The sequence below is a fragment of the Plutella xylostella genome, chromosome 25, assembly GCF_932276165.1.
Source record: "Plutella xylostella chromosome 25, ilPluXylo3.1, whole genome shotgun sequence".
NCBI classification, from domain to species: domain Eukaryota; kingdom Metazoa; phylum Arthropoda; class Insecta; order Lepidoptera; family Plutellidae; genus Plutella; species Plutella xylostella.
In genome coordinates this window covers 2,698,744-2,926,810 of record NC_064005.1, presented here as the reverse complement: position 1 = coordinate 2,926,810, position 228,067 = coordinate 2,698,744, and the positions used below count along the sequence as shown (strand labels likewise).

Sequence of the window (228,067 nt, the reverse complement as noted above, 5' to 3'; positions counted from 1 at the left end):
TCTGGAAGCTTCTAGAACAATAGTTAGGGAATGTTCCACAACGTCCGCGAACTTTCTAGATGCTAAGTTAGGTACTTATAGTTAGTAGATAAGTATGGATTGTTCTACCTACTTAGTAATAATAATAATAAATAGTGTGACCTCGAGTATCTCTGGAACTTTCGGGAAGATCGCTCGCCGGCCTATATAAAGCGAGGTGTCCGGCGCACATTAAGTTCAGTTCTAATAGAAAGCTCGAACAGTGAACTTCTCCAGGGATCCTCGAAGTGAATAGTGATAGTAATACTGGTGTTTTCTTTCAAGATAGTACCATCCGGCATTCGTTATAGTTGTGAGTCGTGTCGAAGGGGCTCACATTTATGGTCCTTTGAGCCGGAGAGTTATAGTCGAGCCGGCATTCGTATTAGTTCGTGAAGTGACCTTACATTTATATGGTCATTCGTGCATCCGGATTGGAAGAAAAGAAGATGCCTGTAACGAGGTCTCAGAAGTCGTACGTAGTGAAGAGGACTACGGACGAGAAATGTGCCGTCTCCACGACGAGGTCTGCAGATGCAACGGAGTACGCATCGGCATTGGGTGCAACCACAGGAGGTACACCAAGTCCACAACCGCCGTCAGAGCCGACGACGGAGACGCTGCACCCTCCATTGTTGCCACCCTCCCCTATAGTCGTTGCCGGTGTCACAACTGCCGTTGCCCCCGCCGCCGCAGTCAGCGCTGCAATAGATAGTGTCGAGTCAACATCGACAAATCAGGGAAGATCACGTCTTCCATGTTCATCGCACTCCACTGCTTCTCGTGCACGGCGAAGAGAATTGGCCCAGGCTCGATTGGAACTTCTCGCGCGACGAAAAGAGGCGGCCATAGCTAAAGCTGAGGCAGCCATGTTCGATGTTGAATTGGCTGCAGCCAAGGTTGCCGTGCTAGAAGAGGACTCGAAAGAGGAGCAGATAGAAGAAGAGGATGAAACCATCAAAGTGGCGCGCACATCCGAGTGGGTGCGGAGAAGTACACCCGCACTCTCACCGCAAGACGTCGTCGCGTGCCAAGTCCTGCCTGAATTTGCGGGACCAGGATGCTATGCTGCACAAGCAACCATGATTGAAGAACGAGGAAGCGCATATTATGCGCCAGAGATGCCCACTAGCGTGAAGGCTAATGAACCTGTTGTGGTGAAGCACGACTATGAAGAGCTCGCTGCTGCCATAGGCTCTGCTATTGCACGTTCCATGCAGCATACCGGTTCGAGAATAGTGGAACTGCCATACTTTAATGGTGCATCAACAGATTGGTTGCCATTTAAGAGAGCCTTTGAGGAATCTGAGCATCAACTCAGTGAACAGGAGAACCTGGCAAGATTGCGAAGGAGTTTGCGAGGCCTTGCTAGAGAGGCAGTGCATTGTCTCTTTGTTGGAGCAACAACTGCGCGTGAAGTCATGGAGCTTTTAGAACTTAGATTCGGCCGTCCAGAAGCAATCGCCATGGCTGAATTAAATAAGTTGCGCAGTTTACCGAAGTTATCCGCAAACCCTAGTGATATCTGTGTGTTCGCCTCGAAAATTATGAACGTGACGGCAACTATACGAGCACTTGAAAAGCCTCATCATTTGTATAACGCGGAAGTCGTGCGGGCAGTCGTCGAAAAGATGCCGTCTGCTTTACAGTTTCAATACTACAGGTTCAACAAAGAACAACCAAAAGACCAGCCGAACCTCATCACGCTAACCAACTTCTTTAAAGTTGTATCCAGTGAAGTTAGTGAATTTGCTTCAGCTGAAATTGTTACTGCTGAAGACCGGCGGGAGTTACATTCAAGAAAACCACAGCGAATTCATCATTTCACAGACACGTCAACGGCGTCTAACGCGCACACTTTGTGTCCTGTCTGCAAACGAGAACACAGTATCACAGATTGTTACATGATGAAGAAAGCCAGCGTACAAGAAAGATGGGAACTGGCGAAAGCACATATGCTTTGCTTCCGCTGTCTTAAAGTTCGACGGTTTGGCCACGTATGCAAGTTTAAGCAATGTGATGAAAATGGGTGCCAGTTATCACATCACCCAATGTTACACACGGACACTGCGAAGGCTACATACAGTGTAACATCGCAAGTAAACGCAGTTAGAGTAGAGGCGACGAGAGAAAAAGTGAACTATGTGTCAAGAGACTTATCCTTTGACCCTGAAGCGAAAGAAGTCGTCGTCAGCGAACCTGTGGTGGAAATCTTGCCCTGCCTTCTCCCGCCTGAAGCTGTGGAAAACGTCGTTGCAAGCGCAGTTACGCCTGAACCTGCGGAAGTAGTCGTCGCCGGTGAAAACCGGCGGGAGCCACAGCGGATCCAACCGCTGCAGGGATATAGAGTGGCTTCTGTAAATAGTGTGACATCGACAAGTGAGCCAGTCAGTGCTGAAAGTGAGGGGCCTACACTGCCGCCCCCAGCTGAAGTTGTCGGAGCACTCACACCATCCATAGACACGATCAAAGATTGTAGTCTAGAGAATCGTAGGATGAGTGTGAGTGCCATAAAAACGGTTCATCTCCCTACAGAATTCGATAGTCCGACAGATAGTGAGATAGATCGGCATGCGCTACCGTTTCTGGCGGACAAACTCAAGGGTATACCGGCGGGAGAGACCGAACTGCTGCGGAAAGTAGTGTCCAACAGCAAGTGTGACTTGGCAGTTAGAAGACTGGATCTCATAGACAAGAGATTAACGGACAAGTATTGGGCACGATGGATGGAGAAGTATGTGCGAGATTCTCAGCAGCAAGGAGACGTCATGAATCCTGCGGGCGCCTACCATGGAGATGACCGAGGAGCTGCCCATCGACGAAGATGTCGCGACCGCGGATAGTTCAGCTACAAGAGCTGCGGCGGGAGTAATGTTCGCGACAATCACTAGATCGAGTAGATAATTCGTGAAGGTTCTGGAACATTCCATCACTTTCCTGAAGTTTCGATAATGTTCTAGAAAGCTAAGTATGGATTCAATAGATCTACAATAGTCTGGAAGCTTCTAGAACAATAGTTAGGGAATGTTCCACAACATCCGCGAACTTTCTAGATGCTAAGTTAGGTACTTATAGTTAGTAGATAAGTATGGATTGTTCTACCTACTTAGTAATAATAATAATAAATAGTGTGACCTCGAGTATCTCTGGAACTTTCGGGAAGATCGCTCGCCGGCCTATATAAAGCGAGGTGTCCGGCGCACATTAAGTTCAGTTCTAATAGAAAGCTCGAACAGTGAACAACTCAAGAGACACTCGAGGTGAATAGTGAAAATTAATACTGGTGTTTTCTTTGAATTCGTACCACCCGGCATTCGTGTTAGTTGTGAGTCGTGTCGAAGGGGCTCACACTCTCATCTCACAAATTATAACTGACACAAACACAAATTAACTAAACAATAAACGTACCTTGATATTTTTGTTCATAATTATCCAGTTTCACCACAATTTTTTCTTTGAAACCATCCGCCGGCCACACTATTTTAACACAAATAACGCACTTTAAAGCTAATTTATTTGCAAAAAATAACAATCCAGGTGCTTTTTGTGTCAGCTGTTCGCTGTTAGACGCTGTTTTATTCACCACCTGACTGATTTTAAGTCCGCTAACTAGTTGGACGTTTTGTGACGCTTGTACAATCAACGTTCGGCCTAGTCATACAATTGAGTAGCGCCATCCAATGAACGCGCAAGTGATTCAACCAAAAAGGAGATTCAACCAGATGCCTGCGACATATATATGTATTGTAACAAATACATTCAAATACTAAACCGATTTCATAGGTTCTAAATACACACAAACAACATCAAATCTATAATAAATACGAATAGATTTTGATAAAATGGAACAGCTAGAGGTATTTCTAACTCAACCGAAATTTATAGAACTGCTATTTTTCTCGATATCAGTGCTGGTTCCATAATGAGAGTTTCTCTGCTATTCATGTGAAATATAACCGTTTATACAGGGTGTTGCAAAAAGGGTATACTATAATAGCCTTTTTTTCCCGAATTTTGAAATTCTGATTTGAGATTCGGGCTTAGATATAACATGCTGCACATGCTGGTTTCGCCTTAGTATACCCTTTTTGGAACACCCTGTATACTCCATCCTGTATAGCAGCTGCTGACATTTAATTAACGCAATATACATAACAATAATGTTAGCACTCGGGAACAAAGACCCAAAGATAATGTGCACTGAATGTTCACTTAGAATTAACTCCCGACCCGGACACAAAATAGCTCCTATGCCATTGTAATAAGGTTAACTAAGTATATTCACCACATACCTACTGCCGCTATAGTATTGTATAGCTTAAATATATTTTCTGTTTATATTTTATACTAGTTGTTCCCCAGCGCTTCGCTTCGCCTTAAAAAATAACCGTGGGAATTCCGGGATAAAAAGTATTGTATGTTCTTTCCCAGGGTCTAGACCATAAATATGTATGGGTCAAAATCAGAGAGGTGAGCATTATGCTTCCGATAAAATTTTTCCTCATTTTATTACATGATATTACTAAAATACTTATTTCAAAATAAAGGTTCTGTGCATATAATTACAGCACACTCAGCATATTTATTTCGCTATGGTAAGTTTTATTTGATTTTAAACAAAAAAGGTCTAAATCGTCATTCCGGGAATGCGTCCTTATACCATGTTTCATAGTTCAGACAAGTATTTTTTTTTTAAACTACCACTTAAAACTGTCATATTTTAATATTAGCTTTTAGTATAATTAAATTAAGAATATACATATAAATTACATTATTACAAGTAAAACTTCTTCATATTTTGGCTATTCAAATGCTGTCCGTCGTTTATCAAATCATTCCGTGAACGTGGTGGATATCGGTCGATGTAAATAAAACAACACACGCCAGGTGGCGTTAGCGAGCAGCAGTGTAAAGTTCACAATTCAAAGCAAAAGGCGTGTGTTATGTTTTCGAAAAAAAAATATTAGATTTTGTTGGTAAGTACCTTTTAATTTCAAATGTGTGAAGCGTACTTTAATTCCCTGTCACTACGGGAACGCTCTTTAGTAAGTAGTTTTTCGAAAAATTGCGTACTTTTAGCAAAATTCTTATAAATATTGTTGCTCACTTGTTCATAATCTCTAAAACCAATATTTAACATGGCGGCGTCAAGCGAGACATGAAAATATTTAACGAATAATCATTTCGGGAACGGTCATTTCGGGAACGTTCTGGTATATGACAGATGTTCCCGAAATGACGCCTACGTTCCTAAAATGCCATTTTTTTGGGCAAAATTATGCTTTAATGCTTATAAAACCATAAACATGCAAAATTTTGGTTTTAGGTATCCATTTAGTACGAGTAAGATGAAGAACGATGAAAATGAAGAGAAAAGGAAGTCAAAAAAGGCGTCCGAATAAACCTTAGCGTTGGTAGCTCAGTCGGGTAAGCACCCGCTTCTCACGCAAGAGATGCGGGTTCAAATCTCGGCACTGACATGTACCAATGAGTTATTTTAACTTAAGTACAATGTATACCATCGCTCTTACGGTGAAGAAAGACATCGTGAGGAAACCTGCATATCTAGATTTAGCACATCTAGATATGTGAACCAGCCGCAGTGGACCAGCGTGGTGGGAAATGGTCCAAGCTTAGGAAAGCAGTTTAGACCTTGGGGATATGCGCAAAGGTTCCACTCGAGAGAGCCAGGTGCAGGTACTTGCACCCCCACAGAGAATAGAATAGAACCTTAGCGTTTGTGGACTATCAGAAGGCCTTTGATTCGATCGAGACAACAAGGCCTTACAACGGTGTCACATTGACTACGGGTATATCGAAGTGTTAAAGTGATTGTATAGAAACGCCACCATGTCAGCTTGAGTACAGGACCAGACTACGGAAGCAATTCCATTGCAGAGAGGTGTGAGACCAGAAGATGTTATAAGTATCTCTGAAGCTCTTCACTAATGTGATGGAAGATGTCTTCAAGCTCCTAGACTGGGAAGAACTCGGCAATCAACGGCGAATACATCTCTCACCTTCGGTTTGCCGACCATATCGTGGATATGGCAGAATCGGTGGAAGACCTAAGCAAAATGCTGACCTCAATCGGGTTTCCCAACAGGTAGGCCTCAAGATGGATATGGACAAGTTGAAAGTCATGGCCAATTCTCAGGTAGCGCCCACCTCAATATCTATAGGGAACTCGATTCTTGAAGTGGTGGAAAATTACGTCTACCTTGGACAAACAGTCCAACTAGGAAGATCCAACTTCGGGAAAGAGGTCACTCGGCGAATCCAACTTGGCTGGGCAGCGTTTGGGAAGTTACGAATCATCTTCACGCCCGAAATTCCCCAGTGCCTCAAGACGAAAGTCTTCGAACAGTGCGTGTTGCCAGTGATGACCTACGGTGCCGAGACGTGGTCTCTAACTTTAGGCCTCTTGAATAGGCTCGGAGTCACCCAGCGAGCTATGGAAAGGGCTATGCTCGGCGTGTCTCTACGTGATCGAATCAGAAATGAAGAGATCCGTAGAAGAACCATGGTAACCGACATAGCTTATCGAGTCAGTAAGCTGAAATGGCAGTGGGCCGGACACATTGCTCGAAGGACTAATGGTCGGTGGAGCAGAAGAGTCCTCGAGTGGAGACCACGTACCGGCAAGCGCAGCGTTGGGCGGCCCCCCGCGATATGAACGGTCGATATAGTCAAGTCCGCGGGGAAGCACTGGATGCGGGCCGCCACCGATCGGACAAGGTGGAAATCATTAGGGGAGGCCTATGTTCAGCCATGCACGTCCTATGGCTGAGATGATGATGATGATGATTATATTATTTTCATACACCAAATGTACCAAAAATCTAGCTTTGCGTTCATTTAGGGAAGGTCAACGTCATTTAGGGAACTTTGTTGTCATTTTGGGAACACCCCCATCATTTTCGGGAACATCACAAAAACGGCAAATAAGTCACTATTATGTAATGCTATAATTAAATCTTGCATATACAGCATTAAATTACCTTGAAACCTTTGTATTTATATTATTAATATATAACGTAGTGCAAAAATGTATACAATAAATTGAAATTATGGAACGAAATTTGCACAAATTGGAAATTTATGGAGAGTAATTTGAAAAATAAGTGTTTTCATTATGAAAAAAAACAAAATTATAATATTTTCTGATTTAGGAAAAGGTTAATTACAACTTCTTGAAGGGGATTCTTAAACGTGTTCGTTATATTATTATTTAAAAAATAATTAAAAGTGTTCCCGAAATGACTCTTGACCCTGTCATTATTCTTATTAACAAGTATAATTTCTAAAATATACAATTTTGTGCGAGCCTCATCACAGGCTATGTTCATGACAAATGCCACAACAGACTCCACTTGTTAGTTTTCTTCAAAATAAAACTTAATTTCTCAGATATTTGAAAACCTAAAATGCTCACCTCTCTGATTTTGACCCGTATACCAAATTTCATTCAAATACGTTCAGTAGTTTTGGCGTGAAAGAGTAACAGATAGACAGACAGACCGACAGACAGACAGACAGACACAATTTCTTTCGCATTTATAATATTAGTTAGGATTGCATTCATTGTATTTGAGTTTAATTTATATATATGAATGCAATCCTAACTAATATTATTATAAATTAAATATATATATATATATATATATATATATATATATTTGCGTCTAAAACGGTTTAAAATAATAAATGAATGAGATGCGTTTTTTCGACTGAATTCTCCCGTGAAAAAGCGAATCAACATTTACAAAAATATTATATAGACGAAATATTTGATTGCTTGTATTATTATCAAGGTATTGTTTTGATTATTCAATACTACACTCCCGGGCAATCAAAAAGTTCCACTCACAAAATGCCGGAACGAACAAATTCCATTTTTTTTTTAATATTTAAAAGTTAAACTAAATATTACTGTTTTGGGTTATGGTATCCTGATTCTCTGTTAAATGTAGTCCAATGTTGACGAAATCAAGCTAGATTTTTCCGTTTAGAAGTAATTGGGTGCTTTTCTTAGTGGAACCTTTTCATTGCCCGTGAGTGTATTATCATATACAATAGCTTATGCCCCTTTAGGTATAGCTTAGTAATCATTTTAGTTATATCACTCTATGACTCACCATTATAAAGCTACATTATCCCTCAATGCTATGAGTTGCTACGTGTTCGCTTGCACGGATAGCTTTTATTGAATTAACAAATTCAAAATTCAAAATTCAAAAATTGTTTATTTACACACCATGTAAGCATAGACAAATATTATACAGTGAGAAACATTACATAAAAGATGGTAGGTACAAGTCGTCCATACTAAATGATGACATTAGGTATTTCGCATGGAATTTCAGTGAAGTCCACAGTAGGCTAATCACGGATAACTTTTGAATTAACAAATGATCTACTCAGGTACATAAGTAGATGATTTAGCAAAATGATGATTTAACCACACACAAGATAAGTGAGAAGATTTATCTTGGACGTTTCACGTCGTCGTATAGCAAAGTGCCGGTAAATGTGTCCTAATGATCTCATTTGCGTTTAGATGACACATTCCGTACGCTAGAGATATTTGCATATAGGTTGAAGTTTTATCAGTAAACTCCCCGAAAGCTGGTCAAATTATGATATATGTTGAACAACAAATCAGAAATAGGCATGTATTGAATTTTGATACATTATCGTATCTAGACTAGCCTATGTCCACTTATTTAATAATTGTGTGGTTAGATATGCATAATATTAAATAAGTACATCATAATATTATGATATATTATATTATAATGTTATAAGTAGAAATGCGAATTAGTTTTTTAGCTGATATTTATTATGACGTGTTACGGCATGCATGACAATGTTGTTTTACATTGACATGCTGCCTCAGGGAAGTTTAGGTACTGATAAAGTTTCCCCACGTATTTGTGTGTTTGCTGTTGACACCACTTGTATTTTGTGATTATTTCATATACAGGGTGTTGCAAATAGGGTATACTAAGCCGAAACCTACATGTGCAGCATGGTATATCTAAGCCCGAAAATGAAATTAGAATTTCAAAATTCGCGAAAAAAAATATTAATTTTCCATAGAAACTTTGTTGGTCACGTGACTTTTTACTATGGAAAATAATATATTTTTTTCGCGAATTTTGAAATTCTGATTTCAGATTCGGGCTTACATATACCATGCTGCACATGTAGGTTTCGGCTTAGTATACCCTTTTTGCCACACCCTGTATTGTACGCTTTAACGGCTTAAGCCTTTTTAAGGGCCCGTACAGGGTGACGTGCCGCGCCAATTTTGGGTTTTCAATGCTCTTCACACAGCACACGCAGTGACACGCACACATGTAAGTTTGCACAGTGGGTCGATAAACTTTTACTCGCCAACTTTATTGACAATTATGTTCAAGTACATTTTGGGTGATTTTAGGGTAAGTAAGTATAATTCTTACTTACACTGGTAGGCACCAGTAAAGAGTAGAAATTAATAGGGGTGCCACTTTACTCTATACTCGGAACCCGATTAGCTTTCTCAAACAAATGTGGTATTTACTTGTAGAAAGGTAACTACAAGTATTAAAGTGTAGATAATAAGTTTCGGGCATCCTCCAGCCAACTGAACCCCGACGACAAAGCAAAGTAAATACATAGTGTCGCAAAAGGGCTATACTAAGCCAAAAGGGGATGACTCAAGGGGTCATTCTGAACAACTTTTGTTCTACGCGATTTGCAAATTCGCGAAAAAAAATATTCCTTTTCCATGGTAAAAAGTCCCATGTCCAACAAAGTTTCTATGAAAAAGGTTTTTTTTTTGTTAATTTCCAAAACTCGTAGAGCAAAAGTTCAGAATGACCCCCTGTCTTACTCCTTTTTACCCGACTGCCGAAGGAGGAGGGTAATGTTTTTTGATTGTATGTATGTATGTTTGTCTGTTTCTTTGTTCCCTCCTAAAGCCTTCTTAGAAGCGTATTGATGGCGCGATGGTTATAGGCTATGTGACGTTCCATTAAAATGTACATAGCGCCCTCTAGAGGACATAACGTGATGATCGAAAAAATAATAATTCAACTTTGCCGTGTAAGGTATCAAATGAAAGGGCTTGATTTTCACATAAAAAAATATGCATATTGAAGGTATTTAAATAACAACACCAAAATTATTGAAATAAAAAATGATCATGAACTACTGACGTAAAATTTCATAAAATAAAAACAACTAAAAAGTTACAAATAAAAAAATACAATTATAAACAAACAAAAAACCCGACTGTACGCTAAAAACATGAAAACAAGTCCCAATGTTAATGGAAAGTATCGCAGGCGGGGACCAACTTGACCGCCACTCAAGGCCGTTTTCTAAGTAACATTCAGCTAAATGGTGAACCCTCTGCTGGTCCCCGCCTACGATACTTTCCATTAACATTGGGACTTGTTTTCATCTTTTTAGCGTGCAGTCGGGTTTTTTGTTTGTTTATAATTTGTTTAGTACTATATACCGCTTTTTCAATACCTGTAAGTACATTTTTTGGTAGCAGCATAATATTTTTACTTAATTTTAGGGTTTCGAACGTCAAAAGAAAAAAAGCAACCGTTATAGGATCTCTTTGTTGTCCGTCTGTCTGACTGACTGTCTGTCACCGCCCTTTTTCTCAGAAACGGGTAAAGATATCAAGTTGATATTTCGCATAGATGGGGAGTACCCCAAAAAAAATATTATGGTAGTCCCTGTCCCACACAAGTAAATTGGGGCTTATATTTTTTCCAGTTATTTTGATGTGTATCCTTTTTTTTCTTTGTTGTTTTGTATAAGTATGTGTTTCTTTTCTTTAAATCTGTATTTTTTTTGTTGTTGCTGTCTATGTGTCGAATAAATGTATCTTTATCTTCAAATCACGCCATCTATCGTTTTTTTTTTGTGGCTACTGTCTATAGAAGAAATTCCGTCATTGACAATTTTACGTTACGAATTTATTTTTATTTATTTTATTTTTATTTTTACATTTTCGTGGAGAACCAACAGCATTTTGTTAATAAATAATTATTACTTATTAACACATAACAACTTATGCCATTAACAGAATGAACTTAGTAAACCCAGTAAACCTAACACATCCAGAGGAAAAATAAAATCTCTTTCTCTCTCTCTGAAAAACATACTTAATAGCCTCGATGCTTTTAGCTATTAACATCTTTGAAATAAAATTGTCACGAGACCATACCTCAACCAGCACCAAGAGACTGTATTTTTGATCCCTAACCTAATGTTCGTGCGTATTGTCATCACTTAGATCCATTCGCTATATTCCTGCTCCTCATCAGACCTTTACGAGACTGTAATGTCACGAGAATATTGCACACTATATAATTTAATTTAATGTATTGAATATACTGGAAGAATTATGCTTCCTCAATTTCAAATCAAATTATGTTGGTGTCATAAAAGTTGAAAAAGTGCAATGACAACCAATGTGCAGTGATTTTGTATCTGTACACGATAAGATCGCGAGCTGTCAGTGCTGCCTAAACCGACGTGACCCTTCTTTGGAGGCCAGCGGCCAACTGAGTCAAACGTCACTTGTGTTTATGATTTTATAACACAGAAAGCCGCCATAGATATTTGTATGAAGATTTGAGAGAAAAAAATTGCTCAAGTTTGGGATTAATTTACACAAAATAAGTGTGTGTTTATTAAAAAACAAGGTATTTAGCGCCTAGTCCAAGCCTTTAACTTTATAATATGATAAAAATCATATGAAAATTCTTAATAATTACGACACAGTTGTTACAATACGGGAGTGTGATTTTCTGGTTTTTCGTCATATTCTGAATTTTATTTACAGTTATCCATAATCATTTACTTGAATTCGAATCATTCAGCACCTAGCTAGACTCTTCGGCTACCTGTGTGATTTTTTTCAAGGCTGTAGAGCATCATTTACTAGATAATTCTATGACAATGCCAACCCTCGATTCCCTATTGCCGACCCTTAACACTTATGAATATCACGTATCAAACTCCTGACACTCGTATTTCTTTAAATATTTTTAATTATCATTCCATATTTTGCACATCGCCCAGCAGTGGGACACAAACTAGGCTATATAAAAAAAAATTACATACTTTGTGCGCAAATTATTAACTATGTTTTAAAATTTGTTTAAATATCAAAAAACTATTTTATTTATATATATTTTATACCTACTAGTCGTTCACAAACTATTTACTTATCGCCGGAGTATCGCTGGTGTATCGCCGAAGTATCACTGTTGTATCGCCCAGTTAGCGCCCTACTCCCTGCCCGATAGTATATAGGCGGGAAATTTATGAGCCAATCGATATCCACTTTATTTCATTCACATACTCGTAGTTCGGAGCTTGCTCGATGATAAAAGGGTTCTTACGAAAGTTTGGCAGTGATGCGGAAGTTATTACGTGTCCGTCATGAGTTAACAAGCACTTTCCTGTTTTCAGGGTGTTGCAGAAATGGGTTTGTAACCATGAAGCTTTGATTATATACAACCCATGAAGTTGGTGCCTATTAAGCCGTTTAGGCTACAGGAGGCGACAAAGAAACAGACAAACATTCATACATACATACAATCTAAAAACATTACCCTCCTCCTTCGGCAGTCGGGTAAAAACGTTTAATACAAAATTGTCGTAGCTGCTAAAACCCTGAGGTTATGGTTTCTAAGTGGTGGGCGGGAATATCAGTGTGTATTTCTAGATTCTGGCTTTCACGTTTGGTCGTAGAGAAGTGAAAATTCGCGTGTTTAAATGAAATATGTTGTATATTGTTATATCAAACATTACATAAAACTTCATGAATATTATCAAATTTAAAATTATCGCGAAGTAATAAATAACATCCAATCCAAATGCACCAAACCGTACATTACAAATTTACATAAACAAACGACTAACACAGAGCTAATCCGGAGACGATTTTATGCATAAACTTTTAAATGACATAGTTACACAATGAACAGCTAACTATTGCAAAATATGCATTATGCATTAGGCAATAAAACACAAGAGTACTGCACTCAGAATGAACTGGCATAGAACACTCGAAACTAATATGAAACTTACTCAAGCGCTATCCGCTGCCGGAATGAGCTGGCAAAATGACAAAACACATGCATGTGTAATGCGACGATGTGCGAGGATTTCACATGCGGCTTATTATAATACAAGGACCTTCGGATACCTAGAGGATTGTGACATCGTATCAAAATTATACACTCACGGTCAATGAAAAAGTTCCACTAACAAAATGCCGACACCAAACAACCCCAATTTTACCGTTTTTAGTTGGTAATATCCTGATGCTCTGTTAAATATACTTCAATATTGCAGAAAGCGTCACTTAGCTCTAGCCTTTTCAGTTTAGGAGTAATTTGGTGCTTTTCTCAGTGGAACCTTTTCAATGCCCGTGAGTGTATCTAATCTCAGACAGCATGTTGCAACAGTGGTATACGGTGATTCTGAGCAACTTTTGTTCTACGACTTTTTAAAAAGTAAAATGTTCGGTGATTAACTAAGTAATATCTAAAACTAGTATCTACAGAGAATAAAAAAAACGCAATTATTCAGAATTCGTAGATTAAAAGTTGATTAGCTCAGCATTTTAATCCCATTCAGAAACGATACTACATTATTTCAGGTGACTTTTTCATATAAACTCCTTCACTGAATCTCCCCTGCCCTCACTGAAGTTCTCATACTCTTTACACAACAGAAATATTTATTCTTTACAAAATAACAATACCGGCTGAGTTGGGATCATCAATAAAGATTCAAGGATGATACTCAGATCGGCACAAATCTTGCCAAAGCTACCTGAGCCTTCAGAAAGACCTATGGGCAGAAAATTGCGGCGAACGCTTAGTACTTTTTCTATTACGGATGTAGAGAATTGGTCAAATATCTCACAATAAATAGAAAATGATCTTCCTTCAATAGCTTTTATTATTGATCTCAAAGTTTGTTATTTTATATGTCAAAATGTCATGTTACTTGTCACCGTACTTTCTTTTTATAAATCAAAAAAGGATCATCAACATTCTCCCGGCCAAAAAAAATACATAAATTTAAAAAGATACAAAATAAAATTAAAGGTACAAAATAAATTCATTCAGAGCTACCTAACACTATTAATTTAGTTAGTGGTCGCCGCAATATGCCGCCCGACGTCTGAATGTCCGCTACTCTACATAAACCGTCGGGCCCAGGGAAAACTTTAACAACCACTCCTCTAAGCCAAACATTCCTAGGTAGAGATGGATCCGCCACCAAAACCAAAGACCCCTCGACTAACAAACAATCCTGTACTCGAGACGGTCGAGGAACCAATGTGGGCAAATACTCACGCAGCCATCGCTTCCAAAACGCGTCGGCTAACCGTTGCACAACTCTACATTTTCCAGCTGCAAAGGCTACCTCACCGTTGTGTCTACGCAAGTAAGCTACTGCCGAAAATGCTTGTTCTGAGGCATCCACAAAAACGTGCAGTTGAAACTGATCGAAAGCACTGAAACCATAACAACGAGGTACCATAAACTCTTCACACGACTTTAAATCTATCAGGAATTCACTCCAGGTTCGTGTAAAGGTATCACCTATTAACTCGTCCCATTTCACGCCGCTTCGCCAAAGTTGCTGCAACAAAATTTTGCCTCGAATTAACAGTGGACCAAGGAAACCTAAAGGATCGAAAACAGACATTATGACTTTAAGCATTTGACGCTTAGTGGGTTTTTGTGATCCGTCGACAATTTCTGCTTCCAATTTCTTGAAACTCAGGTCGAACCCAAGAGCATCTTTCTGTGGCTTCCATATCATTCCCAAGGTACGCTGAGAGCTCTCCGTTTGCAATAAGCTAACCGACGGCGTCTCTGTTGGCTCAGGAAGACATTCAAGTTTATTCGATACGAAGCCTCTTATCTCGAATCCACCAGCATGGTGAATCGCCGTGACGTCGGCTACTAGTTGCTTCATCTCTTCAACTGTGTCCACGCTATCACAATAGTCATCTACATAGTGTCTTCTTTTAATAGCTATCACGGCGCGCGGATGAGATTCAGCATATTGGTCAGCATTCTTTCTAATAATGTACGTAGCAGTACACGGGGATGATTTCGCGCCAAAAATCATCGAAGACATTTTGTACGTACGGGGAGGTTGATCTCTATTCATCCCACGCCACAAAAATAGTTGCGATTTCTGATCCTCTTCGTTTATTTTGACACGCATAAACATTTCTTTGATATCTCCCGTAACTGCTACCGCCCTCTCTCGAAAACGGAACAAAACACCAACTAATGAATTAAGAAGGTCAGGGCCTGCTAGCAACTCCGTATTCAGAGAAATGCCTTTTGTTTCTGCTCTCGCATCATGCACTAGGCGAAGCTTTCCCGGTTTAGACGGATTGCGTACTCCGAAATGTGGCAAGTACCAAAGTCTCGGGCCGGCCAAAGTTTCATGGACTTCTTCTGCATAATGTTTTTCCAGTAAATTATCCACCTGCTTCGAATAGTCAATCGAGAAAGCGGGGTCAACGTCCATCATCCTCTCTATCACCTTCAGTCGCTGCACTGCGCTCCCTTTATTCTCCGGCAGAGCGACGTCATCCGATCTCCACAGCAGCCCGGTCTCCCATCTGTCACCGATCTTCCTGGTCTTCGCGTCGAGAATACTCATAGCTCGCTGTTCACCTGGTGAAAACTCATCATTCTCCTCATGTTTTACACCAAGGCTATCGACACGAAAATAATCCTTAACCAAGTCATGTAATTCGACGTCAGCTTCAGAGTGATGGAGATGGTTTGTGAATTCTTTGTTTACCTTACAACTAGATGATACGAATCCGTGAAGTACCCAGCCTAGGTTAGTCCGCGAAGCAACAGGCTCGTTCGCTCGTCCTTCTCGGTTCTCTCTTATCAATATCAGCTGTAAATAATCCTGGCCAATTAGAATCTCCGGATAGCCATCGTACTCCTCTAGCGGCACATCCTGTAAATGTAGACAACTTTCTATTAATTTTCTATCGACCTTTTGTGTGGGCAAGCGGAGTGAGTCTACAGTACGTATTTTCGGCAAATAAAAGGAACCCGTAGAAGTGTGTAACGTCACGGCAACTGCAAGGCTATCGTTCTCTCTTTTCGTTTCGCCGACAGCACCCTGCAAATTAAGGTTCACGCGAGGACCCTCTGCACCAATTTTTTCAGCTAGGCGGGAGTCTATCAAGCTTATGGTAGACCCCCCGTCTATCATGACACACGTGCGGACGCTACCAGCAGGACCCTCCACATTGACAGGTAAGACTCCTACATACCTCCGCCCCTCTTGTTCGGGTTTAGTCCATAAGTTGGCCGTAGTCTCAGTCGTTTTATCATTATCGCCATTAGACTGCTTACTTTTGGTCCAATTTAGCCAGTCTTCGCGATGAAGCAATGTGTGGTGCCCACGACTACACGTGGCACATTGACGTCTGGACCTGCAGCGCTCACGTCGATGTTTGGGGCTGAAACATTTGAAACACAGCTTCTTATTACAAATCCAGTCCCATCTCTCGTCCACAGACCTAGAACTAAATGGAGAACAGCTGTTCAAGTCGTGACCATCTTTCTCGCAGAAGGGACAGTATGGTCGTGTTGTGTCGGTCTGCCCACCGCGCTTCTGAAAGGAAACTGCATTGATCGAAGCCATATTAGTCGCGTTGGCCGCACCGGAATCGGAATAATCATTAGTCGCATTGGCCGCACCGGAATCGGAATAATCATCGACCATCGCGAGCACAGGATGACGGCCAAAACCTGAGGAAAAAGTCTTAGTCTTTAGTTGCGGCTCCATTACCCCAGCCCTACACACTAGTTCGGCCTCACGCATCAAATAATCGGATAATGCGGCTAATTTCGGACGGCGGGCGGCATCTTGGGTAACGCTATAATCTATCCACCTATAAACTAAGTTCTCAGTTAATTTATTTACAATTTCCATTACCAAATCCGGGCTGTATAAATAATCTGAACAGTTGGTCGCTGTGATAGCAGCTAAACAATTTGAAACTTTAGTCGCGAGCGTCACTAACTCCGTCCTAGAGCCACTTAGCTTCGGTATTTTCTTTATTTCTCCAATAATCTTCTGCACTATAAGATCTGGTCTTCCAAAGCGCATTTCGAGAGTCTTCATGATCTCTTGGGCCGAGGACACGGTGATGATGCGGGCCGCTACCGTCTCCCACGCCTCTCCACGCAGGCATCTCTGTAGGCGGGCTACGTTTTCGTCTTCCGAGTACTGGCCTATTCTAGTCGTCGACTCGAAGGCGTGTTTGAAACGCAGCCATTCGAGTGCATCGCCAGAGAACGTAGGCTGGTCTCTGGCTGACAGGCGGCCTAGCAATTTGTCACTTCGATTCGCAGAGAACGTAGGCAGGTCTCTGGCTGACAGGCGGCCTAGCAATTTGTCACTTCGATTCGCTTCAGGCTTGGGCGAGTGATTTTGATTAAGCCAATGTACCACTCGTGAAAGCGAGGCACGACTTGAGGCCTTCTCCACTCGTGAAAGCGAGGCACGACTTGAGGCCTTCTCCACCTCCTCGACCTCTATTTGGGCCTTTTCCTCCTCTAGTCCAGCCTCTATCCTTGCGCGCTCAGCCTCCAGGCGCCGTTGCTCCAACTGTCGTTGCTCTTCCAGGCGCCGTTGCTCCAACTGTCGTTGCTCTTCCAGGTGCCGTTGTTCAGTTTCCAGCCGTCTCTCCTCCAGCTCGGCAAGCTCTCGAGCCGCCCGAGCCTCCGCCAGCCGGCGCATGGTCGCGGCGCTGGAGCGCGCGCTCGATGATCGATCGGAGCACGGCACCCTCGGCTGTTGGTCGTCAGGCCTACTTTCTTGGTCAGCACTTACTTCATTTTTGTTTAATCTAGCACTACGGCGTAGTGGTCGGTCCATGCCGGACTCGATTGGACCACAAATGTAGAGAATTGGTCAAATATCTCACAATAAATAGAAAATGATCTTCCTTCAATAGCTTTTATTATTGATCTCAAAGTTTGTTATTTTATATGTCAAAATGTCATGTTACTTGTCACCGTACTTTCTTTTTATAAATCAAAAAAGGATCATCAACAACGGAAGTATGTGGACCGAATTTTATCGAATTGCTGTCTGTGCGGTAGGAGCCTGTCTTATTCTATCTGGGAGCGGAAAAGGCGAAATCGTTTTCTCTATGTCGACCTATCTACTCGGCCTTTTTGTGAAAAGCCTTCGTCGTCGTGAGCTCGAACTTCTATTCCATTCTTCTTATTTTCGATTATGAGTAGGTATTAACTTAATTGATCACCAACATTTAAATTGTACATCTTATTAAACCCCGTAACATGCAACTTTATTACCAAAAGTGCTAAGTATATCTTAAGGAAAGTTTATGTCCGATCAGGCATAAAATAAATACATATAAGTAACTTAAACAATCCCTCCTAAGTATAACGTAATCACAAACAAACCATTATGTACAGTACCCGGTATTTGTAGCAATATTAGCGGTTACGAGTTATGTATATGCAAATGTTTACATAAGTGATGATATGTAAATAGTGCGGGGAACAATACGCATGAACTGTTTTCCTACAATGAGCTTCCCTGAATTCGAAACCAGGCCGGGGAATTGGCGTAACCCGCGGAAGAAAGCAAAGATCAACCTGATGTGGTTACATTACATTAGGTGCATAAGATATTCTGACTTCAATATAAAATGTCCCAGCTGCGAAACTGACAAAAGAGTGCTGTGATTAGGGCGTGCAAAACCGGTTAACCGGTTAACCGGACAATATATCACGGTTTTTCATAACCGGTTTTGAGAGTTCAAAACCGGAAACCGAAAACCGGGTTTTCACCGATTTTTATATACTTTTTTACATACATTAGAAGTTGAACCCATAAACTCTAAAAATAAAAGAATTTGTATATCGGTTGGCACACTGATGGACACTAGATTAATGGTGAAACTCATAAAAAAGCACTAAAATATTGTATGGAAATTGAGTGACGATTTTCTGGTGCACATGCCGGCACTCTGCCTGGGCGCAGTAAAGCAAACACGACGTCAGTGACCGATGTGTGCGTGTGAGTTCACATTTTTTGCTGTATGAAAACTTATTGCTGTGTGAAAAAAAGGTACTCTGGGTGCACATAATTATAACGTTGAAATCTGGCCCAATAAAGCACAACAAGGTGGTCTTCATACAAACTCTAGGTAAAACAGGACTGCATTGACCGTTGTTGAAAATATAATTAGGCCAAGTGCGGGGACTGCATTCGACGTTATGGACTTTTTTCATGAAGTGTTGAGGACGTCAAATCAAATGCAGTCGTGTCCATCAATGAGTTAGGCTTTCTTTCGTTGCGTTGATATTAGAGATGCCACGAATATTCGGCAAGTATTCGGTATTCGGCCTATTCGGCCAGTTTTTTCAGTATTCGGTATTCGGCCGAATAGTAAGTAGTATTCGGCCGAATACCGAATACTTAAAAAAGTTGCAAATATCTTACAAAAGGGAATAAAAAACCAATTTAAACGAAACATTTAAGTATCAAATCATTAAATGTGAAAAACCTGAATACATCGTCAGTATTTTTAATATTTTAAATTAATTAAAGGCAAATTGTGATGAATAATGTCAAGTTTTTCGGCATTTGTTCGTAATAGACAATTGCGCTTTTCTTCGTAAAAAATACAATACCTGCTGAGACACAGGTATTTTTTAACAAAATATATACGGTCTGGCTACTGATTCGAGTTGGTTGACCACCATTTGTACGGATCTGCCGTAATATTAAGAAGAACACTCTTTATTAAATAAAACTTCCACTTATTGAATTCCGATATTACAAATACGATTTTAAAAAAAAACTTGACAGGAAATATTTGCTTTAAAACTATTTTCATTATGAATTTAGATATCACGTCGGTATTGATGCTTTTGCTTTTGTTTTCAACAAAGTTTTTTAAGTATAATAATCGGTCAGCTGGCTTTATTTTACTTATATTATAACTTCTGGCTTTGTATTCAAATTTGAGTTAAGAATACTTATGGCTTTATGCCTATGATTTTCCTATTATAATTACCTTAGTGGTATTCGTTTCGCCTTTAAAATACCAGTAGGAAAATTCAGGTAGATATACTTTACAATGACGTAACGGATCTTTCTGGTGTTCAAGTTAAAGACGGATCCAAAATTTGGACCATTTCCCAACACTCCATCCCGTACCCGTACTCAAAAAAATTGGTTCCTGTTACGGATTGTCTCACACAAATACAGTAGAGAAACTGATCTATATGAACATTTTTTGGTTTCGTAAACTTTACCTAGTATCGAGCCGACATCGTTTTGTGTACAAATATTGGGTTCTTTAACACCTCATAAATCTGAGTCACCTCCATTCGCGCGTTTTTCTAGCGTCTCGATTATTAGTTTACTCTGTCCTAAAGAAAAACTTTTTCATAGAAACGCAATGCACAGGTTTTTTTTTATTCATAAATTTCTTACTTGAGTTCGCTGTTTAAGACTATTTTTACAGAACTACGTTTTACTTCAATTTAATCCATAATTGGAACTTTATAAACGCGTTCAAACCTTTGTCTTTCTTTTTCATTAATTCAAGGTATTTCTTTGCCACAATCGGCTCTCAGGTTATATTATAGTTGTGTTGACGAGGGTTTGAGTATTGTTGTCTCGCTTCGCTCGGCGCTCCAGGGTTTGCGGTATGGTGGTTTTCATTGTTTTACAATTGTACAAATACATTATTACGAAATACCGAATATTCGGTGGCCGAATATTCGGTATTCGGCTGAGAGCGCCGGCCGAATATTCGGTATTCGGCTAAATCACTATTCGTGGCAACACTAGTTGATATGAACAAATCTGTAATACATCAAAAAAACATTCATCATCTTACTGCTACTATAGAGTGGTCGTAAGAATCAGACGATAAATGTTTTTTTTTCAAATTCTGCCTGTATGTTTAAAATATACAATTATTGATGATAACAGAACGATATAAAAACACCATTAAGGTGCCACACACTTTTTTTAGATGTGATAACAGTAAGTATGTACTATGATAATTCTTATTTAACTTTTTTTCCTGTTCACTAAATTATTAATTTGTCATATGGTTGATTAAAAATAGGTAAGTATATCATAAAAAATGTTTTATTCGTATGTTTTGTGGATATCTCTATCTAAGAATATGGGTTCCTTGTTTAATTAGTACTGTATGACAAAAAATATTTAAGTAATATCAAAACCGGTGAAAAACCGGTTACCCGGTTTTGAGGCTGAAAACCGAAAATTTAAAACCGGTTTTGAAAACCTTCCGGTTTTGCACGCCCTAGCTGTGATATTAATCACAGCACTCTTTTGACGATATCATAATGTATATAACCTGTAGTACATAGATTAGATAAATCTACCCCGGTTAAAGTGAATCTTAGGCATTGATCGCTGTATCATTTATTCGTCCGACCTCATCTTATTATAAATATATTCTTACATATTATTGTGTATTCATTACTGTAATAAGAGAAAGCCCGTCATACAGTGATGTGACAGGCGAAATGAGACAGGGAAAGCCGCGAGGAAAACAGATTCGGGTAATATTATTATTTTCTTTATCTGTCATCGCCACAATGGCAGAGTCTTATAAAATATGATATTTCATGTTATTTACTATTTCTCCCACAAATGTAAATGGATTGGTCTTTATACTCTCATAGCCTTTCCTTTGCACTCCTCCGCGTGTCGTACAAATACTATGCTAACTCGACTGTTATGATGCACTTTCCGTACTCGTATTACAATGTAATTGAGATACTTAGGGTGGGTTGCACCATTTAACTTTAACTATTACAAACTCTCTTGGCGGACAGATCAATCTTCAAGAGATTTGACATCTGTAATAGTTAAAGTTAAATGGTGCAACCCACCCTTAATAGAATAGAATACTCTTTATTTTGCAACATAAAAAAACATTACAATTTCACAACTTATATATAAAATAGTACAAAAAAGGCGGTCTTATTGCTTAAAACAATCTCTACCAGACAACCTTTGGATAGAAGAGACAATATTATCATAATTAATGGGAGTAGAGGTGCAAGGTGTATACTACTAAAACAGTACATACTATAGACTATATAAATAAATAAAACAACACAATATAAAAACCAATCTTAATCAATTTCCAGCCCGCAAATTAGTGTGATTTTAAATAGAAAAGATAAACTTACCTTCATTGTCGTTCGTTCCTCACACTACGGAGCTATTGTTCCTTTGTGGAACGGCTTCCTTTTCACAGGCAAAGTATGCAAGTCTAGAGAGGACTTATCTTTGCAATCTGCTTGAGAATTCAAGGCGATTGTCAGCTTAGCGCGGGTACCTGCCGCTGCGAGCTGATGCTGAAAGGATCCAATTTAATGTGAATGTTTTCGATGTTCTTGATCGACTGAGCGCTGATTAAAACATTTATTTGGACAATAATAATAAAATTATAAGTAATAATATATTATTTGGAGACCCATATATTATATAGGCAGAGCCTATATAATATAGGTATCGGACAGCTGATATATCTACACAGATACACACATTATACTATACATATTAACACCCAAGACCCGAGTTCAAATATCTGTCTTTAAACGAGTATTTGCCCGATCGCGAATCGAATCCGGAACCTTCAGCATAGCAGACACACTAACGACTACACCATTCGGTCGTACATAAATCGATAGATTTGTCGATAAAGTCTCGATGACAAATGACTGGTATCGACTCATCTTTTCTCATGTCATGAGGACGACGCCTCATTGCTGCGGTGCGGTTCCTAGCCCAATGCATAACACTTCGACTATACTTAAAGCGCAATATCAATTTATGGGACACATTATTTTATTTATTTTATCCTTTATTGCACAAATATATAAATAAGTGTACAAAGGGTGGACTTAATGCTTAAAGCATTTTCTACCAGCCAAACCACAGGAAGTACAGGAGAAACTATGTTAAAGGTGTGCAAAAAATAATAATAATAAACATTACATAATATGTAAATTCTATTTATATGTAGGTACAAGAAGTTCTGTTGACGTCATCACTCTGAAGGTGCACAAACTTTGCAGAGTCTTCCAAAAGTTTACGTCTTGATAACTTTGTGTGACGGCTTCCTCCATTTCGCACCAACTTTCTGTGACAAGTATGTGATATTATATTTCTTTTACACCAGTACCAATAAACGTGGCATGACTTTAGAATGGGTTTCCAAGTTTTGAAACAGTTAATTTCCGAAGAACTCAAACTTTGAGTTAATATTATATAAATGAATTAACTTTTTACATACAATCTTGAAGTAGGAGTAATACAGTGCAAGGATTTTGTTTAATTTTAGTTTTCACAGAGTTGGTTTCTATTACTTTATACAGACAGTAAAAGAAGCACTGAATATATTTATAATCGAGTAAGTATAACAAAAAAAATTGTAAGTATTCCAGATTGGAATATAATTTATAAATAAGTACTTAGTTTGTTTTATAGTAATTATCTGAATAGTTCAAAAGAATTCCACTATACATTAATATGAGTCTGCCAAGTTTTACAAATCGGTATTTTGTACAAGCGATTGGCCAATCATAAAAAAAAAACTTTTCAAGGATAAATAAAAATACTTAGTGATTATTGGTTTGTAAGTTTTTTTTTCATGGTAATTTATAAGATAGTATGTTTACCTACAGTAATAATATAATAAGTTAGCTTCAGCAATTTCGCACTCAGGTTCCCGGGAACAGTAGGTATGTCACACATACAACATATTTATAATGCTTCGCCTTTCTAATTATTATTATTATCTTATTACTATCTCCCCAAGAACATCGATCTTAAAATAATCTAGAAACTTCTATTTACAAGAGAGCTCTACAGATAAGTGCCGCTGATGGATTGCGAAATAATAGGGGGGAGGGGGGGGAATCCTGAAATACTGGAGGAAGCCTCTTTCCAACTACTGTAATCAATAAAGTATAAAACTAGCTTACACTTGTAGGATTTATAGTTTATACGTTACGTCTAAGAAAACTATACATTACGGGTCGGGTTAGGGCTTAATCTGTAGAGCGATCCGGAAAAAACGCAGCACATTCTATTCGATAGTCTATTCGAAAGTGCTGTCAATCTGTCAACAACAAAATGGCGGTGTATAGAATTGCGAAAGTTTGACAGTTATCATTCCATAGGTCATTGTCAGAATAATATTATGTACTCTGTGGTCATTCTTTTCGAAACTCATTCGAAAGGTAAAAAGTGTTCGAAAGTGCTGTCAAGTTGACAATAGTCGCACTCGCATTCGATTCTATTCGTTAGCTCGAATTTTCGTGATACGGGTACTGAAGCATATAGGTATATTTTATATTTATTTAGTTAGTATAAAAAAAAAAATATGTGGCAGAGCTGTTTTGTTCCTTTATTATAATCTAGACAATGTTGTGGGATGTATATTAACATTATTATATTTAACTTAAGTCTACTTAGTAAGTTTTAATGTACATCTGTTTATTGTCTCAAATAAATAAAAATAAAATAAAATATAAAGATATCTTTAACTCTGCTGAGAGACCTAATTTCGGTAATATTTATTTTATGTTCCTACTTCCACCCTTCATCTAAATATCTGTCAACGATCAGAAATATAAAGATAAATATTCAGGTCAAAAATGTAAGTTGTTTTCTCAGTTAACATGGGTTTGACAAGTAAAAAGCCATATTACATCTGAAACCTTTCAAGTGCCTGTCCTTTTCAAATAAAGCTTGGAAAAGCGCCAGTCATTGTCCAACATAAGTTTTTTACGTAAGTAAATGTATTCCTATGAGTTTATTGCATTTTAAACAACGATAAGGCAGGCTCACTGGTTGGAAATGCTTAAGAATGTCATCATCATCATTATCCAACAAGCATCCATTGCTGGTCAAGTCAAAGGCAAGACGCCTTCCAAAGGATTCCGTATTTAACTTTGGATTTACGGAACCCTGTCATACCTGGGGCCTCTAATCTGCTAAATTTTATTGTTGTTCGACAATTTTCCTAATTTCCTAACATACCCGAGTCCACGTTGTTCAGTTGTTTATGCTAGGGCCACTTGCACCAACATATTAAATCTATTATAATAGATTTAGTGTCAAATCTGGACTTAAAAAACGTCAATCCATATAAATTTATAGCTTAAATCGAGATTTGACACTAAATGCAGATTTAATATGCTGGTGCAAGTGGCCCTAGGAAACATAGAACAACGTAGAATCGGAAAGCGCTAGAAAATTAGGAAAATTGTCTAACAAATAACTGTTGCGGCCCTGTGCTGCTGCTCCATCGGAAGTCCTTTTGCTTGCGACTGCGTGGAGAAAGAAAAGTAACAATATTTCACTGGAGTAAATCAGAAAATATAGTGGCCATATCCCGACCACTCCTTGTGAAGGGGTAAAAGGTACATTTTATTCCCGGTGCTTCCCGGAAAACATTTCAACTTTAACGGTAACAGTAACAGTGTTATGTCGTTGACTTTGTGAATAATTAACGAGACTTCCTGTAAGTAGGCTGTTACAAAGTTGTTTTTAAGTAGTTTAAGGAAAATACCCTCCTGAACATTTTTTGTTTGTACACTTCTGAAAACAAATAGGTACCTAATTGCGCTAATATCTGATCATTGAAATAATAAGAAATTACTTTTTACTAAAACTATGTCTATTACCATCTTCTATAAAGGTAAAAAAACTAAAGACTTACCGCCATTTCGTGCATCTTCAAAGCCGTATGGAATAGCTCCCGGTTTTTTTCAGTTCTTGAAGTCCTAGTACAAATATGTGCTATAGCAGTGTGCCTGTCTGTATCTGAGCACTATTCAGCGTCCTCGCATGACGACGCCGCCCGCGGCTGTAGACAACCGCTGAACACGGCTCCAGGAGCCCTACTCGGGTTTTATAAGTATGAAAATTTTAATTTCCTCAATAGATGTGTAGTGAGATAGATAAGCTAAGGCTAATGTATAAATAAAAAAAAGTATAAATGAAAAGTTTAAACGGATATTCTAATACATCTGTACCTGTTGGCTTGATGTATACTTTACAGGGCCCAGTACAAGGCTCAGGTAAAGGCAAGGTATAAGGCTCTATATTATGATGAATAGGTAACTAAGTTTTTTAGCGCTGCTGCTCGAGCCACGACTCTCTCTCTATCTCGTTGTATTGAATGTGCCAATTGCACGACAGTTCTCGTCCGTTCGTTTTTCGTCAGTATGTATATAGTAACCCTCTAGCAATGGCCAAACTAACAGAGTAGAGTAGCACCCCTAAGTTCGCTCAAGTGTAGATTGCTGCGGACTCACCGTCGCTTGTCCATATTTAGTCTGACTACATCACACTGCCGATGGCAACGTTTGAATTGTGCCCACACATGCACAATTGTATCACGGTCGTCCTCGCGTCCAGGTCAAACCTATTTTATAAACAAGCACACTGCCTGCAATACTTATTATGGTATGGGAAGGCCGTAAACATAATAAATACTTACCTAAAAGATCATAAAACCAAATAACGAACGTAAGAGTATTTCAAGAGTATTTCAATGTATGTTATGTAATAAAAACGCCCATTTTATATTTTTAAAAAAACTCACTGGTGAGAATATGGTGAAAATCTTATAATTACATAATCCAGGTCTCCGCCAACTGCATCAGACCAAGATAAGAAAACGCAAGCAAACGCAACTTGAAAACCGAACGTCCTGGGGGTCACTCTACATCGATTAAAAATCGAAGTTCCGAAGAGCTGCTACGCGCGTCACGACTCTATTGCGTTGCATCAAACGTGCCGTTTGCACGACAGCTCTCGTCCGTTCGTTTTTCGTCAGTATAGAGTTACCCTCCTGGCTTCCTTTTCCACAATTTCTTCGTCGGGAATCCTGAGTGAATTTCCATCTAGCGGGTATTTCGTTCATTAAGCGGGAGTAGTAATGGCGGCTCGTGACGTCATCGTTGAACCGCTGAGCTGCATATTGATGACGCGATCAACGTTTTGGATAAGAAGTTAAAAAGTGATAAGAGGTTTTTTTTCCTAATCGTTAAGGCTACACGCCTTGTCAGTGGCTGTTATTATGATTATATTTACATAACTACTTCTCTTAAAAACCTAACCAACGTTATAAAAATCATGACATTCAACACCTTAGGGTGGGTTGCACCATTTAACTTTAACTATTACAAACGTCAAATCTCTTGGCGAGACAGATCAATCTTCAAGAGATTTGACGTCTGTAATAGTTAAAGTTAAATGTTGCAACCCACCCTAAAAGTAGGTAGTATAACTTTTGAACGGCCGAATCGATTTTCATGAAAACTAAGAACACTTGGCATAATCTTTATGTATTATTAATTACCAACATACGTAAAAACTAACACTAGTTAGTAACTCATGATTAGTTACATACATATTTTATCTACCTCTAATTATGAGTTCAGCATGGGGAGTGCGAGTTTTTTACTCCCTTCGAATAGTGACGCCTTGGCGAGTAAACGCGGATTTGTATCGTGCGGGAGAGTCGCCACAAAGCGAGGAGATAATTTTCACTGCTCGATCGGTGATGAAAAACCTAAAATTGGCCCTCAGAGCGGTACCCAATGAGGACTCGAAGCACAGCTGTTTCCAATCCGTTTATGTCTCGAAGACCTCCCAGTTCGTTTTAATATTTAGAATTCCGTAGCAACATTGGGAAAACGGCCAAATGGGACACTGGCACATGGACAGTAACAGTAACACGATTTTAATTATTCCTTCCTTCCTCGCTTCGGCCGGCCTTTTATCGTCCACTGCTGGATATAGGCCTCTTCTAGTTAATGCTACTCTAAACTGTTGCAATGCATCTTGGATTTTGCAATAAGTACTTACTACTTTTTTAACCTCATTGGGAATTTTTGAAACAAGTCTAGTTTAGGATTATTTTTTATTTATTTATGAACACTGAACACACATTTATAGCATTCTATATAAGTACATAATTGTAGTCTATGTGTAGTGTAGTGCTTAATTATCTGATGATAAGGTTTTGATGATATCTATGAATTAAAGATGATCATGAAGTAAAATAATTCTTATTGTCTATTTCCTATCTATGTGGTTGTTTGGAAGAGATTACTTTTAGTAATAAGGCCGCCGATTGTACTATTTTTTTCTATGTTTGTGAAACCGTTTCTGTTTGTGTGCAATAAAGAGTATTTTATCTTTATCTTATAATAGGTATAATATAATGACCAGATGTGACAAGTAAAATAACTGTGAACGCATGCACAGCAGTTACTTAGTTAAGTTTGAAGAATAAGCTGTCGGAATTTTCAACCAACTTTCCTGCAATTTCATTTTCCGTCAACGACGAAGTAGAAGACGTAGGTACAGTTAACAATTTCATCAGTGAGAGATAATAATTCATTTATAAAACATTTATTTCATTAAATCTAAAGTTTAGTTAAAAACTTTGTTATTGGAAAACAGAAGATGGGCGTCCCGGTTCAATTCTTCAATATTGGAATTCGCCTCGGGAGCTTGTCCATCCGAGTAATTTCACGAAAATCCGTCCGTCTTCGCACTGAAATATTCAGAAAAGCGGCCACGGATTAAGTTTAAACTTTGGATAACAGATGAACACATACATATACGAACAGGACACTCAATTAATACAAATTATACTCTATATACTTACATATTATTGCAAGAATAAACGGCTTACTACTAGGTATATATGTAGATAATAATCGTATAATTATGTACACAGCATGAAAATATGGACCCATTATAAGAAATGGCACAAGCTTGGGTGCGGCAATGCAACTCTGCAAGAAACAGAGTGGGAAAATAGGTGGAGGTACATAATAAACTACATTCGCACAAGGTTTCTATATTATGTTACAACAAAAACCGATCCGCCCTATTGTATATGTAATATGTATAACGGAACCACACAAAGAAATTTATTTCAGTCAAAAAGAAAAAAAGGATTATAAGTCAAGCTCACGAGTAAACATTGTAGCAGTAAGTTCATAATTTCAGCATAACAAAGGGTGTTGTTATAGGCTACGCCTATACCCGCCTTCAGTTACAACAATAATTTGTGTAAACTATTTAGGTAGAGGTTTCTGACATTAGTTATGTGTAGGCGGATATTACAACCTAGGCATAACTAAATATCGCATCTCGATTACGAGCAATGTATTTTTAGGCGCTCCGCTCACAGCTAGAGGCGAGGCGGAGTCGAGGCGGCGGCGGCGTTGTGACGGCTATGAGACGCAGCGAATTTTGCCTCATTTACAATTATGCATTCTCGCCTCGCGTGCACCTCGCCCGCGCCGCGACTCCGCCGCGCCATCGCCTCGACTTCTTCATTGAGCGTCGAACTGGCCTCGCTGCTTAGTTTACGTATTTTGAAAATCTTTTTCCTAATACTAAACTTAACTACATAGTAAAGAGATGAAATGAATGGCGCATGCATAGTATACATCTGAAGAACCATCGACGCAAAAATAAAAGGAAACCTACAGTTCTTTGTAACTTTCCAGACTATCGATAAACTATAAGACTATTTTGAACTAAATTTATTATCTCGCTCTACTTTTAAAAGTTTTTAAACCTCAACATTCTGTTTTCAGTTTTATAAATATTAGCTCTAACTTTTTAAAAGTCTTCCAGACTAGAAGATAACACGTTGTGGCTAAGAACTTTAATCATATTTAGCTTCGTCGTTTGGCTTATGGATTACAGCCGGCAGACTGAGAAAGTAAAATATTGGGCTTGACTCGTGTTTGCTCGCAGATTCAATTTAAAGTTCTCTTATGTAACTTGGGCTATGTGTATCCGCAATGATAAAAGACTTGAGTTTTAAATGAGAAACTGTAACTGTCGCTGTGTCATGGCGGATTTCTCGAGCTCCGCTTCAAACTCTTTTTAGGTATCGCGTTCACTTGGCTTGTAGGTTGGACAGTTATACTAAGTTCCTGCTTTTACATTAAGTATTATACAAAAAAGGCTTTATAAGTTGTAATAACGTTCTTGCTTATTATAAATGCTTAACATAATCCTTCAGAAAATCATTACATCCCAAAAATACAAAATATTTTGGGTTTATCGTTTATTCCCAACGGTAACATATTTAAGCCCGTTCAAGTACGGGTGGAGTCAAGTATGGCCAATCCTTGAAATCCCATTTGTGTATGTATTCTCGTGTCTCACAGTTCAAATGGAAATCAAAATGAGCAAAAACTATCAAAAGTGGCGATCATCGAGAGCACTCCGCATGATTGACCCCCGACGCCTCTCTAATAGTATTCAGCGTTTTCAATTATTCATTGGTCGTTTCGTTTATTTTCCGACTCATTTTTCCATCTGTGAATTGATTATCCGTTCCATCTCCTTCCACTCGGTTTATTTCAATCCAATTTGGTCAAGTAGTTGGTACTCATTTGTAAACATTGTGTTTAGGATAATGTTGTTATTTGTGAGTAGGTATATTATGTACATTTATGTTATATTTAAGCAGGGTTTTCATTTACCTATATATTATATATGTGGGTGTTAGTTCCAGATGGTTCCAGCCACTGGCTCTCTCTCTCCCACAAGCTTTCGCCATTTGTATGATTTTAGCATTTTCCATCGCTTCGTTCGCTTCTCAAACAGTTAGGTAAATCGACATCGACAACAAACCGTTAAACAGGATGGTGTCCCATGATTGAAAGTGGTAGGTTCATATATCATAAGCGGTGGTAGCTCAGTCGGGTGAGCGCCCGCTTCTCAATCAAGAGATGCGGGTTCGAATCCCGGCGCTGACATGTACAGTAAGGGGCATATAAACCTGACCCCCCTCAGAAGCATTGTTAGTATGAGAGGGGGGTCAGGTTTCTTTGCACCTGACCGTACCAATGAGTTCTTTTCTGAATTTAAGTACAATGTATACCATCGCTCTTACGGTGAAGGAAAACATTGTGAGGAAACCTGCATATCTAGATTTAGCACATCAATCTAGATATGTGAACCCACCAACCCGCATTGGACCAGCGTGGTGGGAAATGGTCCAAGCTTAGGAAGGCAGTTTAGACCTTGGGGATATGCACAAAGGTTCCATTCGAGAGAGCCAGGTGCAGGTACTTACACCCCCACAGAGAATAGAATAGAATAGGATAGAATATATCATACATACCTATTAAAATGTTGATCCACGCCATGTTTTAATTCACGATCGATGGTAAATAGAAGATTTATAAATCAAAGCCTACAGCTACAGCCTACGCTTGAGTTCATACAGTCCTCTGTGTGATAAATCAAGCGGTTCCCAAATGTCACGTCACGACAATTATAAGGATAACGTTCCGATCGGATTTCATTAATGGGGGAGACGCGAATTATACGAAAAATGGATGTATCCGGTAATGGCGTCGAGCGATCCGCCGCGGAATTGAGGCGCTCGCATTTGTAGCAGACGCGGACGTGTGAAGCCAGCTGGACGTCCCACATGCAATTTGTGCCGGATTCGTCGAAAGTGAGGTGTACTGGATTTAAAGTACAAGTGACAAATAAAACGTTAGTGGCAGGTGGAACTTTTTCATTGTGCGTAGGTGTACTTCTGATTCACCATTGATTTCGATATTTCACCACGATACCTTTATATTTATTGTTATTTAAAAACTTGTTGTGAAGTGTTTAACGAACTTATAGTTATATTCTTACATTGAAAACCTTTCGCATCGTAATATTCTGCCACTCAAAGGTTATCATTTAATACACCTCGTACCTATGTTTACGTATTAGATTGTAGTTTTTGTTACTGTGTTTTGTCTAAATGCAAATAAAGAATATGTTATCTTATTTTGGTATAAAAAAATAAGGTTGGACAATTAGACATAATATACATATCTACCTCTTTATCTCATCACAATCTGCTACTATCTGTTCGAGGACTAACCGTCCACCATTCTTCCTACATCCGTGCTCACCGCGCGGATATGAAATATCTGGGATGGAAAACATTAAGCGAGGTGGTTATTGCGGGAACTACGCCCGGAAGACTGGCCACGTTTATTTTTGGGCAATCCGGCCCGGATAATGCGTAGCTCGCTTGTTTGACCAGATTTATTTATTGTCGGGCTACTGGCTCTTGTCGGTATTGTAATTTAATATTAATAAATATAACTATGATGTTATATACTTAATTAAGATATACTTACGACTAAACGTGCAACGCTAAAATTCTAACGTGCCTACGTACGAGTCTTCGAAACTAATTTTTTAGAATATGCATACATCGACAACCTTAAACCGAAGGTTTCATAGTGCGATGGCTTGTTGTTTCGAAGGCTTATTTGTTCGACGTATCTTAACATGAATCAAAATATAAAAAATCTAAAAGTCACATTTAAAATTTATACAAAATTATGTAAGGTTGTGTATGAATACATTTATTTTTTATTTATTTTATTTATATATTTTGTATGTATTTTGATTCTTTGAGATTTTGTTATTGTACTTACATGAATTTCATCGTATTATGTTGTACCTACAAGAAATTGTAACTGTTAGACGGTTATACTAAAATTTTCGAAGTATCGTTACATCGGACAAATAAACGTTGGAGAAACAATACGCCGTAGTAAGATGTTCGGTGTTAAGATAGGTCGAACAAAAAATACTTCGAAGCAACAAGCCATCGCACTATGAAATCTTCGGTTTAAGGTTGTCGATGTATGCATATTCGAAAAAATTGGTTTCGAAGACTCGTACGGAACCCGCCTAAATTGTATATTGAATACTTACAAAATTATAAAAGTTTCAAAAAGTAAAAGTATTTAAAATTCCGTATCTAAAACCTGTTGCTTACTTTTAAGGACATAGGTATCCGTTGCGACACATCCATAGCATATGTATAGCAATTTAGCTAGTGAAGAGGGTTTGGTTTGTACCAATACTACTCGGAAGTACCGGTAATAATATGAGTCGTACCTACCTTCCTTTTTTAATAAAACAATCGTTCATGAAAAAAAAACAGGAGATTGACCATATTAATGTAAAAAAGTGACGCCTACGTTAATTAATAATTCGCAGCTTATTCAGACATGCAGATATTTTCGGATAGGGTTAAGCATTAGGTACACGGTGTACTTGCAAAACTGGAAACCCAGTGGAACTCTGAAACAATAATGGTGATATCTGGAGCCGCGCCAGCTCACACTTGGCGGGGGAGCGCTCTGACCATACGGACACGTTTGCAAATGTGACTGCGTGTGACCCCAAGGAACAGAGACTTCTAGAGTGACGTATCACTTGTAACACTTGTTCCATTTAACATCAGTTCACCATGACCTGTATACGGTCGGCGCACCCTGGGCTGTGAGCAACGGAGCCTAATCTCAGTGGTAAATCCTTTCACCACGACAAACCCTAGTCTAGCACTTGTATTTGTAACACCAAATATTTTGTCCCTTGGGTAATAATTCCCAAGCCATTAAACTTCTAGCCACCATTAATTTTTAGATTGATCTAGCTAGCTTTATTTGATGTAAAGTTTGTATGATTCTTTCATTTAAGCTATTAATTTTTAAGTTATAATTAATTTTATTTTTAAGTTAATTAATTTTATTTTAAATTAATTTTATTCATTTTGAGTACCTACTTTAATTTGCACAGCTTTATTATTATATTCTATTGGAGGAGCGCTGATGCCTGATGTACAGGTCTCTGGCCTAGTTCAGGCACAGATGTAATTTGTAATTAGATAAGCTTTTTTGGAAAAAATAAATTATTATTTAAATTAAAAAAAAAAAAAAAAACTGTCAACAATAAGATATTAAAATAAGACTCTGTTTCAAAAGCCATTTAAAAACTGATAGCCTAAAAATTTAAATTTAGGAAGACAGGAACTGGGTGATCCTGGGAGAACGTTTGTTTTATAATTTTCTGTTGGTTTCACTTGTACTTAATACTATACTCATAACAAGTAAGTAACATTCCCGGTCCTATTTTAGGAGTAGGCCCCCGGTCGTCGTCGCCCTGACTCCCAACTTGGCCAGAAGACATCCGACGAATAACTTCATAAATAATTCCGTGCGACAATTGCTTCGTGAAACGTTTCTTGTGAACTACAATTTTCTTTGTTATTTATAAATCTGAAAATGTATAAACTCTTTACGACTTACGCTATAAGCTCGACCCTACGCACAGAGTTCTACCCCAAAATAGAACTAGGTATGTAGTTGAATGTTTCAGACATAGCACCAGAGAACCATACCTATAAAAATATTGTTTAAAATATACCTACTTAAATAAAGATTCAAAATCGCACTACTCCATGCAATCTTATTTCCAGAAATTTATTAGTAGGCACCTATACATAATTACTAGATGTCGTCCTCAAGCTCCTTCGCCTTAAAAAGTTTTCTACAATAATTATTAGCCTTCCTACCAATTTTCCGCCAAATCGGTTCAGCCGTTCATGATTTATTTTATAGGTACTGATAAAAGGTTTATGATTTATGCCGAAAATTTGTTTCATAAGTTGTATTTTACATTAACCCATGATATACAATTCCACTTCTATAGATATAAAATATGCAACTAACTGATGACGAACGAAGCGAAGCCACCGCCGCAAAAATGTGAATATAGTCCGCTAACGATCCATCTACCGACAGAATTGGGTTCCATTATTCATTGCTGTTTATTAATGCGTGCAGTGGCTAAAATGTCAGCTCATACCGTGTGACGCAGCACGTGCTATACCTCGGGGCAGTTTCCATTTAGCTACCTACCTACCTACACGACTGTCTAGATGTACCTATTGTCCTTACCAGCATTTAGGAATTTAGGATAGAAATCTATGGTTAGTAAATTACACGATCTGCTCTGGAGCAATAGATCTACCTATATACATTTAAATGTTTGGTGCAAGTACTGCAGGGTGACTTGCAGTACTTGCACCAAACATTTAAATGTATATAGGTAGATCTATTGCTCGCTTGCATTTACAGTATAGTGTCAGAGCAAGACAGAAATAGATTTAAATGTGTAATGTATGGTGCATTAAATATTGTTAGACGGTATAGCTGTAACTATACAATGTACCCTATTTTACCTACCTGTCTCCGCAGATTTGGCAACACTCCGCCCCGCGCTACGAGAAAGGTTCAATCAAGATCCCACGGGTGCTATTGGAGGATGGACTTCACATGACCAATGCGTTGTTTGGAAGCTTTTTAGGTGAGTAGGTACCTATACAATCATTGTTATTAGATAAGGGCCGCAGTATTAGGGAGAAGGAAAAGCTCATGAAAGAATTTTATAAGTACCTAGCTAGGTTTATCCTGGATGTGCATCTTGTCTACAATGAATTATTATACTTATACAAAACTGAGGTGTAAAATATAGAAAAAATAAATGAAAAATATATGTAAAATATAAAATATATAAAATTTCAATAAGTACTTTTATCCTTATTTAAATTTACTTTAAATTAAATACCACGCTATCTACTGAAATTGCCTATTTCTATCAGGAAAGGGAGATCTATATTTAGTACCAGAATAATATTCGAGAATCTTGTGAAATTCGCTCGAATTTCACGCCGTCTGCACGCCGAGATATTCGCCGCTGAAACTTTAGCTCGTTACGAACTTAAACGCACATGACACAGAAACAGTTAGCGTTTTGTGTTTGTTTTAAAGAAATATGAGAAGACCTTGTTTATGGACGCTGTATTCAGCAAATAATCCCCCCCGCTAACTTCTGCAGCATTTCGCCTTCAATTTCGGGGAAACTCAGCTTGAGAGACATTTAGGGAGGTTTGTGACTTTTAGTTTCGGATCCACCACCAACTTTCAAGTTGGAGGGTACCTACACTGTTATATTAGGTACCTATGTATTGGGTTTGTTCACGCGTTCATACAAATATACAAATCGTTATAGGTAGTGGAATAGATAGGTAGTTACAATTATCCAAAAAATATACTTAGGTAGGTACCTATCTAATTATTTGAAGAATATAAGAGCTCCCTACATGCCTACATAACTAGTTAATTACTAATGCGTTACCAATTCGCAAATTAACATAATAATGAGTAGGTGTATATGTTTGTCACGATGTCTTAACATTACGTCTGTTTTACCATATTTGGGCAACTAGGTACCTATAACTATGCCGATGCCGTTATCGGAAAATGCAAATGTATTTTACAAGTTTGTTATCTGTATTCTCGATTTGTATCTCAATGCTATCACGTCGTTCGCGCGACTCTTACCTAATAGTTTGTGTGGTGAAAACATGGCGTTTAAAGGAAAAGTAGTTTTAATAACTGGTGCGGGTTCAGGCATCGGCGCTGCAGCAGCCAAGGCATTCAGTAGACTATCAGCCGGACTGGCTCTGGTCGATAAAAACGAAAATGGCTTGAAGAAAACTTTGGAGCAATGCGAGAAAGCAGACCAAGACCACCTGATCATTGTCGCTGATCTGAGCAAGTCAAGTGAGGTGTTGAGTGTCGTGCCGCGGACAGTGGCTCACTTCAGGAGGATCGATGTGCTCGTCAACTGTGCCGGCATCATGTCTGAAGAGAAAATGACCGATGATGATGTATCAGCCAACTTCGATGCAGTCATCGGCATCAACTTACGGACCCCGGTCATCCTCACCAACAAAGCCACTCCTTACTTGATCGAGACGAGAGGAAGCATCGTCAACATATCCAGCATCAGGTCAACTAGACCGTGCGACAAGCGATCCATGTATTGCGTGAGTAAAGCCGGGTTGGAGATGTTCACTAAATGCGTGGCTTTAGACCTGGCGGACCGCGGGGTGCGTGCCAACTCTATTCACCCGGGGGTGGTGAGAACCAACATCCAGTTCAGCTACAACCCGGAGGCTACTCCTGATGCTCACTACGCGGCGTCCAGCAAGAAGTTTCCCTTCGGAGTGACGGAGCCGGAGGAGGTGGCTCAACTGGTGGTGTTCCTGGCCAGCAGTGAGACCGCGAGGACCATCACTGGAGCTGCGTACTACATTGATGGAGGACAGTCGCTGATGGAGACGCGCAGTCTGGCTGGAAAGTTCTAGTTGAACTCCAGATTATACCTACAGGGTTTTCGGTGTTCGCCGCATAGACCAATACAAAAAATCTTTCTGCTTAGGTCCAAAGTACCTAAATCCCGTTTATACTAAAGTACTTCATGTAATAAGATATACTTTATTTGTGGCAGTGGCGTCTAGTCTATTAGTTCAAGATGGCAAAACTAAATAAAACAACTGTTAAACATGTAATAAAATATTATGTTTTTATTAAAGCTGAACTAGCATAAACATAAGGGCATATTTTTCACAATAAAAATACAGGGCTTTAACATATTAATATCTAGCAAATTATAAATAATTGTTCGCGTAAAGTTGCATGTGGGTATAGGTTATAATGATACATAGTTTTAACACTTTAACAAACTATAAACATACAGATAGGCACAACGCACAATAACATAGTATAGGTACAATGCAATCATTTAAATATTCTACATCAAAACATTTATCTTCCGTTGTGCATATAACATCGGTAATAGATAGGGACTTAGGGACCTAATAAATTTTATTTACTTACCTACATTGGTGATTTTATTCACCAATAATTGTAGAAACTTATCTTACAGTAGGTATATAAAATGCCTGTGATTTCGATTACATAGGGTGGAAAAAAAACGAATGATCTCATAGCTTAGTTTGCTTTCTATGGATAATTCATTATTTTACACTTGAAATTACTTACAAATGAACAAGAATTAAACCAATAACATCACAGCAAAGCAGGACTTTATATTATATACTTAGGTGTTGAAGATGAATGTGTTTAGTACAACTAACCTCCTGGCTAGGTATCTATGAAAAGTTTCACTAGCGTATACAATGGAGGCCTTCTAAAATGTTTTTAACTATAACTGAAACATAGCACCAGAAAACATAATTGTTACAATACTTACAAACATAATGTAAACAAACTCATCAAACTTTCATAAACGACAATTTTCAGATTTAAAATGGCAAATATTATACTCATAGATGGAAACTATTTTAAAACCATTTTTAGATTCACAAATTATATTTATAAAGAGTAAGTTAGTTTCGAACGACGATACCACTTTGAAACCTAGTTTTAATAATAGATTAGTATTAATAAGGATTGCATTTATTGCAATATTAAATACAATTAAAAAATGTTACATCCAGCACAGTGTGCATAGAATGTCAGTAATTACATTATGAAGTAATATAGTAGGTAAGTATGTATGTTTTGTTATATTAACCCAAGGCACTGTATTCTTAAATATGTACTTATGTAAATGCACAAACAAGACAATACCAGTACCATATTTTCAAAGTTTAAATGTTCTTTAGTTTCTTTGCTGAATAAAATATTTTACCTTGTTGTATGTAGCCGTTGTTTGAAATTCTCGAAAGAGCAAGAGTTATTGTAAGCCGAAAGTCATTGAGAAAAATTATGGTCAGAATGTTGTCCGTCGGGCCTTCCATACAATTTTTGCAACACCCTGATGACCTCTTGCAGTTCTTGCGTCAAAGGAGAGGCATTTAGCGTTAAGACTCAATTCAACAAGACAAAATAAATCTATACTGTGCTACTACAAAAAACTTTTAACACTGTTTAACAAGTGTTTAAAACGAAATTTGACAGATTTTGTAGGCGTTTGACAGCGCTAAACACCTGTTAAATACTGTCTAAGTTTTTGTGGTAAGGCCCATAGAGTTTATACATTTCATAGCTATCTACAATTATACCTATTACCTACCTATTCATTTTTATGGGTTAGCACACAGATAGAAATAGACTGCCTCAGATGCATGCACTTCGTGTAAGCATAATATTATGCTTAATCTAGGCATAAGTATTAGATAGACAATGACGGATGCGGCTTAGATGTAATTCTATATCTGTGGGTTACCACCATAATTACAGCGTTTAGATTCTGAGCAAGCTAACATTGCAACAGAAACAAGTAACAACAGTATCAACTTCAAAAAAATATATTAGGCTGCCACTATTCTTTGTTGTTCTTCTTTCAGAGACCAACTTGGTATGTCTTATACTGTTTTTAATTCATCTAGGGCTACCGTTGAAGAAAATTTAAATCTCCCATCTTTTAACCGTTGCAAAGTTACCTTGTCCCGACTTTATCGTCCCACATGCATGATACTTTCTTACAACTAGCTGTAAAATAATATGTATTTCGGAATAGGAGCTTACATCGGCTGTATTTACTAAATTATACATGTATTGTATTGTACATGTATTGTATTGTATATTACACTTGTATTTAAACTACTTTTTAATACAGCAATGTTTATACATATATCTAGTACCAATACAGGTAGATAATATACACAAGTTTGTGACTTAAATTACATCATATTACTTACATGTTTTAGTTAGATTCGAATTCAACATACATGTTTAAAGTTAACTATTTTATTTTACTTATTTTTAATGTATAGTATAATATACTTAATTTTGTGTAGGTTTTTACAAGATTACCAATATATGGGTTTTAATAACAACAATCTTTTACGACATAAAAATACACGTTAAAGTATATACATGAAACATTCTAGAGTACATTTTTTTGTTTTGCGTGAACTACCTATGTAAGTTTTCGATCCGTTTCTTCCAAACAAAGTGGCGCCCCTAGTACAGTCCGCTGAAAATCGAAATCTTTCATTGCGGTTATAACTGTATAGTAGTTATATATTTTCAAAAAACACACACACAAATGTTACAACTTGTAAGTAAGAATAACAGACATTAAGGTACTAATAAGGTAAGGATGCTTTTATGCCTTTCGGCATTGTACACAACGGGCAGATCGCATTCAGTATTCTTTGTATAGAAATTCGTACAAGTGTCACTTCATCAGCATTGCCGACACCGTTTCTCCATGTATACATTTATGAAAATTCATTTGGTGCCATACGTATGATACCGACGTTTGACTTTATGTTACAGAACTGCCTCAAAAATATCCATGTCTCTTATCAACTGTGTAGGTACAATATAGATATCATCACGTGAACATATTCACTAAATTCATAATCGTATATTCAAAGTTTCTTTTACAACATTTAAATCCCATCAATGATGAACCAAATTTCACAGACAGAGATAATTGTTATCTATGCATTACATTAGTTTCCGATAATGTATCTATAAATAATAAATTAGGTATTATGGTAAATCACTAGAGTTGAGAATCTAATCACGGCCCTATTTTCGATGATAAGAGCGAGAGGCAAATACATATGCGCCATTTTATAGGCCCAACTTTAGTGATCCGACTATTACTGTAGTATCATGTATATTGGTACAATGTAATCCTCTAAATAAGCCAAATAGTGTGTTTACAGACTATTATTATCATGTACCGGAATAGTGGATGTTGATATTTAACATTATGAGAAATTCAGTACTTATCACTCGTAGATACTATGTTTTATGTCTCGTATGATCTCGAAAGTTCGAAGATTTCGTCATTGGACGTCAGAGTCGCAGCGTCGATAGAACCATGTCACATAGCGCAGCGTAGATAGAACCATGTCACACACAGCTCAGTGGAAGCGCGCATATCTGGAAATTAGATAACATAAGATTTATTTACTAATTGTCGTAGTACGGACGCAGTGTAATAATCGTATCAGTTACAATTGCTGTTAACTCATCTCTTATCATTGAAACTAATATAATATTTAATTTTATAATCATTATTGCAGCTAAATTAGCAAAGGTGGCCGTAACTATAAAACTATACACATAGGATATGGTTTCTCCCAGACTTTAAGTATTTTTCCATAAATAATAAATCCTAGTGCATTCTCTCCAGCAGAAACTTAGGAGATAATCTTAAGTAACTATATACATAGGAATCTAGAGATATCGATAGAGTAGCCGCAGCTCTATTTAAAGGATAGTAATTATAGTATAACTATAGTTTGTTCCACAAAAAAATAAAACTAAAACTAAACTAGGTACATAAAATACTATCCAGTATCCAGTAGATCGGTCCTATCGATATGATAGTCGTGGCCCTAACTAGCGGATAAGGACCCAATTTATTACTCGTGCGAATTAAGGCCGTGTCCCCAGCAGGCAAATCGTCAGCGACCGACTGAGTTTGTGGCGTATCGATCGTTCCGCTCATTCATATATTTGAAATGGAGTGTCCACAGTCTGCTAGTGCCTCAGTATCTCGCCGCTAACAGTCTGCCCACTGGGGACATGGCCTAACTGTGCGTGTGCACCTGACTGACAAAAAGCAGAGGTCATATTAACTAGCTATGGCGTACCCGGCGTGACCCCTGTTTCTTGCTGGCCAGGTGCACAGTTAATTCGCACGAGTAGTAGGTATTTAACAAGTTGTTACCTGCGCCGGTTCGGTCGCTACAACTGGAACAGGTCATCGTGCGTCTGCTCCAGCCGCTGCAGCGAGGAGTTGACGCGGCGGCCCTGCGTGAGCGACGAGGAGGCGACGCTGATTGGTGGAGACACCAGATGGATTGTAGAGACGCCTGGAGGATTGTCTAGCTCTCTTTATAGCGAGCTAGGTATAGTGACCAATCGTGGAGCTGTACTTACGAATGCCCAATCTCTGCGGCAAAACGCCGGAATGAATCACCGTGCCGTTGCTTTATTGTAACCTAAATCATAACTACGTACTACAGCGTCCAATCGGGCTCTATCGATAGGGTAGTCGCCATTCTAGCTATAGCTAGCGGATAGTAGTCCTATTGATAGGGTTGTTGCGGCCCTATCTATCGAGCAGTGTAACTACTTATTCACTATTTATGAAAGCAGTTCCTACCTGCGCCGGCTCGGTCGCTACAACTGGAACAAGTCATCATGCGTCTGCTCCAGCCGCTGCAGCGAGGAGTTGACGCGGCGGCCCTGCGTGAGCGGCGCGGGCGGCGGCGGCAGCGGCGGCGGCGGGATCACTGATTGGTAGAAGGTGACAGCGACGCTGATTGGCGGAGACACCCGAAGGATTGTCTAGCGCTCTTTATAGTGAGCTGCGTTTAGTGGCCAATCGTGGAGCGGTAGGTACTTACTTATTCGCAAGCTGCGCTGCAAAAGGTCGAAATGAAGCGCCTGCGTTTTGTTGAAATTTACTTACTACAGTGTACAATCGGGCTCTATCGATAGGATAGTCGTCATTCTAGCTATAGCTAGCGGGTAGTCACTACATAACTAGCGGGTAGTAGGGGAACCCGGGGTAAGACGGGGTCGCTAAGGGAAAATTAAAAAAACAACAGGTATTTATAACCACAACGTTATCATTTTTTTATGGCTCATTAGGAACTTAATGAAGAACACTTTGGCACAGCTTTTGTCAAAAAAGTAATCATTACAATTGACTTATTTTAATAAATGTCATAAATGGGAAATAAACCATCTTGCCCCGTGTACGGGGTAAGATGGGGTAAGTATACTATGTGGGGCACAAAACATACAAACAACACTTCTTCTGTGTTTTTATCGTCAACACCTGCACCTGCAGTGTGAGCCCAACGCCTGCACCTTTGACATCCGACCCAGTTTTCCTTAGATTTAAAGTAGGACTGTTGATATCCTCACAGCAGAGGTAGACACAGTTATCTTCTTTGTTATTCTTTTCGTCGGCAGTATCTGCTTTGTGTTTTTAGCCAACTTCCCTGTAGCCCTTTTATAGCCCTTTTCCAATGCCAAATGTCGGGTTGGAGAAAAAAAAAACTTCACCAAGCTTGATCCATACACCATCTTGCCCCTCCAAAATTACCCCGTCTTGCCCCACGTTATATTTTTTATAAAAATAATTCATTAAAAAAAAACTTTCAATGTTAAAGTGATTTTGCACATATCTAAACAAAGCGTACCAAACCTTAAATAAAAACATACAATTACCAAAAATGCCACTGTTTTACTTACTGAGTTGTGACGTTGTTCCTACTGGTCAAAAATAACATGGACACTACGCAAAAACAAACAATTGAGCTATCACAAAAAACGCACGCGCTCACACCTGCAGTCACTGGCGCACTAAAGGTCAATCATTTAAGCCTTTCTATTGGCAAATTACTCAGATTCCTAAGATGTATAGTTTTGCATATATGTGGGTGGCCCGCCCGTCTTACCTCGCGACCCCGTCTTACCCCGGGTTCCCCTATACACTATCAAATAGATCGGGTCCTATCGATAGGGTAGTTGCGGCCTCATTAAGCGTTTAGGGCCCTATCTATTAAACAGTGTAACAAGTAATTTAATCAGTTCCTACCTGCGCCGGCTCGGTCGCTACAACTGGAACAAGTCATCATGAGTCTGTTCCAGCCGCTGCAGCGAGGAGTTGACGCGGCGGCCCTGCGTGAGCGGCGCGGGCGGCGGCGGCAGCGGCGGCGGGATCACTTCGTGGTACGAGGTGGAGGCACCTGCAGGCGGGATGGTGTGGTGGTTAGTGCCTGCTAGGTCTAAGGGCCCGGGTTTGATTTCCGGCCGAGGATACTTGATTAAAGACAGATATTTGTAGGGTCTTGGTTGTTAATATGTATATTATTACATCAGCTGTCCGATACCCACATAGGCATGGGACCGGTCAGAGTGGAAAACTAAACTACTCTTCTAGGCCTATGTCCCTGATTAGGGATCCCAGGACCTGATGATTATGATGATGATGATACCCATATTACAGGCTCTGCTTAGTTTGGGGTCGGATGGCTGTGTGTGGACTGGATAAAACCAAAGTCATGACGAACTGTCCCAACAACACCATGGACATCAGAATAAACCAAACCGTCATAGAAAGGGTAGAGAAGTACGTTTATCTTGGTCAAGAAGTCGTCATGGGAAAGAAAAACGAGACCAATGAAATTGATCGGCGCATAAGACTAGCGTGGGCAGCCTACTCCAAAATTGAATTCGCTCTAAAGATGAACATCACGGCTGAGCAGAAAGCTCGTATACATGACCAGTGTATCCTACCTGTGCTCACATACGGGGCCGAAACCTGGGTTTTTACAAAAGAGATTCTCTCCAAGCTCAGAGTGGCACAAAGAGCAATTGAACGCAAGATAGTAGGAGTGACACTGAGGGACCGAAAGAGAAATGAATGGCTCAGAGAACAAAGCAAAGTCACTGACGTCATCAAACGTGTAGCGAATCTGAAGTGGCAATGGGCTGGTCACGTCGCCAGAAAACATGGCTCGTGGTGCAAAACGCTGCTGGAATGGAGACCGTATGGCGAGACACGCCCTCGTGGTCGACCACAAATGCGATGGACCGACGATATAAGGAAAACATCTGGAAGCAAATGGATAGAGATAGCCCAAGATCGAGATGAGTGGCATAGACTGAAGGAGGCCTACACCTTTGAGGTTGAAAACGGCTAAGAAGAAGAAGAAGAAGGCTGTGTGTGAGATGTACCCAAATATTATATTACTTATGTTATAATTACCTAGTGAGGCTGACTGGCGGAGGCGGGCCGTGGGCCGGTGCCGCACGAAACCGTCTTCTAGGTCGCGGACGAATCTGGAACGAGAGTGGTTGAGGGTTAGTTAATGTTAGGTTCATCATCACAATTCACAACCCATCACGTCCCCACTGCTCGGCCCGGTCTCCTTCCAATGACGGAAGGGTTGGCCTAGTCCACCACACTGGCCTAGTGCGAGTTGATGAATAGGTTAGGTTGACTGGTAGATAATGTTTACAGCATATTTTGTTTGTGGCTGTGATCACCTTTTGTTACTATAATTATTAAAGTGATTGCTTGTCAGCTTCAATCTTAAATTTCTAAGAAATGTCGGGTGTCCCAGATAAGGGTTTGCAGTTAGCGCTATAATAACGGCAACTATGGAACTCTAAAGGTGCGTACGGATTGCCCGTACCCGGTTTACGCGTAGTTGGCAAACACTGCCCACGGGTACATTGGATACGCGTACAGCTCTACTATATGTTGGTACGAGCGCAGGTCACCTTAAGATAGATATAAGTATCACCCCGTTTGATTAAAGTTGAATGCACTTGTACTCCAAATATAATTGTAAACTTAGGTATATTTAAATTTATCACATTTATTCGCTAAGCGATAATGCAGCAGTTTGAATGTGCAAATGTGTGCGGACAGTTAAGAAGTGAACGCTAATGTAATTATGAACATTTGTACATCAACACGACTTCACAGTGACACCATGTAGAGCAGTACTTCTTCTTTTTAGCGTATCGACGGAATATTATCGATTATACTTACATATACTTAAAGGTAGTATTATTATAATTATAATGGTAGTAGGTACTACTTGGCTGGTGCTACAACGCAGGCTAAACGTTTGCAAAAGAAGCGTGAGAAATTATAAAACAGAGAATATCATCTATTCCTAGATAAAAGAGGCAGATTATGTTAGGAAATAACTTTATAAGCAGCCTAGTCTAGATAACTCAAGATTCTAGGCTTCGATATACATACAGTCATAATACCTATATGTAAATCATAGCTGATTGAAATTAGATATAAAAACAAGTTAACAAGTTTATTTCCATGCTTTTGGCGTGTATGTTTCATTACGTTTCTATTTATAGTTGTAATATGAAACCGGTCATTAATAAAATATGAGTATTTTTTACTATCAAGACGCCTAGGGACATCCTAATTAATGCAATATGAAAAATCATTCCAAATAGCCTGCGTCAGTAATTTATCACTAACTAACCGAATATCAAAATTATACGGAATTTACCAAAATAATTAAAAATGCGCAAATATGTCTATACTTAAGGGAAGCTTTCAATTAATTTATTTTTCATTAAGTGCCTGTTTTAGGACCGTGTCCTTTGGGATTTTTGGCTAGTATCGAATTAAGCTTGGAAAAGCTAATAACAAAAATACAAAAGTAAAAAATAATATTTCATTTTTATCGCCTGTTTTCGCTGGGGATTTCAAGCAAGGCCATGGCCTGCTAATGTGACTAATGAAACGGCATTTTGTAAGCAACGTCATAAAATTCGTTAACTCATGAACATGCATAAAAATGCATTAAAGTAAACATACTTTTTATTTGCACGTCTAGCGTCTAGCTCACATGAGCGAGTGTGACGTGTAATATTCCATCGTGCGTGATATAGGTTATACGAGCAGTTTGTACCTATTTAACATACCTAGGTATCCTGTACTATCTAGAGATGTTACTAGGAAGCCGCTCTCGAGATAGAACGAGAACAAGAAATACTAGTAAGCTTGATGGGTGCACTTTAAAGGGAATAGTTGCAATGGAATAAGCTATCATTGGCCAAAGAGTCTGAAATACCGACGACAATGGTATCAAAGCTCGCAAACGTCGTTATGTAATAAAGGCGATAGTAATAAACCAAGGACAAGCATCGCATAGCAACTGCGTTCTCAACATTTTCTATGAATGACACAATAAAACTCTATAGTGTTTATAGTATTCGGTTAAATATATCTAAGGTCAAAACTCAAAACCAGTTTTCGCGATTGCCAGTTTTACTCTATTGACGCAGAGGCTATCGACGTTGGCAGTGAATCAAATTTGATCACACCAAATCACACCTTACCTAAGTAAAGTATAATAGTAATCATTTATAAATCAGGTTACTATAGTACTCCACCAAGTGGACATTAAATACTAAGAGCAAAATAAAAGGCAGAAAGTTAAAAATACATAACATTGCCTCAGCTGTAATAAAATCATATAAATCATGGTAGGTTGGCTGACAATAATTTTAACTGACAGGATGAACCTACTTTACAGGGTCCGGCAAAATATAGAGCGCTAAAGATTCGCCACCCACGCGTCAACTCCTATACTACATATATCCATACCTAGAAACCGTTCTTAATGTTACACTCTGTAGCTCTGCCTGTGCTGTGATTCTTTATCTGGCTAATCTTCTCACTACGGTGACAAACCCCTATTTCTTGTGTTTCTAAACAACATATCATACGATGTTGTTTCGCGGGCGCGGTCACGATATAACAATCATTTATGTATTTATTATTGAACCTTTCAAGGAGATGCTAAATTTATGCATTTTTTGTTAAATTAGCTTTAATTTTAAGTATATTTATGTTGTTGGTGTGACTATTGAGCTTAGTGCATGGCCGGATATATTTTATTAGGTAATACAAAAGTAACATTATTTATAATAAAGTAACGGCGCGGCGTTTTACCATTCCGTAATTTAATCGAGAGTTATTAATAAACTCAAAGCTTGCGTATATTCATCTAAGACTATCTGAACCAACTTATACAAATGTAGCAGAGCTTCTATCAGTGTACCAAAAAAAAAAAAAAAAAAACACATTTATTTGCAGAAAAATTTCAGTACAAACTTATTCTTAGGCACAGCATTATATTAGTTACATTTAAAGTGTACTAGGTATATCTTGAGAAAAGGTTGCAACCTCCTGAACTAGTATTAAACTGTATCTCAGGAGGAAGCGCCTCCCCACGTTATGAATTTTAATATTGTAACTATGTAGGTGTGATAACGTATGTAGTTTGTAATTGTAGCTTATGGGTAACTATTGCAAAGTAAATGTACATTTACATGCGTGCAACACAAACAAAAAATTAAATTAAAAATTAAGTTAGAGTTAAATTGATGCCGTTAACATGAGCAAAATAACAACTTATACTATTTTATTTATACAGGGTTATTGGTAAGCAGACCGGATCCCTTCAGGAGGCGATAGAGGAAGACACCTCCAGTCGATTGAACCCAACAACGCACCAACGTACCAGCCACCACCACCTACGTCACAACGTCATGTGACGGCGAACAAACAGTGCACGGGAAAGTATAGTCTGCGACGACGTCAACATGCGACCTTCGTGGAGTGACTCAGAGCACAAGACTATTTGTAAAAAATGAAAAACAAACGAGGAGTGCCGTAATGTTATGTAGGTAAAGGGCAAACTGTGTTTACATTGCAGTAGGTAAATGTAGAGTAGGTATCGGATTTGAGATGAACTAGGTAATATGTATTAGGATAAAATACCATTTGGAATGGTTCAGTCCAGTTCATAAGACCCCATGGGGACACGTGGGGTCATGATGTTTTTTTTTATTAAATCATGATTTAATTATTCGGTTGGCAAGTATATTATTCTATGGGTAAACTTCGTAAAAAGTACATTTTCACAAATGAGTCGTCCAAATCAGAGTTTGAATATGACTACATAAACTTGACAAGAAGTCAAAGGCCAATAACATGTAAAATAACAGCTGATAATATATGAGATAGTGTCAATGTTAGTACTAAATAAATACACTATCACTAATGTTTAAAGATAAAAAATAATATGAACTGCTACAGTTACTGATGTATGTAACATAAATATAATATACATGTACACATAATAGATTAAATTAAAATTGACTTCAATATGATACTTTGATATTTTCATATTTACTTTTAAAAATTTAAGTAGGTAGGATTGCTACATGCAGTGTAGGCAGGTAGCACAAACTAAACTTTATGAAGAAACTAGCTGTTCCCGCGCGCTTCGCTTCGCCTTAAAAAGTTTTCCCGTGGGAATTCCGGGATAAAAAGTAGCCTATGTTCTTTTCATTTAAATCCGTTCAGTAGTTTTGGCGTGAAAGAGTAACAGACAGACAGACAGACAGACAGACAGACACAGTTACTTTCGCATTTATAATATTAGTTAGGATAGTGAGCAAATCTGAAATGAGACATAGCTAAGCTAGGCTACTATCTAATTATTCCATCAATATAAAATAACATTATAACATATAAAATGTTAACATTGATTACAGTGCAATGCAAACAGAGACCAACATCAAATATGGTTTTATCTCTTCTGATAATATTAGCACCTACACACACATGCATTATTTGAGAATATCTCAGTAAAATGTAGTAAAAGTCTATTTAGATTAGGCGTTCTTGTGGATTTTATATCCTCATATTTTTAAATGTAATGATAATTTATATGATGATCACACATGAATTAACTTTCTGAAATTAAGTATTAAGAAACCCCTTTTATATTCAGTTAGCATCTTTATGATAGATTTAGTAATGGGAACTAAAGCTAACCAACTAGCAAATAAATAGAGTGATAATTATTTACTGCCTCTTTTATAAAGTAAAGAATTAATTGCCTAACAACATGGTTATACATATGTTACCTGTGACAATAAGAATACCCAGAAAATTATGTGACTAAGTTTCTACTACCGCCACTGCAAACAATCAAAAATCACTACATATAATATAAAAAAATATCAGGAGATGATACTCACTCACTATTTTCTTTCGACTTCTCAACATGTTTCTTTATATCTGCGAGCGATGAGTCCACTCGATTTAGGAACTCGTCAAAGCTCTTCTTCTCATCAGGACTGCCTGGTGAGAAGTCCCGGGGCATGCCAGCTATCGACGCTCGATGCTGCGGGGGTGCTGGCTCCGTCACTCTTTCCCCACTTTCATAGAATGGAGAATCTTTGGTAACTGGGATCAACAAATACTCCCTCAAGAATAAACTGTCCGTAGCGAATAACCTATTCGCTCTTCGTATCTTCTCTGTCTGCAAAGAAAAACAATAACACAGCACTACTTAATCCATTCACTTCATTGGACAAATGAGATAATCATGCCCATTGCAATCTGAAAACACTTACTGTTACACCATATTTTAATGCAAGTCCCTGTAAGGTATCACCTCTCGCCATAACGTGCTTAATATATTCTTCGTTCCTCTTCATATGATTGCACGTACTCCCATATTTTTTTAAGGGTCTAGCTGATTCTCGAATTGAAACTCTTTCATCAAAAAGACGATCTTCCTCCATTTTTGACGTTGACAAATGAACTGAAATTTGACATTTCAGTTTGACAACACAACACAACAAATCAACAACCTGAAGTTGCCTGAAAAAGGTACTTAGAGCTCAAGTACAACAACTTGACGAACATTAATCGTTCATTCATTCATTCAATAATGTTGCCAGAAACAATAATATATTAGCAATGACTAACGCCATCTATTGAGTAATAGACCAAGTAATTGACACTAATTAGTACTTACTACTCCAGCATAGATGGCGCAGTAATTCATTCATTCAGTCATTTGTTATTTGAAGTTTGTCATTCGTTCATTTCATTCAGTCAAATTTTGCCCAGGCTCGTGCGCGGTGTTGTGTGCGGTTTGTGTATTTACTAAGATTATTGAAATCAATGAAAACCCTAGAACTACCTATATTAAACTCAGTATTTGTTAATTAATTAACTGTTTATAGACTGTGCTACAGGTTTTGAGTTAACGAAGTGCTCCGTTTTTGATCTGCAGTGTAAACGACCGTGATTTTGAATTTATCCGATGATTTGTGTACACATGTGATTAAAATACAAAACAAATCTGCAATTTCTGAGGGTATGTATTAATTAAACTGATATTATTTAAGCCTTTCTTTGGTTTGTCTTAGTTTAAAAATACTGTTTATGTACACACTGCCCGTTTTCGTCAGTCACACGCAGCACACACCCACCCCTCGCGAAATAATATTTTTATTACGCGAGGGAGGGTTGGTTGCGCATGGAGAGCGCTGACCGATAGTTCATTGCATTATTTTGGAGCCCCAAGTATTATTTATTTCGGCGCTGCGTATCAAAAATATTCCTTAATTAGATGAACTACCCCGGTTGGTATAATTACCTACTATTCTTTAATTAAGTAGGTACTTAGGTATAACAATAATCCAGGCAATGAGTAATAAAAACAAAGTATTGAAAATCTTGCGGTAGGTAAGTAAGAAAATGATGATGGAAATGGTGGAATCAGGGGGCTTTCCCTGCGCTCCCCAGGCCTGCGCATTTGTCGCCCCGGGTGGTGTGCCTAGAGACTGGGAAAGACGAGTTTTCAACTTCGTTTATTACGTATTTAGGTATCAATCAATACATATAATAAAACGTTCGCATTTAGGCATCAATACAAATAAACGATGTGCCTTGTCCCTGCGCTGTATAGAAAAGAAGAGGCCTATCCTCCTAAATTAACGAATATTCCTGCTATCGCTATGGGTTTTTGCTCCTGTCACTTTGCATTACCACTGTTACTAGGTAATCTACCTAGGTTACTACTGGTATACTGGACAATATTGCCATTCCGTTCAGCATACAGCAGCGACGGCCGGCAGTGCAAGTTAAAATTTGCAAAAAAGTGTCTTGAAAGTGCTAAAAGTACCTACCTACCCCAACGGAAACCTAAGTAGCCAGTAAGATAATATTAAGTCCCGAAGTCCGAACCCTAGCCACCTGTTCTACTTGTACCTAAATGTAATCTATTAATGTCGGTACATGTGTAAGTACTTAGAAATAATTAACGATGACATTGGACCTTTGAACAACAATAATGTCCAGCAACACGCGACAAGTAAATAAAGCTAGGTACCTGCTAGATACGTCCTTACATGACGATAATAACACCTATCCAATCGTTAATATTGGTAGGGATTTTCCTAATAAACATCAACATGTACCTACCTATTATATTTAGGTACTATCAATTTTATCAATTGCTAAGCGTAGTAGGAAGTATGTCATCATCATCAGCCCTCTGGTAGGCTAGGCTAATCTTATTATTTTGTCAACCGAAAAATAGTTTGTTTACGTTGAATATTAAAATAAAATAAACATAATTTTGAATAAGGCAAACTTTTATAATATTTTAATAATTAGAATCCATTCATTTTACGTTTCTGTGCAGCTCTCTTAGCCATTGCTTCCCCGCTTGCTCATGACATCTCATCTGTCTGACTAGGTATCTAGCAAGTGGTCTACCAATAGCTCTCAGACCGTGGCACCATTCAGTGACCACACGTGTCCACCTTCCGTCCTCCTGTCGAGCCACTGCTTTCCACCCTACATCGACCAAATAGTCCTTCAGAGGATCTCCAAATATGTAGGTACAGTCTCTCAGCGAAATCCTTAACGTGATCCGCACCATGGCTCTCTGTGCAACTCTGATTCAGTGTAACCATTCATGTTTCAGGATCTTACTGGCATAATGACCTAAACTGGTCATGTTCTTTCTCAAAGGTAATAAAAAAAAATAGAATGAAATTAACAAAAAACCTAAGGCGTGACTCATAGAGAAATCTCGTTTACTGACTGTGATCATTTTGTCATGGGCTAATGACTCATGACTTACGTTTGAGCCTTTGAAAGTACCTTTATTATCTCCTAATCGGAATCTGATTAACCTCACTCTAGTTCGTTGCAGGAATTCCATTCTTTGACCTTAGCTGAATGAAAGCCCATCTATCATTTTGACATTCCATTTTTATGTTAAACGTATCGTTAATAATTTGCTATTTACCACCCTATTGACAGCGATCGATATCGGGAATCAAGATGAAAAAGAGTTTTGATGATGCCGATAAAAATGACACAATACTTAACCCTAATCTTTTAAAATCTGAACCACGAAGAGCAAAGCGAGGCACTACCGGTACCCAGGGAGTGACGTATCGATGCGTCAGCCGCGACTCAGGCCGGAGAGACCATCAGATCCGGCCGATTCCGAGAAACATTCTCTGAATAACCGATAGTAAACCGGTAATGTTACGTCTTACTTATGACTTATGCGCCGTCCTGGCCCCGCACTTTGTGTTTCACAACAACCTATAGACGTCCGCTACGGTGGTCTTGACCATGAGGGCGTTAAAGTATTGAGTCTTCAACGATAAAACCTTTCTGGAAATCTTTCCCGTTACCGCATGAGTATTGCTGTGTAAATTCATGGGAATCGCTGATAAGATTAGCGAGCTTACTATTGTGGTATTCCGGAGTAAACAGTCAGAGCTTTGTGTTGTCGATTGCGATTCGGAGTTACTCGTCATAAACTGATAAGTTATATCTTATGAGCTTCAGCAGTCAGACTTAAAAGTAGAAACCAAGACATTGGATGTAAATATATTTATATTTCTATTCTTAAGTACCTAAGGTAAATTTTTCTCATTAAAGTAAACACAATATTATAATCCAATTGTTGATCAGCTCAGTAAACCATAAAGCTCAGTCTACGCTAAACTTCGTGCATAAAAACGGATATTCAGTGATAATAATCCAGGACAATAGACCCCTAGTACAAGACATAGTACATAGTAGGACATAGTACAATAAACGACCAGTGATCCATGTTCTTCTACAATATGTTCTTGAACATTTTTATTGTACCGACATGCACAATTAATAGTACAGTCAATATCTGAGGCCACATTTGGGTTACACTTACCAAATACGCTCATTAATGGGTCAGTGCGTAGTCTGATTTGAAATGTATCGTTTTGTAATTTATTAGGAATATTTCAATGGAATACCTAGTCATGTTCGCCATTCCCTGTTAGGCTACAATACTCAATACTTTACGGACTGTTTCCATAATCCTTCAGAACCTGCCAGTTCTGGTTTCTAGCGGACAGTACATAAACAATGAGACGCATTACTGTCCCGTGTGTGCCGGCACTAAGCGGGCAGCCACGATCTGACCCGGCCGCCGGCGCTTGCCCCCACAATCACGACGAGTTACGCTTCATGTCACATTTTATTGCCCGATATACCTACAACAAACAACTAGAGGTATAAGATGCAACTTTCCACGAGACTGTACTAGTACCGCGAGCGCAAAAACCTCGAGGCTGCACACAAATTGACTTTTTTGTCAGCCTTTCTAGCTGGTAATTGGTATGATACTTATCCTAGAGTAAACTAACCTACTTTACTTTCATGATCGCAACTGCAACATTTTCTTAACAACATTAAACTAACCAGTCAGCCTTAATAAATGAAATTATTAAAAGGACGACCTTACTACTAAAACCTTTACGGTCTTCAATTTACCGGGGTCTGGTTGCCAAATAAAGGTAACAGCTGTTTCGGACGAGTCGGACAGGTGTGCACGCGCCTTAGCTTTTTGTGTGAAAAAAAAACAAAGTTGCATTCTCTCCCTCTCGCTCGGAATAGAAGTCGGTGTTCTCTTTTTAACGTCTAGGGGTTATTTTTGACGCGGGGAGGAAACAAAAAAAACGTGACCAAAGAATAACACGTGCCGGGAACCTCCGCTATTAATTTCTGTCGTGTAACAGGTTTTAAATATAGTCATTACTTCAATATTATTGTCCCCTTCCTCTTATCGTATCGTATTTACTGAAACGGTTTAAGTTTTGGAATAAAATCCGTCGCGATGCAAGGATTTCCACTAGTGGGTAAATAAATAAACAAAAGCCACTTCTATTTACAATCCACTGGTAGAATTTTCTTAATTCTTGCTCTTATTTCAAGTTAAAAGCTGCACATTCCAAGTTCAAAAATACCATCAAAAGGTACTAAAAAAATCAAAATTTCGTCAAGTATCATATCAAAATCGCTAACAGGTCTGCAGGCAGCGTTTCGCAACAGCTGCTCACACATTTTGTATTTTTTGCACGATTCACGACCATCAGACATCGATTTGCGATTTTTTTTATTCAGTTCCTACCTTTTGTACTTCCACCTGCTGTGGTTCAATGTGAGCTTTTGTTATTTAAAGTACACTTTAATGTGCATTTTAAATGACGAGTAAAGGACCTTAACAAACTAGAGACTAAACATTATAATTATGTATTCCAACGACAATAACTTTATTTTACCTACTAAGGCGTAATATATTTTATATTTCTTTTCAATATTATGTGACACTGCAATCATCCTCATTGCAATCTTCTATTCAAGGCTATTATTATTGTTGAACCTACTTTCTCATACCGTGTAACAAGGTCCGGCCTAGACGTCCATCATCTCATTTCTGGACATCCATCAAGCCCCACCGTCGCTTACTGTAGTTATCTATTGTTACTCTAACCCATCATCGCTTGACTTATGATCTTTGTGACTGTTGATTTCAAAATAATAGTGTGCACCGTTTCTCTTTTGTAAGAGTATCTATTAGGAGTATTATTACTGGCGTGCGGCTACCTGCTCCTCTTTTAGTCAATTACCGTTTTTTTGGATCATCTTTTAATCATAATGACACGGTAATGGGTGATTATGTCAATCTGTTACGCCTACGCCGTTAAAGTTACTAAACAGGGCATTAAAACGAACAATTAGTAATGTGTCAAAGTCGTTAGTAACTAAAGAAATGGGTACTGGGAATGTAATTAACATAATTGGGCCAGGACTCACGTGTCACTAAATGCTTCTCATGTTTGAATCCTAGATAGGTAATAGTTATCATAGGTCACATACTCTTCCTGGTGACATGTTCCATCGACCACGTCATGCGAATGCACCCGGACTGGTGGGCAAAAATTATAACCGAGTGGGTGCCGAGCGACCATATAATACGCGTCGAAAATATGTTTTGCTATAAAATGTACATTGTACATAACAGTCATGTATACTTAGTATAAACCAAAGTCCGCGTCTGTCTGTGTCTATGTATGCTTAGATCTTTAAAGTCACACAACGGATTTGGATGGAGATCTCGCGGGAAAAGCTAGTGTTTAAATACCCCGTTTAAATAAAAATACAACCTATAGTGGTTAAGGCCAGTGTCCAGATGGAGCCGTGAACATTATCAGCTGGTGTCAACCGTGTGACACTCGCAGTGGTCATTCACCGGGACATCGAAGCTGGAGGGTTACTCTATAATGACAGAAAACGAAAGAACGAGTGCTGTCGTGCAATCGGCATGTTTAATACAACGAGATGGAGTCGTGGCTCCCGCAGCAGCGCTCCGAAACTTTGTTTTTCGCCATATAGAGTGTTCCCCAAGCAACGTATCTGACTGTTATCTGTAGCCACTGGCTGGTGAGAAATACCCGTCCGACCCTTTTATATTAGCACCTTGAAATAATAAGAATAATAAAAAAAGAATTATTGTTCAAAATTTAATAGTATTTTTTATATTAGATATCATTTTTTTTCATATTCTTATGCTGTTTGATTTTGGCCTCCACCTGCGAACTACACTAGGGACACTACAAAGTACAACCTAGATTTGTACTGTACCTATAGATGTTATAAGATAAGGAGCACTACATGCAAGTCCCCTGGGCCTACCTTTTGAACTCACCTTGAAGACCTAATCAGTCAAGCGTGTCCCTTTCAACCTTATCGGGGACAGTAATTTCGGACGACTATACTTGAGTTCAGTTAAAATGGACTGACCATAACTTTTTTTTAGCAATAATTTACAAGAAATTTATTCCGGAACACAGAAACAAAACATTGCCTTGCTGTGGTTCTCAGATGTGGAACCAGTAGTTACCAATTTGGATTACTCCCGTTATTATAGATAGGAGAAACAGAGGGGTTACTCTAAACCAGGGATGCACAGACCGCGGCCCGCGGGCCGCATGCGGCCCGCCGGTCGAATAATGTTGGCCCGCCGACTGCAAAAATTATACTCTCGTATATTCAAAAAATATTTCATTCTAAAAAAATATGTTCCAAAAGTACTCAATCACAGGCAATTCAAACAATTTCTTGATGACATCGAAAGCGAATATTGATATTTATTGTATTAATGAGTAACTATTGTGTTCACTGTTTGGAAGGACCTGGTTCCTGACACACAGGTCATCCTAGTTTAGGAACCAGGGCTACCCCACCTTGTATGTTTTTTTTCTTATTACAATAAATATATGTTATTATTAAGAAATACAGGTGGCTATAAGTCGTGGATTGACACTGCAACGATTTCTTAATTTAAGAAGTTAAGTTAAGTTAATAAAAAAATATTGTAAGCACTATGCAGTGCCACACTTCAAAATAAATCCATTCTATTTTAACAATATTATCAATTCTTTACTGTCTTTAATTAAGTACCTATTGTTAAGTACCTATACTTCTTGCGGCCCGCCATCAGTTCATAATTTGTCCGAGTGGCCCCTCGTCTTGATAAGTCTGTGCATCCCTGCTCTAAACTGACGAAAAACGAACGAACGAGAGCTGTCGTGAAATCGACACATTTAATACAACGAAATAGAGCAGTGGCTCGAGCAGTCCAAATCATAGTTTTTCGTCATATAGAGTGACCCACCAGGCGACTTTGTCTGACTATTGTGACTACAATTAGCTTATCATGTCAACTTGTGTTGGCTGGATAATACGGCAGGATAAGTTAAACTAATATGTACGCATTGTCCAGTGTGCTTCCTGTTGCACGGTTGATAAGAACATTCTCGAACTGTTAGTCAGGCGGCCTAGCATAGAGCGCACGACAAGCTGTGACAAAGCTTATAATCTATATAAATTTAATAAATATTATGCTCACTTACAGCCACGCTTTGCTGGATGAAATAGTGCAGATTAATTATTATTATGTATAAAAACGGTCCACATATGTATGTTGAACTTATGATGATAATGAATGACAATAATAGTTGACGAAATAATGGTAAGTATAGAAACTTGCTTTAAACTTAGAAAAATTGCCTGCTTTTTAAACCAAAGCGCATCAATCTCCGTTATTCTAAGTACAAGTGCCTATAAAACCCAGTTGTAAAAGGTCTTAATGTGACCACCACGGGAATAAAAAACCTCAGCTAGCTGAGAATGAAGAAATCTTTGTTATTCTGTTTACATCTGACATCTGGACGGCAATTCGGGTGTTAGACGTTGGTTATGATTTGACACAGTAATTAAGTTCAAATTGTCTCGGTAGAAGTGATAATATACTTACAAAACTGTAATGTTATAAGAAACTACATTGTAATTTATTGTAAAAATCAATACCCAAAACAAATACCAAATAATTCTTAAGAACAGTATTGTATTGTATACGTACAAAAGCACATTAAAAAACTACGTGCTTTACTGAAAAAACTGTAATCCTAAATCGTTTTCCATGTTCTCCGAATTGACAATTGATTGTTGTTTTGTTGTGCTTTCGTCTCGTCATGACAGGTGGCTGACAAATGCTGACGTAAAGTTCTCTAGAATTAAGTACCTATAGAGCTTCCACTGTATTTTTGACGTTTCCTTATGTGTCTGGTAAGTAAAGTTGGATTTCCTTTGCAGTCGTCAAATATGCATGGGATTTCGAATGTCAAAAAACCAATAATATAATGGACAGAGTATAGTAAATTCGCGCTTTACATTTTCTTTCATACATGCTTCCTCAATATTATTAATAGATATTTATTTATTATATTAGACGATCGAATGGCGTAGTGGTTAGTGACCCTGACTACTGAGCCGATGGTCCCGGGTTCGATTCCCGGCTGGGGCAGATATTTGTTTAAACACAGATATTTGTTCTCGGGTCTTGGATGTGCCCGTAAAATGGCCATAGGCCCGCCCCCTATTACATTGTTGGGACTAACATAACACTCTGGCAAAAAGTGGGTGCAGCAATGCACCTCTGCCTACCCCGCAAGGGAGTACAATAGAACAAGGCCAAAAAATAAAAAAATAAACACGCACTCACCGTGTTTTTTTTATTATTATTATTTTTTAATTTATTTATAAATTTTTAACTTTGTCACATTCACATCACATGCGATGTGTTGTGAATGTGACCCTCTTCTTCCTATTGGTCCTTTAAAGACCCAAATATGTCAAATAAATATGGTTTCACTGGCAAGTACATAAAATTTATATTTATTTTTCTCGTAACAAGTGGGTAAGTAAAACTTCAGGCACGGTTCGATCGAAATTACTTTACGTGAATATTATGCTAATATGTTTCCCAACAGTTTACAGCAGCGGCCCCATGTTCGCTGTGACCGTTCGCGTATCGTAAAATTTCGTCGCCCCTTCCGGCCCTTGATTAATGTTATTAATTAGTCGCGCCCGCCGCTCGTCCCGGCTTTGCCACTAAATAGTATCTTTGGGAGAAGCGGTCATTATTTTCCAGAATGCTCGTCATCAGATTTGGCTGTAAGACTACCAAAACTCACCTGACCTTCTACTAATCAAGGAATAACTGAATATATCTACTTTTATATATTTTTTGCTTAGAACATAAATCCTCCTGCCTGCATACGGAATCCGAAGACGAATCGCCCAAACAGTCTATAAAACGCCGCGAACAAATGAACTATGCAATACAAACATTTACACAATACTGTTGAAGCTCATTTTTTTTGATTTTTGATTTTGATCATAACACTTTTCAAATATTAGTTTATAAGTTATCCCGTATCGAGGTTAGCGCGTGGGTTCAGGCTGTTGACCCCCCAAGCTCCGACCACGTGCTACTCGGCAAATATTATCCAGATTGAAAAAAAAAACACAATTAAACACACTTGTCTAAAGTTGAGACTTGGAGAGTCTTTGTTTTATTAGACAGAGGGTCGAGTGCGGATGAGGGCGCTTCGTTTAAAACCTTGTTATTTATTTGGCTCTTAATTAATATGATTGTTAAATCGATAAATGTGACGGGAGATATTGTAATATGTAGTGGTACGTTTACATCCGTGAATAGTATCAACACTGTAACGTAGCTGGGCGTTCACTTCCTTGAGGTCCACTTTCTATGTATTGATATGTATATTGTTTAAATGAACTTTGATCTCAAACGTGCTACGCTATGTACAAGAAAATTTTCAGTCAGAGCGGCGAGATCCTTCCTTACATTTGCAACTCCCTGATACTTCCCATAAAATCTGGGATTTCAGCAGAAATAGCCAAGCAAGGCGCGTGTTGATCGTTTGTCGCCGTTGACCGAGGACCCTTGACGTCCAGCGCAAACAACTTGACTACGGAACCCGATGTGCCTTTACACGTTGTACCGCTGACACTGATGAATGGGAGACCATTTACTGCCGAATCGGCTATGTTTATAAATTAGCTAGTATATTGTTTGTGCAGTGTAGGCTTTTTGTGTGAGTTAAGTCGAATTTTAGCACAGTTTCAGTTGAAGTTTATTGCTGCACTATGCCTACGTACAGTAATCTTCTAACGTAACATAAATGATCCATATACGATGCTATGCGAATATTTGTATTTATAAGTAATAGCTGTAACACCCGTTACTGAAGCTAAAGTCAATTAAGAAGCGAGAATGATAAGATTCAACATTTTATTGTTTTGCGAAATGTGTTTGTGTATTTGCCGACAATTGGTCGGTAGTGTGGAGCTATTCCCATTCAGTTTGCATTGCAATTTTATATTTTAACTGATTTCCGAGTATTATAAACGGTGGTTGTAGAAATTATGGCTATCACCTTCTACCATTCAAAACATCCTTTATAAAAGTTTTTTGGTAATTTCGTTCGACTTTACAAACTGACTCAACGATCAAAAATCCTCCTCACCCCAGTGACAGCATAATTTACCGTTTGTATTTTTTAACGAAATCCGAGGGATTAGTAGCAGGCAGGGGGCAGTGCGAAGCCAACACGCTATGTTTTAAACGAAAACAGCCTGGATTAAGTAATGGTGTGATTAGATTACTCACTGCTTTAGTTTTTATAAAATTCCACAAGTTTTAGTTAGTTTTAACTAAAAGTCTCATGTGTAGAAAACACCTTCATTTCCTTCACTTCATATCATACATAAACTACAATCGATGTTATCAAAATAAACCGCAAAGGCTTGACAAGAAAATTGCAAAAAAAGAAAGAAATAATATCAATATGATAGAGTGTCCGGAATAGCCCCCGTCGCGTGCGGCCGCGGCACTGGCGCTGGCTAATCGTAGTAATCTACGAGGCACGCTAAACTTACTACGGCATACGTGCTGCTACTCCTCTGGAGGGTTACTCTATCATCACAACCCATGACGTCCCCACTGCTGGGGCACGGGTCTCCTTCCAATGAAGGAAGGGTTTAGGCCTAGTCCACCACGCTGGCCTAGTGCGGGTTGGTGGACCCCAACACAAGCAAGCTTGTGCTGAGAGGGTTGTCGTGTAAGTGGGCAACCCGACTAGCTCGCGCAGTAGCGTATCGAAACTTAATTTTTCGTTATATAGAGTGACCCCCTGATCTATGACTCCGTAATACCAGTTTTACAAACACTATCGGGACGAGTAAACACATTATGAATTGCATTACTAACTGGTTTTTGCCGTGGCACTTGAATGATGTGATGAGCTCGCATTAATAAAGCGAAAGCGTAAAAAAACAAAGAAGTTTGTTCTATACCTTCAGCCTAGCTTATAAAAAATAATCTCAATTGTGAATGAAGGTGAAGATTTCAATCTATGATTGGTAGAGGGAAGAAGAAACGACGACTGTCAGTATTGTAAAATATTGCAGTTTACGTTTACAATATGTTTATTTTAAGTAACTACTGTACGGTAGATTCTAAAATCCAATTTTGTTTTTCAAACACACCTAAAACGACTACTTTATATCCACAGTCCTAAAAATATGTGTAATATTTCCCGCACAAGAATTCCTTTTATTATACATCACTGAAATAAAATAAAGCATACCTAAGCTAAAGTTGAATAACACCAAGAATGCTCATAATAATAACCTGCAGATGGAACAGGAGATGCTTGATGTTTACAGACAAACACTCGTACAAAAAGGTGTGCGCGCTCAACGCCTGTCTTGTTGCTCGTATCAACGCAATATCAACTCGCGGCAGAAGTCCAACTTTTTGCTAAATTAGTCTGTCTCCAGCTTTCTACGGCGACACGCTATGCAAATAACCGTACACGGTGCCATCTAATCAGAAAGATCGATCCCAAAGATAGCACCTTCGTGACGGAGTGCCATGTCTTTGATGTCTGCGTGGTTGAATTTTCACACGTGTCCGAAGCCTCGTAACGGTTCGTTTTCTGCGAAGTCTTGTCCGCCGATGGGAGTCGAAAGTACCGAAAAGGTGTGGCTATTTTTAGTCGGAAGTTTATGTTTACATTTCCGCCGTAAGAGATTCATGAAGGTATTGTTTTGGAGCGAGGTCCTTTGATTTTGGAATCTTTATCCGTGGCGACGTAAAAAACGTTAAATGTTTGAAGTCCTCCATCCTTTGCATATTTTATATTAGCCTGTATTATAGGTAGAACCCATTGAACTAATATTACTGGAGAACCCTATCTAATCGGAATACCAGGAAACGTCTATAAAGGGCACATAAACAGGGACACTAAGTAAATGCAGACATTATTGAGAATGGCCGCGCAACTGTCGCCGGCAGTAAATGTAAATAAAGCACTTCATTTATTTCCCTTTAGTTGATGGCTGGGGACAAGTTAACTGACTATCCATACGGCCACTATGCCAGTATTAATGATATTAAATATCTTAAAGCGATGCGTTTCTGATTTTTCAAATTGTACACGTAAAATACTTAATTGTATCAATTTGACTACCATACTAACATATTACTTTGAATTACTTATATAAAACTTAGATGAAGAAAGTTCTGAAGATCTTGATATGATTCGAGTATGAAAATTTAGCTTTATTACGTTTAAAACGTTACATTCATGCTAATAACCAACCCTCTTAGTGTCAGGACTCTCATATTTTTTCGTCCTACAACGTGTAATGTACGGTCGTTGCCCCGCAGCGGATTTGGAACGCAGCCAGGGAACCCGTGATGCATTGCCGATTTCAAAATATATGAGGATTTATGAAGTGGAAGTTCAGCTATTACCGTATGATTGCATCTGGCTGATTGTAGGTGACAGACAGCGAAGATGCAACAAGATATTTTATATGATACTTTATTGCACAAATATGAAATATAAGTGAACAAAAGGTGGACTTAATGCTGAAGCATTTTCTACCTGCCAACTTATAGGAGGTACAGGAAAATGGTATGGCGCTTTGTATTATTAAGGATCCAAACTGATGAAAGGTTTGGATTCTCATTTTTCTGTTCAGATCTTTGTATGAATATAAGGATAAAGATAAGATAAAAATTATTTATTTTTGACATGATGTCCTTTCTTAATTCTGGTCCTCTATTTACGCCAAAACTTTCCCATCTATTATTAAAATATGTATAAATTCACTTACCTACAAACAATCCAATCCTCCAAGAAATGCTCTGATAAACCAGCATGTGGTTTAAAATTAATTCTTTTCAAGTAAACGTTACAATGTTATGAAACTGTTAACTCTTTTCTTATGTACCTACTTTATCAATTTCTGCATACCAGCCATACCGGAGTATTAATTTCAGCTACGGTAACACATACTGACTGAATTACTGAACCGAACAGAGATGGCTTACAAAAAGGCAGAAATTCACAATCAACACTGAAAATAATGACTAGATAACTCATATCTGCTTCATTATTGCTTTTTTCCACGTGAGGCGCAAGACGGATGTATCTCATTGCGTCCAAAGCTTTAATGAGGGCTTCCTAATGAATTGAATGTACTTGCTTATGGTCAGAACACACACGTACTCACGCCTTGTACTAATGTACTCCCTTGCGGGGTAGGCAGAGGCGCATTGCTGCACCCACTTTTCACCAGAGTGTTATGTTAGTCCCAATGTAATAGGGGGCGGGCCTATTGCCATTTTACGGGCACATCCAAGACCCGAGAACAAATATATGTGTTTAAACAAATATCTGCCCCGGCCGGGAATCGAACCCGGGACCATCGGCTCAGTAGTCAGGTCACTAACCACTTCGCCATTCGGTCGTCTCACTAACCACTTCGCCATTCGGTCGTCTTAACCACTTCGCCATTCGGTCGTCTGAAGAACTGTTAATGGCCTTAATGGCCGGCCTGAATATACAAAATGGTATACAAAATATCAATTTGTGGTCGGTGATCTTTGTACTTGTTGAGTCCTCATTGACTCTACCTTTACCGCGAAGTTTGACTATGTTATCCACACTAGGTTAGACTATGTTAGCCACGCTACTTCACTTCACTATTAACGCTATTTCACTCTGTTAGGCACATCAACGGAGCCTGAGTAATCATCAGCAGTCGCCGCATTGGCTTACAGTAATGTACTAATATCTTTAAAATAAAAGTTACCATATCCACTCTTCTCCCCAGGAAATGTATTAAAGGGCCGGAATCGTTTAATAAAATTTTGTTTTTCTACTTGTCTAGATGTGCTTGTTTTGTTTGTAAGAGTGAGTAGGGGTGAATTACTTGCTCATTCATGAGAATGTTTTTTTTTTGCATTTAAGTAAATTGTTTTTGGACTATTCTGAAAACGTTTATTTTAACCTCTTTTGCGCATATGCAAAGAAGAACCATCCAAAAATACTCGCTGAATTTCATATAAAACCAACAAATGTTAACTTATATTTGTTTGTTTTGTTCTCATTACATAAGACATTGGTTTCACAACATGTACTTACACAGCATATTTTATAAACATTGTACAAAATAATATGAAGTAGAAGAAAATTCTCAAACGTAATACGAGTATACGAGGCCATCCATCTTTATTGCCCGCTAAAACTTGGAAGGAGGCGACGACCAAATAAATAGCAATTTCCAACTTAAAATCTCTTTGTAAGACATGCCACTTTTCGCTTCTTCAGAAAGATCATTTTATTATTCTCCTGTAGAAACTTTGTTTTGTGAAATTGAGGGCCTACACTTCATTTTTAATATAGACTATTGATAAATATCATCGTTTATTTAGTAGCTCATTAACCATAATTTTCATCTATCCTATGTGTTTCATCGGTCATTAAGCAGGCTAGTGATTAAGATTGTCTAACAAGAGTCGGATCCGCCGTCTAAATACCCAATCTACTGGTTCAATGGAGCGGCAACACGGATAATTCGAGTGTAGAGTCGTACAAACCGCGCAGTGTACCGCGTCGGATTCGTCTGAACAAATAATATTGTTACCAACTGTATGAAGGGTTATATTAAATGCATAATAATCTGATTTCAGGTCATTCCTAATCTAACTTGCCAACATTTCAAACACTTCGTCCCCTGAAAAGTTTTTAATTAAGCTGCAAATTTTGATAGAACAAGATACTTAAAATGTACTCGAAACAACAACAATATATAAACACCTATAAAAGAAATAGGCGGTGCAGGACTTTCACTTAGTAATTACTTATGTTGTAAGTGTAAGACATAACAACATCATAAAGAAGCGACACATATAAAAAACGACAGACACGACCCTATTTAAAGGCACCCGTTGTAATTTATCCACTATCTTTGTAAATACCATCGTATAAAATTCGATACTATCAATTTGGCTTGCATCACTGCACATAGTGCTGTACCTCAATGCGTATCGATAAAGACTATTGATAGGAATATTTAATCTTGAAAGTATTATCCGGATAAATATTTGATATTAAGATACTTGAAACAAGTTGCATAAGTTATAAAAGTGTAACTTTCGTGTTGATCCCATAAAACATAGTATTATTATAATGATTGAAATACATTATTTCAGTGCTTAGTTCCTATTGAATTCATTCCTCCTAATTTGATATGAAAATTAATCAGATCCTCTGCCGCGGCGTCACAGACGCTCGCTTCGAACGGGTACCTTTAGGATTGCTTTAATCCTAATCCTAACTAATATTATAAATGCGAAAGTATCTGTGTCTGTCTGTGTGTTACTCTTTCACGCCAAAACTACTGAACGGACTTGAATGAAATTTGGTACACACATGGTCTAGCTAGACCCTGGGAAAAAACATAGGCTATTTTTTATCCCGGAATTTCCCCGGGGAAACTTTTTAAGGCGAAGCGAAGCTCGCGGGAACAGCTAGTAGATTATATATAGGTACACCATACGATATTAAATTCGATAAGATACGATCGCAGCACTAACGTGCACATTATAATGCAAGGCGATTATTATCGTGGACCTCGTCGCCAATAATGACTGCCCCTTCCCATTGTTATTAAGAAAGTTGGACGGTAACATCTCGGAGAATACGAGTTTTTGCAAGGCACTGCACTGATACTACTGATAGTAGTTAATAAATAAGGTACTTATGTCTCTACCTGATGATGATTCTGAAGGCAAAAATTCTAATTTTAGTGCTGTCAAAACCTTAACGCACTATTTTTTATTCGAAAGATTCCGTAATTTTTATTTTCCACAAGCAAAATTTTCAATTTAACATAAGTATTTAATTAATGTACCTACTCTAGGAAGAATAGAAACACTACCCATACCCATATAATCAAAGATCCACACTAAACAGGACCCTATGTGCAGTATCAAAGTTGTGGATATCAATCCCGTTTCCGGTCAATCTTACAAATTCGAAATTTGAATTCAAATCGCGTATTCCCAGTTCAGAAACGATTCGTTGGTGACAAAAGATTATCCGTCAAACTGAATTCTTACACATGCAGATGGAATTTAACTCTTATCGTATACGAATTAAAGGCGATACAAAATCTTTTGGACATACAGAAATTACGCTTATAGTGTCCCCAGCACGTTGATGTGCCGCTATTTTCCGGCGTACCCGTCCGATTGTCGTTGGGTAAATTATAATAATTTCGCCTAATGGCCGCATAACGCATTTTTAATATTCACTGCAAAAGCGCGTCCAGGTGCTGTGTGCATACTAAATACTTACGCTCTGTTTAGTGTCTGATTTGGCGGTTTTTAGAAGAACTTTATTTGTTCTGGTACAAAGTGGGCCCTCTGCTTTCCCTGTATACCTCGTTTCAGATAAGATGATTCCTGTGACGTTATGGAGACGTTTTTGATTCTGTCTATCGATTTCTTTGGATACCATTTGACTTATAGCATTTTATTCTATGAGTCGTATCCAATAAAAATTTATTGATTCAGATTTCGGAATAGTATTTTTACTAATTGGAAAAATTGTGAACTGTCAAAGCAATCATGATAGCTTAAAATAGGTATAGAGGACAACTTGGACAGCGTTTTTTCTTTCGTTACTATACATAAAAAAGTGAGATATCGTAGGTTATATATGTTTGGTTTGGTCATATTATGATATGTTTGGTTTTAAATAAGCTTGTTCCGAGGAGGTAAAATTCACAACATAATCTGGATATTTCTACAAAGGCATAGTTGCGCTTATTTTGTCTAAGCTCTGCCGCAAACTCTTCCCTTGTAGAGTGGAAGTAGAGCATTGGAAGAGCCTATATTGTAAAATACTTACCTAAGAACTTCAGCTCACAATATGTTATCTATGAGAATATGTACTCCACTTCATGTCGTGAAAACATTACTACATACAAACTCGAATCTATACAAACTGTCTCAGCACAAGCTTGGCTGTGTTGGGGTCCACCAATCCGCACTAGGCCAGCGTGGTGGACTAGGCATAAACCCTTCCTTCATTGGAAGGAGACCCGTGCCCCAGCAGTGGGGACGTGATAGGTCTTGATGATGATACAAACTGTAATGAATGACCCACTTTTCAGCAATCGTATCACAATTATGAACTATTTTCAGTTAAAATCTAAATGGCTTTGTGAAAATCGTAAGATAAAATGCCGTTCAATCATGTTTAATAAAACAGTATTGGATCGTTTCACTTTCTTAATATCGCCATGTGTCAGCGTCACTAACAATTTAATATGTTTCTGTTTCAGATACGATAAAGATGTTTCTGCCGTGACGTGAAGACTTATCTCTGGACACACGGAGCCAAATAACAGGTGTGTGTGATGTCCTCCTCGGGGGTCTGTCTTTATTATACACTTGCGAGCAATGAAAAAGTTCCAGTCATATAGCACCAAATTACTCCTAAATGGAAAAGGATAATATATTGAAGCCGGAGCCGTCTGCAATATTGAATAACATTTAACAGCGCATCATATTACCAATTAATATGTGTTAAAAATTTTATTAAATGTAAAAAAAACTTGCTCGCGAGTGGTACTAGAATAGTCAACGAAGAAATCCTAAGTGTACATTACTTACTTCACTACTCATTATTCTCGGTATAACTAATACAGTAATTAACAATCATTCACATGCTCGCATGCGTTGTGTTCGTATGGAGGTCTAAAACCTCATACGACGATGATGCCTCGACATCTGATTCACAGCTCGTCCATAAACTACCACCTTTTCTATTCCGCTCATAAGCTTCGCGACGGAGAAGGATAGCATTACATTTCCCTGTTGGGTGTTGGCAGTTTTGAAGCAAATCGTGGCTCACCATAACAGTTGACAATAGACAATGGTGGCTGTTTGATATTCCGGATGAGGAGTCGTGTTGTTGTGTTCGGACGTGCAGGTGCAGTGGGCCTCACCATACAATCAACGTGCACTTCAATTTTAGCCCTTCAGTGGGTAGGTATCTATTAATAAAGTATTGTGCACCTTACTGTTATGATTTGGGTAAACTAACGCAACGCTACGATAATTTACGAAACCAATTTGATCGAAATAACTTCAAATTATGCATCTGACTAACTGATGACGATGTCTGCACATACTGTCCCTTTACCAAATCTGATTCTCACATTGATTCAGTCCAATAACCCTGCAATACGAATGTGTGGTATAATAGGCCAAGTGTCTCATCTTCCACTTTTCCAGTCACTTGATTCTGTAGTGGCGGCCCAGATCCACGACCAACTGATTATAAACCTTCCAGTCATCATCATTAATGTGGGATGGCTTTATTGTACAGAGGAAATACATTTAAGGATTGTTGCAATTGAAATGTCGCTCTTACCACGTATGTATTTTGAACGGAACGGCACTTTAAAAGTCTTAGCAATCTCTACCTACGTTTATGATGAATGGATTGGATTGGTCCTGTATAATATATTTAGGTTCCTTAGGGTTATATACCTACTGCATTGATGGCAATTTTGGGTGCAGTCACGTTCATTCGTTCCGTCAAAGTTCATGTCTTGATCGATAATAAGAGTCTGTAGCTCAGACCGAGATCGTAATTCAGAATACAAAGTAATACGAAAAGCTTTAACTTCTGTTAGCTCGTTCAATCATTCGTGTAGCCTGTAAGTTACACATCAATCATTTCGATATCGGTTGTATGTTTAATACGAGATTCGGAACACAATAATATTTAAACATGTGTGTTTTCAAACGGGAACACCCAAATATTCCGAAAAACTTTTTTCCGAATTTTATAACACCGAATATGTAATTTACGAAATATTGCAATACCGATTTTTTTTAATACCGAATTATAAAAATCACGAAAATTATAATTTCGAATATTATAATCACGAACATTTGTTATTACGATTGTTAAATATACGAACGTTAAAAAATACGATTACTTTAATATACGAAAAATTAAATCACGATTTATTATAATCACGAAAAATTAAAATCCCGATAGGAAATATGATAATTCGTGATTTTGACAAAAAAACATAAACGTCTTTAAAACTTTAGAGCCAAAACCAAAAGATAGGTGCAACGACGAGCAAAGCGAGGAGGAGCGTGTTAGGTGCACATAGATATCGAAAAACAAAGCGGAGCGGAGCGCAGCGAAGCGGAGCGGAGCGTTTTAAATATAGAGTAAACATTTTGTTGAATAGTAAACTATTTGTAGTATTTGTTGTTAAGTTACAGAACAAAGCAATACAATTGCTCGGATTTTTCGGTATTTAACCTTAAAAAGCTTAGGACCTAAACCTAAAGATAGGTGCGACGACGAGCAAAGCGAGGAGGAGCGTGTTAGGTGCACATAGATATCAAAAAACAAAGCGGAGCGCAGCGAAGCGGAGCGGAGCGTTTCATATAATATAGCTTATTTTTTTTTCGTTTGTATATGGATAATGCTGTTAATAAACACACTATTCCTAATAGATGACTATTTCTTGTTCACTAAGAAACATTCGGGAATTTGTATTTTCGGAATATTAAAACTTCGGAATTCGTAATTTTAACAATTCGATATAATAAAAAATCGTACTTTGAAACATCGAAATAATAATATTCGGAAAAATGACTTTCGTCATTTTAATAAATCTGTTGTTTGAAATTTCGTTTATTATACTATTCGTGATTTTCGCTATTCGGAAACTTAAAATTCTGGATTGTGAATTATTCGGAACTATGAAATTCGTAATTATGAAAATCGTTATTTTCATATTCGTAAGAAAGTAATTCGGAATTCTGTAGCGTACCCGTTTTCAAACATATTTAATGTTAGTTTGTCGTAATCTTAACACGTGTTCATCACACTTTTTGAATCTATTTGCAATCATTTGAAGTCTTCCCGATTTCACAATCTGCTAACCGTTTAAGACAATCTTCGGAAGTCACACATGTTCACTTTCGCATCAGCTATGTAATACTAACAATATTCGGATATCCTGTCGGCATTTCTCACGGACATGACGTATCGAACATTCTAGTCTCGTCGGTTCAATTGAAACGGCGTATTTAAATACAAAGCACGGTGCAGAAGCGCGTTGGATCTGTTAACCCTTTAGAAGTCACGGAAGCCTCTTGAGTATGCGCTGACGTGCTACCGACCTAATTTCAGTACATTGTGGATGAGTGTCTTTATGTGGCCTGTTTCGACATGTGGCGGTTGAGTTAATCTCAATTATAGATATTAAATGGGCTTTATGCTTGAGAAACTTCATGTTATAGTATAGATATGTGAGGACTTGTGAGTCAGCATCTCGTGCAACTTGGGTGGTAACAGTCTGAATTATTTATCATTCATGTGAAAACATTTAAAACCGCCTTTCAAAAGATTAGAAGAGTATGAGTATTTAGGCTTCAGTTTTTTAGTAATAAAAAAAGAAACAAACAACAAAAACCGCAGCCCTAATTTTAACCCTTAACTACCCACAAGCCACAGAATAGCTACTTAAGCAGCTCCGACCTAATTATTCGGCCTCCGCGCTGACTCGACAGTCATCCCCGTCCAACCGGTTGACTGATTAGTCGGCCAACTTGTCGTCTTGTAAAAGCTTTTTGTATTTAAATTTGATCCTTGTCAACTTAAGATGAAAACTCTGTCATCTATAATACTAGTAAAACAATAAGCTGTGTTCTGTAACCGTAATAACACAAAAGAAAAGAAAATCTTACACCCCAGAGGCAACTAGGCACTCAACAAATCGAATGAAAAGTTTTTCGCACTCAACAGTTATATCGAGGTATACAATACCCGCTTTTCCGTTCCACAGCTAATCTGTGATGGAAATGCTTTTACCCGCGTAACTGTTCGCAGAGTAGCTGAGCTTGGTCTGTGTGTGTCCTATTTAGCGTACTTCGGCCTGCGGGGTGCATCCTGGGGGCTGTTCTAAATTCTAAATGGCTATATTGCAGTTGCAGCATTGCATCGTCATATTCATCATGTCTTCTTACGAGAGGGTGACACATTCATGAGATTCATGATTTATATCAGTGCTGCATTGTGGAGTAACTAAAAGCTTTAACCCTTCATTTGGCGATGGAAATTGTTTTGAAAAACCCATTTATTAAGGCTGACTGCGAAAACCAATTAAATTTACTGACTAAAGTGAATTCACCTTTTGAGTTTTGCAATTCGATTTACCCACTTCTGCTCTAAGCAAATACCTAATGATGGTAGGTATATTACCTGTAAATATGGACGACATGATTTTATTAATTCGTTTAACGGGTCAAAATTACCTCACTTATTACAACAACATGCCATATTATGGTGCTATTTAGTCAAATATGAGCGTCACCGCAACCTGCGTGACACCAGTGGGCTCGGCTCAGGATGAATATGAATATACCATTCTGTTTATCGTTTAACCTTATTCTTTGTACTCTTTACATGCATGACGCGTCATGACGCTGCTAAATAACCTTTTTATTTCCGGAGTAAAATAACATTGTACTCTATTTTGGCCTTAATTTAGCTTAGATTTAAGTGTGTACTTTGAAACCAATATAAATGTGACTTTATTTTCAGCTTTAAATTCTTGTTAGGTCCTCAACTTAATTAAGTTTGGGTTTGATAAGTTTATAAATTTGGCACGCTTCTTACTTCCAACTTTTGGAGGCTATAATAATTTATTATCTTCCTTAAACTTTTTTTATTTTTTCTCCGCTTCTAAACTTTTCTACAATTTAGATTGTTTGATCACCTTAGGAATTTCCAATATACTGTGTGATTCCATAAATCCATAATCCACAAGCTTTCAGGCCACGACAAGGCAAACGTAGTGTGGGACGCCCTCCGGCTAGATGGGGTGACGACTTACGAAAGGTGGCTAGGTATGATTGGATGTGGAAAGCTAAAGATCGCATCCAGTGGCGTGCTTTGGGAGAGTCCGTCGAGACGTCCAACAGTGGAATAGGCTGATGATGATGACAAGCTTTCAGACTCAAACAAAACCGTTCAACTTCCGTTGCAAGTTTCAGTTCGGTTACCGGCGTCGCGTCAGCGCCTCGAATGTGTGACGTGTGAATTTTTAACACACTGTATATGTGCAATATAATAAAAGGTGCCAGGTTTCTAGGGCGTGCCTAGAGCTCCAATTCCGTTGACCCAATTCCGGGGGTCATAGCTGGAACAGGAATATCTGAGGCTGCGGGTAATTCCGAATCTAGTGACAAATAATGCGCTCCGCTCATGACCTGGTTCTAATGTCGATGTAATTAATTTCCCTCCAGCGTGCTTCGCTGTGTGCATAATTGAAGCCCCAATTTTGTCAATCAAGGAAAACTGATAGGTCTTTTTCACGTGCTATAAAATGCGCAGTTGTAAAGTTTTGTATTGTAATGCCTTTGAAACGTGATCTAATAATAAGAATAATATTGTTTGGTCACAACTAGGTTAAGAAACCATTTGTTTTCTATTCCAAAATATTATTCTCAAGCATTTTTTTTGTAAAAAACGCTTGCTCTAAAACTGAAAATCTTAAGCTTGCTGAGGTGGCATGACAAACAACCCCGAGTATCCCAGACTGTTCGCACAATGAACTCGAGGCTCCCGCCAGCTCACCACCCTTTGTCTAGGATCTAGGCCGAACTATTTATTTGGATGCGACTGAGTCCATTCGGAATTTTCTATTATATTTGTTTGCTCGTATTTGGGCTGCTGGAAGTTGTATAATTTACGTTAGATGTGGTCAGAATCCTGAAATTTCATGTGTCTATTTCATATAACGCAGAAAGTTTCCATCTATGGATTTTGTTAGGTTAACGACAAATGACTATTTGCTACCTATTTTTGGTACTCTAATCGTAGAAAAACTGGATGAGTGTTATGTCCCTAGCCTGACTAAATCAGAGGAGAACTAATAATTACACACCAAACATAGCCCAAACTATTTCTAAACTTCAGAAATCCGTCAGCCGCAAACCATCAACCATGTGTTTTATTTTCAATAATAATGAGGAACAAATAACAAAAGCCGTAGGTCCCTTCGTACACCGTTCGCGACTATTGCACCCAACCCCCCCGCAGCTAACGTATTATTTCCACAGAGGAACAGCAGCAAGTAATACTTTTGCTCAGTCTACGGACCACGCTTTGTGTTCCAATCGCGGGCCCATTCATGGTCTGTGCTTTTTAGTTTCTTTCAGTGGATGCAGCCGCTTTTTATCCTTGCCGTTGTGATGGATACCTCTGAAGTATTATATCTATACTTAGGTGGTCGTAGTTCGGGCTCTGTTTTATTTTAATCCTTTGTTTCTTGTATGAACTATGCAAAGTTAATCCGCCTTTCCATCCCGTAAGCCGTTCAATATGTACTTTGTACATATATATTGTCATCATTAATACAAACCCATCACGTCCTCACTGCTGGGGCACGCGGGTCTCCTTCCCATGGAGCAAGGATTAATTACCTTAATCGACCACGCGGGCCTAGTACGGGTTGGTGGATCACAACACAAGCAAGCTCGTGCTGAGCGTTGTCGGTTATGTTAAATCTGCTCGAAGGCCTCTTAACCAGGCTTCACGACTGCTGCCGAAACAGGAACCGGCACTCATCATGCACTAGTATTAGTAGTAGTAGTATAACTTTGTTGTACATAAAACCCTTAAAATAACATTTAAGACTTAAAATCTATAATACAATAAGAGGGGCCTTATCGCTAAAATCTATTCCACTAGGTATATCAATACATGGTGAAGTTTCTGCAACAGTGCCCGTGCGCAATGCACAATGCGCAATGCGCATGTCTCGCACACTCGCGGCAGTCGCGGCGCGGGTGCCAATTTGACCACGAATACGCCGGAACGGTTGACTCGCCCTAATAAACTTGCCCACATATTAAATACTTTATTCAATTTGCGGATGCCACCGCAATTGTTCCTATTATGCCTCTAGAACACAGCTAAGATGCTCCTTTGGAATGTTTCAAGCCAATTTAGATGTTACGTGCTCTAGTTAAGGGTTAGAATTTTGCAACACTCGCACGGGATAGATTTAACACATTTCGCTCGTCTATTTTTTTTAGGTCACGATGAGACATTTATCTGGTTTAAGTGTTAAATTGTATTAGGTATAAGTGTGATGTTTGATGTAATATGAAATAAAAAAATAATGTGTACTTATATCAACAATTTATTTGAATGTTTTTATACAGTACTAAAACAGAACAGACACTGATATGATTGGGTTTTATATTTATTGCAAAGCTGCATACAGAGGAGGAATAAGTACTGTCGGAACCTATACCCATAGAGACTTGGTAATAAAAGTCGTTCATGGGTTCTAAAACAAATGAATGTGGTTCTAAGTTTACTTTAACGATCCATGTGATCCGAAGAAACACAGATTTCTTTCTTCTATCTGTACATAAATTTAAATAGTTGAAAGAACACTTGGTAGATATAACATATATTTATACTTTACGTAGTAGGTATTTCTTGCCATAAGTCTCTATGACTTGACTTCATAATTAGAAGTAGGTAATTAATTCTACGGGGTTATTTCGTCCTATACATACGCAATTGCACAATACTTTTTTTATTTATCCATCATATAAATTATGACCGGCTCTGTCTCATTCCCAGCTCTACTGGCGCTTATTTCTGACCGTAACCAATACGGCTCGGTTATGGCAATTAGATAACAAGAAGATTTATAGCCGCACCACCGTCGCACGCGCAACGCGCATTCGTGCACGAGGGCTACTCCATATTGACGAAAAACGAACGAACGACAGCTTTCGTGCAATCGACACGTTTAATACAAAGTAACAGAGTCGTGGCTCGTTCTGCATCGCTTCGAAACTTTATATTTCGTTTTATAAAGTGACCCTCCAGGGAAGGAAGTAAAAAAACTAATCAACTTATTTCGTGCTTCTAACGATGTTCTGGCTTCTGGTGCGCTTTTTATTAGTATTTATGGCCATTAGTTGGGTCAGATTACGATGTAGAAGGCATCCTTTTTTGAGCTTTAAAATAGATATTCGCCTTTTCTAGTCAAAGAAAAGATCACCGGATCAGCTGATCGTAAACTTTAATTTAAGATTAAAATATATACATAGGTGGACACAATTTGGGTTTTCTCATCCTAAAACAGATGCCAGCCAGTTTATCGACTACTTCCGCCTACGAATACTTGTAAAGTAGCAGTTTTAGTAACAGGGGATTAAAGGCATAAAGTATGGCCTAAAAATAATGTTAGGATTGACACACTCCGTAACCTCGAGAGATTTTAGTGGCTGAAAGAGGACAGTCAAGTCACTGGGCTTTTCCATTTTTCTAACAAAACTATCTGGGCCACTTACACCAACATATTAAATCTAGATTTAGTGTTAAATCTCGATTTATGCCATAAATTTATAAATATGTTTCTGAAATCGAGATTTTACACTAAATCTAGATTTAACACTTTGGTGCATGTCAGCCGTCTCTACATTACCTACTTATGCGGGAAAACTGTAACTTTCATAAAGGCATGGGCAGTCGGGCAATGCATCTATCGATTTCGACATTATATAAGTATGTCTTCACAATTATTAGAGCTGAAGTCGAGCGCCTGAAGCCTGAAGCGGAAGCCAGCCTGTCGAGGCGTTCGCTTGTCGCCACATCCGGGGGTTCACTCCTGCTTTACCTGATATATCGTAGCCGTCAAGCTGATAATACTCTATTGCTCTAGATTCTGGACTTCTTGCTTCTTTTCTTATCAAGTCAGTCTAGTCGAAATGAAGGCAGTACGTCTAGTACAGGTTTGATTGTCGAAAACTATAAAAGCTTCAGCTTTCTCGCATACAAAGTAGAAACTATCACGAAACTTTTGAGTGATGAATAATGTAATGTAATAATGTAAGTGGTGAGTAATGTATGCAGGTGAACGAAGAAAACCAAAACATTATTCTTTTACGTAAATTGCAAAACCCGTACTAGAGGCTCATGTCAAAAATGATTTTTATCCCTTTTTTTTCTTGTATGGCGCGCCATAGTACCGCGTTTGATCAATGCTTGAGGCGCACGCTATAGTACGGCTATTTATCACTCCATATCGAGCGCGGTATAGAGTTCGGCTTTTTATCACTGCTGGTCGCGTGAACCATAGTACGGACCCTACAGGAAATTAACTGCATTATGTGACACGTCCACAACATTATAAGCTTAGATGCTCCTATTGGGTCAATGGGTTTATTGGTCTGTGGTTTTCCGGCCTCGTCTAAACATTATTTAATATTTTATACGTATTTATATTTTTTATTTTTACTTTAATTTATGGGATTTAATAACAACTTATACCTGAAGTACGAAAAGCTGCTTTGCGCGTAACTTAACTAGTAAACGTGTTTAGAATTTCTTCTTGAATCGCTTCGAAATAGTCTGATGATGTTTTTCCTTCATCATGTTTTTCTCATATTGTTTTGTATTAACAAAAGCACTTGTTTTTTCTTCTTTTCATCTTATATGTAGTTAGTATTTACTGTCCATTCCCTCATTTAGATCATCTCGACAACTCTGCCATTATTCTTATCAGTATCCAAAGTTACCATTCAACTGAAGCGGCCCGCAGTAAAGCACCTATGGAAAACGTTTCTAACTTCATAATATCTCAATCAGAAAACCAATATCGGTACATTTGCCGACGCTTGCCCGCCGGCGACCAATTACAACGGTGTTATGAGTTTATAGCCCTGTGTGTTTGTGTTTAGATCCAACACCGCCTTTTATTGTGGCCAATAAAACGCTACAGATTATTCCGTTAAACGAAGCTAATGTAATAATGAATGCTGTTATTTGGTTAAAAATAGAAAATCTTGTTAATTCTGCAGTTTGGCATTAGACAGTTTGTCTTCAAAATGTTTTCTAGATTAATTGCAGTTGATTATTTATGAAATATAGCAAGTAATATGATCACTTATACAACAGCGAACACCTGAAATGCAAGATCGACATATTTATTGTAGGTTGTTAGCTATTTACTTCACAATAAATATCAAAGTGATGCGAGGTAATGATAAATTAAACATACTTGTTGATGATTTGAAGAGGTTTTCGTGAAACATTCATCTTTTTTTTTGTTGTTTGTAAGCTTTTATGGTATATGGTCCCACTGACAATGTCAAGATTAAACTGTTTGTTTTACAATAGAGCATTCTAGAACAATAATATTTTTGGTTACACTTTATTTATGTCCGTTAAACTTTTACTTTAAAAGAAATTCCCATAGCCCAACATGGATAGCTACGATGGTATAGAGGAGTGAAGTTGATGGCGTTAAAATATTGCTGAAACGTGACTTCAAAAAAGTTTTTCACAAATTCAGCGGCCTGAACTTTGAACTATCTCTTTGCAGTGAACACAACCTACTCCACTGAATTCATGTTGAGTTTATTTATTCATTTGTGTTTGTCAGCGAATTTCCCCCTTTTCAGGCAAACTGAAGCTTTAATTCGTATTTACGTTAGGCCGGCTTCCGCTTTCCGCCTTTCCTGTTGTTTATTCAATTCTGAACTTTTGGCCGAAAAACGGGTTTTTAGATTAAGTTTAAATATTTTGTCATATTAAATCTTCATCATCATCGTTATCACTATTAGAATGTATGCCAGTCAACAGATAAATAGTTTATAGATTCTACAGTTAACTAACCATTACCTCAAATTAAATGAACACATCTACGTACTAATAAGCCGCAGTTAAACCATAATTCAAACAGTTTTATTGTGGTGCAGTAAAATCCTCTATCCACACGTTTGTTTAAACCTCCTTAGCCGTTTATAACCCGGGATTAGTGTCAGGCCGGCGACACGCTTAACCAATAATCCTTGCCCTGTGTGTGCCATATATTTTTCTTTACTAGAAAAATGTAACTTGACAAAAATGATAAATACACAATGTTGCTTATGTCTGTCTCATCTTAATGTTGTGTGTTTATGTAATTTTTAAACTTAATGTTAGTAATCTTGCTGTGTAACCTATGTACAGTGCTCCAAAATTGATAATGCGCATAGAAATCTTTGACAGATCGGTGGTTTTCGATTATGTGACACATGATATTGACTCCTATTTCTTTCGAACAAGGTGCAAAATGCAAGTGTTTTTTAAGGCTCATACGATTTAATCATTCGGGTGTGAAGATCTGCATGTGCATTATTAATTTTGGACAAGTGTGTTGTGTTAAGTAAATAAATAACTTATCTATCTATCAAAAATAACCTTCGCTATATTGATAAGTACTCATTTCAAATCAAGTTTTTACCAAATCATTCAAATACATTTCGGAATTGGCGACGCAGACTGAACATTACTAATTAATTCAAACCACTCCTGGTTCGGTGAAGGTGTCCATCCACCGGCCGTTCCCAAAATAACTTTCTCATGGACCTCGGCTGCATTGTCTTCCACATTAGGAAGAAGGAATGTCCCCCTCCCCACCCCCCGCCTTTCATTCCTCCCCCTTTATGTCCCTGCGTGCGCCGGGACTTGCCCCGTCACGGACTCGATCATGTGGCCTCACGTCCGAGCTGCCTGTGCCAACATTTTTGAAAAAGGAACAGTCTTTTATCTTTTTAGAATATAAAGTCTTAGTCTAACCAGCCAGTCTTTATTGTATAAAAAAGCTATTGCGAAAATAAAATAATAATAATGTTATTCGTTGCCAGTAGCTAAATAGCGAACGCAATAAATGATCAATACATTTCGACAAGGAATTTGTACAATGGGATGATTATCGCGTAATTTATTTATTTATTTATTTATTTATTCTTCATTGCACAATATACAAAAGTAGTTATGTACAATTAGGTGGACTTAATGCTAAAAGCATTTTCTACCAGTCAACCTACAGGAGGTACAGGGAGTAATCAGTAATCACGTCTATTGAGATTTCAAATAAAATTATGGACCAGAAGTGTTATAAATAAACTGGTGATTGGTGAGTCAATTTACATACGATAATCATAATGTTAACACGGCAGTTGAGTTTCTTTACTCATTTAAAAGATTCACATAATAATTATCTAAGTACTTTATCTACCTACATACGTTCTCAATCACGTTCACACAAAAATATTTACTAGCATCAAAACGTAAACAGAAGAAAATTATTTATTCTGTAAACATGGTTACATTTTAACTAATTTAATTAATATGCATGATGGCTGTAATCGACTAGCCAAACAAATTGATAAGTTTATTGGCCACTCGCTGTAAAACTCGAGTGCGGCTCATAAAGCTAATTAGAACCTCATCATGTTTATTACTTCGCAGTATTATCAAATAGGCATAAATTGACATCACAAATTTATCGTAGAAGGTGAAGGTGTTATTTTACAGATATGACTTCCCGTAGAAATTCCGGGATAAAATGGCAATGTTTGAATTACTATACAAAGAATACTGAATGCGACGTGTCGTATATTAAGTGTAAGTAGGTACTAGTTGTACACTTTTATGCAAATGCCTTAAACACACGTTGCCTGGTCCCACGGGTCTTGCTGTCCACAATTGTAATCAGATGTAATCATCGGCGGAGGTTCCTAAAGGAGACTCTCTTTCTCAGGGGACACGCATGCCTTGGTACCCTCCCGTGACCAGCGTGAGAAATGTACATTCTAATCAATTGTTATGTATGTATTTGGTAGAATTATTTTATGGTCAGTAAGGTCACAGATGTCCGACACATAAGATACATAATTTAAAGTAGGATAATTTATGGTAAGAGTGAGATAGTATAAGGATTTAATTCGATTTTATTGTTTTGTATTTAGTTTATTTTTTATATTATGAAGATAATTATTAAAATCAGTATAGGATAGGACCCTTGCTTACACATGTTGCCTATTGTATTAGTAAACAAATAATATTGCTATCTATTTTATTATGTGACATAAATTTCTGAAAAACACCTTAATACATCTATATTAATTCATTTGTAGTACCTATCACAGAGGTACCTACGTACGTAAGGCCTTGGAAAAACTTTAATAAGAACTTACTTAACTATAACAAAATAAAATTTGTCACTTCAGCTATGACCAAGTATACTAAAGCAAGTAAATGAAGTGTTGACGTTTTATGAAGATAAAAAACAACCAAACTCTCACAATATATTGATCTCTCAAAAAGGCACGGACATAAAGTCTGTGGAGTGATAATAAAATATTTAAAAAAATAAAAAAAAAAGTGTTGACGTTGCGTAGATTTGTTTATTACTCTAGTAACGCATTGCTGAACTGCTTAGCAGTTTCACGCTACGCCGCGTTTGTATGCGATGGGCTCGCTGATTACATGAACAGATTTGTTCACACCAAAAAGTATGTGTACGGCAGTTATGTTTATGGTCCGTTTATTTGAGTGTTTATTGGACTATTGGTACTGCCGTAGAGATTATAACATAAGGCCTCTTAATCTGTGACTTTATTGCCTACAGCACATGCTGAGCTGGTGCCTTTTTGACGCACTGAACAGCAACCTTTTATGTTATTGTGTTCTGTATTTACTTTTATTTTTTTCTTGTTGTGTGTTCAAATAAATGTATCTTTGTCTTTATTCCGCGTTCTTGAAAGTCAATGGTGTATTTTCCATTAACTAACTTTTTTACAGTTCACTACTCCGACAGTGACGTCCCTTACATACATAAAACACTGAAAGAGACCATTTTATCAAACTGCACCCAACTTTAGTACCCACTTTAGCGTATAGCGTACAGTCAGCAAAATATACATATAAGTACCTCCAAATTCATAGATCGTATTTTAAGTTTATTTATTTAATTATTTATTTGATACTTTATTGCACAAATACGAAAGGAAGGAAGGAAGTTTAAAGGAAGCTTTACTAAATGTATTTGAATTATACCTACAAGTTTGTGTCAGTCAAAAAGTCGAAATTCGTACCTACAAAAAGCTTTGTGTAAGTATACCTCCATCAGCAACAGCGCAAACACAGGGATTAAAAAATACAGCTTTGTAAGCGATTAAATTTTCTTTGATTTATCTAACTTCCACCTATCAGTCTTAGGGGGAACTGTTTGATGATAGGTCTTGATCTTTTTTGTCGACTGTACCTATCATATGAAGCTCAAGTCAACTGATTCACAACACAATGTATAGAGGGCTTATAAACAACAATTCGGTTTGACATTGTAGCAACGATATGCTCCAAAGTGTAATTTATAAACACCTCTCGCTTCCTTGTAGTAAGTTTATGGTTTACTAGCGACCGCCCGCGGTGCGCGTCATACTTGATTGACTTGTAACTTTTACTTTATGAGGCTTTGTGTGTTTGTTCTGGACGATATTAAAATTTGTTTAGATATGCACTGAACTATATGAACTGTTTGTTCATAGGGAATATATATTTATAATGGGTTTGTATCACATCACAGTTTCAGTCACATGTAGAACGTTTAAAGTGGTCTGGTTTGTTCTTAGGAATTTATTTACTACTTTATGGTGTCATAATCTCTATTACTCAATGTAATAGACTGCAATACGTGTAGTAATTAAAATAGTGCTTGCGAAAATCTAGCACTAAAACACAGAATTACTCAATCTAGCTGCTAGCCCGACGTATAAACCAGCGCCCACGCTAGGTCGTCAAAGGGACATTTCTTAGAAAACAACATTACATTTTATTTCTATTTTTCTTTTCTTGCCTTTGAGTGCACTAACTGGGCGGGTCCTCCCACGCGCTTCGGCGAATAATTTGTATCTTTACGCGCTTTTGTTTATTTTTATCTCGTGAGGTTGCGAGACCCGATAACTTATCGATAAATCTTAGTTCGAGATAGCTGTGTGTTTTTGATTTAGGTCCTTGTTTAGGAACGTAGATAAAGATAAGCCGTAAATAAATCCACCTTGATCTTGCTAATGCAGCTGCTACCGTTATCAGTTTGTCCCTTGCCTCTATTTTATTACTTTTCAGCTGTTATATGTTCTATGTACATTTGAAATAGTCTCAAACAGTCTAAAACATTAACAAAATCCTGAAAAGAAATACCTACATTTTGTTTACTAAATAGATATCATAAACATCTTTTTAGTTGCCAATAATTTTATTTTGCCGGTACGTATTTTCCAGACAGCTCTTCAACATCGAGCCTCACTTGTTGAGTTAAATCTCTCGAGACCCAACTTAGGTATTCATGCCAAAAGAATTAATAAATAGGTTATCTACCCGCACTGGCAAGGGCATTGGGAAACTTTGTGCCAAGGCGCCGTAGGGATTCAATATAACTGGGTATCGTGAGTACCTATTTATTTCAAGCGTTATGCTATACTTAAAAATGCTCCTGAGTTTCTAGCCACTTTTCCTTTGCGAAATAGCTATAGCAACGTATAAATGATAAACAATGAGCATCGTTGTTTTGAAAAGTTGTCAGATAGCGGCCTTGCCGTAAGGCCGTATTGTAATAAATTATACCCTATTGAGCCACATTTCTTATGGTCCACACAGGGATGAACAGCCATTTTATAAATATGATGATACTTATGGTACAAATCCCAACTAAGTGCAGAGCAGATTGGCACAGCAACCAGGACGGGGCGAGGGTCAAGAGTGACTCCCCATGGGGCAGGACGCTCCAGCATTTATATTCGTGCTCATTGGACAGGACACCCTCAATCCTGATTATCAGCCTTGTCACCTTTATCTAAATTGTGCCTCCTCCCTTAAAAAGTGAGAGTCTTCTGGTGTTGAAGTAGATGGGAACTCCTGGCTGGATGTGGTCCAATTCATTAATTACACCATTATAAAGAGTTTGATGGTAATCCTGGATTATAGTCGTTGTCACCATGATTGTTAACAGACACATAGATAAACGGTTCTACCTTTTTTGGCCGAAGATTTATTTGCCTAATCTCATATTGCATAGTAACGTTTGGTCAAAGTCTCGTTACGCCGAAAATCGTATGGCATAAATCTCTTTTAAAGTTATTTCGCATAATTTTGTTTAGCCTAATAATGGTATGGCCAAATCTTGAATAGCCTAATAATGCTATGGCACAGGTTATACAAAGTAATAATATTTGTTTGGCTTTAACTTTGATGGAGCGTCTCCCTACATAGCGCAAACTGGTACCTTTTATTGTGGCCGCTATGTGGGAAACGCAACGCTCCGCTTCGCTGCGCTCCGCTTTGCTTTTGACGATAATGTGCACCTAACACGCTCCTCCTCGCTTTGCTCGCCGTCGCACCTATCGTTAGGTTTCGATCCTATGGGGTTTAATGGCGTTTGTAATCATTAAAATGGTCATTCACTTTCGATATTTTGATCATCCAATATCGTGATTTTCGGGATGTAGGAGAAAAATACCACAATTTGTACATTTATAACATACTTAATATAGTATTAATTAAGATAATATAAGGAGAAACAAGATTATACCAATACGAACAATTTGAGCAAACGAGACTTAGGTGTTTCAAGTTTGTACCAAAAGAGTTTTAGACGAAACGAGTCTTATAAGTCTTATATAAGTCTTATATAAGTCTTGGCGAAGTGATGATTCTACCAAAAAAGTTTAGACCTTACGAGTTATGCGAAACGAGTTTAGGGCAATAAAGATTAGGCGAGATGAGGGGAACCCCATAGATAAACATGTACAAAATATTTCCACGCCACAGTTTGGCGCGAGTGAGTTTCCCAACTCTTATTTGTGTTTGAATTGTTCTTGGCTCGATTCTGTTAATCCTACCCTTAATATGAGTTTAATCCTCTCTTTTTTGTAATCTCTATTGTCTGGGTTAAAATAAGATGCAAAAAGACGTTATAAGTTTCACGAGTCTGTGTGTTTTTGTATTAGTGTGTTATAATAATAAATTAATGTCGGGCGTTTTCGACGATACTTAGGTAATTTCCTTTCGTTAATGAATTAGCGAATCTCATTGGAATCTCAGACACCTCCATCAATTCTCCGATTGTTACAAAAATGGTTATTTAAATAGTAGAAAACAGTCCTCCAAAGTTGGAGTATGTTTTAGTTCCAGCTAGTTTCGGTCCCATAGTCAAATGTCTATAGATGTTTCCAAGTTTCACAACACGCGTCTCCGAGTACCTATTGAATACAGGCTTGTCATTACGTATTATGTATCATATTTGGGCACGTTGTGGCTTCTAAACGAACGATGGGAATAGTTTACCGTAGTCTCAACCATGTAATAGAATAGAATAGAATAGAAATCACATGTAATATGTATACAGACTAATACAGAGTGTTGTAAAATTGGTATACTAAGCCGAAACGTGAGCAACCTGTACATTGTTAGGAATATATACAAACTGCATTTATTTTTATGATAATGATATGATGGTGACCAGAATTGATTAAGAGCTCACCACAGTAACGACCAAGTTAGTCCATTTCTGTCCGAATCATTTAGTGTGATAATGTTACAGAGATTAATGATCCCTTATATTGAATTAACCCTTGATTTAAATTAACCCTCTACTGCATGAATTATGAAGGGATTGAGATAAAAAATATTTTTTACTTGAATATCGTTTAATAAGGGACAATAACAACATTTTTAAGTAGAAAAAAAATTTTGCTACTTTATTTTAGAAAAAAAAATTAGGAGCCAGAAATGGCTTCGTATGCACTGGTACTTGGTATATCTATGCCATTTATGGCTTCCCATGCACTACATAGACAGATATCAGTTTTTGTGAAAATATTTCATATAATTAATTTTCTGATTAGACATACCAAAACTATAAACTTTTCATAATTGGATTGAAAAATGGTTAATTCTGTTTGTTTCTATCAAATTCAAACACAGCTAAAGCAGGTCCTCATCTCTACAGGTACAGTTTAACGTTTTTTTTTGGGATGGTCCAGGAGATTCGTGTCTACCTGTAAGATTGTCTGTTCTGCTAGCATTTGATAACATTGAGGAGTCTCCCTTGCCATCTATCCTGGGATATGGTAGCTGGACTACTGCAGGAGGCAAATAAATACTATCACAATTCCTGAATTGCTTTATTACAGCTCTTTTTTCGGATCAGCAATTTATCAGTGACAAATTATTATTAAATCAGAACATATATATATATTTAAATAATACAAGTAAATTTAGTTAATTAGTAAATTTTAAAATTTGTAAAATAAGTCATTAGTGAAATTACGTAAGGAGTCGACATCGGGTATTGTATTTTTTTAGGTATAAATAAGCGAAGTATTTGTTCTGAAAAGATAGGTTAAAAATCTAGTTAGTATGTACGAGTGCATAGGAAGCCATTTCTGGCATAAATATTATAGCCTCAACGCATAGGAAGCCAGAAATGGCTTTCTCAGATAATTGAGAAAATAAGATATATAAAACTAATAATAATTAATTAATTGACAAGTTCCAGACAATATAAGGTATGCACAAAAGGAAAACATTTTTTTTACTACCAACAACGTACTTTTTATATTTTTTGCAGAATTTCAAAGTTTCAGAAAAATCACATTCACAGAAAGCAATCATTGCACCTGGGATAAGGTGCGATTATATTCGCAGATGACACATACCATGGACAAAAAAAATATGTTTATATAAACAAAGAAGTGACTAAAAGTATAGCGATATCATTTTTTAAATATTTTTTTTGGTTGGGCTAGAATAAAATATTAAATTCCAAGAGCCATTTATGGCTTCGTATGAAGTAAAGGGTTAACCGATCCATCACAATCCATTTGTAAAGGTCCAATGGCTATATCAAATGACCCATAAATGACACTCCCTTTTACTTTCTCAGGCTATCATTGATCTCGATTCGGCGAAGTACCGCGTTTCAATTATCCGTCAATGGTAGCTGTGTAAAATGTAATAGAGCCGTTTAAAAATAGAATCGTTTGCCCGCGGTGGTTTAGATTTGTTTGCCCAAGGAACGTTTGATTTTCCAGACCGCAATTCTGACCTTTTTTAATCCCTAGCTGAAGATGTGTGCTCTATGGCTCTACATAGCGTATATCTGTGACACATGTGAACCACTCGTTCAAAAACCTCATTTTACCTAAAAAATTTTCAATATAATATTTATTTATATATATGTGTATTTGTGTAGATATATCAGCTGTCCGACACCCATATGACAGGCCCTGCCTCGTTTGGGATCGGATGGCCGTGTGTGAGATGTCCCCACATATTTATTGTCAATTGGGATTTTAATTTCGTGTACTTCATCATCATCATAATCAGCCAATAATCATCCACTGCTGGACATAGGCCTCTCCCAAGGAGCGCCACAACACTCGGTCCTTATGTACTTAAGTACTCGTGTACTTATAACCGTTTATTTATTTTTCAAATCCCTAGACATTCCGAAACGGCTGTTTTTCATTTGTTTCTTTAGCCCTAGCGCGTGGGTGATGGTGCGACACCACCTAGAGAACCACTCCCTCGGGCCCCCTGTATGTGTGTGTGTGTGTGTGTGTGTCAAATGAATTAAATGTGCCCGCCACGCGATGGGGGAAACTCTCCACACAGCGGCTACCCCAAAACGGAATGAATGAATTCGTTTTGGAAGACCTTTTCCTTGCGAATTTGAGTTTTTATACAATTAGGTGTTCTATTTCTATGGCTATTTCCCAGTCCTTACGGGCATATGAAAGGGCAGACACAATAATATAGGCAAAAATAACTACAGACCTTTTTTTAGAAAATTACATATTTTTTTTTAAACCTTGCCACCGTCGATTTGGTTTTTGGGTTTTACCTTTATCATAAAAAATATGGCCACATATTATCCAGGAAATCCCACAACAAACCAATGAGAGGCTCGCGCGGAAAAGCAAACACTATGTAATAAAACCCGTTGATCAATAGATCTGAGGCCGAAATCAATTTGAATGCAAAGCGTAGATGCCGCCCAATATCTTCCAATTACGAATACAATCGCAATCAATTTCAATGTCTTTTCAATCATAAGCGGTTGTATTGATCACATTACGACGTATTGTTCTATAAACAATATGTTTCTTTAGATGTTTTACTTTTATTACCTACTTTTCATAGAAAGAAATTAACGGTGGATCGTTTACACCATAGACTAATCTACTAGTTAGAAAAGGAACTCGACTCCTTACTATGGTTTAGCTGCATTTACATAACGATAGAGGAAATGCTCCCAAAAAGCCTATCAGTCATTAATCATTATTTGTTATCAATAGTAACAATACCTACATTGTAATTGTAAAGCCAGGCACGCACTCCATAAAATAAAAACCGCTTATCGATTGGCATCCAGCTGGAGGGCGGAAGTTTCGTCACCGGCTGATTGGCAGCGACTGCAGTGAGCGCTAGCTTTGCCTTTTCCAGCCATTCCGCATTCGTACTGGCCGGTTCTAGTTCGATAAAAAAAAAACTCTTATTCGAATGTAAATCGAATTAATTCATCGAGAAACCCTGTCCACGACTCCACGTTGTACTGTAGAATTAATTTTGTCCCAGATTAAATTGAGTTTTCCTGTTACTTATTTGGTTTAAATGAACTGAATTGTTTTGCAAAGTAATTAAATAAATTCCTGTAGTCTCCATAATTTTATTAGTCCTTCATTTCCAATTATTTAGTACCTAGTGTTTATTAATTAGCAACATACCTACTTAATTAAATTAAATACCTACTCAATGTAATATACCTACCTAGCTGATTGCTTATGGTTAGCAAAAACAAACCTTTAGGTATTTTCAGACTTTCAGACCGCTGATTTTAGCTTTTTGCCAAATTTCTGTTTATTTGTTGAAAAGCTGACATTATTAGCGGAGCAGTAAAATGCTAAAACTGTCTACTGTACCTGTGTATTATCTATGGTTGCAATGGACGTATGGTCACCCTGCACCACTAGGGCTATAGCTAACACTAATGAGCTTAAGTAGGATGCGGCGAGGGGTGCCAACTTGCTAAGTGACGTAGTTATGCACAAGTGATATTTCCGTTGTAGATAACTTGCAAATCGCGACCCTGGGAGCCGCGCGGTGCGGAGATAGCCAAATGACTGAATGAATCTGCTTTGATTTAAACTTACAGACTCTACATTTAAAGCCTTTGTTTACCATTAGTTCTCTAGGATACAAATCATGTGTTTCCTTAAACGGCTGGTAGGTATTCTGGGCCCTAGTTTTTGATGGCTTGGGAAAAAATATTGAGTTAGTTCTGTCTGTCTTAAAATTTATCAATCCCAACTCGCAGGCTCTCATTTAATTTCGTAAAGTTAAATGAAGTAATTTAACCTTACGAAATTAAATGAGAGCCTAAAATTATAAGCAACTTTTTAAAAGCTACCCTTTAATAAAAAGCCTCTGAGAAATTTGGAGCTCCATGATAGAATATCGGCAAAACATCCCCAGTATGTTTGGAATATGGTGCTACGGAGCCTATATTGAAAATTCCATTCACCACGTTTCATTGCATGCCATCGCACAACACAATTTAACAATGTTACAAATCATCGCCGTTTATTAATAAAATCAGGCACAGCTCAGTGCACTAAATATCTGATAACATCGTCTTAGCTCCCCCCTCGGGGTGATAAGTCAGAATCAAGATGAATGTAACTCGATACAAAACGATATGGAAACGATCAAAGCACAGTGTTAGGGGCCCAGTTGAATAGGCGACTCTCAACCTTATTAGAAATAGCGTAGAATTGTAATTAGCAGAGCGTGGGTGCTGTTGGGGATGATATTGAATCATATTAAAGGTTATTATTTTATGGATGTTATTTGATGTTTTGATGAGTCCTTCACAGTTGTTTTCTGTGAATGGGTTGGGCCGGTATGGATTATACTCAACCTTGCGACTTCGGGGGAAAAACATGTGATGTAACATTTGGAAATTGCAGAAGAAATTTCATGGAAAATAAGTTACGTAATATATTTTCCTGTCCCTGTGTATCCTTGAAATAATATGTTTTGTTTAAATACCAATTTGCTTTGTTAAAGACCTTTATTCAATATATCAAACCATCTAAAAAAAAGAGTGTTCGTGATTGAATTAAAATTATATCCCACAGTGGGCGTCAAAAGCCTGATGTTGATGAACAATTCAGCATACTTCTTGCGAATATTCCTAGACAACCCCCTCTATTTCACGTAATCCACCAAACACCACTCATCTCTCTTCCTCTCCCCAGCAGCCAGCATGGAGGAGCGGGACGACGAGGCGGCCGGCGTGCCCGACATGACCATGATGCCGCACATCACGGAGCAGGCCATCAACGACAACCTGCGCCGCCGGTACAAGTACGACCTGGTGTATACCTACACGGGGTCGATACTGGTGGCCGTCAACCCTTATAAGGAGCTGGGGTGCTATGGCATGGTGAGTGTTTTGTGAGTCTGTAGTATGCGGCAGCACAGTTGAATAGTTATTCAAAGATTTGTACCTATTGTAGAATGGCCCGCTTGTCAAATAAGTCCAATTTTATTTGTACCAAAAAATTACTTCCAACACTCTGATCTAACCATTCTTCAATTTCTTCATCGTATTTTTTCTAATACTAAGTCCACCGTCATTTCACCGGCTGCTTGCTGATTGAGGTCGTTACTCTAGCTAGACACATCTAACCCAAGCTAAGGGTTCCTTGGCGACGCTATTCTGACTGGCTAATCCTTTCGTACGGTGACTCTCTAGTGACACGAGATGCTAAGAAGCTTAAAATAACTAATATATTTTTAATAAATTTCAGGATACGATGCTGGAGTACCGCGGGAAGGCGTTTGGTACCCTGCCACCGCATGTATTTGCCTTGGCCGAGTCTGCCTACTCCTCGTTAACGGTAAGCTATTCTCTACTTTTACTACTAGCACTAGCCAATACAATTATTAGCAGTTTTGGAATGAGTATAACACAAAAAACTGTCATACTGAGTAGGTCATTTATATAGGTACATAATGATTAATAAAAAATCGAATGGTGGACTGGTGTCGAGGCTGTCTATTTGTCTGTCTATTGTTTGAGTGACAAACAGATCATAATAAGACATTTTCTACAAGCACACGTGAAACACCCACACGTTGTTCGAACAATATTAAGTTCTAATGTGTCTTGTAGTATGTGTAATAGCACATTCACATTAACTTGCCCTTTTAAATGTTACTGGACTTTTCAAAAAGATACTCAGTGGCAATAACCTCAACAGTCACGTAAAGGTGCGAGCGATTAAAAGTCATGGGACAAAGTTATTGTTAAGTGAACGCCCACACGGCACCAGCCGAATTGTGTATCGGCGGCGTAAGAGACATGGATACCCATTGAATGGAATTCTCACACCTTTACGCGTATTGTTGGCGTTGATAACAATATGGGAAATATTACACCCCTATGTATGTACTTAAATAGTAAGTATACCTAACTCAAACAAAACACTAAATACACTGGGCAGTCTATCACAATTTGGCTGTATATTGGGTTATGGTTGACACATTTTTACTTTTCAGAACGGCGAAAAGAACCAATCAGTGGTAATATCGGGGGAAAGTGGAGCTGGTAAGACAGAAACCACGAAACTGATCCTTCAGTACCTGTGTGCGGCCGGCGGGCAGGCGTCCTGGGCGGAGCAGCAAATTCTAGAAGCTAATACCGTGCTCGAAGCGTTCGGTAAGGGTTTTTCTTCTTAATTCTTTTGTTTTTGTAAGTGGCCAGAAATATTTGCAAGATTGTTGATATCATTAGTGGCTGAAAGAAATACTGTTTTGTTATTGACCAGTTGGATGAAAAAAAATGTTTTGTTCGTTTGAGGTGTCACATTTGCGTTGATGCACGTTGCAGTTTAATTTGGTATCGTTCTTTTGGTCGTCTAGAGTTTTGTAATACTAGTTTTACATAGGACGCCATGCGTTTAGTTTATTTTTAAAGTCATTAGCTGCAACGTTAGGCACTGTGATGCTATTTTAAAAGCTATAAATCGTATCGATCTTTTTATAGTTTACTCTTCCTTCCTGGGACATAAATAGTTAGGTACTTATGTACTGTTCCAGTCTCCTTTTTTGGTTTCTCTAACCCAGTGTGTTCATATTTCCCTGACTAAATGTAGATATAGGTACATTTTATTATGACATTTCGTTGAAAAGATCTTGAAGACGCAATTATCATCATCATAAGCTTCTTTGGGACGTGAATAATAATTATGTTTGAAAGAAACCGTATCCACAGAAGGTACTTTAACTGCTATTATGACTTTATGCCAAAAGTATTGTTATATTGTAAATGGCAAAGATGCAATATGTTATATTACGTTTCGAGACATTCTATACGTAAACTCTTGATCAAATATCATAACGCAGATACTCGTGAAAATCACCAGACTCTAACAAAACGAACACTTCCAGGCAACGCAAAGACGGTCCGCAACGACAACTCGTCCCGTTTCGGCAAGTTCGTCGAGGTGCGTCTGGACGGGCGCGGCGGCATCCGCGGCGCCGTGCTGCGGCACTTCCTGCTGGAGCGGGCGCGCATCACGGAGCCCGCGCCCCGCGAGACCAACTACCACGTGTTCTACCAGCTGCTCGAGGGCACCAAGGTATGCCAAGTATTTTGATATAGGTAACTTGCTTAATGTACCAGGAGTGCAGGACATTCAAAGAGGTAGAAGCGTTATACCGTTTAATAGCTGTAGTTATAAGACCTATTATACATACTGCGGCTCGGGAATCCATTGAGGACACAAAGGTATGAAATTCAATATAGATAACTTGCTTAAGATACCAGGAGTCCAGGCCATTATAAGAAGTAGTTATAAGAGCGATGATAGTCCTTGGTACGTATGGTCCCATAACTAGCTTGATGTACCAGGAGACCAGGACATTTGAAGAAGTAGTTATAAGAGCGATGATAGTGTTAGTTCGTGGAGGTGCGTCTGGACGGGAGCTGCGGCACTTCCTGCTGGAGCGCGCGCGCATCACGGAGCCCGCGCCGCGCGAGACCAACTACCACGTGTTCTACCAGCTGCTCGAGGGCACCAAGGTATAGTAATGCTTGGAATGCCAAGTATTTTGATATAGGTAATGTGCTTGGGGTATCAGGAGTCCAGGACATTTAAAGAAGTGGAATCCATGTACCACTACAGCTGTAGTTATACGCGTGATCTATGTACAAATGGTAATCTTTAAAGGCGCCGCTGGGTAGCCCCTAAAAGCGAACAGACATTTCTTAGGCGGACGAAAAGCTTCCGAAAAGTAAAAGCCATTTTAAGTAATTCCTTCATTATTTGTATCGCAGCATAAATAAAATAATCAACAATTATCTATTTCCGCTTGACAGGATCCAAATAATGATGTTGATCTGTTTTTAAAATTACTTTGAAATTGAACGGTGGTCACGGTCTCGTTATTTCTGATGAACTTAACAGTCATTAATTATTATTTAACCATTTCTGTTTTTTTTTATAATCTTTTTGTTACTGAGAATTAATCGATCTTAACTGTACCAGACTACCAAGTCGACAAACGGACATGGACCTTCTACAAGACTGAATTATGTTATAATGTCCTCGTTTGGCAGCAAAATATCACATAACTCCTAATATTTCACAACCAAGCCCCTAGAACAAATGTCTGTCTTTACAGCGTGGCCAGAAAGTATATAAAATAATAGGGACGCCACTTTTCTTAATACATGGTCTAGTACATGGCCACCCCAAAGAGCTGCCAGCCCCAAAAAAAAACGTATTTTCCAGACTGTAAACAAATATTATTATCAATTTTATCTCACTGTACCTAACCTCTCTATCCCCAGCACAACAAAGAGCTCCGCTCAACACTACGCCTACGAGACGACGTCCAATACAAGTACCTTCGGCCAGAGGACGAGGAGGCGCGCAAGGGGCGCGGGGGGGAGCAGGGCAAGCTAGAGGCGCTGCAGCTCGCGCTGACTGTACTGCAGGTGCCGCCGCAGATGTGCGAGGGGCTGTTTAAAGTGTTGGCCGCTGTGCTGTGGCTCGGGAATATACAGTTTCAGGTGGGATTTTGTGGTCATTGGTATTATGGATTGATTTATAGCTTAGTATAGAATAGAATAGAATAATAGAATAAATCTTTATTCAAAGAAAACAACTTATGCTATTACACACATCCCACAAAACCAAATGTTAATAATATGGTTTGACTGTGGGTACGTGTGTGTGGGTGTGTGTAGTAGTCTTAGTATGAGGCATGGAAAACCTAGGCACACATGAATTATTGTGCTTTATGTTCTGTGCGACGAAAGCATTAATTTTCCGCTAGTTAAGTGCTGTTGAACACACTGTACTATGTCTGTTTTTTTATCCTTTTTTACTCATAAACAGATGAACTATTTTTTTATATGTTGTGTATTTCAGCATGGTAAAGTGGAACAAAGGCACCTTTTCACCCGGAATAACTAAACTGAAAACAAAAACAAAAGTTAGCGAGGCAAGATACTGATACTAGTCTACAATATGCCTCCATATGATTCCAGGATGTAGACGGCGAGCGCACCGCCCTGGCTCCTTCCGACACGGAGGCGGTGGAGGCGGCGGCCGCGCTGCTGGGCCTGGCGCCCGCCACCGCGCGCCGCGTGCTGCTGGAGCGGCAGATCAACGTGCGCGGCAACGTCACCGACATACCGCTCCGCCTGCACGAGGTGAGTGTGGCGCTAGCCCCCCCGAGCACACAGAGGCAGTGGGCGCCGCGTGCTGCTGGAGCGGCAGATCAACGTGCGCGGCAACGTCACCGACATACCGCTCCGCCTGCACGAGGTGAGTGTGGCGCTAGCCCCCCCGAGCACACAGAGGCAGTGGGGCGCAGATCAACATTCATACATCAGAGGAAATTACTGATATTAAAAGGATTTGCCTAGGGCGCCACGCAAACAGCTGTTTAGACCCGATCCGTTCTTTATAATACGGCATTTTTAGATAACTCGTTAGTCTGTACCTTTACAATCCTTGCCAGTATGCCGTACGCCCTCAACCTTTCTCTTCTTCTCCCTAGTCTTTTTATTTAGTCTCACCATTCCCTTGCTTATATAACACAGCTAAAACTCTATCTTCATTTGTCTTCTCTCCAGGCCCGCGAGAACCGTCACGCCATGGCTCGCGCCCTCTACTCCAGAACCTTCTCCTGGCTGGTCCGCCACGTGAACAGCTGTTCGGCTCCCGGTCGTGACGCTACACGGGCGCTAGGAGTTCTAGATATATTCGGCTTCGAGAACTTTGCGTCGAACTCTCTGGAACAACTGTGCATTAATTACGCGAATGAGAAGCTGCACATGTTCTTTAATAACTATGTGTTTGCGTTGGAGCAAGAGATTGTGAGTATTTGTTTCTTTGATTGTTTAGCTTTAGGTTTTGGGAGTCATTTCTATTTTTGCACCCGAGCCATGTCACTTGACCAATGCATATAAGATACTGCTTAAGTCCCATTAGAGGTCTCTCACCCCTTAGCATTGGCAACCATTTGGGCCCAATTACGAGGCTACTAGTCTATACTGGAATGGTACTGAACAAATAGTTTGCCTGCTTATAAATATAAAAACTAAACTACACATGTATTTTTTCTCACTATTCCAGTATCAACAAGAAGGGATAGTATACAATCCTATACCGTTCACGGACAATGCAGTCTGTCTGGAACTACTGGAGAAGCCGCCGAGAAGTCTGCTTAAGTTGCTCAGTGAACAGTGTCATATGCCTAAGGTAAGCACCAACCAGCATATTTTACTACAGGTGTTTACCTAAAGACATTGCCAAAATGAATCCCGATGAGCGCAGTACGGATTAACCATATCGAATGCATTACAGCTCCCCATACTTTATATCTCCTCAAAACTAGTCTATCAGGACTACCACTCTAATGGAACCTTTGTGCATACCCCTTTCACCATTTATACTTTATATTGGTGGGTGCACATACAAAGACCTGGTACTGAAAAAATAAAGAAATAATTTATTCGGGACCTAAAAGCTTTTGATGAGTTGGTGTTAGTAACCCTTTGTGCCAACTGATATTAACCATCTGTCCCAACATCCTCAGGGCTCAGACGGCGCGTACCTGACCAACATCCAGGGCGAGTTCGGGGAGCACACCTCGTTCGTGAAGGGGTCCCGCCGCCGCTGGGAGGAGCAGTTCGGGGTGCGCCACTACGCCGGTGACGTCACCTATAGTGTGCAAGGTGAGAACGGAAGTCCTATAGAGAAGGTCTAGCACGGGGCGTACTCGTATTAAAGACGTGACAAAAGTTCTCCGTCGCGCACGCTCTTGAGGCGGCGCGATGTGAGTGAGCGCGATGCAAAACTTTTGTCACGTCTTAATTGCACCCGCGTCTAGCCCTTCAGGATGTGTAAAAAGTGGTGTTGTAAACAGAAAAAAGGTGATTCAGCTATTTAGACTAGCACCAAATATTCCACTATTCCGCCGCGGAAAAAAGGGTTACCACTAACGCTAGACAACCAATACGATAAACTGTCAAAATACCTTAATGTATTTGTCGAATTTCGTATCTAACTCCTGTTAACTAATTACTCTATGCAATTAAAATCCTCCCTTAGTTTGAATTAAAGCATCACTCCTTTAAATACGTGCTTATGTATTGCAGGTTTCGTGGACAAGAACCGGGACACGCAGCAGGACGCGTTCATCGACCACCTGAGCCGCTCGCAGAACCCCTTCGTGCGGGAGCTGGCCGACTACGTCACTGAACTGTCGCCGCCCGGACAGGTGCTTGTTCATGTTACTATCATCATCATCATCATCAGCTAACAGTGGACAAGGACCACCTGAGCCGCTCGCAGAACCCCTTCGTGCGGGAGCTGGCCGACTACGTCACTGAACTGTCGCCGCCCGGACAGGTGCGCGGTTCATGTTACTATCATCATCATCAGCTAACAGTGGACAAGGACCACCTGAGCCGCTCGCAGAACCCCTTCGTGCGGGAGCTGGCCGACTACGTCACTGAACTGTCGCCGCCCGGACAGGTGCGCGGTTTATGTTACTATCATCATCATCATCATCAGCTAACAGTGGACAAGGACCACCTGAGCCGCTCGCAGAACCCCTTCGTGCGGGAGCTGGCCGACTACGTCACTGAACTGTCGCCGCCCGGACAGGTGCGCGGTTCATGTTACTATCATCATCATCATCATCATCAGCTAACAGTGGACAAGGACCGGGACACGCAGCAGGACGCGTTCATCGACCACCTGAGCCGTTATCGACGAAGATAAAATACATTTTATCACGTTTCGCGATTATATATTTATCAAAGTTGATAAAGAGGCCAAAACGCGGTCTGGCAATAATCATTGCGAAAGTCGATTTCTAAATCGGTTTGAACGGCCATGGCAAGCATTATAATATAACATTCCTTATTTTTTCTTTTAACCGATACAGCTTACGCTGTATAAAAAAATACTTACACCTATTTTTCTACAACAAAACAAAGGAAAAACTATAATTTATTAAAATTGAACTCGTAATCAACCATTCATGTATAACTCGATTGGAATGCGATTAATAAAGCTCTGTTTACATTACTGCAGCAAACACCTGGCCGATGAACCGGCGGGTGTACACTGTAAATTATGCATTATTCGTTGATCAACACCGCATAATAACTTTTTGTAATCCACATAAACTTATGCATTTTATTATAAGCTAGACGGATCAATGGACATTATGGGATTAATTAGTCTTTTTTTACTGGGAATTCATTACCATTTACTTAATCTATTAATATCTTATATTAAGTGAATGGTAATGATAATAATAATCGAAATAATCGAAACTGAATTTCGATTCACAGCGTATAAAGATCATAATTTTTTTCATTAAATGTAAAGCGATGTAGCCTTGATATCCTTCCATAATGGATGATAATAATTATCATCAGCCCGTAACAGTCCACTGTTGGACAAACTCTTCCAAAAAACGCAAAACAGCTCTGTCCTCGGCCTTCCGCAGAATATTTCCTAAACATTAATCATACATTACAGGACTGCACACTATCAAGTCCCAACTCCATGGGCACGACTCAGCGCGGCACGTCCAAGGGGCGTCCCACGGTGGTGGACACGTTCAGGGCTCAGCTACAGTCGCTAGTTGATATGCTGCAGGCCACGCATGTGTGGTGAGTACCATTAGCAAGTACCAGGAGAAGAACTGGCTGTGTTGTAAAATTCGTAATCAAACCACGTTTTTAAACTTATATATTCTATCTACACAAAGGTGTATTTAAATAACTATTTGAATGTTTCTCAGACCACCAAAAGTCAATTGCTGGTTGGACATGAGCCTTTACCTAGGCTATGTTAGATTGGCCATCATTCGGGAGCCCGTGTGAACCATATCCGAACTACTACATTCTACTTCTGCTGAACAAAGTCATATCTCTGTCTGTCAAGGCGCGCTAACAAAGTGTCATCATACCCCTTCTAACTCTTCTAAACCCTACAGTCAGCCACTACCTTTCTGACTACTACATATTATGTATTCTAATATCCCCCATCTCATTCCCAGGTACGTGCGCTGCATAAAGCCGAACGAGAACAAGGAAGCCGGCAAGTTCAACGCGGACCTGGTCCTAGAACAACTGCGCTACCTCGGCATGAACGAGATCGTGAGGATCCGGCGCGACGGGTTCCCCGTGCACCTGCCCCGGGAGCACTTCCTGCAGCGATACCGGTGCGCGCTGCCCGCCGCCTGCAAGGAGCCCGACATCAGGTAACAGTCACATGGACGAGATCGTGAGGATCCGGCGCGACGGGTTCCCCGTGCACCTGCCCCGGGAGCACTTCCTGCAGCGGTACCGTTGCGCCCTGCCCGCCGCCTGCAAGGAGCCCGACATCAGGTAATAGTCACCATAGATAATGCAGACATATATGTAAACCCTCAGAACAATGACGGCATTATTGAATAGGAATTAGGGATTTTTATCGGTGAAAAAAACCTTTTTTTTTCGTTGCAAAATTAGCATTGTCTGACTCTAGTGAGTACGATTAAATAATCGCGGATTAATCATTACATAGAAGAAATACAAACACTACCAGCATACCTGCAAGTCGCGCATGAGAAGACTCTTTTCCCCGTGCAGGTATGCAGGGTTTTATAATAAGTTATAACTAGCTATATTTCAGCCGAACCAAAGTGCCTCAACAAGAGCCATCGGTTTCCTACATAAATTGTATCCAACTACTCTGATCTATCAAATAATTCTCCCCCGCAGTGCAATAATGGCAGTAGTGGGTGCGCCGGCCACGGACTGGCAAGTCGGACACACGAAGGTGTTCATGAGGAGTTCAGTTCACGCACCGCTTGAAGCCCGGAGAAACCACCTGTTGCAGACCTCTGCGCTCCGGATACAGAAGGTTAGTACCACAGCTAGTATATCTTGGCTTTGGCTCCTTCAAAGTTAAAGATACGCCAAGGTGTTGTACAGTTCTCCCATATTAATAATGCGCATGCAAATCTTCGCAAACTATCGTATTCCCGGAAACACCCGAATCATTGAATCGTAAGAGCACTTGCATTTTGATCCTTGTTCGAAAGAAATAGTAGTCAATATCATGTGACACATAATCGAAAACAATTTGGGCGGTCGGTGGCTGTCACCGATCAGTCAAGGGTCTCAAGGTCAAGATCAATATTACTTTTGTGGAATTATAAAGAGCTGCAATTACACATCGTTCTTGTTATTTTTTTCAAATGTGAATTTAATTTCAACTTTAATTATTTTTGACGATGCCATATTATGAGGCACATTTAAGAATAAAATATACGTCACTTCACTTTGCCAATAAAGCCACACCCAAAAGACCAAGTTTGTAATTGTAATATTATTGTGAATGATCAGCGCTGTAAATACTTTTGAACTGAGATTTTAATGTAAACATTTTTATTAATGTGAAATAATCAGTGCTGTAAATACTTTTGAACTGAGATTTAAATTTTTTAATATAAACCTGTGTTTGAAATCCATTTCTCCTTATAATATAAACCTTGTGTTATTCAAACCTTCTTTCATCCATCTTTACATCAGCTTCAGTAAGACACTTGAAAAGTACCTACTGTAACATTTTCGAAGTAAATTTTAATATTATGGAATATTATGAATTATTGAATCAAATTTCGTTACTGATAAATCAATTATCTCTTTTAGCACCAATTACATAATTCTACTAAAATTTCATGAAGAAAATGCACTTAACCACTCTAAATACATAATAGTTTTCTAACGCTCGGGAATACGACCGTTGCCGAACAATGACGAAGATTTCTATGTGCATTATCAATTTTGGGGAACTGTACATTGGCGATCGAATGGCGTAGTGGTTAGTGGCCCTGACTGCTATGCTGAAGGTCCCAGGTTCGATTCCCGGTTGGGGCAGATATTTGTACTCGGGTCTTGGGTGTTGATTTTTATATTTAATATGTATCTATATATGTATTTGTGTAGATATATCAGCTGTCCGAAACCCACAATACAGGCTCTGCCTAGCTTGGCGTCGAATGGCCGTGTGTGAGATGTCCCCACATATTATATGCCATCTTAAAAATTAAAATTTTCTAATAAATACATAGGTATAGGTAATGTATAAATATGTATAAATATTTCGCAAAAAACCTAATGGCAAATTACATAATTTGTGTATTTAACTAATCACGCGGTTGTTGGTTTTTTAACAAAGGCATTCAGAGTTTGACACAAAAAAGTATTTTGTTCCGAATTTACTACACTTTAATTAATTAATTAACCGCAAACCTTTCCCTCCCACCAGTGGTACAAAGGCACCAAACAGCGCGCCCAGTACCTCCAACACCGCAACGCCGCCATCCTCCTCCAAGCGGCGTGTCGCGGCTGGAAGCAGCGAGTGCAGTTCCTGCGCCTGCGCCGCGCCGCTCTGACGCTGCAGCGGCACCTGCGGGGGGCCTTCGCGCGCGAGGTGGCCGCCGCGTTGCGCGAGATGCGACGAGTTAATGATGAGATGAAGCTGAGAGAAGAGAGAAACAGGTAGAGTATACCTACAGCTTAGTGTATGATGCGATGATGATAATGAAGGCATTTATAGGTCCCTTAGCGGACCACATGAAGCGCGGATGGCGTGATTCATAACCGCGCTACGTCATAAGTACACCCTAGACCGCTCGATCATGTAACTTTTGGTATATTGGGCCACGGAAGCCCTGGATCCCCTCTTAGCACAGTGTAGTAAGAAGCCGCGCCGCGCTCACGCTGCAGCGGCACCTGCGCGGCGCCTTCGCGCGCGAGGTGGCCGCCGCGCTGCGCGAGATGCGACGAGTTAATGATGAGATGAAGCTGAGAGAAGAAAGGAATAGGTATAATTAAGTTTATAAATGTTACTTGATCGATTCCTTAGTGTCCTGTGTGCGGGTGGAATGTATACAATTGATGCGCAGGGTCAATGATGAGATGAAGCTACGGGAGGAGAGGAATAGGTACCTACAGTTTCTTAGTGACTAAGATTAAGATAAACGCATTTATAGGTCCCTTAGCGGACCACATGAAGCGCGGATGGCGTGATTCATAACCGCGCTACGTCCAAAGTACACCCTAGGCCGCTCGATCGAGTTACATCAGCTGTATTGGGTCACGGAAGCCCTGGATCCACTATTAGCACAGTACAGTAGGCTGGATGCCGAGCCGCGCTCACGCTGCAGCGGCACCTGCGCGGTGCCTTCGCGCGCGAGGTGGCCGCCGCGCTGCGCGAGATGCGACGGGTCAGTGATGAGATGAAGCTACGGGAGGAGAGGAACAGGTAGAGTAGAGCTTAGTGTATGATGCGATGATGATAATGAAGGCATTTATAGGTCCCTTAGCGCGTATCATTTCGAATAAGAGATGCTGCGCATACCTTACGTTGTTATTATGAAAAAATAAATGAAGACATACACATACATCATTATATACACAAAATACTGTCAATTTAATCATTCCCCCTTTCACTCAACAGCCTAGCCGAGAAAGCGTCGCAAGAGCGCGCGGAACTCGAAACAATGGCCGACCAGCTCCGCGGCCTGCCCCCGCCGACGACCGCGCGCCAAGACTCAGTCAACTTGGACAACCTGTTCGACTTCCTGTCCGATGTGCCGACGCAACGCGGCGCGCCCGACGGCGAGTCCGATGCCCCGCAGCCCACGATTGCGGAGATAGGTGATGATATGGAGCGGCTGGTCGATGACTTGGATAATGAGGTGAGCGGCTGATAAGTTGTGGTAGTAGTTCTACGGCAGGTACTGCCATAAGCGATGTTAACTGCATTTAAAATTACATAACGTTATGTGAATTTGCGATCCTCAGGATTTAGATAGCTTAGTTAGACCAAAGTTGAGTTTGATGACCTACGACATAATAGGTCTGACATCGTAATTTGGTTTCAGCTGGAAAACGTTCTCGGCGAGATGAACGAAATGAGCAAATCCCACACCGAAGAGCAACGCAAGCCCGACGGCGCTCCCTCAGACAACCCACCACCCTCCCCGCCTACCACGCTTCCTCTACAATCCGTCATCATACCCTCCCCACCACTCCCGTCGTCTATGAACGGGTCGTTCACCAATGGCATGACGGGGTCGATAACGCTGCCGTCGCCGCTGACCAATGGCAGCTCTTCGATGTCGTCGTCGCTGATCCTGCCGCCGCCGCCGCCGCCGGCCGAGCCGTGCGAGAGGTCGCCGACCTTCCCGCCGCCGCCGCCGCTGCCGCCGTCCTCTGGGTTGCCAGAGCCGGTTGGGCCGCCACCCCCACCGCCCGGGATTGTTAAAGGTAAACTAAACAAATACCTACTTATGCTTTTAGTTATTTAACGCATTTTGCTTCAACTGTATTGAAGTTGTTATTGTTGGTTAGCATATAAGCGCAAATGAAGAAACATGAATGGAGAGTGATAGACATACGAATAAAACGAGACAGCATGAGTCCATCAGCCCTTTTCATTGTTTTTCGTTGTTTCTTCATCTGCGCGTTAATCATAAACATGCATTCTGAAAGAATCAATTCCTTGAACTGTATAGTTACTTATAAAACAATCAACTCATCCACAGAAACGACACCGCCAGAGCTGACAAACGGCATAATACCGAACGGTAAACTAGTCGTTCTAAACGGCAAAGAGCCGATATACGAGTCGGTGATCCCGCGACCGGAAGCCAAGGAGAAAGATGCGACCCCACCGCTGTCGCCGCCGCCGCCGCCCGTCTTTCCTGCTGAGAATAATGGGTACGTTCATAATAGAAACGATAAATAATTTATTTATGTTGATCTATACATAAAGGAATCTTATCAGTAGCGACGCCAAGTATTTACCTGTTATGTTATGACATTTGTAGCCGTCAAACCATCCAATTTTTACTATGAGACGGATAAAAAATACATCTAGGTTAATTCCGTTTGTTAGTTCCAACCTGTGGAGGTATTTATTATACACAGGTAAACGATTAATATTACATTTGACCATAAGAGCTATGACAATGACCCTTACAACAATTCTATTGGACAATGCGTAGGTGTAATAATTTGTATTCACGAAATTGTTTTTACAGATTCCTTCAGAAAGTAAAAGAACAACTAGACGACTTGAACGATGAGCCTCTGCCACCCATTCCAACTGCAGCTTTGGCCTCACAAAAACGGGTATGTAGGATTGTTTGTTTGTTATTTATTTTACTAGTCATTACTTACCTATTTATTCTATGACACTCTATAAATAGTTTAAAGACGATGAAAAATCGAAGTTGCGAGCTCTCAACTCTCTGCTTCGCTATTTTGTATACGGCCCTAATATTTGTCATATTCTTTCCAGGAGTCATTAACCCCGGCTCAGAAGCCGCCGCCGCTGCAGATGGCGCCGCCCGCGCCCGCGCAGCCCATGGACACCTGCATGAGCCCGCCGCCCGGGGCTGAGGCACCGGTCAGTATTATTACATACATACCTATTACTTCTCTTAAGAGCTTTTGACGGTACCACTGCTGTCACATATACCTAACTATACAGGGCGTAGCGTAGATATGACATACTGTACATGTAGGTTTCAGTATAGTATAACCTTTTTGTAACACCCTATATATCTTATCTACTTGTTATTGTGTAGGTCACAAACATAATAACTAGACTAGGTTTGTCAAAGTGGTCTAAGGATGGCCAGTCTGATTAGCGTCAGTCGCTCACTGCACAGGGTCCACCGGGTGTATGCACAAACTTGAGATACTGGGTCCGCATGTCTAAACTTTCGAACCTGTCGATGAGCGCAATACTGTTATTCATCCACTGCTCTACATTAGGTCTGCTAAGAACTCTTCTTGCTCTTCTACACCATTTCCAACATACCAAGGTGTCACTCAAAACCCACCCTTACCCCACAGAGCTCAGAGCGCACAGTGCGTCGCAAAGAGCGCGTGGAGCGGCGCCTGCAGCAGATGGAGGCGGCGTCCCCCCCCGCGTCCGCCGCGCCCCCCACCCCCGCTGACGCCCCCAACGACTTGGCTGAATTTGCGAAGCTGTACTTTAACGATCATCCCAGGTCGCCTGAAGGTGAGATATAAGATTAGCCATGCAAATTAAACACTTAAATGTAAAGACACAGCGAAGTGAAATGAAATGAAATATGTATTTATTTTGACGTAGAATTTTACATTACTTGTCAATAGTCATAATATTACTCTACCACCATTACAAAAAGTTATCATGGTATCATAAACAACAAAGTTAGACCCAGGTTTATCGGGAGATTGACACTGCATTTGACAGATACATAGTTGCATTTTTCAGTGCCAAACATAGTTATGTTTTAAGTGTATGTAGGTATTTTTCTGAATAATCTCCATATTTTTATGATGTCAATAACAATAAAAATAAAGTCATTGGATGCAACAAACATGTAAAACAAAAGTTGTACCGAATGAAGAGTACTTTTTTTTTATAACAGCATGTATAACCATATTAAGGTAACCTATTTATTCCGCAGGCACAATAATAGCGACACTAACACGCAAAAGCAAGTCCATGGAGCTATTAACCAAGGAAGAAATGGTTGTCTACCACAAGGGGAACAACATCCCCACGTCGCACATACAGCTGCATGATCCGGACAGCGTCAGCGCAGCTGTCAGCATCTTCCGGGTGAGTGTCAGCAGGGAATATAGCAACTGTTGTATGTAGAAACAGCAACATCACGTCGGGGTCACCTATTTGCCTAACAGGATTTAGGCAAGGGGAATGAGACTACTCTCTTGAGAATAGAGTACCTAATTCTTTTATTTTTGTGTACCAAAAACTACCTATGTTGATGAACATGGTAATTTATGTCTTTTAGGGCATAGTTTCAACTTCTCTCAATGTTTACCTGGCATAAAAATGCAGTGTCTAATGTTGTCGTTTTTTATAGTTACAATGATAGAGCGCTGATATAGTTGTTAATATGTAACTAAATAACTAATCCAATTCTTCCTATTCTATTTAAGCGCTCAAACAGTTTATAACGCAAATGTTTTTTCTTCAGGATCTATGTCGCTACATGCGCGGCGAGTTGACACAAGACAAGGAGACGCACGTGATCCAGTCGCTGATCGGCAAGGGGCTGGAGCGCGAGGAGCTGCGAGACGAGATCCTAGTGCAGTGTGTCAGACAGGTACGTGCCATGTCATGTTGTATAGGATCTATGTCGCTACATAGCCTATGACTATATAACTAGAAGAATAGTAGGGAGAAGGGTAATAATCATTCTATTCATAAATCTCAAAGCTTTTTCGTAAACTACTCAATATGCACTAATCATAACAAATGCTAAACCTCAATCTCCCATCCACAGACAACAGAATGCCCAGTAGAAGAGTAGGCGGAGCACGTAGGAACACCTAGCACATCTTATTAGTTTGCGTTTTACCAATATTTAAGCTAGCACTACACATATTGCTACCGACAACGACTTACTTGCCTAACAAATCCCACACTCAACAGATAACCGAATGCCCAGTAGAAGAGTGGGCGGAGCGCGTGTGGCTGATCCTCTGTCTGTGCGCGGTCGCCTGGCAGCCCTCACGGGGGCTGGCCCGGTACTACTGCGCGTGGCTCCGGTCCAGGACTAAAGGTGGGGTGGCGGCGCGCGCCACGCATTGTGCGCAGTGGTGCCTGGATAACTGCCGGGGGGCTGCGCCGAGGCAGCTGCCGCCTAGCACTGTGGAGATTGCTGTGAGTGTTTGGACATTATTTTTTATGAAGACGTAGTGAATGTCATGGAATTGTGGTGTAGCAAACAACCAGATGACAAGACAGCAACGATTGATGAATTACGGCGTTGACGAGCCCCGAATCTTATACTCTCTTTATGCTCTCTTATCGCAACTGTGTCATGCAACTATGTAATAGATAAAATAAAATAGGTAGATGCCATGAACTTGTTACTACTTCTTAGCGTGTCGCTGCCAAACGCTAGAACTGGACTAGCTAGCCAGTCAGATTAATTGTCCGTCACCGATTTCCCAGGGTGCGCCTAACGTTTATTATATCTGTTGATACGTCACTCCAGGAGACTCCTTCCATGCTACCAACGTGTAACTCAACCGTAATACCCCCCACAGGCGATGCGTCGTCTCGGCACCATAGTCTGCCGCTTCTTCTTCCTGGACGGGCGCACGAAGGCCATCGACGTGCACCCCGCGGACACGGCCGCCGCCGCCGCCGCGCGATTGGCCGACAAACTGGGCCTGTCTGCGCAGGCGCGGGCTGGCTGGGCCGTTTATCAACAACGGGGAGGGAAGGAGGAACATGTTCGCGCCACGCATTACTTGTATGACGTCATTGCAGCTTGGGAGATGTGAGTATAACTATAGTCTGACTAAAGAGGTAGTTTAGCAGTTCAAGCTGGGCCAGTCTGCGCAAGCGCGCGCCGGCTGGGCCGTGTACCAGCAAAGAGCAGGGAAGGAAGAACATGTTCGAACCACGCATTATTTGTATGACGTCATCGCTGTTTGTGAGATGTGTAAACAACGATCTTAGCAACATGACCAAAAATGGCAAAAAATCCTAGGGACGAATACAAGGGAGCCAGCAGGCTTTTTTGGGGGTATATTCTAAAATTCATTGCAATGTTTTATGATAGGCGACTGACTACAGACTTTAATTTCGTGGCAGTGAATTGGTTTCAGCCGTTGCAGCGTTCGATCGATTTTCTTTTAATATCTCAATACTAATAATAAAAACACAACCCTATAAAAAGTCTATCTATGTATTCTAATGTAACCCTCACTCCGCAGGCAACAAGGCCCGGGCGGCGGCTCGGCGGACAACCGGTTCGTGTTCAAGCGGCGGCTGTTCCGCGGCGGCCGCGACCTGCCTCACGACCCCGTGGAAGTGTCGCTTCTTTATGCGCAGGCCGTGCATAGTGTTGTTAAGGTATATGTGTTGGAATTAGGTACTAGGAGATATATCCCCTGAATTCATAGAGCTTTTTGTGAATTTAAAAAAGGTTTGTAAATGACGTTGTGACCGTATATCATTCCGAATTTTTGAATGACATAAAGAGTTGAAATTCAAGCATTTCAATGTCATTTGTAAACCTTCTCTAAAATTACTACAATACGGCCTTTGAATTTGTAAATGACTGTTTTTTTTTGTGCAGGAACATAAGATAGGTGTGGATAGGTGTTATATGTCAAACAAACTAAAAACCTTTTCTCCTCTCAAACCTCGAAAACCAAGATCTTCTTTCACTCTAGTCATCCTAGAGGACACACTGTTGTGCAATTTTAAACACAGATGATAAATACAATAAAAACGATACTTGAAAATGCATTAACTTTTCCCCTTGGAATACAACATAGGTACATAGTTTCTTTGACCAATACATAAACTAACAAACCCACATTTCCCCAGCTGGACGAGTTCCCCGTATCCGAGAAGGTGGCCCTCCAACTCGGCGGCCTCCAAGCTCAAGTCTCCCTCGGCGAGCCCTCCCCGCACCCCCCGCCGCCGCACACCCGCGCCTACTACGCGCAGCCCGAGCAGTTCCTGCCCCCGCGCGTCGCCCGCACCCGGCCCAACCACCAGTGGGTGAGTGAGACACGTGTAGTTTTGTGTTTCTGTCTTTGTTAGATTTTGAAAGTAGGTTACGGATGTCGGCTGCGGATGAGCGACTATATCTATCTCTGTCATTGTAAATCGTTTTTATTTTGAAATTCTTTCATTTTTATTTATTTTATTGCACATCTTTGTACCAGTTTTCCTGTACCTCCTGTAGGTTGGCTGGTAGAAAATGCTCTTAGCATTATGCCCACCTTTTGTGCATTAATTATATATTTGTGCAATAAAGAATTAAATAAATAAATAATAATTTGGGATATAATCATCAGCCAACATTAGTCAACTGCTTCGATATATATGTACCTATCGCCTATACCTTTCCACAGCAGCTTACTTATCCAACCACTACTGTTTACCTACCTCATGATCTGGGATACTCAGCACATTTATTAGCAGAGGTCATGTACTATATTCCCCATTATAACCCCCCTATTTCCCCCACAGGCGACGATCCTGGCTCAAGCGCACCGGCAATACGGCGCGGGGCGCGCGGAGCTCACGGCCAAGGCGCTGTACCTGTCGTGCGTGATGCAGTACCCGCTGTACGGAGTCACACTGTTCCCTGTCACCTACAAGGGGTACTGGGCCCACGGTGAGTTGCTCTAGTATCTATGATCCTTGCGCAGGCGCACCGTAGCAAACAGCTGTTAATCCAGCGCGAATTTTGTAAATAATTAGGTACCTATGTTGATATAGGTATTTATTGAACACATAGAAGGTATCTTACTGACATAAGCGTGCCGCTTACAAAAAAAATTGTTTTAGAGTGCTGAGCGTAGCTGCTGCTAACCAGGACTCTATTTCGTTGTATAAAACGCACTGATGGCATTTCATCAAGCGAGAATAAATAGGGCTCGTCGTATCCAGAATGTGTCCCCTGTAACTTGCAACTCATAATAACCCTTATCCCCAGGTCCCAACGTGCTACTCGGCGTAGGCTCCGAAGGCGTAGTTTTAGTGCGTCCAACGGACAAGGTGGTGTTGGCGGAGTACCCGTACAGCAACATCGCGGCATTACTGATGGATCCTGTGGACAATGGACTGACGATCAGTCTTACGCACCATGGGCAGCATGACGGGCTTAGGTGAGGAGTGTTCTATCTACGTAATATGTATTGTAAATTGTGCCCATCTTATCACCCACTTAGCTTGGAGGTTATGACAATGGCCCTAAGTTTTAGAGGAGTTTTATGTTCTGCAGAGGGTTAAATATAGGTTGTGTGGTTCAATCACCCTTATTCAACCGCCATGATCATCTAGCTAGGGACTAAAAAAATGTCTGTATCTTCCAAAATCCTAATAATCCTCTTCTTTACCTTCAAACAGATGCATAGTCCTCGAATCACCTCAAAAGAACGAGGCGGCCTGGCTGATGGCAGCTTACAGCCCCATCCTCGCCAACGGACTAGCGGACGAGCCCCCGCGCCGCGCCGCGCCCGCCTCCGAGCGGTCCAGACTAGCTGGAGCATTGAAGAGTGCTAGAAGGGCCCTCGTGGATAGTGGCATGCTGAGGCGGCCCAGTGAGATGCACACTGGGAACTTCTTGAGGAATACTCTTAGAAGGTATGTTTGCCGTCGATTAATAGTAACATACAGTAAACGGCTTTCGAGCCGCTATATGCGCTTTAGGCCACCTTTCTATGGCATGTAATAATGATAATGACTATTTAGAATACCTTTAATAAACATAAAATAAAAAGGAGAAAATAAGTTTGGTTAGTGGCTGCAAAGCGGGTCAGATTTGGCCATTCTCATTTGGGTATATAAACCTGCTTCAATTCATAACTTTAAATGTCCTATATTTATCTTCCACAGACTAAGCAAAACCCGCATAGAGAAGGTCCACATAGACAGCTGCAACTCGCGCGCCGGCGAGGTGTACAAGGGCTTCCCGCCGCACTACTGGGGCTGGGCCCGGACTCTGCCACACAGCCTGACCAGGCTCAATGACGCCGAGGAGGTCGCCGCCATGCAGATATTTAAGGTAAACTCATAATTAATCGTGTGAGCCTTGTTCCCTAAGAACGCCAGGACCTAAGTCAAGTAAGACCAAGTACTACTAAATACCTGCACAAGGTCGTCGGCCAGCAAGCGGATTTTATCACGCACGCGGGATTGCACCTAATTTTCCCGCGTGTCGCGTGCATATTCCAAGCGTTACATTGAATACTCGTATGAACGCATGCAGGGCAATCCCGCGTGCGTGATCAAATCCGCATGCTATTAAAAACAGCTCATGGACCCTATTCGCCTAATCCTACCCTAAAACTTCATAGTTCTTCGGCACATCTAATAACTAAATGCAATTCACAGGACATAATGAGCCACGCCGGCCTATCCACCTCCGAAGGCAGAACCACCAACCTGGCGAACAACAACAGCGTGAGCAGCGGCGGCAGCGGCGGCGCGGAGGACGGCGACGACCGCACGGCGCTGGCGCAGGCGCTGCTGCAGCGCTGTCTGCAGAAGGACTCGCTGCTAGCCGAGCTCTACGTGCAGCTCATTAAACAGGTTAGTTTAATATGGCGGCGTGTTGCATGTGCGTGTGAATTAAGAGCAGTTTTGGAGCGAATCCTTGCTGCAATAGGCGATTGGCGATAAGAAGAATTCGGGGCGCGTCGCAGCCGCGATTGACGAATAGGATTCGCTGCTCAGCGAGCTGTATGTGCAGCTCATTAAACAGGTCAGTGGACGGTGTAAGCGCTATGATCGTCGTAATGGCGGATATTTTACATGTTGTATGTGCGTATAAATGAATAACAGAGTGTCTGAACGGGATAACAGCAATGGCGTCACGCGATTTTGCCACATGTCATCCGCCTCTCACCCCGCAATCTCACAGATCCTAAAAAGTGTATTGTGACTATGACATGGTTTGGGTCAAGATACACACATTTTAGTGTACAATGTAGTTATTCCTCTGCATTGAACGAATGTATGAAGCAGTCGCACTACTACTTACGCGCTATCGAATGTGACCCCATAAAATGCAAAACTACTACAAACTTATTACCTACTTTCCATCTAACATCTTAACAAAATTCTCACAACCCAACCTCCCCACAGACAACAGACCACCCGGACCCGTCATCCCGGGTCTCGGCCCGCCACTGGGCGCTGCTCTGTGCGGCCGTGGGCGCCGCGCTGCCGCCCGTCAAGCCAATCCGACGACTGCTACTAGCTCACTTGAGATACCGGGGCACCGCGCTGCATACGGGCGAGGAGGGGAAGTTCGCGAGGAGGGCTGAACAGGTGAGTTTTTGGTGTAATTACTATATTAGAATACATGCAGGCATAATAAGGCGATAGCAGACGTAAAGGTTACCTACCTTAACAGTCTGTATGGAATAGAAATGTATAACAGTCCGATCGGTGTTTGAAAACGTTATCTAAATGTTTGCAGGGATAATCACGGCTGACTCGCAAGCGAGCTAGCCGCTTTTCTCCGTAGATTTCCACTGTCCATCACTCTTATGTACTCACGTGCTACCTAGGTGGCGAAACATACAGCCGTTTTGTGTTATTTATGAGTCATGATATATAATCTACTTCTGTATGTAGCTAATCACACTAATCACAATGACATACCCCCAATTTAACAAACACATTCCTTCCACCAGGTGGCGCTAAGCATAGCGCAGGTCCCGCGGCGCCTCTCAGCCCCCTCTAAAGAGGAGCTACTCTGCGCGTCCGCCCGCCGCCCCATGCACATGCGGGTATTATTACTCGATGGTAAACAACACGGCCTGGTGTTCGGCCCGGCGGCTACTGCTGACCATCTGGTGACGATGTTGAGAGAGAAGATCGGGCTTAGCGAGAGCGCTACAGGTATGTTGTTGTGGGGATTAGCGCGTGAATGTGTGGAGGTATAGACAATAGGAAAGGTGGAACTTTACCCTTAGGAGATGTTTTGTGGTTGTATAGATAGGTATTTATGCCAAAAGTAAAACGAAAGTATAAAATTTTTCGTTCAAAATTTTATGATAATATCGCTATTTTATAGGGGCGCAACTTTATGTGCCAGTTTAAATCAAACTACCTATATAATATCATATTTATGTAAATATTTAACATCGTTCTATTATAGTCGCATGACGAATGTATTCTAAAGTATTCTAAAATCAATGAGCTATCATCATTTCTTGTTGTTGAAAGAAGAGTCTCATTTGTGTGTATCTTATGCGCAGAAAACGAAATGATGTCTTGTAAGTAAAGCACCCCGTCGTCGGTGTAAACCACACAAGTATCTACCTATAACCTACCCACATTTTAAACTTCTTGAAGGCTTATTTTCATATTATATACATATGTATTGCTACTTGCTGAATATAGTATTCATTGTATCGCCAAGTTCCTGTATTTATTGCATAATGAATTACTTATACTTACGCTTGAATTATAAATCGAGACAAGTAAAGGCACTCACGTAAGATTACTTTATCTTCTTGCTATGCACTAAGCACGTCGATCGCAATAACATATTAACATAATAAGTATATTCAAAATGTATATTAAATAGTTATATTCGCGGCTTCAATATTGCAGCATGAAATTATCGCATCCTCGAGATACTCACAATAGTCCAATATATCCGTACTTATTTATTAGCCTAACTAAACCTTGGCCTATTATTGTATAAGCCTGCCTAACGCAAGTATTTTATCTTACATCTATACCCACCGTTGTATTCTAGAAATTACGTAACTTGACCAAACACTTTTTACGTCCAGTTTGAGGTTTACCTAGGCGTTTATTGCAAATCTCTGCTCTGTTATCATTCACACATAATGTCCGTCTTTGAGGTCAAGTCACGTGATTCCTATTGTAACAATCTCAACCACCCCTCTAATCACCTTCCTCCCTCAGGCTACGCCCTATACGAAGTATGCGCGAACTCTTCGCCTGCCGGTAGCGGCGAGCGCGCGCTGGCGGGACACGAGCGCATCGGGGACGTGCTCGCGCGCTGGGAGAAGGCCGGCGCCACCGCCGCCGCCTGCAGGTAACTAAGAAACTGTGGGGTGACCTAAATTTCGCCTTTCACGATTGCAAAAACAATGGTATCGATTCTGAAGGGCACATTCTAATTTTAACGCTGTCAAAAAACGCTTACATTCTCTCTAAATTTATTTGGCATTCTGAAGGCACCGTTTATGTCCAAAATTAGAGACGTCACTTTAAATTTTGAATCTGACAGCGTTAAAACTATTCAACTTAGGTTAGATGGTCGAATTGGTATTCTGAAGGTACCATTTTTAGCGCTGTCAACTTAAAATTAGCAACTTTCTTCCTAAATTTAAAAGGGGTCTAAACAGGTGCCTGTTAAAATTATACAAAAATTTCTAAAAGTAAAACCGTGAAATATATGGGAAATTGTTGTTTTAGGTGCATAAATATGGATTTAACTTAGAGCTGATGTGTTATTTAAGCATGTAAAGCTAATTGCAACGACGCTAACTTAATATTTTTTGCGAAACTACGATTTGAAAGTGACTCTGTTTTCTCATATTTTTATTTCTGATCTTTGGACTGAATGACTGAAAAACGTGTTACATGAATGGGTTGCTTAAAAACAACTTAAGTTATTGTTCTAGATCTAATAATTAATCAACACACCTACCGATCTACTTCAGTAATTACACTAGCCCTAACACCTCGGCTTTCCTCTTCCAAACGGACCGGCTCTACATACATGAGAAACACCTTAACCTTAACTCACCTACCTGTGTACCTATCTAACTCTCTACTTACCCCTTTCAACTTGTAAGAATATTTTACTTAAAGTGGTCTCTAAATAGCTCAAATATTTAACTAATTATATATTTTTTTATGAAAGAAGAAAGAAATTTTATGGACGTAAAACTTTATTTGGGTGAAGAACACACACAACACACACTGGTTGAGTCATTTTTCCGACACCAATATACACAATTGCTTGATTTCATTTCTGTACCTATCGTATTTCCATTATCCTTCTAGTTAGTAGGTAGGTAACTAGGTGGTCTGATGGTCGGTTTAGTATTGTTGTCCCAGAGAGGAATTGATATCTTGTATCCAGCGTTTCATGTTTAGTTTATGGGTGTGGTTGATTTTTCATTTTCTTTGTTGTTGTCACTGAAAAATAAAGTAAGTATAGGTATGTTGTATGGATAGTTGACAGAATAAGCTTATCCTTATAGGTAGGTACCTATTTACACAAAACTTTAAATACTTATTAGAAACGAAAACGCTAGAACACAAACATAAGTAACCAGATAGTTAGGAACCAGATGCCCAACTGATAAAAATATTTACTTAGATTTTACGTAGGTAACTTCCTAAAATAATTCGTAAACTTGCACACAAGCACCTTATCCATTTTAGAATTGCATATTGCAAACACAAACATAATAATTTATAATAGATGTTTGTTTTGTATTGTAAAGACTTAATAAAATAATTTAAATAAATAGCGGCAAACTTTTCGGCGGAAAATTCAATATGGCGGTGATGGTGCCGCGCCGGCGGCGGCGGCGGCGGCGCGCCTCTCTTGCAGTGTAGTCGCGTGCATGCGCCATAGAGATGTACCTAGTGCAATGTTACTTGCTTCCGACCTATGCTTGAATGAAAAAATAATCGATGCTGGATCGATTCCTGGGTAGGTACTTTTATTATAGTCATATGCGTTTTTGGTAAATATAAATACGTACTCATCGGAAATAAGTAAGTTCTGATAAGGTATATGTGCTTTTGTAAGTATTCGATACTTTTCATATTCTTATATGAATATCATCCCTTACACAGTCATCTACTTAAGTATATAACTTAACATCATCACCAACTATTAAACATTTAAGTAAGTAAGTACTTACATTAAATATCGTGGATAACACATAGATGTAGAACTTAGTACCTACATACTTTACTGAAAAACTATTGTTTAAAATATTCTAGTGCAATAATCGATTAAATTCGATTATTCTCACTATTTTATCAACTTACCCCATCTCTACTCTATTATATTTTTTAAAAATCACTCGGAAATGACCATAGAACACCATAGAAGCATTTTCTAGCCAGAGTTACCAGTTGCAATAATGAATTATGAATATGTTACATAAATATTTGAAATTATCATGAAAACCAATATAAATGCAGGGTATTTAAACGTTTTAATTATTTTCAACTACTATTTAGGATAATTACATTTATTTGGAGTGCTTTAAGGTTAAAAAAGTTAGTTGATATTTTCTACTGTAATATCGTTAAGTACATGGCCACTCTCTTTTTAAAGACGTCAAATGAGCCTTCTAAATTTAGTTGGCCGTTAAAATCGTTGCCTTCAGAATAGCAAAAATTTGCGCTGTCAGTTAAATTTAGAGATTTTAGCTCATTTTAAAATTAGGAAGTGCGCCCTTTAGAATCGGTACCAATATATATTTTGCAACACTAACACTTGCAACGTTATGACAGGCAATGGAAGCACTCCTTGAATACCAATAACTTTCTCCTTTGGATCTCATGCAGCGCTATTGGATTTGCTCTATATTGTAAAAAAGAAAGTGGGAATGATGAATGTGCATTTGCATAATAACATTTCACATCCACCTCTGAAAAATAACCTACTGCATGTCTCACTAGTACGCATTTCTTGCAGTCCTAACAATGTTTGGTTTACATAAACGTATTAAACCTTATTTTGTAATTCCCCACCAGACTCGTGTTCAAGAAGCGCCTGTTCCTCGGCGACCGACCTCTCCAGACGCGCTGCGCCGCGGAGATGGAGCTGCTGTACTACCAGGTGCTGCACGCCGTGCGCCACGACCGCCTGCCCATCGACACCGACGAGGCGGTGAGTGGAATAGAATATCATTTTAATCAACGTAACACGTCCTCTAGCCTAGAGATCCTCTTCCTGCCGCGACCGCCTGCCCATCGACACCGACGAGGCGGTGAGTGGCTATACATATGCAGATCGGTGGGTCGTATCCGGCTCGAAGGACCAAAGTGATGTTTATTAATAATACCTTCTATTTACTGTGGACTAGGCCTAAACCCTTCCTTCATTGGAAGGAGACCCGTGCCCCAGCAGTGGGGACGTAATGGGTCGTGATGTGATGACCTTCTATTTAACTGATTAAACTGAAATGTAAACCAAGTATATATGATAAGACGTTCATAATGAGTACCTACGCGAGTTGAGTTGTGTACACTTATATACCTTGTTTAAATATTAATTTAGAAAAAAATCATTTGCGCCAATCGGTGGTGGACTTTCATTCTGAAAATGTACACAATAATTGTATAAACAGACTATAAATCTTGTTCGCCTTTTTGTCTAGCGCTAACAACTATACCCATGCGGCCCAACGCCCGAGTCGATTATCAAAACAATCTGTTAAAGTAAACCAATCTATATCCTCATCTTATATTATATTATAATGGACTGAGTATAGATATAGATCATATTATTGGTTTTTTGACATTCGAAATCCCATACATATTTGATGACTGCAAAGGAAAACCAACTTTAATTACCAAACATAAGGAAACGTCAAAAATGCAATAACATAGTGGATGCTCTATAATTATCATTCCCTCAACAGGTGATGCTAGCCGCCCTCCACGCTCAAGTCGTCGGCGGGGACTGCGCGGGCGGCGGCGAGGAGTGCGCGGGCGCGGCGGCGGCGGTGCTCCCCGCGCGTCTCGCCCTCCCCGCGCCCGCCGTGCGCCTGCACCACCTCGCTCTACGAGGCACCCCGCCCCCCGCCGCTATGCAGCGGGCGCTGACGTTAGCTAGTTCTTGGCCGCTGACTAGGGCTACGATCTTTGATGTTATGGTGAGTTTTGTAACGATAAGAAGGTTAAAGGCATCTCGGATCACTTATGATAGGAAGGGCTGTTTTACGGTAATAAAGGCCGAAGGTAATGCAGCGCGCCCTGACGTTGCCTAGCTCCTGTGCGCTCTAGTGCTACGGTCTTTGAAGTTATGGTGAGTTTTGTAGTGGTAGAAAGTTTGAAGGAAGATGTCTAGATCGTTGATTAGAGTGAGGGCTGTTTTACGGTAGTAGATAAAGGAACACGATACCCGTTTTCTAAACTACGTATTGTTTTATAGTGCCTGTAATTCCCGACGACTTGGTCTTAAACTACAGGCACTATACCTTCAGTCAGACGGCAGTCTGACATCAGGGATCCATGGAGCAGTGGATTCAGCCGCTGCAGCGTATAGCCACAGTACTCACAAGGAGAGTCGCCTCGGGGTGGTGAGACCCCCCCTCCCTGATGTCCAGACAGGTGCCGGAGCTGTGGATGGCACGCTCACTTCCCGTACTCCATCCGGAGCACTCGTGTTTAGATCCACACTAGGGACAATGGAGAAGCCATTTGCCAGATCTCCACTCTGGTACCGGAGCAGTAATGCCCGCTCACCTCCCGACATGCAGACCTACATGTCTACCCATGGAGCCTACTCAGCTGGGTCGGCCGGCGCATGCTATCCGTCACGCACTACTTGATATCCAGGCAAGCACCGGAGATGTCAGTCCTAGGACCAACTATAATATAGATAAGGAACCATATAAAAGAGCGAATGGAACCTCGGCCTGCGCGGCGCCTTTTAGCTACGACAAATACCTCCAGTGCACCGTGTCATACCCTCCAACCTTTATTTATCATCACCTATCATATCATAACAGTAAAAACTTTAGCGCTACATACGAGGCACAATCACAATTTGTCTGTACTAAATCTAATATGTATATACAATCTTTCTTCTACAACATTTTTTTATTCTCTACAATAAAAATATATCCTGAAATTCTCCCGCAGCAATCGTTCACCTCCAACTGGCCGCGCTTCCTCTGGCTAGCAGTCGACGCACACGGTCTCACCCTACACGGCCGCGGGTCGCGCGCCGCGCTGGTGTCGCACGAGCTGTCGGCGTTGCAGGCCGTGTCGCCCGCGCCCCGCGCGTTGCTGCTGGTGACTAGCGCCGGGGCTAAGCACGCCAAGCTCGTGCTTAGCACTGATCAGGTATGTGGATATTTATGTTGTTTGGTTGGTCACTATGTTTTGTTAAGTGCAAACGTAGAGTTAATCTGTTACCGACTTCTTCTTCTTAGCGTGATGGTGTCGAACACTATTTACCATAATGAAAGGATAGCCACCATAATACCAACTATAAGTAGGTTCAATAGAATCATCATGACGTATAATAATAATACGTCATGATGATTCAGTATCAGCTGAAGTTACTTTTACGACCCTGCTGGATGAATAAGGTTTTAAGAGATACCTAGCGATAATGTATTTATATTAATTTTGAGACCAATATCTATTTAAGAAACTAACCATTTACCCCTTACTCCTCCGCAGGCGTACCAGATAGCCACTCTCATCAAGGACTACATCGAGGCGGTGCGGGGGCCGGTGTCCCCCGCCGTCTGTGCTCCGGGGGGCGCAGGGGGCGCGGGGGGCGAGGCGCGCGCCCCCGCCCCCGCCTGACACCCCGCCGCCTAGTGCCAGTGCTTCCACGTCCGACAGTGAAGGGATAGCGCGGGTGCGGCCTACAGCACTGCAGTTAGCACTACATCTAGATACACTGTGAGGCACTAACAGATACAGGAATACCCTTTTGGCAGCACTATCGAGTGAGCAAAAATATGGCGAATAAAGCCGACCAATGACGAGGCTAGACCGTCACTAGTGGCGCCATCTACAATGATTACATAATATATATACTTATTGTGAGAAAGGGTTGCGTTTGCTCTCGTGGTGCCTTTACAGTGTATTCTGATTGAATGATAACTGCGGTGTAATTGATGCATAGACTGACTGACTCTGGCCTATGCGAACTAAGCCATAGTTGATGAAATATAAGTAATGGAAAGTACATTGTTATATGGTTTATTATTTACGTTTTAATTAAACTTGTATCGTGCTAGAAGCATGTTGGCCAGGGTCGGTCGGTCGGAGATATCTGGGGAGTAAATGTCGATCTGATAATTGCTCTTTCGTCCATTTTGCTAATATGAATGAAGTTAGCAAAATAGACGCCCATATAGTTAAGGATAAATTCAAATATATGTAATAAAATATATACTAGTATAGTAAGCATATCAGGTCAGAAATTAAGTTCTATCAGTCAACATTTACTTCGAAATTAAGGCAATAGGATGGAGTGATGGTTGGTTCTGCAGGATGGACGATACATTGTGGCTTGGACACACGGAAGCAATACTACTGACACAGAATATATACACACAAACAAATATAATCAGTACATAAGCAATAGTCATATATTCCACTCTTTTCTTCCTTAAAATGAAGCTCAGTATTATAACTGTTAAGTCATGTGTTACTGTTATAATAAATGTTACTGGTTAGATCTAGTGTGTTAAAATATTTCAGGTTGAATAGACGTGTTATCTTAACTGTAAAATCATTAATTATCCCCTCTCCTTCAAGGCAAAATATTTGACTGTTTAATTGTATTAGTATCCAAGGTAAAAGTAGTAGTCCTCAAATGCAACTAGATCAGAACATCTATGCTAAATATTACTCTCATTAGAAAGTTAATCATTATATGAAATGTATATTCCATGACAACTTCCATTTGTATTTTAACATTTATTAAGCACTGTGTGATTATTCAGGAACCTTATTTTGGTGCCTTTTACTTGCATAAATAATGCTGTTTACTAAGTTAATAACTGAAAAATAATAATTATCCTGTAAAAAAAAAACTATCAGCATTATTTAGGCTTTCAGTGAGTGATTCGTGCAAAAAATGACTGCAAAAAATATACCGATTGTTTAAAATATATTTATATTCTCTAAGCAAGCGTTTCACATTATATTGCACAATGTTAAGCCTCAATATTTTATGGTGAAATATATTTAAGATAGGTAACGTAAAATAGTTAAAATATATATTAGCCAATGGGTGACGAATAGGTACTTTTTTGTAGGTTCAAAAAAATAAGAACCGAATTACATTTAAATTTTTGACTCGAGTTGCATTTTCAATAGCTACCCATGGCATGGTCATTGGTCACACCCTAATTATATGATATCTGTCTGTACATTTCGTTTGTATTAAGTGAAGTTTTTTTACATTAAGTAAATATTATTTTATTTTGGTGCTTAGTTTTATACATGGTTTGCTTGGCTTGTGTTTCTGATCTCATAAAGTATTATTTATTTTGATGCCATATTTTTTGTAAAGAAATAGTTGATTAAGATTTATTTATTTTATGCATTGACAATATTTTGTAAATATTTAGAGAAACAAGTAAACCAAAGACTTAAATCGTCCCTTTGGATAGTTTTATTAATTTAGACAATATTATGATTGCTCCTTTATGATTTAGATGTATTTTGGAAATGTGTAAATATAAAATACTTATACTCATTGACATGAAATCCTCGTATAGTAGGAGATGAAACTATATTACAAATACTATGATATGAAGGTGTAAAGCTACTGCAATGTTTGGCATTCATACGTTCACTGCCTTTCTGTTTGTGCGCTGATATATTTCACAGCAACATGATAATTATAATTTCATAATATTGAGTGTAGTTATTTTGAACACCATATTTACCTAAGGCTACTACACATAGTATAGTCGGTCATAGAGCAAAGTCGGTCGCTTTGTAAGAATTGTAAGCCACTGGGCTTACTGCGATACTGTGTGTAGGCTTTACGTAAAACATTCACAGACATTCGTATTAAGTTAGTCATACATAACATAAAATTATAAAAATGACTCGAGAGGTTTATACAAACCTTTGTTAATATGAAACTGCCCAAATAGACTGAAAATATCCCAAATATAATGATATGATAATTTTTTGATAAATCTGTTGTTAAATTGTGTTGTAATTGTTTGTAACCCATTTTTGAATGCCAAATAAATAAAAGTAATGATGACATTCCGTTTTTTTTTATTTCTACTGTATAAATTGTAACACTAATTTTATTCAATTCAGTTCTGCTCTACATTCATTATGTTATCGTCTACATTACTTAGTATTTGCTCTACATTCGTGAGTTTCTTCTCTACATTCGTAAGGCTCTTCTCTACATTTCTTTAGTTAGACTCTACATTCGTAAGGTTCTGCTCTACATTTCTTTAGTTAGACTCTACACTCGTAAGGTTCTGCTCTACATTTCTTTAGTTATACTGTACACTGGTTCTGCTCTATTTTTCTTAGATTCGGCTCTACATTACTTAGATTCTGCTCTACATGACTTAGTTTCTGTTCTACATTACTTAGAATCTGCTCTACATTACTTAGTTTCTGCTCTACATTACTTAGATTCTGCTCTACATTTCTTAGATTCTGCTCTACATTACTTAGATTCTGCTCTACATTACTTAGATTCTGCTCTACATTAGTAAGTTTCTGCTCTACATTACTTATATTCTGCTCTTCATTCGTTAGGTTTTGCTCTACATCCTAGAGTTTCTGTTCTACATTCGTAAGGTTCTGCTCTACATTCGTTAAGTTTTCCTCTACATTAGTTAGTTCCTGCTCTACATTAGTTAGGTTTTGCTCTACATTAGTAAGTTTCTTTTCAACATCCTTGAGTTTCTGCTCTACGTTCGTTAGTTACTGCTCTACATTTCTTAGATTCTTCTCTACATTCGTGAGTTTTTGCTCTACATTAGTTAGGTTTTGCTCTACATTAGTTAGTTTCTGCTCTACATTTTATGTCCTACATTAGTAAGGTTCTACTTAAATTATTTTCTATTTTCTCTGCTCTACAATCGTTAGGTTCTGCTTTTTTTGTGACTTTTAAGTCAGTACACCAAGTCTAAGAAGCAATTTTTTGCCACTCTATGCTTTAAGGCGCGATTAAACGACGCGGGCTAGCCCGAGCCGAGTCTGGCTCCGCTCGTGGTTCGCCGCGCCACGCGCTGTGTAGCTGTAGACAACTGCGCTCGGCGCGGCTCGCCAAAGTTCGCACGGCTCGGCTTGTGTTAACACGCGCCGTCTAAACAGATGTCACAGAGCGCGCGACGAAGGAAGACCTATTTTGTTTTTTTCTTTTCGCATCTCCACGGACGGCTCGGCTGGCGTAGGATCGTGCTACCCCGCGTCGGTTAATCACGCCTTTAGGCGGCCGAATATTCGGTCTTCGGAAAATTCACTATTTGAGCTGGTTAAGATGAAGAATGAATGAATGAATGAAGCCAAATTAAACACGTACGTACTTTTATCTTAAATTCATTAATTAGAATAGAAACTTAATCATTATTACAAATAGTCCTTACTTAATTACTGAGTAACTAATCCTAAATAGTCGTCCATCAATGTCCCAATTGCGAACTGAAAAAGAACAAGAAAATTATAAATAGGTGAATAGTAATAAAGACCTGAATAGTTTTTTTATGAGATTACAAGGCCTTTCTAATGGAGGTCTGCAACTGCATCGGGATGTAAAACAGTTAATCCACAGTTGATTGATCTGCAAACTGAATTCTTCTTTAACCACTGTTACACTGACCCTGTTGTTGCAGCTGAAAAGGTTAACAGACGCAGTAATTCCTAAATCCCAAACCAACACTCTGTTCCTGGTGCATACACAGGAAGAAAAAGAGACCTTGACCAGCCAAGGGTATGGTGAAGGAATGGGCTCACGCGTCCTAACCATACACGAAGCACAGGGATTGACGTACGAATCCGTTATTATCATAAGAACAAAAGATAAAATAAAGTTGCACGATAGCATACCTCACGCAGTAGTGGCGCTGTCGAGGCACACCACCGCCTGCACCTACTATGCGGATGACACCGAGGACGCTATCGGCAACCTCGCTAAAACGGCAATAACAGCGCCAAAGAAACGCATCCTCGAGTACAATCTAAAAATGGCAGTTAAGAATCGAGACGAAGAGGTCATTGCACTTTCTGGGGAAATGTTAAGAAGGCAAAACGGGGCGGAATAAAACATAAAATATAATTTTGGTTAAGAGCGCAAAATATAGGCCAAATTGGGAAAATAATTTGTATAACTAACCTATTGATTATTATATCATAACTAACAATTAAAATAAGTTATCTTTAAGAACAGAGTCACACACTAACATCAGGCAAAACATGACCTATAACGACTGAGGGGCCGAGCCATTGCCAGGTGTCTACTAAGTTCTCCGAAGACAGCTGGCATTGGCCCTGTCCTTGTTAAGTTTGTTGCCATTACTAATGTAAGTGTGACTCTGAAAACCATTAATTAAAAAAAAAAAGGAAAAAAGAAAGAAAAAAAAAAAAAAAAACTTGTATAATGAGATACACGGCTGGGGGTTTTTAGTCGGTTAACGCCCGACACTACCTGGGTCCTCTTCCCAGGTGTCCATGTGGATTTTCCCCCAGCAGTGGAAAAAAAAAAAAAGGGAAAAAAAAAAAGAAAAAAAAAAAAAAAGAACAATATATATATAAAAGATAGAATATATATATATATATATATATAAATGAAACTTCCTTACCGAGTAGAAAGTAGATAAAAGAATTAAAAACTATCTCATAAAAATTACCACTCTTCAAAAGGCACGGACATAAAGTCTGTGGAGTGATAACAATTGCTTTAATTAAAAAAAAAAAAAAAAAAAAAACCACTGTTACCCAACAAAAAGTTTTGCTAAATGAATGTTCCACCCACCTACACTGTAATCAATAAGTTGCGAGGGCCTTACCAAGTTTTCCTTTTGTGGTCCTTGAGGGATAGTCAGATAAAGTGAAAAAAAAGTCTGAAAGATACTCACAATTCCAGTGGCATCAACCCTTGTGCCCACAATTTTCAGTCTTATGACATCTTCTTCCTGGATGACATTGTCCTCTTGCTTACTCTTGTAGCACGGAGGGTTCACATTTGGACAGAACTCCATATCAGCTGGGATGGACTGAAATTAAAGGGAAAAATAAGTAAAAACTCATTATATTATAGGTACTTAATGGATTGAGCAATTAATTGGTGATAGGTAGGCTGTATTGCAAAAGTCACTTGTTTTTTTTAATTTACAAACAGGTACTTTAGTTGGCCATTTTACAACAGTTTTAATGTAGGTACTTAATGCTAAAATAATTTTCTGGTCAACCTATCAGATGGTTCAGAGAATGGTAAACAGTACCTGTCAATGTGCAAAAAAGAACATACATAAAATATGGATTTTATATGAAACTACTTTTGCGATGCAGCCTGCCTGCTGCGGTCCAATGTCTTTATTGTATTAATGCCCACTTTACTAAAGTATACATCACATCATCAGGCAGCTCACAGCCAATGCTGTACAATGTACAGAAGTAAGAACACAGACATCTATCATACTAGATTCCCCAAGTGTATGTACTGCGCGTGTCAAAAGGTTGAGCAAGTGATCAACTTTTGGTTCATACATTATAGTTCCGTCTAGTTTAGTCTAGACATTATCAGTGTCAAAAATAATAATTCCAATACAAACAGAATGCATGTTTTTCATAGAAATGGGTGCATTTGTTGTATCTAGTATAAAATATGTCTGTGAGTAAGATGGAATATTGAGATTTTCAAGTAAGAAATATTTTTACTTCTACTAAATTTAATAATTGTTTCATGAATTTCAAGTTAGCAAACTAATCTCCACTTGTGGAGGGTTACTTTAGTCACAGAAAAGAATGGGGTCACTAATCACAGTACAGCACGCGTAGCACAGTATGGCGGTGACAAGATATAAATGACAGCTAGTTGCAACAAATTGTGTGATACCAGTTGTCCTCACAAACGCTAACATGGCCAACACGAAATAATCACTACAAGATGTGAGTTACAATTTTGACAGCGAGATTGGAAGATTTGTCTTATTTCCTAACATGGGTGTACCAATTTATCCACACATGTCTCAGTTTGACATTTGTTTAGATAGCCTTATATCACTCAAGTTCGAAGGTGGTGATAACATGTGACACAAATAATTATTTGTTTAGTTTTTGTTAATTTCATCCTTGCTCTACAAGAAGAGATGCAGGAAAGGAAAATTACTATGATACTTATAGGGAGGATGATCCGGGACTCTAATAACCCGTTGAAAATGCTTTAAAAACAACATTTGTCAAAACACACATCCTCTTTTTTATTTGACTAAAATTATACATTAAGTATATTACTTATATGTAGCAGTGTTAGCTCAGACGGGTAAGCGCCCGCCCCTCACGGAAGAAATGTGGATTCAAAACCTGTCGCTCACATGTGCTAAGAAGTTAGATAGATAGACATTAGTTTGTTTGGAAGCAACTCAGTGCATATGTTTGCCCTTAGGAACAAACCACTGATTTTCAGTTGTCTCCCATATCCTTTAAGTTTGCCTATTCACGCCAAAGTATGTAGGTAATGAAGTGGCTAATTGAATAGTTTGAATGCTAAATGTGGAGTTCACGAAATGTAAATCATATACATTGAATAGGTCCGGCACACCGGGCAGTCAGCGACTGATGCTAATCCTTTCTCCACAGCGACAAACCCTAGTCAGGCTTTGTTATTTATCAACAACACACTAACTATAAAAAAATAAAAGAAACTGAACGAATTTAACTAAAAGGTTTTACTTACATGATGTGAGATAAAGCAACTCAGTGGTCCAATTTGTGCAAACATCCCAACCTGAGGAGTGAAAATAAGATTCTTTACACATAAATGTATTTCATTATACATTAAACTTTTTGGTGTTTTGAGGGTACACTTAAAACTGAATTACAATACTGAAGAAAAATATCTTAATTAAATATACACAATATTTTTAGTTTCATACCTTGTTGACTTGTGTAACTATAGCATCAAGAACCTCTCCTTTGAATGGTCGAAACACTATCGCCTTATACTTGACAGGATACACTACGAAGCCCTGCCCAGGCTGTATGAGACCTGCTCCTATGCTGTCTATTGTTGTCACTGCTATAACGAATCCATATCTGCAAATTATAATATAATTCATCAATACATTCACAAACTAAATAGGTATCTTAATAAGAGGTTATGTTGTGCTTACTTTCCGGTACAGGTTCCTTCTACCTCAGTATATAATTTTTGTTTCACAGTGTCCAGCAACTGAGGGCCGAAGTACCGTGGATGCAATAATATCTCGTGCTCCAGTGATATCTGTAAAGTTTCAGAAAATATTATAAAAATTGATGTTCTACTATGAAAATGCATTTAGACGAATCATAGGACAACTACTTACATGGTAAAACATTTTAGTATAAAATAATAGAATTAGTAATTAAGGTGTATCATGCTCTTTAGAAGAAGAAATTTTGTTTTGTTGCAGCGGGAAAATACGATAAAACCAAAAACACTACGAAAGAAACAGTGTGAAGCGAAGCCCAAAACAAGCGAGCAACATAGAGAAAAGAACACTAGTGACTAGAGCAACAAGCGAGCGATAAATTGTGTCAACGTCAAAATTCACATCACAGAATAGAGAAAGATCATTTCCATGCATGAACGTCATCAAAAAGGTGTGTTCCAAAATTTACTTACAAAACGAGCAGTAAAATATATATTTCTATTGGCAACATTTAGCGGTATCTTTTTTTTAATAGTGAGGTCTACAAATAGAGACTATCGATATTTTAGTATGAAAAAAATTTAAACATAACTACAAAACGCGTTATCAAAGGTCAAATTTATGTTGATGTAAGCTATTTAATGTATTTTATTATTTTCATGGGCTAAAAACAGTCAGATTGTATTGATTTTATGAATTCAGAAGATTTGAAATTTTATCATTGCATTATCGATAATAGATTTGAACCAAAAAACTGTATGAAGCACAGCTCTACAATTAGTCAAAAAATGCCAAATGAAAAGGCTGTATTGTCCGTCGTAATCAGATTCTTGTAAAAAATGGCAAAAACCTATGACTATTTATTCAAGTTACTCCTTATAGGAGATTCAGGAGTGGGTAAAACCTCAATCTTGTTTAGATTTTCAGAGGATGCTTTCAATATATCCTTCATATCAACCATCGGTAAGTTCTTAAATAATAAAATACCAAAGGTTATTGTCAGACAAGTGTAGCTTTTTTTATCATGTAATTTGTCATCGAGTCCGAAATTTGTTTCCTTGTTTTTACTAAATACGTAGAAGTATTAGACAATGGTGTTTCCGATAATTGTAATTGAAGGGCGAGGCGGAAAGTTGGATGGGCCCTTATCGAATTAGATGAAAGCTGAATACATGACATCATACTCACTAATTTTAATTAACTAGTGAGCTTCTGCATCCACTTATAAGTATATCTTGTTGCAGGCATCGACTTTAAAATTAGGACAATAGACCTTGATGGCAAAAAAGTTAAGCTACAGATATGGTAAGTGGAAATACTAAATAGTTACAGCATATTTTGAGACACTGTAGGCTACAAACTTGGATTTCAGTTAAACTTTTACATCTTAATTTCATTTCAGGGACACAGCAGGTCAGGAACGGTTTCGTACAATAACCACCGCCTACTACCGTGGCTCCATGGGAATCATGCTTGTATATGATGTTACTAATGAAAAAAGCTTTGAAAATATCAAAAACTGGATAAGAAACATAGAAGAGAATGCAAGTGCCGATGTTGAAAAGATGATCCTTGGAAATAAGTGTGATTTAGATTCTAAAAGACAGGTAAGTTTTAAATTTGTCTAGACCAATTGCACTTTTTTATCTATACACCATTTAATTATTAATGAATAGTGTAGCTTTGAATTACTCTACCCTCTTTAAAATCAGTCAATTTGAACATGATTATAATTATCATGCATAGAGCAAAAAATTGACTTGTCTTCTATTTAACAGGTATCAAAAGAGAGAGGTGAACAACTAGCAATAGAATATCAGATAAAGTTTGTTGAAACATCAGCAAAGGATTCTCTAAATGTTGAGACTGCATTTTTCACCTTGGCGAGAGATATCAAAGCGAAAATGGAAAAGAAACAGGTATGAAATATTTTAATACTACAATTTTCCTCATAATTTATACTATTATTTGTTTGTCTGTTCACTCTAGAAATAGGTATGTCATGTGTAAAACTTCTTCAACACAACATATTGTTTCCTTACACATCTGAAATTATCTTTAATGAATTTGACCTCAAAATTATTATGATTCAATATTGTATGTGTTTAGTTGATGCCTTATTCTCACTGATACTTTTTGTTCCATGGCTATCTTGCAAATACAGAAGGTAATTCAGCAATTATTTGTTCTTGTTATGTGGATTTAGTGACAGTTTGAGTAGTTTTTAGAGGGTTTGGAAGTTTGTAATGTGTAAGATTTTCTATTATTTCTCAAAATTATTTTTGCATGATGAATAAAAAGGTAAATTTGCATCTAATATTGCATACCGAAATAAGAATGAACTTGCACTGTTCATTATATTAGACTGTTCTGTACATTGGCTATTTAGGGAAAACCTAACTTTGTTTTGTATTGTTTGTGTGTTAAATGTAGGAAAGTGTAGCATGGTGTAATGTAATATGTGAATTAGGTAGCCAGTTGTATACAAAACATAGTAAACAGAAGGTGTAGTATTACAGAAACAGATTGCATGTATGTGGCTACTGCTGATAGTAAACTTGTACATAAATGAGTCATACTACTATTTGATTTGTATTTGTGTGATTGAGCTGTATAAGCTGATTCTGAATGCAGAATACTATGTGTGCACTTTATTAAGTACTTCCTCTGTAGTTCAATGAGTCATGATTTCAGGAAACTCCCATAAGTACAGCTCTTATTATTGAAAGTTGTGAACATGTATGATGTGACCGCAGGAGGCGAGCAACCCGCAGGCGCGCAGCGGCGGGCACCAGCTGAAGGCCAACGAGCAGCAGCGCAAGCCCGCGTCCTGGCTGTCGCGCTGCTCGCTGCTCTGACCGCCCCGCGCCCCGCGCGCCCGCCCCGCCGCCGCCGCCCTACCACGACTTACCCAAATACTTATCCCAATTTAATAATACATCATAAACTCATCCATACAACATCCAAAACATATTTTTTGACCTTCACTTTTAAACTGGTGCATGAACATTTGAACATAATCTAATCCAATAGGGGTGGGACACGCTTTTTGTATTTTTATAAAAACAACTTAAATAATTTCTTGTAAACAGTATTTCGTCAGAATTTTTTAGCTGTAAATTTCGTTTACTTTTGAAGTGACAATTCTTTGTAAGTTACATAAATAGGGAACTTAATTGGTGTTATGTTTTAATGGATAAATTTTTAAAGATATTATTTCAATTCATAGATTATTTAGCTGTATGTACTTTTCCTTTTTGCTATTTTAATTAAGAATTATATATATTTTAATGTAATATATACTATTTAATTTGAATAAACAGTGCTTTTATACACAGCTCTTATTTTATTGTCTCTTTCAAATCTTGTTACATTAGTTAAAAGAATAACAATCATGTAAAAAAGTTAATAATTTTAATGTTGTAAACAGTTTCAACAGTATTTACACAGGAAATATTCACTTTTACACATAATGAAATAACAAGTGGAAGAAAATAAAATATATGCTCTAATTTCATCAGAGAAACCAATCATAATTCGAGTTTATTAGGTGATTTGGTTCCCTCTGTTCTCAATAAATAAATGCGCTCATGAAGCTTGAATTTGTTTAGCAGATTTTGTTCTCTTGAAGGATTTGAGGGCTAACTTCTTGACTCCTACCACAGCATAAACACTTATAAAGCTAATCAAGTTAAGAAGGTTCTTGATTGACAAATTTAACAATGTAAGTACAGCTTGTGAACTTTTCCTCCAGTACACCACATAAGCAGGGATGGGGGGTAAGGCATCGGACCATATGCCATTCCGATAGGACTTTGCTTTTGCTTGAGCCGAGAGCAAGGCTGGTCCAAGTTTTGACTCAATAGTGTTCTTCTTCAATGTACTTGGAAGTGAAGCTTTAGCAAAGCCAAGCTCCACTAGTTTTTGTCCCACATCCAAAGTTTCCACACTTTTTTTCTTCTGTAATGGAAGCATAATTTTATTATCAGAATATTATGAGTATGGTAAACAGATAAACCAGATAAAATATTGATAAGAGCTCAATTGATGCAATAGGTTTATAAATACAAATTCTGTAGGAAACTATACCTAACATAGGTAAATATGTTTCATAGATACTATACAATTTTATTATGGACAGTCTTCAGCCTACCCCATATTGTAAGAGATTCATGTTAATTCATACTGTAGATTGATATCAATGTACCTTTGGGTCTGGTAGATGTAGCAGCACAGTAGACACCAGGTCATCCTTGTCCCGTGCAATGGGATTTAGAGTAACTTGCTTTCCTTTGGCCACACAGTCCAGCCAGTTCACGGCATTCCCACTCACAATGTCCACTCCCCATAACTGAAAAGAGAATGATCTTTTTTAGCCTTGGCACAATTCAGAGATGAGTGAAATGAAAATAGGTTGACATTGAGAAGCTAACCTTGACTGGCAGTGGAGGCTTGCTTGAATGCCAAAAAGGCAGGTAGACGGGGGCGCGGTGGTCCACCAGCAGCCGCACCGGCGAGTGCTGCACGCCCGTGTACGTCCCGCGCAGTAACTCATGTTTGTTTAAAAAATGATCCGGTATTTTGGTCGCTTTTGAGAACTTGCTAACCTGAATACAAATAACAAGTTATATAATGCAAGTTTTCAACAAGAATTTCAATATAAGTATACAGTTTTTATTACCGGTCGTATTTTGTGTATTGAGTACGCGAGTCCAGCCGTTGCTAGAGCGTATACCGCTATCTGAAAAATAAATAATTATGAAAGTGACGGCATAGTTCAAAAACATATAAAATGATAAGTTTATTAAACTTACATTTACGCCACGATAATCCTGATCCAGCAAGTGTTGGATACTCGACAATGTTCCCTCTTCTTTTTTGGCCATTTTGCAGATATTTACACATTAGTTTTGTATTTTGTTCATATTATTTTGTTTTTTTGGTTTGCCTTCCACGGAACCCTCTTTGGATTTCGGACTTACACTTTGACAGATGTCATGTCACATGCATAAATAATAAGTAGCACGTTATTATTATGAGAATTCGCCGAATATGACCCGAATGGGCCCGAACTAATGGAGAGGGTGAAGAAAGTCTCTCCGTTCTCCTTTCTGTCTCCTGAGAACACAGCTTTTGCTCCGCAACAACAGGAAATGGGTCTCTTTGATGCTTTGAAAGAACCGATCCTTAACTTCGAGGATGTGTGGTTGCCCTAATCAGTTAATAATGGTTAATACACATTTTATTACTGGCAACATCAAAATTCCACGTCAACTTATTTGACAGGTGCCGTGTTGAGCTGTGTGTATTTTATCCGCGTTTTGTAATTTTATAAACATTTACGATGATTTCTGTGCTAAATACTATCGATACGGGCCATGAAGACATGATACACGATGCCGAACTCGACTACTACGGGTTACGGCTCGCAACTTGTTCCTCAGATAACTCTGTGAAGATTTACGACATCAAGAGTGGAACTCAAACCCTTGTGGCAGACCTGAAGGGCCACTTCGGTCCCGTGTGGCAGGTCGCGTGGGCTCACCCCAAGTACGGCAACCTGCTGGCTTCATGCTCCTACGACAGGAAAGTTATTATTTGGAAAGAGGCGGGAGAATGGACAAAGCTGTACGAATACACAGGGCATGAAAGCTCAGTAAACTCTGTGGCGTGGGCGCCGGCCGAGTACGGGCTGATCCTCGCGTGCTGTAGCTCCGACGGGTCCATCTCTATCATCTCCTACAACCAGGATGGTGGCAACTGGGAGTCCAAGAAGATCACCGGAGCACATGCCATAGGCTGTAACTCAATCAGCTGGTGCCCGGCTATATCTGCTGACCTCAGCTTAGACCCTCTTAGCAATAAAGATGCTCCTAAAAGATTAGTGTCTGGTGGATGTGACAATCTTATCAAGGTTTGTATTTTTATAGCTTTGTGTTGTTAATACATCAACAAGATAAACACTATTATGATGTTAACTTTAGACATTCATACACATACTTAAATTATGTAATTAAATAAATCATGTAATATTTTTAAAGTGAGGTTGTTAAAAATATCAAATATGATTCAATTCATAAATAATAGTTTATAATTTTCATTTTTAGATCTGGCGAGAGCAAGGTGACCAATGGATGGAAGAGAACCGTCTGGAGATGCACATGGACTGGGTGCGCGACGTGGCGTGGGCGCCGTCCCTCGGCCTGCAGGAGTCCATGATCGCCAGCTGCTCGCAGGACAAGCGCGTCGTCATCTGGACCAGTGACGACAACGTCTCCTGGACACCAACCATTCTCAACACCTTTGACGACGTAGTATGGAGCGTCAGCTGGTCGTTAACAGGAAATATCTTGGCAGTGTCTGGTGGAGACAACAAGGTCAGCCTCTGGAGGGAAGGCACGGATGGCCAGTGGTCCTGCATCAGTGAAGTAGCCAAAGGTCTAGGACAAACACCTAGTGAAGAAAGAAGTACTCTGTAACAGGCTGGTCTAAATACTTGTTTCCATTGATTATTGTGTTAAATGATGATAGTATGTAATGCTTATGTAATATAATAGTGATAATTTAATAATATGTACTAATTTCGTTTCTTTTGAACTTCTTTCAATAACTTTAGTGTTCTTTATAATTTAATAAAGTATGTAAGAGTTTATAGTTTTGTGTTTTATGCAAGTAAAATCCGTAAAATCAATATAGTACAAAAGATATTTATTACTTCTTAACACTAAAACATTATAATACTTAAAAACATGATCATCATACATAATTAGGTACATAACAACACATAAATATCCATAAAATGGGTAAATTATAACAAGAATCTTCCTTTTCTGGATGTAGGTACATATTTTTTTTATGTTGAACAGATTCTTGTTCCCATTTACCGCATTTTATGGCTTACCGCAAAAACATTCATCACAGATCTATCCCATAATTACTACATCAATATCACATTCCATCATGTATCCAACATATTGCTATAATTAAACTCGATGAGCTCCAGCAGCAGCGGCATGCGGTAGTAGCGGGCCACGGAGCGGTACGTGGCCAGCTGGCTGCGGATCTCCTCAACTGGCACCATGAGCTTGAACTCGCCCGCGCAGTCGCATACTACTGATAGGTTCTCTCGTTTCACCTGGTGGATGCAGAAGTCATGTTATTGTTGAAGCGAGCGTAAGTACAGAAAATACGTACTACGGACCCAAGGAATGTTAGCATGGAATGATAGAGGATTCCTGAGTCCTTTAAAACCTAGTAAGTAACCTACCTTTAAAACTTTAAAATAGTAGTAGCTAGCGCCCAGCAGCTTGGTGGGCAATGAGGTACCTACAGACGCTAATTTCACTTGTATAATCCTTCCACTATGGTTACTAAATCTTAGTCCAGCTTCAGTGTGTCGCTGACACAGATATTTTTACAGACGACGGAAAAAACAAGGCTCCAGCCAGGGCTACCACCAAAATCGAACGAACAAACGAACAAGAGCTGTCATGCAACCGGTAAGCCTAATACAAAGAGATAGAGTGTTGGTTATCGCTGCATATTTGTAGTTTCGGAGCGCTGCGCGAACCACGACTCTATCTCGTTGTGTACGATTCTTGTTCGTTCGTTTGTCGATTTAGAGAGTGACCCCCCTGGCTCTAGTACAGTCGTCGAAATATAATAGGCCCGTTTGGACAGCTACACAAATTTGCTATAAATTTACAGTGCCACAAACTTATCTGTTCCGGTGACAGTTAACTAAATTGGTCCATATCTCATTATTTACTAATAAATTATATATTAATATAGATTACAAGGGTTTATTAAAACCGCAAGAGCGAATTAACAATACGAGCAATCTTAAAATCTTATAGAATTAAGAAATATTAGACATTTATGTGAGCTGTTACCCGAACAGATAAGTTTGTGGCACTATACTCTTGATTTACTTGATGACATACATAAAAAGACACATAATCTGGCTTATTTTTTAACGGCTGAAAGAAAAAAAAACTTTTGAAGCACCAAAAGTTACTTATTGTTTAGATTTTTCCAGCTGTCATCCCATACATTTTCGAGCTGTCCAAACGGGCCTATTATATTTTGACGACTAGTGTATGCTCACCTGGTGGCAGCGCGCGCACAGCAGGTCCTGCAGCGTGGAGCTCGCGGCGCGGCGGTGCATCGCCTCCACCAGCTTCCACTCCAGCGCCGCACGTGGGGCACACGCACACCCCACTGTGACACATGGGCTCTAGTAGTGTATGCTCACCTGGTGGCAGCGCGCGCACAGCAGGTCCTGCAGCGTGGAGCTCGCGGCGCGGCGGTGCATCGCCTCCACCAGCTTCCACTCCAGCTCCGCGCGCGGGTAGGCCGCGCCGCACGTGGGGCACACGCATACTGGCCTGAGGACAGATTATACGTGAGATTATGGCAATAACCCTCTAGTCTTGGAAGTGGCCCACGTACGAAAGGCTTAGCACAGGGCGCAAAATGTCACAAAAGTTTTCCAACTCTCGAAGCCGCGGGCGATGTAAGGGCGACGCAAAACTTTAGTCTAGTCTTAGCGTGCGTGTCTTGTGACCCGGTGCTAGGCCTTCTCGTTCACGGTCCAAAAGTTCGTATACGGCTTTACTTACCATGCGCCAAAGGATCCTTGTGGCTTCACTATCCACTCTTTGGCACTTAAAAAGCGTAACAAACACTGATAAACACTCACACATCATTCTCGTCCACAGCCATGTGGGTATCACGGCACAGGTCGAGCCGCCGGCAGTGGTTGCACACGGCGCAGATGACCTCGGCCAGCGGGCACGACGCGCACGGGTCCCGCCACTGCGCCGCCGCCGAGAACTCGCCTATGCCGATGAGGCGGAGCAGGTTGCGCCGGAGCAGGGTCACCTGTGGAGAATGGAACATCGTAAATCAAATGTTACCAAACTAGTTCTTACAATATGCGGCAGTGGGGATGACATATATGCCGACCAGTTGGAATAGATAAACAGGCAAACGTAGAGGCATCGAAATTTTATCAGTGATCCACCGGAAGGCAGATCCATAAATCTCTATCACTATCCATAGGTACGAGGCACTCTATGTCGATATATATGTAAGTATGCTCTTAACCTTACATTAATTCTATTATTACGCATTAGGTATACTCTGACCTGGTCCTCCATGGCCTGAACAAAAATCAATGCCGGAGTGCTCTGCTCAGTGAGCAAGTCTTACAACCTTGCGTCATTAAACACGAGGTCTACTCTCACCTGGTCCTCCATAGCCTGGTCTAACGACAGCACCTTGCAGACAGCATTAACGAACACCAACGCCGGAGTGCTCTACTCAGTGAGTCAGTCTTCCAGTGAACCTTGCACCTTCATTCTATATTAAGTCTACTCTAACCTGGTCCTCCATAGCCTGGTCCAGCGACAGCACCTTGCAGACGGCATTAACGAACATCAATGCCGGAGTGCTCTGCTCAGAGAGCAGGTCCTCGCGGGTGCCGGGGCGAAGTGCGATGTCACCGGGCAGGAGGACGGGCGAGCGGCTGTTTATGCGCTCCGTTATTCTGAGGATGGATGAAGGTAAAATTTAATTATTTAGTACACATTCAGACAGTAAAATATCGATTATTTCGGTAGTAGAAAAACAAATAATACAAGGTAAGCGGAAACAGGACATGAAGAGGGTTATATTTATGTGTAAATAAAAAAAACAATAAATGGGGCATTCTCAACAAAAGTTAAGATAAACACTCATTTCAGCTTACCTACAATACCATTTTAGCCAGGCCTTGTATTTATACAAGTTAGTGCTTCCTCGGTGCTAAAATGTGTTCCATAATAATTAGGTGGCGCTCAAAATGAAACTGCATCCACGATTTTATTTTACTCTTACCACCACCTAATACCTAAACCCCCACGCAACACGTGACGTCACTCACTGCAACAGCTTCTGCGTGAGTTCCCCGGTGATCAGCGCCGGCAGTTCCTGGCGCCTACTGTGGGCGGCGCTGACGTAGCCCGCCACCGTCGATACGAAGTGAACTCCCTATTACAAACATTAACCCCACGCAACACGTGACAACACTCACTGCAGCGGCTTCTGCGTGAGTTCCCCGGTGATCAGCGCCGGCAGTTCCTCGCGCCTGCTGTGGGCGGCGCTGACGTAGCCCGCCACCGTCGACACTAAGTGAACTCCATATTACAAACATTAACCCCCACGCAACACGTGACGTCACTCACTGCAGCAGCTTCTGCGTGAGTTCCCCGGTGATCAGCGCCGGCAGTTCCTCGCGTCTACTGTGGGCTGCGTTGACGTAGCCCGCCACCGTCGACACGAAGTCACTCCCTATTATCCCGTTACTCCCGCAGCCTCTGGACTAACTATACTCAGAAGGCTTTCAGCGCCCTGCGCGTTCAATATAATAACACCTTCAGGATGATGATGGGGCTGCCCCGCTACTGCAGCGCGTCAGGCATGTTCGCAGCCGAGCGCACGGATGACTTTTACGCCATTATCCGGAAGCGAACAGCGTCTCTGCTGGGCAGAGTGCGGGCCAGCGACAACAGCCTCCTGAGGGTGATCGCCGAGAGGGTGGATGGCCCTATCTTGAGACACTGGGTCCAAGTACTTAACTGGAACAGGGTAGGATCAGTACTCAGTGTTTCAAAATAGGGTGTGTAAATAAATATATTAATGTGTTTGTGTTTGTATTTAGCCTAACCTAGTATTAAGATTCATTGTTACTAACACTTACTATGGACTATGTGGTCTGAAAATAAATATTTATATATATATATTATAAACATTAACCCCCACGCAACACGTCACAACACTCACTGCAGCAGCTTCTGCGTGAGTTCCCCGGTGATCAGCGCCGGCAGTTCCTCCCTCCTACTGTGGGCTGCGCTGACGTAGCCCGCCACCGTCGACACTAAGTCACTCCCTATTACAAACATTCACCCCCACACAACACGTGACAACACTCACTGCAGCAGCTTCTGTGTCAGTTCCCCGGTGATCAGCGCCGGCAGTTCCTCGCGCCTACTGTGCGCGGCGCTGACGTAGCCCGCCACGGTGGAGACGAAGTGTTCGCGCACCGTCCGGGGCAAGAACTCCGCTAGGTTCCAGTGCATGGTGATTGAGCTCTCCTGTGAAGGATGTAGGGGGTTAGTTTGGATTGGCTTTGTTGGTTTATGTTTCAATAGATTCCGGTATCCCTGTTAGTTATTTATCATCTGGAGGTATAATTATAATTTGCCTATACATACAAAGGTATATGAGGGTATGTAGTAGGTAATTCCGCACATAGAGGTACATACCTCGTCGTTTTGATCTTCTGATTCCGTGGGTAGCTGAGATGACCCAACTTCCACCAGCCCTTGAGGTAGTTTACCCTGCAAAGCAAAATAGCTGATCTGATGAAAATGCTCAAATAAAGACATAATTTATTACTCACAATAATTCGAACACTGGAGGTTTTTCTCCTTTCTCTGTAGTTTCATTCCCTCATTGTACACAATAGACTAAAATACCCAAACCTTTCTCAATGGGAAGTAACTATAACGACTAGGTACTTGTATTGTAAATGAGTCGTAAATGTGTAAATACCTCGATCCCGGCGTGGTTGGCCTCGTCGAGCCACAGCAGGTGCGCCCAGCAGCGCTTGTACGTGATGTCGATGCCGTGGAACAACTCCTTGTTGCGGATACTCTGCACTACAAACTCCACGTAGCCTGCAACAAATTAACGTAACTAATGTAAAAATTTTGGTACACAGATTGAGTGAAATAGGGATTCTACCGCTTCTATTCTATTCTATTTTCTGTGGGGGTGTAAGTACCTGCACCTGGCTCTCTCAAATGGAACCTTTGTGCATATCCCCAAGGTCTAAACTGCCTTCCTAAGCTCGGACCATTTCCCACCACGCTGGTCCACTGCGGGTTGGTGCGTTTACATATCTAGATGTGCTAGATCTAGATATGCAGGTTTCCTCACGATATTTTCCTTCACCGTAAGAGCGATGGTATACATTGTACTTTAGTTAAAAGAACTCATTGGTACATGTCAGCGCCGGGATCGAACCCGCATCTCTGGCGTGAGAAGCGGGCGCTTACCCGACTGAGCTACCACCGCTCCCGCTTGTACCGCTTATAGAAAGGCTTATTATAATGAGGCGGTATCAAATACCTAAGCCTTACCGATTAAATACTCACATCCCATTGGTACACCAGATATAATAGATTTTTAATCGCCTCTGGATGTGGTAGGTTTATTACACAAGCTGCTGTCTCACTGGAATTCATGGCATACTTATTGGGACTAATTCACAGACTATTAGTGCGGCTGAAGCCATACCATAGTCATACACACTCTTTCCTCCGGCTTTACACACCTATCCACTACAGGTATCTTGGCCTGCAGTAGAGGAAAAATATCCTATCTTTAGAACTCACCGACGCCATCCATAACAGAAGCTTTATTAGTGCACAGCAGGATGGTGGTGAAGTCCGCAAACACGATGGAGGCTCCGAGGCGCTTGAACTCCGCCACTAGCAGCAGATATAGCTTCTTCATCAGGTTGTACAGCGTGCGCCGGAGAGCAGGGTCGTAGAGTAGCGAGGTCGGGGTTTTTAGCCATCTGTGGGGTTGTGATTATGAGATTCAGTCAAGTGAGTTAAGCATTAAACGATTGGCATAATGGACCGGAAGGCTTGAAATGAGTTTGATATTGTTCATCAACAGTTGACTGACCGATGGCCATACAAAGTCTTATCATCTGCCATGTTGATATGTCATCTGTTTTGAGCTACTTTACCAAGCTGGTACTGCCAGACTTGCAGTAGTCATAATGATGAAGGGATTAGCTTCAGTCTTTTACAGCCTAGGGTGCGCCGTATAAATAAATAATGGCGCCGGACGATTAAAATATTTAAACCGTACTCTAGGAGATAAGTTTCGTGCATCTACGCTAAACAAAGGAATAATATTTTGCCGCCATATTTTTTACTTTATCCCATAAAGTTAAGTTTGAAATACCATGAAATACTTTTACAATGAGCCTTATAGAGGGGTCAAGTGCAGGTACCTGTACAGATGTGATATCTGGTAGTCGGCGAACACGTTCTTGTACTGCGTGACGTCGCGCAGCCACGACGCCACCATGGAGCGCAGGATCTTGAACGCGCCCGCGCACTGCGCCGTCTCGTCGTAGTTCAATGACGCGTTTGAACCTGGAATAATGAAGAGTTATTAGTTTGAAAATACAATCATTGAACTCATTATTTGATCACACATTACTTTCACAGACCTTGACAGGACCCTTACCTACTTTCAAGGCTACTTTTTAATCTACCATTCTTACATTTTAAAGCGAATCTCGCAATCTATTATAGATATTACGAGGTGTGGATGTAGATAGAGAAGTAATAAAATAGCACGTACCGGTGTTAGACATGATATCTTGTATGTTGGAGTGTTGAGCTCCAAAACATGTGGCCACACTCGTCCCTTCCACCTGCAAACATAATAACATTGTAAATAACCCAAGTTATAAACCAATGAAATGTTATAGTATTGATATTAGACGCCCACAAGCATTTAAGTTGCAGCATAAAAAATAACTTAGTCTATACTAGTGTTGTGCGTGCAGCCGGACTGCTACCCCGCTAGTGACACCCTGCCTACCCCGCCGGGAGCTAGTCACCTGCAGTATGGTGGAGGCCTGCAGCAGCGCGCACACCGCCAGCGCGTCCGTCTCCAGCTGCACGCACACGGACTGCTACCCCGCTAGTGACGCCCTGCCTACCCCGCCGGGAGCTAGTCACCTGCAGTATGGTGGAGGCCTGCAGCAGCGCGCACACCGCCAGCGCGTCCGTCTCCAGCTGCACGCACACGGACTGCTACCCCGCTAGTGACGCCCTGCCTACCCCGCCGGGAGCTAGTCACCTGCAGTATGGTGGAGGCCTGCAGCAGCGCGCACACCGCCAGCGCGTCCGTCTCCAGCTGCACGCACACGGACTGCTACCCCGCTAGTGACGCCCTGCCTACCCCGCCGGGAGCTAGTCACCTGCAGTATGGTGGAGGCCTGCAGCAGCGCGCACACCGCCAGCGCGTCCGTCTCCAGCTGCACGCACACGGACTGCTACCCCGCTAGTGACGCCCTGCCTACCCCGCCGGGAGCTAGTCACCTGCAGTATGGTGGAGGCCTGCAGCAGCGCGCACACCGCCAGCGCGTCCGTCTCCAGCTGCACGCACACGGACTGCTACCCCGCTAGTGACGCCCTGCCTACCCCGCCGGGAGCTAGTCACCTGCAGTATGGTGGAGGCCTGCAGCAGCGCGCACACCGCCAGCGCGTCCGTCTCCAGCTGCACGCACACGGACTGCTACCCCGCTAGTGACGCCCTGCCTACCCCGCCGGGAGCTAGTCACCTGGAGTATGGTGGAGGCCTGCAGCAGCGCGCACACCGCCAGCGCGTCCGTCTCCAGCTGCACGCACACGGACTGCTACCCCGCTAGTGACGCCCTGCCTACCCCGCCGGGAGCTAGTCACCTGCAGTATGGTGGAGGCCTGCAGCAGCGCGCACACCGCCAGCGCGTCCGTCTCCAGCTGCACGCACACGCCGGAGTACGCGCCGGGCGCGTTGTGCGTGCAGCCGGACTGCTCGTCCACCTCGCTTACTAGCCTGGGGACAAATGTTTATAGATTGGTTACTTGAGTTAAATCTTTGCGGGTTGAAAATATACACGATGATGATGTCGTTATCGAACGTCGCGTCGTCGGAGTGGGGGCAAGTGAATGGCAAACTAAAGTACCCTTGTATCGCTTGTTCTGATACCTACTATTATTCACCGAAAACCTAAACTCCTAGCTTTGTCCACGTCGAAGATATAGGGAGGGCGACACAGCCGCGAATCGCTTCGAGAAAAGATGGTACGGCTGTGACCATTTTGCTAGAGACTTGGCTGGGGCACTGCCATGCCCCCGGATCCCTATTAGGCAAACCGATCTCGTATGCAGATCATGCCTAGCCAGAAATGCACCGATCGTAAAATTCTATTGGTGGATTTTCGCCTCGCTCGCTGCTTAGCCACCACGGCCGTAAAAAGAGTTTTATATGCCACCATATTTAATACCAGCTACCCCTCACCTATTATCGTCGGTCTCGCGGCCGCCCAGGTCGGGGCGCTCGCGGTCGGAGCTCCACAGCACGCAGTTGTGCTTGAGCAGGTGCCGCGCGTAGAACAAGTCGGCGGCGAATAGCGTCGGGGCCGACGGGAGGTCATGGCAAACTACCCTCATAGCAGAGATACCCCCTAGCTAGACCAACCGATCTGGTACGGAAATTGTGCGTAGGCAAAAAAGCACTTACAGATTTGAAAGAAAGAAAATCTCCGCTTGCTCTCCGCTCCGCTCTAATGGACAGATAGGCCACCGACCGACTCCATTTTCTTTCTACGTCATGATAGCATTCATCAGCATCATTCTTAGAGCCTAAGCTAAGTCCTCACCTATTATCGTCGGTCTCGCGGCCGCCCAGGTCGGGGCGCTCGCGGTCGGAGCTCCACAGCACGCAGTTGTGCTTGAGCAGGTGCCGCGCGTAGAACAGCTCCGCCGCGAACAGAGTCGGGTCGGCGGGAGGTTAGTGGTAAATTACCCTGATAGCAGAGATACCCCCACTAGGCCAACCGACCTCGCACGAAAATTATGCGTAGGCAAAAATGCACCGATAGATTTAACCAAAATCTCCGCTCGTGAAATTTTATTGGTTGATTTCGGCCTCGCTCCGCTCCGCTCTAGTGACAGTCAGTCTAAGGTAGGCTCTCACACGCAAATCTTGGTGCGTGCGTGTCTTTAGCGAAGCGGTTAGTTAATGTAAGCGACGGGCAAATTCCCCGATGCTAGTGGAATTTTATCTGCCGTAATATCAGTTTTTAGGGTTCCGTAGCCAAAATGGCAAAAACGGAACCCTTATAGTTTCGTCATGTCCGTCTGTCCGTCTGTCCGTCTGTCCGTCTGTCACAGCCGATTTACTCGGAAACTATAAGTACTACAGTGATGAAATTTGATGGGAATATGTGTTGTATGAACCGCTACAAAAATATGACACTAAATAGTAAAAAAAAGAATTGGGGGTGGGGCCCCCCATACATGTAACTGAGGGATGAAATTTTTTTTTTCGATGTACATACCCGTGTGGGGTATCAATGGAAAGGTCTTTTAAAATGATATAAAGTTTTCTAAAAAACATTTTTCTTAAAGTGAACGGTTTTTGAGATATCAGCTCTCAAAGTCGTAAAAAGTATGTCCCCCCCCCTCTATTTTTATAACTACGGGGTATAAAATTCTAAAAAAAATAGAGGTGATGCATGCTAATTAACTCTTTCAACGATTTTTGGTTTGATCAAAGTATCTCTTATAGTTTTTGAGATAGGTTGATTTAACTGTAATTTTGCTGCTACGGAACCCTTTGTGCGCGAGCCCGACTCGCACTTGGCCGGTTTTTTTTCAATATATAGCTCTCATAACACTAGCAGCCCCGCACCTATTGTCGTCGGTCTTGCGGCCGCCCAGGTCGGGGCGCTCGCGGTCGGAGCTCCACAGCACGCAGTTGTGCTTGAGCAGGTGCCGCGCGTAGAACAAGTCCGCCGCAAACAGAGAGAGGTTATGGCAAACTCCCCTCGTAGCAGAGAAACTCCCACTAGGCTACTAGCAAATTGTGCGTACGTGTGTTTGTGGTGGACAGATAGATAGACTTCAAGAGGTTTTTAAGGAAGGCCATCGGCCGATTCCCCGATAGGAAACACACATGATTTTATCTGCCATAAAATGTATTCACAGGGTTCCGCAAAAGTGGTATAGAAAGCCGATTAAGCAACACCCTGTATTAGCCTGTATGTAGACACATTAACACTAGCAGCCCCTCACCTATTATCATCGGTCTCGCGGCCGCCCAGGTCGGGGCGCTCGCGGTCGGAGCTCCACAGCACGCAGTTGTGCTTGAGCAGGTGCCGCGCGTAGAACAAGTCGGCGGCGAATAGCGTCGGGTCGGCGGGCAGGTTGCCGATCGGCACGTGGTAGTATCTGGAAATAAGGAAAAAAACATTATGATGCCTAAAAATCAGTTTTTAGTGACATGTATAAATCCTTATTTTAATACTATTTTATGTAACCAGTGAAGCCATACGATAAATAAATACGCCAGTAGTTCCAGCTGAGTACTGGAGAATTGTTCGGTGCGGCGGCCTCCAAGACGGAAATTAGCAGGATAATTGCCAACCTTCGCTAGGAGACGGCACTAGAAGAAGAAGAAGCCTAAAACCTCCCAAACCAAACTTTAGTTGTGATAAAGTGATAACCAACGAATCTAAAATCGTATTAAATATAAAAATAAAGGGTGGTAGGCAGAAGAAAATAAAAAATATATATAGAAATCTCAATAATTCTATCAATAAGCCGTGCGTACTTGCTCTAACTCCATATTATAATATTCCATGTAATTTAAGTAACTTATTTACTCTCATAACATTACCTGCACTGTTCCACCGTGAGGCGCAGCATGGCGCGCAAGTTGAGCAGGTGCCTCACTATGGCGCGCGCGCCGTTACGCTGCCACTCCAGTGAGTTGTACAGAGTGTCTACATCGCGCACGTGCAGGGGGACTATCGGGAAGTCTGATAGACCTGTGGGGGGAATGCATGGAGTTAATTTGTGTATAAGCAAAATTTTGGCAGATTTCTTATAAAGACTCTTCAAGTAATGTAGCCCAAAAGCTACTAAAACTAAATGAAAGCTAAATGTAGCTAGAAAGATATTTTGGGTAAGAAAATTCTGATGAGTAATGAATGCCGAATTCTCGCATGAAGATCATGAACAGGCAATTGTGGTTTGTGACAGCCCGATGAGCCGGCGACCTTATACAGATAACCGGTAGTCTGAGAAAAATATGTGGCTTATGACCAGCACTCTTAAGAGGGGCCAACGTCCAGTAGCCTTGGGAGTGGCGTAGTCCAGATCAGTGATCCAGTACCGACTGATGATGGGAAATGCTCGCAGCATGGATAAATGACACTATACTGCTTATTGATAATAACGGCGCTGTGATTGATGAAATGTGCAAAACGAATTTATAGACATGGATAAATGGACTCATGCAGCGGTGCCAGGTCTAATGTTCATCATTGACACGCAAAGAAGAAGCTACACAATACCGGGCACGCCATGCAGCGCGGGGCGCGGCGCCTGCGCGGCCACGGCGGCGGGTCCCTCGTGCTCGTCGCGGGGCCGCTGCAGCGCGCGCTGGATGCCGCGGTGCACCTGCTTCAGGTCCGTCTCTATGTGCGTCTCTCATGCTATGCACTTGACGGCTATAGTGTTTATTGTAGCTACCACATTCATCCGTGTATTAGATTTATTGATAATTATAACCTCAAGATGATGATGGTAGTTATATAAGATTAACGCCACAAGACACAATAGGTAAATACACTCACGAGCAATGAAAAAGTTCCAGTGACATATGGGACGTCAATGGCAGGTGGAACTTTTTCATAGCACATGAGTATGTTCCGCCATTCTCAAGAGAGTAGGCACATTTCCTATTGCCTAAATCCAGCTTGGCACATTGGTGACCCTGACGTGATATAAACCCGCAACCTATGCATCTGAAGTAAGACGCATTTATACATTACATAACCCGGCACGCATAATGGCCCACCTTATGGGCTAAATGCGGACAATAAGCTCGCCATGATAGATAGATAGATAGATAGATACCTGGCACGCCATGCAGCGCGGGGCGCGGCGCCTGCGCGGCCACGACGGCGGGTCCCTTGTGCTCGTCGCGGGGCCGCTGCAGCGCGCGCTGGATGCCGCGGTGCACCTGCTTCAGGTCCGTCTCTATGTGCGTCTCCCATACTATGTCCTACTAGTCCGGCTGTAGTGCTTATTGTAGGTATTCTTCCATTTGTATACGATTGGGTATGTATATATAAGAGGAACGCCATAAGATACAAGCAATAAAGTATTATTCCATTCTCATGCTATATCTTAGTTACGGTCCCGCTGCACGGGTTCGTTTATCGATGTGGATAAATTCGTTTAATCTGTGTTCCTCCAATCACAGCGCCGTTTTATAGTGAATCACGATATAGTAACGATACCGGACCCATGCAACGGGACGCATGTAGCATGAAAATTTGTATATCTTCCTCCAATCGCGATTTGCGATAAATATGGCATTGTGATTGGTAAAACACATGTTACGAATTCATCGATGTCGAAAAGGGACCCATGCCGCGAGGTTAGCTCTTGTGTTTATCACCGACAAGATAAAAAGAACAAAATTATATTACCTGGCACCCCATGCAACGCTGCTCGCGGCGCCTGGGCCGCTACGATGGCCGGTCCCTTGTGCTCGTCGCGGTGCCGCTGCAGCGCGCGCTGGATGCCGCGGTGCACCTGCTTGAGGTCGGTTTCTATGTGTGTCTCCCATGCTATGTCTGCCGGCGGGAGTGTCGACTCGTCTGTGCCGAGGTTTATTCTGTGAATTGATATTTAAATTTAGAAGGTAACTTTATATCTCCATAAACGGCCTGTTCTGAGGAATGAGTAAACGCCGCAGCAATTAAATACATAACTCTTGCCGCATAGCACAGCAGTTGCACATAAAACGCGAACACCATTGCTTATGACTATCCCTCGTAGGGATAAAGCTATTTATAGGGTAATGTACACAAAACAAACGGAATAATATTAAATTGATTGTTGCGCGACATGTTACGGGGAACAACTAAATGAGTTACAAACAAATTTTTATTTATTTATTTTTAGACATGCAATAGCGTCCGTTGCAACGTTATGTGACTAGACTCTTACTTGGCGGTCCGCTCAGCTTTATACAGCGTGTTGCAGTTAGGCATCTGGTTCGTTCTGACTGTATCTAGCACGAACATATGTGCACGCGAGCCCAGCACTAGCACCCACATGGTGCGATTGTAACGTTACGTATATAGATTGCATGTTACGGGTAGACACTAACGAGTCACTAACGTTGTAGCTTCCTTTGCAAAGTTATGTGATTAATAACTTACTTGGCGGTCCTCTCAGCTTTATACAGCGTGTTACAATTAGGCATCTGGTTCGTCCGGACAGTGTCTAGCACAAAGATATGTCCACGCGAGCCCAGCACTAGGGCCCACATGGTGCGATTGTAACGTTACGTAGATTGCATGTTACGGGTAGAAACTAAACGAGTCACAAACGTTGTGTTCGTAGCAACGTTGTGACTAATAACTTTTTTTTTTTTTTTAAAGATTTTATTATCACTCCACAGACTTTATGTCCGTGCCTTTTTGAGAGATCAATATATTGTGAGAGTTTGGTTGTTTTTTATCTTCATCTTTTAACTACTCACTACTCTATATATATTTTATCTTTTATATATATATATACCTATATATTATTAATAATATATTTTTTTTTGCACTCCTGGAGGAAAATCTACACAGACACCTGGGAAGGGGACCCAGGTAGTGTCGGCCTTTAACCGACTAAAAACCCCCAGTTGTGCATTTCTTGTTTTTTTTTTTTTTTTCTTTTTTTTTTCTTTGTTTCACACAGTTACACTTACAATTATAATGGCAACAAACATTTGAAGGGTAGGGCCAGTGTCAGCTGTCTTCAGAGAACTTAACAGACGCCTGTCAGTGGTCACACACTCCTTTTGTCATCGCTGTTGTTTTGCCTGGTGTTAATGTGTGACAGTGTTCTTAAAACTATCTTAATTTTATTGGTTAGTTCTTATACAGATAATATTAATTCATGATATACTATACAATACCTACATATCAAAACTATACAATACATGCTATATACTATACATATCAAAACTATAAAAAACATGCAATACTGTTTGGCCGTCAATTTAAAATTAAAATCAAAATTCTCCTATTCCGCTCCATTTTGCGTTGCCAAAAGCCTTGATTGCTGGGCAAAGACCTCTTTGTCCCGATTTTTTATTGCCATCTTTAGGTTGTACTCGAGGATCCGTTTCTTCGGTGCTGTTATTGCCGTTTTAGCGAGGTTGCCGATAGCGTCCTCGGTGTCATCCGCATAGTAGGTGCAGGCGGAGGTGTGCCTCGACAGCGCCACTACTGCGTGAGGTATGCTATCGTGCAACTTTATTTTGTCTTTTGTTTTTATGATAATGACGGATTCGTACGTCAATCCCTGTGCTTCGTGTATGGTTAAGACGCGTGATCCCGTTCCTTCTCCAAACCCTTGGCTGGTCAGGGTCTCTTTTTCTTCCTGTGTATGCGTCAGGAATAGAGTGTTGGTTTGGGATTTTGGAATTGCTGCGTCTGTAAACCTTTTCAGCTGCAGGGATTGGATACGCGCTGTGGCTGCGTATATGCCTGAGTATACTTCTCTTAGGGCGTATGCAACATCCATGGGGTTTCTGTATGAGCACAACAGCTCCTGGGTGATGTTTGCTACCAGTGTTGGGCGACTGTACCTTAGTTCGAATAGGTTCTCTCTGTCTATGTACGGTAGCTGGTTGATGTCTCCGATTAGAGCAATATCACTGGCACGGGACAGGCGGGCGGCAATTACGATTGCCCCGAAATGGTTCATCAGGGCCTCGTCAATTATCAGGCGTTGGCATCCGACATGTTCTCTAAAGCCGTTTACTAGGACTGATGCCATCGTACGTACCCTAGTTCTAACCATGTCCCCGATCCTATGCGCTAGCCTGTTTCGTATATCGACGGCCGCCTCAGTTGTCGTGGTGATAATGGTGTCTTTGCTCACATCGAAGTTATTTACCACCCAGGTTGTCTTCCCACATCCAGGTACCCCGTTCACCCAAGCGATGGTGGGCATCGTCCAGCTATTCCAGGTAGCGTTAATGGTTTCCGCTTTTGCTAGGATTTTGTCCTCTAGCATAATCCTGGTACACTGAGCTACGACCACCATTTGGTTGTTGTGTGGGAGAGTGAGTTTCGGGATGTTGCGTTCCCAGGGCACGAATCCGCATTCCTCGCTATAAGCCGCCATATACGCTCCAGTCATTTTGCCTCTGAGGACTTGGCAACTACTGTTATCGTATATGCAGGCTTCGGCCTCCTCGAGTAAAACTTTTAGCCGGCTTTCGTTCTCTTGCCTGTAGGTCTGCATGATCGTTTTGCAGGACAAGAGATTTACCTTCTTTGTGGCGGTTGTAATTGCCATAAATTCGATGGCGGCATTCTCTAGATGGTCGTTTGAGGTGGTAGCTGTTTTCAGCTTCGGTGGGACCACCTGGCCCATATCCGCTCGAGTAATTTTCCTCTGGGCAAGCCTTTTTCCAATTTTAGGTTCTCTGGAGATTTGGCGCCTCTCGGGTGTCCTCTGTGGTTTTCCTATAAGGCTTGAGGCAGCTGCTTTAAAAGCCTGGAGGAACCCTTGGACACGCCCTTGCGATGTTAAATTGTGCATCCTCCTTTCCATGTTCTGTTGTTCTGAAGCGGCGACAGCCCCAGACTGATAACTTACTGTGACTAATAACTTACTTGGCGGTCCGCTCAGCCTTATACAGCGTGTTGCAGTTAGGCATCTGATTGGTCCGGACAGTGTCTAGCACGAAGATATGTCCACGCAAGCCCAGCACTAGGGCCCACATGCTGCGCTCGCAACGTTACAAAAGTACTACGCCTATAGTTGTAGCAAAAAGTAGTTGGCTTATTGGTGACCCGATATGATACCATATAGTCACAAACCTTACGTCCGTTGCAACGTTATGTAACTTATAACTTACTTGGCGGTCCTCTCAGCCTTATACAGCGTGTTGCAGTTAGGCATCTGATTCGTCCTGACTGTGTCTAGCACAAACACGAGCGCGCGCGAGCCCAGTACTAGCGCCCACATGCTGCGCTTGCAACGTTACAAACGCTTGGAACGCTTGCAACGTTGCAGCGTTATGTAGATTGAGTACTAAGCCTATAGTTGTTTACTTTGTAGCCTAAAGTAGTTGGAAAACTGGTGACCCCTATATGATACCATACAGTCATACATATACAGTCACAAACCTTGCGTCCGTTGCAACGTTATGTGACTAATATCTTACTTGGCAGTCCTCTCAGCTTTATACAGCGTGTTGCAATTAGGCATCTGGTTCGTCCGGACAGTGTCTAGCACGAAGATATGTGCACGCGAGCCCAGTACTAGGGCCCACATGCTGCGCCCGGGCGGGGGTGCCCCGTGCTGGTATAGGTAGATGTGTTTTAGAGGGGAGACGCCTTCCTGGGAAGGGAGATATTCAGTCAATGATAGACGGTTTCAGTCGATAGGTAACTACATAGCTTTTTGTATGACATCTTGATCAGCGCACCGTCGGTAACGTCAGAAACTATTAAAACGCATACCAACTCCAGTATCGAATTATTATCGACAAGAGTCAACAATATTTGTGATTCGCACACAGGCATTGTTGACGATAGTGGTCTGTGGATGGCTCTAATGTCGAAGGTTCGTATCACGGCCAAGAAGAAAATATGCTTTTTTATTTAATAATCGAAGTATATTTTCTATCAAAAGCTTACCTTATAATGTCTATCCAGAAAGCTTTATAAAAAAATAACATCGCATTAGTATGAAGTAATTAAGAACAATTAATGAAATACTATAAATAGGTATAGGGTCATATATATTTATTTACTTAGTTTTAGGGTTAGGTATTATTTTTATTTAGGCACTTCACAATCATACTGATCTTTTTTTTTCCGTTTTTGCACACCCGTACTTTTTATCTTTGTACCTCCTGCGGGTTGACTGGCAGAAAATGCTCTTAGCATTAAGTCCACCCTTTGTACTTTTATTTGTAATATTTGTGCAATAAAGAGTTAAATAAATAAATAAATAAATACTATGCTCACACATTGTCATATCTACTCCCTAAGTAATAATATATCAAATCAGTACTAACCTGATCCTCTAAGTACGGCTGGTGAGCCACACTTTTGAACTGCAACTGGCTTAACGTGAACGAATCAGTGTTATTTGATCCAAACTGCACTTGTCTGAAAATAAACAAATGACAAATGTTCAAGCCAAACACAAAGAGAAATGATTTGAGCTCTTTGAACATCATTACTTCGAAAATGACAAGCGTTTGGGCTGCATAAGTTATATTTTATTATTTTTCTTTGCTTTATCGCGTTTTTCGTGAAAATAAAGTTTATTCAATACATTGGGCAGTACTTTATATCAACAGACAAAACGCGAACAAAGCTGACATATAATTAAATAGGATAAGAGTTGTAAATCTTACTTCCTAGCTTCCTGCGGGTCCACAGCACAGATGCAGCCGAGTTGCACGAGCACCCGGAACTCGAGGCTCATCTGCGTCTCGTAGATGCCCTCGATCTCTGGCGCTGACAGCTCGGCCATCAGTTCTCTGGAAATAACGGGTTTTTGGAGATTGATATGCTTAGAAAAATAAACTGGTGGCAGTAAAATAAACGGTGCCTGTCTACAAATTATGTACGTGTTAAAAACTACAGTATATGTACCTACATAGGTATGTTGCGACTTTTGCCTTCGCTGAACGGAAACTAATCTTCCAACAGATGGCAGCACATCATGTTAGGACAATCCTACTACGCGGTAAGCTGGGTAATATATATACAGGTTTAGAATTTCATATTGTAATACCCGATATACTAAAGACGACAGCGAATTTTGAATAAGGATACCAGTAAAAAAATACAATATGGTCGAATTTTGCCGATAGTATACTTACTCATGATGCGCAGTATACAGCGCTTCCGGCACAGTGTACTGGTACAGGTGCAGCACGGGCTCAGCGCCAATCTCTGGTTCACTACATTATGAGTAATGTAGCGCCATCTTTCATCACCTAACGCAAGCCTGACTTCAAACAGATGGCAGCACATGTTGTAACAATCCTACATCGCGCTATTGAAGTCTCTTTTGCGGAGCAGAATTTTGTGAACAATATAATTATGTACTTACTCATGGTGGGCAGTATAGAGCGCTTCCGGCACAGTGTACTGGTACAGGTGCAGCACGCACTGCGCGCGAGGCAGGATCCGGTTGCACTTGCGCCAGTAAACATCACTGTCTGTGGCGCGCGCCACTCTCTGGTTCACTAGCTACACTATCTAACGTCTAGCGCCATCTATCGTCACCTAACCGAACTAACTAACACCATCAGACTGTATAGTCACCTATCGCAAGCCTCACTTCCTACAGATGGCAGCACATGCGAGGACAAGCCTACATCGCGGTATTGAAGTCGTTTTTATGATGCCGAATTTTGCGAAAAATTTATTTAATTACAGTACAGTACTTACTCATGATGGGCAGTATACAGCGCTTCCGGCACAGTGTACTGGTACAGGTGCAGCACGGGCTGCGCGCGAGGCAGGATCCGGTTGCACTTGCGCCAGTAGCTGTCGCTGTCTGTGGTGCGCCACTCTCTGGTTCACTACACTGTCAGATGTCTAGCGCCATCTATCGTCACCTCATAGAAGTCTCCTTGACGGACGATCCTACATCTCTGGTTGACTAACGCAAGCCTGACTTCAAACAGATGGCAACACATGTAAGATGATTTTATATAGCGAAATATAAATCGCTTCTAAATTCACAAGGTTGAAATTTTTACAATAATTTTACGGTCTAAATACTTACTCATGATGCGCAGTGTACAGCGCTTCCGGCACAGTATATTGGTACAGGTGTAGGACCGGCTGTGAGCGAGGCAGGATCCGGTTGCACTTGCGCCAGTAAACATCACTGTCTGTGGCGCGCGCTACTCTCTGGTTCACGTAGAAGATGCGCGGGACTGTCAGCTTGATCTGGTGCAGGTCGCTGCCTATGAGGGCCCATAGTCTGAATAGGCCCGGCTCGGAGGTCTCTGCTACCTGTTGGTGTAAGATGTGGGTCAATAATAATTTTTGGAGGTCTACAATCTCAATACTCAATTATTTATTGCATCCATAAGTTTGCCATCCATCTGTAAGGATCTTACGTTTAAGAGAAGCGTGTATTACCATTTTGAAAGTGCAAATCCTAGGCAGTAAGTGAATGACAAATTATCTGACTGGTTAATAATTTTGCTATGGCGACAAACCTGTTTGGGACTCGAATGTGCTCACAAGGCGGATAAAAATCTCCCTCTTCGACTCCATCGTGAAGTCCGTATTGCTCTTTGGTTGCGAAACGTGGAGAGTGACGAAAGGGCTGACGAACAAACTGCAAGTGTTCGTCAATAAGTCCCTCAGGTCGATCCTACGCGTTTTCTGGCCGAAGACAATACGTAACGAAGATCTGTGGAAGCTGTGCCGACAATCTCCCATCGGCAAGGAAATTGCGAAACGAAAGTGGAGATGGATTGGGCACACTGTACGAAGAGGACCTACGAATGCCGCAACTATAGCCTTTGACTGGAGGCCACCAAATGGCAAGTGCTCCCGGGGACGCCCTGTCCAAACTTGGCGCCGAAGCGTCGAAAACGAGCTGCGAGCCGCTGGACTAAGCTGGAGCGAGGCCAAAAGTACAGCCGAAGATAGGCGGAAGTGGCGGACGTTAGTGGAGACCCTCTGCACCTCTGGGGTGCCATAGGACTGCAACAACAACATGGCGACAAACCCTAATTAAGCCCTCGTTTTTGTCACCAACAAGCTGAGCAGACCGCGCGCATCTTCTATTTTGCCCTGTATTATGTATAGACCGACCAATATTAAGTGTTTCTGTAGAATGGAAGAGAGTTGAAGTAATAAGTTATACCTGTATGATTTGCCACGGAGTGTTAAGTATGGTCCGCTGAGCTCTCCTGATGAAGCCCCCGAGACCGTTGGAGGGACCCACATTCTTCGGAGGCGGCATCGTTTGATGGTTGTCCATTTTACCTAAAATTACATATCAATCAAGCTTGAGGTTCCAAAAAGGTTGATATACTTATTTATTTCATTAATTTCTTTATTGCAAAAATATATAAATAAGTGTACATAGGGTGGACTTAAAGCTAAAAGCATTTTCTATAAGTATATATACCTTTTTTGTTTCGGTTCGTTGTGCCGCGTTGATCCATTTGCCACTTCCATTTCTTCTTCTGGAACAGTATCCACGCAATGCGCTCTTCCTGTGAATACATAATATTTTATGAGAATATTTCTCCAATAGCCCAATACCCAATAGTAATGGTATTATTTTCACTCACTTCACCGCTCCGTTGACCGTTTTCCTAAGGGCTAGAAAAAAGTATAAGTGCAAACCTTAGTATTCCCAAAAGGCGGTGGATTCCCCAAAGCTTCTCTCCACGTGTTGTAGACCACGGGAGGCGGTGACTCCTCTCGTTTCCTCTTCACGGTGTGCACTATGGGACGCAGCGGCTTGGGAGCGGTGTCCTTGCCGATGTCTTCCATGTCTAGCTCCATTGTCTGGAATGAAATGGGGGAAGTTAGTAGAGTGAATCGGTATTGGTTTACGAGTAACTTTTAACGAGAACGGATAAATAAATAATAACACTGTTAATAGCGCAATCCGTCCGTCTTGGCCAGATCTTCTCATTGTGTCTATGTATATCTGCACGTGTTACACTTATACTAACCTCAGTCTCCCCTTCCTCGTCTCCCTCCCCCTCCCCCTCGGCCCTCTCCCGGTCCCCCCGCGGCGCCGCGGTGAACATGTCGGTGATCTTGCGCGTCTTGAACTTGTCCGTCTTGGCGAGCATCTTCTTGTGCAGCCAGTCCGGGTACTGCACGCGCGGGACCGGGTTGTCTAGCTGTGGGAGATTGTTGAGTTTTGTAAAGGCTTTGTAAACTGATACCACCATCAAGCAATTCATATTTATTAGGCGCCCTGGCAATGCGTAACATGAGGACGCGTCGCAGTCTGCGTCTTCAAAAGCGCCGCTCATCTGACAAATCTTACATAACTTGCCGCAGCGGACCTCGGACCTCGCTATTGTACATAGATCGCGGTATCGTTGCAGGTGGTCAAAGTTACAGGAACTAGACAAAAAAACATACCATAAACTGTTAAGATTCCTCAAGGGTTAAATAATGTTTTATGAACTTACCCCTTGCATAGCAGCCGGTATAGTAATAATCTTCTGTATAGCGCCGCTCAGCCGCTCAATATAATACGCCCAGTCCAACACATCTCTTATATCAATATCCTCCGTTATCGAGGAATCCTTCAGCCATCTCCGCAAATGATGGCGCTTCACCGACGCAGGCGACTGGAAGATGGCCAGCGGTATAGCCCGCTCAGTTACAGGAGCACCCTCAGGCTTGCGCGATATAATGAAGCGGCAAGCCAAGCCGGCGTCCTTCACCATTTGGTCGCCTAAAAATTCGGCCAGTCTCTTAGCCGTCGATATAGAGGTTGACTTCTGACCTCCGTAGTCTTCCAACTTTTTGGACATGGAACGGTTTTCCGAGATGAGTTCGAATAGTTCTGTGTCGGGCATGTTTGAGCCCTTGCTGTAGAGTACGTCTAGCCAGTAATCGGCTACTTTGGCCACTGCGCCGTAGCAGGTTTTGAGGTCGTTTCCCTTGAGGAACGCCTCGAACACTGAGGACTGGAAGATCTTGATGAGTTGCAGCTCTCCTCGCCGCTTTACTTCGAATCCTAGAATCAAGACATCCAATTAGAATGACAGGATTTATATGCATGTTTTAAGCGTAGTCCAGCTATAAACTACCCTATAGGTATTATATTTTTCTGGATAGTCAAAAATTCATCATACTGGCAAAAATAAACTTACCTTTTAACTCAGCCAAAGAGCCATCAAAGTTGAAGACAGCATATCTCTTCTTCAACCTCTTCCCCTCTTCTTTAGAAGCGGGCAGCACCATGGCCAGGTAGGGACCGTCCACTTCGAAGAAAATTGAGTTTTCTGACCTCTGCTCGTATTTCTTCTCTTCAGGGTTTGTTAGCTCGAAGTATTGGTCGTTGGTAAAGTGATCCTGGTAGAATAAAATACACATTTTCATTGTAATTATAAATTAAAAGCATTTGAATAAAGTATTGGGATAAAAGTGCGTATTTGCATAGATTTTAGAGTAGCTTTGCAATCATCACGTTAATAACCTATGGGTATTACATCTTACAGTTAGGCCATAAAAGTCGTGCATTGGCAGTCGTGCCGGGGTAGCAGTAAAGGGTAGCAACAAGTATTTCACCCCATAACCATCTAGGTATACCAATTTTGCAAGGATTTTGTTATAACTGATGTGAGGTGATAAGAGAAACAACCGATAACGTTTAGCTCGTGTATTCGACTGAGGTTTCGCCGCCAGAGGGACGCAGCCGCTCTGTCTACTTATCACACTACCTACTTATACATATAACATCCCTCCCACAATAATTAAAAGAACTGCTTATAATTAATCAAATTACGAGTGCGCTTAGGTCGCTGTTGAGGAGCCACATCGGCAGGTTGATCCTCACAGTCAGCCCAGGGCTCGACGCCCTCGGCGCGCGCTGGCGCGGCGCCCGGCTCACACGCCGCCGCTGCCGCTGGTACAGCTGATGATGATGATGACTCAGGGTCAGCGCTTGCCGGGCGAATAGGCATAGAACTACTACTAACAACAGAAGATGGCATCACAAATGCCGGAATAGGAACTTCCTCACTATTAATAACATCTTTAGAAGTACAATTATTCTTATCATCTAATTCCTCCCCCTTATATTTTAATAATTGGTTTACATGTTTTTTCTCGGTACACTGAAGATCATTGATATAAACTATGTATAATGACGAACCAATTTTACTTTTAATAACACCTTTGGTCCATTGAGACTTTTTGTTTTTATACACTTTTACAAGCACTGTCTCATTCACATTGAAATTGACGTCACGCATTCCGTTATAGTTCTCACATTGTAAGGACTGGTTTAATTTAACATTTTTGTTAAGTGCTGAGTCAGTTGCTGAAGACGATGTACCCGGTGTAATGAGATCTAATCTACATCTCAAGTTATGTCCGAATAATATTTCAGAAGGAGACAGGTTGGTTGTGGAATGTTTGGAATTTCGGTATATTAGTAAAAACTCTTGTAATTTTAAGTTTAAATCCCGTAAGTTGGATCCAGATAAAATAATTGATTTAATTGCTTTTTTTTATAATTTTAACGTAGCTTTCAGCTTGGCCGTTGCTTTGAGGATTGTAAGCTGGAGATGTTAAATGTGTAATTCCATTACGATAACAAAATTCCCTGAATTCCGAGGAGACAAAGGATGTACCGTTATCTGAACAAATGGTATTTATCAGACCAAACCTAGCCATTACCTCGCAAAGCTTTTCAATAACTACTCGCGATCCGAATCCCGTAGAAACGTCAAAACACTCAACCCACTTCGAATAGGCATCTACTATTATTAAAAATGTTTTGTTATTGATCGGCCCAAGAAAATCAAGATGAACGCGGTGCCACGGATGAGGCGGGAACGGCCAGGGGGTGAGCGGGGCGCGCGGGGGCGCGGGGCGCAGCGACGCGCACACGCCGCATCACGACACACATCGCTCAATATCAGCTGACAGCCCGGGCCACCAAAAACGATCTCGTGCTTCGGCTTTCATCATAGACATACCTAAGTGACCACGATGTAATTCGCATAAAATATCATTTCGCGCGGACTGTGGAATTACAAGTTTATGTCCTCTCATAAGACACCCGTCCTCAACAGCAAGTTCATTACGACACTCATAATAGGGCCTCAGAGTTTTATCTAACACTTTAGTAGGCCAGGAACTTGAGACGTATTGCAATACTCGTGAAAGATCAGAATCCAACAACGTAGCACTATGTATTTGTTGAATAGTTAGAAACTGATTACCCTCACATATAAACTGAATGTAGGTTGCATTGTCGCGAACAGCTGTGTGAGTGTTGGATGTTTACCTGCGTATTGAACCTGTTTGCTACTTTCATGGTCAAGGGCTAATGACACCGAGCGACTTAAATAATCAGCTGAATTACGGGCGCTCGGTACATATTCAATAATGTAGTTATAGGCAGACAAAAATATAGCATAGCGCTGAAGCCTGTTAGCCGATACTTCGGGAATGCCTCTGTCGGGATTAAAAATCGACAATAATGGCTTATGATCCGTTCTCAGAGTGAAAGGATCCGCACGACCGAATAAGTATTGGTGAAACTTCCTAACGCCAAAGATTATGGCCGTTGCCTCTTTCTGTATCTGACTGTACCTACGCTCAGCTGTAGTTAGTGGACGAGACATGTACGATATAGGTTTTTCCTCACCATGTTCCACCTGCGACAATATAGCGCCTAGACCTGTCGGAGAAGCATCTACAGTGAGGATTAGTTGTGCGTTAGGATTAAAATGAGCTAGCGTAGACTCTGAGGACAACTCACGCTTGATGGTGGCCACAGCTGACTCATGCTCATTGTTCCACTGCCACGGTACATTTTTTTCGAGTAATTTAAACAATGGGCTTAAAATCGATGATGCGTTTTTGACAAAATTACGATAATAATTTATCATGCCTAAAAACGACTTGAGCTCGCTTACATTTTCGGGAGTCTTCGCATCTAATATTGCTTTAACCTTCTCAGGTGACTTATGTATACCATGACGGTCTATTATAAATCCCAAATACGAAATAGATTCCTGTAAAAGAGAACACTTCTCTTTTTGTAAGACCAGTCCCGCCGTTTCAAGTCTGTTCATAACTAAGTGCAACCTATCAAGGTGTTGTTTATTATTGATTCCCGTTATCAAAATGTCGTCTTGGAATAATAATACCCCATCTATGTCTGATAATAGACTTTCCATGGTTCTCTGAAATATGGCTGGTGCGCTAGACAAGCCAAACACTAACCTTGTGTAATTATATAGTCCCTTGTGCGTATTGATGCACGTTAAGGGTTGAGAAGCCTCAGAGAGAATCAGCTGATTATAGGCTGCAGATAAGTCCAGCTTAGAGAACCGCTGTCCACCATGTAGCTTGGAGAACAGCTCTTCAATTCTAGGCAAAGGGAATTTATCAACTTGTAATTGTTTGTTTATCGTGCTGGAATAGTCAGCACATATTCGGATCTTTTTATCCTCTCTTAACACGGGTACTATAGGGCTAGCGTAACACGCTCCTCCTCGCTTTGCTCGTCGTCGCACCTATCTTTAGGTTTTGGTACTAGGGGTTTTGACATTATTATTATTATTGACGCTATGTGGGGAGACGCTCCGCTCCGCTTTGGTTTCGACGAACATGTGCACCTAACACGCTCCTCCTCGCTTTGCTCGTCGTCGCACCTATCTTTAGGTTTTGGTGCTAAGGGGTTTTGACATTATTATTATTATTGACGCTATGTGGGGAGACGCTCCGCTCCGCTTCGCTACGCTCCGCTTTGGTTTCGACGAACATGTGCACCTAACACGCTCCTCCTCGCTTTGCTCGTCGTCGCACCTATCTTTAGGTTTTGGTGCTAAGGGGTTTTGACATTATTATTATTATTGACGCTATGTGGGGAGACGCTCCGCTCCGCTTCGCTACGCTCCGCTTTGGTTTCGACGAACATGTGCACCTAACACGCTCCTCCTCGCTTTGCTCGTCGTCGCACCTATCTTTAGGTTTTGGTATTAAGGGGTTTGACGGTGTTGGGTAATTAAACACAGATTATGTTATTGTTTGTTAGTATGTTTTATGAACTTTATACTAAATGATAGTATATATTTTAAACGATATACGTAATGTATGTTATACGAATTGATATTAGCCCTCGTAAGTATTATATATTTTGATATTATATAAAATGTACGTTATACCAATTGAATCTTATACCTTATGAAAATATAGATTTTGTTGTTATACGTAACGTTCATTATTTGTTGTGAACGTTATTAATGTGAAATTATACATTTCGTTTTTATACGTCGCAATACGCACCCATCTTGAACACGTGCAGAGGATCTGGAGGCGCCGCCCCTGGAGCCGTCTGCCGCGAGCCCTCGCGCGCACACCTCACGCCTTCAGCCATCGCCAACGCCTTGCTCAGCGTCAGCTCCTCCATCTCCAGCGTGAACAGTTTATCGCGCTCTGGACCAGGCGCCAAGCCCAGTACGAAGCGGTCTCGTATGGCGTCCTCGAACACAGCCTCTCCAAAAGCACAATGAGTCGCTAAGCCACGTACACGCGCCGCCCATTCTGCTAAGGATTCACCCGATGACTGCGTTGCCCCGTGGAATTTTGATCGCTCGGCGAAGCCACACTTCTTAGGTTGAAAGTGGCTATCAAGCAAAGCAATAACACTTTTATATGTAAGTGTTCCAACTTCCTTAGGCAAAGCTAAATCACGGAGAAGTCTGTAGGTTTGCTCCGCCAAACTACTTAGCAAGATGGCGCGTCGCTTATTGCCGGTCTTTTCCTCCAACTCAACATCGTTAGCTAAAAACCACTGTTCTAGCCTATCTTTATAAATTATCCAATCGTGCACTTCATGGTTAAACACAGTTAATGTTCCAACTGATATTTTAGCCATTTTTAACGTTTATTTTGGACCTCGCCGCCACTTGTTATAACTGATGTGAGGTGATAAGAGAAACAACCGATAACGTTTAGCTCGTGTATTCGACTGAGGTTTCGCCGCCAGAGGGACGCAGCCGCTCTGTCTACTTATCACACTACCTACTTACAGATATAACAGATTTTAAATTCTCAGAGGCCCTATACACTATCTGGTTCTGAAAAACTATGTATAAGTATATACCTTGACCATAGAGTTAAGCACAGCGTTCGGGAACGACACGTTGAGTTTCTTCTTGGCGTGCGTGGTGTGTACTGTGACCGTCTCGGGGAAGGAGGCCGGCAGCACGCACCAGATGCCGTCCGTGTCCAGCTCTAGGGGGCGGCCCACCTGGGGGTAGTGGGGATAGGGGTAGTAGGTAGATTAAAGATCTGGGAAGTTATAGCAACAATACAATAAAATTATTAGAATTCCAATGTCGTTTAATTATAAGAGAACAGTCAATGCCTCCATATTATAGATCAGGAGGGTCACTACCAAAATTTGTAATAACAAAACTGCTGCGCTAATCAGTCTATTCCCTGTTGCATTAACCGTACCGATTGCGTGACAGCTCTTGGTCGTTCGTTCGTCGATTTAGAGACAGTAGCGGCTGCGCGACATAGCCCACAGCAATGGCGGCGCTTAGTTGACGTTGATGCATTCCTTACCAAGAGACCTACAAAAGCCCTCTATAAATCTCAACCTAGGAAATGAAAATAAATATGAGGTAAATTACCTGTTCTATGATCTCTCTTGCTTTCATAATAATGTTAGCACCGGTGTAGCACACTATGCCCGCCATCTCCATGCTGTGCCAGCGGGCTCTGAAAATAAATATAGCATTTATTGAACCCATATAGAACAAGTAAGTATTGAAAAGCCTGCGAATTATACTACAAGAGAAAATAAAAACACTCAAAGGTTGCTCCTTAAGGTTCTCCTCATTCATTTCACCATCTCCTTCTGGGTTCTATCCAATAAATATTTGGGTGTCCTTCAGCTTGGCTGTCTAAGCACCCAAGTCAGCTATAGTTCCGAAGCACCGGTCTATCAACACGAGTCATCGACGCACAGTAAGGCTCTGCAGGTCCACTTGTGAACAATAACTGTCTGGTGACAATGAGGAACATACCCCCTCCTCATGACGTATCCGTAGGAGTTGAGGATGCACTTGTGCGCCAGCTGCAGCGAGTCGTACAGCACCTCGCGGCTCCTGGCGCTCTTCACCTCGGCCGCGTCGCCGCCGCCTACTGCCGCTTCATGTCTACATACATAGCGCATACTACTGTTCGCTCTTTACGTTCCTATTACGATCCAGTGTAGCTACACACTGTTAGAGCGCATCTCAGAGTCTCCATTGCGTTGCTAAGCGCGCAACTGTTTTACCAAAATACAAGAGCTACATAATCATTGATCAACCGTCGCTCCACGCTCGATAAGCGTATTAAAACACCTAGAAGCGCGCTGGCGTCGCGTCGCCGTCACGCTACCAGAATCTTCCAGACTAAAACAAAAGAACGTCCATCGCCACCGGAACCTTAGAGGACTAAAACAAAAGAAGCTCACCCTCTTCTCATGACGTATCCGTAGAAGGAGTTGAGGATGCACTTGTGCGCCAGCTGCAGCGAGTCGTACAGCACCTCGCGGCTCCCGGCGCTCTTCACCTCGGCCGCGTCGCCGCCGCCTACTGCCGCTTCATGTCTACATACATAGTGCGTACTACCGTCGATGATATAGCTTGGTTTTTAAGCACATTCTGCCATATCCCAGCTACTAAATTGTATCAGTTTCGTTCTTAATGTGTAGCTACATACTTTTCACCTCTCAGCTGCGTTGCTAATCGCACGTAGCCGTTTTCATAAAACACAAGAACACCGTAATCAATGATCAACCATTCCCATTGCACCAATCTCGATGCGTGCATTAAAACACCCGGCGACACGATGGCGTCGCATCGCAGTCGCGCTACCGGAATCTTCCAGACTAAAACAAAAGAACGTCCATCTCACCCCCTCCTCATGACGTATCCGTAGAAGGAGTTGAGGATGCACTTGTGCGCCAGCTGCAGCGAGTCGTACAGCACCTCGCGGCTCCTGGCGCTCTTCACCTCGGCCGCGTCGCCGCTGGCGATGGCGGCGGAGACCATGGCCTTGGCCTTCTTGTTGAGCGCTTTGTATTCGTAGCGGCGGTCTCTGTGGGGAGAGATGACTTGATTTGACTAAGAGTAAATAGGTCTTAGTGTATCCAGAGGTTGTCTGGAAGAGATCGCTTTAATGTCCTAGTCTGCCTGTCGCCAGTGTTAATTTTCATTATAAATGTTTCTCGCTTCCGAGATCCATTGATGAAAGTTATTGGTATTCAGTAAGTAGTTCAACCGTCTGACGTAGCGCGGCAAAAAGTGTTGCAAAAATTATTATTATTATTTTCGTCTAGGACAGAATTTATACTGGACCGCGCTGTATACTGGGCATCAATTCGGTGATATTTTCACCCCATTTCGGCTGAAAATAATCTGTAATTTTGAATAGAAACTAGGTACAAGCGTGAATTGATTAATTACCTGAAAGCCCTGACAGTGTCCACATAGAAGGAGTTTTCCTTCTGACAGATGGTGGTGGTGCGGACCTCAGTGCGCGTCACTTTGGTCTTCTTGTACGCCACTCGGCAGTAGTCCGCTAGACGCTTCTTTTCGTATGCGGCCTGTAAGAAAAAAAATATTTAATTCACGCCCTGAAAAGTACTAAAACAAGAATATTGCAACACAGGAAAGGCAAAAATGACTAAGCGACTTTTTTACGGTTCTACCTTTTTTGGCATAAGATTTATTTGCCTAATCTCGTATTGCATAGTAACGTTTGGTCAAAGTCTCGTTACGCCGAAAATCGTATGGCATAAATCTCGTTTAGATAAAAGTTATTTCGCATAACATTGTTTAGCCTAATAATGGTATGGCCAAATCTTGAATAGCCTAATAATGCTATGGCATAGGTTTATTAGGTTTATACAAAGTAATAATATTCGTTTGGCTTTAACTTTGACGGAGCGTCTCCCTACATAGCGCAAACTGGTGCCTTGTATTGATTCCGCTGTTTGGAAAACGCTCCGCTCCGCTTCGCTGCGCTCCGCTTTGGTTTTGATGAACATGTGCACCTAACACGCTCCTCCTCGCTTTGCTCGTCGTCGCACCTATTTTTAGGTTTCGATCTCATGGGGTTTGTAATAATTATATTGGTCGTTAACTTTCGATTTTTTGATCATACAATATCGTGATTTTCGGGATGTAGGAGAAAAATACCACAATTTGTACATTTACTACATACTTAATATATTATTTAAATAGATAACATTAGGAGAAACAAGATTATACATAGGTATAGACGAACATAAATTTGAGCAAACGAAACTTAGGTGTTTAAAGATTGTGCCTAAAGAGTTTTAGACGAAACGAGCCTTATGCCACATAAGTCTTGGCAAAGTCATGGTTCGGCCAAAAAAGTTTAGACCATACGAGTTATGCGAAATGAGTTTTGGTCAATAAAGATTATGCGAGATGAGCGTGTTCGAGCACCGCGTCATCATAATCATTCATAATATTCATTCATTCAACTATTTACTTCATTCAATTTGTATCGCATTGTATCATTCATTCATTTGTATAACTTCACTCAAAACCATTCAAAATTCTCTCTCTTACCTTTTGGATCTCATACAGAACACATCTACTTATCCGAAATATTGTAACGCGGCTCTTACTGTGAACCAGAATACACCATCATAAAAATACAGTCCACTCTCTCATTACTGGAACCCCAGGACTCCCTCGATAGGACACTAGGAATACTAGGATACCACATCAGCAGAGCACTGGGTCCCGAACATGGTCCTTCGAGCCGTATATTCCGTCTTCGACAAATTACAGTTGGAGCTCGAGGAGCTAGCGGACGACGCCGAGGAGCGATACAACGAGCGGAGCCAGCTCGAGGGCCAGTACTACGAGCTGGTGGCGCAGGCGCGCACCCTGCTGGAGGGCCAACTCGACCCTGCGCACAACCAGGTGGGCCCTGTATCAGCTAATTGTGACACGCACGCTTGCGCAACAAACAGACAACACTTGGTTAACTTACCTAAAGTAGATTTAATTCCCTTTGCTGGTGACTATCAATATTGGCTTGAATTTAAACATACTTTTACGTCTCTTATTCACGAGTGTGACTCGCTTGACGATATAAGCAAGTTTCACTATTTAAGACGTTCGTTGCAAGGTAGTGCGCAGTTAGTGATAAGTAACTTAGATTTTACAAGTGCAAATTATAGTGAGGCTTGGTCTTTGTTATGTGATAGGTTTGATAACAAACGGCTTCTAGTGAATAATCATATTCAGTCGTTATTTAATATCGAAAAAATAGGTAAAGAGTCTTGCCAATCTATTCGTAATATGATTGATACAACAAACAAAAACCTCCGCGCCCTGTCTACTTTAGGGCAGCCGGTCACACATTGGGACACTTTAATAATATACCTACTGTCTACGAAATTGGATTACGTAACTAGTCGTGAGTGGGAACAATTTAGGAATACATTAAACATTCCCCCCACTTTGCAAGACTTTACTAAATTCCTTACAGGCCGTGCAGATCTCTTAGAAACATTACAAGATACCAAACAAAATCGCAGGCCTGAATTTCAAAAAAATGCCCCTAATTTTCAAAAAAGTGCCCCTAATTTTTCAAAAACATTTGTTGTTAACACACAAAACAACAATAGCTCATACACTTGTCCAATGTGTAACGACAACCATTTCCTGCACAACTGTCAATCTTTTCGTCAATTAACGGTTGATGAACGTGTGCGTAAGGTGACTGAACTTAAGGTTTGCCTTAATTGCCTTAGGCCTGGTCATATTAATAAGAAGTGTAGGTTGTCTAGGTGTAGGTATTGCAATTCCAAGCACAACACGCTCCTTCATACTGATAAGGAAACAGTGCATATACCTACAATTGTCGAGAACAACGTAACTTTATCGACCGACACTTCCACAACAGATGCCAAACCGTCGTTCGTTTTCTTATCCACAGCGATGGTGATGGTAGGTGACCGTCACGGAAGACTACACAAGGCACGGCTTCTGCTGGACAACGGCAGCACCGCCAACTTCGTGACGGACCGCCTTTGCACTAAACTGGGTTTGGTGAGACGTGATACTAGCTCCACTGTGACTGGTATTGACAATCAGGCTACTGTAAGTACACAGCTTTGTAACCTTACTATCGTGTCCAATAACGGTGGCTATAGGGTGAGCATCAACTGTCACATTCTGCCTGATATTACTAAATCGATACCTACATCGCACGTCAACATACAACATATACCCATACCTACTGGTATCAATCTAGCGGATCCGTCATTCAATGTTCCGTCTTCTATCGACATACTAGTAGGCGCCGAAATATTTTGGAGCGTACTTGGCTCCTCCTCTATTAAGCTAGGAAAGAAGCTACCGGTACTACAAGAGTCACAATTAGGATGGTTAGTGACCGGGTCTATTCCTCAAAGCCAACTTCAAAGCTCTGTCTGTTATTTTGTACAAAATAATGAACCTGATCTCTCACGTTTTTGGGATTTCGATGCAATCTCTCCCACGCATTGCATGTCACAGGAAGAGAGAGAGTGTGAAGCAAGTTTCAGCGAGCACACCTCTCGAAACGCTGACGGTCGTTTCGTAGTAACTATACCATTGAAGGAGTCGCCCGACGTACTAGGCGATTCGTATAACATGGCTAGGCGCCGATTCATGTCTCTAGAAAAACGATTCGAACGCGATCCTGTCTTAAAAGAACACTACACCAAATTTATGCAAGAGTATATTGATCTAGGTCATATGACAGAAAATACCATTAATGTACCACAAGATAACAAGGTATCATATTATATTCCTCATCATGGTTTGTTTCAGCCTAAATGTAGAGTTGTTTTTGTTGCTGGAGCGGCTAGTACGTCGGGTAAATCCTTCAATGACATTCAAAAAATAGGCCCCACGGTTCAAGACGACTTATTTTCAATTCTCGTACGTTTTCGTCAACATAAATATGTCGTGACAGCTGATGTAGAGAAAATGTACCGGGCAATTGAAGTTAATCCTTCCCAACGATCTCTACAGCAAATTATTTACAGATCCGAGCCTTATTTACCGTTGAAGACGTACACCCTCAACACTCTGACGTATGGCTGTTCCTCAGCGCCATATTTGGCCACCAAGTGTCTTGTTTCGTTGGCTGATCAAGTGCAAGATGACAAGGTCAAATACGCAATCCAACGTAATTTCTACGTTGACGACTATTTAGATGGCGATGATTCCCTCGAAAAACTTAAACATACATGTCAGCAAGTAATTTCTACTCTAGATTCAGCTAAATTAAATTTAAGAAAATGGCAATCTAATAGTACAGACATATTACAAACAGTTATGGATTTGAAAGGCACTCCTTTAAATAATAAAAGCTTAGACTTAAATGAAAATACCTCATGTAAAACCTTAGGTCTATATTGGTCGTGTAGTCAAGATATGTTACTATTTTCCATAAATTTAAAGCATAATCCTAATTCAAAAGTAACAAAAAGACACATTCTTTCTACGATCAATCAAATTTTTGATCCACTAGGTCTTGTAGGTCCATGCGTTATGGAAGTAAAGGACATCCTGAGGAAGTTATGGTCGGCAAAGTATGATTGGGATGATGAGGTATCAGTAGAGATAAAAAATCTTTGGCACACATTTGAAGACACACTACCAAAAATCAATAGTTTACGGATACCACGTTGGATCCTATGCGATGAGCCTTCCTCAATTGAACTTCATACCTTTACTGATGCATCTGAACGCGCTTATGGGACATGTATCTATGCTAGGACGGTAGGTAAAAATGGCACAGTTGATGTTCACCTATTAGTCTCCAAAAATAAGATAGCACCCATCAAACCTACTACGATTCCTCGCCTTGAACTGAGCGGTGCATTAATGGGGTCAAGACTGTGTACCAAGGTCAAATCCGCTCTGACGGTCAACGCACAGTGCTTCTTTTGGTCTGATTCTACCATTGTTCTAGGCTGGCTCTCTTCTCCGACAAACCAACTCAAACAGTTTGTTCGAAACAGAGTGTACGAGATACAGGAGAGTACCAGCGGTCACAAGTGGAGCTATGTGCCGTCAAAAGACAACCCGGCTGACCTAGTTTCCCGGGGGGTGAGGGCCGATGCTATCGGCGAGTCTTCTCTCTGGTGGAGTGGCCCCTCATTCTTATCAAAACCATGTTGTGATTGGCCAGTAATGCCTAACGTCAAGGAACAGAGTCTGCCTGAAATAGTTTTATTTTCCAACGCTGAAGACTCACACAAGATTCCTAATCCTATAGCAAACTTAATTCATAACAGGTCCAGTTTTACAAATCTTGTTAGGATCCTAGCTTTCGTGCTAAGGTTTATAAATAAATGTCACAAAAAAGAAAGCTTGCATGGTCATCTTTCCCTTTCAGAACTACAAAGTTCAAAGGTCATGATTTTAAAGATGGCACAAAAGGAAATGTTTCCTGAAGAATATTCCTTATTACAGTCTGATCAGTCTCTTCCTGCTAAAAATCGATTGCTTTCTCTTTCTCCCTTTTTAGATGAGGATGGTTTAATTCGTGTGGGAGGCAGACTTAAAAATTCATTTTACTCATTTGATGTAAAACATCCCATTCTTTTATGTAGCAAACATCACATAACAAAGCTCATATTTAGATTACATCACATCAATCTCCACCACGCCGGCCCACAGTTACTCTTAGCCAACGTAAGGCAAACATATTGGCCACTAGGAGGCAGAAACCTGGCTAAGAGTACTGCCAGAGCGTGTGCAAAATGTTGCAGATTCAAAGCTGCTACTGTACAACCCATAATGGGGAACTTGCCTAATTCTCGAGTTCACTTGCAGTTTCCCTTTCTTAACACTGCAATTGACTATGCTGGGCCAATATTGATAGCCGATCGCAAAGGTCGAGGTTGTAGGTTAATAAAATGTTACATTGCTGTGTTTGTTTGCCTTGCAGTGAAAGCCGTTCACATAGAGCTGGTCACAGAGCTCACCAAGGAGGCGTTCATGGCTGCTCTGTCTCGTTTTATCGCTCGCCGTGGGCGGCCTCAGAATATTCACTCCGACCAGGGAACCAGCTTTGTTGGCGCTTCTAACGAATTACAACGCTTCTTAAAAGATACCTCTGACGATATCTCTGGCCAACTTGCTGATGACGGTATCAAATTTAACTTCATCCCACCATATACACCTCATTTCGGAGGATTGTGGGAGGCAGCTGTCAAATCAGTAAAATTCCACTTGAGACGAGTTCTAGGTCTAGCTCACTTGACATATGAGGAGATGTCAACTTGCTTAAGTCAAATAGAGGCTATTTTAAACTCTCGTCCCCTAACACCGCTCCCTTCAGATCCCTCCAATGACTTCACAGCCCTTACCCCCGCTCACTTCCTCATTGGACGGTCTCTCATGTCAGTTCCTCATCCGCAGGTCACAGATGCCAACATAAAGCTGCTGCCAAGATACCAGCGGGTTGAGCAGATACGACAACATTTTGGAACCGGTTCTCTAACGAGTACTTGTCTTTGCTACAGCAGAAAACCAAATGGCACCGGTCTTCTCCAGAGCAGTTGATGGAAGGGACGCTGGTCCTAGTAAAGGACAGAACGATGCCACCACTACTCTGGCCACTGGGACGCATCATCAAGGTCCACCCGGGCACTGATGGCATCACAAGGGTCGTCGACGTCCTCACCAAGAAGGGCACCATACAGCGAGCCTACAACAACATCTGCCCGCTGCCAACTTCTTGAACACAGCGTTCAACCCGGGGAGCATGTTCGAGCACCGCGTCATCATAATCATTCATAATATTCATTCATTCAACTATTTACTTCATTCAATTTGTATCGCATTGTATCATTCATTCATTTGTATAACTTCACTCAAAACCATTCAAAATTCTCTCTCTTACCTTTTGGATCTCATACAGAACACATCTACTTATCCGAAATATTGTAACGCGGCTCTTACTGTGAACCAGAATACACCATCATAAAAATACAGTCCACTCTCTCATTACTGGAACCCCAGGACTCCCTCGATAGGACACTAGGAATACTAGGATACCACATCAGCAGAGCACTGGGTCCCGAACAGAGCGGAACCCCTTTTTTACTGATTTCCCTTGGGCAGTGCGTGGAAACCGCATAAGACCACTGCTATCTACAGCTACATTCAAATTGCAAACCTGATCATCTTTATGAAGCGCGTGGTACTAACTGTGAGTCATTGGCACATGAATTCATTACTACACATTTTATAGACCTCCATCACAATACCTGATCCTCCTTGGGCAGCGCGATCCTGTGGGTCGCTGGCATCTAAATTTATTTATATACACTTTAGACACATCAACTATCATAGCTTATCTACTTTGGGCGTGGCACTCACAGCCAGTCACTGTCACCTAAATCCATTACTACACATTTTACACACATCCCCTACAATACCTGATCCTCCTTGGGCAGCGCGCGAAACTTCTCCTTCTGTAGCTGCTGCTGGATGCTGGATGCACTGGCACTTGAATTCATTTCTACACATTTTACATAAATCCTGTATAACACCTAAATCCATTAATAATAATACCTCCTAGCCGAATTTCGGCTACGGCGGCCAATCTCAATTGAGATCAGCCATCTACGCAGGAGTAGATTATAGTGCCCAAGTGTGTGCGCAGTACACAGGAGCACTCTCTGTTCCATCACTCTCATAATCCAATGGGACGGATTGACCAACACGACTGGAGAGAGCTAGGCGCAGGACCGACTGTTTTACATGCCCATCCGACAGCATGGATCGTTTCACTGTTTCGGACAACAGGTGATCAGCCTTCTATGTCCTAACCAAACTTAGAACCACAATTTAGAAACACAAATTGATGGTCCCACCCGGGAATCGAACCCAGGACCTCTGGGTCATGAAGCCAAGCTTCTACCACTAGACCACAGAGGCAGTTAAATCCATTACTACATATTTGACACACGTCCGCCACAATACCTGATCCTCCTTGGGCAGCGCGTGGAAGGCGCGCGGCGGCCCGCCCGGGTGCAGCGGCGGGAACTTCTCCGTCTCCAGCTGTTGTTGGATGCGCTGGTATTCACTACGGGTCACTGTCATCTAAATCCATTACTACACATTTTACACAATACACCTCCAATACCTGATCCTCCTTGGGCAGCGCGTGGTATGTTGTTCGCTGGCATTTAAATATATTTTTATACACTTTAGACCACGGATGCACAGACCGCGGCCCGCGGGCCGCATGCGGCCCGCCGGTCGAATACTAGTGGCCCGCCGACAGCAAAAATAATAGTTACCCTCGTACATTCGAAAAATATTATTTCTAAAAACAATGTTCGAAAAGTAAGTTAATCACAGGCAATTCAAACAATTCCTTGATGACATTGAAAGCGAATATAGAGATTTATTGACTTTATTGTATTAAGGATACAGAAATAAGGTGGCTAAGTCGTGGAATGACACTGGAACGATTTCTTAATTTAATAATAAGAAGAAATTCGTAATTTTTTTCTGCCAGAAAAGCAAAGGGTTGTCCAGGAACTTAAAAATCCTGATCAATGCAGTTAGAAATTATCGACATTCAAAACGACCAAGATTTACGCAGCTAATTCAACGAAAGAAAATTACTGAACTTTTACCACTGCATTGATAAAAATACGTACAAAGAGTTGCCTATAAACTCTGCTCTAAAAATGTGCCAGCTTTTTGGTTGTACTTATACCTATATGTGAACAAAACTTTTCAATACTAAATCGACAAAAAAATCGAAACCGCCTTGCAAAGGAATGTTTGGAAGCAGTTTTACGTGTCCAAATAAATAAATAAAAGATTATAAAGCCCTGCCACGCTTCAAAATAAATCAACTAATTTTCAATTTTAACATTAAGTATACTTATTTTCAATTCTTGATTGTCTTTAATTACCTATAAGTACTTCTGGCGGCCCGCCATCAGTTCATAATTTGTCCGAGTGGCCCCTAGTCTTGATAAGTCTGTGCATCCCTGCTTTAGACACATCAAATATCATAGCTTATCTCCTTTGGGCGTGGCACTCAGAGCCAGTCACTGTCACCTAAATCCATAACTACACATTTCACACACGTCCGCCACAATACCTGATCCTCCTTGGGCAGCGCGTGGAAGGCGCGCGGCGGCCCGCCCGGGTGCAGCGGCGGGAACTTCTCCGTCTCTAGCTGCTGCTGAATGCGCTGGTATTCGCTACGGGTCGCTGGCACTGGGGGAATAAGTGATTATTGTAGTCTGACACAGGTAAGAAAGAGTTTAAAGGTAAGCACTTGGCTCAATTTCACACATAATCAAAGCCATCAATAATAGAATGAAGCGTCGCTGCCGGAATTACCGAAATTATAGTAAATAACCCGCACAATAATCTCCACGCCATAACCGCTTCCTATGTCTGAGATAAATCTGCGATAGCCTGCCCGGACCCACGGCACGGGTCTGTTATTGACGTCGATAAACTCGTTGAATGCGCGTTCTACTAATGACGGCGCCGTATTTATGGCAAATGGCGTTAAAGTGACGTTTTTCTACGTCGATAACGGACCCGTGCAGCGAAGACAGCCAGTTGGACAGCTGCCCATCACACCACCCGGCTTGGTCAGAGGTTCTGTGCATAGCAGAGGGAATGCGCTTGCCTATACTGGTGACCCCGACATGATCCGAACATAACTGTAACAATATATATAGTGAAAGACTGTTAACTCACAGTAATCCCCTCTCCACATCCACTCCATGTGTCTCTGGCAGGTCGCGCCGGGCTTGTTGTAGTCACAGACGGCGCAAGTGCTCGCGTTCACCATCGCTGACGGTTGCAACCTGTGTAATAAAGGAAATTATCTATAAAGTTCTGTTGTTGGATTTTAGGTAATTTAAACTGGGCTTTATATGTGATAGAGAGTGTGATTTTGCTTGACGTACTGTTGGTTTCTCATTTGAGAAGCAGGGATGCGATTGGCCAAATTATCACTAGCAAGACTTATAAGTTCAGGCCTAGGTAGATTTACACAGATCATCCTGAGTATTGCTGGGCCATAGTAAGTTTGATAACACAATTATAAAGGAGATGGAGAACTGTTAATTAATAAATTTTTCATTACCTGTTAGTCAAAATAATATTCGGGTACATAGCACCAACATCCAAATGGTATATCAAAGGGTTCTCATCTCTTCTTGGGTGGTCTTTCAAATGCTGCAACTTCGCTTTAATTTCCGCACAAACTTCCTCAAAGTTCGTGACTAATTCTAGAGGAATCCCCTCTTCAACTTCTATGGCATGTTTCATGGTCTTTTCTGTGGTCTCTATGAGTTTGTCTATGGCTGACGGGACTATTTTGAACTTGCACTTTATGTCTGCTCGGAACACACCTGGAATAAAGATAAACATTAACTATCTAGAATCTAGAGTTTAAGCTGTAAACAATATGGAAATATCGTCGAAGTTTTGAAGCTGTTTAAAAATATGGTAATCAATTGTATGGCGTTTCTGATATAATACTTAGAGCCACGCTGGCGTCGCGTCACCATCAGGTATTTAAATACATGGATTTCTATTTGAGATGTCATAAGCGACAAGCGTGACGTATCAGGTCCCAGCGAGCTCGACACAATGTATGACGTTTCATAATGGAATTCCATCCATTTATACATACGGCGGCCGTCACGCTTCGCCTGCTATCCAACTCTGCATTACCGCACCTATTATAATATATAAGATTATTCTCTCCATGTATCTGTACCTGACTCGAGCGCCTCGACGTGGCCGCCCACGTAGGTCTCGGCGTCCAGCACGTGTCCGTCGCCGGTGAGCTTGTTGAGCTCGTCCGCCTGCTTGTTGGGGAACACGACGCGCGCGAGGAACGCCTGCACCATGAGCAGGCACTCGCAGGGCGCGCCCGAGCCCGAGAGTGATGAGTGGAGAGTGATGCCACATACACGTAGGGTTTAAGACACCCAGTTAGGTCCGGGTAGGTAGTACGTCCGGGTGTCTAAATACCGTAATGAGACGGCGACGCGACGCTAGCGTGCCTTTTTGCCGGGTGTATATACATGGAATTCTATGAGACGTTACAGAGCGTCGCGCATCACGTATCACGACGCTGTGTGACGTCCTGGAGGCACGCTGACGTCACGTCACCGTCCAGTTCCGGTATTTAGACACCCGGATGTACGTTCGCTGACGTCACAACCCGTCCCGTTCCGGTATTTAGACACCCGGATGTCGTATTTAGACATCCGGATGTCGTATTTAGACACCCGGATGTCGTATTTAGATACCCGGATATCGTATTTAGACACCCGGATGTCGTATTTAGACACCCGGATGTCGTATTTAGACACCCGGATGTCATATATAGACACCAGGATGTCGTATTTAGACACCCGGAGGCACACTGGCCTCGCTATAAACCTTAACACTATTCTCTCCATGTATCCCTGACCTGACTCGAGCGCCTCGACGTGGCCGCCCACGTAGGTCTCGGCGTCCAGCACGTGTCCGTCGCCGGTGAGCTTGTTGAGCTCTTCCGCCTGCTTGTTGGGGAACACGACGCGCGCGAGGAACGCCTGCACCATGAGCAGGCACTCGCAGGGCAAGCCCGAGCACAAGAGTGATGAGCGGAGTGACAACACATACAATCAGGTTTTTTGACACTAAGGGTGACTTGCACAAGATTCTTAAATCTAGATTTAGTGTTAAATGTCGCTTTATGCCATAAATTTATATGGACTGACGTTTCTTAAATAGAGATTAGACACTAAATCTAGATTTAATATGCTGGTATATACATTATTATACATGGAATGGCATATGAGACGTTACAATTTACAAAGGTAGCTTGGCGTATCATGACGCTGTGTGACGTTCAGGAAGCACGCTGACGTCACGTCACCGTCCGTCATATCTAGACACCCGGCTGCACGCTGACGTCACTTCACCGTCCCGTTCCGGTATTTAGACACCTGGCGGCACGCTGACGTCACATCGCCGTCCCGTTCCAGTATTTAGACACCCGGATGCATGCTGACGTCACTTCACCGTCCCGTTCCGGTATTTAGACACCCCGATGTCGTAAATAGCCACCGGGATGTCGTATATAGGCACCCGGATGTCGTATTTAGACACCCGGATGTCGTATTTAGACACCCGGATGTCGTATTTAGACACCCGGATGTCGTATTTAGACACCCGGAAGCACACTGACCTCGCTATAAACCTTCATACTAGTCTCTCCATGTATCCCTGACCTGACTCGAGCGCCTCGACGTGGCCGCCCACGTAGGTCTCGGCGTCCAGCACGTGTCCGTCGCCGGTGAGCTTGTTGAGCTCGTCCGCCTGCTTGTTGGGGAACACGACGCGCGCGAGGAACGCCTGCACCATGAGCAGGCACTCGCAGAGCGTGCCCGAGCACAAGAGTGATGAGCGGAGAGACGCCATATACAATCAGGGTTTTAGACACCCTGACAATATGCTTTAATATTCCGCAATCACGGTTTTTGACACTAAGTCAATATGCTTTTAAATTCCGCTACATACACTCACTCGGACGGACAACAGACGCGAGCGTAGTGTGTTGCGGGTGTAAATACGTGGAATGGCAAATGAAACGTTACAGAGCGCAGCATGGCGTATCAAGACGCTGTTTGACGTTAAAGAGGCACACTGACGTCACGTCACCATCCCGTTTCGGTATTTAGACACCTGGATGCACGCTGACATCACGTCGCCGTCCCGTTCCGGTATTTAGACACCCGGATGTCGTATTAAGACACCCGGAAGCACACTGGCCACGCAAAACCTTCACACTATTCTCCCCATGTATCTGACCTGACTCGAGCGCCTCGACGTGGCCGCCCACGTAGGTCTCGGCGTCCAGCACGTGTCCGTCGCCGGTGAGCTTGTTGAGCTCGTCCGCCTGCTTGTTGGGGAACACGACGCGCGCGAGGAACGCCTGCACCATGAGCAGGCACTCGCAGGGCGCGCCCGAGCCCGAGAGTGATGAGCAGAGTGACGCCACATACTATCAGGGTTTATGACACTATGCTTTATAATTCCGTTGCATAGACTCGGACGGAAGACATGACGCTAGCGCTGCTATTCCATATGCGACGTTACATAGTGGGTCGAGCATGACGTATCGCGACGCTGTGTGACGTCTAGCATGGAAATCCATCTATTCATACATCTGACGGCACACTGACGTGACATCGCCGTCCCGTTCCGGTATTTAGACACCCGGATGCACGCTGACGTCATATCGACGTCCCGTTCCTGGTATTTAGACACCCGGATGGCGTATTTAGAAACCCGGATGTCGTATTTAGACACCCGGATGTCGTATTTAGAAACCAAGATGTCGTATTCAGACACCCGGATGTCGTATTTAGACACCCGGATGTCGTATTTAGGAACCCGGATGTCGTATTTAGACACCTGGATGTCGTATTTAGAAACCCGGATGTCGTATTTAGACACCCGGATGTCGTATTAAGACACCCGGAAGCACACTGGCCTCGCTAGAAAGCTTCACACTAGTCTCTCCATGTATCTGACCTGACTCGAGCGCCTCGACGTGGCCGCCCACGTAGGTCTCGGCGTCCAGCACGTGTCCGTCGCCGGTGAGCTTGTTGAGCTCGTCCGCCTGCTTGTTGGGGAACACGACGCGCGCGAGGAACGCCTGCACCATGAGCAGGCACTCGCAGGGCGCGCCCGAGCCCGAGAGTGATGAGCGGAGTGTGACACCACGTACTATCAGGGTTTATGACACTAAGTCAACATGCTTTATAATTCCACCCCATAGATTCAGACGGACGACATGACGCTCGCGCTGCTATTCCATATGCGACGTTACATAGTGGGTCGAGCATGACGTATCGCCACGCTGTGTGACGTCTAGCATGGAAATCCATCTATTCATACATCTGACGGCACACTGACGTCACATCGCCGTCCCGTTCCGGTATTTAGACACCCGGATGTCGTATTTAGACACCCTGATGTCGTATTTAGACACCCGGATGTCATATTTAAACACCCGGAAGCACACTGGCCTCGCTACAAAGCTTCACACTATTCCCTCCACGTATCTCTGACCTGACTCGAGCGCCTCGACGTGGCCGCCCACGTAGGTCTCGGCGTCCAGCACGTGTCCGTCGCCGGTGAGCTTGTTGAGCTCGTCCGCCTGCTTGTTGGGGAACACGACGCGCGCGAGGAACGCCTGCACCATGAGCAGGCACTCGCAGGGCGCGCCCGAGCCCGAGAGTGATGAGTGGAGAGTGACGCCACATACCATCAGGGTTTATGACACCCAGTTAGGTCCGGGTGGGTAGTATATCCGGGTGTCTAAGTACCGTAATGAGACGGCGACGCGACGCTAGCGTGCCGTTGTTCCTGGTGTAAATACATGGAATTCCATATGAGAATTTAACCAGAGCGTCGAGCGTAATGTATCACGACGCTGTGTGACGTTCTGGAGGCACGCTGACGTCACTTCACCGTCCCGTTCCGGTATTTAGACACCCGGAAGCACTGGCCTCGCTATAGAAAGCTCTACACTATTCCCTCCATGCATCCCTGACCTGACGTCACCGCCCCGTTCCGGTATTTAGACACCCGGATGCACGCTGACGTCACGTCACCCTCCCTCGTATTTAGACACCGCGGGAACAGCGTGTGATGTAAATACGTGTGCGGTGTAAATACATGGAATTCTATGAGACGTTTAATAGAGCGTAGAGCCAAAGGTATCACGACGCTGTGTGCAGCCTGGAGGCACGCTGACGTCACGTCACCGTCTGTCGTATTTAGACACCCGGAAGCTCACTGCCCTCGCTAGAAAGCTTCACACTATTCCCTCCATGTATCTGACCTGACTCGAGCGCCTCGACGTGGCCGCCCACGTAGGTCTCGGCGTCCAGCACGTGTCCGTCGCCGGTGAGCTTGTTGAGCTCGTCCGCCTGCTTGTTGGGGAACACGACGCGCGCGAGGAACGCCTGCACCATGAGCAGGCACTCGCAGAGCGTGCCTGAGCCTTTGCGGAGCACCTGGGGGGAGGGGGGAGGGGGGGGAGTTTAATATCCAATATTTAAAAGTAGGTATGTCAGGAACAGTTCTTGAAAATGTGTGCTTCAGCCTATAAAAGTCTGGGCAGACAGTGGGCGTGGCGGGACGGCCACGTGACGACTACGCACCGCCAGCCGATTTTTACGTTCCATATTTTTCTACAGATTTTCGGGGCAATTGAAGAGAGAGGTGTTCTTCCTAGACTGCATACAGGGATAGAACTCCTACCATTACCACAACAAGCACAAGCGTGATATTACTTGGTAGGTACTTGAAAATAATAGTGGATGCCTTACAGCAAGTCTAAAATATGTTACCTCATCTGGCTCAAGCGGGATGATGGTGCAGAGCGCGAAAATGAACGGGTGCACGTACTTCATGTACAGGTAGTATGTGGCCACCGCGTCCGACACCGAGTAGTTCGACAGGACCTGGAATAACAACAGTACTTTAATAAGAATAGGACGTAGTTATAAGTTTAATGAAGACGTACGAAAGGTCCATGCTATGTATTTATTGCTTTTCGTACGGGAAGATAATTAAAGTACCGACGTTGCACATAAAATTTGCAAGCTGAAGCGGCAATGTGGGCCGGCAATGTATATTTTTTTATGCCGAAGAACCGATTGTGTAAGCCTCCCGACCGCCCAACCGACGACGATCTTATGTACAGGTAGTAGCTGTATAAAAAACCCGAAGACTGAGTAATGGTTAGTAACCTGTATTGGTGCGCTCTTTGGGAGAGGCTGCGTTCATATTAATATCAAGGACTTCCCGGTTAAAAAGCCACACATTAATAAATAACACGGCATGTGGGTGGTACCTGCGGCTGCTCAGCGGCCATGCGGCACATGTCCTCGGGGTCCAGCTCGACGGGGTCGTAGCGCAGCTTCGCCTTCGCCACCGCCTTCAGACCCTGAGACCCCACGGGCAGGTACGAGTCTCGCTTCACCCAGCTGGAATATTCGAGAAAAGTATAATTAAATTAGTTTATTTATTTACTGAATGTTAATTTATTTGAAGACGCTACGGCATATATTACGAGCTCTATTTGTCCTCCTTACTCGAAAGTCGGTGTACTTCGCCAACGGTCTAGTATCTAAGCGCTATTACACATAGCCGCCATTTAAGATTCGTTTCTTCAATCGCACTTATAATTATGCATTAGCATTTTTTATATCTGAGCGCTTTATGGTCGACTGTGACCGGCACTTTAGATTCCAATCTAATTTACCATAGACAATCCATATGCATGGCGGCGCGGCAGGCGTAGGTGCCGTCGCGCGCGGGCTGCTTGCTGAACCCGATCTCCTGCTTCATGTCCACGCCGAGGATCGCCGCGCGCGCCTCCACGAACGGCCAGTCGAAGAAGTCGCCTGGAAGTGTGCAACTCACTTTAACATTGGTAACGACTACCACAAAACCAGTGTTTCCGTAAGTGAAGTAAGTATAGTCGTAGGTAAGTAGGTTTTTACTGCGTATAACTTACTAGCTGTTCCCGCGCGCTTCACTTCGCCTTAAAAAGGTTGGCCCGTGGGAATTCCGGGATAAAAAGTAGCCTATGTTCTTTCCCAGGGTCTAGACCGTATGTATACCAAATTTCATTCAAATATTAAGTTAGGATAATATTGTTGTACCCACAAGTGTAAGTTCAGTAAAGTTGCCAAATTGAATATTCTGATAAGCTAATTCAGTTGTTAGGTATAGGTACAGTATGATTAGATTATAATGTTTCTTACCGTTGTAGGTGACAAATATGTGAGGCTTGACATCCATTATGTGTTCAAAGAATTTCCTTATAACCCCAAGTTCGTTTGCTTCATTAAATATTATGAAATTCCTGAAAAGATAAAATATATTGTTAAGTACACAAATTTATATAGACTGTGATGTTATCAATATCACTTATGCCTATGACGTAAACTTACCCTTCAAACTCAGGTTTGGGTGTGTACTCAAAATCCTCAACATCCACAGAAATGATCTCTCTATTCGTAATCAGGTACCCTTGTGCATCTATCATGTACGAGATCATCATGATCTGATCTGTCTGGGAGTCTGGGAACTTTAGCGGTAGTTTAGTGGTTTCTATATCGAAGGCCAGGACTATTGGGTCGGGTCTTTCAAGTATGTCCTCGCGTTTGGTGAAGATAGGGGTTTCTGTGCCTCGGCTTTTGACTGTGTACCATGTGCCACAGAATATGCCGACGTCTATTGATACTCTTACGTGGTAGGGGACGTCGTGTTCCCTGTAAAAAGAGTACATGTAAGTGTGAGTTCGAATAGTTACTAGATTTTTCTAGAGTAATTTTTGAGGTGTTCATTTGAAGGCATGCTCTAAAGTGAGTACACACTCTAATTTATAGTTGGAATACATAAGACTTTAATGTTAGTCATTAAATACATCGCCATGCAAACTTTGAGATTATTCACCAATATCTCAAAGTTTGCATGGCGATGTATTTAATTGAAAACAAACCGTATATCCAAAATATTCTCCATATGGTCTGTGGTTTTCTTCGCATGTTCTATAGCTGCGGCACTGGTCAGCGCGTTGGTCAACATCTCCGCATAGATGGCATCTTTCTTCTCTCTCTCCTTGTTCTTGTTGACGGCGGTGAGGATCTCTCTGCGGACCTTCATCATGTCGTTCTGAGACATGAATGAGAGCTTTATGTAGCTCTGCTTGAGGCCTGACAGGTGGTTCAGCTGAAATTAAGAATGAATTCATTTTAGGGAATATTTGCAGATTTTTAACAAGCCCTTAGTTTGGAGGTGATGGAAACTGAAAACATATTTTATTAAAGCAAATTGACTTTGTCTAGAATAGGGATGATTTAAAATGCATGTATACAAGTTTCATGGAGCTTTAAACCTGATGGGCCAATATGAAGGTGTCTTTGTTTGCAATCTTGGTATTCAGCTAAACTGGTTCTGGACCTTATGCAACAATAGCCCTTATGATTGGGCAATTATTTAGAACTTACACACACAGACTAGAGTTTAATACAAACCAGCTCCAAATCCTCCTTCTCAATAACTTCAATCTTGTGTATAGAGCCCGCAAACTTCTTAGACAAGTACTGTATGACCTCCTGCTGGCACTCACGGCGCGCATGCAGCAGGAAGTACGGTTGGAAGGTCAGTGACACCTTGAACCTGGAGCCGTCCATCTCTATGAAGTAGTAGTCCATGGCGGCTACGAGCCGCTTGTCTTCGTCCAGGACCTCCGCCTGTGGAGAAAGTGAGTGTTGTGATGTGAAATATGGAATCACTTTGGCATCCCAATGGAAACAGAGATTTGGATTTGGCATGTTTTTTTTTTCATTATAATAGTGGTTGTTTATGTGATTGACTATGGGGTACCTACCGTATGCATGTTAATCAAATAACCCGTCCTCTCTTTAGCATCGCGAACTCGCTCGAATCCATATTTCAAATCAATTCTGTCATTTTCCATAGCATTTCTTATTCGAGATTCAGATGAATCTTCCCTGAAAATATGATAAGTTTAGGTTAGTATAAATGAAACAGAAAAAATTTTAACACCATAAAATATACACATACCTTGGACCTGAGGATGTACCAGCATCTTTTTTTGACGATTCATTTCTATCAGCTCTATATTTGCCTGTATTTTGATAGACCATCGTAGCATAAATCGAAATTAAATAGGCCGAAACACAAAATTTGTTGATATTTTTCTTGACCTGTCAATTTGTGAAATACTGAATTTTGCCGCGAAAATGTGAAGAAATAAATAGAGTCTACGTAATCTGTGAATAGTTCACAGAGTAGATGACTTGTAAGGCCGCGTCCACGACGACGCGACGCGACGCCATCGGGTGTAGCGGGCGCCGCCGGGCAAGATTCCGCACCATTGAATAAATAATAGGTACTCATAGACCTATGTGCCGCCGCCGCGCTCCGCCTGCTCCACCCGCTGACGTACGCCGTGACCTACGGACCTCCTAACAAACCTTAGAACATACATTCATATAAGATTAATCTGTGTTCCCATAATTACCATAGATAATCGTTTGTTTTGTCTAGTTTGTGGTCAGTTGTCAGAAGGCCGAAATTTGAGGTTATTGTTATTTATTTTCAAGTCCAACTTTTCAACTGATACCTCCAATTTATAAGGATCCGTTAAAATTGGACCACCAATAAAACTCCTGTAAAGTGAGTTTGAGTTCATCATTCATGATGTCTGGGACTATAAGTAGTAGAATGCCCAGAAATAACAACAAAATGAAAGTAGACATCCGCAGCATCAGTGAAGAACTCTCGAATTTCGACAAACTTCGCATAACTGCATTGACCAAAGCTGCTGAAATCAGCTCCGTCGTCAAAGATGTAACAATAGGACCGAATAGTCCGGTAAAGAAAGAAGTAGTTTATAAAGACCCAACTTTAGTGAACCCGCCACCAAAGAAAACCGAAGTGAAAGAAAATCTAAATGAAGATACACTTGGAGTAGACCTACGGTATGTAATCAAAATGAAACAGTATGAGAGACAGATGCAAGAGGCATCAGATTTGTTATTCAAAAACTTGGTCGAGAATATGATTGCCAAAAGAGCTGAAACAATGAGAACATTTTGGAAAAAGCAAAGTCAAGAATGTGAAAAGAAAACACAAGAATTAAGAGCCCGTAAGCTACAAATGCTAAAAGAATTACAAGAAAATGATAATTTATCAGTATTAGAAAAGGCTAAATTGGACGAGAAGAATAGTCAAATTATAAATAAACAAACAATTGAAACTATGAATCAGATATTAGAAGAACAAAATAAAGCAACTGCTAGGTTTGCTGCTATCACAGACAGTCACACTAAAGTGTGCTATTGTTATAATGAAATAAATGATCTGTTGCAATCCAACCCTGGTGCTAAGAAGGTATGTGAAAAGTACATGGTTTCACTAAACACAGTAAAGGGAAATATAAATTCCATCTTGGATATGTGTAAAACTGGACAAATCACTGATAAGGAGGTCAAACAGGCTGAAATTCTTGCCATGAATATAGAAAACGTTAAGAAGAAATTAATAGAAGATATTGATGAACTGAAACAACTTGAATTAATGAAGAAAAAGGAAGAAGAAGAACAAAATCGCAAGAAGCAGCTTCAATTGGAAGAACAGAAAGCCAAGGAGGCCGAGGCATTGCTGGAGCAAGAGAAACAGAAGGCTGCTGCACTGCAAACTCAGAAAACAACTAAACCAACATTTTATTCCGCTACAAACTACAGTTACTATGAGGAACTAAAACAATTTCTGGTCCACTATGAAACCCTTTACAAGGATCTATTGGAAGACACAAATCTAAAGAAGTTCAGATTTGACTGCCAAAAGGCTGTAAACACACCAGTGAATGCTGTCTCATCTGTGAGTGGTCCTCACATGAGGGATAAGTATGACAAACTGTCTAAATTGTTGAGAGGAGAAAGAGTACAGGTGCTGGACATATTTGTGCAGGCCACTCAGCACCCACAAGGCTTGTTTTATGTGACAGCCCTGCTTGCCAAAAAGATAGTGAGACAAGGAGATTTACTGGTGTCCAGCAACCCGGAGGCTGCCTTTCCGCTGGCCTCAGTGACTGTGGCTCTGCTGGCACAGTTCCCAGAATTTGGCAAGTTGTTGGAGGCATACTTCCATAGGGAATGTCCCTACTTAGTGCCCATGTTCTTGCCACAGAAACAAGGTCAAACTGACAAGGAGTTCTACATGTCCCGGGGCTACACCTACAATGACGAGGGTGTTGTGGAGAAGCAAGACAAGTTCCTCAAGAGGATGTCAGGAATATTTCGACTTAAATGTGCAATTTGGATTGCACAAACACCCAGATTTGTAAATGCACCAAATCCACATGGATTGAAAGATGGCTGGAAGTGGCTAGCATCATTCATCAACTTGAGACCAGAGCCGGACATCAGTGCTACATTGATTCACGATTTCTTTGCAGTCTGTGGATCAGAATTCCTAAAGTGTTACGGCAGGCAATTCACTAAAATAATTAAGGTTATAAGTACTGATTACCTGAAGATTTTGGAGAATATTGACGAAGGTGGACCTAAGACTCGATTAGAGGTTTTCCTGCAGAATGTGTTGAAGACAGGACACATCCCACCACCGAGTGGTCTGCTGCCAGCTAACACATGGTAGTCTTTGATGTTTTGATTTAATTTTTTTCCATAAAATGGTTAGTGGCTTAAATTTCCCAGCACAAGAAAATTATGTTTTATTATTTACCATCAGTTTTTTCAGTTTAGTATTCTTTACTGTAAGAATCTCACTCTGAAAATGTAATCTAAGTTCATTTTATGGTCATAGGAAAGTCAAAGATGTTAGGTATTGAAGATTAAACTACAGTTGACGAAAAATTTGGGCAGTTATTTGATCTGCATTATCAATGACATTTTAATAATATCTGTAAATGAATACCTATAGGGATTTTAAATTAAAATGGTATGGTAGGACATGAACTTTGTGATTCTTGATAGTGGATTAGGAAACAATTTTATTTTAATGTAAGCTATCTACTTAAGTATTTCCATAGTATAATAAGAGATGCATGTTGATTATCCGACTACAAAAAAGAGGGCGGTTCTATGTTTTTTTGTGATAAAGATTGTTTACTGAGTTATGTTATAAGAACATTGAAGACATTGTTATAAATGTACTTATTTGTTTCTAATAAATGCAAGTTTTGATTTATTTTCTAAGTTTTAATTTTTCATGTACCTACTTATATTGCTCAAGACATGTTGTATTAGTTGGGTAGGTATTTTTAGATGAAGACAACAAGAAGGGTAGGTATCGACATGGTATCTACCGCTGTTTCGCATGATTGTATGGAGTGCATGGAGTCCCTCCCCAGGAGCTCCCCAGGGATCGAACCCGGGAAACACGGGTAGGTATAAAATCGAAGCGTTGTTGTTCCTAGAATAGCACCCATTCAAGCACATACAACAAGAATCGAACCGGACGCCCCGTAAAGTAGAAGCGACCGACGACGCTTTTCATAGTTTTCATACTTTCTCGAGGGTACGGAAGCCAAGCAGACTGATCATAGGTCGATATAGGTGTACTTATAATATTTACTTTACGTGAAAATAAACTAAAATTATAAGACCTTGGCTACTTTACACAAACTTTTTGGTGCTCCTATAAAAGCTAAAGTAAAATGGAACGTATGTTTTGTTACCGCAGACTTTTGCATTGAACGGAACGTATTCAATCCAAAAGTTTGACAGCTCGTGATTATTGAATTTTATTTTACTTCCTCCTTCTCATTCTATTTTTATTTACGTAAACTAAATGGAAAATGTAGACAAAATTGCCTGAATATATAAATTAGAGCAAAGCATTTACTACGCTACCATGCTGTGTACTTAATTTCTTGTGGTGCATTTAAATACTTAATCGTTGTGTGAGTTCGTTGTCCTGCCACAATGGGTTCGAAGGGTTATTCACCGTTTATGGCTAGGAACTCCGCGTTCAGCCCGTACCGGCTGCTCCGGCGGGAGCTCGGGTTCCCGGCGGCGGTGGGCGCGGGCGACGCCATGGCGCGCAGCCTGTACTGCGGCATGAAGCCCATCGCCTCCTGGGACTGCGACCAGGCGCAGGCGCTGCCCACTGGAGGAGTCTTCAACCTTGAATTTTCACCGGAAGGGTAAGCCCACTTATTGCTGTCTTGGCCTTGACATTGACGCTCAGTAAAGGATCTAAATTGCAACAGGATAAAACATTTTCCTGATTGCAGTTACTATTTTAGGTGTAACTAACCTTACTCAACATCCTTTCGCAAGGTTGAATGGTTTATTCATAATGTTTAATTATTATAATGTTATGATTTTAGAAACCTGTTGGTGGCAGCTTGTGAGAAAAAGTCCATACAAATATTTGATCCTTTGACTCATCAGAGGATCTATTCAGTGAATGGGGCCCACTCAGACTGTGTCAACTGTGTGAAGTGAGTATACATTAACTAATTACATTCAAATAAGATTCCCTTATTAGTTTCAGTATAGGTACATTTGTAATGAGTAAACTGGACATTATGTATAAAGGAAGATCAGATAATAATGGTAGTCAGTGATGAATATGATGTTTGTATTTTTCCAATACAATATGGACTGTATTATGTATTATCCACAGATTCCTTGACGGGCGCATGTTCGCGACTTGCTCCGACGACACCACCATAGCTCTGTGGGATGTAAGAAATTTAAAAAAGAAAATACGGTCTCTAGCCGGCCATTCACATTGGGTTAAAAACATAGAGTTCTCACACAAAGACAAACTCCTCGTCACATCAGGACTGGACGGCAGTATATACACGTGGGATATAAATAGTTATACGGAGTATAATCTGGTGTACCAAAGAGTGTTTCATGCGTCTGGTCTGATGCGGTGCCGGCTGACTCCGGACGCTCGGCAGATGGTGATGTGCACCACGGGAGGACTGCTCGTTATTATACATGATCTCAACTTGGCGACGCTGGCACAGGACTTGCATGGATTTAAGGTAATTTTTAATCAGTAAAAACTAAAAATTTATTGAATTTAGGGTGACTTGCACCAAACATATAAACATATTTAAATCTATTGCCTTTCTCTTTCACTATACTGTCAAAGCAAGCAAGCTATAGATTTGAATATGTTTGGTACAAGTCAGCCTTAAAGTAGTTTTTAGTTAAATTCCTAAATGTTTGACATTGAGTAAGGTCAGTAGCATAATTAGTTACATAACTGCATATGTTTATGAAGTTGTTTAGTATTTGGTTTTAATTAATTATTATACAATATAAGGTGTTAATGAATTTGCTGAAAGTATTAATTATTATTAATAATCTAGGAGATTGGTATCCTCGCTTTTAGTTAAATAAGCAAGTTCAATGTTAATTGCAATAATTATTTAATCTTATTACGGCTAGATTCTAATCTAGGTATTAAGGCAGGATATACTAGCTTATGTAAATGAGGTGATAAAACTCAACCAATGTAAATGTTTCTTTCCTAGATCATTATTTAAAATTAAAATAAATTGCACTCAAACAATACGGAACCTCGCCTTCCATTTTATAATTACCTACTGTAGGTACTGAACTCGTTAACAAATAACACAGCATGATTTTTCTTTCTCCCACGACTGTTGACACGAACTTTCCACACGACAAAGAAAAAATTAGCCACGCCTCGATCTGTGATACAATTTTCCTCATTAAATATCTAGAGTACGATAAAAAAACGTTTCTCCTTCCGCAGCCAAACTTATACAGGCTGATGCAGATGTCCCGCCAGCTGATCCCCATAGCCGCGATGTACGAACACCTGTTCGATAGGAATAGAAAGGAGAACCGAGTGGAGTTTGTTTCCGACTTCCCAGAGGTTAACGACGCGGAGGTCGTCAGCGCTTTGCAGGTGAGAACTTTTTAAACAATACAATACAATAATGTCTAATGTATTTACTAGCTACGTGACTTTTTACTATTGTAATATTTTTTGAACAAAAGAGTACTGAGTAGCCTCTTGTACATTTCCGATATTAACAGAGTGAGATATGGGTCATTGTTAGGACCAATAGAAAAGCAGTAAAACTATTTTTAGTTTGTTAAAAAATAAATAATCGCTAATTTTAAAAAGATGTCGAGATGTCGAAAGATGACGACCGAACGGCGTAGTGGTTAGTGACCCTGACTACTGAGCCGATGGTCCCGGGTTCGATTCCCGGCCGGGGCAGATATTTGTTTAAACACAGATATTTGTTCTCGGGTCTTGGATGTGCCCGTAAAATGGCAATAGGCCCGCCCCCTATTACATTGGGACTAACATACACTCTGGCGAAAAGTGGGTGCAGCAATGCACCTCTGCCTACCCCGCAAGGGAGTACATTAGTGCAAGGCGTGAGTGAGTGTTTTTTTTTTATGTCCAAATTGTCCCGGTTACTTTTAATCCCGGAATAACCACAGGAAGCCTTTTAAAGACGATGCAAAGTAAATGCATCTTAATTTTGAAGTAAACTTAATTACCGGCATGTTGTTTCCCTCGGCAGATTCACCCGCAGGGCTGGACGGCGCTCAGCAGGAACATCAGCCACGACGACCGCTCAGAGGTAAGTCTGGTGAGGACACTTCTCAATTAGCACCCGTCCTGTTTAGTATTATATTTTATTGTTTATAATTTACATAGTAGGTGTAGAATGGTGTTTTGTATGTTTGAAGAAAATTAAGGTAATTACTAATTACTTTTGTTGTGATGTTCTTAAATATTTTCTTTATTTTTGTTTTCAAAATATTTCTTACAGTTTTGTGATATAAACCTCACCGGTAGAATAAGTAAATAAATAAATATACCTTGTATTTTTGTAGCTATACATATTATAAGTAGGTCACTTTAAATTTCGTCAAATTCAAGTTTGCCTGTATTTAAAGAATGTTTTTCCTAGTAAGTATTTTATCTGTTATGTTATTTTGGCGACCAATATTTACAAACATTCTGATCTATTCTCACCTCACCTTACCTCCCCAGTGGTCTTGCATCCACGACATCCAACCCGACGAGGGTGTGTCAGACAAGAGCACTCGCGACTGTTCCCCCCCCGCGCGCCGCCCCCGCCGCCGCGCCGCCCCGCGCCGCCGCCCCGTCCGCGCCACCAGGCATAGCCCAAGAGAGACACATGACAAGTTAGTAGACTCTTAACAGGCGATCAATGGGCTATCTAACAGCTGCGAAGCGGTGTGGTACGTCTTCCTACATAGCGCTTACCGGTGCCTAGATCAAGTAACTATATTGTATTGTAAACGCTATGTGCGATCGTCCGGATAGCCAATCCGTACCTATATCTTCATATAGGTACGGAGTGTGTCCGTCCCCGCCGCCGCCCCGTCCGCGCCATCAGGCATAGCCCGCATAGCCCACGAGAGACGCATGACAAGTAAGTATTGATAGACTCGAATGTGAAATGTGTATCTATGATTTTAGGATAGATTGTCTTTTAAGGTCGTTCGGTATTCAAACATATAAAACTAACTCTTTTAATATAACTTTGCTGTCTGTCCGTTTATCTCTTTGTTTTGGCACATTCTTGACTAGAAAAGGTTCGAAGAAGTGAGACATTAGAGGTAGATGTGGAATCATCTAGCACATTTCGCACTCATGATTGGATTATTTTTTCCTCAACCTCTAGTGTCCTACTGCTGGGCAAAGGTCTCTCCTTGAACTTTCCACTTATCCATTTCTTGGGCCTGCTCACACCATTCCGTGCTAAAATAGGTCGTCGATTGGATTGTTGACTACAAAATAATTTATTCCCCCAAATTAAATTGGTCTGTAAATTGATTAATAATTATCTATTACTACTATTATCCAGCAAATATTCATTGAAACTAAGAGGAGCCAAAATAAATTAATTCTGCAAACAGAACCTAATCTCCACAATCCCATCCCCCAGCAGCTCAACATCAGAAAGCTCGAGCCAGGAGCAAGAAGGCGAGCCGGTGACGTCACGCACCGAGCCCTCAGCACAGGGGGCCACCGCGCCCGCCGCCGCCGCGCCCGTGGGGCCCGCCGGCAACAACAACGTGGCCGTGGTCGGAGCTGTGAGTATTGTCACCCTTGTGTGTATGTAGGTAGGGTTGATATTACTGAGGCGCAGGGGGCCACCGCGCCCGCCGCCGCCGCGCCCGTGGGGCCCGCCGGCAACAACAACGTGGCCGTGGTCGGAGCTGTGAGTATTGTCACCCTAGTGTGTATGTAGGTAAGGTTCACTATAGCGCCCGCCGCCGCCGCGCCCGTGGGGCCCGCCAGCAACAACAACGTGGCCGTGGTCGGAGCTGTGAGTATTGTCACCTTAGTAACTATAATATAGTACATATATCTAGATAAGGTAGCTGTAGTCAGAGCTCTGAGTATTGGCACTCTTGTGTGAATGGAGAACAGATCTCTAATGTTGTGATGTCTCCCACTGAGCTATCAGCGCAAATACCAAAATTACAATAAAACATATATATGTTTTTTGTTACAGCAAGGACTATCAAGTATACAAAACGACGTGTGGGAGGCGCAGATCACGATAAGACAACAGAGAATGTTAAGAGAAATGGCTAGTAGGTAAGTAACATTACTTTAACTAAGTAAAGAGGGGAAATGAATATGTTCCCAGTAATTATTATGTTTAAATGCGGCGCGTCGGGCGGGCTTGTTTAGCTAAAGTTAAATTTCCTCTCATAGCATTCATACCTACTATAAAAAATATAATAACACCTAATCATCACCCAATACATCACCTCCTTATTTTGTATGGAGTGATTTAGTTTATCATCTTTACGTTGAACCATTTCCCCCACCAGAGGGCAGGTGGGTCGCAACTTCAACATGCAGCGGATAATGGGCATCAACACGGGCATCGCGCCGCCACCGCCCGCCCGCCCCCGCGCCGCGCGCCCCGCCCCCGCGCGCCTCCTGCCCCGCCATGTCGACAGCGATAGACTGAGGTATATGATAGGGCATCTTATTTGTGTTTAAGTTAGGTGCGCTAGCTACAAACACTATTCTATATAAAAATATAAATACTGACACTCTAATTAAGGCATTTAAATACAATTTGTAGCAGACTACCGAGAGTAGCAACAAGGGAAATACCGGTCAAATATAAGTAGAGAAAAAAAGTTAGTTTTTGGAAAGACTTATTTTCATTATCCGACATTTACCTATGGTTTATGATAATTTAACAATTAAATACAAATCGTTTATTTATTTGGTGCTAAGTAAAAGTTCACACAAATGCATCTTATCTCTAGTCCCTACACTAGGATTCCCTGTGTTGTAGGGGCTAGCTTTCACTCTTCCACACTATTTTACAAACATTTAAAATATATATTAGAGTGTTACAAGAAAATATGTACAATTACAAGTACAGTTAGTAACTAAGTAAAATAAAATATAAACCCGTTTAAATTTGAATTGATTATGATTATGTGTGTGTGTGTGTGTGTTTGTGTGTGTGTGTTTGTGTGTGTGTGTGTGTGTGTGTATGTGAGTGTGTGTGTGTGTGTGTTTATGAGTGCGTGTGTGTGTTTATATGTGTGTGTGAGTATGTGAGTGTGTGATCACGTTAGTATAATTATGTTGTTGGTATGTGTATTAGTAAGATGTTGGTAGGTGGTGTATTGTATGTGTCTGTATTATATACATATATAGATAAGTAAGGAAGTATGGTTAGCTCTGCGAAATAGTCTTGGGATGTTGGAATCAACCACTGATCTGTTTTTATTTCGGTATAAATGACTCAGTTGATTCATAATTGAGTCCAAGAAGCCAGGTGCATATTTTATTCTTACAAATGAATCTAGTGGAATTGACTATATCTATTAGATTATGTAGTTTTGTGTAAATGTAAGGTCCCATGTAGTTAAAGCATCTTTTGCCAAATTTTAGTTTGATAGTCGGTAGGGTCCATTTTAAACATCTTTGTGGACGATGTAGTTGCGGTAAGGTCAGTAAAGCTGCTTTATGGAATCTTAGCGCCGTGGCTAGTATAAATAGTCGACGAATGCTAAGTACCTTTGTTTCATTATAGAGGGCATCAGTGCGATACTGCCTGGGTTTCTTATAAGAAACTTTAAGTAAAGCACGTTGTGCGCGCTCAACTTTAAGTAGGCGCGATTTACATCCCGAACCCCAAGTAGTTATGCAGTAGTTGAATATTGATTGAGCTAGTGAGAAATAAATAGTTTTAATAATTGCTTCTGTAGCTATGTCCCTTAGCCGTCTAAATATATGCAACAGCTTCCTTGTACGGGATGAAATTGAGTCTATTTGCATGGCCCACGATAGGGAACTGTCAAGGAAAACGCCAAGGTATTTGATGCTATGGACACGTTGGAAGGAAGGACAGTTACATAAGAGGTCGTTTTCACAAGTATGTAAGCGAATTGCAAACAATGAGTGAGGGGCAGTACGCCTGGAGACACAGAATTCGATCACCTTTGTTTTGTCGGCGTTTAATGTGAGTAGATTGTGTGCAAGCCATACATTCACTCTGTCAATTCCAGTTTGGGCTGCAGAATAAGCCTCTTCCCAACTTTTACCACGGAATACAATCGCCGTATCATCAGCAAAGGTGAAGAGCTTTGCATTGGATAGGTTTATTGAGCAAAGATCATTAATGTAGAGTAGAAAGAGAGTAGGACCAAGCACACTGCCCTGAGGCACGCCAAAACCTATCGTTCTACTGTCACTGTAGTGCTCGCCAACCCGTAATCTTTGTTCACGTTCACTAAGGTAAGAGGTAAACCAGTCCAATGCAATACCGCGAATTCCATAGCATTCCATTTTTTTTAACAGAATTGGACGTGAAACTGTGTCGAATGCTTTCGCAAAATCGAGGAAAACACCTACGCACATATCACCAGTATCGAGTTTGGTCACGATGTGATCTACAAGATTTGTTACTGCATCTTCAGTTGATCTGTTGTTGCGGAATCCGTATTGGTTATCAGACAATAGGCCCATACTTTCAAGATATGCCAGCAGTCTTTTGTTAACAACCTTTTCTAGGATCTTTGATATGGATGTTAATAGCGATATGGGTCGATAGTTACTGGGCATTGAAGAAGTTCCAGATTTGTGAATAGGACAGATATTTGCAATCTTAAGTCCATGTGGAACTTTTCCAGCAGAAATACTGAGATTGCAGACGTAAGTCAATAGAGGAACCAGTATATGTTTAGAAAGCTTCAACACTTTGTTGGGAATTCCGTCCCAACCAGGAGCAGATTCTGTTTTTAGAGCAGATATAATTTTATCTATTTCAGTCATGTCGCATGGGGAAAGAAAAAACGAGTCTTTGGGTTTGTTAAATTGGTCGGGAATTTTTACCATTAGTGATAATTCACTCTCGGTTTTATTAAGTCGCGTTAGTGTTTGTTTGGCGAGGCATTCCCCAACCGTTGAATAATATACGTTAGCATTGTTAAGCGATTGATAATCTCAATAATTCAATTGAACACTAGGTCGTCAAAATAATTATTTAGTTTAGATTTCCGTTTCTTACACTTTTATGTCCGGCTGCGCCTGCGCAACACTTATGTACTCTGCTATAATCTTTCTCTAACTCCTTAGCACATCTCCGTCCATGTCGGGGCAGACGCCGGCGCCGGCGGACCCCGCGCACCACATCCGCGAGAACCGCGACCGGCTGCTCTACTACATCGAGGAGACCAACGAGGGGAAGGGCTTCATCAAGGTACGCACATACCACACACAGGGCACAACCTACTTACTTACTTTATTTCAGCTAAGATTATTCCTGTGACTTTTTGAGTTTTACGGTTTTGAAAACATCTAATTTTGAAACTGTAACGATTTTGTCTATAGACTTATTGGCATCCAATCAAATTTAATGAGTATACACAGAATCATCATAGCGTTCATCTTAGCTGAATAGAGCTATAGACCCGGGAACAAATTTCTTTCGGCACCAGTTGAAGTTACTAAACACTGCCACATCGTCGCCGATTATTCGATTTAAACAAAAAATAAGTTTAAATATCTACTTACTTTATCTGTAATTCGGTGGGGAAATGGTCCAAGGCAGTTTAAACACAACGGTTCCATTCGAGAGAGCCAGGTGCAGGTGCTTACACCCCCACAGAGAATAGAATAGAATATAATTAATTTGTAACTCCAGGAGCTGTGCTACTCGGCGGACGGGCGGCTCGTGTGTTCTCCCTTCGGCCGCGGCATGAGACTTCTAGCGCTTAATGAGTCTTGCAGCGAGCTGCCGCACTGCGTGCCCGGCCTGCAGGGACCCACGCCCATGGTCGAGGTCAGTGCGACAAGAACGATACACCTCTATGTTCTCTAATTGGTGAGGCCCCATTGGTGCGTTGCCCTGCATTTCATCACGTCGTCGCGTCGTCGCAAAGGAACGGTTGTGAAAATATATGGCTGCGTCGACGCAACGCACCAATGGAGCCAAGGCCTTATGTCTATGTATCCATCCATTTATAATTTAAATAATGATGTTTTATACGGCCGTTGAAACAAAACTCGTTTGTTTACCTCCTCTGACTAGCTCTTTAGCAAGCCTATTACGGATTAGAATTTTGACCTAATCATCATCAGCCACCAAAGCCCTCCCGTAGATCCCGCTGCTGGATAGATAACAGCACCTTGAGGATAGAAGGGAGAGGATCAGGATCTCGTTATTCCTCATTCCTCATCTATTTCTGACCTACTTTTCTCCATTCTAGAACATGACAACCCCAAAAGTTACCAATCGTTTTTGTTTTTTTTGCTACATCAATCAATTCTCTCTCCAGGTGGGCCAGAGCCTCGGCATCCACCAGGACATCGTGGTGAGCTCCAAGTTCAGCCCGCGCGGCCCGCTGCTGGTCACCGGCTGCCTCGAGGGCAAGATCGTGTGGTACGAGCCCTTCAGCGGGGAGCAGCTGCACTGAGTGATATCATAGGACTTTATTAAATAGTTGACGACAGATTGTGTTGTTTTATTTGTATCTGGGGTAAAAATATAGGCTGCTAACAGATTTTTAAGGCTGCTTGTGTACTGTTATGATTAGCAGACAAACATTGTACGCATAAGATATCTCAATAATAATATAGTGTGTATATTTCTGTTTCAAACTGAACAACTTTTACCAAGAAGTAAATTATCTTATTTTGAATCTTTACAAAGTTTCATACCTATAAATATATAAGCACAGAAGAAATAACGAGTAGAAAACAACCACAAAAAATCTCAAACAGCTTATATTAGCAATAATAAACATACTCTCTATACAACGATTCTATATTTTTACATTAATTGGTGCGTTATAGGTTAGGTTTCAGGCGTCGTCCTAATAGAACTACGCTTTAATGCGATGCCAAAAAGGTGACCTAAATGGTGTCTTAAATGTTTGTGTTATGCAAACCGACGATGGTTGCAAGTCGCATCGCTTACGTCGCGATTCGCGTTCTATTAGAACGATGCCTTACGGAAGGAGGTTTAAACATGGCCGCCCTCCTTGAGTTTCCCGATGAGTGCGTCGACGTCGGGCACCACGGCGCCCGCCTGTCTCACCGGGGGGTCCTCCACGGACACGATCTTGATGCGAGGAGCGATGTCCACTCCGAGGTCTGAGGGCTTCACCTTCTTTAGCGGCTTCTTCTTGGCTTTCTGTTGAGATGGAGATAGTTGGATTAGTGCAAAGTAAAAGTCAACAATAGCCAGGGCAGACGAGAGACTTGTCTGTCCAAAATAGGTCTCTTATAAATAGTATTGCATAATGTATACAAAGGACTAAAAAGTATTCGGACTTCCCTTCTTTTCTATTATCTGTGGGGGTGTAAGTATCTGCACTCTCATCATATCAACGAGGTCTAAACTGCCTTGCTAAGCTTGGACCATTTCCTTCCACTTCCACACTGGTCCACTGACGGTTGGTGGGTTCAAACATATAGACGTAAGTACATAGATCTGCTATATAGACCTAGATGTGCAGCATTGTTACATAGAAAATGCTCAAGTTTGTCATAACCAGACAGCGTAAGTAACTCAGACATCTCACCATAATATTAGGCAGTGTAGCGTATCTGGGCTCGTTGAGGCGCAGGTCGGCGCTGATGACGACGGGCACCTTGGTCTTCACCGTCTCCAGCCCGCCGTCGATCTCGCGCGTCACCGTCAGACCCGCGTCCGACTTCTCGATCTGGAATAATAATTATGATGTCTTTACATTCTGTGTGAACTAAGAGGTGTTTGGAAACACGAAGCTTGGAATTAGTATACGACATCCGGCCTTAAAGAGGTTATTAAAGTTCGGCTTCTAAAGGGATCATATGGGCCAAAGATGACTGTCGGAATAATAGGGAATATGCAAGAGGTTCAAATATTATTTATAATAAACTTTGTTTTTTTATAACTACGCCTCCATCAATATTTTTGATTATAATTTATTTTTGAGCAAGTAAATGAAGTTGAAAAGTACAAATAAACTTCGGTAAATTCTAACTTCAGAGAAACGTCACCCATTTTCTTAGGGCGGATGTGACGTCAAAATTCTTTATATATCAATCTCAGAATAATAACTTCTTTGCGTTTACGGCGGAAGTTAAATAAATGTCAAGTGTAAACAAAGAAATGTTAATGTCACCGAGTGTTTGTGATGCTCGTTGTGATCAGATACGATGGATTACATAAAAAATCTTCCAATAGATCCTAGCCTCCTATAACCTCTCCAGTTCTTGTTTGATATGCTTGTTTGTTTGCAAAATTTAGTACTTTTTATATTTTTGTTGGTAGTGTATGAACTGCCACTAGTTGTTCTTTTGTAATGAGGCGTAAACAGCCATTCGCCTGTCAACGAGCCACTCAAATATGCTCCATATTTCAACACAATAAAAATAAATTTGTATTGTAAGTATTATGACATGAACATGACACAAGTTGCTCTTTCTACTTTTAGGTTATAATGGCAGTCGTTAGTATATTTCAAAAGTTGTTATTTTTTCTAAATTAAGTTATGGAACAATTCTCGTAATCAGAAGAACTGGACACATTAAATTTATTACGCAGTATGAACGAGTAAACTGTGGCCAGCTGCGAAAACTTTTCATTATAAATAAAAGATAATATGTATGTTATACGTTATTATTTTTGTAGAATTAAATTCGGGGATAATCATGTAGCATGTGAAAGAAAACATCGTGAGGAAACCTCAATATTTAGATTAAGCACATTTAGATATGTGAACCCACCAATCCGCAGTGGACCAGCCTGGTGGGAAATGGTCCAAGCTTAGGAAGGGGGTTTAGCACTTTGAGATATGCACAATGGTTCCATTCAAGAGAGCCAGGTGCAGGTTCTTACACCCCCACAGATAAAAAAAAAATATAGAATGACCCACTAACCCTAGCCTCTCTTACTGAGAACCAAAGTTACAGTAAGTACTTACATACAATACAAATATTACTTTATATTCATATTGCCATAATAGCGTAATATTGTGTACAAAGGTCCCCTGGTTTGCACGCTCCCATTTCAAAAGAGCTACTAGTAGCTATTTACGAGCTCCCATTACAAAACAGCCACTGATCACACTTTATTACCATTACAAAACAGCCACTGATCACACTTTATACACTTCCTTTTTCGTTTGTTACCATGACAACATTGGTTTGTTGAAAATACAAAAGTACTCTGTGATTACTTGATTAGGTAAAAAATCTATGCCGACTGACGGGACTCATTCTGAGCAGTGAAATTAAAAGATTATGACGTCACATCAGCCCGCCATCCTGACGGGAATTTCAAAGTGGCCGTGATGGTTGTATTTTTTTAACTTTCTTTAAAATACCTTAAATGACTTATTTTGGCGTTGAATTTTTTTTTACTATAATAAAGTTATGTAAAACTATCCAATAAACGTATTAAATTTTTTTATGCATATTCCCTATTGGTCTGAGCCCTGAGTTGTGGCGTTCCTTAGCAGAGGCCTATCTCCAGGTAAACAATTAGGTATTGGTGCCATTTAGTTAAATGTTGCATGGCATGGATGTGATGGCTTTTTGTCAATCTGTATAATAATTACCTTTGAAGCGAAAGTGCCCTGTGCCCAGTCCAGCACGGCAGCAGTCATTTGTGCAGTTTGGTTGGAGTCATCATCAATGGCCTGAGAAATAAACACATTTCTTGAGTCATTTACTTATCATTATTATGATTACATCACAGAGTGATAATTTTTATTCACATATTTGGTTAAATACCTAACTGTGGGTCTTATCAATAAAGAAAACAAATGAAGTGAGATAAAATTATTAATACATGCTAACATAGCAGTTACACAACTCTTATACCAAAATAGGGACTGTAGGCTTAGGAGGCAAGTCGCCCACAAAATATTTAGTCCGCGGGCGAGTTTACACTTTTTAATTGAAGTTGTAGGTAACTGGCCTGAAGGTTTCACAAAAGAGGGCCAGTATACACGAAGACAATTATTAGTGGTAAATTGGTCCGAACTGAAAAAGTTTTAATTTTTTATTACCCGACTGCCGAAGGAGGAGGGTAATGTTTTTCGATTGTATGTTTGTATGTATGTATGTTTGTCTGTTTCTTTGTTCCCTCCTGTAGCCTAAACGGCTTGATAGATTTTGATGTACCTATGAGGTATCGTTAGAAGCGTATTGATTTATAGGGTTATAGGCTATGTGACGTTACATTAAAATGTACATAGCGCCCTCTAGAGGACATAAAGTGATGATCGAAAAAATAATATTTTTCCAACTATGCCGTGTGGGGTATCAAATGAAAGGGCTTGATTAGCACATTACAAAAATATGCATATTGTAGGTAAGTATTTAATTCACAACACCAAAATTATTGAAATAAAAAATGTTCATAAACTAAAAATACTGACATAAAATTTCATAAAATAAAAACAACTAAAAAGTTATAAATAAAAAAATATAATTATAAACAAACAAAAAACCCGACTGCACGCTAAAAAGATGAAAACAAGCCCCAATGTTAATGGAGAGTATCGCAAGCGGGGACCAGGGTTCACCATCATTTAGCTGAATGTTACTTATGGCGCATCCACACATGCCGCCGGCTTATGCCGCCGGGTTTCAGACCGCCTTGCCGCTGAATACAGGCCGCCGGCTTTACAACCAAACAACCAAAAGCCGCGCGTGCCGCGGCTGAGATGCGGCAAATGCCGGCGGCACGGTCGCCGGCCATGCCGCCGGGCATATGTGGATGCGCCATTAGATAGGTACATACATTGTGTGGCGGTCAAGTTGGTCCCCGCCTGCGATACTTTCCATTAACATTGGGGCTTGTTTTCATCTTTTTAGCGTGCAGTCGGGTTTTTTGTTTGTTTATAATTATATTTTTTTATTTATAACTTTTTAGTTGTTTTTATTTTTAAAAATTAAAACTTTTTCAGTTCGGACCAATTTACCACTAATAATTGTCTTCGTGTATACTGGCCCTCTTTTGTGAAACCTTCAGGCCAGTTACCTACAACTTCAATTAAAAAGTGTAAACTCGCCCGCGGACTAAATATTTTGTGGGCGACTTACCTCCTAAGCCTATTTTAAATGTGTATGAGATGTGGAATATATGTTGTATAAATAGGTTAACTTTATTACTACCAAGAGTTAACTTGAGTCCTGAGCTGATGACATAGGTACATTTAAGTCACTCAAGTAAACTCATGGGTTTAACTAAGTTTACAACCCCTAAAAGTCCTTTACAAGTAGTAAATTTTGTGTTTTTGAACAAAAAACCAACCTGTTTGCCTACAATGACAATGTCAGCCTTTTCATCTTGGGCCAACTTTGCAAGGATCTTGGAGACATGGATGGGCTGCAGGGTCTCATACTCTGCCGCAGCCACCTCCACATGGATGGCTCGGTCAGCTCCCATAGCCAGGGCTGTCCTTAGGGTTTCCTGAAAATTGTACATACATACATACGCATGAGTAACATATCATCACATAGATCAGCTGATGCACTTGGCGAAGAACAAAAAGGAGTATGCAGAGCCAACTGTCAACCTCTTGTGGTAGAGAGGCACTGAAATAAGATAGAAATAACATGGAGCATGGAAATATTTTTGTCATTGCCACTGACTGTTTACATAAATTAAAGGCAATGAGGTCTCCACTCTCCAGCAGAGTAGAATAGCTCCAAGGTATACTATGTAGGAACTGTATTGGCTCGAATTTTTTTTGGTTGAATGGTTGAATGAAAGCAGTCTGATAATTTGACTTTATGATTGTCTGCACAAATCTTGTTATCCAAATTCAAGGAATTGCTAGCACTATTGCTATTTCTCACCTGAGCCTGGGCGGGTCCACACGACACAGCAATCACCTCGCTGGCCAGTTTCTTCTCCTTCATTCTGACGGCTTCCTCTACGGCAATCTCATCAAAAGGGTTCATGGAGTGCTTCACTCCCTCGGTCACCACGCCACTCTTGTCTGGCTTGACACGGACCTGAATAGAAGATAGGTTTAAATAATGCATGGCAATGGCAGGTTTACACCATGAATGTAAACAAAAGTTTTTAAGGTTCTATTGGAAAAAGTATTGTTTTAAATTGTCCCTGATGTTTAATATGAAGATAAATATTCCGATGCACGTCTGGAACATCTACGAAAACATTCCAAGACAGGTAGTACGGGAACACTGGGAAAAACTTTACATGAAGTTAACCTTTGAACTTGTTGAATAACTTACCTTGACGGCATAATCGATAACCCTCTTCACTCCAACCAAAACACGAGACATTTTAGCTTATATTTATGTATATAACTACTCAAAAAGATATCTAAAATAAAAGATTTATAAAAATAAAATCTAAAATTTTGTCGAGTACGAAGTCCAACCAAAAAATATAGAAAAAAAAACTGTCAAACATTACAGTATACTTCACTGTCAGATAAGGGTCCGTTAGTTTTGTTTTGGATCTTCGAAACGATTTCGTAGCTCAGAATAATCTATTTCAATCTTCCTTTGATTTTCAGTTGCATATTAATTTTATTTATAATATACAAAGTAGCTTTTTCAATTCTGATTTTATTTTATGTATTCTTTCTATGGCAGTTTCATACATAAAACCATTGAGATACTTTTTTGATCCCCTCGTCGTCCTAACAGACTGATATGCCGACAAGTGATATGCCTGATGCTGGCACCATACTTGGTTATTCGTATTTGTTATTGGATGTTTCCTATATTAGCCAAATACATTTTTTTTAAATCAGCAATTATTTTGGTGAACTTAGTGACCGTATATGGCAGTTATGGCAAATACAAATAGCCAAGTGGGGTGGTAGTATGAGGCGTACTACCTCGCTATAGGAAATGTGTTTGCGTACGGTGGGGCATCCACCGTTACCATTGCAAGCAAATGGCCACCATTTTGGTCTTCTTTCATTATCCATAGTGCACTAACCGTTACGCTATCCGATCAAACAGGAAATTAAAACAAACACAGTCTTACTTAATAATTAAATTTATTACATGTCCATCTCCTGCACTTACATCTACTTATTTCCTCTCAAAGGAACAAGTCTAGCTGGTTCCTAATTTTCATATTTTCTGTGTTTCTATTGTCTGTGTTTCTAATGCAGGTGCAATATAGTTAAATTAAAATTATAATACAAGTAGTAAATGCACTCTTAAAACTTGAACTCCTTGTATTTCTTGGCTTGTTTTGAATCCGTGTTCTGCTGTCGCTTTCTTTTGTTCTGAAACAAAAATGGTGTCAATTAAATTTTAGCTATAGCCATTCCATATCACCATAAATTAAACACCCGAGTCCGTGTTATACAGAGTGTTGCAAAAAGGGTTTAGGAAGCCGAAACTTACATCTGCAGAATGGTATATCTATGCCCGAAAATTAAATAAGATTATTTAATTTTCGGGCATATAAGATTATTTATTTATTTATTTTTAATAATATTTATGTATTATTATAGAATATATAGGTATATATTATTAACTATGTAGGTTTTATATATTATTATATGTAGGTATTTTACATATCGTTTATACTTTATATTAATGTAGTTTATAAATATCTCTTATTTTCACACGCTACCCTTTTTCATTATTTCTATGTCCTTTCAATTTGGTTGTCTGGAAGAGATTACTTTTAGTAATAAGGCCGCCGATTGTGCTATTTATTTTCTGTTCATGTTTGTAATACTGTTTCTTTTTGTGTGCAATAAAGAGTATTTTATCTTTATCTTTATAAGACTTTATTGCACACAAAACGAAATAGTATCACAAACATAGAAAAGAAAAATGGTACAATTGGCGGCCTTATTACTAAAAGTAATCTCTTCCAGACAACCACATTGAAAGGAAATATAAAGTATAAAGAAAGGGGTAACGTTTATTTATCTTTAAGAATTTCAAAATTCGCTATATGGGCTTCTGTGTGAGCGTGACGGCACGATTACTATGCGCTAGCGACAGAGACAAATATAAAAAGGTCAATGCCCGTTTTTCGCTGTGCTCCAGCTCTATAACTCACTTTCTGCCTGGCCACGTGGTCGTGCAACATGTCGGACAGGTCGTCCTTGGGCGCGGGGCGCTGCTCGCGCATCTGCCGCTCGTAGCGCGCCGCCACCGCCTCGGGCTCTATCTCGGTCTCTCGGTATTGCCACGGGAGAACCTTTTAAGGCTATGTACCTACCCGTTTCATCATTATTAGACGTACCATTTAAGGCTGTTACTACTTCAACCTAGTAGATTGAAGACAACGCTTTTTAACGGAAGGCGATAATGCACGGTAGCTAACACAGCGAAGAACGTGCATTGCCCTTTTTATATTTAATTTTGTCTCTGTCGCACATAATGCCCTCACGCTTACACAGTAACATTGATGACCGGCGGCAGAGATTGTAAAGGCAAAGGTCAACGTTAGATTTTCTCTGTGCTTGCCGACTGGTCTTTAGTCAGCTATAACTCACTTTCTGCCTGGCCACGTGGTCGTGCAACATGTCGGACAGGTCGTCCTTGGGCGCGGGCCGCTGCTCGCGCATCTGCCGCTCGTAGCGCGCCGCCACCGCCTCGGGCTCTATCTCGGTTTCTCGGTATTGTCACGGGAGAACCTTTTAAGGCTATGTACCCGTTTAATCATTATAAGAAGTACCATTTAAGGCTGTAAGATTGAAAACAACGCTTTTAAACGGAAGGCGATAAAGCACAAGCGAAAAAAAGTATTGCCATTTTTATATGTGTCTTTGTCGCACAGTAATAATGCCCTCACGCTTACACAGTAACATTGATGACAGGCGGCAGAGATTGTTGAGGCAAAGGTCAACGTTCGATTTTCTCTGTGCTTGCCGACCGGTCTTTAGTCAGCTATAACTCACTTTCTGCCTGGCCACGTGGTCGTGCAACATGTCCGACAGGTCGTCCTTGGGCGCGGGGCGTTGTTCCCGCATCTGCCGCTCGTAGCGCGCCGCCACCGCCTCGGGCTCCAGCTCCAGCTCCGACGGGTCTAGAGCCACCTCCACGCCGCCGCCGTCCGCGCTGACGGCCCCTGCGGCGGCTGTTGAGCGCTTGCCTGGGGTGGGAATGGTCGGTTATGAAGGTTGTAACAGAATCAAACAAATAATAATATGACAAATGGTTTTAGTTCATAAGTGATTTATTTCATGGCGCATTCTCATTTTTTACAGTTTACCCAGACTCATGTACGACCGAATATGACAATATTTTGATATGTACCTAATGAATTCATAGCAACTCTAACTCTAGGCCGCCATTACTTACGTTATGTAAACGTAACATCTGCCATGAAGAGAATTCTTTAGGCATAGAATAAAACAAACGAAACAGAATGCATATTCAAAGCAACGGGAGAGAGTTGCGGTTAGCGTATTTCCAACAGCTAGAGTAAGCTATTTAAAAACACACACAGGCGTAACTAATTTACTACCCGGCGAGCTATGCGGAATCACATTTATCTGCACTTACTTTTTGCTCCAGCAATTCTAACCCTCATGCACAAGGGGGTATTTTGGTCGTATTACCCGTGATAGTAATACACTATAGGCTACCACTGACCTGGGTTGGCGGCGTTGATGTCGTACACGTGCGTGGACGCCATGAGCCCCGGCGCCAGCCCCACGCGCCGCTCCGGTAGCACCTGGTACAGCGACGGGGTGTCGCCTCTGAAACAACACGGAGAATGTTCATTATTGGGTGGAAGAAAGAGAAAGGTAATAGGAAAATGGCAGTCGAATGGCGTAGTGGTTAGTGACCCTGACTGCTATGATGCCTGGTTCGATTCCCGGCTGAAGCAGATATTTGTTTAAAGACAGATATTTGAACTCGAGTCTTGGGTGTTGATATTTATATTTAATATGTAATTGTGTAGATATATCAGCTGTCCGATACCCATAACACAGGCTCTGCCTAGCTTGGGGTCGGATGGCCGTGTGTGAGATCTCCCCACATATAATTATTATTATATACCGCGCGTGATTTAACACACTAGTTATGCAACAGTTGCTTGGGTAGCAGTCTTCTGCGTTAGTGCGGACTCTACGTTATGTACCTTGTACCCATCCAATCCAATACCTCATATCACTTGTCTGGTCTCTATTCCTCACAAACCTATGGTTCATCATCAAACCTGTCAGCCAATATTCTTCCATTTCTGGACAAAGGGCTCTCGTAAAAGGCAGCAGCTGTTTTCTCGCCCTTCCTCTCCCTATGGAACTCTATATAAGCCACTATCCGTTTTGTCCGCAATTTTGTCAGCGCACTTGGCAGTGACTAGTCGTGAGCCTGTAAATCACTGTCAGCCCACTCACCCCTCGAGGTCCGTGTCGAACTTGTTCTTCCTGAGCTCGATGGTGTCGGGCGTCTCCAGGCCGGGCACGGACGCGAGCCCCAGCGGCGTCGCCAGCCCCTCGCCGCCCGCCTCCGCCTCCGCCTCCTTCTCGCCCTCCGACGACTCCTCCTCTGTGGGAGATTAATAAAGTGTTTCTGTTATACATTTAAAGGCTTCAAGCAAGTAAAAAGAGAATACAATATTTTTGTGCGGGGATGTAATTTGAATATCAACAAATGCAGATACAAGATCGAGACAACGAAGTGTCGGTATTGGTTGGTCATACCTCAGTTAGACTAATTTAAATGCTGTAAAAATACCTATATGCGAGTTTGTAGGTTCAAACTGAATTTTCTGATTTTCTGTCAATAAAGTAAACTCACCCTCTTCTGATTCCTCTTCGGATTCCGACTCTAGTTCACCCCACATGGTTCTGTCTACCTCTTGATCTTCACCATCCTGAAAACAAAATACATATTTACTTATTGTTATATTGTTGAGCTTTACCTCTGGAAGTGTAGTTAAATGAAATGGCACGATAACCAGTCACAATCACAAATATTGGAAGGAAATTATATGACTGGCTAACTATTCAGTACACTGACAAATTCTAGTCCAGAGTCGCGAGCACAAGTTTGGAACCTCCGTTAACGTTGCGTATCGTCAACTGTCACTGTCAAAATGTAAGGCAAAGTTAGTTCCAATAGTTTAAAAAAAAAGCGTTTGGTAAAAGTGACCCTTAGTGTAGATTCGAAAATAGTATCGAATCCAGTGCTCGCTGCACAGCTCTATTATTTATCATTGATGTACGGTTCTCTTGTTAGCTCCGCACTGTCTTTAGTTGATAGGGTCTTGATGTAAACCAAACTTGATTCTTGATAGATTTATTATGTGTTCCGTAGCGACATCTGAAATCCATGTTATGAGATAGCATCTCCCTTATCATCGTAGCAGCTTGCAGTTTTCAAATTTTCGCGCCAAAATCCCACGCTTTCTACGATTGGTCAAGCCTCGGGCGCGGGCGGCGTCGCTTTCTAGCTGTCAGATTAGTGACTTTTCCACCATTATTGCGTCAAACTTAAAGTCGTACGCATTGCAGTTTTTTCGAAATCTTGTTTTATCTGAAATATTAGCAAATTTCCAACAAGATTTTGTTCGCGTCTCGCGTGTTGTGTGAAAATACCAATATTAAGATGGATGCAGTGTCAGATGGGTGCAATTCGGGAAGTGTTTTTCCGCATGTAAAAATGGCGGGCCCGACGCGTGCCTTTCCGAAGAAAATGAGTGTTTGGTGTACATGCTGCGGTCCCCCGTAGCAGGCGCGCCGGAGGAACACAACACGCAAGTGCAGGAGGCGGGCGGCCCGGCGCCGCGCCCGGTCGGCGCGGCCGCCGCCCCCGCCACGCCCACGCCGCTACTGCCGCCGCCCTCCCGCTCTCGTAAGAGACGTCGGGAGACGTCGAGTTTGGCTCTCGGAGTAGCATTAGCAGGGCCAGCTGCTCATTAGAGTGCGCGCGCCGCAGCCCCAAGGATCGCCGCGGCACGCGCCGCGCGTCCCTCCGCCGTCACGCGCGCTCGCGCCCGCGCCACCGCCGCCGCCGCCGCCGCCCGGGTCCGCTCATCGAGTTTTTCGGAGCTTGATACACAAGGTTTGAAGTTCTGTCGCAGCAGCCGGTAAGTCAATTACCTATCTGACTTAGTGAGTGCTAATAAGGAAAACCAACTAAGGCCACAATACTTTTTACTTACACCACAATCAAATGACGAGGTGTGTAATTTATCAATTTCCATAAAAGAACCGTTAGTTCCGGCCGCACCATCTTTTAGAGTGGCTAAAATTGAGGAACACCAACACTTTAACAAAAGTGTCTGGAAGTCTTAGGGATATGCGGACACCCATAAGAAATACTCAGCATGTGACATGTCCCGCGTTCGTAGACTTTAAAGTTAACGAAGAGTTGGCCAACGAGTCGAATTCCTTTATTAACTGGCCTCGTATGCAGCGTAGTGTTGCAGAATTATCTAATGCATTTTTAACTCAAAATAAAATAGTTAATTCTTCACTGCAAAATGTTATTGACTGGGGGTCAAAGGTCAATGAACCGATAACAGCTACTACCTTGTATTCGAAAATAAAAGAAATTTTTGATAAGGATTCTAAGCATGAACTAGTCTCAGGATATATTACAGATTATTTGCAGAAAGCGAAAATACGGAACGAATGTATTGCAGCACGTAGGGGGGCACTTTTGAAACTTCTTGGCGATAAATATATCAGACAGGGCGTAGGCAATATTCCTCTGTCATCTGAATATTTATTTAATCCACTAATGCTGGCAGAGTACATCAATAAGATACAAATATGTTTATTATAGAAAGTAAATTACAAGTGACACAAAATAATTACTTAGCATGTACAAAATGGTTACTTAAACAAACTAACAATAACATTGGTTTTTGATGGTACTTTTGTAAATTTATCGTCATTCCCATGTTGCCGTTAACTCTGCACTAGGCGGTATTGACAAGTTATAACGTGCTACCGTAATATATAACACTGAACCACAACCTTCGACGTCTAGGTCAAGGTCAAGGTTATTGGTCTTTACACAGCCGACAAGACAACCCGCGCGCAGTGCTATGCCGTTACAGTCGGTAGGTAGGTACAGTTGCCCCAGCATACCTACTCTGCTCAACTGTCTAATAAGCCAATGTCCTTTCCTGGTTTTCAAGCAGGGGGAGGAGACAAAAACATCAATAACAAATACAAGCCCAAGCATTTGTAGGCTGCCTTCAATACTACCTTTACTACGTTTGGGAATCACTCATAGCACCATCTGTTGTACCTACCTACTTAAAAGTAATAAAATCAGCTTCCCATTTTACAAAACCACCACTGATTTTACCTTCAGCAGAAAACATAATAAGATTCCATACTGGTGTCGCAAAGAATGCTCGCTCAGATAAACCAAATGTTCACAACAATCACCAATTGGATAGCGGAAACCCTCAGGACTCGAGGAATTCGCATGATTGAGTATCTCAACGATTATTGCCTTGTCAGTCAGTCCAAAGAGAACCTCTTAAACACACAAGAGCAACAATAGACCATTGATCTTCTACAAAGCTTATGATGGATCATCAAAAGTCCATAACGACTCCATCAAAAAGAGCCTGGAATTCTTGGGTGTGGGTTGGGACACACATGCAAACCGCAAGTTCCTCCCACCGTCAAAGACAGACAGTATTCAACAGTCAATTATTGGTATGCTGACATGTGGCAGTTGGAACCTAAAGCAGGCACAACGCCTCTTAGGGAAATTCAACTTTGTAGCCTTCATCACCCACCGGGGAAGGCTACATTGCCGTTTTATGCAAAGACACTGTCAAAAAATCCACTATGCCCCCAGACAGAGTTATTGATTCCAGAAGAGATTACATCAGAGCTAAAGTGGTGGTATTCAACAGTCAATTACTGGTATGCTGACATGTGGCAGTTGGAACCTGAAGCAGGCACAACGCCTCTTAGGGAAATTCAACTTTGTAGCCTTCATCACCCATCGGGGAAGGCTGCATTGCCGTTTTATGCAAAGACACTGTCAAAAATCTTGTCTATGTCGTCAGACAGAGTTATTGATTCCAGAAGAGGTTTCAACAGAGCTAAAGTGGTGGCTACAGAATCTGCACATCCCGTACTTGATCCACGAACCACAACGAGTGATGAATTACCTGACCACAGATGCCTCAGACCAGGCATGGGTTGCAAAAATAAACGATTCAAAGGTTTCGGCGAGTGGGAGAGTTTACAGATGTCATGACATTGTAATTTGAAGGAAATGTTCACTGTTATAGGTGCCATAAGCATGAAATACAAGACACTCAGACAGACAACAGTATTACTACTACAGAGGGACAACAGGACAGTTATGGCCTACATCAAACAAGAAGGAGGGACCAGGTCGTTGACCCTACATTGCCTAGCCAAGACACTACTGGACCTCATCGACGAGCTCGACAGTATGCTGACACCACAGTACCTTCCAGGCGTTACAATGCAAACTGCTTGTCACGCGGACCAACTCCAGAGTGACACTTACTCAGCCCAGCAGTAGAACGGATCGTCAGCTTTTGGGGCATACATACCTCAAATGTCAACAAGGAAATACCTACACACCTATTTGGAATAAATGGTCGGTTTGGTGCTCTAAGCTCATTGACATATATATTACTGCGTAAGGACAGGCCCAACCACTCAAGAAAATGGCACCCGCACGTTGGCCCTAAAATGTCTATTTTAGGGCCTCGGTCCTCAGTCGACAGTTGTCTGTGACGGAGAGATGAGTCTTTGTTTCTTGTGATAAATATGCCTATTTTTGTTGTGAAAGGCTAAAAAACTATGATACGAAGGTCAAAAAGGAATATGGAATATCGTATCATCCTTAATTAATAAATAAACACATTTTAAAGCGATAATTATTTTACTACCAAAGTCTACAATGGCCGCACGATGTAACCTTGTACGGACGTCCGCATGCAACTCACTCATATTATTATGTACCTACTGTCCGGTGACGGTAAAATATGAACGCACGTACAAGGTTGCGTCGTCAGGATAAGTAGCTCGGCTCTGACATAGTTCCAACAAATTATGACAGATGGCAGTTATTTTGCTTGTATGAAGAAGGTTTGAGTAAAATGTTCTGAAGGGCGTATCCTTCCTTTTGAAATCATTGTCTAAGCTACATATAAACAAGTTTATTCCTTCGTCAGTAATGGTCGCAAAATATTTAGCTTCTAATTTCTTAATGATGGTGTAGCGAGTCCGCGTTGTTCTATGGTGTAGCTTATCGATCTGCCCCCGTATTTTGTAACTTTTTGAGAGTTAGCAACCGGTGATAATTGGTATCAACTTAGAGACTTATTAACCGAAAACACCAAAAATCTTAGTGAAATAAATATGCAAGAAGCCTACCAATATATCCTTACATTCAACATAAACGTTTGTGAAATCAGATAAGTTAGTAAAAAGTTATTAATTAATAATGCACTAAGTTGTCAGCCATTTTATACCAACCAACCCCACTCGGAGTTACATAATACGGGGGCTTTTCTTGTTCATAAATCTGTAATTTCTATAAAAATATCACAGAATCTGGTCGTAAAACACGTTTTAAAGGCTATTTCAGTAGCAAAACCTGTGCCCATGAAGCCACCCATGTGGAATGCACGTGTGCTCATAGAATATCTACAGCATTCTTCTCCGCCGGTAGATAAATTTTTTGGAGTAACTAAGAGAACAGCTACTTTACTTCTCGGGGCGCAGCGCAGGGTACATGATTTAACTTTGCTGCATTGTGACAATGATCATTTAATTGACGATGGTAAGAGTATAGTCATAGTTCCTGTGTTTGGTTCAAAACCAGATACAAACTCATATCCACAGTCAGGTTAGAAGCTGCTATCGGGGGCAGATCATAATATAGATGTAATTAAAAAAAAAAAAAATAAAAAAAAAAAAAAAATCTGCTAAATGAATTATTGTGTGATATACATGCCTAAATAGGTATATAATTATTCTAAGTTTGTTGTGATTAGGTCTATTAGGTTCATGGCCAATTTATTTTTTAATAAATTAGTATAAGGTATTTTAATATGGTCACCTCCATTTCATTGGTATTTCCATAGTTAGTACCTATATTTCTCATCACGGATTTATATCTGATGATCAAAGTAAGTTACCTACTTCACATTATTGCGTCATCTCTAGCTGCCAGGTGATAACAGACATTTCTCATAACATGGATTTCAGATGTCGCTACGGAACACATAATATTGGAGTTTTACCTACCATTAAAACTCTTATTATGTTTCCAGCGACATCTGAAATCCAGCAAGCGCTACCTGGCGCTGCTCTTATTATTCGGGAATATAATGGTGGAAAAGTCACTAATCTGACAGCTAGAAAGCGACGCCGCCCGCGCCCGAGGCTTGACCAATCGTAGAAAGCGTGGGATTTTGGCGCGAAAATTTGAAAACTGCAAGCTGCTACGATGATAAGGGAGATGCTATCTCATAACATGGATTTCAGATGTCGCTGGAAACATAATAAGAGTTTTAATGGTAGGTAAAACTCCAATATTAACTTTCACAGTTGTAATTATATTATAATGATATATTGATATATGCGATCGCACGCTAGCGTGGTGATATGAGTACTGAGTTGAATTACAATAAAGTAAGTAAACGCTGACGCGGCAAACATGTACGGTCGGTTCCGTACAATTGATTTAAGGTTGCCTGTACGAGATCCTAGTTTATAAGTATTTTTTGTATGTTTTTCTATGAAAAAATATTCTAATCTATGCTAAAGAGACTTTTGAAGAAGACGGTAATATTAACTCACATCATGTCCGCTAGCAGTATGTCCAAACACGTCTCCATACAACGGTTTCCCCAATTCATCGACCGGCGGCTTGCCCCAGCCGCCGGCGTGGTAGCCGAACGCACAGCCCTCGGGGATGGGCGCGTTGAGCCCCGGGATCTTCAGGTTGGGGTAGGACGGCGGCGGGCCGTAGCGCTGCTGGGCTATCAGCCATGGTGGGGGCACCTGCGGGGAAAGAGAGGGTAGAATAATATTAACGAGGGCTGACAAAATGGCGGCCGTCTGCGGGTGTAACATCAGGGAATGAACCGGTAGCTTCTTAACTTAAAAGTCTTCTCATGTGTTTTGTTTACTAAAAACGAGCAGTTGTGCACGGGGTATTGTTTTGGATTTCACCGATATGCGATAGTATACAAACGTAGTATAGGACGCCCTCCAGTTAAATGGAGTGACAACTTGCGTGAAAGTGACTGGTAAATGCAGATTAGCTGATCGCATCCATTGGCGTGCTTTACGAGAGGCTTACGTCCAGCAGTGGACTGCTATAGACTAAAGAAGATATATGAACGAATGATAATCATAAGAGTGTACCATCTGCGAGTGAACCTCTTGCATACTAACCACAATTTCAAATAAATACATTCTTCACACCATCTTCTACCATACCTTCTGCGAGCCGACCTGCTGCAATCCACCCGCAATTTCACACAAATACATTCTTTACACCATCCACCCATGCCCCACTATACCTTCTGCGAGCCGGCCTGCTGCATTATAACTGTAACTTCAAATATCATACCTTCTGCGACCCTGGCCAGCTGCTTTCTTATCGTACCTTCAAAGAAATACACTCTTTCTAACTGCAATTGCAAACAAGTACATTCTTACCGCCATTACATTTACACAAAGTCCACCATACCTTCTGCGAGCCGGGCCCCACGGGCATGCCGAGCGCGGTGCGCAGCTCCTCGCTGAGGTCGCCGGGCTTCTTCTCCCGCAGCCGCGTCTCGAACTCCTTGCCCTCGTAGTACAGGTCGCCGTGGATCGTCATGCGCGGCTTGGTCTGCCATCTGGTGGGGGAGGTGGGAAGTGTTTAGTATGGGTAAGGTGAAGTGGGAGTAGATAAAATTGACAGATTGCGCCCATTATGACAGGTAAAAGGCTCTCCAATGTTAAAATTACATCACCACCGACGAAAAAATATGGATGTTTGGTATATTTGAATAATCTCATACTATGCTGGGAGGGCCGCGGGTCGCATTGTCTTATAAAATACATACAACCATCATTATGTACTGCACGCGATCGTTTAGGTTAGGGTAAACGTTGGATAATCAACAATATTAAATGTTGATTGATTATTTACTTATAAATATACTAGTTCAAAAATTAATTTAAATTATTTATTTATATGCATATAGTAAAAAACTCACCAATGTCTCGCCCCGTCAATAAGGTTTCTTTCGATTTTTCGATTTGTACCTAACCTAAATAATATAAATGAACAAAATCCTATAAAATTATTAAAACCCAGTTTTTACACTGGAGACAAATCGATCATAATTTTTCTGATTTTATGATCGACTCAAAAACAGAAATATGTGAAATAAATAAAGTCAAGTAGATCATGATCCGATACCGCTGATTGGTTGTCTTTGTGTCCAAGAGAGCTCAGGACCCAGGTCACAGGCTACGCTCCTTTATCCATCAAGAACTCACTTGAAGAAGGCGTTTTGCAGCTTCTGGTAGACGATGTCATTTATACGAGGTCTTACATACCAACCGACAGAAGATGTAGATGACAGAAGAAAACAGCTGAAGTTGTCATCAATCTCGGTGAACTCACTTGAAGAAGGCGTCGTGCAGCTTCTGGTAGTCGATGTCGATCTTGCCGAGCTTGGGCCGCGCGCGCTCGCGCATCTTGGCCTTGAGCGTCTTGGTCTCCTCCTTGTCCTGCAGCGACGCGCGCATCTCCATGATGCCCGTCTTCTTTATGAAGTCAACTCTTGTCTTTTTATCTCTTTTTATAGGTACTTACGTTGCCTCGTGCGTAGTTAGTGCTTAGATGCTGCTAAAACACTATGAGAGCGCTCTTTAGACAGCGACAGCCAATCATTGGATACGGATATTGATGTATTTCTATACGAGTGGGCTACGACCGAGCTTGATCTTATTGTGTAAATGCCTTTGGTTGGGTTTAGATTTTGTAGGTAGAGGAAGAAGTTTACGTATTCTTACATACAAACCAGCGCCTTTAGCGGCCTACTGTGGTCAAACAAATGACAGCTCCGTTTGAGTAAATCACACTTGAAGACAAGAACTCACTTGCAAAAGGCATCATGTAGCTTCTGGTAGTCGTTGTAATTTTAACGAGTTCTCACCTAGAAATCAGCGCCTCTAGCGGCCACTGTAGTAAAACAAATGACAGAAGAAACAGCTGAAACTGTCATCAATCTCGGTGAACTCACTTGAAGAAGGCGTCGTGCAGCTTCTGGTAGTCGATGTCGATCTTGCCGAGCTTGGGCCGCGCGCGCTCGCGCATCTTGGCCTTGAGTGTCTTGGTCTCCTCCTTGTCCTGCAGCGACGCGCGCATCTCCATGATGCCCGTCTTCTTTATGAAGTCGGGGAGGTCGAAGGGGGGTTTCTCTATGCCGCGCTTGCCTTGCAGGTACTGTGGGGTTTGTAAACTGATTAGTGAATAGCATAGCATAGCCGGGTAACGACTGAAATTATGAGCTAGTCTGCGGTAACTCACCAGGGAAATTGATTGATGACAATGTATTTTCTGCGTGTGTATGAAATAAATTTATTTTCTTTCTTTCTTTTTTTTTCGGACTAAGGTTACCGACATAGCTGTCAAAATATGCAAGCTGAAGTGGGCTGGTCATATCTGCCGAAGAACCGATAACCGTTGGGGTAGACGAGTTCTCGAGTGGAGATCACGAACAGGCAAACGCAGCGTGGGACGCCCTCCTGCCCGCTGGACTGACGACCTTAGGCGGGTGGCGGGTAGTGGTTGGATGAGGAAGGCCGAGGACCGAGTGTTGTGGCGCTCCTTGGGAGAGGCCTATGTCCAGCAGTGGATGATTATTGGCTGATAATGATTCTTTTTTCGATAAGTATTTAATCACAAGTCACTCACAAATGTGTACTGCTTTCTAAGTTAGTTTGCACCTGCTGTCTTTCGGTGTAAAATAAAGTATGATAAGCTGGAATCAATTTTGCAATATCGCGATATGATTGTTATGGATCTCCAACACACCATACGTGACATACGTCTGTAGGATGTGACGCTTCCGGCCGTGAGATCGACAACCTTAGATGCATAGTGAGGAAGGCTGAGGACAGAATGTTGCTCTTTGGAGGAAACCTAAGTCTAGCTGACGATAACAAGTTGACTATGACAACAAACCTTCCGCTTGTAGCACCAGTGCCTCGGCACCTGCACGGTGAACACCAAATACATTCCTCTTATGCAGCTATGGAGCTAAAAGTATGTTTTGCGCGTCAGTCAAGTTACATAATTTCTAGACAAACACCACATACCTTCCGCTTGTAGCACCAGTGTCTGGGCACCTGCACGGTGTTGCGGTGCGCCTTGAGCTGCGCCAGCAGGCGCGGGTCGCGCGCCGTCACGTCGTACATCTCCACCACGTCGGGACGAGACACCAGTTGCTTCAGTTCGGCTACGGAGAGGCGGGAGAGTTTCTTGAGCTTGCGTTTAGACATACGCTCCTTTTCGTCGGCGGCGTTTTTCTGCAGGATTTCGGTGGATTGGTTAATGATTTTATTTATTGGGGTTGTAATCTTATAAAAATAAAATTGGTAGGTATATAAGATAACTCATATTCCACATTCACAGTATCTCAAGTATTCAGTGTTGCGTTTAGCGGGATTTGTATGAGATCTTGATAAGCGTTACTGTAGGTATTATTAATTGAAACTAATAAAACGCCTACCAATTCTGTTGAACCACCTATAAGAGTTATCACATATATTATTCCAGATTAAAACGTTTACATGGCTCCACGCTATAACTCCTATCTAGCCAACTTTATTATAATATTGCTTCAGATAGAAACCTGTGAACCAACCAGTAAGCCAGAGAAACCTTTACTACCACCCGTAAATACAACAACACAAACCACTCACCTCAACAGCCTCCTCATCCACGGCGAACTGATACTGCACCTTCTCGGGCGCCTTGCTGGCGGGCCTGGCCTCCTTGCCGGGCGGGTCCGCGCCGCGCTTGTACAGATCTAAGTACATAAGTGGTTTTATGTACTTAGATCTGTACGAGAGGCTTTTAAAAAGCCCTTATCATACGTGGTCGAGATTGACACACGTTGATATTGCACTTGCCCAACACCATGTAGCTACAAAAAACACTCACCTCAACAGCCTCCTCATCCACAGCAAATTGATCCTGCACTTTCTCGGGCGCCTTACTAGCCGGCTTGGCCTCCTTGCCGGGCGCGTCCGCCGCCGGCTCGTCCGCTCGCTCCGTCAACTTGAACGCCTCCAACACGCGGTGGAACTGCCGGTACATAGGTTCCAGCTCGTGGAAGGCTATGCTCTCTTGCACGTATCTGTGGGTTGGGGGTGGGGTTAGGGGGTAATGGGTCAAGGGTTTATATGTGATAAGTAAATTATGTTTAGTTATAACAGGCAACAGCCGCCTGAGGGTGATCGCCGAGAGGGTGGATGGCCGTATCTTGAGACACTGGGTCGGAGTACTTAACTGGAACAGGGTAGGATCAGTACTCAGTGTTTCTTAATAGGGTGTGTAAATAAACAGATAATTGTGTTTGCATTTAGCCTAGCCTAGTATTAAGATACATTGTTACTAACACTCACTATGGACTATGTGGTCTGAAAATAAATAATATGTATAATAATATAATATGTGGGAGCATCTCACACACGGCAATCCGACCCCAAACTAGGCAGAGCCTGTGATATGGGTATCCGACAGCTGATATATCTACACAAATACATAGATAGATACATATTAAATATAAATACCAACACCCAAGACCCAAGTACAAGTACATCTGTCTTTAAACAAATATCTGCCCCAGCCGGGCATCGAACCCGGGACCTTTGGCATAGCAGTCAGGGCCACTAACCACTACACCATTCAACCGTCTAAATAAATATTTATTATTATAAGAATTTCAAATACACCTTGTTTTTTTATGAATAAATGAATATGAATATTGACTGTTGATTGACCTATGATATGTTAGGCCTCAGAATGTTTCCCCCAAGAATTGTTTTGTCCAAAACAACTCCGTAAAAAGTAAGTGATGTACCCTACTGGCGTTATTTTGGCCCAGGTATTTGGCAGGACTAAAAATATAATGTAAATCTGTTGTCTAGTATTTGTGGTAAGACTGTTTATCTTATGCACAACTTATAAAATAACAGTTTAACTTACTCAATTTCAGCCTCCTTCACATTCTCCTTGTCGCTGGAGTTCTTGCTGGTGTCACTGGTGTTCAGATCCACTTGTTTCTTAAGGGCTTCCTCCTTACGCTTCTGCTTGGCCGCCTTCTTTTTCTTCTTTTTGCGCTTATTTTTGGTAGCTTTATTTGCTTGTGTCTGGAGAAATTGGGATTTTTTATTAGTAGAGCATAAAATACTGATTTTGAACATCTAAATTACAACATTAACAGTTTCTTTTGTTGTTTGGTAACAACAGCTCCCACAATCTATTGTATTTACAATATGTGTTTCAAAGTAAAATTAGAGTTCACATTTATAGGTGTCATAAAAAAAAATAGGTAACTTTCTATCATACAAACTATTGTTCCAGAGCGAAAAAAATTGGAAAATACTAGGTACCAACAATACATTGTGCAACTTACATCTTGTTTAGATATAACAGGAGGTTGTGGTGCATCAGGGATGTTGTCATCATCAGAGTCTCCCTCATCCTCCTCTGCATCATATTCAGTACTGATGACAGGAGCGGGAGGGGCCTCTGGCTGGTTGTCATCTAGAATGATGTATGGATTATAGGCATAAATTAGAAAGAGAAGGAAGTAAAAAAAAATATTTTTACAGTAGAAAACTAGTACCTTCATCCTGTTGGCTGTCATCCCCAAGAGCAGCCTGTCTTTGGTCCTTATATGCCAGTGCCTCTTCCAAGGCTTTAGGCAGAACAAGTCCCTCCGGCCGCGGGGGTTTGTTGCGGAACTCCTCGGGGGTGTCAATCTTCATGGTGAGCAGGGAGGGCAGGGCCGACGGCTGCGGCGGCGGCGGCACGCTTGTGTCCTCATTATCCTCTTGCTCATTCTCATCTCTCCTGTCATCATCCCAGCCAGGAGGCCCGTCTCGCCGGCCCCAGCCTGGTGGTGGGCCTTGACCCTCCCAGCCGCGACCCATACCGGGAGGTGCCATGTTCAGAGGAGGCCCCATGCCAGGTGGACCCATGTCCTTAATATTGCCACGCATCATCGGAGGACCCATCGGCGGCCCCATGCCTGGGGGGCCTTGGAAGGACCCAGGAGGCCCCATGCCGGGGGGCGGTGGGCCCATGCCGGGGGGCGGAGGGCCCATGCCTGGCGGAGGCGGACCCATCCCGGGTGGCCCCATGCCCATCATGTTAGGTGGCGGCCCCATTCCCGGCGGCGGAGGCATCACTGGCGGAGCGCCCGAGGTGTTGACCGGAGGCCCCATGCTGCCGGGCGGGCCCATGGAGGGCGGCGGCATGTTGCCCGGGAGCAGGGCACCGGGAGGCGGCGGCGGCATCGCGGGGAAGCCAGCCAGGCCAGGCGGCGGACCGACGCCCGGAGGGACCATACCTCCATCATTATTAGGCCCAGTGCCGGGCGGCCCTTCCATTATCGATAACGGTTATTAACACGACTCAATCTTTTCTAAATACGAAGAAAAGTACGAAATACAACACAACAACACACAACACGAAAGAAAGGTTATTATTTTGACAGTTATATTTTTAATTAAAAAAAGTAAAGGAACACATCAACACAGATTATACTGTTAGAGGTTTTGCTCTCAGAATAAAGACTAATATCGTTAGTTGATTAGTGATTGTTAAAAATAATTGGAACCACGCCACGGTTCATTTCTAATAAATAATACAGTGAACAAATGGGAACTGTTTACGTGGTTCAATAAAAACGAATATCATAACAACCAAGCAAAAGCAAAGCAAGTCTCATTATTTTTTCGCCTAGTTTATGAACACTTTCTTCTCTTGCTAATCTGTCAAAATATTTACCAAAAAAAATGATGTAAAATTCTTCTTTTCATTTTGATAACAAATTTTCCAGTATTATTCGTGTAATTCGCTCATTTATAGTATATTACGCAACAGCAACAACTTTGATTTGTTAATTAGTGTGATAGCTATCGTTTATAATCATTAGTTACACCTTTAAAATGGCTGAGATCAGTGAAAAATACAATACCAAGTGCCCTGGCGTTAAACGTCTAATGAGAGAAGCTTTGGAGTTGGCTGATGCAACAGAAGATTACTGTGCTCGGCCGCTAGAAGACAACCTGTTCGAGTGGCACTTCACGGTGCAAGGTCCTAAAGGCACGGACTTCGAAGGTGGCATCTACCATGGCAGGATTCTACTACCAAAGGAGTATCCCATGCATCCCCCACATATTATACTGTTGACGCCCAATGGAAGGTTCGAGGTTCACAAAAAGATCTGTCTTTCAATTTCTGGCCATCACCCAGAGACATGGCAGCCATCATGGTCAATCAGAACAGCCTTGCTAGCTCTCATTGCATTCATGCCCACTCCTGCTGAGGGCACCATTGGGTCCCTCGACTACACTCCGGCCGAGAGGAAAATATTAGCCAAGAAGTCCAAGAGCTGGGTATGCCCTCAGTGTGGTGAGATATCAGCTCTGCTTTCCAGTGCTGCATCTAAACCACCAACTGAGGAGGAACAATCAGTATTAGACCAGATTGCTCTGAAAGGCGAGGAGGAGCAGGCAGTGAAGCCTCCGGAGGAGCCCGTGCAGGAGGTACAGACCCAGGTGTCGGAGTCCATTGAGTCATCAGGAACCAGCTTCTTGGACCAGCTCACTGAGATAATAGTGGCATTACTGGTGGGGCTTGTGGCTGTGTTTATCTACAGGCGCTGGAATGCTTACTACAACACAACTGAGTCAGAGCTATAACTTTTAGGATACTTATTTATTTATGGCCTATATTCTATAGTTATATTAAAGTTATACCTAATCAAGTAAGATAATATTTTGTGTGTATAAATGAATTGTCTAGAAATGTAATATACTACATGAGTCCTTGCCATCCATTCATCTTATAAATTATTAAAATTTATTGTAAAAATTTGCATAATTTCTGGAACTGATGCAAATTTTAAATGATAAAGGTATGTATCAGTGTGTGTCAAGCAGCAACAAATGTTTGAATACAAAACAAATTAATGTTGTATTGGCTACATTATATTGTTCCAAATATTTCATGTTTGTGATATTTATTATTTAATGTTTAGAACCTCTTACGCTAGATGTTTTAATATAAATAGGAACCTAAATGTATGACATTCCAAGAGATTGAACATAATGTTTTCACTTCTGGGATCATAAATTATTTGACTACATATTGTTAACTCTAGCAAGCAAGTAATAAACTTGCATTTTTTACATTATGTGTAATTAGTCTTAAAATTCTGAAGTGCTGATATTGTTTTTTGTTAATAAAATTATAAAATATACTTATATTGGTTTTTATTTATTACATTTTATTCTGACAAACAATGCCGGAGTCTAGGCATAAGGAAGGCATAAAGTAGGTTTTCTAAAAATAAAACATAGTGTAAAGTAAGCTATTTATTAAGGTATTATAGTATACAAAGTACATAGCCTATGCCAAGAAAAGATCTCTCAGAGAAGTGCTCTGATCAAAATCTGAGATGTATGTACTTAAATTAAAATTACTTTAGTGACAACTTCCACTGGTAAACCAAGCTTATTAATTAGAGCTCTATATTAGATCAGCAACATTCATGGGCATCTCATCAATCTGCGTAGAGTAGTACTGCTCAATATCTCTCAAGATCCTGATGTCATCTGACTTGACAAAGTTGATGGCAACACCTTTGCGACCAAATCTTCCTGAACGACCAATTCTGTGGATGTACAGCTCACGGTTGTTGGGCAAGTCGTAGTTGATGACGAGGGACACTTGCTGGACGTCAATACCTCTAGCCCAGACATCAGTGGTGATCAGCACACGGCTAAAATGATAAAAAGATATGTAAAAATTATACTTATTGAACAATGTGCTAGTCATGCACAGTAAAGCCACATGAGGCCAAATTCATTCATAAAACTTAAAAAAAATATTGTTTTATTATTTATTACAAATGAGCACAAATTTTATACCTTTGCCCAGATCGGAACTCCTTCATAATATTATCTCTCTCCTTCTGCGGCATGTCTCCGTGCATGGAGCTGACAGTGAAGTTGGCCTCCTGCATCTTCTGTGTCAGCCAGTCCACCTTTCTCTTAGTGTTGCAGAAGATGACAGCCTGCGTGATGGTCAGTGTGTCGTACAGGTCACACAGTGTGTCAAACTTCCATTCCTCCCTCTCCACAGCTACGAAGAACTGCTTTATACCTTCCAGTGTCAACTCGTCACTGAAAGAAACAAATGTGTTATTTAGTTTGTCTTTATGAAACTTTCATCATTGGATTGTTATGCATTGATATAATATCTTACCGTTTTACCAAGATCCTGATAGGATCAGTCATGAATTTGGATGTCATCTCCAGTATCTCGTGGGGCAGCGTGGCCGATATGAGCACCACCTGCGTGGCCGGGGGCAGGTACCGGTACACGTCGTAGATCTGCTCCTTGAACCCCTTGTTCAACATCTCGTCAGCTTCATCAAGAACCAACATTTTGATGGATCTTGTTCTCAGGACTCGCCTTCTGATCATGTCTAAAAATACATAAACATAAATTTAGATAATAGCAATTTCAAATTATTATAAGAATAATGGCTCAGTAATTAAAGTATAAATCCTTACCAAATACTCTTCCGGGAGTGCCAGATACAACATGCTGACCATAATCCAATTTCCTTATGTCCTCTCCAAGATTAGTGCCACCGATGCAGGCATGGCACTGGACATTCATAAAGTCCCCCAGAGCCAAGATAACCTTCTGAATCTGTGTGGCCAGCTCCCGGGTAGGGGACAGCACTAACACTTGCGTCTCACGCAGAGTCGTGTCCAACGACTGCAGAATGGAAATGGAGAAAGTTGCAGTTTTTCCGGTACCAGACTGAGCCTGAGCGATCACGTCTCTGCCCTTCACAATAGGCTGAATGCTTCTCTGCTGAATCGCGGACGGCTTTTCGAAACCTAAATAAAAACACGTTATTAGTTACATTGGTTGCTGAATTGTAAATGGATATGATTGCTAGCATCGTTAATTAGCTCGTAATTACCGTAAGTGTATATTCCTCGCAGCAGCTCGTCACGCAAGCCCATAGAATCGAATGTTGGAATAACTTCCACATCTTCGCTCGTGTCGAACTCGACGTTCGACAAGTCCTCCGACATAATCTTGCGATTAAACGATACCTCAGAAGCCGCCATGCTTGTTTATGGTTTACTGTTATGAAATATTAATCACAACACCATTAAATTTAAATATTTCTTTAGTTTCCACGTTTACAGCTCGAAAAACAAAATTGTAGTCAAATTGAATGAAATAAACGTGAACGCTGAACGACTACAAACAATATGGCCGCCGTTTTTTTTAAAATAATATTGCCAGTTCTAAAAATGATCATGTTTTTATGTTACGGGCGGATGGAAAAACGGGAATTTGTATAATTTTCCAAAAATATAAGTTTCCCAATACGCGCGTTTCAAATAAAACTTCCATCGTTGACAAATTTTATTGTAAGGGTGTTTTTAATATGAAGGAGGATGGGCAGAGCGTCCGGTGCGGGCAGCGGCCCACGGCCCACGCACGGCCCGAGGCCCACGCGTCTAGTAGTAGTAGTATAACTTTATTGTACATAAAACACTAGAACAAATTCATACATTTCTATGAAGCATTCACGATGATGGCGGCGGAGGAGTTTTCGTATCCGCTGGCTTCGTGGACGCGGCTTTACATAATTTAAATGAATATGAATAAATCATTCCGTGTTCTGAGATTCATAAAAAAAATTAGATCGTAGCTTGAACGCAGCCTTTTGGCTTTTTCATTCCGTTACACGCGACATACTTTAACATATATTTTTAATAAATATGTTGCAAATAAAATTGTATTTATTCTCATGGTAATCTTATTATCTTTTTTAAATCAAATAATTATAATAAATATTTAATTGAGGATGAGTTTAAGTTTTTAATATAAATCACAGCTATTACTGTACATAAACATTTATTTTAATATTTTTGCTGAGTTACGTTCGGATAATTCAATTTCGGATTTGTATTATTTTTGAGAACGATTTTGAACGAATCAAAATGGATGCTGGGTGTGAATGAACTACTGAAAAACGAATTTAAGTTGTGTCGTGGGCTCTAATAAATCGGTAATTAATCCGGCATAGAAGTATTGTTTTGTAACTATTTAGTCAGTGACAAGCCCACGAGTGCCCTACAGTAAACAAGTGCCCGCGTTCACTCGTCAATTTGATGGTTGCCGTGTCGGAATGTGTGTAGTGGAAGGTTTCGACGGAGCTTTTTACACTCGCAGGTGGCTCTCGTAAGATGAGGACTCGGGTGGTTCTATTGAATGTTGATCCGAGTGCGGGAGTGGTGCGAGTGCAGCCGCCGCGCCCGCAGGGCCCGACATGGCGAGTGTACGCGAACTAAAGTGTCATTTACGTACTGTTTGAGTGGTCAGAAATGAAATGCATATACAGGAAGGAACAAACACAACTCTGACAACATGTACCAAAATGACAGAGGAAGTAGACAGAAGACATGGCGTGAATGGTAACAGCGGCAGCAAGGGCGGCGAGGAGCCCGCGCCCTCCGCGGCGGCGCCTGGCGGCAGGCTCAAGTTCTTCAAAGGTCAGTACTTTTGCTTACATCCTGTTTGTAGTGTAGAATTCATTCCTTAGTCAGCAAAGAATACCTTTGATAGAACATAGGGAGAGACAACTAGAAAGTCAGTAGTCATTCATGCTCTGATAAACTTATGCTGGCACATTCAACTGAGCGCTTGCCAATTGTCTTGAGTGTAGCCTCCGTGCCATTGCTGAGTGTGTTGTAAGGAGCTGGGGGCACTGTAGCGGAAATGAACACATTTTGATGATTAGTCTTGGTACCAGGAACTTGATATTAAAGCAGCTGTGCAATAGTGTGATTTTTATGTAGTTTTTGTAGATACTGTAAAGTAACATCACTTCAGATATTATTTTTTATTTAAAAATTTAATTAATTTAAAGAGTAGCTATTATTTTTCATTGATAATTGCTCCATACATATTACGCTTAGTAGGCAGAAAATAATTGAGTTTTACTTTGAACAGAAGCTAGTGTTATTTGACACCTACATGTGGCTATTAGGCCCTGTATATGGCAGTAATGTATGATATATGACCACCTATCTTTGATTTAGTATAATATGCAATATCATCAGCCCATGAGCAACCACATGATATGTACAATAGGAACACTAACCACAGTTATTTGTTTCAGTTAGTGTTTTATGCGTAATCTGTATTTAACCCAATTTAAACTAGTGTTCCTACCTAGACACAGACATATTTATAAACACACACCACACAAAAGTTAAACTAAAGTGAAGTCCACTTGCAGCATGAGCCTCTTTAATCACTAAAGCCCAGTTTCTCACTTGTGTATATTTGAATAAACCTAAGCATGAACTTAAGTCCTAGACAACCAAAATTCAGTCAATCACAGCTTCAGCACACCATCCATACTAAAATTAGGCTAAACTTGTAAATCTTGCAGTAAACACAAGTTTTTAAAAATTTTCACAATTGAGTCAATAAGTTATTAATCAAATGGCTATTGGTTTGGATAATTATGATCTGGGAAACAATATACCAATACCTCATCTTATGTATTATTAGACTGTAATAGACAGAGTTCAATAATGTCTACCTATTTATTAGTCAGCAAAAAGTGCATAATTGCATTTACATACCTATATTCCTTATCATCACTTTCCTACTGAAATACCATGTATAATACCAATCTATGGCCTGGGTCTCCTATTTACGCCGTAGGTCGCGACCAGCGTCACGCCGTAGGCCGCGTCACGATGCTCACTATAGAAATGTACTGATGCGGTCTCCCTCACACGCCGACGTTGGCGCGTAGACATAGTGAGCATCGTGACGCGGCCTACTGCGTGACGCTGGACGCGACCTACGGCGCGTAATAGGAGACCCGGGCCTATAATTTTGCTGTAGAAACTTAAAGTTACATAATTTAAAATATACCTATGATTTACATTTTCATTTAATCTCTGATCATCTGATACTCATGTTATTATGAAATTGTTTAAAAAGTTCAAGCATCTATATTGTAATAACATTTTATCCTTTAATCCCTTAATTTTCCTCATTATGGTTATCTGTTTCACAGTAGTAGAATTCATACTTTCCACCAAAAAATGCTTGATGAGTTAAAATATACGTCAAACGTAAATCCAAACCATTGGCACAGGTTTGGGGTTTAAATGGTTACCTAATTAAAACATTTATCAATATCATCAAGGTTGTATTTATGAAGTGTTAAGGTAGTTTTCACTTTTCACCATCATAATTTGCCTATAATTGACCACTGCTGGACATAGGCCACTCCCAATGTAGTTTCAAATTGCCTATTTCAGTATGCTCAGTAAATAACACTGTTAGGCCTGGGTCTCCTATTTACGCCGCAGGTCGCGACCAGCGTCACGCCGTAGGCCGCGTCACGATGCTCACTATAGAAATGTACTGATGCGGTCTCCCTCACACGCCGACGTTGGCGCGTAGATGTAATGAGCATCCTGACGCGGCCTACGGCGGTGACACTTGACGCGACCTACGGAGTAAATAGGAGACCCGGGCCTTACTGCTCTCCAAAACTTCTTTGTGCCACCATACCTCTTAACATCAGTGCAAGTTTCATTATTTCAAACAATGTAAGCTACAGGCCCTTTATTATAATTGTAACATCATTGGCAAAACAATGTAACAGCATTACCAATGCCATAGGCTATTGTGGTAAAACCTTTTTATTTAGATAGTAAAAAATCCTAAACTTCTACATTCCTTGTGAAACAAACTATCACATGTATTATACATTACATTTATGTACAAAACAAAACCATTTACATACTTATGTGTAGCCCCAAATATGTAACTATCATGACTTACCATGTAAATTGAAGAATTTTCATAGATGACCACAATTAATAATATAATAAAATAATTATTTCCATACAGCTACATCCAATAATAAGCATGGCTTTCGTGAAATCTTAAACATGGATGCCATAGTCTTTTTATTTCTACATCAGTTGACCCCAGAAGCAGTTATGGCTGTAGACCTGCCTCTTAGGGTTTGAATCCTGTGATGTGAATTAATTCCTTGGAATTTATATTCAATGAATGAGGTGAAGGTGAACAAAAACATCATGAATTAATCAAAATTTTAACTATCCAGATTTAGCACTCATTTAGATGTGTGAAGTAAACTGTGATAGGTGATGTTTTAAATGGAAAGTTTCTATCAAATGAGTACATCTTTAATACTGAACTAAATAGAGACAATAAATATAGCTTATGAAATCAATACAGAGTAAGTTAACACACTTCAATATCCATTAGCCCTCAGTATAACAGAGTGGTGGGAAATGGTAGGGACCATTGTACCAACACTGCACTGGTTTCTTAAGACCTTATGTAGAATGCATGAGGTTTCTATGAGAGTGAGCCAGGGACCTGACTAAATCATGTTCACATACATTAGAAAAGCATGTTTAGATATATAGATAAATTGTTGGATTATTGTATTTTTAGTATTATTATATTAACTCACATTCTATTCATAACAAAGTAAACTGGAATAGCATACTATACACACAAACACATATTGGCACTTGCAAACCAACATCAATGAAAGTTTTAGCTCTAATTTTAAGTGCACTATTAACAGTTGATTGTTGTGTTTCCAGATGGCAAGTTTATCCTGGAGCTGGTGCGCGGCGCGGCGCGCGAGGGGGAGCGCGCGGGCTGGGTGTCGGTGCCGCGCAAGACGTTCTGGCCGCCGCCCGCCGCGCCGCCCGCGCCCACCGCGCACCCGCCCCGCGCCGAGCGCGCCGCCTCACTTAGTGGTATGTCGACTCTATTAGTGTCTATGACTTGAATGATGCAGCAATAGTGTCCTGATAGTGTTTTCTTACTTTTCATCAATTTGTTGCAGTATCTGACGACAACAGCTCAATACAGTCGTCACCATGGCAGCGGGATCACTGCTGGAAGCAGGCCAGCCCGCGCCGGAATATCTCCAAAGAGCTAACGTTTTTCTACTGCCGGCCGAGCACGCTGCACTCGCGGCTGATCGAGGCGGGCAGCCGCCGCCGCCGCCGCCGCCCGCTGCTCGCGCCCGACGCCGTCAACGGCCGCCGCGTCAACGGCGACGCGCACAACGGCGACGACGTGGACGTCGTGGACGCGCCCGGCGACGACGACCGCGAGAAGTACTACCACATGAAGCTCAAGAAACCGCAGCAGTATCACAAGCAGAGGGTGTACAAGAAGACGCGCGCGGCGGTGCGGCCGGCGCGCCTGGCCACCGCGCTGGAGCGGCTAGCGGCGCGCGCCCCCGCCCCCGCCCCCGCGCCCGCGCCCGCGCCGCCCGTGCACCACGCGTTGGCCTCGTGCCGCCAGGAGCACGCGCTGGTGTCGCCGCGCAAGCGCATCCTGCGCGAGCTGGAGCGCGTGAGCCTGGAGGACGCGAGCGGCAAGCGGCGCGCGCGCCCCCCGCCCCCCGCCGCCCCGCCTCGCCCCCCCGCGCCCGGGCCCAGCCGCGAGCGCGCCGGCAAGCACGTGTCGCCCTACAGCATCCACTCGCTGCTGTCGCCGGACGCGCCGCGCCGCGCCCCGCTGCGCCCCGTGCCGCGCCGCGAGGAGCTGTTCTACCCGCTGTACCGCGCGCCCGCGCCGCTGTACTACTACCCGCCGGGCGCCTGGCCGCCGCTGCAGCACCCGCTGCTCGACCACCGCCTGCCCAAGGACGAGCCCTCCTCGGGTAAGCACCAGCATTACTACTACATGACATAAAATAAGGTTCAATAATAGAAGTCACGGGATCTTGATTGTACTCCAAATTACTGCTAGAAATCGCTTTGCTATAGGCAACGCTGTGTGTCCATTACTTGGCACTTGGAATACGCATTCAAAACACCCTTAGGCTCCTCACAGTCCAATCAATGGTTTGATCATGCTGACAAATCACAATTGATCACATGTCCCATCCCCATCACTAATGTCGTTATAATTGTTTCAGATTTGCCGCTGAATCTGTCGAAGCACTAGAGGCGGCGGCGCCACTGAGCGCGCACTAAAGATATTTACGTCAAGTCTATATTATTTTGTTATCGTGAGACATGCATTTTAAATGTGTAGAAATTGTTTTCTACGGTATCTGTACAAACAGATGTAAGACTAATGTTATGGTTAAGCATAGAATCTATGCAGTGAGAATGTAGTCGAATGAGCTAGCGGCGCGAGTCGTGTTCACATTCCATCCACTCAGCGGTCGCCCCCCCCCCCTCCCCCCTCCCCCCAGAGGACGCGGGGGGGCACGTAGTCCAACATCCCACCTAACTAAAAGCTTTTGCTCACTTTGGGGTTAATGTAAAGTAAAAATAATTTTCAGATGAAATACTTACAGGTTTGCCGCGAAGCAAACGGTATTTTTCTATAAAATGGGATTTTCCAACTCGACATATATTTATAATACACTATGAATTAAATATTATATTTTAATATAGACGTATCTATGTATGCAGAGACTCGAGTGTATTTTCATACGGAATATTTGTACTTCAAGTTGAATATTTTATTATTGGCTATTAATTTAGGGTAAGATTACTAAAAAGGGTTTAAACAAAAACACTTATCAATTGTTAAAAACAGTGCCTTTAACCTAATAAGATATAAAGAACATATTTATAAAAAATACTATAAACCTTTTGAATTTTTGAGTCCTACAAATGCAAGTTTTCATACAAAATTGCAATAGAAATGATGAGGTTGATATAGTCGGCGGTTGTCGCTTTCCGCTTTGCAAAATTCCATAATGTTTATGTTCGATCTCATTATTTAATTTAGAAAATAAATTGAGGTAAAGACTACAGTTTTGGGATCAAATTTGGATGTGTGTAACATGTATAATCTAAGAGACATTGTATATAATTTGTGAATGGTGTATTGTTGTTGGGTGTAGAGTAGAAGCGCGTTAAGCCTTATACGATGTATCGGTAAGCGTTTATTACCTTGGAATAATTGTAATTGTACAGTATTTTTGTAATGAGTATTTTATGCGCGGTCTCGCCTGCGGCCCGCCGCCGCCGCCGCTATCTGGCTTTGAGATTATAACGCGTAGAGGTTAGGTTTCTGCAATTTTAGTTCAAGTATGGGATTATGTATAAAGACAGTTAGAGGACGGTATGGGACTGACTTTCGATGTAATATTATCATTAATGGAATTGTATAAACTAGTTGTGTAATCCGAGGCCTACTGTGTCATTGTATTGTCCGCCAACAAAGTTGACTAGGTATATGTAGGTGTAGGTCGTGCTCAATCTCCCGGACTGTGGCTCGGGTGCGCCCGCGTTCATTCTCCGTTGTGGCCTCCTATTTGGGAGGGATCTGTGTTTTCTAGCCTTTTGTATTTTATATATTTACGTATAATTTTTAAGGAAACGAATGTATGCAACCCGCCAGTTTGCGGATTGCATAGGTTTGTAGCTCTATAATTATTATTTTTCTTTTCTTTTATGTGGGCTAAGTTAGACAGTGATTTCAGCACCTATTTATAAGTATGGTATTTGTACATAATCGTATTCTCTTCCTCATGCTAAACTACATACATATATTTTTATTTCCTGTACAAGTTGAGGTTCTTCCATGTGCAGTTTGCCAAATATTCCTATTGAAATCATTTCTGACTTAGCATTTGTGAAATTTTATGCTATCATAATTTTGATAGTAAAATGACATGATAAAAAATTGCAATAAATATTTAATTGCATCGTTATTCGTGTCATGCATGCATTACATTTAAATGGTACCTAGAATTTAATCAACAAAGGGATAAATGTAAGGGCTTTTAAAATCGTATGTACACTAATAGTGCCATTGGACTATGTGCTTTTATTCGTAGTTTTATTTTCTATAGAAAATGCAGTTTTCTCCCTACCGCAACGCTATTTACCGGTGTTACTCGAGCGTAAATATGTATTTTTCTATTGAATCAGAAATATATCAACGACTATGTGATAATGATAATGCTTTTCGATCAAAATGAAAAGGATGCTGGGGTCTTAAATATCAATTTTAAAACATATTTATCACGCGGAAGATAGTTATTATCCATTTATATTAAGATGTAGTTATGTACTCGAATAAATATAACTTCTCAAAATCTTGCTTTTCATTTCAATCTTCCATTCTTACTTTATTTCCATATTTGAGACCGATTTCGGCTCACAGAATAATCGGGACTACTTAAATTATTCAGAGTGCAGACGAGCCCTAATATTAATATTGGTGAGATGAGGGTAGACGAAAAATTTACACAAACAAGCACCGCGTGAGCTCGGGTCACTTAATTGTGAGCAGCCGCGGTGAGCAGACGGCCTGTTGAGAGAGCAGTGTCGTGACTGTGGACCCGGCTGTGTGGAGCCGAGGCGGACGTGATGGACCGGTTCAGATAGCAGTTACAGCGAAGGTAAGTGACTATTCTATTTAACTACTGTGTCATAAATATAACTTGATACAAGTTTTGGAATTTCGCGAAAATAAAAGTTATATAGAAACGATGGGCACGTGACGCTTATCTCACCACGATGAAAAACCCTAGACTACACATCTCTAGGGGTTTTCA

The 228,067-nt window shown here is 41.1% G+C and overlaps 16 protein-coding genes across 27 annotated transcripts; 9 read left to right on the top strand and 7 right to left on the bottom strand.

Moving 5' to 3' along the window:
- The first annotated feature begins 36,353 nt into the window (after positions 1–36,353).
- Positions 36,354–37,286, top strand: LOC105387431 (3-oxoacyl-[acyl-carrier-protein] reductase FabG). The gene has a single exon (XM_011558153.3). The coding sequence runs from the start codon at positions 36,425–36,427 to the stop codon at positions 37,208–37,210; it is 786 nt and encodes a 261-aa protein (XP_011556455.3). The 5' UTR covers positions 36,354–36,424; the 3' UTR covers positions 37,211–37,286.
- A 2,152-nt stretch (positions 37,287–39,438) lies between these two features.
- Positions 39,439–50,039, bottom strand: LOC105387445 (lysM and putative peptidoglycan-binding domain-containing protein 2). Of its 2 annotated transcripts, XM_048630149.1 has the most exons (6): positions 49,830–50,039; positions 49,452–49,735; positions 44,623–44,696; positions 43,533–43,600; positions 42,004–42,086; positions 39,439–40,772 (listed from the first exon to the last, which is right to left on the bottom strand). In XM_048630149.1, exons 1-5 carry the CDS (start codon positions 49,998–50,000, stop codon positions 42,021–42,023), a joined length of 663 nt encoding a protein of 220 aa, XP_048486106.1. In that variant the 5' UTR covers positions 50,001–50,039; the 3' UTR covers positions 39,439–40,772; positions 42,004–42,020. The 2 variants fall into 2 exon arrangements, with proteins under 2 accessions (XP_048486106.1, XP_037963338.1); XM_038107410.2 differs by lacking the exon at positions 42,004–42,086 and having other exon boundaries at positions 43,450–43,600; positions 49,830–50,038.
- Positions 50,040–50,331: 292 nt separating this feature from the next.
- LOC105391642 (myosin-I heavy chain) lies at positions 50,332–120,025 on the top strand. The gene is made up of 40 exons (XM_048630102.1): positions 50,332–50,581; positions 67,633–67,698; positions 89,507–89,691; positions 90,059–90,148; positions 90,810–90,969; positions 91,701–91,891; positions 93,106–93,327; positions 93,808–93,972; positions 94,399–94,641; positions 94,901–95,026; positions 95,364–95,502; positions 95,926–96,047; positions 97,322–97,455; positions 97,845–98,048; positions 98,551–98,692; positions 100,103–100,335; positions 101,297–101,537; positions 101,724–102,108; positions 102,387–102,561; positions 102,885–102,975; positions 103,145–103,252; positions 103,705–103,873; positions 104,307–104,461; positions 104,841–104,969; positions 105,299–105,529; positions 105,919–106,154; positions 106,594–106,732; positions 107,213–107,389; positions 107,864–108,011; positions 108,333–108,504; positions 108,746–108,982; positions 109,235–109,403; positions 109,733–109,930; positions 110,486–110,671; positions 111,040–111,247; positions 112,286–112,418; positions 115,112–115,247; positions 116,002–116,235; positions 117,227–117,430; positions 117,773–120,025. Exons 3-40 carry the CDS (start codon positions 89,512–89,514, stop codon positions 117,899–117,901), a joined length of 6,741 nt encoding a protein of 2,246 aa, XP_048486059.1. The 5' UTR covers positions 50,332–50,581; positions 67,633–67,698; positions 89,507–89,511; the 3' UTR covers positions 117,902–120,025.
- Positions 120,026–121,617: 1,592 nt separating this feature from the next.
- Positions 121,618–125,767, bottom strand: LOC105391630 (DNA-directed RNA polymerase II subunit RPB7). The gene is made up of 6 exons (XM_011563139.3): positions 125,617–125,767; positions 125,425–125,534; positions 125,188–125,347; positions 124,989–125,039; positions 123,169–123,306; positions 121,618–121,735 (listed from the first exon to the last, which is right to left on the bottom strand). The coding sequence occupies exons 1-6, from the start codon at positions 125,626–125,628 to the stop codon at positions 121,685–121,687; spliced, it is 522 nt and encodes a 173-aa protein (XP_011561441.1). The 5' UTR covers positions 125,629–125,767; the 3' UTR covers positions 121,618–121,684.
- Positions 125,768–126,210: 443 nt separating this feature from the next.
- Positions 126,211–128,779, top strand: LOC105391631 (ras-related protein Rab-8A). Of its 2 annotated transcripts, XM_011563140.3 has the most exons (6): positions 126,211–126,405; positions 126,687–126,747; positions 126,845–127,049; positions 127,221–127,361; positions 127,607–127,609; positions 128,199–128,779. In XM_011563140.3, exons 1-6 carry the CDS (start codon positions 126,282–126,284, stop codon positions 128,298–128,300), a joined length of 636 nt encoding a protein of 211 aa, XP_011561442.1. In that variant the 5' UTR covers positions 126,211–126,281; the 3' UTR covers positions 128,301–128,779. The 2 variants fall into 2 exon arrangements, with proteins under 2 accessions (XP_011561442.1, XP_011561443.1); XM_011563141.3 differs by lacking the exon at positions 127,607–127,609 and having other exon boundaries at positions 126,212–126,405.
- Positions 128,780–128,839: 60 nt separating this feature from the next.
- On the bottom strand, positions 128,840–130,441 carry LOC105391632. Its single transcript, XM_011563143.3, has 5 exons — positions 130,257–130,441; positions 130,124–130,183; positions 129,876–130,049; positions 129,650–129,793; positions 128,840–129,402 (listed from the first exon to the last, which is right to left on the bottom strand). The coding sequence occupies exons 1-5, from the start codon at positions 130,326–130,328 to the stop codon at positions 129,031–129,033; spliced, it is 822 nt and encodes a 273-aa protein (XP_011561445.3). The 5' UTR covers positions 130,329–130,441; the 3' UTR covers positions 128,840–129,030.
- Positions 130,442–130,708: 267 nt separating this feature from the next.
- LOC105391633 (protein SEC13 homolog) lies at positions 130,709–132,096 on the top strand. Its single transcript, XM_011563144.3, has 2 exons — positions 130,709–131,356; positions 131,550–132,096. Exons 1-2 carry the CDS (start codon positions 130,787–130,789, stop codon positions 131,919–131,921), a joined length of 942 nt encoding a protein of 313 aa, XP_011561446.1. The 5' UTR covers positions 130,709–130,786; the 3' UTR covers positions 131,922–132,096.
- Positions 132,097–132,129: 33 nt separating this feature from the next.
- On the bottom strand, positions 132,130–179,967 carry LOC105393752 (DNA polymerase epsilon catalytic subunit 1). Its single transcript, XM_048630069.1, has 41 exons — positions 179,773–179,967; positions 179,576–179,699; positions 179,220–179,438; positions 178,685–178,914; positions 178,134–178,454; positions 177,945–178,045; positions 177,440–177,581; positions 177,029–177,161; positions 176,523–176,636; positions 176,012–176,186; positions 171,245–171,512; positions 170,854–170,963; positions 170,240–170,358; positions 161,536–161,675; positions 160,985–161,167; positions 159,712–159,799; positions 159,177–159,323; positions 154,204–154,405; positions 153,514–154,067; positions 153,043–153,216; positions 152,708–152,872; positions 152,487–152,574; positions 152,220–152,341; positions 151,122–151,354; positions 149,737–149,862; positions 149,392–149,485; positions 148,534–148,709; positions 144,782–144,969; positions 142,960–143,110; positions 142,356–142,511; positions 139,980–140,112; positions 138,871–138,943; positions 138,515–138,659; positions 137,883–138,067; positions 137,038–137,162; positions 136,749–136,823; positions 136,417–136,577; positions 134,827–134,992; positions 134,144–134,325; positions 133,697–133,829; positions 132,130–132,577 (listed from the first exon to the last, which is right to left on the bottom strand). Exons 1-41 carry the CDS (start codon positions 179,853–179,855, stop codon positions 132,401–132,403), a joined length of 6,681 nt encoding a protein of 2,226 aa, XP_048486026.1. The 5' UTR covers positions 179,856–179,967; the 3' UTR covers positions 132,130–132,400.
- Positions 162,875–168,107, top strand: LOC105394901. 4 transcript variants are annotated; one of them, XR_007267739.1, is made up of 2 exons: positions 162,875–167,260; positions 167,637–168,107. XR_007267739.1 is itself a non-coding variant. In XM_048630068.1 (2 exons), the coding sequence occupies exons 1-2, from the start codon at positions 163,411–163,413 to the stop codon at positions 167,674–167,676; spliced, it is 948 nt and encodes a 315-aa protein (XP_048486025.1). In that variant the 5' UTR covers positions 162,906–163,410; the 3' UTR covers positions 167,677–168,107. The 4 variants fall into 4 exon arrangements, 3 of the variants coding, with proteins under 3 accessions (XP_048486025.1, XP_048486024.1, XP_048486023.1); XM_048630068.1 differs by having other exon boundaries at positions 162,906–164,214; positions 167,533–168,107; XM_048630067.1 differs by having other exon boundaries at positions 163,014–164,214; positions 167,640–168,107.
- A 386-nt stretch (positions 179,968–180,353) lies between the features above and the next one.
- On the top strand, positions 180,354–182,922 carry LOC105391634 (mRNA export factor Gle1). The gene has a single exon (XM_011563145.3). The coding sequence runs from the start codon at positions 180,409–180,411 to the stop codon at positions 182,368–182,370; it is 1,962 nt and encodes a 653-aa protein (XP_011561447.3). The 5' UTR covers positions 180,354–180,408; the 3' UTR covers positions 182,371–182,922.
- Positions 182,923–183,440: 518 nt separating this feature from the next.
- LOC105391635 (DDB1- and CUL4-associated factor 10 homolog) lies at positions 183,441–192,709 on the top strand. Of its 3 annotated transcripts, none has more exons than XM_048630213.1 (12): positions 183,442–183,880; positions 184,067–184,180; positions 184,366–184,735; positions 185,476–185,631; positions 186,263–186,322; positions 186,739–186,893; positions 187,664–187,808; positions 188,234–188,319; positions 188,559–188,702; positions 191,332–191,455; positions 191,900–192,037; positions 192,534–192,709. In XM_048630213.1, exons 1-12 carry the CDS (start codon positions 183,660–183,662, stop codon positions 192,669–192,671), a joined length of 1,851 nt encoding a protein of 616 aa, XP_048486170.1. In that variant the 5' UTR covers positions 183,442–183,659; the 3' UTR covers positions 192,672–192,709. The 3 variants fall into 3 exon arrangements, with proteins under 3 accessions (XP_048486172.1, XP_048486170.1, XP_037963500.2); XM_038107572.2 differs by having other exon boundaries at positions 187,661–187,808; XM_048630215.1 differs by lacking the exon at positions 188,559–188,702 and having other exon boundaries at positions 183,441–183,880; positions 187,661–187,808.
- Positions 192,710–192,963: 254 nt separating this feature from the next.
- Positions 192,964–198,618, bottom strand: LOC105393747 (electron transfer flavoprotein subunit beta). 2 transcript variants are annotated; one of them, XM_048630348.1, is made up of 7 exons: positions 198,457–198,618; positions 198,055–198,213; positions 197,507–197,665; positions 195,804–195,884; positions 193,782–193,922; positions 193,212–193,390; positions 192,964–193,064 (listed from the first exon to the last, which is right to left on the bottom strand). In XM_048630348.1, exons 1-6 carry the CDS (start codon positions 198,505–198,507, stop codon positions 193,220–193,222), a joined length of 762 nt encoding a protein of 253 aa, XP_048486305.1. In that variant the 5' UTR covers positions 198,508–198,618; the 3' UTR covers positions 192,964–193,064; positions 193,212–193,219. The 2 variants fall into 2 exon arrangements, with proteins under 2 accessions (XP_048486305.1, XP_037963540.2); XM_038107612.2 differs by having other exon boundaries at positions 192,964–193,390.
- A 600-nt stretch (positions 198,619–199,218) lies between these two features.
- On the bottom strand, positions 199,219–215,918 carry LOC105391637 (splicing factor 3B subunit 2). Of its 4 annotated transcripts, none has more exons than XM_048630082.1 (15): positions 215,039–215,918; positions 214,826–214,956; positions 214,396–214,559; positions 213,349–213,544; positions 212,502–212,711; positions 211,549–211,626; positions 210,802–210,926; positions 209,875–210,025; positions 208,977–209,180; positions 202,957–203,032; positions 202,554–202,704; positions 201,802–201,908; positions 201,204–201,298; positions 200,700–200,798; positions 199,219–199,469 (listed from the first exon to the last, which is right to left on the bottom strand). In XM_048630082.1, exons 1-15 carry the CDS (start codon positions 215,802–215,804, stop codon positions 199,401–199,403), a joined length of 2,622 nt encoding a protein of 873 aa, XP_048486039.1. In that variant the 5' UTR covers positions 215,805–215,918; the 3' UTR covers positions 199,219–199,400. The 4 variants fall into 4 exon arrangements, with proteins under 4 accessions (XP_048486039.1, XP_048486038.1, XP_048486037.1 ...); XM_048630081.1 differs by lacking the exon at positions 200,700–200,798 and adding an exon at positions 200,261–200,359; XM_048630080.1 differs by lacking the exon at positions 200,700–200,798 and having other exon boundaries at positions 201,105–201,298.
- A 174-nt stretch (positions 215,919–216,092) lies between these two features.
- LOC105391638 (ubiquitin-conjugating enzyme E2 J1) lies at positions 216,093–217,681 on the top strand. Its single transcript, XM_011563149.3, has one exon. The coding sequence runs from the start codon at positions 216,366–216,368 to the stop codon at positions 217,119–217,121; it is 756 nt and encodes a 251-aa protein (XP_011561451.3). The 5' UTR covers positions 216,093–216,365; the 3' UTR covers positions 217,122–217,681.
- A 102-nt stretch (positions 217,682–217,783) lies between these two features.
- On the bottom strand, positions 217,784–219,718 carry LOC105391640 (eukaryotic initiation factor 4A-III). The gene is made up of 5 exons (XM_011563150.3): positions 219,422–219,718; positions 219,000–219,335; positions 218,689–218,911; positions 218,352–218,606; positions 217,784–218,203 (listed from the first exon to the last, which is right to left on the bottom strand). Exons 1-5 carry the CDS (start codon positions 219,570–219,572, stop codon positions 217,951–217,953), a joined length of 1,218 nt encoding a protein of 405 aa, XP_011561452.1. The 5' UTR covers positions 219,573–219,718; the 3' UTR covers positions 217,784–217,950.
- Positions 219,719–220,421: 703 nt separating this feature from the next.
- Positions 220,422–225,969, top strand: LOC119691016 (protein hairless). The gene is made up of 4 exons (XM_038107295.2): positions 220,422–221,009; positions 224,130–224,288; positions 224,378–225,205; positions 225,464–225,969. The coding sequence occupies exons 1-4, from the start codon at positions 220,847–220,849 to the stop codon at positions 225,490–225,492; spliced, it is 1,179 nt and encodes a 392-aa protein (XP_037963223.2). The 5' UTR covers positions 220,422–220,846; the 3' UTR covers positions 225,493–225,969.
- Positions 225,970–228,067: the final 2,098 nt, after the last annotated feature.

Bases quoted from the DNA above. Each gene is read 5' to 3' on its own strand.
- LOC105387431 (XM_011558153.3), top strand. From the start codon at position 36,425: ATGGCGTTTAAAGGAAAAGTAGTTTTAATAACTGGTGCGGGTTCAGGC.
- LOC105387445 (XM_048630149.1), bottom strand. From the start codon at position 50,000: ATGGAGGAAGATCGTCTTTTTGATGAAAGAGTTTCAATTCGAGAATCA. The intron at 43,601-44,622 runs GTAATTATAACA...TCCCGCCTGCAG, and splicing joins CCGCCAGTCAGCCTCACTAG to GTGCCTCCACCTCGTACCAC. The intron at 42,087-43,532 runs GGCCGCCGCGTC...CCGCTCACGCAG, and splicing joins CGCCCGCGCCGCTCACGCAG to GGCCGCCGCGTCAACTCCTC.
- LOC105391642 (XM_048630102.1), top strand. From the start codon at position 89,512: ATGGAGGAGCGGGACGACGAGGCGGCCGGCGTGCCCGACATGACCATG. The intron at 89,692-90,058 runs GTGAGTGTTTTG...AATAAATTTCAG, and splicing joins AGCTGGGGTGCTATGGCATG to GATACGATGCTGGAGTACCG. The intron at 108,012-108,332 runs GTGAGTTGCTCT...CCTTATCCCCAG, and splicing joins CAAGGGGTACTGGGCCCACG to GTCCCAACGTGCTACTCGGC.
- LOC105391630 (XM_011563139.3), bottom strand. The intron at 125,348-125,424 runs GTAAGCACAACA...TATAATTTGCAG, and splicing joins GAAGGAACCTGTACCGGAAA to ATATGGATTCGTTATAGCAG. The intron at 125,040-125,187 runs GTATGAAACTAA...TTCACTCCTCAG, and splicing joins TAGTTACACAAGTCAACAAG to GTTGGGATGTTTGCACAAAT.
- LOC105391631 (XM_011563140.3), top strand. From the start codon at position 126,282: ATGGCAAAAACCTATGACTATTTATTCAAGTTACTCCTTATAGGAGAT. The intron at 126,406-126,686 runs GTAAGTTCTTAA...ATCTTGTTGCAG, and splicing joins ATCCTTCATATCAACCATCG to GCATCGACTTTAAAATTAGG. The intron at 127,050-127,220 runs GTAAGTTTTAAA...TCTATTTAACAG, and splicing joins ATTTAGATTCTAAAAGACAG to GTATCAAAAGAGAGAGGTGA.
- LOC105391632 (XM_011563143.3), bottom strand. From the start codon at position 130,328: ATGGCCAAAAAAGAAGAGGGAACATTGTCGAGTATCCAACACTTGCTG. The intron at 130,184-130,256 runs GTAAGTTTAATA...TTTATTTTTCAG, and splicing joins AGGATTATCGTGGCGTAAAT to ATAGCGGTATACGCTCTAGC. The intron at 129,403-129,649 runs GTACATTGATAT...CTTCCATTACAG, and splicing joins TACATCTACCAGACCCAAAG to AAGAAAAAAAGTGTGGAAAC.
- LOC105391633 (XM_011563144.3), top strand. From the start codon at position 130,787: ATGATTTCTGTGCTAAATACTATCGATACGGGCCATGAAGACATGATA. The intron at 131,357-131,549 runs GTTTGTATTTTT...TTTCATTTTTAG, and splicing joins GATGTGACAATCTTATCAAG to ATCTGGCGAGAGCAAGGTGA.
- LOC105394901 (XM_048630066.1), top strand. From the start codon at position 163,411: ATGATTGATACAACAAACAAAAACCTCCGCGCCCTGTCTACTTTAGGG. The intron at 164,215-167,636 runs GTAAGTACACAG...TCTTTGCTACAG, and splicing joins GTATTGACAATCAGGCTACT to CAGAAAACCAAATGGCACCG.
- LOC105393752 (XM_048630069.1), bottom strand. From the start codon at position 179,855: ATGGTCTATCAAAATACAGGCAAATATAGAGCTGATAGAAATGAATCG. The intron at 176,637-177,028 runs GTACCACCCACA...TTGTTATTCCAG, and splicing joins TGGCCGCTGAGCAGCCGCAG to GTCCTGTCGAACTACTCGGT. The intron at 152,575-152,707 runs GTTTGCACTTAT...ATGTATTCACAG, and splicing joins CGCCTTTTGGGAATACTAAG to GAAGAGCGCATTGCGTGGAT.
- LOC105391634 (XM_011563145.3), top strand. From the start codon at position 180,409: ATGATGTCTGGGACTATAAGTAGTAGAATGCCCAGAAATAACAACAAA.
- LOC105391635 (XM_038107572.2), top strand. From the start codon at position 183,660: ATGGGTTCGAAGGGTTATTCACCGTTTATGGCTAGGAACTCCGCGTTC. The intron at 184,181-184,365 runs GTGAGTATACAT...TATTATCCACAG, and splicing joins GACTGTGTCAACTGTGTGAA to ATTCCTTGACGGGCGCATGT. The intron at 188,320-188,558 runs GTAAGTAACATT...TTCCCCCACCAG, and splicing joins TTAAGAGAAATGGCTAGTAG to AGGGCAGGTGGGTCGCAACT.
- LOC105393747 (XM_038107612.2), bottom strand. From the start codon at position 198,507: ATGTCTCGTGTTTTGGTTGGAGTGAAGAGGGTTATCGATTATGCCGTC. The intron at 198,214-198,456 runs GTAAGTTATTCA...TCTTCTATTCAG, and splicing joins TTATCGATTATGCCGTCAAG to GTCCGTGTCAAGCCAGACAA. The intron at 195,885-197,506 runs GTTGGTTTTTTG...TTTATTTCTCAG, and splicing joins TTGTCATTGTAGGCAAACAG to GCCATTGATGATGACTCCAA.
- LOC105391637 (XM_048630079.1), bottom strand. From the start codon at position 215,804: ATGGAAGGGCCGCCCGGCACTGGGCCTAATAATGATGGAGGTATGGTC. The intron at 211,627-212,501 runs GTATGTGGTGTT...CAAACCCCACAG, and splicing joins ACTGGTGCTACAAGCGGAAG to TACCTGCAAGGCAAGCGCGG. The intron at 210,026-211,423 runs GTGAGTTCACCG...CTCCCCCACCAG, and splicing joins CTGCACGACGCCTTCTTCAA to ATGGCAGACCAAGCCGCGCA.
- LOC105391638 (XM_011563149.3), top strand. From the start codon at position 216,366: ATGGCTGAGATCAGTGAAAAATACAATACCAAGTGCCCTGGCGTTAAA.
- LOC105391640 (XM_011563150.3), bottom strand. From the start codon at position 219,572: ATGGCGGCTTCTGAGGTATCGTTTAATCGCAAGATTATGTCGGAGGAC. The intron at 218,607-218,688 runs GTAAGATATTAT...TGTTTCTTTCAG, and splicing joins ATCAGGATCTTGGTAAAACG to TGACGAGTTGACACTGGAAG. The intron at 218,204-218,351 runs GTATAAAATTTG...TTATCATTTTAG, and splicing joins GAGTTCCGATCTGGGCAAAG to CCGTGTGCTGATCACCACTG.
- LOC119691016 (XM_038107295.2), top strand. From the start codon at position 220,847: ATGCATATACAGGAAGGAACAAACACAACTCTGACAACATGTACCAAA. The intron at 224,289-224,377 runs GTATGTCGACTC...AATTTGTTGCAG, and splicing joins GCGCGCCGCCTCACTTAGTG to TATCTGACGACAACAGCTCA. The intron at 225,206-225,463 runs GTAAGCACCAGC...TAATTGTTTCAG, and splicing joins CAAGGACGAGCCCTCCTCGG to ATTTGCCGCTGAATCTGTCG.